The 288,358-nt window shown below is 42.9% G+C and overlaps 1 protein-coding gene across 7 annotated transcripts; it reads right to left on the bottom strand.

The window, feature by feature from the left end:
* Positions 1 to 35,988: 35,988 nt before the first annotated feature.
* Positions 35,989 to 237,985, bottom strand: ZNF608 (zinc finger protein 608). Of its 7 annotated transcripts, none has more exons than XM_048502773.1 (10): positions 237,701 to 237,985; positions 233,710 to 234,721; positions 138,252 to 138,507; positions 46,764 to 46,851; positions 43,667 to 46,091; positions 41,354 to 41,771; positions 40,677 to 40,849; positions 38,892 to 39,045; positions 37,671 to 37,752; positions 35,989 to 36,970 (listed from the first exon to the last, which is right to left on the bottom strand). In XM_048502773.1, the coding sequence occupies exons 2-10, from the start codon at positions 234,559 to 234,561 to the stop codon at positions 36,964 to 36,966; spliced, it is 4,455 nt and encodes a 1,484-aa protein (XP_048358730.1). In that variant the 5' UTR covers positions 234,562 to 234,721; positions 237,701 to 237,985; the 3' UTR covers positions 35,989 to 36,963. The 7 variants fall into 7 exon arrangements, with proteins under 7 accessions (XP_048358730.1, XP_048358727.1, XP_048358729.1 ...); XM_048502770.1 differs by having other exon boundaries at positions 233,710 to 235,140; XM_048502772.1 differs by lacking the exon at positions 237,701 to 237,985 and adding an exon at positions 235,616 to 236,530.
* Positions 237,986 to 288,358: the final 50,373 nt, after the last annotated feature.

Consider the following 288,358-nt stretch of genomic DNA (forward strand, 5'->3'; position numbering starts at 1 on the left):
AGGAAATGTAGGCTCAGAATATATCTTTTTAAAAAACTTTTTTGAAATATATTTGTTGGGACCTGGGGATGAGGGATTCTTTACTGAAACTCTCCAAATATTGTTTCTTCAGTTCTTTGGATCTTGTCTTGAAGTGACTATCATCGAAGAATTTTATTATATTCTCTTAGAAGTCTATTAAATGAAATTAGTGGTATAGTTCAGTCTTCTTTTATAGTAGCCTAAGTGCATAATGAAAATAATAACTAATTGATGGCATGCCAGATGTCCATTTGAGTTGTCCTCTGTTGATGCGTTGTTGTTCTGATGGCGATTTGAACAGAGTATTTGAACTCATAAGGAAATTTCTAGATAAACGTTCTGTCATCAAAGAGGTTGATTATGGCTTTGAGATGTGATGTGAAAATTTCTACTGATGACTTTTTGGTGGGACACAGAAGGTCTTTCTGAATGTTTTTAAAAGGGTTTGTTTTATATTATCCATTAAGAAATTCTCAGATAGCTTTCTGCTCAGTCATAGGGTTAAAATCAAGGTTAAATCCCAGTCTTTACAGGGAAATTATTATTATTGTTGGCATTAGAAGATGTCACTATTTAAATATGAGCCCTTATCTAATATGAGGGGAGGCTTTGCTTCAGACAAAAATGCTGATATCTATTTTTCTTTTTTATTTCATATAAAAATTACTAATAAATTTTTTTAATTCAGAAGAAAGTATGTGAGGAATCTTTATTGTTACAAACACATTAACCTCCTATTATGAATAGTGATTAGAAACAGAAAATGAACTGTTTCTACTTGTTTGTTCTTAGACTGGCACTTATGCTTTGCTTCTGTTTGTTTTGGTTTGGTTTTTTGCTTATGGCTGGTTCTACAACCCAAATGCTATCTCACTATTCATTGAATATCCCATTCTGTTGATTTGATTGACTCATTCTGTATAATTCACCTTGAGTCCCAGTGAGAAAAGCAAACTATAAATACTATAACAACACTGGCCTTTGTAGGGAAATCATGAAGGAGGATGTTTTCCTGTCTGTAATTTCTTTCCATAAACATTTGGAAACAGTTGCAAAAATACCAAATGTTGTATCTGAAAAGATTTTTTAAAAATAATTAATACATATCTACAGTTAGTAGCTGCTCCCAATCTGGACTGTGGGCTTGCCAGTCCAGGCAGTCACCCCCCATCTCCTGATCTGCCCTGGTGAGCCTGCTGAAGTCTCACCAGTCCAAGCAGCCATCCTCCCTTTCAATGGTGTAACTAGGGGAGGCAAGAGGGGGCAGATGACCCAGGTGCTAGTCACCTCAGTCAAGCGAGGTCACATTTTGGCCACCCACCTCCACCTCCTCCTTCCCCCCACCACTGTCCCCCAGCTGAACTCCACCCACTGCACTACTAAAAAAAATAACTTACTTTCCTTCATCCAAGCAGCACTGAGGCCAGCAACACACTGAGGGCATGGACAAGGCCTAGGAGGGTATGCACAAAGTACCTTGATTTCAGTGTTTACAAGTTAAAAGTCTTTTACAGGCATTAATAAGTAAAGATGAAATAAGAATATAATTGACAAGTTTTAAAAAATTAGCAGTGAATGGTGAAAAGAATATATTATCTTAGAAGATACATAATCTTCTAATAGATACTGATAGTAAATGGCAAAAACATATGTAAAATTCTGGACAAAAGATTTGAAAACCTCAATAAGCCCAGATGTCTGGGCATCTATGTTAAGAAGTGACTCAAACTTCTTGGTAAACTTTTCTGCCAAAGAAAATTGAAAATTGCTATTTCAGTGGCACCCATCTCCTAAGCAAAAAAAAAAAATATCAAGGGGCTAATAGGGATTGTTGATATGTGGGACTACCAGGGCCAATCTTTCTTTCTTTCTTTCTTTCTTTCTTTCTTTCTTTCTTTCTTTCTTTCTTTCTTTCTTTCTTTCTTTCTTTCTTTCTTTCTTTCTTTCTTTCTTTCTTTCTTTCTTTCTTTCTTTCTTTCTTTCTTTCTTTCTTACTTACTTACTTACTTACTTACTTACTTACTTACTTACTTACTTACATTTGTAGCCCACCTTCCCCTGAAGGGCTCCGGGTAGCGTACATAATAGCACCAACAACACAGTGTTAATACATAAAATCAATTTGTTAAAACAGATCTAATAATTTAATTAAAATAGATGGTGGTGAAAACCCAGCCCCCTCCCACCATACCCATGAGAGACCGGAACAATAGATGGAACACTTACTTTACAGTTTCCCCCGCTGGCCTGATGGATAAGCTTGGGTGAACCAGGCTGTTTTATAGTCCCTGCAATATTCTTGAAGGTCTTGCAGGGTCCGTACTTTTATAGGAAGCCTGTTCCATCAATTGGGAGCATAAAAGCCCTGGCCCTCACATACACATTTGGTGGGAGTGTAAAAGAGTAGAAGAGTTTTGGAATATGATTCACCACAACTATTTCCAAAGTTGTGAAGATAGAGATACCACTATCTCCTGACAGTGGAGTGTTGTTGTTCTTTTTGGTTATATTATGTAAATCTTCCTTCTAAAGATGTTTGTGAATTTGTCCTTTTTGCCAAAACATCTGCAAGGCTAATTTTTGCCCAGAATTGGACGAAGAGCTTAATTCTGAAGAGGAGGATTGGTTAGAAAAATAAACCGAATGTATTGGTTCATGTAAACTAACCTGTTTACTACATGCCCAAATGCCTGATAAATTTGGAAAATGGAATACTTTCCTGTCTAGAGTGATACATTAATTTTAACTGTGCATACTTGGTGTTTTACAATAGTTCTGTAGTTTGTGTCTTGGAATTTTGTTTGCATCAGTTCCATGTTTATATTTTATTAATTTGAAAAAGTTTTCATTTTATTCTGTACTATTGGCCGTGGCTTTATTTTTTTATCTCTTAATGATTGGTGTAGCCTTTTTATCTCTCCTTGAAAATAAGAGGAGGCAATACTGGCCATAAGAGACAAGTGGTATGATTTGTTATAGGCAGCGTTATGTGTTCATGCAGATTATATTTCAGCTTTTCCTATATGAGCATCTCCAGAATCTGTGGCCAGTGATATGATGATGAATCAGAGAATGGTCTTTTCACACATAGTACCAGGTGTCCCTTGCTATATGGCTCCATAGAAAGGAATAAAGTTTTAGCAAATCCCATGCTGAGAAACTGAAGTAGCAGCTTATCCTCTCTCAGCCTCACTAACTCCCTTAATAAGCTTCTGACCAGCTCCACTAAGACATATAAATGTGAGAGGAAATTCTTTTTTGGCAAAGTCTTGAAACCCTTTTGATAAATTCCTCTGGTGTTCCACTGGTTTAATTAGGAGGCTGTTAAACAGACTGAAAATTTGAGACCTGTGAGTGTTTGCCCACAGTGACATGTAAAGCCTGGCAATGGATCTTAATCACATTCCTCAGCTGAGTGTCAAGCAGAGCTGAGACACAAAAACACCAGCAGGTTTCCTTCAGAATACCTTTTTAAAAAAACAAAACCAAAGCAACCCAGTCAAGAGGTAGAGCTGGACATCTGTCCTGGCTGGTGGCTATCAGAGTTTCCTTTCAAAGTTTAATCTGTCAAGATATCCATTTACTCATTCTTTATTTAAACAAACACAGACTTCCTTGTTAACACTGTAAGACCTCTAACAGAAGTCATGGCTTTTAATCATTTTATTTTAGGTCCACGGGGTGGGCTGGGGAAATCTCAAAACCTATTAAATTTTTCAGTTTTCTTGAATTCAACTTCTACAGCCATTGTAGAAGCACTTCAGAGAAAGAGCTTGCCACAGAGTTTCCTGGGAATAACGACAAGAATCCTACTACTCCAGAAGGAGGTGAAGTGCCATTGGGAAGTAAAGGAATTTTGTTTAGAAAACTCCAGCATCTATGGAATTAAGTAAAAAAATGGAATAAATAATTATTCAACAACTGGGGTGCTGTGTGGTTTCCGGGCTGTATGGCCGTGTTCTAGCAGCATTCTCTCCTGACGTTTTGCCTGCATCTGTGGCTGGCATCTTCCGGCCGTGAAAGCCTTTGACAATATATTCAACAACTGTTTGCATGGCCCATTCTGTACAATCCTAATGAAACCTCTTGCAGACTTAAAAAAAACCATTTTGAATATTTTTGTCCTTCTTGCACAGAAAAAAAGCATTCTGGGGGAAATGGTTCTTTTGTCCACTTCCCTGCCCCAGTATGCCCTTTTGGTTGGTACAGCTAGTGCCAACCATTTTTTGCCGCTTCAGGCTTCTTTGTTCCGCCCACCATTTGCAGAAGATTACCACAGACATTTGCTCTGCTTGTGTAACCCCCATGCCCAGAATGGGTTGGCCCAGAATGGGTTGACCCAGTAAGGGGTGGAGACTCGGAGCAGCAGAGAGGCTGAAAAAGCTCTTTTGCAGAAGAACAAGGCTACCAGACTCGGACCTTGATTTCTATAAGCCCTTAACACCTTGTTAAGGGTTTCTTTTGTGGTTGTAATGGGTGAGAGTTCTCCTGGAGACCTTCATCATGTTGCAACCTGTTCATCAAGCCCTTGGAGTCTTCAGGAGCCAGCCAACTTGCAAAGAAGATTTGGACTTGGCAATATCAGTAGACTGTAAATAGAAGGACTTGAAATGCAACCTGAACAGGACCTTGAATTGTAACGTTAAATGTTGATGTTTTAAAAGTGTTAATTGTAAAGTAAAGTAAACCATTTTGTTGTTTAAATTTGGTTCTTTGCAACTCATTCCAGGTTCTGCCCCACAGAACCCACAGAAGGAGGTTACACTTGCAGCTCACCCACCCACCATTTCCATTTGTGAAGTACACGAGTAAAGTTAGTTTTAACTGCCAATTCTCCACATGTGTCCTTTTTCTTTTTTCAATGAGGTGACTCGACATGAGAATCACGTGAGAAAGAGATGGAAAGGTCCTTTTGCATGAGTAGAATTCTGGTTGTGGTAATCTGGATTCAATCTGGCAAAATAACTAAGGCTTTGTGAATGCTTCATTTCTGCAGTCATAAAGAATTAATTCAAAACAAATCACTTTTCTAAAATGCAATCTGCTTAACTGTCAGCTATAATTGTAGTAAAACAACTTCAATGAGTGAGTGACATGCTGAAATGTGCATATCTTAATAGGCAAATTACATGTGTGTGCTGTGTGTGTAAATTTACACATACAAATGCTCCTTCTTTCTCCATACCTTTGCCATTATTCATGCATACTGAATATTTTTTTTAAAAAAGATTTTTTTTTAAAAAAAGACGTAAATATGAGGGGGCATGTCTGTCAATCTATCTACCCAACTGTTGTCATTCCAGCACCAAATAAATCATTATGCTATCAAACATGACAAATCAACCTCTGTTGGATAGTATGAGCATTTTCTCTGAGCCAATGTCAGGAACTACAGTACAGTCCTAGTGTGGAGATTCAACACGAGGAATCTCACACAGGGGACTTTCTTGCATGTTTGACTAATTCCTGATTTTCTTGGGAGTTGATTCACAAGCATCAGAATTGGTTTGGATACAGCTGTTCTGTACATCTACTCTCTTTGTGCGTTTTCACAGTTGTGGAGTTTGTTTATTTTCTTCCCACAGGCCTTAAATAAGGAAGATTTTCAGGGAGAGTATTCTCCTCATTGGTAGCATCACAGCACTCCCCCCCACCCATTTTTTTAAAAAAGGAAATAAGTTTCTAAGTCCTTCCATTATGAAGATATGCCTTTTTCCTTATATCTCCACAAATAAAGGGGTTAGGGACTTTTTAAAAAGCTGAACATTCAGAGAACCTCCTAAGCTTGTTATTTGCACACACTCCAGTTATACATTCAGTGCCATGTCCTTGATAGGGGTGCTTGGGTTTTCTAACCAGGGGATTGCTTAAAGTTTAAAGTACTGGGAATGCATTATCTGCCAACAATATAGTACACATATACCACAGGGGAGCACATGACCATTTGGATTGTTAATATAGTACAGATAGCTATATTAGTCCATTAGAAACAATTCAAAAGCAACAGTATCATACGACAGAGTTCATGTCAAATGACATAGTAATGAAAAAAAGCTTATGCATTTATCAAAACTGTTCAGCTATCTGGTTGTTAATGCAGGGCAGTTTGGGAGAAGTGACAGAAGTTTTACACAGACAGATTAGACTGCTAACTAAAAAGATCTCAGACTAGAACAAAAAGTCTCAAACAAAAAATTCCCCCAAGACTGATCTCCTTTACGAAAGTTACTAAGTATTTATATTTGTTTCTTGCATGGACTGAATAAATAATGCCAGAAACATCCCTTTTTCCCCTCACAATTTTTGTTCTGTTCTCTGTTTTATATCAGCCTGCTGAAGCATTCTGGAAAACCCAAACATTTATCTATTACTTTGCGCCATTTGAGCCAGCCCTAAGATAGACATTAATAAAAGTATTATGAGACTGTATAATTGCACAGGTACTAGATTAAATGAAGTAAATTAATTTGAACTGCACAGTTATAAATTGTAATTTTCCCCTTTTAAAAATGAACTTCTGTGAATCTCAAATGAAAACTGTACCCAGTATTAACTTCTTCATTAAAAAAAAAAGCCTCTTGATGTGAAACTATATTCAAACTCTTTGGTTGTAAGAAAAGTTACAAAGAAAAGAATCCTAAGCCTTAGCATTGTCTTAAACTTTGATCCAAGGTTAAGAGTGAAAAAAATTTAAGCAGACTGCCCTGTGTGGGTGACAGCAGGAGTGCTGCTGTGTGAAGTCCAACTACCCTTACATCCATGGAAGAAGACCCTTTGAATGAGATCATTTTGACTTCCTTTGCTCACATGCTAATGGGCCCATTCTTCCTCTTAGCTAAAGCAGGTCAGCCGTGCATCAGGGTTCAGTGCTGCATTGTGCAATATTTCCGAACCCCTGGAGACTCTGCTGTGACTCAGGTTTGAAATATGTGACTCAAATCTGCTATTACTTGTCCCAATGGCTGTCCCAGGGCTTGGCATTCACAGCAACTCCTTTTGTACTTCCACTGAAATCTTAACAGTGAAGAAACTTGGCAATCAGGGTGTTAGAGAACAAACATTGTACAAGTGGGCTTGATTTTAAAGCATGCTGCCACTTGAATGCTTAGCAAAACGAATTGTGTCCTGGCCTACTTGATAGCTCACTAAATTTTAATGGGAATTTTCTCATGCTTTTAGGAGTGCCAGACATGCTATCCTACTTCAGTGAGAAAAGATTTGCCAGCAACGTTTATTTCTCTTTTCCTTCTAAGTTTTTTTCTTAACTTAATCCACAGATTTCTCTGTTCTCAATTTCTTGTTATTTCTTTTCCACTGAATAATTCAGCCAGAAGAATGTAGGCATCTTGTTTTCAGCGTGACTTCGAATTTGAACTAGAGTAAATATGCTGAATTTGACTTAGACTGAATTAATGGCCTTATGTACTCAAGAAGATAACACTGAAGGAGCCCTATGACCACTACAGCTTCTGTTCACTGTATCTCCAGTTTACACCTATGCACTCTCAATGCACTGGGGATGGGCACGGTAGAAATCGAAAAGTACAATACAATAGGTTGAAAGATGCCCAGAAGGGATTGTTCATTTTCACTTTCCCAGTTCTTAGCTCACAGTTGCAGCAACAGCTATAGTTTGCTGAGCCTTGCTTGTTCCTGGAAAACAGACCCAGAAGGCTTCTCTAGAATGGGAGCAAATGGAAGCAGGCTGTCCACTTTCTTCCTATACTATGTGCTGAGTGCTACTGACTTTGGACAAGTTAAGTTCCTGTACAAAGAGATGGTGGACTAACTAACTGAAGGTAAATTAAGGTTACAGCAAACTAGAGGCTACCCTGTTTCTCTGAAAATAAGACATCCCCTGAGAATAAGACGTAGTAGAGGTTTTGCTGAAATGATGACTATAAAACATCCCCGAAAGTAAGCAAAGTTTTTGTTTGGAAGCATTCCCGTTGAACAGAACACCAGATCATGCAGCTGTGGAGCAGAAAAATAAGACATCCCCTGAAAATAAAACATAGCACATCTTTGGGAGCAAAAATTAATATAAGACACTGTCTTATTTTCAGAGAAACACGGTAGATGAGTTAAATCTGTAATAATATTCAATGGTAGATTCCACGCAACATAATTATAATTAATTGCAATCGTTATAAATGAACTTGTTTTCACTTTTGCTGTTTGCATGTGTGCCTTTTATCCATTCAAGAAGTGATTTGAGCTCATGAAAGTAATTCACATGTGTAGCTTTGAAGGCATGAAGAAATCAACTCTCAAAGTCATGCCAATTGTCCTGCAACCTGATTGGCTATTCCTTTCCAACCATGGTCTGATTGGACGTTTTACCTGGCTCAAGTATGGACTTTTGGCGATTTGGAGGTCCTATTACCTGCCCGCAACAGGGAAGGACGTAATGTGAAAATTTGGAGGCGATCCATCCAGCCATTTCGGCATTAGGGCAAGACCAACAAACGAATGGTTAGCTTTATATATATAGAGAGAGTCTTCAAGGTGTTGGTATTGACCTTTAAGGCCTTACGCGGCCTGGGGCCCTCGTATCTTCGAGACCGCATCACCCCATATGTCCCGACGCGGCCTCTTCGCTCAGCGGAGGCCAATTTACTGGTGGTCCCTGGCCCCTCGATGATGCGGCTGGCCTCCACACGGGCCAGGGCCTTTACGGCTCTGGCCCCGGCCTGGTGGAACGCTCTCCCACCAGCTGTCCGGGCCCTGCGGGATATTGGTGAGTTCCGCAGAGCCTGTAAGACAGAGCTGTTCCGCTGGGCCTTTGGAGGGACCAGTTGCTGATGGTGCCCCCTCCCTCCCTTCCTCCCCTGGTCTACCTTTGGGATTATACCATCTGATGGGATCGGCCGCTCCTCTCTCGGGGGAAGGATTTAATGTTGGGTTATGGGGTGCCATCTACACCCATATTTATACTCGAAGCTTTATTAGGAGTTTACACCTAGTTAGTCCTCGCTGCTTTTATAGATTTTATTCAATTTATGATGGTTTTACGTTTGTATTTATTGATTATCTTGTACCTACTGTATGTTGTGCACCGCCCGGAGCCCCTTGGGGACGGGGCGGTATAAAAATGGAAAGAATAAATAAATAAATAAATAAATAAATAAATAAATAAATAAATAAATAAATAAAGATTATGTGTATGATCCAGTTATATTTTATGCTAAGTGCTAATATGTTTTTGCTATTTGTTATTCCGTTAAGAAATGTTAATATTGTTGATATGCTGGGATTATAATTTTGGTGTATTTGTTGCTATTCATATTTATTTTTTGTTCATATTTGATTCTGTTATTCTGTTTTGTTGGTTGTTAGCTGCTCTGAGCCCTATGGGGGAGAGCGGGGTACAAGTCCAATAAATGAAATGAAATGAAATACCATAAGGTCTTGTGTGACTGGCAGGAACTGATCCCATCCTTACCGCAGAGCTGCACAAGATTGGTTTGCCCTGCCAAGTACCCCAACCTATCCTCAGCACTGGGTGTACCCCAGGAGTTGGGACTGATGGAACAATTACATGATGGCTTTCTGAGGAGATGAGCAATGGATCTCCAACTTCTGGATGACCAGGCAAACCTTCATGTGGATTGTGGAAGCCTTAAGATCCCGTCTTCAGCATCAGGATACCAACATGCAACCTGCACTGCCAGTCAAGAAGCGGGTGGGCATTGCCCTTTGGTACCTGACAAGTGTGAACAGTTACTGCAAGGTAAAGGAGCAGTTCTGGGTCAGCCTGGCAACTATTGCAGAATCTGTGCTTGAGTTCTGTCTGGCGGTGGAGATTGTGCTGTTCAAGAGGGTGATCCGGTTTGGTCCCAGTATTGGAAAGGTAAGTGGATTCTCATTTTTGTTCAGCCTATTCTTTTTCTGTCTGTGCCTCACTCTATATTATGACCTCATCTACTAAATAAGCTTTGAGTCTTTGAGAAATGTTGACCTTACTTTTTCTTGCCTACTTTGCTATGTGCCACTGGTTTCATTCTGTATGTGACCACACTATGTCAGATTATGGCATCTTTAACTTATCATGCTGTGTTTATTAATGTTGTTGTAGCCTTTCTTAGTTGTAGCTTTGAGCAGTAAATAATCACAGTCCTTGGAGAACCCTTACAGTCCCCACCAGGAGTCTTTTCTGGGGAGGGGAAAGAAAGGAGATTGTAAGCTACTTTGAAACTCCTTACTGGGTAAAAAGGGAAGCAGAACAAACTCATCTTCTGCTTATTGCACTCTTCAGAATGTTAAAGGATTATGAAATACATGTCTTAATGTGTCCAACTACACAGTGCTGGATCTCCTGGGATAAATATTTAGTGACCAAAAGCTTAATGACTGGATAAGTGACCAACTTCAGAAGGTCTATCAACGTCATAGCATAAGAACATAAGAACATAAGAACAAGCCAGCTGGATCAGACCAAAGTCCATCTAGTCCAGCTCTCTGCTACTCGCAGTGGCCCACCAGGTGCCTTTGGGAGTTCACATGTAGGATGTGAACGCAATGGCCTTCTGCGGCTGTTGCTCCCGAGCACCTGGTCTGTTAAGGCATTTGCAATCTCAGATCAAAGAGGATCAAGATTGGTAGCCATAAATCGACTTCTCCTCCATAAATCTGTCCAAGCCCCTTTTAAAGCTATCCAGGTTAGTGGCCATCACTACCTCCTGTGGCAGCATATTCCAAACACCAATCACACGTTGCGTGAAGAAGTGTTTCCTTTTATTAGTCCTAATTCTTCCCCCCAGCATTTTCAATGAATGCCCCCTGGTTCTAGTATTGTGAGAAAGAGAGAAAAATTTCTCTCTGTCAACATTTTCTACCCCATGCATAATTTTGTAGACTTCAATCATATCCCCCCTCAGCCGCCTCCTCTCCAAACTAAAGAGTCCCAAACGCTGCAGCCTCTCCTCATAGGGAAGGTGCTCCAGTCCCTCAATCATCCTCATTGCCCTTCTCTGCACTTTTTCTATCTCCTCAATATCCTTTTTGAGATGCGGCGACCAGAATTGGACACAGTACTCCAAGTGCGTTCGCACCACTGCTTTATATAAGGGCATGACAATCTTTGCAGTTTTATTCTCAATTCCTTTCCTAATTATCCCCAGCATAGAGTTTGCCTTTTTTACAGCTGCCATGCATTGAGTTGACATTCCCATGGAACTATCAACTAAGACGCCTAAATCCCTTTCCTGGTCTGTGACTGATAGCACTGACCCCTGTAGCGTGTATGTGAAGTTTGGATTTTTTGCCCCTATGTGCATCACTTTACATTTATCTACATTGAACTGCATTTGCCATTTCTGAGCCCACTCACCTAATTCTATCTCCTCAATATCCTTTTTGAGATGTGGCGACCAGAATTGGACACAGTATTCCAAGTGCGGTCGCACCACTGCTTTATATAAGGGCATGACAATACTTGCAGTTTTATTATCAACTCCTTTTCTAATTATCCCCAGCATAGAGTTTGCCTTTTTCACAGCTGCCATGCATTGAGTTGACATTTCCATGGAACTATCAACTAAGACGCCCAAATCCCTTTCCTGGTCTGTGACTGATAGCACTGACCCTTGTAGTGTGTATGTGAAGTTTGGATTTTTTGCTCCTATGTGCATCACTTTGCATTTTGCTGCATACTGTTGACAGGGTCCTGGCTGCTGTTAGATCTACTACCTGTCCCACTATCAATTGGTCAGTGTCTTTTGGACCTGCCTTAAGAAATTACACCTGCTCCACAAGGTATTTGGCTTTCCGCATGGGGGCTGCCTCTATGGCCACTTTCTTGGGTTGGTCACCACAGAGAATTCAATTGCTAGGTCACTGGCGTTCCACAGCCTACAGGTCTAACATCAGGCCTCTAACACATAATTAATGGTCTCTATCTTTCCAGTTTTTCCAGGTCCAAGATGGTGCATCTGGATTGTCAGTCACAACATCGTTTACTGAGCCTCACATTATGCTGTGTTGTCTGGCAGGGATTGAAATCTGCGCCTGCCTGTGGATGTTCGGGTGCCATGATATGGCATCAGAGGAGTGCACTGGAGTGCTTTGTTGCCCACGCTAAGGAAAAAGATGAAGTGGTTCGGACCTCCTCACGCCCTTGTCATGCACTTCTGGGAAAATGACTTGCCATCAGTCAAGCAGATCTCTTTACTCCAGACAATGCTGTCGGACTTGGATTCTATATCTCAGATGTTGTTAGGGACCACCATCTTCTGATCCAAACTCTTGGAGAGGCACAGTTGGTGGGGGACTGTCGCCCCAGAAAAGGTGGACTTGGCCAGGAGTAAGACATGCCATGCAGCAGCCCATTTTGTTATGGAACACTGGGGAGGTGCATCACACATTGGGACATTTCTCATATGTTGGAATCCCTCTATCATGCACATGGGGTGTATTTGTCTGTATGGGTGATGGATTTGTGGTTACATAGCCTGCGGGGTGAATTGTGCGATTGGCTCGGGCTTGAAAAGCATTTGGCAGGAGCTGGGTTTCACCCAGCTCCTGTGCATGGGGGACTGATCTCTTGGTGTGGGTGAGCAGGTGAGCTACCTGCTTTGATGGAACTTCCCTAAGAGGTTTGGGGTTGAGCAAGCCAATGGGCAGGGTGCCCAAATGTGGGTTACTAAGGCTTGTGCTCCTAACAGCAAAGGGAATCTTCAGGCAGTGGTACACCACCCATCTGGAATTTCCCATTACTGCTCCAATGGTTTGCAGTTTTCCTCAGCAGGCAGGCTTGAGGAAATTCGTTTGCTGGGGGACAGCGCTTGGCCTGCCCAGCACACAAATCAGACCCCCATGCTGCGCTCTTTGCTTCTCTTTACCTTGAATCAATAAATAAATGGCTATGGCCTATATGTTTTTCCCACATAAACTCATATTGTCTTTTTTCATAATTGCTATTGTTTAAGGCAAGGGGATTGCAGATCCTTCCCTCGGTTGGCAAATCAGCACAAGCAACATGACTGTGTGTCTTACAGGTATCAAGCACCAGACTCCAAGGAAGTCTTCATTTGAAAGAAATCTTTTTTTTTTTCAGGCATTAATCTAACTTGTGACTATGGCGTACTTGATCTGACAAATTTGCTGTTTTGTCCCGTGTAGCTGTTCAAGTTTTTCCTAACCTGTTAATACTGTCATATTTTATTACCAAGACATTTTGCTTAGAGGACTGATAATACAAACATGTGGTCTAAAGCTGTGCAGATATAAAATTCACCAGCAGTGCTCTCATAATGCTTTGCTCTTGAACATCTTACAGAATCCTGCTGTTGTTGCTAAAAACAGAACACCAGACTGCAGTCTTATCTAGCAAAGTAGTTCTTTTATTCTCATCAAGGGATGGAAAGAAATTAGATTGGTACTGGGTGGAGGGAGGACTCTGTATTACAAACCTACCATAAACTTATGCCAATAAGTTGCCACCTCCACCCTACAAGAAGTAGCTTGATACATCCTTATTTATTCTACAGAAGTGCAGGATGCCCAGCACCTCTGTAAGGAAGCTGTTCGTTTAGGTACTAAAAATGGCAGCAGGGAGAATTATTGTAAATGGCTGGGGAATACCATTAGAAGCAGAAGCAAAATGGCATGAGTTCATCATTGAAAAGTTCATAGAAATTGGCTGCCTGTTTCCCATGTATGCTTCTGATAATCTATCCTGTAATGCTGCCTTCAGTTTCTGAACTTAGCCACTGTTAGCTGTCATTCAGTTTTCAATGGTGGATTCTGCACAGGGCAAATATAATGGGTGTAGGATGCAATACAAACTATTTTGGGGTGAGACTTTGCACAGGTCCTGTCTTCAAAATGAGTCTGCCCTATTTTATTTCCCTCAACCCGGGATTTTCAAAAATTGCTAAAGCAGTGATCCTTTTGAAAAATTTCAGGTTGGAGCATTTCCTGTGTGAAGGGCCAGGCAGGAGGTGCTTTATTCCCCTTCCTTCCACCATGCTGTACACAGTCAAGGAGAATCCACCTGCCAGAAAGGTATGCCCCTTTTTCTTTTCTTTTGCAAGTTGCACATGTGCAGCTACGCAGGTGCAGCTGATCATATTGTGGGATGATCAGCATGACTGTGGGGGTTCATTTCTGCATACTTGAGTAGCTATGCATGTGTTGCAGGAAATTTTTTTTAAAAGAGAAGCATCTCCATGTGAAGGCACAAAAGCAACCCAGATAGTTTCTATGGGCTCAAATCACTGCCTGCATGGCATGCATGTGAATTGGGGTGGGGTGGGGTGGGGGGGATGGGCTCATTTATAACAGCTGCAACCTGTTATATATTTGCTGTGTGGAATTGACCATTGTGTTGTTACAGCAGGAGCTTTGGATGCTCCAAAATGCAGGTTGTGTGTAAAGTTCACAAGCACAGCTTGAACTAGAGCTTTGTAAAATACATCTATGAGAAGCATAAGTTTGGACTCTAGCAGATGGTTTTCACATTCAAAGACTGGACATGTGTTCTAAGATAAATACAAAGAAATTCTGACAGCCTCCCCTTAGTTCACTGGAACATTAGATTATTCACATTTCCCAACTAATCAATAATTGTTATAATTAAAATTGATAGCTGCAAATAACATGACCAAAGACCTCTGCCAGAATCCTGATTGTACATTTGGCTTGAGAAGATAGGTGGGAGCATGGAACACTTATTTTCCAATTTGCTTTTCGCTTGGTGCAAATTGCTTTAGCTATAGCCAGCTGATTTAGACCTTGCCTAGAGGTATACGAGATTAATTGGGAGCCACAGTCTCATTGCTTATAGAATAGTCTCTGTAATTAGTGAGATTTGTTAGTGCCAGTTATAAAATAACTAGAATGTCCCACTTTTCAGGGTGTGTAGTTATTATTTGTTCAGCATGGGGCAAGAGGGAAACAATTAGAACTTTTCAAACAATTGAAATTGCTTTTAATTCTTCATGTAAAACTGCCAGCCTTACTGTAGTCAATATTTCATACAAGCAAATATTAGTGTGAGTAGGGTATTGATTCCCCCTTTTCTTCCTGCCCCCCCCCAGCCCTGAACTGAAAACCACTTCAGTGTACACAAGAGAGAGGAGGATGCCCTTGTTGCATCTTTACTTCAGATAATGAAACCATTATGCTGTAACTACAGCCTTCCTTTTGTCTCGTTTCTTACAGAGCTGATTATAAACAAAAGGCAAATTCATGTGCCTTCCTGACTACTCAAAAGCTGAACAAAAAAATCCTACTAAACCATGTTCCAATAGAATTCTGCCAGCACCTTGAATGAAGAAAAGCATTGCTAGATGATTAATCAGTGTACACTCACTGCATTTTATCTCAGCTACAACACAAGAATCTTCCAGACTGCCTCAATGTTCCACTTGCATTTCCCTGTTCCTATTTTTCCCCATTTCTATACAGCTTCATTAACAATCCCCTGCTGTCCCTATTTTTCTTTGAGAAAGAGAAGGTTTTTATTCCCCACTTTTCTCTACCATAAGTAGTCTATCATCAGGTTTACAATCATAAGCAGTCCGCAATAAGGTTAACATTCCCTTCTCTTCCCCTCAACAGGCACCTTGTGAGGTAGGTGGGACTGAGAGAGTTCTGAAAGAACTGTGATTAGCATGAAGTCACCAGAAGGTTTCATTTGGAGGAGTGGGGAAACAAATGCAATTCACCAGATAAGAGTCCACCACTCATGTAAAGAAGTGGGGAATCAAATTCAGTTCTCCAGATTAGTGTCTGCCGTTCTTAACCACTAAACCAGGCTGGCTTTCCCACATACTTTTTCTCAAACAGGTTTCTTATGTACCTTTGTTATAAGTGGCATGATTACACATGATGCCTGTTTTTTAGACATCTGAATAATAGTCTGGGCTGCTTTTTATTTGCATGTCAGCATTTCAGTAATCCAGCTTTAGACCATGTATACACTGGGGGGGAAATCCCTCAGGGCCAGTCAGAAGGCCAGAAACAAGCAGTCATTCATCACTTTGCTTCCTCATGGTACATTTCCTAGAGCATAATATATGGGGCACTGGAATGAAAGCAGCACTGACAGTGCCAACCCCCTTTTGGGCAGAAAATACAGCAATGAGGCAGCCAGCTGCCCAATGAGCCCATTGAGGGTGGTTAAGTCAAGGTACCACTGAGAAACAAATTGACCTTCTCTTTCCCTTTCAAGTAGGACTTGCAATCCATCCCCCACCCACCCTCCCACACACAAAACCTTTACAAGACTAGGGCATTTTTAGCTTTGTCCTGAAGCTTGTGATTCTGGAGTTTTTCAAAATCTTTTGAGGCTACCTGAGATATAAGCACAGAGCTACCTCGGATAAAGAAGCTGAGATCCCCCCCTTCTCACAACATTTTTTTTTTGTTGAAATGTTGAATAGCCTGCCAGCTCGCTGTGGAGTTTAATGGTGCCTCAGTCTCCTTAAAATGTATTTGGAGAGAAAGGCAAGTTGGACAGCAGAAGCAGGCTCTCAAGATAGAGACCACCATGTGGAGAGGAGGCTGGTCTCCTTCTCCCCTCTACTCCTTTTGCAATGTAATTAATAGTCTAGAAGAGGAACCAGTTCCTTTCTTCTTTCCTTTTTCTGCTTTTATATCTGCATGACCCCCCACCTATGCTCTGGGCAGCCAACTTTTCAGCAGTTCTCTTTTCATTTTAATACTTTAATACTTTCATTTTAATTCTTTAATAGTAAAGAAAATGCAAATCATAGTGTGCAACACACACACATGCCTCTGTCTTTCTCTCTTGAACTGAAACTAGCAACATCTTTAAATGGCTTCATTAGCCAATGTGGGGGAGATATACACATTTGAATTGGGTGGGGGCAGTGGAGAGATGGGCTACACAAATGCCTTTCCTTACTAACAATGTTTTCTAGGAGTACCACATTTTAAGACTGATATGTTTTTCTTTTTTCCACTGGTGAATCAAGATTCTCCAAGAAACATAAGACATGTACTCAGCTCAACTGTCCAGGGTCGATCAAAGAGCATCTCTGCATCTCATTTTGATAGTGATGGATTAGCTTCTAAGGCTATTGAAAAGGTAGAGCAGTGGGAGGAGATCCTTCTGGCTTGAAAAGGGAAAGGGTGGGGAAGCAGCCACAGCCCAACAAGAACTTAGCAGTCAGAGGTGCCAAGACTGTTGTCCTAGTCTCCACTGGCCAAAAAGGTATACAGTTTCCCCATCACACACACACACTTTTTGTAAATCAAATCAGTGCACAGTAATGATTAATGGAGCATAAACACAATGGAATCATAATGAATGGAGCATAAACACAATGGAATCATAATGAATGGAGCATAAACATCAACTAAACAATCAGACAGGCACTTAGGCAAGGTTAGATGTATTGGTGGACTTGGGGTGGTAACTGTATAAGCCAGTGGAAATCAATGGAATGGTTCAAATGCCCCATCATGCAGAGCAAGTACAAAAATAAATATAAAAAGCCAAATATTGAACAGACCTTAAAACAGAAGTATGACACAGATATGAAGAAGTTCCCCATAAACATAGGAAGTGCGGAATAACCAGAATCTTCCTGCAAGTTATTAACTGTGTGATATCAGTTTAACCATACCCAGATCCAGTGGTGGGATTCAGCCTTTTTGCACCAGTTCAGCAGAACCGGTTGTTAAAATGGCGCTTGTAAACAACTGGTTGTTAAACTATTTGAATCCCACCACCAGAACAGGTTGTTAAATTATTTGAATCCCACCACTGCCCAGATCCCACCGATTTCCAAGCTAATGTATAATCTTCAGAATAATAAACTAGATACAGAATGAATATTAGCTGTTCTTTGTAGGAAGTGACGTCAGGGAGAGTGAGTAGAAAGAGCTGTGTTTTATTTAGTCTGTCTTTTTTAAGTATAGAAAAAGAATCCATCAGCACAGGAAGCAGTTTTATGAAGAATGACAGAAATCCCATTACATTTCATGTTCTCCTCTGAGAAGGAATAGCATAAAAAGTAGTCATGTAAGAATCAGTGTTTAAATAACAACACCTTACAGAGTTTGCATTGTACTTCCTACAATAAATTAGTATCAAACCTTCAAAAGATGTATAAAAAGATAACATCAATACTAAAAGTGAAAGGATAAGTGGATTAATAGCGCAATCCAGTTTGAGGAGAGGGCGTGCCGTGGCGGCTGAAGAAGGTGTAGCGAAGGTGGCACCAAACTACCTCCAAAGGGGCTCTGGGTGGCACAGACGGGAAAAAAAACTCAAAATCCCTCCTGCTGCCCAAGTGGCCCTCTGCAAACAGTGGCTTATGACACACTTTCAAATAGCATTATTCTTTTTTATATAGTTGACATTTTCAATAACTCTCTGCCGTAAATCCTACGCGATAATTCCAGCCAGTATTTTAGCAGAAGTGACATTATTTATTTAGTTAAATATTTGTACCCTGCCTGGAGGACCCCAATGAGTATCTAAAACAATTTCATTCTCCCCAGAATTGCAATTCTGTGAATATATATCCTGGTGATTTTGCATTTCTGTGAAAACACATCCTGTTGTTTTTATCTATAAATATGTTATTCAATGGATACCACATGGTGCACAATGCTTATACTGAAAATACTTATAGTAAATTTATCTGGTTATATTTTGTATCGGTCTCCCAGGCCCTGTTCTTTATACTGCACCTTTAGAGGTGAGTTGGATGGCAACACAAATTTTTCAAATAGTGGTGCCTTGCTTATGTTCTTATGTTCTTATGGAATGCCCTTCTGCTTGAGGCTCACCTGGCACCCATGTTGCTTTCTTTAAGCCACCAGGCCAAAATGTTTCTGTTCACATAGGCTTTTAATTAAAGATAGACCTGAACACTATGTTTAGTCTGAAAACTTATGTTAAGCTGTATCATTCTTTTTTTAAGTACCTTTTTGCAATTACAGGTTTTGGTATGGCTGTGTGTTTTGCAGTGAGCTCTCCATGCATTTCCATTTTTAGAGACGAGGAGGAGCCACACTACTTCCCTGAGCCTAGCCACTATTTTGCCTGCCTCCTGAGGAGAATGCTTCTGGGTTTGTGTGGTTGTTTGCCATCAGTTTATGTTTTTTAAAGGCCATTTCTTCAATCTATCACTCCATGGATATATCAAAAGTGTTTAAATTGAAAACAAAAAAGGAGCCCTATCAATCCTTGGAAATGCTTGATAGAACTGCTTCTTCATGGGCAGAAAAGGCAGGGAGGAGCAGAAAAGCTGAAGGAAGCAAAATGCATCTGCTCCACTTTTTCTGCACAGGTGGGGGGATATTCTTTGCTCTTGGAAACCATGGGGCTTCTCTGATCTATGGGAAAGTGAGTTCTGACGAGAGGAAACACATGCACAATTGAGAATCTGACCTAAAGGTAATGTGCACATGACCTGAATAGACCAAATGTGCCCAAAAGACCTATGTTTTGTAAGCCATTCTTGGATACATTCCTGGAGAGATGGCATAAAAATTCTAAAATACACTAATAAATAATATTTCTCATCAACAACTATATGTATAAAGGTGTCTGATTCTTTCTGGTGTATTACTGTTTTACCATTGCCTCACGTGAAATCACTCTGAGTTAGACTCAATCCTGACAAGAGTTGTTGACCATTAGATGTCAATTTCATATCATTTTGGCTACAGTTGCCAATATTTTTGTTTGTCTAAGTGCTTCCATGCTGATATTTAAAGATAGCATTCTTGAGGAAATCATCCATGTGATAGCAGGGAAGATAAACATACACTTTTTCAACCATCTCTATTTTTGTTATTTGGTGCAGATTCTTACAGTCACCAACACTGTCCTACCCACAGAAGCACCAGCTTAATTAGGAATTGTCAATACACTTATATTGTTTCTACAGTTCTTGTCTGGGCACTATTTAGTGATGACTGTTTAATTTGCACGTATAATCTACAGTGTAGATTACCAGGCTTAAACTACCTCACATAATTGTTGTGAGGATATTACAGAGAAGAGGAGAACAGTGGATCCTGAACACAAGTCTTCCATATTGTTTTTTGTAGTAGTGAGTTATATGTTAAGATATGATTCTTTTGCAATACTGGTGCATTTTTAAAAAATGTTGTCAGACACAATCATAACACTTTTGCTACAATTTCTTAGAGTCTAATCCTTTCATTTCCCTCCCTCTCTTTCCCTTGCGTGCCTTGTCTTTTTATTTGTAAGCCTGAGGGCAGGGCCTGTGTCTTATTATTTTAATTTGCATATAACATCCACCAGCAGCAGTGTGCACTGAATTTTAATTGCCGGGAATGGCTTCAAGAAGCAATGTTGTCTGAAAAGCAGGGTACAAATAAATAAGTATATATTAACCATAACACTTGCAAACAAAAACTAGTAGAAACCAAAGTTTAATTTCAGATTGCTGAGGAAAGCTTTGTAGGTTGGGAAAAATGATAGATCATCCAAGACGGAAATAGGAATTGTGATGAGTTCTTGTTCTAATGCTACCATTTATTGTTTACTTCAAAACTGTTGCAGGTGTTATCACAACATGACACATCATGTTTCATTCAGGTTGTGTGTGTTCTGTAAGTTACGATTTTATTTTCATAATTATTTAAAAATGGGAAATATCTTTAATATATCTTTAAAATTAAAAAATGGAAAACCACAGTTTTCCTAGCAAATAAGCATTGCAGCATGAGCAACTGGAAAATGCAACATCCTATTATTTTATTTAGGGAACCTTTTTGAAACATTTTGTTTGCCTTGAATTATATAATTTGGTCCATTCATCTATATGCTCAACACCATGTTATTGTTGTAGATATGTTCTGATTTTTCCCCTTCATGCCATGTTTGCCCTCAGTGCAAACCTGGCGAAGTGAAGTCATCATCTTCTCCCACTCGTAGAAGCATTCCTTCAGCAGAAGCATTCCTTCAGCAGACTGCACATAATAAATGAACTAGTGCATCTTGTCATAAATCCGCCTTGGGTCTATATGTGTTTACATATGTACAGCTTGTTTATATGAATGTAAGCATGTTCTTTGTGCCACTGCCCAGGTTAAAATGCAATCTCCCACATCACCAGCAGTCTTGGGTATACTAGTAAAGGTTGTCTCTGAACATGTGTGAAAGGCAGAGCTTCCCATCAACTGCAGTGTGCCTATGTCTTTAGTGTGAACAGGTGGCTAAGGCATACAGGAAGGAAAAAAATGTGGAAAGACCTCCTGCCAGCTAAGAATATGCATTCAGATATTTTTGGTCTGAATGTATATCCAAAAAACCCCCAAACCCCAACAAACGCTTATCAATATTTTCTCAGACACTCAGGTAATTTTGATGCAATTTTTATTTTATTTTGTTTTATTTCATTTTATTTACATTACTTTATATCCTGCCTTTCCTCCCAATGAGGATCCAAAGCAGTTTACATAAGTCTCCTCTCTTCTGTTTTATCCTCACAATAACCCTAAATGGAAGACTGTGTGCATGTGATTCACCCAAGGTCACCCAACAAGCTTTCATGGCAGAGTGGAGATTTGAACCTGGGTTTCCCAGATCCTAGACCAACACATTAATCACTACATCACCCTGGCTTTCCCACACCAGGGCTGTTTTCCCTTTTGATGTCTATTGTTCAAAAAGCAGCCACTCCAGCCCCAGGAAAGAATCCACTGTAGGAAATAATTAACCTGACAAATTTCAGAATTCTGAGACACACACACACCCGCCCCCAAAAATCTGAATTCTGAAATGATATTGGGGATTCAAATAAGCTGGAATACAAATATGGATACCCTCCCTGAAATTTATAACCAAAAAAGTCTGAATGTTTTTCAAGTGTACATTCCTACTACACAATTAAGGGGGTGATCTTTTAACACTGTCTTAATCTGGAAACTTGTTTTACTCTTCCACAATTATCTGATGCTGGATTTTAATTAATATCTTTTATATTTTGGTTTGATTATTTTTATTTTGAAAGCTGCCTTGGGTAGATGGCATAAACATTTTCTGAATAAATACATGCTAGATACAGTTTAGAAGATCAGAGGTTTGATGTAGGAACTGCTGTGCTAAATCTTACCTCCCCTGGCATTAATTACAGTAATAGAAGGAATTTGGGAGTTATGTATCCCATTTTTCTCTCAAAGCAAGACTGAAGACTGCTCATCATAGGACATTTGAAGGACATTGATTGATTCACAGGATCTCCGTGAGTCAAAAGTGACTTGATGGCACTTAACATACATACAAGTTGTGAAATTAGTAATATTTTCAAGCGTGTACTTCTGAAGAATCCAACAGTGTGTACTTCACAAAACTGCACATTTGAAATAAACAAGTTTAGTGTTCTCCTCTAGGCTGTTTGAGAAGGTGATGGTATCACCCGAAGAAGCTTTACCCTTTATTGTGGCAGTTGCAACCAACAGTCTGTACATTGCAGCTTCTCTCTCTCTGTCTCTTTCTCTCTCTGAGGGTAAATCAGATACACTGCACAGTGTCAAAACCCTGTTAAGCCCTGTTAAAATGTCAGCTCTTTCCTGATCCTTGCCATGAAACGATGGAAGGAGGGAGGGCAGGAGCAGGTGACAATGTGGGAATATGGGAACCTCTGGCTTTGCTCTCCTTATACTCTAGTCTAGGCAGAAACTTTCTCATCCTTTGGGGCAAGCCAGCTCTGCCCTCTCTGGGGTGACCTTGGAGACTCTGCACTGCTTGGGGCTGGTGTTTTCACCCTCCTGGGATCCTGAGGGTGGGAAGTGGAGGGATGTATGAGGAAAAATATTACCCAAGGAATGCTGGTAAAATCGATGAATGGCTAACAACTGGGAAAACATACTTGATTCAGAAAGTTCCAGCCAAAGGAACAACACCTTGAAACTACAGGCCAATAACATGTTTACCCACAATGCTCAAACTGCTCACTGGCATAATAGCAGATAACATCATGGACTACTTGGAAGCAAATAGCATCCTGCCAGTGGAGCAAAAAGGGAACAAAAGAAGGAGTAGAGGTTCAAAAGATCAACTCCATGATAATGGAGAACTGCAATAATCGAAGAAAGAAGTTGCTTATGGTCTGGATCTATTACAAGAAGGCATTTGACTCACTGGCCCATAGTTGGATCATGAAATCTGTGGAAACCATTGGCATCAGCAAAAACATTCCAATATTCACTGAAAAAGCAATGAGACAATGGAAAACTGAACTGACAGTCAGAAATGAAAACTTCGGAACAGTCAATATTAAGCGAGAAATTTTCCAAAGTGATTCACTATCACCTTTACTGTTTATCATTGCCATGATCCCACTATCAGTAATTTTAAAGAATACAAAGTTGGGTTATCAAATGGACAAACACTCAGAAAAAAAACCTCACATTTCGTGTACATGGATAATTTGAAGCTGTATGAGAAATCAGACACAGAAATCCAGTCACTAGTGAACACAGTCTGAATATTCAGCACAGATATTTTGATGGAGTTTGGCCTGGAAAAGTGTGCCACTGTGGCAATAAAGAGGGGCAAAATTACTGAGAGTAATGGGATTGAAATGCCTGATGGCCAACTCCACCAGTGCAACCAGGAGGCAGCTTATAAATACCTGGGAAATTTGCAGCTGGATAACATCAACCATGGACAAGTGAAGACTATCTTCAGCAGAGAATACACCTAGAGGGTCAGGAAAATTTTGAAATCTAAATTAAACGGTGGGAATACCATCAAAGCCATCAACACTTGGGCCATTCCCATCATCACATACACTGTGGGAATCATCAACTGGACACAGGCTGAGTTGGATGCTTTGGATAGAAAAACTTGAAAGCTTATGACACTGTACCATGCCTTACACCCATGCAGTGATACTGTTATATACCTTCCCTGGGGTCTGGTGGCAGAGGCTTACTGCAAGTAAAGCAAACAGTGGAAGAGGAGAAACATCTGCTGCCCTATTATGTGAATAAAAGTCAAAAACAGGCATTGATTGAAGTGAAGAACAGACATTTGCTGCAAACCCAGAAAACCAAACAAGAATACAGAAAAATGTGATTAAAATGAGGACTGAAAGCTGGCACAACAAAGCACTGCATGGCCAATTTCTGGAGAAGATCAAGGACAAGGTGGACAACAAAAAGACCTGGCTGTGGTTAACAACTGGAAGTCTGAAAAAATAAATCCCTGATTTCACAGCTGAATCCCTGATTTCATAGCTAAAGAACTGGCAGCTCTGAATCAACCAATAATAATAAATGAGGCCAACCAAAAATTGCTTGGGTGTACAAATCTTCTTTTGCCTCTCAAATTTCTGTTTTACATAAACATTGTTTTCTAAGCACCACATATTTATTTCATTTCCTTTAAGTTCTTTGGTTCAAGAAGCACCATTTTATCAGGTGTGATGAGAAATTGGTGCACTGTGAATTGTCTAATGATCATTACTGTCCAATGACTGAAAGGGAAGTGTTGGCCATGGCTGACGCTATGCATGACTGTTAAAATGTACATTAGATGAACCCTGACAGTCTGTCTAATGTGGCTGACTTGTCTCCTTCTTGGGTTTTATATGAGCTTCAACAAGTATGTTATAATTTCTTGTATGAAGACGCAGCCAGTTTTGAAGTTAAGATTTTATTAAGACATTCATCTTGATTTGTCTCTATGATAATGCCGCAGGAGGGAGAAAAAAGTCCCTTTTATTGCCCTACTGATGTTAGTGATTGCAAATATTATAGTTGCACAGATATTATAGTTGCACAAATATTCTAGACAGAAGTTATCAGCATGCCTGCACCACTTGAAAACCTGCAGACTGTTTCACTAGCATAAACGAGTCAAATAAAATACATTAGCTGATCCATTTTGTACCATTTTTCAGGATCAGTCTGGCAATGATGCAGTATTCTAAATATTAAACCGAGCAGACCTGGTATCTTGGAAGTAGCAAAATTGAGCCAATTTACACAGCAGGATGTTACACAAGCCAATATTTCAATATGAACACAATGCAAAAGGGCAACATGTGCAGTATCTTCTCTTTACAAAACAGAAAATAGCCAGACTTGAGCCATCAACAAGATATGTAACATATGTCACTGTTAAAGCCAGACAATCAGGCATCTGCATGTTGCTAATGAAAAAAATGCTAATGTATTCAAACAACATAAAATGTCTGAACAGAAAATATATGTATATGGCCATGAGCATAGCAAATCTAGTGCAATGAATTACGCTTTTGGCACCATCTATCATCTCCTGCATGTTCAAGGATTACAAGTAGCCTGACTGCTGAAGGCCTGAAGAACAGCAAACTGTTGATTAAAAATAATTCCAGATGGGGAATCATATTAGTCTATAGCAGCAAAAAACAAAAATCTACTGGCATCTTACGGACAAACAAAATTCAAGATTCATGAATTAGAGTTCACTTCATCAGATGCAAGATTAATAAAATCTTATGAAGGAATAAATTGTTACTTTCTAATGTGCCTTTGGATCTCAGTTTTATTTTGCCAAATAAAGGACTTCCCACTCATGTCTGCAGGTGAGTTATGGAACAACCTCCCCATATTGGCAATGGCTGGACACCCTGGCAGGCAGCTATCACTCTAGTAAAGAGCTACAGTATGCATGTAGAGGACCTCCACCCACCTGTCGGATGAAGAGGAGGAATGGCTAGTGCTGCTGGTTTTCAGTTTAAGATTCAGTCATTCTAATTTGTTCTAGTTGACAATACTGGTTCTAAAATTCATGTGAATGGGGTCTTAAATGTTTTTCTAGAATCCGTTGAGCGGGTAAGAGAGAAGAATAGAAAATAACTGTTTATATCCAATGAACATGGGAGGTTCATACAAAGCTTTTCACACATTCTCCTAATAAGATTCATTTCTAAAATGGATATGGATGTGACTCATTAGCACATATAAGCCTAGAAGTGTGAGGTAATCTTTTCCATTCTTGTTTTTTAATCAGTGGGGTTTAAAGCATTTAACTTTGACAAAACCGTACCTTATGTTTTTATTTATTAAAACATATAGAAGGCAAAGGGGACCCTCTTGTTCATGAAATAGAGGATATCACTTAATTCTCAAAGACCATATTTCAACTTTCTTTTTCCTGTATCCCTGATAACTTTTTCTTCATGAAAGTTTAAACTGAAATTGCTCTTTCATTTTCTTCTGATGAACAAAATTCTGTAGTATTACACTCAAAGTAACAAATACTGAAACAGAACCGCCTGAATCAGTGCGTTGCTCAGTGGTTTGACAGCAATAAAAGCTGTTTTTTGAAATTGTTTAATGCTTTTTACGTGTCAGTGTAAAATAAGGAGCATTCTAAGTGATTAACAGTGATAAGTTATCTGCCCATTGCCAAATTTATGGTAATAATGACAACTTACATGGCAGTTCACTGGTATTCTAGTCAGCTTCTAATGCTGCTAGTTGAGAATGGGGAAGGAAAATCCAGTGGCCTTACAGGATAGCAGTGGCATAGCTGCCCAGGGTGTGGTGGTGGTGGTGGTGCTGTGCCCCTGGTGTGCCCCATTGCGGTTACGTGGGGAGCAGGAAATCTTCCCCATACCCTTCTCCCTTCCCCTGCCAGGCCCGGCAGAAGCCCGGAGAAACCTGAAGTTCAGCCTACTGCAAAGAGCAGCCAGCTGAACTAAGGTAAATGGGGGGTGGGGCCCCATGGGGGGCAGCGCGGAACAACCTGGAGTTCAGCCAGCTGCAAAGAGCAGCCAGCTGAACTAAGGTAAGTGGGGGGCAGCGGGGCGCACCATGGGGGGCAGGCACCATTTCCTCCTCCCACACACACCACTGCTGGTTAGAACTGAGAGGAACATAAAGGCTAATAACCTCACTGCTGTGTAGACAGCATAGCTAGTGCTGTGCAGGTGATGGCACCAGCAATTTGAACTGGGTACTGGTGCTCACAACCATGGTGTTGAAGCAGCAGACCCAAAGTCTCCTTTTCTTGAGTCTGTTCAGAGAGGTCTTGACGCCCTCTGGCACAAATGTCTGGATTGACCTCCCTAATTCTTGGGGGCTCCTCCATGTCACAGATGTAGGAAGGTCACTTAACAGTTTTCAGAAAACCAATAAACTAGGGTTGCCAGATCCAGTTGAAAAAATCTTGAGATTTGGGGATAGAGCCTGGGAGGGCACAAATCCTCCAAAAGCAGTCATTCTCTCCCGGGAAACTGATCTGTGAAGCCTGCAGATGAGCTGCAATTCTGGGGGTCCCCAGGTCCAACCTGGAGACTGACATCCCTACAATAAATAGGAATTAAGCTTTTTATTTCAGGTTCAAAGATGTCATTAAAAATTTAAACATCAGTTATCATTTGCCTACTTTCAGGTGGTCTTAAAGTAACACCAATAGTGTGAATTTGTAAGATTGGTCTTCCTGTAGAATTTAATTCTCAACAGAATAATGAGAGAGGCCACTCGATGATGAATTCTCATTTACATTTCTATTATTGCTATTATTTTATAATTTAAGGGTTTTTTTTACTGATTAGCAATAAGTATTATTATTATCCATCATTTAGCTCTGACCTGCTCATATCCTCTCAATCTGAATATGTATTCATGTGAATGCCCCCCAATTTTGTTTCATCAAGAAGGTGGGAGAAAGGTATATATTTTTTGTGGAAGGCCCTTTATGGGCAGAATTCTCTGACAATTTGCTAAAATCTCAGAAGAATTTTATATTGAAAGAAGTCATTGATTTTTAGGCCAAATGCAAGAGCTGGAAATAACAACTGATATGATAACAAATCGAAGCACAAAAGTGAAAAACTGGATGGCACCAGGACATGATCAATTGCATATGGCTTCTGGCTCAAATACCTAACCAGTTTGTACCCGACAATGGCCAAGCAGTTCAATGAAGCCTTGCAAAATGGTGAAATAGATGAATGGCTGACAACTGGGAAGACATACTTGATTCAGAAAGATCCAGCCAAAGGAGCAACACCTGAAAACTACAGGCCAATAACATGTTTGCCCACGATGCTCAAACTGCTCACCGGCATAATACCAGAAACATCATGGACTACGTGGAAGAAAATAACATCCTGCCGGTGGAGCAAAAAGGGAACAAAAGAAGGAGCAGGGGTACAAAAGATCAGCTCCTGATAGATAAAATGATGATGTGAGAACTGCAAGAATTGAAGAATGAATTTGCATATGGTCTGGATCGATTACAAGAAGGCATTTGACGCACTGCCCCATAGTTGAAATCTGTGGAAACCATTGGCATCAGCAAAAACATTCCAGTATTCACTGAAAAAGCAATGAGATAGTGGAAAACTGAACTGACAGTCAGAAATGAAAACTATGGAACAGTCAATATTAAGAGAGGAATTTTCCAAGGCAATTCACTATCATCCTTACTGTTTATCATTGCCATGATCCCACTAACAGCAATTTTAAAGAAAATACAGTTGGGATATTAAATGGGCAAAGACTCAGAAAAAACCTCACATTTGCTGTACATGGATAATTTGAAGCTGTATGGGAAATCAGACACAGAAATCCAGTCACTAGTGAATACAGTCCCCATATTCAACACAGATATTTTGATGGAGTTTGGCCTGGAAAAGTGTGTCACTGTGGCAATAAAGAGGGGCAAAATTACTGAGAGTAATGGGATTGAAATACTTGATGGCCAACTCCTCCAGTGCAACCAAAAGGCATTGATAATAAATACCTGGGCATTTTGCAGCTGGATAACATGAAGCACGGACAAGTGAAGTTATGTGAATAAAAGTCAAGAACAGGCATTGATTGAGGTGAAGACCAGACATTTGCTGAAGACCCAGAAAACTTAACAAGAATACAGAAAAATGTGATTAAAATGAGGACAGAAAGCTGGCACAACAAAGCTCTACATGGCCATTTTCTGGAGAAGATCAAGGACAAGGTGGGCAACGAAAAGACCTGGTGTGGTTAACAACTGGAACTCTGAAAAAGGAAACTGAATCCCTGATTTAGCCACTCAAGAGCAAGCCATTAGAACAAATTTGATCAAGGCCAGAATAGAAAAATCCTCAGATGATGCAAAATACAGAATGTGCAAAGAAGCTGATGAAACTGTAGATCATGTCCTCAGCTGATGCAAAAAGACTGTCCAGGCTGAGTACAGAGGCACAACTCAGTGGCCAAGATGATCCACTGGAATTTATGGAAGAATCACAACATACGATCAGCTAAGAACTGGTGGGAACATTGTCCAGAGAAAGTAATGGAAAATGAGAAGGTCTGTGGGACTTTCGAATTCAAACGGACAAAGTGTTGAAACACAATACACCAGCCATCACCATGACTTAGGACAAGAAAGTGACCATCATCGACACAGCAGTACCTGGTGACAGCAGGGTCATTGAAAAAGAACATGAGAAGGTCACTAGATACCGCGATTTGAAAAATGAGCTTCAGTGTCTATGGCACAAACCAGCTGAGGTTGTCCCAGTGGTAATTGGCACACTGGGTGCCATTCCGAAAACACTCGGGCAGCACTTGAAACATCTTTGAATTGACAAAATTAACATCTGTCAAATTCAGAAGACAGCCCTGCTGGGATCCACACGAATAGTATGCCAATACATTACAACTTCATAGGCCTCTGGATGAGGCTCAAATTGTAATGAAAGGCCAACAACCAGCTAAATATCTGGCAGATGTGAAATAAACAAATAACAACCACCCCCACCCCCACCACCAATAATGAATTGGAAAGAAAAAAGAAAAAAGAAAAAGGAAGGAAGGAAGGAAGGAAGGAAGGAAGGAAGGAAGGAAGGAAGGAAGGAAGGAAGGAAGGAAGGAAGGAAGGAAGGAAGGAAGGAAGGAAGGAAGGAAGGAAGGAAGGAAGGAAGGGCACATAAAGTAAAAGTCTTGCCCTAATTGTAAAATTAGTCTGTGAACTCTGGCAAAACAAATTCAAGTCCATAGTAAGACTGACAAGGAATATGAACAAATTTCTAGCACATAAAAACAGGTTAAAACATTTCCTTAAATACATCAGGAATAAGAAAGCAAACTGGTAGTTAGAATTGTTGCCCCTTTGTCCTGCTTGTTGACTTCCTGCAAACATCTGGCTGGACTTTGTCAAAAACAGGATGCTGGACTAAATGGACCATAAAACTGATTTTGAAGGATTCTTCTGTTCTTAGATAGGGTTTGAACTGTGCAAATAGTAAAAAAATGCACTCCATGCTGTATAACATGCAATTAGACTGGAGCAAGAGTCCAGTAGCATCTTAAAAACTAACAACATTTCTGGCAGGGTATAAGTTTTTGTGAGTAACAGATCACTTGAAGTGAGCTGTGAGTCATGAAAGTTCATACGCTCCCAGGAATTTTGTTAGCCTTTAAGGTATTAATGGACTCTTGCTCTTTTCTAGTTACAAACACGGCTACCCATCCTGATAAATGCAATTAGACTGTTAATTCCTCAGTAGAGAATGTTAAGGACCAACTTTGGTAGCATCCTTGCTACCTCATATTATTGCCTGTTTCAAAACTTGCTGTAGACAATGGACATGTCTAATTGTCTTGGTGGGAGGAACATTTTTAGATGTCCAAATCAATACACAGCCATGAAGTTCAGTTTAGATCTAGGCAGTTCCCTCTTAATATGATTAATATCCCAAGGGTCTTTTTAAAAAAATACAGTGTTCTCTCCATCCTTACAGAAACCATTTAGCCTCTTGATCTACAGAGGGCAGTGAAATTATATGTAGCACAAGTGGAAGGGCACTGGAGATTTGAAATGAATCCAACCAAATCAGTTTAGAGCTAATCTTCAGGCATACTGTGTGACAATCATGTTAACAAGTGATCTTGCTGTGACTGCTGCTGCACCAAATCACTGAGCCAACTTGTTCTGAGTAGTTTTTGGTGATAGAGGCTTGTAACATTCAGTAATTCACTGTGGTATTTAGTAAATATTTCATGGACAAAATCGCTTGTGTCTTACATGACTTAGAAACAATTGGTTCAGCTGTTCAATACGTGACTATGGTGCTGTGGGATAATTTTGTTTAGGTCTTTGGATGTTTATGCAACAAGATCCAGCTTGGTTCTATCATGCTATTTAACACAGACATGATACTGCTGCGGAAGACTGTCCAGTCATTTAGGATGAGGTGCCATGAAAATACAGATAACACTCAGCTCATTTTTTCCTGGTCAATGAAATCAGTGGGTATGCCTTTTTTCATTACAATTCAGTTGGAAGAGCATTTAACTCCTTTAAAGTTGGCTAAGATCTATCCCAGGCTAACCTGATCTTTTCAGATCTCAGAAGCTAAGCAGGTTGACCCTAGCAATTTGGATGGGAGATGGCAGGTGTGATGAATTCCACCACTCTGATGCATATAGGCAGATAGAACACAGAGCACAAGGGGTGAATAGAGAACTCTGTGCGATTGGCTGGGTGAAGGGTTTTTTGTTGTTGTATCAGTGTAGGTCAGGGGTCTGCCACCTGCAGCTCTCCATATGTTCATGGACTGCAAATCCCATCAGCCCCTGCCAGCATGGGATTTGTAGTCCATTAACATCTGGAGAGCCACAGGTTGTAGACCCCTGGTGTAGGTGAATGGATATGTGGGTGTAAAGCTCTCCATTCTCTGGTAGTGACCACAAGGCTCTGAATAAGGGACTGGATGGTCAGATGAGGAAAATCTGTACTGAATCTTTTGTACAAACAATACACTCACACTAAGCTGACACAGGGAGTTGATAACTGAAGTTACTCTCAGGGAAATATCCACTGAGGAGAATAAGTGAGCTTGCTTATTACAGTGGCAAAATTTTTATAGAGAAAAGTAGAGGATTTTTATTTTCTGACAAGGAATCAGAGGCTGTTTCCGCACAGGTAGATAACAGCGCCCCAGGGACACTAAAAACGCCGTCCCTGGGGTTGCGTTCGCACAGCAGGCACTGCTGCAGTGTAGCAGCGCCATGCTCGCAACACCCAAGCGGCGCGAAGACGCCACTGTTGAACCTCACTCCAGGAGCGAGGTTTTTCAACAGTGGCGTATTCCACCCGCTGCCGTGCGAATGGTAGTGGGTGAAAGGCGCTATTCCCCCCTGCCTTCCCCGAACACCTTACCTTCTTCTCCTGGCTTCCAGCGCATTGCAGAGGCCAGGCGACAACCCCCCCTCCCGGCCTGCGACTCCAGAGCCTCTGCAATGTGCCGGAAGCCCGGAGACGAAGGTAAGGCATTCGGGGACGGCGCAGCCTGTGTGAAGGCTGTGCCGTCGCCTGCGCCCCTACAGGGACCGTCCATGTGAACGATCCCGGGGGGTGCATGGGCATCGTTTATGCTGATGCACCCCCGCTCAGCGCCTGTGTGCAAAGGGCCGGAATTAGGACAAAAATCCTTCTCTGGAAATCAACTTGCGGACAGGACATATCCATGGGAAAAGGTCTGGGAGTGAAAGAGAAAAGACTGTTGAGTCAAAGTGAAACTGAAAGTTAACTGAAAGCCCTTCTTAAAGAAAATAAGTGAAACTATATATTTATAGTTGAAATATTTTTATTTATATATATTTAAACATCCATATAAGGAAGCCTGAAATTCTATTAACTGAGAAGGGTTAAACTCAAGCGAATGAACTAATTTGTATCAAACACAGCTGAGCTACAGCATCAATTTAACTTGTATTAACTCCATAACTTATCTGCTTCAATTTTCCTGTTATATTTTTACTTTGCCAAACTGTTATTGTTCTTATAAATACTTCTTCTATTTGTTCATTTTTTAAAGAACCTAAGCCTTTAGTGCCTTGACTTTATTTTTCTCACAGCAAGGAAAAAGGTTTTGGATTTATTTTTCTTTTAAACATATCCACTCAGAATTATATCACCAATAAGGGTGGCATGAGTTGTTTGCCTCTGTGGGACTTTTCAGTGCCTTTCATGTTTTTCGCTTTCTTTTCCTCACAACAGCACCACCAAAAGCCTCTTTGGAGGTGGTGCCATCCCCAAATACAATTCAACTTCTCTTTGCCATGTTCAAGTTTTCCCCGCTGCCCACAAGTGCCCTGAGGAAAAAAAATTCAGCATATCATCAGGAGACTGTCCTTATACTCCCCAAGTTTGGTGAGGTTTGGTTCAGAGAGTCCAAAGTTATGGACTCCCAAAGGGGATGCCCCTATCCCCCATTGTTTCCAATGGGAGCTAATAGGAGATGGGGGCTACAGTTTTGAGGGTCCATAACTTTGGCCCCCCTGAACCAAACTGCACCAAACTTGGGGGGTATCATTAGGGAAGTCTCCTGATGAGACCCTGAAAGCTTTGAGACTGTGACTTCAGAAATGTGACCCCCACAGCCTGCAACCCCCATTGACAGCATTTTTGGATGTATTGGCACCAAAATTTCAGGGTATCATCTGGAGATGATGGCACCCCCCAAGTTTGGTGCAGTTTGGTTCAGGGGGTCCAAAGTTACTGACCCTCAAAGGGTAGCCCCCATCTCCTTAGCAAAGAATGGGGGATGGGGCACCCCTTTTGAGGGTCCATAACTTTGGACCCCCTAAACCAAACTGCACCAAACTTGGGGGTACCATAAGGACAGTTTCCAGATGATACCCTAAAAGTTTGGTGCCAATACATCTCAAAAAAAAATGCCTCCCTGCAGGAACATCCCAGAAATTTGCCCAAGAATCTTTGTTCTGCATTGAGTTTTCTGTATTGCTGTCCATGGGGGTTGCAGGCTGGGGGGGGGGACATTTCTGAAGGCACAATCTCAAAACTTTCAGGGTTTCATCAGGAGACTGCCCTGATGATACCCCCCAGGTTTGGTGCGGTTTGGGTCAGGGGGCCAAAGTTATGGACCCTCAAAACTGTAGCCCCCATCTCCTATTAGCTCCCAATGGGGGATAGGGGCACCCCCTTTGGGAGTCCATAACTTTGGACTCCTTGAACCAAACCTCACCAAACTTGGGGAGTAGCATAAGGACGGTCTCCTGATGATATGCTGACATTTTGGTGCTGATATGTCTAAAAATGCACCCCCTGCAGGCACCAATGTCCTGGTGCCAAAAGAAATTGGTCGTTGTAGAGTGGCCGCCCATGGGGGGGGCATCCAACTCAGGTTTTGCCCAGGGCTACAGTTTGCCCAGGGCTGCCTTGTTACGCCCCTGAGAGAGGTTGAATTGTAGTTGGGGATGGCAACACCTCCAAAGAGGCTTTTGGTGGTGCCTTTGTGAGGAAAAGAAAGTGAAAAACATGAAAGGCACTGAAAAGCCCCACGGAGGCAAACAACTCATGCTACCCTTATTGGTGATGTAATTCTGAGCTGCAAAAAAGGAATGCCCCCCTCCACAACCTCCTCCAAGGAACAAGCGCCAGCACATGGGTCATCTTCTGGATTCGCATGCCACAGATTTGCATGGTGCTTTGTCACTGAGGTAATTTGCCTCTGCAACAGTGTCTGTTCATTTGCATGGTGCTGGTGGCAATGGCTGGTGCAGGGGTCACACTACTTTATTCAGCTAAACCTATCACCTTGATGCTATGCAGTATTTTTGTTTTAAAATTTACAGAATTTGTTTTTTTTTAATTTTTGACTAAGCACTGTACAGTGTTGCATTATAACCTTGCTTTTTATGCTATTTGGTGGATTATGTCATATAAGTGTTAAAAGGCTCTTCCCTTCTTAGACCTTCTGCCTCAATCTTGGAACTAGTAGCACAGAACTAATATGTAGCCCCTTTCCTCACAGACATTATCAGTGACCAACAATGCTGACTGCTGGTGTGCTTGCCACTTTCTCTCTTGGATTCTATTAGTAGCTAGGCACAATGTAGAAAAGCTACAAATTGATCTCCCATTATGCTGCCCTGGCAGATAAAACTACTGCTCATTTCCTCATTCATCTTTTAACAGATCCCAAATTGCAATGAGTTGTTACTCTGGCTAGATGTAACATGCTTCCTTCTACCAGATTCAATAGAGAGAATCATATTGCAACCCTTGACAGAAATTGAAGTTGTACCCTCGGATTGGAGGAAACCATTAATCACGCCCTCCATTATTGCCCTTTTTACGATTCTGCATGAAAAAAATTACTTAAGCCCTTTCTGACTGGCCCAGACAGCATTGCGGATGCTGCCAAAACCTTGTTTTTGTTAGACAGCAACTCAGTTTCAATACTTGAACCTACGGCCAGATTTCTGCTTTCCGTTGTTACCGCATGTTCTCAATTTTTCGTTAAACAAAATATTGAATTTTTAATGGTTTTATTTAATGTTTTTAATTTTTATGTTCTGAAACCTATTATGTGCTACTTTTTGAAATGCCATTAAAGGTTTCAATTCAATTCAACTGCCTTGAGTGTTTTTGCTAAAAAAGAAAGAACGACTGATTATAATAAATAAAAATTATTAGTGTATTACCATCACTACATATTTGACACATTTTTAGAGTTCAACTGACTTGGACCATAACTAGCTGTTAATCATGGAAGTATGTTGTCTCCCAACAAATACCAATAGATACCATTTTTGGGAAAATTCTGGATCAGACCAGTGGAGGGATTCAAATAATTTAACAACCGGTTCTGGTGATGGGATTCAAATAATTTAACAACTAGTTGTTTATAAGCACCATTTTAACAACCGGTTCTGCCGAACTGGTGCGAACCTGCTGAATCGCACCACTGGATCAGACCCATAAATCCATTAATTAACCTAATTATTATGCTTCCCCTCAAAAGAACTCTGGAATGACGGAAAAGTCTAATGATATCTAGTGATTGCTTTACAGAATTACAATTCCCGGGGTTCCTGAGGAGGGCAGGGACACATCACAATTGTCAGTTGAATACTGTGTGGTAGACATGAAAGGGTACAGCACAGCCCACACTGTTATTGTGGAATTGTTCTTCAAGGAAGTCTTTTTTCAAACTGATGTCAAGTGTATACTACAATACTCAGTAATTTATAAATCAATCATGTAAAACCAAAAACTACAAAAACAGCATTTTTTTAATTCTGATTGCCAAATTATTTAAGGCAGGTATAAAAATGAAAGCATTCAATATACATTTTACATAAAATAAACTAGATTACAGCATAAAACAAGTAACCAGGCAATGGCATTAAAGTCTCTCTTCTAAAACGGGATAATTGTAAACATTAAAAAAAAGACTGCAGGACTATTCAAGTAATAGAACAATCACAGACGTCTTCTGGTATGCAGGCTATTGGGTTATTTGCCATTCAAGATTATAAAAAGGACATTTCATTATTCACAGATGCTCATTATTTCCCCATTTAAAATCTATACATTATGTACAACACAGTTTTTGTGGTACTGGCAACCCCATGCCTTCCAAATGTATATTCTTCACAATACACAATTACAATGAAACAGTTAATACAGTAACATTTTACACTGATGCATCTTAATAAGAGCCACCAAATAGACATCTAAAATGTACCAAAGTGATATTGTCGTAATCACAGTTAGCCTCTATTGAGGGTTGTGGGCAATATTAGAAGGGTATACAAGGTTCAGGCACACAGATACATAACATTAGTTATTTACAGTTTTAAAAAGCAAAAGGAAAAGAAATGACCTTTTGTCATTAACACTTCCTAAACAAGACAAGTACACTTTTTCATTTACTTTGTGGTTTACAACTTAGCAGCAGACCCTGTGTGCGAGCCTGATTACTGATACAAAAAAGTAAAGAATATATATATATATTTATATTTATATATATATAAGCATATATATATATATATATATATATAAAACAAAAGTCTAAATACAGCAACATTTGTAACTCTGTGATAAAAATCTGCAATTTACAAAAATGAAATGACTTGTTTTTGCCTGCCATTAAGGCATTTCAAATTAACACCATGGAACTGATGTCTGTAATAAAGCGCTTTTTTTCACGTGATCCAGTCACATGACAGTGTACATTTCCAAAATCATCATTCTCTGAAAAATAAAAAAGGGGGGGATCAGATTTTAGAACTACGTCCTTTTCAATCATTTAAATGAGCAATCAATCAGCAAAAAACCCCACAAGTATTATGCTGCAGCAACACTACAAGGACCCTATTATTATAAACTACAACAAGCTAATTTGCATACACTTATATATAAGGTTTCCATTTCTTTGAAAAGGTGGAAAGCAATGTTTATTTAAAAGCAGATAAATTATTTACTTAGAAATGTGTATCACAGATGATGAGAATTCAAGTGCTCCCCCAATTTTCTACCTATACTTTGTGCATCAAGACACAAGAGGTGAGCATCTGGATTATAAAAGGGCATGTTTGTACATATAAGGCAAAATTAATCAACATTTTAAAAAAACAGACCCCCTCCCTTCCCCCAATCCATGGAGTTCTAAAATGACTTGCTTTGTCATGAAGGGTAAGATATGCACAAATATTACTGGAGACGATAGTATGCTTCAGTGATTAATTATCAGTGCTATGGTAACAGCTCCACGGGAATCCCTCCCCCACACTTTTATCCATAAGAGAATAATGTTGCTATTAACTAAACAAAGCAGCTACCCTAGAAAGAATGAAGTCTATGCAACCTTCTACTCTTGAAACCTGCAATTTGATTCTTCTCTTCCTGTTAAGATGTCTGTGCGAGTATAATTCAAGGTTTACAGGATATTTACCTTCTTTGTGCAGGAAACATACCAGATGCAGATGCCTGAGCAGCCACCTGCTGAGTGGCAACAAGGGCAGCAGAGGTCAGCCCTGGAGGAAAGGTGAAACAGTATATCTCAATGGATGCATTTTCTCAGTTTGCTGGCACTCGGAAAGTTGACAATAGCTGCGGCCCTCAATTTTAACAAGACATGAATCATAACAGCACCACTGTACTTTGTGTGAAAGGCATACATAATTATTGCTGGCAAGCAGAAGGAGAAAAACTAGCCTGCTTGCTCTAACCAGCACGCCTTCGTCAGATTTCTCCTAATAGGCATTTTATACAAGGAAGAAGGCATTCCGCCTTATTGTATTCTTTTCTAAGTACCGCACTGCATGGTGCTAAATGGCTTGTATGAATTCTTGAATAGAAAGCTCTATAGAAATAATAGACATCAGAAAACAACAAGAATCAAAAGTCACAGTGAGTTACAGCAATGACGTGGTAGCTACTCGGAACATAATACTTTCATAATAGCTATCATTTTAACATTTTGCCTTTTGAATGCACATAATGTATCTCATAAGGCATAGGGAGCCACTGAATTGCACTGAATTGAGTCAAGATTTTTTACACAAAAAAGGAGCTGTTAAGGTTCTGCATGAACATAATGAATTAATGCCATTTAAACCAAACTGTATAGCATCTATTTGCTATAGGTGATAAAAAATCTATTTTTCAGATTGCTGGAATATGGTCAGAGAAAGCTTTTACTGCATGTTACTGAGTAGCTATTTGCACTTTCTATAATATGTGGTATTTTTATACACACACACACACACACACACACACAAGTGAGATTCTATAGCTATAAGAATTTTAGGATTGACTAAAGGTGTTTTTTAAACATATATTTTTGTTCCAAATTAAAATAAAATCAATTCATCCCATGACATTAATATGTTATGGTATGTTATGCAAAGAGCTTTTCTTTTTTAAAAATCATTTCAATTTTCTCACCAATTTCTATTAATTCACACAGCTTATTATTTCTCCCATATTACAATGTGAATACGTCCGACAATCTAATATTGACAATAACCTATTGTTTTTTAAAATAGTACCATGCAAGCATCAGAAGACAACCGGCAAAAATGTTCTATTCTTGCGCCTAAGTGTGAATGATTTTTAATATCATGTTAATAAAATAAGTTTAACCATGTCAGTGGTTCCATATCTGACTCACCTTGAAATGGGTCATATTGACCTGGAATTAGTGGGTAGCCCATTCCAACATGAGTGTGGTGATGTGTATGAAGATGCCGCTGGCTAAAAGGGGAATGACGATCACGCTCCCTTTCCGCTTCTCTCTCACGCTCTGCTGTAGATTTTTCCACAGGCTGGTAATAAAAAGTATTAAAGTAGTCAGCGTAACTTCAGGATGGAGAAAATTACAATTAAAAAATTAGACTGGGGTGACTTTCACCCAGGTTACTTTCTATTTTGAAAGAGATAGCATTTCTTGCAAAGTGCACAGGTGCTCCCCTTCAAAGAAAGACATCAGAGGATTCCTTGGTGTGATCTAACTGCTTTATACCCTCTCCTTCCTCAAATCTGTGGACCTCAGTTACTTTAATGTATTGTCAAAGGCTTTCACGGCCGGATTCAACTGGTTCTGGTGGGTTTTCCGGGCTGTGTGGCCGTGGCTGGCATCTTCAGAAGTGTATCACTGAGAAAAGTCTGTTTCACACTGTGTCTTCTCACTTAGACACAGTGTGAAACAGACTTTTCTCTGTGATGCACCTCTGAAGATGCCAGGCACAGATGCAGGCGAAACGTTAGGAACAAAATCCATCAGACCACGGCCACACAGCCCGGAAGACCTACCAGAATCAGTTACTTTACATTCTGTTTGGTAAGTCCATGACAAACCTCTGGCAGTGTGAGTCAACTTGTTGTCATTGCTATTCCACTTTATGCTGGGAACAAAACCAGCACTGAAGTGGCCTAAGATGCAGAAAATCCATTTTAAAAGGTTAGGGTCAGTGACTTATGTTTCAGCAATAAAAATGTGTTATGACTTATTCATAGCCATATAACTATTTTATATTCCGACAGGGAAACTGCAAAACTTTGCAGAAGGTCTTGCCCAATTCTCTTTCTGCTCAATATAAGTGTGTGTATGCTACACTTTGTTTAATACAATAAAACAGAGTACAGAGTACTCAGAGTAATCTACAGAGTAATCTACAGAAATTGAAATTCAGAACCTATGCCTCCTTGTCAGCTGGGGCAGCTTATTTCAGTGATGCAGTTTAGCTTCTCCTCTCACTATATGCTTCAAAATAAGAATATTTTACTACAGTCTAGCAAGCTCTGGATGCTGTTCCAACACATTCCCATCCAAATCTACAGAAAATCACATTCAACATATTAATCAATTCACATGTATAACGGGAAGACAACAAACTTGATTTTTCAATTACCTATTCCCCCATATCAACTCCTGATCAAGCTGGCTTAGGCCAGTGGCGTAGCGCCAAGGGGACAGGGCGTGTGCACAACGCACTGGGCGTGCACCCCTGCGGGGGCGTGGCAAGGGCATTGCGGGGAGGGAGTGGACAGGGGCGTGGCAGGGGCGCAGGGTGCATGCATGCACTGGACGCAGTTCCCCCTCACTCTACTCCTGGCTTAGGGTCCTTGTACATTGACTCAGAGCAGCTACTGAGTCTCTTTACACTCTTCCCCCAACCTGGTGATAGTTCCCTTGATGTTACTGTGCATGCATTATCACAAACTGCTAACTTCAGCAAACAGCAATAGTTAAGGTGGTCAACTTCAACTGGTGAAAAGGGGGCCACAGAGGGGGAAATTGGGGATGCCTGGCAGATTGAGAAGGAACAGGACCTTTTCCATTACATTCAAGGAGGATGCTGAAATTCCAGGTCACTTCCTGCAGCTTGCTTTTAGTCTCCAATACTTATCTTTCCAAATATATGCAATTTGGTAGCAGTAAGAGAAGATGTCTTACAGCAGGAGACTTGCTGCGATACTGGTTGGCATGTTGCTGCAACAAATCCAGTGCTTTCGATTCAGTGTTTGCTTTTACATTGATGCTAGGGCTGGTGTTGACTTTCTCCACCTCTTCTCTCCCAGACATCTTCCCATAAACAGGATAATGAAACCCTGGCGAGAGATAGGCCCCTGCAGATGAACAATAAATGCCATATCAGGTTACTGTTTACATGGGAGGCGGAGTGTCCAAACACATCAAATTTAAATCATGTGATTAGAAAGGGTTTTTTTTACATATGATTTGTTACCCCTCCTGAGATAATTCAATTTAATGAATGTGGTTGTAAAGAGGGTTAAGCTTACCGCCATTTCAAACATTTATAGGTCCTTTTAAGTAAAAGGAATAGTAACTGTAATGGTTCTGACAGTAAGTGCTTAGAATATTTTTATAGGCAATAAACTATTTGTCAGTGTAATGGCCATAACAGAATGTCACTGGTTGTGGAAACTATATCTGGGAATGCTGACAGTTCATAAAAAGAACCAGCTTGTGTTAAATTTACTTCATTCGTAGAACCCTGCAAAACAAATGTTAATGTGAAGCTTCTAATTTTCCTCTGCTACTAACAGGCAGTGTCAAAATATATGGACTACTGCACTATTTACATATGTCTAGCTTTACTTGGTACCCACCTGGATAACTGTGCATGAGGACAGGAGACACAGCACGGTAAGCAGGATGATTGGGATCATACATTTGAGGGTAAGGATAAGCATGCAAGTATTGTATATATGATTGATGCTGAGTCATTGGTGAGGAGACAGCCACTCTAGCACTCCGTGACTCCTTCCAATTTACAGGAGTCTTTCGATCATCATTTTTTATCTTGTTCTCCTCCAGTGACTGGGAATCAGAACGCTTGACCTCCTTAGGCTCCTCTTTAATGCTGTTTAATGAGACAGGAAGATTAGAGAAGGAGGCTTCCTTATTAGGTGTTTTTCTGGGGCTCTCTTCTTTTAACTTCTTTTCACGTTCCAGTTCCTCTGTTTTCTGCTGATCAAGGTATTTTGGCTGATATACATAATGGTGCCATGTTCTTGTATCTGGGTCCTGATATGTGAAGGAGAAAACAAACAAATTCTCAGCTCTCTTCAAATCTACATTTTGAAAGAAGAATCTGCAAAGTCACACTGAATCATGGTGAAATTTACCCTATAGTCAAAATGTAGACAGCTAGTTTATTTACTTTATTAAATAACATACCTCATAAAATGTCACGCTTTGTTTTTGATACTTTCCTGATTTGCAAAAGCAATTTGCAATATAAAATACAAATAAAAACCAAGGAAGCAGTAAAAAAGAGCACTTAGAAACAAAATTCTGAGCTGCGGTAGAGAGGGTTAATTTTCCACAAATTTTGCTGCTAAAAAATTTGGGGAGAAGGGATTTTTCCCCCATCCCTTGATCCGGGGGGGGGGGGGGGTTGAAATTTGGGCAGAAATGGAAAAATATGGAATAACAGCAAAAACAAAATTTCATAAAATAATCAACCTCAAAATATAGTAAAAATAGAAATAAGTGCTACATTTTCTACAAGTACAATAATTAATATTAATCTTCCACAGGGCATAACATGTCCTACAAAACTGTCACCTTATGCATACTTATTTGGTACTGGGCCCCACTGAACTCAAGCACAGGATCAACCCACTACCTTGACTGCCATCCTAGTAAACAACATATTCTTGAAAGTACTCTGACAAATCAATTTTACTGAATCAGAATCAGTATCCTCAGTTATTCACAACTTGTAATTCTGAACTTTCAGCCACAGAGACTTCAAAAAAGGAAGATCTGCATAATAGTAAACAATCTTCTCAGATTTTTCACCTTAAGTTTATTCATTAATCATGCGTGTGAGTTCTCAAACATTTATCTTTTTTTTTCATTTGACACTAAAAATGCAAAGATCTGAGGCTCATGAGAAGCAAGAATCAGAGGCGCTGGGTATGCAATGGCATTGTTAGCATGCTGAAGGACTAAGATGCTTGAAGACTCCCAAACGTGGAGTCTCCCTTTTCAACACCATCCTAAATATGTTGCTTATTTAGTAAGTCTAGTCAACTGAAGAAGCATTGCAATCACAATTATAATAATCAAGATCACTGACTTGCTGGATCATGGATCTCTGGTTTAAAATGTATATAACCACTATTCATTCTGAAGTTAATTTCTAGAGCATTATGATACCACGTCCAGATAAAACTAGAACTGATATCATAACATTACATGATGGGTTGATCCCTACTCACCAGAGACTCTGCCAGTTGTCAACATTTTGTTGGTAGCATTTAGCTGGCAACCCTAAGCCAATGGGCTGGATCCATATTAAATTTTCCACTCATGCAACACACTTTCATCAGTGGAACAGAATGTGCCTGCTGCTCTCCCTGCCCTCCCCACCACTGAAGCCCAACAATCGCCCTTCAATGCTTCTCCTGGGGGACAGAGGACCCTGAGGAACAGCATGAAAAGCTGCACGAAAAAGAAAAAAAAATGGTTGGAAATCACCCCAGCTCTTCCACTCATGAAAAATGTAGTCTGTATCCAACCCAATAGCAACATTTCTGAATTATGTGCAATGATGCAAATATGACTGCAAAGATGTGCAATCTTATGTGCAATGATGCAAATATGAATGATTATTCATACACCCAAGTGAAAAAGAGATAGGTAGTGAAAACCATCTAAACATTTTATACAGGCCTCTGCCATGAAGACTGAGCTTGCAACTCTCTTACAACCTCAGGAGTCATCTTGAAATAGGCTGGCTTACATACATTGCAATTATACAAGGACAATAAGATTGTAAAATTCTGGCTTTGAAAAAGACAGAAATAAACACTAAAGCTGTACCAATGTGCTTTTACTGGGTGTTATTTTACTACCTATTCGGTATTTTCAACCTATGAGGCTTGAAGTCATTTGAGTCCTAATGATCTCACCTGTTTAAACCTTGTAGTGGGATCTACTCCAGACTGTTTCATAGAATCCATAACGGATTTCATTTCCACAGCCTCTTTTATAAGCTGGTGGTTTTCCATTTGCTTTGCTTTGAAGCTATCAGACTGAAGCTGTTGCTGATGACTGGACAGAATTTGTGATTTGTTTGTATCCTCAGTTTTATTAGGGACAGATGACCCTATTTTAGGGTTGTTTTTACTGGCCTCTGGAGTAGAAGGAGCTTTTGAGATAGTGGCAGATGGAATATTTTTCAGCTTGTCATCTTGTCCTAGATCCTTCAGAGGGAGTTCATTTTTCCTTTCACAGACTCTTCCAGTTTGTGCCATTTTCTGTTCAGCCAATCTCTGGTCCTCATAGTATTTTTCATATTGTTGCCTGTAAGTTGGGTTAGAGGCCATTAAAGACTTTTGGTCCATGTAAAGCCCATAAGCATACTGGCCATAGTAAAGTGACTGCGCAAGTGCAGGATGCCGTTGAGTTATTACTGACTGATGCTGAGGCTGTAAGTTGGTGGCATTGGTTTCATTTTTTTTGGATTCTACAGGCTCTGCCTTGTCTTTCTTCTCAGCCTCTTCCTCTGCCTCTTTTTTGATCTTCATCCCCTGTGTATTATTGCTGTTCCCAGCCACAGGGGTGCTGATTTGTCCAGAGTGCACGTAACTTGGAGAATAATAAGGATCGTAGTCATGGTAATAGGGTGAATGAGACTCTTTTACTTGGAGCGGTTGTACTAGGGTTGAGGAATGCCCTTTTACAACACTGTCCTTATTAGAAATAGTATCTGAAGGAGAGCTGGCCTTTGACCTCATGCCCTCTGACCTGCTGTCAGAACCACCATCGTCTGCAGCATCAGAGATATCAGAGTATGCGGGGCTGTTTGTTTTAGCAGCTGCACCCTCTGCCCCATTCTGTGTCAACACATGTAGTGGCGCCATAGAAGACTGTCCATTCACCAAAGTGCTGCATTCCATTCGGGAGGCACTCCCTATTGAAGGGCTAGGTGCATTGTCTGTGAAAGTGTAAACCTTATCAGCTTCGGCTTTAATGCTTGCCATCCTGCTCTCTTGAGATTCTGACAATCCATTAGCTAGCACTTCATTTTTGCTGAGGTGTTCCTTTAAAAAATGTCCTGCAATCTCTTTCCCAGACCCCTTTGTGTCCTCTAGCTTTCCCAGCTTCAAATCCATTTTAGGACTTCCACTCTCTTTGCTTTCTTTGTCCTTCAGCTTTCTCTTCTCCTTTTTCTTTTTGTCTTTGAGTAATGTGAGAGCTGGGTTTACAGTGCTTGGCTCTCCCATAATTGTGGGCTTTGGTTGAATAGGTTTTAATGGAGGACTCTTTGGTGTAGCCTGCACAACAGTCGTAGTTAGTGAGGGCAATCCTGGTATTGTCCCAGCAGTGGTAGTTGTAAAGGCTGTTGTGGGTATAGCTATTAATTGAGGTGGTGTTGGAGCTGGAGCGGGTGCAATGGGCCTGGCAGTTTTAAGCTTTGAAAGATTTTTATCCACTTTGCAGTTGCTAGCTTTTTTGCCTTTGTCTTTTTCTACCAGGTTTTTCTTGTCAATCAATCCTTCAGCCTCTAATTTGGGCATTTCAGCAGCTAAACTGCCATCTGCTACTGCACAGTTCTCCAAAGTCACAGTCATATTGGAAATTACTGGTAGGCTGTTCAATTCACTGTTCAAGCCTCTCTTTTTGCCAGAATTCTTGCCATGGTTTGCCTGTTCTCTTCTCCCCTTAGGTGTTGCCGGGGTACTGAGAGAACAAGGAGATGTCGGAGACTTTAGCTGGTCAAAATGGGACAAGCTTGTGCTTGGCTCGCTGCATTCAAGTGCCACGTTGCTTAATGCTTCTTCACAATCTGAAATTTTGCCTTCACTGTCAGGCTCAAATTCAAGCTTATTTTCTGGGTCTAAATGTGCATGAGCCTGATGATACCTCAACCCATTAATGTGCTTGTACTTTTTGTTGCAGTTAGGATGAGGGCAATCAATTAAAACAGGAGAAGAACAACCCTGGTCCAAAAAAATAGTCTCTGGCTTCCCCTGGGGGGTGGTTGGAGTGCTTCTAGAATTGGTACGAACACGCTTTCCAGATTTATTGTCTTCAGAACTGGAGTTCAAGTCTAGCTCCATTGGAGGCTTGTTTTTCCTCTTATTGGTGGACAGGGGGCTGATTTTGACATCTTCCAGGGTACAGTTTGGTGGTGTCCTGCGGCCACTCGAATTAAGGCTGCCCCGCCTCCCTTTTCCATTGGCACCACCTCTGTTCTTGTTCTGAAGTCCCCTGGACTCCGTAAAGCTAACATCATTTCCAGGTGCAACTGCAGTTGCTGCAGCCCTTGCTCGTTTTCCTCTGCCCCGACCACCTCGCATCTCCAAATCACTTGTTGGTGATTCACAAAACCTGTTGAAATAAAGACAGATGTGAGATATGTGAAAAGAAACCATAAACTACATAAATATCAAAACAACATGCAGGGCATAAAGAAATACCACTGCCCCCAATGAATCTTACAGCAAAAAAAGATGTTTCTACTGTATCCTACAAAGAAGAATAAATAAAAGACATTATATGTACCTGGAATTTTTTTAAACTTTCATTTATTCTGAGTTTTCTGACCAAAAACTGGCCTGCAGCTGATTACAAACAAGATAAAACAACAGTACAAAGCATAAAAATAATAAGTCTCAATAAAACATGTAACAAAATCCTTCTTTAAAAGAATGGTCTTGATCCGCTTCCAAAATACAGGTAGGGAAGCAGCCAGCTAAACCTCTTGTCAGTAAGACAATCCAAAGAAAATGAGCCACCAAAGGACCGCTCTCTGGATAGATGGATACCAGTTGATCCATCTCTGAAGCTGAGGCATCCATTACACATAAGAGGGAACATTTTAATTCTGAATTCATTTGAACATCAGAGAAAAAGTTTCCCGCGGTCTAATGGAGAATGTAGTAGTCTTGAGTATGGTTTTCATGAATTTTATTAGCCTCTGTCCAGTTTCCATGCCAGAATGTGAAGGGGATGAAAGCAGAGGAACAGGAAAACAAAGAAAATCCAGACTTGTGACTTTACCTGGGAGGAGCCCAATCGTGCTTTGTGCAATCAAGCAACGTTCCAACATAAGTTTTATTTCGCCAAGTAACATTTACAACTAGAACACCTGCAGAAGAGAAGAAACAAAATATTATCACAGTTACAACAGCAACAAAAAAACCTCAGCAAAACAAAGCTCCATTTGCATTCAAAGGCTATGGTTTAAAAGCTTCCTCTTTTTTTGGTTTCAGTGACCTCCAACTAAAAGCCGCAGCAAAATATGTCAGTGTGTGAGTGCATGTATCTGCACAAAAGATACAGAAACACAGTAATCAAGATATAGCTGTGACAAGATAGTTTTTGCTCTGTTCTGCAGTAAAAAGGCAACATCTACCTCTTAATATTGTTATTACTGTGCATAATTACTTTAGTTTGGCAGTCATCTGGCATATATGCCAGTAACCAGTGCTTAAAACAATAAGAGATTTATGAAGAATCTGCTTTGTCATCAATAATACTGTAATAGTGACGATATTGATTGCATTTATTTCAAATTATAGCAAAACATACCATTAACTGCAGATGGCTTTTACATGTTATTCATATTTTGATATTGAAATTCTGAACAACCATCAAATGAGAAGAATTTGATAAAGAAAATGAATTGTATCCTTTAAAAATATCTGGCATTTCTAAAGCTTTGTCTATTTTTATATGCCCAAAGATCCTGGGATTTGTTCACCCTGAAAATTAGTATACCAATCAATATTCTTTAATAGTCCTTTCTTAAACAAAGACCTATCTTTTTTTTCTTCAGCACAATTAAGCTTGTGAGCTAGAGAAACGTAATGATATCTTTAATTTAATAGACATGGTATACATTCAAAACAGTAATTTCTTCCTTCAGAATGTTAAAATAGGCAACCAAAAATTCAAAAGCAGTATTTAACACAAGGTCTGAATGCGTCACCCCACACCTTCACATCCTATTGTTCCAACTCTGGGTTTTTAAACAAGAAAAATAACATGTAAATATATAAATAATGACATTGTAATTCATGTTTCCAGCTTGTCAGTTTTCTTTACATCACTTGTGTGATTTTCTAATTTTGCATTAAACCTTTTCCTAGACGGTCGCACCAATGTAAAGAAAACATATAACCTGCAACTTATTTCCTCAGGGTCCTTTTAGCAGCAGGAAAGTATGTTGAAATGCTATTAGCTGAAGTACTAGGGAAGAAGGGATTTCCTTTAAGCATTTTCAACAGCGTATCTGGGGGGAAAATGGTTTGCTGCATGGTTTCAGCTTATTATTAAACAATGACAGTCGGTTTCCAAACATCATAAATACTAGTCTTCTCATTTAATAAACCACACATTTTTAAAAAGGTAAAATTCCCACCCAGATCAATTAATATTATTTTAACATGTAATATTTTGTTTTCAGCAAACTATAACAGCTGGGAAAACACACTTTATATTCCCACTCTGCCTCTCTGGGTTTTTTTTAAAAGGCACCATGAAAAAAAGTCATCTGTTTTTCTCATCATTTGCTCTTGTGGTGTCAGAGACCTTTCCAACCGCTTAAAATTCTTCAGCATTTCAACTACATTTACAGCACTGGAATAAATTTGTATTGCCAGGTTACCACATTTTAAGCTTGAGAAGCAATAGGCAGAATTACTTTGTTCCAGAGCCTCTGATGTAGCACAAATGTATAATTAAAATTGCTTGAAAGGGAAACATGAAAGAAACAGCAAGCCCTCTATTCTTGGAGTAATAAAATTAAAAACAGGAAAAGTCTGCACAGACACTTAACATTTGTCTGCAGTGAAAGGCTTTTGCTTTGGCTTCCCTAAGGGATTCATATTTCCAGCAAACATGAGCTCTGGATTGGTCAATGCCTGCTGGGAATGCTGCTATCTGATTGGCTGAGCTGAACATGCAGCACAGGACACAAAAAGCAAAGTTCAAAGGAAAATAGTGATACAACACCACAGTCCCATTAAAGGAGCAAGGGAAGAGAAGAAGGCAAGCCAGAAATAATCCTAGCAGCGGGAGAACCTTGCCTATTGCCTCCTGTCCCTATAGTCAAACTCCTGGCTCTAAAGAGGCTCAAGAATATGATGAAAGGTTATTGCCCACTAAATTCCATTGTATTTATATTTAATCGTCTCGATATAACATTTAAACAAAATGTAGAGCAAAAAGCTCCTAAACAAAAAAAATACAGTGGAACCTCTGTTTTCGCCGGTAATCTGTCCAGTGACGCTCGGTGAACACTGAAACCGGTGAAAACCGAAGCTACGCCGTTTGCACATGCGCTACGCAAATGGCTTAGCAAATTTACGCAAAAAGCGTAAATTTACGCAAATGGTGTAGCCGAAAACAGAGGCAAAAAATGGCCAGGGGCGACCGACGAAAACTGAAGGCGACGATTACTGATGTTCCACTGTATTGGACTGGTACAGAAATACAGAGATGTCCAGAATAGTGGCATAGAGGAAAAAAAAACATTAGTCACAGGCTATCTGGGTAGTGAGTAGTGTCCAAAGAAAAGTGAAATCTTGAACAACAAAATATTCAAACCTCTTGTGACTATTTCTGCATGCTTCTTTTAAGATCCCAAAGAAGCTCTGATAACATTACAAACTTCGAATGTAGCTATTTGAGTAAACATTTGTATACCTATTGGATCTGTGAACAAAAGTCTTCTTTTCACGGATATGAGACTGGATCTTTAATGTATCATATGACTGAACATTAAGACATGAACTGCAAAACAAGATTTGGCAGAATATCTGCAGAGCTTCATTCCAATTTGATATAATTTAACTGGAGCAACTAAGATCTGTACTTTGGCAATGCTCCACAGCTTCTGCGCCAGAATGCAGAATGATGTCTGCTTTATACATTACTTTAGTAGCATGCTTGAAGACAGAACCACATGATCTCTGCTTCATGTGGTTAGCCACTTGGGTGGAGCACTCCCCCAAACTGGGCTGATTTTAAGCACACCCGGGAAATCAACCACAAATTCCTCTGTATGTCTGCTACTATACACACACAAACACAAACATACTCAGAGAGTCTAGACTTAAGTTTCTAAACAGGAAATATCGGTCTCAGGACCAGTTCAAACACTAAGTAGTACAGCATCCAATATGCGTGCAGCAAATCTATGATTCTCTCTGAATATATTCTCATGTTAGGACTGCTTAACTAGTTACAAGGGGGAAATTATTTTTTCAGATATTCATTACGTGTTGCAATGGTTAGTGTGGTACTAACCTGAATGGCCCAGGCTAGCCAAATGTAATCAAATCTCAGAAACTAAGCAAAGTCAGACCTGATTAGTACTTGGATGGGAGATTACCAAGGAAATCCAGCGTCACTACACAAAGGCAAGAACTGGTAAGGCACCTCTGAAAGTCTCTTGCCTTGAAAAGTCTATGGGGTCACCATAAGTCAGCTGTGACTTGACAGTACTTTCCACCACTAGGGTGACTAATTTTCTCTTAATTAACTATAGTTAGAAGAGAGGGGAGTTATTTGTGCTTACGCAGGTCACTAAAGGAGTGTTCCCATGGGATAAAAGTGGGTGGAGAAGGAAGAGGTTGCTGTCACCTGAATTTTGTTGGCAGGCAGGCATTGGGGAAGGGAGGCATATGAACTAGACAGAAGGACAGGTGAGGAGGAGGAGGAAAGTTAGAATTACCACAGCCAACTTCCTTCCAGAGTGGGCAGCCATTAGTGGCAGCACTGCAGTTGATGAGCTGGCTGTCAGGCCCAGTGATGGATGTGGAGAAGGGAAAAGATTCCCAATCCTCATGAATCTTGTGAGTTCCCTCTTGTACATAGTCTAATACTGTTACTCACTTCCTCTTCTTTTTTGTGTTGCAAAAGGTGGAGAACATTTGTTGTTTTAATACATAATTTTTATGACTAAAAATATTTTTATTCAGTTTATATTTTAAAAGAGCACATATTAAACAGATTATGAGGAAGAGTTAAAGAATGGTTGGTTTGTATACCTTGCTTTTCTCAACCATAAGGAGTCTCAAAGCAGCTTACAGTTCCCTTCCCTCCTCTCCCCCCACATCAAGCACCTTGTAAGGGCATGAGAAAATTCTGAGAGAACTGTGACTGGCTCAAGGTCTCCCAGCAGGATCCATGAGTAGATGTGGGGAAACAAACTCGATTCATCAGATTAGTCTGCTGCTCTTAACCACTATGCAACACTGGCTCTTATATTAAACAAAAACTTAATGAAATTCTACAAACAAGGAATAAAAATTAAGGAGAAATTAAGGAGATGAATATTTTCCCTCTGGATTATAGAATGGCCAGAGGCAGGATTGATTAATTCCACTACATAAATCTGCTTTCCTACTTTCAGTCATAGGAATGTTCTCTGAGAACAGGAAATAAAGAGCATTTAATTCAGCAAAACTACTGAAGAAAAGGGTCAAGCAAATAAAGTGCTTCAATGAAAAGTATGCAACTAGAAAGACAAGGGCAGTAAAGGGAAATGAATATAATAAAAACACTCTTGTGACAAGCCTTTTTTTTCTACTGAGGGGACAGACACAAGATTTTTGGAATCTAGATTCATTTTAAAATATAAATCTTCTCCTCAGTTTCCAGGTAGTTGGTGTATAGGCAGTTGGTGTTTAGGCTTTGGATTCACCATGGGGTTAGTTTTGTTGTGTCCAAGGAGATGGAAAGAACTGAGGTTTGATTAATATGCAAACAATCAAGGAGATTTATTTATTTACAGGTTGGTTTTAAAGGGAAAAAAATAGCAGCCCATGAAGACAAAGTAGGCTGAGGCACAAAAATTTAAACTGGTTATGACTTCAGAGAGTTAGTTGGACTATTCTACAATGCTTATAGGCACAGACTCACACACAGGATTCCACCTATACCAGCCTGCCCTTTTCCTGAGTCAGCGCATCACCAGAGGTAGGCATAACAATCAAGCACTCTCTTCTCTACTTGAGATAGAGCTAAACCGCTCTGCTACGCTACCAGGCAGAACTACCTTTCACCCTGTCTGCTCTTTTTTCTGAGCCAGACCTGAGCTGACACTGCTTTTTCCCTGAGGCAGAATTCAACTCCCCCTTCTTCTGTGTTCCCTCCAATGAGCTCATTTGAGTGGCTGATTTTCCCTGCGGGGCAAGACAACCTCCTGTCCATCACAACCATCCTTGTTCCCTTCTGCTCTATATGCCATAGAGCTCAATATATTTCATTGTTAGCTTTACCTAAGCATCACATAGTAGCAAAACAGGTTTCCACTCTTATGGCAATTCAGAAGTAGCAATGCTGGCTGGAAATCAGGATTCAAACAGCAACTCTTAAAAGGGGAAGTCAATCTGACCTGCTACTCATTAATTTAGTTATTTTTTCTTCAAATGTAGTAGTAGCAGGGCAAAGCAAAAACTTTTTTTTAAACAGTACAAATTAATTAAGGGATATGTGAGGGAAAACTAGCTGTGAGGGAAAACGGTATTTATTCTAGCTGCGTTTTAAATTAAAAAAGCAAAACAGGCCATCTCCCTGAGAGCTGAGAACTAGGGATAACATAGCCAAATAATGGAGCTGCCATTATTATTTGTGTTCTCAGTTTCCTGATTCTCTGAAAAAACTCAACAATCGAAGTGGGAGGAAAACATGCAAGGCAGCCCTTGGGCCAAACTGCGGTTAGGGCATCCATCACCTCTGTCTGTGGGCAGTAATACCTGGTGAAGTATCTTTCCAGCTGGTCTTTCAATGGAAATGTGAATAGATTTACTATGGCTCATTCCGCACATGCAGAATAATGCACTTTCAAATTGCTTTCAGTGCTCTTTGAAGCTGTGCGGAATAGCAAAATCCACTTGCAAACAATTGTGAAAGTGGTTTGAAAAAGCATTATTTTGTGTGTGCAGAAGGAGCCTATGAGACTACCACTACATTCAGGACTAGTTGACATTTATCAAGTAACTTCAAGGGTAGCCCTGCGCTGAGAGAGTTACAGCAACCTAACTTGGAGGTGACAGTCACATGACTCACAGTAGCTAGGTCAATATGAGACAAGTAGGGTACCAGTTGCTTAGACTGGTGGAGACAACAAAACCTCACACTGTATTCATGACCTGGGCCTCCATAAAGAGAGGCATCCAGGATCCACCCACACTTTTGACAGTAGGTGCAGGTGTTAATTCGGCAGCTGGGATCCCATCTAAATTCAGCAGCTGGCATCCCAACCCTGAGTTTCCTGGGGCTAGCCACAGGACCTCCATCTTTGACAGATTATATTTCAGACAGTTCTGTTTCAACTAGTCCACCACAGCCCCAAGACACCTAGTCAGCTCATCCAAGATGATGTCTGGCCAGCCTTCCATCAACAGATACAGCTGGGCGCCATCAGCATATTGATGACAATCCAGTTCAAAACTCCAAATCAACTGGGCTAGGGGTCGCATATAGATGTTACATAATAATGGGGGGAGGATCGCCCCATGAAGGACTTTATACACCAGTAGGTACCAGGGTGACATCCTCTATCCCAATGCTACCCTCTATCCCTGATCCTAGAGAAATAAGACCAGCCACTGCAAAACTGTCCCTCCAGAAACAGAAAGGCAGTGGGTCAAAAGATTGTGATCAACCAGATCAAATGCTGGTGTAAGATCCACTAAACCCAATTGAGGGCTTTCTGGTGGTGGGGTGTCCACCCCACCAGAATAAGAGCCAAATGCACTAGCAGAGGGCGCAGATATATGGGCACCCAGGAATCACGTGGCTTCATGGCACCCAACCTCAGAAGCGGGTGTCATAGCCCAGCCCCATGGTTGCAAAATGCAGTGCCAGCATGTCTGGGGGCATTTCCAGGGGTGGAGCCAATCTTAGTCAGTTTACACCTGGGGTGTGGGGCCAGGAATGTGGAGCCCCAGCTCTTGGATTTACACTACTCTTTCGGCATAAGTCAATTTAGCCCAATGGAGGGCTTACTGGTGGTGTTTTTTTCCTCTCCCTTCCTGTGCCACCAGAAAGCCCTCTGGAGGCAGTGGGGCAGCCGCGCAGCGGCACTATCCCCACCTACCCAGGGCTCCAGATTGGGCTGCCCAATTCTTTAAAATGGTAATAGGATAAAAATGTAAAATAAAAACATTAAAAATAACAACAGTAAACATCTCAGTTAGTTTTAAGAAAGAGTATTTCTTGAAGCTATGGTATCTGGCCATCAAGGATACAATCTGTTTATCCTTTTTTTTTAAAAAAGCAAACAAAAACTGAAGATTTCCTCAAAAGAAAACAGAAAGGAATCTGAAAACCATAACTGAAAAGGGGCAGCTTCCCCATGGGTTGTTGTGGTTTAATACTCAAAAGAATACATGACGACTTCCATCATTGTCACATACTTTGCAGCCTTTGTTCTGAAGCCCGATGAGTTGTATTGATTTGGGAAAATCATTGAGCTTCTTCTAAAACTAAATTCTAGCTTATTCACCACCATCTATTTCTTTCTCAGGAAGACAGCTGGTCAATATTCAGCGGCCAGCCTGTTAAAATAAGCTCTTGCCGCTTTTCTTCTACTTGCATCTTCAACAGCTTTTTGATTTCCAAGTTGGGATATAATATGATATGAAGTTTTGTCACAAGTAGTGACATTAAATACAAATGTCTGTAGACAAAGTAACCATCTAATGCTGCAGCTGACATTTTAAAAAGTGTAAGGGCAAAGTACAAGAGAAATGTGTTTGTAGTGGTGTTACAAATGGTTGTGTTGTTTGTGGTGATGTCACAAATGGTTTACTTCTGAATATTTTTAAAAAACAAATCTTCCTTCAAATCTATTTTAAAAAGTCTATATAACTGTAAAATTGCATAGTGTTCAAGGATTCCTAGAGTCTGAAGACTTTAACCCAGTTAGCAACAGAATCACTAGGCTAAGACTAAAAAAAAAAGCTAAACAAAATGCCAAAGATGATAAAGAATATTGATACCATACAATCCAAGGCAGAATATGAGTAAAAACTGATCAAATCTGAAGAAATTTACAGAATGTTAATGTGTGCAACTAGTTATGCATATACAGGGACATAGACTTAATTTCTTGGGGGAGGACAGGACTGAATGTGGTTCAGGTTAATACTTTCTCATTATGGTAATATGAAATTATTTACATTACCAAAATCCATACATCATCAACAATTAATCAGGTGGGTTTTTTTAAAAAATCACTTGTAATCGTCTCAGTCAAAGAAAGAGGGCTCTGTAGAGGAAATTGTCTCCTTCACTGAGACAATTTAAGTAAATATTTCATTTGTGTATAAAAGAAATTTTTTCCTTCCCATCTCTCTTTCCCTCACAATTTAGGCTGTCTGATTGCCCCAACGTCACATTATGTGCTTCATGGCTACGTGGGGATTTGAACTCTGGACTCCACAATCTTAGACCAACACGCTAACAACTACACCACTCACATACTGGATACCAAGTCTGAATCTCTAAACGCATCCTAGAATCCATAGTAAATACTGGCTTCTCACATACCTTGATCTGAAAATATAGGAGCATTTGTTTGATTTAAGCAGGATACAGGACACCAGAATCAGCTCAGTTTCAACCAGCCTCTGCTCCCACTCCATAGGCAGACACAGAGACAAAAAATGGCTAAAAATAGAAGTATTCTCATTTCCATTTATTTTTCTTTAAAGCTGCAAGTCCAAGAATACTAAAATCACTTTAATCTCCAGTGTGTTTTCTGTTTCGATGATCCATAGGTTGAGAATAAGGGTTTTAAACATAACTTCCAAAGATCCAGAGGGGGGAAAAAAAGGTAAAGCCGTGGAGGGGTGCTCCTACTATATCTTTATCTTTATTAACATTTAATAGGCATAGAGGGTGCTCCTACTAGCAAGTAAATGTTCCAATTGGCAGCCTCTGTGCAGATTAAGCGGATGAGATTTTGGTTGGCTGACAGAGCAATGGTAGTTATAGGTGCAAGCACAAAAGAATTTCAAAGAAATAAGGTCCCAGAATTTAGGTTGCGTCCAGGATAAGACTGTATAGATTACCTGGCTCTGACTTAGTTAAGGGGGGAGAGACTTCCTAGAAAGGTTACATAAACAGATTGCATCCATAGACAAGATAAAAGCTTCCCTCATGCTTGGAGCAGGCTGGTAGACAAAAATACATTGAGGGAAGGTCAGCAAAAGGTAATCAATGTATGTAGTTGCTTGATAAGAATTACATTTTGCTCTTGGGAAGACTTACATTTGCTGATGAAATTGACCAAAGTGGCTTCGCAAGTCCTTGCGGCAATGAACAGGCATGCTGATGTCCCATCAGTGAACCAGTTTCTTAACCAAGGTTTTGGCTACACCTTACCATAGGCTGAGGAGAGCCTTGACCTCACCTTTTCCAAAGGTGGCAACAGTATCCTATCTGTGTAGCCAAATCATAATTCTCTTAATCCATTACTTACCTTAGATAGTTCAGAGGATAGCTGTGTGGGCCTGAAGTAGATTCAAGTCTAGTAACACCTTGCAAGACCAATAAGATTTTTGGCTTATAAGATTTTTAAAGTCAATATCCCTTTCTCCAGAAACCAAAGAAAGGTACTTTGACTCTCAAAAGCTTATGTCCCCCAAATCTTGTTGATCTCTAAGGTGCTACCAGACTCTAATCCAGATGTATTTACATCAGTTTGTGTTGCAAGCTACAGGAAATACATTCTTCAGTACAACCACTGAGGCCTCTTTCATGCTTTCTCTCTCTAATGTTTCTTCACAGACATCAACTGAAGGTCTGCTTCCCTTCTTAGCTTTACACAAGCAAACAAAACCACTCCTGTGCCTCCTAGGAACTTATTAATTTGTTACAAAGACAAAATGGACTAACACGAACCTTTGAACCTGGCAGCCTGAGCAGATTCATGATGCTGCCTGGCAGATGAGATGGAGGAGACGGGGGACGAATGGTCCCTGCTGGGAGATAAGGGTGTGTGTGTGTATTTGTGTGTGCGTGTGAAAGCCTGGCATTGCCCTGCAAGAAGGGCCTTGAAACCAGCAGCCCCTGCTTAAATTTGCCTTTTCATTCATTGGTTTCTTCTGGAACTATGTTATTGTCTAACCCTTAACCACTTTTAAGACCCACTAATTTCAGTGAAAGAATTAAGGATAAGCTTGATTTTCCCACTAAAAGATGAAGAAATATGTAGCTCAAATAGCATTTGACTGCAAATAGCAATCCTTCAATTGTTATTTGTGGAATCTCACAACAGAACTCTGTACCTACAAAAAATCACCTTCTAAAGTTCTTGTCCCTTTCCCTCAAGTAGAAAAAACTGTCCTCTCCATGCATATTACCAAAAGCAGGGGAAGATGGATGTGGTAAGTGCTTTATCATTCAGTACCAAATATATATTTTAGAGATACTAGGGGTGTAGCAAGGCAGACTGTATGTCTGTACATTTATTTAAAACAATAGGTAAAAATCCTCTTTTCTTCGTCATGATCTTTGTGCATATCCAGGTCTTCTGATCACAGAAAACACGTAACCTCTATTTCTAATTTTTTAGAAGAATATCTGCTGCGTCTCAAATAAATACTTGATAAAGGTCAGGAAGCAAAACACCATGAAAGAAAAAGACATCCTTATGCCTTAGAAGAAGAAGAAGAGTTTGGATTTATACCCCCCTTTCTCTCCTGTAGGAGACTCAAAGGATCTTACAATCTCCTTGCCCTTCCCCCCTCACAACAAACACCCTGTGAGGTAGGTGGGGCTGAGAGAGCTCCAAAAACCTGTGACTAGCCCAAGGTCACCCAGCTGGCGTGTGTGGGAGTGTGCAGGCTAATCTGAATCCCCCAGATAAGCCTCCACAACTCAAGCAGCAGAGCTGGGAATCAAACCCGGTTCCTCCAGCTCAGAGTGCACCTGCTCTTAGCCACTACGCCACTGCTGCTCCTTACATCAAATGTCCTTTGGGACAAGAGTTAACTGGGAATGAAGTGTAACAGCCTGAACAACCCAACCAGAAAGGCTTTGTGAGAAACACAATAATCCTTGTGAGAAGTGCCATAACAAACCAATAGAAATGGTTCTTGTATTTGGAAAAGAATCATTGCAGCAAGCTTGTCTTCAGAGGTTTAGGGATATGATGAAAACTGTGAGGATATGAGTTCCAGAAAATGTTACCGCTGAAGTACATTCTGATTCAGGTAGCGAAACATGTAAAAAAAATCAATGCTTAAGGAAGAAATGCTTCTTTATGACCTAATACATTGAATAAGTGGAAACCTGTGGCTCCTGGTCACCCCACCATCATCACTGACAACTGGGCTAGTAACAGAGGCAAGGAGAGTGCTCCTATCGTAGTTATCTCTTCACTGACGTGGAGACAGAATAGGCTTTTGCTGAGCACTTCAACTTTTACTTCAGGTTTCTTCTTCTTAGTCAAGGGATGTTGTTTAAAAATGTTCCAAATGTAGAACAAAGATCATTCAGAAAGATGAGCACAAGGAATGTCTGTTTTGTCTTGGTGACACTCATGTGTCTTGAGAACATCATGTGTTTTGAGAACATTAAAAATGTTCCATGTGAAGAATGAAGATCATTTAGAAAGATGAGCACAAGGAGTGTCATGGTGACACTCATGTGTCTTGAGACCTGCCCATCCTGATGCCTTTTTACTTCAGAGACCAGACATGAATGGGTCTCTAGGCTTAAAGCCAAGTTGTGAGAAAAGTCTCTCACTTCGGTGGATGCTCCCATGGGAAAATCTTCAAGGCAGCTTGTACACTTTTGATTGCTGCAGTCCCAATGGGACCGAACTGAATACACAGTGATGAACTTGTTGATCCTTCTGAGACTTTGTGGCCTTCTATCTTCCAGACTTTCAACTCTGATATCTGATCAATAATAAAGGTTCCATCTGATCAATTCTAATGATTCCATGTTAGCCAAACTTAAGCATAACTCTAAGTTAGCAGCTAAGCATTTTAAATGTCACTCAAAAATTGGTGAGTGTATTTTCACCCTTTAGGTTCTGGTGAACAAAAATAAAGAAGCAGCACTGTATAATGAGGATTCAGAGTCCAAGCCTGTAAGCTGACTGGCTCAGTCTCTCTGAAGCCACTCCTTGATGGTGGTAGAATGTGCTGGCAAGTAATGACCAATTTATGGTGACCCTGTTGGGTTTTCAAAGCATATGTTCAGAGGTGGTTTGCTACCACCTACCTTTATGTAGACTGATAAGAGTTCTTTGAGAACGGACCATTGGATACTTACTGGGAAGGGTCCTTCTCCTGGGGGATAGGAGGCCATCTTGGTGGGTGATTCCACATCCCTATATCCGGGAGGCAGGAACCTGAATTTTCAACTTCCTGTCTTGTCCTTGCCCACCATTTTGGCAATATTTTTCCTGCCTCTATCGGGAAAGCAAGGACCTTCAGTCGCTCCTTATAGTTGTCTGATAGAGCCTTGTCTTGTGCTTTTTGTACCTGTGTGTGTGAGTGTGGAGTTTGTGGTGTTTCTGATTGCCCTTGCTTCCTCCCGTTGACTGTGCTATCTGTAGTGTGCCTTAGTGCAGGTATGATTTTTGGCACCTTTTCTTCCTCCGGCAAGATGGCGACTCGCTCTTTTTCCCCTCAAAGGGAAATTTCTGCAAGGACTGCGGTAGAGGGCACCAGAACCTCAAGGGCTCAAAGACAAACCTCCCCCTCCAGCAGCTGCGGGACTTGCTTGGAGAAGGGCGACGGAATCCATCCAGGCAGCCGCAGGGCTGATCGAGGACGGGATGAAGCAGCGTTTCCTTCCCCGCAGAAAAAAACACCAGGGTTGTTGTGTAACATATCCTTGAGACTGTACTCGGATCTTATGGAACAAGTAAGGAAAGGTGGTGCATGTACCAAAAGAGGGGAGAGAGTTTGATTGGCAGGCCAAAGCACATTAATGTAATATATTCCAATATTTCAGACAGTTCTTAGAGCCTTCTTGGATGGCAAAAAACTGGTTGTAAATGGCATTCTACCTGGGATTGCCTCTTTCTTTTTCTGAAACGTCTCATTATTTTATCACCTTTTATGTCTGCTGTTTGTGAAATGCCAAAAATGTTGAGACATCTGCAAATCTGTTGTGTGACTGGTTTCTCTTTTTTTCTCCCTCTTCCCATCATTTTTGAAATAAGTGTTAAAAATTAGAATGGTGACGATGCCCCTGCTGACATATCTTTGAGTTTAATTCATGGCACAATCCCTGTGTTAATCTTCCAGAAGAATCCACTGGTAGTAACTAGTGGTATACCTGCATTAGTTAAACTACCAATGTAAAAAAAAAATTAGACCAGAGTGGGCTGTAGAAGGTTTTCAGTACCTTGTATTAAACTGAAAAAGTATATAGGACTCCAAAGAATCTGATGAGTTTTTTTCAACATCTCCCCCAATGCACCCTACTGAGATATAGCCAGAAATATGTTTTTTGTTTTTAAGTTATGTTGTTCATTGCTAATATGGATTGGACCTGTTGGCATAACGAATGTAGTAAATCCTTTAGCTGGATTTATATTCAAAGTATCTGTGCCAACTTTCCTGAATTTTGTTTTAATCCCTTAAATCATTTTTTAAAATTTTCATGCCACCTTTCTACCTAATACAGAGACCCACGATGGACCCTCAAAACTTTTCAAATATTAAAATAGTATTTTACAAATTATGAAAATACAAATTATGAAAATAAACATAAACAAACAAGGAGAAAGGCAGTTAATGAGGGAATGCCAAACAAACAAACTAACTATGGGGAGGTTACATGTTTCTAAGAGTTGGCAATGATTAGCAATCTAACTGTAACATTTTGCACTACCTGCAGCCGCCACTCTTCAAGAGCAGCCTTGAGTGGGACGCATTACAACAGTCTAGTCAAGTTGTTACTAAAACATGGATCACTGTGGCTAGACATGACTGACCTAGGAATGGACACAACTAATGCACCAGTTGAAGCTGGGCAAATGTCAGCCAAATAGTTTTTGAAGATCAGTGCTCTGTTGAGTAGCTATGCCAAGCTGCAAACCTGGCTTTTCAAGAGGAAAGATCCAAGACAGGAGAGATTTGAAGTCTCAGGAGTTATCTTCAAAGGAGGCAAACAAGCCCTGTCCGAAGGACTTGCCTCTGCATTTACCATCTTAACATAAATAATTGGCTAAGAGTTTGAACATCTGTCGACGAACAGTTAGCCAACTGTCATGCAGGACGCACACCCATCCAAGCCCTGTGCATCTTGCATGCCTATTGTTCCATGCCCCGCTCCTCCCAAACCTACCTGCAAAGCCCTCCTGCCTCCCCCCTCCCCCCAAAAACCTAAACCAGGCCTGCAGTGCCGCTGCCTACAGCCCCACTAAAGACCATTGCAGGGGAAATTATTCCTCTTCCACCCTTTCATAGGGCCCATTGCATCTTCCCCAAAATGGGCTTTGCTGCTAATTCTTAAATTTGCTAATATTGTGATAATTATGCTAGTTTTTCATGAAAAGTATGTATAGATCTGAAAGCATTTTATAATATTTCTAACTTTGCTCTGAATTATAACCACACTTGGTACACAATTAACCTTTTGAGGTAACACACTCAGGTCTATCCAGAGTACTTCAGATAAAGACTGAAATGGCTTTTGCAAAAAAAAAAATGTCTATTTCCCCCCTGTTCTCAACAAGCAGCCTGAGAAAGAATGGTGCATAATTCAAATGCTTGATTATTACATTTTAAACACTAGCTGGTCTAAATTAAAAGCATAGTTTATTCCTTGTTTCCTGTTCTTGGATTAATGGCACTGCAAAGGTTTACCTGAGAAGGAAGAAGCGGGAAGGACAGTCGAAAATGAAATAAAATAAACCTCAAAATGCATTTTGTGATTACTGCTACACTGCTATTAACAGTTATAAAATGATACCCAGGTGTGAACAATGGCAAATTGTTGAACAACAGAAAATGAAACATTTAGAGGAAGGAAAGAAGATATAGAGCATTAGGAAGAAAATAGAAAATAGGAAGGGAGAGGAAAACACAGGGCATAGTTATCAAAATATAGTCAGATAAGGCATGCAGATGAGCATAAGCCTCCAAAAAGGTACTGCTGATCCATGTATCTTGTTGGGACTGAGAAACAAAGCCTCATATAAATTACAGTTTTTTAGTTAAAGTCAAGGCATTTTATTTTCTTTCGTGCCAGCTCTGGGGTCCTTTTCATCTCAAGCTACCAGACCCAAGAGAGAATAGAGTCCTATAGTTCTGCTGGCAGCCAGCTGTGGCCTCTGTAAATCATAAAGCTTCTTAACCAGCCATTCTTTACAAAGCCCAACTGCAGTTACTAGACACAATCACTCCCTCTATTATTTTACTCAGAGGAATTTGAAACAGCAATTTGAAACAGCAGCTGAAAAATAGTGAAAATCACTGAGCTGCATTTTCCTAATATGCAACTGTACATTAAACTTCATGCACCATTTAAATACTGCATTGTCTTCACTTTGAAGGAGAGAATTAAGAATTGGGGAAATACCTAAGACATATCTATACCTTTCTAATAAGCAGCATTCAAACAGGGTTTTCCCCTCATACATTCACAATATATATACATACATACCATATTTTTCAATTTACCAATTCTAATCCTAGCATTTTCAATCCTAGCATTTTCAATGACTACCCCTCATCTAATTAATCTTATTAAAACATCTGAGTTTTTCAAAACTTAACTTTTACTTTTTGGTCTGTCTGGATTGGGTTGAGACTAGATTTTCTACGAACAAAAATTTCTGCTAATTCCATCTTTCTTTTACAGACCTCCCTCAAGTCAGTCCTCAGGATCTACTATTCAACAGGAGCATCATTTCATGAACAGTAGGCTGCAAATGGACAAAGGAGGAAGAAAAGTTCAACTTTAATAGAAAATTTAGTCTTGATCCAACCCTGAAAAATATGTTAATTTCTCTTTCCCAACATACTCTTCATTTATCTGAGTAACAGATTATGGTCACTTGCCACAAATATTTATATTTCACTGTATTACATTTATGCTTTGGAACAGCAAATCGTTGCCATTTCACAGGCATTTGCAGCAGTTCATGAAACAGCAGTTAACAAAACAGCAGCCCTTTCACACATATTTGCAGCATTTCATGAGATATTTCCATGTGACGCAATCTAGCAGACTACATAAATAATGCTAATATATGGACATGGTTGATCCAGCGGAAAAAAACAGAACGGGTGGAGCTGACTGAAATGTAGTCTTCTACTCAAACACAGCTGTGTGTATTAACAGACATCATACAATTTTTTAAAATGAATGCAGCTTTTGTTTGCTTCCTTTTGTTAGTAGAACAGAATACCATTAATATCAGATGGCACCTGTCACGAAAAACTAATTTGATCTGATCTTAGGGTTTTTTGTGTGTGTTTTAACATACAGTCTTTGTGAGATTTATCTCTTTTGATCCCACACATGGGAAATACTCTGTCTAAAATGCTCATCTCTTTTGAAATAAATTCAGAGTAATAAAAATGTATTAAGTTTTAAAAAAACACAAATCCTAGCTCTTAAATGAGAATCTGATTGTCAAATGCTAATATGATGCCTAATGAGATATTCTGCAAACTAATAGTAGCAATGTTCCTAGCTTCCCTATCTCTATTTGGCAAAATAATCAATCTTTAGGCATTTCCAAGTCTTTGTATAATGACCCTACAGAGAAATGTTCATCCAGTAAACAAGCCCGATGAAGTGTAACTAATGATGTAGTACAGCAAAAGAAAGGTAAAAAACTGCTGGAACAAGAACAGTTATCTGGATCCGTACAGTCAGTGTATATCTAGACAGACTACATTCTTCCCAACCAGGTGAAATTGGTAAGATACTAAAAAAGGTTCTTTGTCTGTGATCAGGTGAGATAGCTTGGAAGATGACCCAAACAACCCACCTGACCTTGACTGCTTGATATACTTTCTCTCTTTAGCTTCCTGTAATTAAATGGCCAACATCCTGATAAATTTCTCTTCAGAACACTGTGCTCTGATTGCTTTGTTCACTGTAAATATGCTGGCTTGCACTTTCCTTGATCTGCAGTGATCCATGCAGTTAACAGTTTTTCTCCTCACATGTATAAATAGTAAAATGAGATACTTTTGACATGAGTAGAATGGAACTAAAGCTATCTGAGATGATAAGGGTAGGCTCCTGAACAGCCCAAATTTATCTTCTTTAAATCTATTCTTTTGTAACCCAACCAAACCAGTGACAGATTACAGTGACTAGGAACTCTTCTATAGTTTACATTTCTGTTCAAATATTACTGGTGATGTAAACTATTTTTCCTTGTTTCACTTGGGGAAAACATGCACAGATTTATTTGAATTACTGACTGCAGTTTAGCTTCATCTGAAGGGTTGGCTCCTCCTTCTGATAAGCGATGACCCGAGTGGCACATAAAACCCTCTCAAAAGAGGCAGGAACATTATTGTTTTGCACTGGGGACTGCAGCATGAGAGCCAATCAATCACAATTCTTGACAGCTTTTACAGCCTTCTCACATTAGGACCAAGTCAAGCTCCATAGCTCCTATTGTTCACATTCTCTTTTTGGCTGTGCTCTGAAGAATTTAGGGTACATGTAAGGATTCAGCAAAGAATGACTATTGTAAGCAGTTCAGAGTTTTCTGCCTCCCAACTATACTGCAAAGTTCCAAAGCTTTCCTCTTCAAAAGCAACATACTGTTGCTTAAGAACAAAACAGCAGCCAGCCATTGACCAATATTTCTTCACAAAAAATGTGTGCTCAAACCATATTACTGAAAAAACCCATGAAAACAACCCAGTAAAATTTTAAATTATATAATTTGTTACAATAGCTGTCTCTCTCTTTCATAATGGTAAAATCTTTCAAAAGGAGATTAATGGTATTGCTACTTATCAAACACCTGGCATGAACTTTGCACATTTACAATTCCCGCATGAAATCTTTCATGGTTAATATTAGCAGTTGACAGCATTTTTATTAACGTGGAATCTTACTGATGTGTAATTTTTCCTGCATCTACAAGTGCCACCAATTGCATCTGGTAATTTAGGATGATGCCTCAAAGGCAAAAATCGGTATATGCTGGATATATCTATTGACTGTGACATTAAATCCGGGTAACAAAGAATCTCAGCATTTGGTGAGAAAAAGAAAGTCCCTAGCCCATATATTATACTACATCACCAATAGTATAATTAAACACCAAAGAAATCACAGGCAGAAAGCCAGAAAGGTGGGGTTCCATATTTTAATGTGAAACCAGAAAGGAGGGTTTCCATCTTTTAATTATGCAATCCTAAACAGAATGACATCCTTCCAGGTCCATTGAAGGATGTAACTCTAGGCTTACAGTGTAACTCTACCAATCCTTACGCATAACTGCACATTTCTGTCCAATGATTCCTCTTGACACAAATATGGATAAATCTCAACATATATAAACTCTGTCTTGAAAATTTCTCTGTATTACTTAATGGTGTTCGAGCTTCAATTGTGATTTGATTCATTTGTGCTCTTCAATATATTAAAATTAAAGATGGGAGTAATGAGCAAAGAAAGAGCAAGGGAAAGGCATTTCTGTTCTGTGATGAAGAGAGTGATTGATCATCTGGTTAGAAATCAGATGCAGTCACTCTACAAAAAAAAATCAATTATCGTGGAGCATAAAGAAAAAGGAAGCAAAAATAGCTCTGCCCTGACAGATTGGTAACTGGCTAAAGAACAGAACGCAGAAGGTTTGTGTAAATGGACAATTCTTACAATGGAAGGAAGTAAACACTGTGATCTTACAAGAATAAATATGATTTAATTTATTGATGCCTGGGAGCAGGCATATCAGAAATGTACTCAAATTGCAGACAACTCCAAGTCATTCAGGATAGGGAAATGGCTGATTTCTGAAAAGCAGATTTCTGAAAAGTGGAGGAAAAAAATAAACAAGGTTAATTATAGAAACCTCTAACATTGTGCATAATGGAAGAAAAATAACCTCAAAAAAAAGTGATGGAGTCTGAACTGTCTGGAGAAAAAAATATCAGGGTTTAGTAGATAGCTCTGGGCCAAACAAGAGTATATGTTTCAACAACTCCATGCTCCTCAGAAACTATTGGGACCTAAACAGCCAAGCACTGCAGGGACACAATTCAGCTTAGGACTGTGGCTGCATGATGAGGTACTTCAGCCCTCCCCCCACCCTTGTGTGCCCAACCTGAAACCTGAAATAGCCCTGGGGATGTTATTTGACCCATTGCCCAACCCAAACTTGTGGCAAAATGTATTCCATACTTTGGCCCTCAGTGAAAACTGAGTTAGAGGTGAAAAAAGACAAATTACAGAGTAGGATTATTAGAAAATATTTAAAAATAACCTGTATTGTATGATACAGCCATGTGTGGAATTCCTGTGTGCAGCTGTGATTGCTCCATCTCACAAAGCATATCATAGAAGTAGCAAATATCATGTACCTTTCCTGGGCTAAAGTATTTTGGGCTTTTCAGTTAGGGGGAAAAAACTATGACTGAGGGGAAGCATGATACAACGTGTACAACGTTGGCAGATCATATTCCATCTTCTAGATTTGGAAACCCGCACTGGGCTGTACATGTAGATCATCAAGGAAACCTTGCAAATGATACAGCATTTATTACTTTGTGATACATAGTTTATATCCCACTTTTCTCCCCAGTGGGGCCCCAAAGTGGCTTATAACATTCTCCCCTTCTACATACTATCCTAACAACAATACTATAAAGTTGGCTAAGATGAGAATCTGTATCTGGCCAAAGTTTACCTGGCAACTTTTTATGCAAAACGCAGATTTGAACCTGGAACTCCAGAATTCTAGTCCTACATTTTAACCTCTACACCACACAACAATCCGTAACATATGGCAATACAGTGTTAATAATGGTTAGTTTTCCTACATTAGGTATCATGATCTTTTTAAAAAGAAGCAAATGCATAGGCAAATTAGATAAAGATGTGAATGTTCACAGTGTTAATAATTGTAGATAGTTAGTCGCGACTAACTATCTACAAAGAAGAGGTCCCATCCTAATATGTGTACGGACAAAGTTATAGGACCAAGTAAAGAAGACATCATTGAGTCACTTTGTACATATTGTATGGTGATGTTACATGTGTAGCATTGTAAGAGTTTAGGCTCTGATGCTGTTTGCACTTTTCACTGGTTGCACTTTATGTATTGCACTTTATATGTGGGCTAAATGCAATTGATAAAATAGCGGTTGATGCAGCGCGTTAGTTGTTTGTGCAGCCCTGGTCCTCTCTGCAGAGGACCTAAAAAATGTCTCCCTTTCGGGAGAAAATCGGTCAGACAACATGGCAATGTCTGATTGGGGAAGAAGGGCAGGGGGGAATGGGAGTCCCAATTTCCACTAAGGAAGTTCACCCAGCACCCAAGGACACAAAAGGATAGGCACTGCACACAGCACAGACACACAAAAAACTTACAGACCAACAATAGACAGGAATAGTAACTCTGAGTAGAGGAGCTAAAACAAAGAGCTGCTCTCCCTGTTAAGGCAGGAAAAAATACTGAAGATCAAAGGTGACGCCCACTCAGACCACAGGAAGTGACAAGTTTTTTAAGTCCTGCCTCCCTGAGATCCCCCTCATTCAGTAGAAGATTGTTTCACTCAGTATGATGCTTTATAATGGTGTCCCCAACTTTTTTGAGGCTGTGGACACATTTAGAATTCTGACACGGCATGGTGTGCACAGCAATAAAATGACTGCCTCAAAAATGGCTGCTGTAGGAGCCAGTCACAAAATGATTGCCAAGCTTAATTGCAATGATACAGCTTAAACTCCTTGAACTGTAGTGGTACCTGCTGTCAAAGTAACATTTTTAAAAAAATCTGCACAGCCAATCAAATCTCCAGATGGTTTGTCTGAGAGGGAGTAACTGGCCCAAAGTCATCCAGCTACATTTCCTGGCAGAGCAGGTATTCAAACACAGATATCTTTAACCCCACTCTGACATTCTAATCACTACACAAGCTATGATGAATCAGGCAAGATGATAAACCTTTGTTTTGTAAGAGAGGGGATATTTTCCTCAAGTAAAAAGTGTTATGTCCACTGCAAATATCAAAGGGATATTTGGGAGATAATCTGTGCCAATATTCCCTTCATTTTTGGCATTGCAACCCTCTTAACTTGTAGCTGCCTGCCAATTTTGAAACCTTTAGCTTCATTTTCTGATAAGTTATTTCTGCCACATACAAACAAATTTAGCTCACACTGCAAGTAGCAGGGATGGGGTGTCTTTTGAAGACTGTCCTGGATGTTCTGATTCCCTTCATATTTGGCATTGTAACTTCCATGATCATCCTGAAGATGTCAGCCACTTTAAGGGTCCCAGCTTTATTTTTGGATGAGTTGTGCCTGCCATAAAGAACTCTAACTTCAACTGTGAATAGCATTAGGAGGTTTCTGTATGTACCCCAGGCCAGGATGATTCTGTTCATTTTTGGCACTGCAACTCTCACCATCACCTTGAACTGAATATCCAAATTTCAAATGTCTAGTTTTGCTTTCTGACATGTTGTGAGACAACTGCTCTTTCCAATACACGAAAAGTATGTGTTGGTTCTGGAGATTACAATGCCCAAGATGTTCCTATTACCTTCATACTTGGTCCTGCTCCCATAATTATCCCAAACCCACAGTGGCCAATTTTGAGATTCCTAGCTGCATTTTCTGGTGAGTTGTGCATGACCTAGACAGACAGAACATTTCGTTATAGATACACACTCAAAGACCCAAACAGAATCTAAAGGAAGGCATGAGAACACTTCTCTGTAAGAGTACAAGCAACTGGCAGAATTCATTTGCCTCTCAGCTAATATCTATCAGCTCCAGGTAGCATCCTTGCCCTGAGCTCTTTTCAAGTTAATGAACAACAGTATTCAACAAATGTCCATGCAATAGCTTGATAATTTTTATTGTCTTAGACTCTGAGCCCAAAAGAAAGAATGGTCACTGGTTAAATACATTTTACAGCTGTAATAGATGAAGACTATAAAGAAAACAAATGCAAGAAAACATAAAACTGTTCTTCGAAATATGTTTGCTAGTATATACCATGTCCACACCAAATATAGATAGTGAAAGTCAGGTAGCATGAAACAGTAGCCTCCTTTACCTTTCAGGGGGCATAAATTTTGCTTTTCAGAATGCAAATCTGCAAGACATATTCTGCAATTTAAATGTGTATTACTTAAAATTGTTTTCAAGGAGATTTGCTCAATGGAAAAGATATTGCCAAGAATATTATTTATTGGAAATCAAGTTCTCACACTGTATGGCAATTTGGGATCTCTGTTTAGTTTATAATTTCTTTTTCACACTCAGTTCATCAAGGTTTTGCTCAAACTAAACATATTGTCAAAAGTTTTTTTAAAAAACTAAGACAAAATTGTCCAGGCATTAATGTTCCCTTTACTTCAGTTAATTTTTCTTTTTGTTGTTTGCAGCATTTACTGTTTCTACATGCTGCTGTTAGTATTCATTAAGATTCACACTGTATAATTTTTGAAATGTTATAACCTTCACCTTTTATGTCAAATGGTTAGCTAATCCATTTTTCCAGTAATCTGGTTTCATTTGATAGGAAGTTTACAACATAATGTTGTTTTAGATGTTTTCTTAATCAGGAAACAACTGTCCTGTTGATATAATGATTTACAAGGAGCTAGTACACCTGATGGCAAAGGTGGTAGTAAACCTCCCTTTTTCTTGTTTCATAACTGTCTATTACAGCTACTGCTAATAAAAGGATGAAGTATCATCCAATCACAGCTATGGATGGAAAGAAGGGAGGAGGAAAGAAGCAGCTGGGGCTTTCCTGCCCATACCTAATAAGCACTTTAATGAGTTTTTCATGAACCCCGTTTATAACTATGCCACAACTATTTAACCTCGTTCTTCAAAAGACAGCTTAAGGAAGGAAGTTTTATAGAGTTTCCACTAAGGACTCATACTTGGCTTTGATGTAGGGGAATTAAATGTTCTAGGAACCATATGCCTTTATTGTTTGAATACTGTTTATACCACCAGAGCCACCAAGAAAAATTTCTCAACTAATCTGGCAGAATGTGATGGAACAAATCTCAAGTAATTTTGAAAAGCAGTTTGGAAAGGAAAGAAGGGTATTATAAGACTGAAGCTTTCAAAATAAGTCTGATGCTTTGCACAATTCTGGATCTCATACCAGGATCTTAAGCTTGTAAACCCAAAATCTATGAAATAGAGATGGATAATGCCCTGACCACAATTCAATAACAGAACTAAATGGCATTAAATCAAATGCTTGCCTCACATATTGAACTTAAACTAGGGTTGGAAGCTCTAGATTGCTAATATCTGGAAATGGGCGTGTGCGTGTGTGTGTGTGTGTGTGTGTGTGTGTGTGTGTGTGTGAGAGAGAGAGAGAGAGAGAGAGAGAGAGAGAGAAACCTGGGGAGGATGGCATTTGGGGAAAGAAGGAATCTCAACAAGATGTAATGTCACAGAGCCCAACCTCTAAAGTAGCCATTTTCTTCAGGGGAACTGATCTTGGTTGTCTGGAGATCAACTGTTATAGCAGGCAATAGCCAAGAGCTACCTGGAGGTTGGCAATCTTAGCTTAAACTATATCTGCATATCATCCATGTGGACAAATGTCCAACCCTGAATTTCCTTTAATTAAGTATTATGGTTGCATTTTCCCTCCATTAAAGATTTACTGAACATTTGATTACATGCACAACTATACACAACATTTTTGCCTGAGGCAATTTTCCACTGTTTACTTTTCCACTTTGCAATTCCTAAGCTTGTACTATATTATGACTCAAGCATACTGATGTATGGTGTGCTGAACTCTTTGGTATAAGAGCAGAAGCAAGTAGTAGTGCAAGAAATAACTCATTTCACTCTTTTCTGATTGCCCACCAAAATGCTCTCTTGTGTACTGTCAGGTGTTTATTGACTCATTTTCCATGGCCAGGTAAACATCTTCTAGAGACAGGAAAAATCTGCATTAGATCTGTTCCAAACTACTCTTTTCTTGAATGTTATGGTTACCTACCTTTCAAATAAACCTATAACACAACATCTGAGCTTGTCTCTTTAAGTGAGGCACCCTTGTGTGGGGTGGACAAAATGGTCCATTGGTTACTTATCAAGAAGGGGCCTTCTATTGGAAAGACAGGAGCACATCTTGATGGGTGTTTTCCAACCTGTTCTCAGAGAGGCAGAAACTTCAAAACTGTCACTTCCTGTGAATTGCTTGGTTGCCCATCTTGATCGTCAGTAGACAACTGTCAAAGCAGTGAGAAACAGTTCCCTAACCTGGAAACTAGGAAGCAACATAATTACACCAAAGAGGAACAAGAATACGTTCAACATAGAAACTGGATATTAATAAGAAATTGAATACATTCAATATAGAAACTGGATATGTATATAAAATGAATACATTCTGCATCAAAGTATGGAACAGACAATCAGGGAGTGATGATGATCTGGGGAGGGCCAAGATGTCCTCCTGTCCGTCCAGTAGAAGGCCCCTTCTCGGTAAGTAACCAGTGGACCGTTCAACTAGAGGCTTCTGATGCTGCCGTGGAGTGTAACTTATACCGTGTTTCTCTGAAAATAAGACATCCCCTGAGAATAAGACATAGTAGAGGTTTTGCTGAAGTGCTAAATATAAAGCATCCCCCCGAAAGTAAAACGTAGCAAAGTTTTTGTTTGGAAGCATGTGTAGGGATGAGCTGCTGACCCAGAAGCACCGTAAGTAGAGCGCTGGAACACCGGCGCTCCTATGGTCTTCTGGTCGCACCGCTCCCCCACCCCTCACCCCCCGATGAGTCACGGGTCATGAACTGCCTGGCTCACAACCACCGGGTGTCCCAGACAAAGGGACAATGGTCTTGCCCCCAGGTGAGGATTAGGCCCAGACGCTGATGCTCCTCTCCGCACGTAGCAGCCAGGTGAGATCATGCATCACATGATGATCTCTCAGTCTCCCGCTCTCCCGGATTTCCCCCCGATCCGCCCTTCTACACGCCCCCGCTATAATCATAATAAAAGGTGCCAGGAACCAGCACGCGGCAGAGTTGCTAGGAACACGGACACCCGCGCTCCCGCTCCCGCTGCTGGCGCTCTCCACCAGATGAAACCTCCGCGTCTCGCCTCTTCCTTAGCGACGACCCTGCGGGGATGACTACAAGCATGCCCGTAGAACAGAACACCAGAGCATGCAGCTGTGGAGTGGAAAAATAAGACATCCCCTGAAAATAAGACATAGCGCATATTTGGGAGCAAAAATTAATATAAGACACTGTCTTATTTTCGGAGAAACACAATAGTGCCTTACGAAGGATGACAATGAGGACCATGTGGCTGCTTGACAGATGTCTGTTAGGGAAACTTGCTTTCTGAACGCTGCATTCATGGTGCCTCTGAATGTGGAGTATGCAGTAATTCCCTGGGGAATAGGTTGGTTAGAGGCCTTGTACGCCTCTATGATGCACGCCTTGATAGTGCAACTGATGGCTGCCTTTGTCATTTGTCCTCCTATGTTAAGAGGGGAGATGTTGATAAAGAGGCTGTGTAAGGTGCATATGGGCTCTGTTCTGATTATGAAAGCTTTGAGGGCCCTCCTAACATCAAGGTTATGCCATAACCTTCCTGTGGGGTGTGTTAGATTTGGGCAGAAGGAGGGGATCATTATTTCCTGAGCCAGATGGAACCTGAAGCATTTTGTGTCTGGGTAAAGAACTACTCTATCCTTGTGGAAGGTACAGAATTCTGAATTAGCGGAAAGTGGATTAAGTTCTGAGACCCTCCTTGCTGACGTGATTGCCAGGAGGAGGAGGGTTTTCATCTAGAGCCACTTAAGGTGGACAGTTTGCACAGGCTCGAAGGTGACTTGATCAGAGTTGTAAGAACTAGATCAGGGGTCTGCAACCTGCAGCTCTCCAGATGTTCATGAACTACAATTTCCATCAGTCCTGCCAGATGGAGTCGCCAGGTGGGGATCCGGTGCACTACCAGGAGTTGTACTTGTTTTACTCCATTTAAAAACCTAATCACGTTGGGATGCCTGGACATAGAGAATCCCTGGATTGATGGCAGAACGGTGGCTAAAGCTGCCATTTGCAGTTTTGGTGTGGCGCTGCTAGCCCTAAGTCTAATCTCTCCTGTAGGATTGTAGGATTTGAGGTAGAGACGGTGAGTTAGGGTCAACTGACTTCCACCTGCACCACATAACGAACGCCTTTCAGGAATAAATGTTGTTGGTGGATGTTCTTCGGGACACCAGGAGGGTATGTGTGACCTTTTCGGGGTAGCCCTGTTGTCTTAGGATTTCCCATTCAGCAGTCACACAGTTAATTTGAATCATTGGGTTCGCGGATGTCAAACTGGTCCCTGACTTAGCATATCTGGCGGAGTTGGAAGCTTGAATCCAGGGTAGGTTGCCATCTCCAGGATGAAGGATAACCATGGACGACATGGCCAGTGTGGAGCAAAAAATATCACTTTGGGATTGTTCTGATGCTATCTTCCTCAACACTTTGGGGAGGATAGGCACTGGAGGGAAAGCAAAGAGCAGTGTCTTCGGCCATGGGACCGACAAAGCATCCACCTGCAGTGCTTGCGGATGATGGAATCTCGACATGAATGTTGGGAGCTGACGATTTTCCAGTGACAAAAAAAGGTCCACTGTCAGGGTGCTGAACCTCTGCAGGACAAACTTGAAAATGGATGGTTTGAGTTTCCATTCGGCCTCTGTGACAGTCTTGTGACTCAGCCAATCAGTGGTGACGTTCCGGAGGCTCTGTATGTGCTCCACTGCCACTGAGAGCGGGTGTTTTTCTTCCCATGACAGAAGAGATCCCCCTGTTTGTTCAGGGCAACAATGCAGAAAGTCCTGCTAAGCATGGAGGACAAGCTCACCCTCTAGTGAGACAGAATTTTAAAAATGCCATCCCTAGATGTTCTGAATGCAAACTGGGAGGTAGAATGTTTATATGGGATCAAATGCTCTCTGAGAAAGAAGAAGAAGAAGAAGAAGAAGAAGAAGAAGAAGAAGAAGAAGAAGAAGAAGAAGAAGAAGAAGAAGAAGAAGAAGAAGAAGAAGAAGAAGAAGAAGAAGAAGAAGAAGAAGAAGAAGAAGAAGAAGAAGAAGAAGAAGAAGAAGAAGAAAAAGAAGAGGAGGAGGAGGAGGAGGAGGAGTTTGGATTATATCCCCCTTTCTCTCCTGCAGGAGACTCAAAGGGGCTTACAATCTCCTTGCCCTTCCCCCCTCACAACAAACACCCTGTGAGGTAGGTGGGGCTGAGAGAGCTCCGAGAAGCTGTGACTAGCCCAAGGTCACCCAGCTGGCGTGTGTGGGAGTGTACAGGCTAATCTGAATTCCCCAGATAAGCCTCCACAGCTCAGGCGGCAGAGCTGGGAATCAAACCCGGTTCCTCCAGATTAGATACATGAGCTCTTAACCTCCTACGCCACTGCTGCATGTGTGTGCATGGGTGATCTAGGATTTTAAAGGTCAAAGACATTACCTTAAAACTGGTCCAGAAACAAATAAGAATCCACTGCTGTTGATTCTGTATTATAGTAACATGTGTTTACAACAGACAGATGTCTAGCTATGACATTCTGTATTAATATTTAAGTGCTGACTGTGAAGAACTCCAATTGGTGGGGGCAAGAATGTCGCAAACTGCATGAGTGGGCAAAAATGTGGCAAATGAAGTTTAGCACAGGGAAGGGTAAAGGGTAAAGTAATGGAAGGGATCCATCAGGTGGAGGAAGCCCATAGCTCAACAATGAGCACGGCCTGTTTGGCTGATTTTGCATGGGCGAAAAACAGCAGTGAAAACGGTGTGAAAACAGTATAAACCCTTCTACACAGTATAAACCCATTTACACCATTTTCACACCTTTTTCACGCTGCTGTTTTTGGCCCATGCGGAATCAGTCTTAGATTCAGATAGCAGTTTTTGTCTTTCCAAATCAAGTACTCTTTTATCACCATATCAAAGGTAAAGATGTTTGCAAGAATCATGCAAGAATCATGCCAAACAAAGCTCTAAAGGCATTAAGAATTTTTCATTATGTACTTTCACAAGAAGATTATGAAAGGAAGCAATTCAGTTCAAATGTAACCTCATTGGAATGCAAATAGACCATAGAGTCATCTTGACTCTAAAATATTTGATATTCTATAACAGCTATTACAAAAACAGTGAGAAGATGCTGCTGCTGTGAAATACCTGCCTAAATAAGTGTTAAAATAGCTGCGAAAGGAAAAGTCATATTGCCTTAAAAGAACTAATATCTATATATGCTCACACGAAAAATAAAAATGCATGCTGCATAGAGTTTCTCTCTATTAGAGTACCATGTCTACTGGCAAGAAAATTTCAACCTACTTCCCTATCATCTAAATAAAGCTCAAATTTAACAATACTGAGACAAAATTAGATTTTTATGGTAAAAAAATCAGATAGTAAAGATATGGATATTTTGGAAGTATTTTATTTTAATATAGCACATTATACACACTGCAGGGCAGAATAAAAGGCTCATTACTTCTTTCTGAGTATTACAACGGGGTATTATAGTCAGTAAAAAGTAACTAATTAACAAAATATAAAGAGTCTAATTTAAATAGAAAGACATGTTTACTAGTATTATTGTGTAATAGTTATCTTGCATTAACAATATGCTAAAACTTCCTAAGACCACACAGAGGGTACTACCTTAGATGGATTAGGCAAGGATGGTTAGAGAGATAAGAAAGGTGCAGGTTCCATATCCTGAAGTGTAATCCTCCCAAGGAGAACCTGTTAATACATGACCGTGAGCAAGGAGATTATTTCCTATTTAGCAGTCTCTTTGACAGCACAATGCCAAATGCACAAGAAATGATAATACCTTGACATAAAGATCGGCAGTTGAGCACTCTGGGCTGTTGCGAAGAGATCCACCTCTGGAGTCCTGAATCTGTTGACTATTGACTGGAATATGTGACTTTTGAGCATCCATTCTGCCTCTAAGATTGTCTGTCTGCTCAGTCCGCTGTGACATTTAGATGGCCTTGAATGTGTTGTGCCTAGATTGAAAGATGTTTCTCTGCCCAAACCAGAATTTTTAATGCTTCTCGGTGTGGGCATGAAGATTTGGACCCACCTTGGTTGTTTAAGTACATTTTTGCTGCAATGTTGTCTGTGCAAATCAGTACATGGTGATGAAGAATTACTGTCTGAAAATGTTGCAGAGTTAGCAGGATAGCCCGGGTTTCCAAGATGTTGATTGGAAGATGGGCTTGTTCCACAGACCATTTGCCCTGGATGAACTCTTTCTCTAATGTGGCTCCCCAGCCCTGGAGACTGGCACCTGTGAAGCTCTGGATTCGACCTCAGTGAAGAAACACCTTCCCCAGAGCCAGGTTCGGTCTGGTACGAAGTTTCTCCGGTAGCCGCAATACTCTGTCTTTCCTTGTGATTATGTTGAGTTGGAATGGAAGCTTTGTAGAGGTCTGGCATGAAGATGGCCCCACTAAATCATCTCTATGGTTGAGATGAATAAGCCCAGAAGACTGGCTAGTTGTAGGAGTGTAACTTGTCTGCCTGCCAGGACAGCCGACACAGCCCTCTGAATCTTTAGGATATTTTCCCTGGCAGGAATAAGGTGTTGTTGACCAAGTCTATCAGAGCTCCTAGGTATTCCATTCTCTGGGTTGGTACCAGGGTGCTCTTTTCCAAGTTTACTAAGAAATCATAACTTTGAAGAACCTGTTGGACTTGAGAGGCATGCAGCTTGGCCTGCTCCTTTGATCCGGACCTGATTAAAATTTCATCCAGGTAGGGGTAGATGTGGCTTCCCTGTTGACGGAGGATGATAGCAGCCAGGAGTACCTTGGAGAATACCCTTGGTGCTGTCGTTAGTCCGAACGGAAGGGCCCGAAATTGGAAATAACTGTCCCCCACTGCGAAGCTAAGGAATCACCTATGGGCGAGGTAAATGGAAACGTGAAGGTATGCTTCCGTCAGGTCTAGCAATGTCTTGAAGTCTCCCTGGCTCAGCAATTCCACGATGGATCAAAGTGTTTTCATCCTGAACTTGTCAAGGGCATTCTTAACATCCTATTCACATATTCAGGGACAACATACAGCTTTTAAAATATAGCAGGGAGCCCTTCTTGGTGGCAGGGTTGGCCCACTCTCTCCTGATGCAACATTCAAGAACTCAGGGATTGGGAAAAATGTTGTGAACCATCTGTGTGTGGGAGAAATCCTTGTTACCCTTGTGGCAACTCTTGGTCTAGTGCAGTGGTGACAAACCTTTGGCACTCCAGATGTTATGGTCTACAATTCCTATCAGCCCCTGCCAGCATGGCCAATTGGCCATACTGGCAGGGGCTGATGGGAATTGTAGTCCATAACATCTGGAGTGCCAAAGGTTCGCCACCACGGGTCTAGTGGATGGCGCAGTGAGACCTGCAGGATCCACTGCATCATCTGGATCCTTCAATCAAGGACTGTAATAGAAATGAGGCGTTGGAGGTGCCCCAGCTTGAAGAAACACATGAACTGCTCAGATATTTCAGCAGGGGACCCCTCTGCACCAGAAAAATAATCTAAGTCATCCATCTCTTCTCCTTCACTGAGATCATCCTCCCCAGGGATACATAAGGGATCCTGGTGTTGCTCCCTGGAGAGATTCCTGAAGGAGCTTGGGGGGGGGGGAGAGAAGCTAGAGAACACCCTATGGAATTGAGGGGCCCATGGGAGAATCCCTACCCACATGGTATTTATGGATTTTTTCCCTCACAGTGCTCCTGAAGTAATTAGCGAAATCCATGGAAGAAATATTCTGCCAGCTCGCAGCACTACTCACGAATACATGTGGATGTGCTGGCATCTGCAAGCTCCCCTTGCTCCCCTCCTTGAGCGGAACAATCTTGCCTTCTGAGATAGGAGGCCTCCATGGACCTGCATGTTGTCAATTTGGCTGTGGGTAAGGCGGCGCGCTCTGTGTCCCTGCTGGACTCCCTGGCGAGCTCTGGGGATGATAGGATTTTTGGTGCAGAAAACATGCCTTTTTTTCTGGCCGGGGGGGGGGGGCATTTCCAGCCCTAAGGTCAACCAAGCAGCTGCCCAAGCGGATTTCGTTGCCCTGCTCTAGGTCAGCCAAGCAGCTGCCTGAGAGGGATCTCTCTTCCCTCGCTGTGCCGTTTTTTCTCTGGCCGGGGGGAATGTTTCTAGCCCTAGGGTCAGCCAAGCGGCTGCCTGGGAAGATCTCATTGCCCTGCTCCAGGTCAACCAAGTGGCTGCCCGAGAGTGATCTCTCTTCCCCCGCTCCAGCAGCTATGATCTCCTCTGCAGCAGTCTCGGAAAACTTCTCCTTCTGAGGGAAAAACTGCCTGGTTGCCATTTTGTGACTTGCAAAAAAAGGTGGGAATTGCCTAGGGTTATGGCACTGACTGCTGAGAAGCTCTTCCCTACCCAGTACAAAGACACATGGGGGTAGGGACTACAACAATGGGGCATAGTCAAACACACCATGAAACACTGACAAAAACACACAAAACAGGTGCTAAGGCTAAGAGTCCTTCGAAATCTGTGTTCTCCCTTCAGAGGCAAGAAAGATACTGAAGGAAAATGGCCACTGGACCTCTAGACAAGAAGTGACAGAAATATAGTTCCAGCTTCTCTAACAAGGGGGTGAGAAACTATCCAACAAGATACTAGCAAGATGTCCTCTGACACCAGGAGAACAAGGCATCAGTCTTCCTGATATTTTGAGTTCTTAAAATGAACGTTTTCATTGCTCTGCTGACATCTAGATTATGTCAGACTTTCCCCCTGGGATGCTTAGGACTGGGCACAATGAAGACAGATTTCCTCTTGTCAGTGGAATCTAGAGTTGACTTTACAACAAAACAACAGGTTGCTATGGAATACCATTTTGTCCTTATGGAAGACACAGAGTGCTACTACCATAGAAAAGATGGCTTTCAGTCTTAAATTCATGTGTTAGATTCATGTGTTCATGTTACTCAGACATGCTCCCTGAGCTATGGGATAACACAGCATAAAACAGATCTCATGCTGTTGGGAACACAGGTGAAATGAGATTGAGTGAAACCCAAGTTCCCCATTCACAAAACTTCCTCAAACAAGTGGGAACACAGGTGACAGGACTATTTAGGATGTCTTCGGCAGCATCCCTCTCAAGTGGATGGCATCTGAGGATAGAGGTGTGAAGAAAGGCTATAGAAAAAGCATACCATAGACAAGGATTTGCTAAAGAAGTGGATTGTCAGAAAAGTGCATTCAAGGTAAATAAGCAGAAAACTGGTTTACTTAGACACAATATGAACCACTGTTAGCAAAATCAACAAGCCTTGTGGCACCTTATAGACTAACTAAATTATTGTTATACAAACTTCACTCTCAAATTAGAGAGAGAGAGGGAGAGGGAGAGGGAGAGAGAGAGAGAGAATGGGAGGGTCTTAAACATCAACATGTCTACTTATTTTTAGTATTTCTGAGTTGACTGTCCACGAGCTAGGCATTAAAGATGATGAACTGAATGTAACTTCTGCAGCTCCTCACAGGTCTTTTTATGAAGAAACCTCTCAACATTCTATCCTTAGTATGGGATGATAAAAGAATTGCAAATAATTCCTCTGCTGCTTTTGTTATAATCTCAAAAAATGCAATATGCAGTGAGGCAAAATGTAAAAAGAAAAACAAACAAATGATCTCAACAGCAGTCATAGCTTTCTTATGAGTCTAGACTGACATATTTCACACAGCTCTATATCACACTTTCCACACTAACTGCCAAGCAAAATTTGTAAAGAAGACAAGTATATAAACCACATATCTGGTCTAAAAAATCAATTGAACAGGAATATTTTAATATCTTCATAGGAATGTCACAGTGATCCAACAAAGCCAGAGATTCTGTTTCAGATGAGACAGAGGTTGGTTGTCCTATTACTTCATGTACTATCCTGCACTGTTGACCATTGACAATGACTATTACGCTGCCACCACTGTTATTGCCATTACTATAAAATACAATCCTAAGCATCTTCAATACACTTTTATCCCACTCTTCTTAGATGGAATTTCAAATGGCAACAGGAGATGGTTCCAGGACTGATTATTTAAAAATAACAAATGAATAGAGTCCAAATTTCTTATTAAATTGCTAACTCTGTAACAAAAGTATGCAACATGAGCTTCATTAATACAGAACTGGGAAAAGGTTAATTTAAGGCTGATTTTAAAAAAATGTATAGGGAAGCTGGAAAATCAGGAATCTTCTAGACATTGCAATTTCCAGTTCAGCCTAATGTCAATTGTTCTGATGAATTTAACAATCACAAGGTAAGTGCACAAACCCTCAAGATTCGCAAGTACCTGTTTATATAAGAACAGGAGGCAGATGGGAGCTATACAGAGATAGTTCGTACAAGAGAAAGGGGAAAGTGATAGTGTCCCCTGATGGTCAATAGTTAGATCAGGGCACTGTAACAATCGGGGGGGGGGGGGTTGAAGATATTTACACGACACCAAATTAATCAGAATAGAAAAATTCTAACCTCATATACATACTCATCTCACCCTTTAACTGTTGGAAAGTGGATTCAGGCTGAATAAAGCATTTTTTCAAATAATGTATATTTAAACTGTGCAACTTGTTGCCACAGGATGTGGTGACAACTATTAGCTTAGCTATCCTGGATGAATGGAGCCAGTCATATGCTGGGAGTCAGCAGTGGTGTAAATATTTTTTCTGTACTTTTGCTGTGGGTCTTCTGGGCCACACAGCAAAAAAAGAAAGATGCTGGGCCTCTGGTCTAGCAGAGCTCTTATGTTCTTACATACAAAAGATGGGAATTAGAGCTGGTAATGATTATGATCTGTGGATTACGATGTATACTAGGTAAAACATAAACATAGAGGGTAGAAGCACTGAACATGGCCAGTGCAATGCTAGGACTGATAAAGAAAGGTATTTAAAATAAAATGGCCAGACTGTAAATCCTCATGAGGCTGCACCTGGAATACTGGGGACAGTTCCAATTACCGATTTTTTATGGCTTGTAAAAATATTATGCTTTGCGCCCAAAAACAGCCACTGGGACATTTTTCTCTCACTCTCCTAACATTGCAATGACTATTGGTACTCACTGTGAAGAGTCCTTCTCCCCTGAGGATATGAGGATATCTTATGCATACATTTCCCACCACTTAGCCAGGGAGGCAGGAAATCAACTTTTTCTTCTTCCTGTCTCTTTGGAAACACCCCTTGTCCGTATTGCTGGCGGAGGGTGGCCCATCTATGACACTTCGTGATGGTTTGTGGAGGAAGGGTGACTGCCTGCTTGTCCCGCCCCTGCTACGCAAACTCATTATCCACCAGGGACACGATTCTAAATCTGCTGGGCATTTTGGATTTTTTAAAACGCACCTCCTAAGGAGACAGTTTGGGTGGCGTACTATGCAAAAGGATATTGAGGCTTATGTGCGAGGGTGCCCTGTTTGTGCTACAGCCAAATCTGCTCCAGGAAAACCCCATGGGCTCTTGCAACCTATTCCAGTACCGGATGGCCCCTGGCGGGTGATCTCTATGGATTTTATCACAGATCTTCCCGAGAGCCATGGGAAGACCATGATTTGGATGGTGGTAGATCTGTTCTCTAAGCAGGATCATTTTATCCCTTGTGCTTCCATCCCCTCTATTCCCCAGTTGGCCAAGTTGTTCATTCAGCATGACTATAGGTTGCATTCTGCTCTTGAGAAAATAATCTCTGACCGTAGCCCACAGTTCGTTTCAAAGTTTTGGAAATCGTTTTTGCAACTGTTGGGCGTGGACCAAGGTCTGACATCACCTCACCACGCCTAATCTGAGGGCCAGTCGGAGGATTCAAATCAGACTTTTGAGCAATATCTCAGGTGCTATAGTAATTACCACTAGGATAATTGATTGGATCTCTTACCCTATGCTGAATACGCTTCCAATAACACAGTACACTGTAGCACTGGAAAAACCCCTTTTGAAGTGGTTACTGGACGATTCGCTAAACCTCTTCCCTTTCTTGGGCAACCACCAGTAGACCCCTCTGATCTCCAGAACTGGATACATCATAGATGGCTGGGGCCCTATTTTGCTTGCCCTGCAGAAGGCTAAGGACACTCAGAAACAACAGGCCGATAAACACCAGCAGCCCATGACTTTACGTGTGGGGGATTGGGTGTATTTATCTACCAAGAACTTAAGAGACATTCATAAATACACTAAATTGGGCCATAAATATATTGGTCCTTTTCAGATTATGAAGGTTATTAACAATGTTACTGCTCGGTTGGAATTACCAAAAGCATTAAGCAAAATACATCCTGTTTTTCATTGCAGTTTGCTAAAAAAGGCTCACGCTTCCAATGTCTGACATCCCCCGCCTTCTTGTCCAGCTCCTCAGATGATTGATGGAGCCTAACACTATGACGTGGTAGAGATACTTGATTCCTGCCTTCATAGCAACCGCCTACAATATCTTCTTTTGTGGGTGGGGTTTTCTCTGGGTCATGACGAGTGGGTGTATGCTTCAGATGTCCGGGTTAAGGCTTTCCATAAATAGTTCCCAGACAAACCTGGGGGGGGGGGCTTAGAGGGAGCGGAATGTCAAGACTGCCTTCTGTGGGGGTGGGGAGTCTTTGCTCTGCATGAATTCTTATACTTGCTGGTAGCCAGGTGGGTTATCTAACTGTTCCTGGTGCTGGCCTCATGGCCAAATGCTTTCAGTTCTCATAACAGTGTCTTCGTTTCCAAGAGAGGGGGAAGGGAATGTTGCTTATATTGGAGAAAGCTCTGCTTGTCAGGCAGAGCTTTCTTTTAGATGTTCCTGATCTGTCTTTCTGCCTGCAATAAAGAGACCACTGTACTCCTACAAGTGTCTGTATTGTTTGGTCAAGTGGGTCTTGACAGCCATCCTTGGTCATCAGACCAGAAGATTGCAAGGCATCCACTAGGGCATCCACGGGAGGTACTTGGGAGTATCTTACTGGTGTAACAAGGCATAGCATAAAGCTTGTGCAAAAATCTGGGATAGCGCCTATTAGCAATAGGATTGTCACATTCCTGAGATCTGCATTTCGAAATTCTCTGGGAAAGGGAACAACTTCATGATAGCATTGGAAGCTGGGAAGAGTTCCCCCTCCCCCTTGTGCTTGGATCTGACCTTACATTTGGCTGGTTCTTTTCCTCCCTCAGCTGCCTGGAGGTGGAGTGCGGCCATAGACAGAGAGCAGATATTGGTAGTCTTCTGCTTGAAAAAGATGAGAGCCCTGCTCCGGAACCTGGATGTCCTCCAGGCCCTCCTCCCTTGAAGAACCCCCCCCCCTCCATCTTGTCTGAGGTCTCCTCCTCCGAGGAATCCAAGGACGTAGGTTCGGGACTCCGCCTGGTTCTTTTTAAGGCTGCCAGAGTTTGCCAGGAGGGATGGGGTCTCTTAGCCTCCTGTGAGGTACCTGGCACGGGCGTGGAGAGGGGGCTCAGACTGTGTTGGAACTCCATGGTGGAAGACGGGGATCGGACAGGCCTCTCATGGCGAATGTCCACCCTATCAAGACTGCAAGAGCTTGGGAGTTCCGCTGTCTTCCTCAGAGGACAAAAAGTGATCCTTGTTGTGAAGCATCCTATTGCCAGAGAAACTTGCCTTGGCAATGGAGAAGGCCAGAATTTTGCTTTGCCAGAATAGCATCACTCAGCTGAGAAAAACATTTTGAGGGCGCCACAGTGCAAAGGGGTAAGATGGGCAATAGCCAGTACACATGCATTCTCTACTGTGACTCTCACATTGTGGAATAGTATGCTGGAGGAGGTCAGGAAGATTCCTATTCTTCTATCGATTCACATGATAAGCAAAACAGAAATGTTCAGGAGGGCATTTTATAAAATGATTAGAATTGCAGTATGAAGGGAGACTCCAGGCAGCACTTTCATAAGGATTGTAGTTTATTGTAATGTTTGTTGTATGTATCATCTTGTTTTATGGCACTGTCTTGTACCTGAACAAACCACTCTCTGTATTGTTTATGGTATGTTATGCCTTAGTTTTCTGTTTCCATTGTTTCCTAATTTCTGTAATTACACTCACATGGCATTGGAACTGGATGCTTTGTGCTCTATTTTTTCTATATTTTGCAATCAATCTCAGTGAGAAAGATGGGCTGCAAATAAAATAAGCAGCCCATCAGTTCAGGGCAACAGAAATTACTTATTTGCATACGATTAACTAATGGATAATTAGCTAATGGATTATGCCAACTTGTCTTTAGTTCATTCACTGGCCACATATTAAAAGGGAAATTTCCTAGTAACTTCACAGTAACCCCAAGCTAAACATTCTACACATGTATATACATTTAAACAGTGATAGTATAATTTGGTGCAAGTTAGGAAAGCAGCACCAAGTGACCAGATGATTCAACAAACATGAATACCATCATGTAATTTGAGCCATTTAAAATGCTAGTTAAATACAGTAAAACATTGTTTATAGTATTAGTTCAAAGAACTGCTCTGATTTTTCTCTTTAAACAGTGTTTGTGCGGCATGTGGGTAGAAGTCTGAAGTTGAGAACAACATTTGAGGCCAGTATTTATAATAAGAAAAGAGTCACTGGAAAAGACAATAATAGTAGGAAACACTGAAGGCAGCAGGAAATCCATCATGGGATGGATTGACTCTATGGAGGGAGCCATGACCCTTAATTTGCAAAGGCGTTAAAAATAAAATGTTTTGGAGGAGATTGATTCATAGGGTTGCTGTGAGTTGGAAATGATCTGATGGCACTAACACACAAAGTACCCTTTAAAGACTCACATCATTTCTGGGATAGATAACCTTTCGTGAGTCAAAGCTCACTTTGTCAGATCCAACCTATTCTAACCTGTTCAGAGTTTACCACATGACAGTCACCATAGGTACATACCAAAAGAGACGTTTAATAAAATTAACTGCTAGTTGTCATTCTATCAGTATTTATTAAGAAAAAGAAAATATTTGTAATTCCACATTTGAACCTACATTTCAAACATTGTTATACAAGTGAAATACACAGTACTGCTTAGGATACACTTGGACAAACGTTACAACTAATTGAATAAACACTTTACTAAAGACACCAGGAAGAAGGAAAAAACACATTTTTATTTTAGCTGTATACTGTTATATATTGAAATGTTGTATTTCAATGGTTTTAGCTATTTTAATGTTATAGAGCTTGTATTTATATTTTAGACTGAGATTATTTTGTACTCCATCTGTTTATGTTATTTTATGCTGTGCACCGCCCAGAGCCCTTCAGGGGAGGGAGGTATATAAAATTAAACAACAACAACAACAACAACAACATTTACTAGTCTATTCTCCATCAAGTCTTTTTTACCTTCAAGGTATGATTTCATTTGTGAGGAGTCCAGCTGAAAACTTCTGTTTCCTTGATAAACACCATGTACTACAATGATGACTAACCATTGCCCTTTTACACTGAGTTTATTAAAGAAAGAGGGTCCCCCCACCAGACATTTAGAAAGGAAAGACTGCATGCTTTACTGCACTGCTTATCACAAAAACCTCCTGTGAGGTCTGAAAAATAACAATTCAGCAAAAGCAAGGGTGATGCAGTCACTGATTCAGTCCTCATAAAACCTTTTCAAAAAGGCAGTTTTCAGTGAATCTGTTTTCAATGGGTTTTCTTTTCACCCAGAGTCTGTTACAGAAGCTTCTCTTCTCTTCCCCCACCTTAGAAATTTGGTAACCATAGTTTCTATATCCTGCTGAGACTTGATATGTAGAGCGGTATTCTATCTGCTATTAAGCTGCTGATAGCAGTGTTTCTGTTGCAATTTATGAGAAATGTCAGTTGAAGGCACAGAATATTGTACACATTATATTTTCCCAGCTGGATGCCTCTGTGAATGGAAAGCAAAACCATGAATATATGTGCAGTGTATGCTAGAAGGGGACAAAGAATTAGGGCAGGGGGAATGTACAGGTTAGATCTGCAGAGTGGTCTAGACTTGAAATACATATATACAAGATATATACAAGAAGGGAATAAATGCTTTAGGTACCAACAAATGGATTAAACACAGTTGACTAGGAGCATCACCAAGCATGTGTTAAATAATTAGTGTATGGATGGATATGTTATGTTGATGGATAGATATTTATTTTACAGTACATATTAACATTAGAACTGCGAAGCACACTAAGCACTGAGCACCATAAAATGCCAGTTCAGCAAATGAATGAAAAGTAAAAGCTAGTTAATTATAGATCAAGTTAGGCAGAAGTGGCATGTGTGCCAAATTGCAGCATGCCAGACCATGCTAGTCTGTCTATACAGAAGTCTGTCTATACAGAAAGAATTGTAATACAATGCTAAATATGCACACATATAAAATATTTCTATTTGTGGTTCTATTGTTCAGTTCAAAAATATTTTCTCCCGGGGGGAGGGGCGGTCTGAAAATTCTGACCCACATGTTTGACTTCCCTTTAAGATCACATTCCTTAACAATGATGCCTACGTGTTGCCCTATAGTTTCAAACTGATATTTTGTGCATGGGCTCAGAGGTTTAAGGGAAACGGACAATTTACAAAGCTAAGTTTTCCATGTGGCATCTCTCTCTTAGATGAGTTGAGTTATGAACTGAGTTTGCATCTGCAGAAGCAAAAACATGAAATGATAGTTATATCAGAAACAAATCCTCAGATGCGTTTTTTTTTAATGCTGGTATTGGCAGCTGCAATGTTAGTTTGGTTTCGTAAACTAGAAGCTGTGCAGGATATCAGAATGTCGAATTCTGAGCATAACAATAGCAAATTATTTACAAGGTTATAAGGCTCAAATATTTCTAGAAACCATGCATCTTGATCCTAGAGGTGATAATTGAATGGTGAGAGAAGAGAACTTCTGCAGCTACTCAGAGACACTTTCCTGCCAGAAATGTTCCAGATAATGCAAACACATCTAGTAACGAAAGACGGGTCCAAGGAAAAAGACCTGCCTGAAGTAAAGCCCTGACAATGGAAACTTGGACAAATTATTCCCATACATTTTCTATGCTGAAACAAATCAAATGTGGTAAGATTTTTTTTTTTATCTTTTGCAGATTATTACGCAAGACAAAACATTTTTAGGAAAGTGATTTGATCAAGTTTCACAGCTTGAGCTTAATAAATAGTCCACATTGTAAGAAAGCTTTCAGCTGTCTGTAAGAGAGCTACTCCAGATGTGAAATTCAATAGCAAAAGAACTACAACTACAAAAGCAGAACCAGACAGAAACAGGCATTTAAAACATGTGTTTCTCCTATTCTTGTCCCTTCCCAAAGTTACCAGCCCCGAATACAAGAACAGGCTTCCCACACCCCCAGTGGCCCTTGAATTGTCCTCTCTATTAGAAACATCAACTCAATAACATTAAAATCTAAATCCTGCTAAATACATCTGAGCCTGAAACCAAGGATGGAGGCGATTACCACTTAAATAACAACATGAAACTTTGTGAAATAAAAGGCCCTTTTGATCTTAAAGGGTTCAAACACCGAGCAATGAGAGTTTGAGTCCTTTACATTTCTAGAGAGAAACTGCAGAAACGAACTATGACCTGTGCTGTCTGATATATGTTAAATCTCTAGCACACTGCATTGTTATCCTAACTTCATTGGAACTAGTCAATGTACAATGTCCAAAATTTTGTTTGCTTATTAAAACTCAAACGGAGGGAAGCATTTAATGAACTGCTGCTTTTATCAAAAAACTATATTAATATCGGGGTTTTACTTCCCCATGGCACTATCCTTGGCATACAGTGCTGATCTTATCCTTTTAAAATGTAATGTTTTTAGGCATCCATGTAAAGACGGACTGATTAACTCAAGGTTTAGAAAACATTCATCCAACAAATATAATATCCAGAAACAAAAATACTATAGAAAAAAATGGTTTATCCTGCCCCAACTCTAACTTTTCTTCTCTTGTCAAGTTCAAGGATGACATCTGCAATCCTTCAAAACAAGATGGCAATGAATGGTCCATTGGATAATCACTGTGAAGGGCTCTTCTCCTGGTAGGCTAGGAGGACATCTTGTCTGGGTGTTCCTCTGCCCATTTGCAAGGAGACAGGAAAAGCTATAAAACATCACTTCTTGTAGGAGCTTGGAACACCACCTCCTCCTCAGCAGTCCTTCTGGCACAGAAGTAATCAACCACGAAGAGAGATGACAGGAAGTGACTAACAGTAATCGGCCCATGGTCACTTACCGTGAAGAGCCTTTCTCCAGGTAGATGTAGAAAGTCTCTGATGGGTTTCCTGTGTTCTGCTATCAGGAGGCAGGATCTTTCAAAAACTATTGCTTCCCATTGACCCCTTGACAGGGTTAAGTCCCCCGTTGCTAACTGACCATGTAGTTGGAACAAACAACACTCATGAAAAACATTCTTAAACAACTAATCAAAACTCACTAACTGTAAGGGAACTCAGAAACTAGATAATTTTCTGTCCTGGCTGGAAAAACTGTTCCAACGGAGGGTCGAGACTTCCTACGTCTACCTGGAGAAAGGCTCTTTACGGTAAGTGACCAATGGCCGATTCTCCAGGAGACGTAGGAAGTCTCTGATGGGACCTACAACGCAGTGTCCCTGCTCCCCGGGGTGGGAATTCTCAGTTTTCCTTGGCCAGGTCCAGAATCTTGGTACCAAAGGCAGTCTGAACTGCAGACCAAGAATCTAACTTATAATGTTTAACGAAGGTAGATGAAGAGGACCAAATGGCCGCTCTGCAGATTTCCTCAACCGGTATCTGCTGTCTAATTACTGCATCGGACAGAGTGAACCGTAATTCTGGTGGGAATTGACAATTCGGTGGAAGTGTAGGCCTCAGCAATACAGGTGCGGATGGCATTGCTTATTGCCACTCCTGACATCTGATTGCCCATTCTAGAATGAGCCACATTAATGAACAAGCCATTAGAAACCCTAAAGGTTTCTGTACGAAGCAGAAACATTTTCAAGGACCTGCAGACATCCAATTTATGCCACAATTTTTCTCTGTCGTTAGCTGGTTTTGGATAGAAAACAGGTAGCACTATTTCTTGCCCTAAGTGGAAAGGAGAACTGGCTTTGGGCTTGAAGGTCGGGTCTAATCGGAGTGTGACCCTGTCCTAGTGGATTGTGCAGCATGCAGGGGAAATGCTGAGTGACCTAAGTTCTGAAACTCTCCTGGCTGATGTTAGAGCCACTAGAAATAACAATTTCATTCTCAGCCAACGGAAATGTATTGAACATATTGGTTCAAAAGGGGATCTAGTTAATGCCAATAACACCGTATGGAGATTCCAGGAGGGGAATCTGTGGATTTTGGGTGGCTGCGTTTGAGTGACCCCTTTTAAAAACCTAAAGATGTCAGGATGCACAGAAATGCGGTATCCCTGAACTTTGGGCCACACGGTGGACAAACCTTCTAACTGTCTCCTGAGGGTGGAAGCTTTCAGCCCTTCTGCTACACCTTCCTGGAGGAAGTCTAGTATATGAACCAGGCCCGGCTTTTCTGGGTCTATCTTTCTCCTGTTGACCCACCGCACAAATACTTTCCAAGTATAGTCATAGATTCTAGTGGTGGACCTACGTCTAGAACCCAAAATGGTTTGTACTACCTGATCCGAATAACCTTTTTTCTCTAACCTTGACCTTTCAAGAGCCAGGCGGTCAGGTGTAACCTGTCTGGGCCTGGGTGCCACAGTGGGCCCTGGGTGAGAAGGTCCGGTCTGGATGGAAGAGGGATTGGTTCTCCTACTGCCAGTTCTAAGATCGTGGAGAACTACGGTCTCCGTGGCCAGTGTGCGGCTATCAGAATTAAGAGAGCCTTGGCAAAAGAGGAATCGGAGGGAACACATAGAGCGTTTCTTGAGGCCAAGGGGCTGTGAGGGCATTGGTTGCTATTGCTGCCTGGCAGAAGTAGCGGGACATGAACTGCTGTAGTTGAGCGTTGTTCTGAGAAGCGAACAGTTCGACCTTCAGGGTTGGGAAATGCGTCATGAGCTGTTGGAAAACCTCCAGAAGAAGTGCCCATTCCGCATTGTCCAAAGTCTGTCGACTGAGCCAATCTGCTTGGTGTTCAGTTGCCCCTTGATGTGTTCTGCTTGGATTGACAAAAGATTAGCCTCTGCCCAGTTCATAATCTTGTCCGATTCCTTCTGAAGGAGTCGCGACCTGGACCCTCCCTGATGGTTTATTTAAGCCCTGGCGGCTACATTGTCCGTTTGGATTAATACTTGCTGATGTAACACTAGGTCCTTGAAGTGGAGGAGAGCAAGAAAAATCGGGCCAGTCTCCAATAGGTTGATGGGAAGAGTTCTCTGAGATTGTGGCCAGCGACACTGAACCACCTGGGATCCCAGGGTGGCCCCCCATCCAGTTAGACTGGCGTCTGTAAAGATTTCAACTCGCTCTCTGACTAGATAAACCTTCCCCTGGGTAAGATTGTGCAGCCTGGTCCGCCATCTGAGGTGGGATTTTAGTGAGGGGGGGAATGAGGATCTGTTGATCCGATTTGTGTGTGATGTCCCATTGGTACTGCCGTAGGAAGGTCTGGAGGGGCCTTGTGTGCATTCTTGCCCATTGAACAGCACCGATGGCCGCTATCATTTGACCCAGGATGCTTGCCAGGTGCATTAGGGATAGTTGTTTTCTGGAGATGAGTAGATAAACTTAGTTCTGAATTTTGAGAGCCTTGGGCCTTGGAAGGAAAAGGGAGTTTTGTCTTGTGTCTACAATTACACCTAGGTGCTCCATTCTGCAAGTGGGTCTGAGAGAGCTTTCGGTGTCATTTATTAGGAATCTGAATTGCTGAAGGGTTTGCTTTACCAATTGAACATCTGCTAGTGCTTTGGTTTTGGACCGAATTAAGATGTTGTCCAAATATGGATGGACATGGATTCCCTGTTGTCTTAGTCGAATTATGGGGGGCAGTAAAATTTTGGAGAACACTCAGGGAGCAGATGCAAGTCTGAAGGGTAAAGCCTTGAACTGAAAGTGTTCCTGATTCACAGCAAAACGGAGAAACGTTCTGTGGTTTGGGTGGATGGGGACATGGAGGTACGCCTCAATGAGGTTGAGGGAAGTGAGGGATTCCCCTTCCCTGATGGATGCTGTGATGGTATGCAGCATTTCCATCTTGAATTTTGCGACCCTTATGTGTTGATTTACATATCGTAGATTGAGGATCGCCCTCCAGTCCCCTGATTTTTTCGGGACTGTGAAGAAGTGTGAATAAGTTCTGGCATGCCTGTGCTCCACAGGAACATGTTTGATGGATAGCATTGAGAGTTCTGAGTCTCTTTTCGGGGAGGGAGCTGAGTGGGGATGGGAAAAAACGATGTTTTGGAAAATGAAGGAACTCTATGGTGTAACCTGAATGAACTACCTCCCTGGCCCATGCATCTACAGGTGATTGTTCCCATTGATGTCTGAAATGGAACAGTCCGCCCCCTATGGGCACATGTGCATAGTCATTGGCGATGTGACTTATCGGCCTTGGGGAATCTATCACCTCTCTTGAAGGGATGAACGGTTCCCCTTTGTGGTGCCCCACTTTGAGAGTACTGTGGTTGCCAGTTGGACTTGTTTCTGTCTCCGTTGCGGGGAAAAGAACAAAAGGCACGAAAGGAACTGGAGGATCCTTCCTGCCTAACGAAGCGTGGAAGAATTCTTCTGTCATCCTTATCCTTAACTAGGATTTGGTTCAGCTCTTGATGAAAAAGTTTTTCTCCCTGAAAATGATAACCTGTCAACACTGCCTTGGAAAGGGCATCTGCTTTCCATGATCTCAACCATACCGTGCGTCTGGCCGCAACGGAAAATGCCATGGAGCAGGCCGCCATGGCTAGGGCATCTAAGATGGAGTCCGCTAGGAATGAGGCACCTATTTTCACTCTGTCGATAGCCTCCTTGATGGCTCTATGTTTGGAAGGCTCTGAAATTCTCTTTAGCCAAGCCAGGAGTGCTCTGGCCACAGTTGCAGAAGGAAGAAGGGCCTTCATGGACATGGTCAAGCAATCATGTGTCTTTTGAAATGCACATCGGCTTTCCTGTCCTGGGCATCTTTAATGGAGCCATCCCCATCTCTGAAGACCAGGCTGCCAGACTGGATGGAAGCAATAGGTGCATCCACTAGGGGGACCTGTAGGCATTTGTTTATGTAGGTCGGGAGGGCATATAGCTTTTTGGCTAATGGGGGGACGTTCTTACTGACTGTGGGATTTTGCCACTCTTTCCTTATTCTTTTTTCAAAAGTTTCTGGGATTGGGAAACAGGATTTATCCGTTCCGTCCTGAGGGAAATAGTTCTGATTCCCTTTGGGTCTGCCCTTGATAAGCTTAAGTTGCTGCAAATTTGGAATCTCCTCTGTTCTGCAGAATCTTGCAGGTCCAAAGCCGAAATCGTCTTGAAAATAAGGAACGGCAGGTCCTCAACTTTGAAAAATCTTGGAGTATGATCGGTGGCCTTGACCTGACCCTCTTCTGTATTGGAGAATTGCTCCATCTGTTCTTGACACTCCCCCTCGCTAAGGTCTGCATCACTGTCTGACTCATGTAGTTGTGCTGGCTGAGGACCTCTAGCTGGGCAGCCTGGTTCATGAACTGTGACACTCTGTTGTTCATTGAGTTGCTGAATAATTAGGTTAGCAAACTGCAGCAGGGAGAGAGTACTCCAAGCCCCTGGGTTGTCCAAGGTGGGGTTGACCTGTCCTCCCTCCTGTGGAGCACCAGGGTTGGACTGCGTAATGTTAACATTTCCCTCTGAACTAGGTACTTGCTATGATTCAGGAGGCTGCTGTGTCTCAGTTTCGATGTGCTTATGGCTTCTTGGTTGACTTGTGTCCCTGGGTGGCATTAGGGAACCCCGCATGTTTAGAGCTACTGCCCTTGTGCGGCTGGGGTTGTTGGTCTGCCAATTTATAGCGCCCGGATTTGGACTGCTGACGGCTGGACGTGGAGGCTTCGTTTTCTGAAAGAGCATTCCTGCCTGTCCCTGACTGGGAGGAGGAAGCTCTGGCCATCGAGGCTCTTGTTGACTCTGCGGCTGTGCGTGCAAAGGTCTCTCTCTCGGGAGAGAAGCAGTCGTCTGCCATCTCTGCAGCCGTCTGCCGCGCAGAAGTGCCTCGCAAAGAACAGCCCGCCTCGCCAAAAACAGCCTCCTGGAACCATTGCATGAAGCGCAGGTTCTCCCAGGTGAAGAAAAGCGGCATTCAAAATGGCGCCCGCTAAGACGTTGCTTAGGCGATCGATCGCTCGTGCTAAAATCAGGCGCTAAAAACAGGCGCCTGCAGCGTTGCTGCAGTGGTAGTGCGTTCGCGCAAAAAACACGGGGCGGCACTCCATGAATGGCGCCCGCTCAGCCAAGCAAGTCCCCGAGAAGGAACTGAAGAATTCGCGTTGCTCCTGCAACAACGAGACTCAACAATGCATGAAAAGAAGGGGAGGGAGGAGGGGAAGATGGTAAGACACAACAACACAAAGGAAAAAATAACAAGGGAAGCAAAAAACTAGAGCCCGGCCAAAAGCACTGAGAAGCTCTAGAAAAAGCCTTGAACTCCTTCAGAGGCAGGAAGTCAACTGGGGAAGCAATCGTTTTTGAAAGATCATGCCTCCTGATAGCAGAACACAGGAAACCCATCAGAGACTTCCTATGTCTCCTGGAGAACGTTAATAACAGTACAAACTAGGCTCGGAATCAACATAGGAAACAACATAGAGATAACCATAATAACAGTACAACAGAAACTTACCGAGGCTAATAGAGAACCAGGGAGGGTCTAGATGTCCTCCTAGCCTTCCAGGAGAAGGGCCCTTCCCGGTGAGTATCCAATGGGCTGTACTCCTGGAGGCAGAGGACATCTTGTCTGGGACCTCCCCAAGCAGTGTCTCAAATATGGGTGGGTCCTCATTAGTCCTTGATAATATGTTCAAGAACTCTTCTGCCGAAAGCAGTCTTGGTGGAAGCGAAGGAGTGTATCCTGTAGTGCATTATGAACAATGAAATGGAAGACCAAGTAGCAGCCTTACAGATCTCCTCGACAGAGGTGCGATTTCTATATGCTGCGTTTGTTGATGCGCTGCAAATGGAGTGCAAAGTTATGCCTATTAGTATTGGTAGGGTTAATGCCTTGTAAGCCCCTATTATACAAGCTTTGAGATTGGAACTAATCGCAGCTTTTGACATTTGTCCTCCTAAATTTGGTTGTGTTCTGTTAATAAACAGACTCTCGGTTTCACGTAAAGTCTTGGTTCTGATAATAAACACCTTGAGTGAACAATGTACGTCCAAATTATGTCATAGCTTTTCTTTGGGATGTTTTGGAGTTGGACAAAGATTTGGAACAATTATCTCTTGGTGGAGATGAAAGCTGGAATTTAGGTGAAAACGTAGGGTTGGTTTGAAGAACCATCCTGTCTTTGTGGAAAGTGCAGAACTTGGAGTTGATTGAGAGTGCTCTTAACTCTGAAACGCGTTGGGGCGAAATAAAACCTTCATCCTGAGCCATGTCAACTGAGTGGTTTGGACCAGTGCAAAAGGAGGTTTAGTGAGAGCTGACAGAATGTAGATGTCAAGATGGAAATCTATGTAGAATCAGAGGCTGTGAGAGACGCACACTCTTCAGAAAGCTTACAATGTCTGGATGCCTGAAAATTGTATATCCAAAATGTATATCAACAATCAGGAGGGGGCGAAATCTTCAAAATTACATCAAGAGGCTACAAAAATCCTAAGCTGGGCAGAAAAGCACCAATCAGTCTTTGTATTTAATATCCTTCTGTCCACTAAAACCTTTGGAAGGCATATTGGAGGTTTGGAAAGAATGAGGAGATATCTTCTTGCATTTGAACTGACTATGGAAAAGGTAAGAAAAGAGTCCACTGGATACTTACCATGAAGGGCTTTTCTACTGGAGGGAAGGGAAGACATCTTGTCTGAGATATGCTCTTCACCACTTGAAGAGAGGCAGGGACCAATCAAAACTTTGTAACGTCACTTCCTGTGTGGGTCCTCAGTTTCCACTTTCAGTTTTCCGTCTGACACAGCAGTGATTATGAGGACCACCGGGCACAGACTCAACATCAAACAGTCTAGCAACTAACCTAACATTACTAACATATAACTGGAACATGTATTGTGAAGCATACTGGCTCCATCCTATTTCTTTCCTCCCAGTCACAATCGTGTTGGAGTACCATCATCAGGAAGAAATAGAGACCAGGGAGGGCAAAGATGTCTTCCCTTCCCTCCAGTAGAAAAGACCTTCATGGTAAGTATCCAATGGACTCTTCTACGGGGGGGGGGGGGGAACATCTTGTCTGGGACCTTCCAGAGCAGTGTCCCCTAACAAGGGTGGGTCTCTTTAGTCCCCGATGATGGTCTCCAGGACTCTTTTGCCAAATGCCACTTCCGTGGCTGCAATGGAATTCAGTTTGTAGTGCCTTACGAAAGATGAGATTGAAGTCCAGGTTGCCGCTTTGCAAATGTCTTCTACGGATGCCTGGTTCTGAAAGGCTGTGTTAGTTGCCACACTTCTGATTGAGTGTGCTGTCACATCCGTAGGTATTGGCAGACCACTAGACTTGTAAGTTTCAATGATAGTTGCTTTTAGTGCTGCACTCACCGCCGCCTTAGACATGGGTAATCCCACTTTGGGAGGTTGGATGTTAATGAATAGGGATTCCGATTTTCTTAGGTTTTCCGTTCTGATCAGGAAAGCTTTGAGTGCCCGTCTAACATCTACTGTGTGCCACAAGTGTTCTTTTGGATGGCTTGGGTTTGGCATAACATTTGGAATTGAAATTTCCTGTAGCCTATGAAATACCGTATTGACCTTTGGGACAAAGGTTGGATCTGGCCTTAGAGTAACTCTTATCTTTGTAAAAAAAACCGCATAGTTTCAGGCTTGTGGACAGTGCTTGCAGTTCTGACACTCTCCGTGCTGAAGTTATGGCGATGAGAAATAATGTTTTCATTCTTACCCATCGTAATCTCATGGTTTGAATTGGTTCAAATGGTTGTTTTGTGAGTGCTGTCAATACAGTGCGTAATCTCCACAATGGGAATCTATGAATAACCGGGGGCTGGGATAGTTTTACCCCCCTTAGGAAGGTCATTACCTCTGGGTGTCTGGCAATGAGAATGCCGCTGATAGATGGGCAGACTGTGGCAATGGCTGCTATCTGCCTTTTCAAGGTGGTGCATCGGAGTCCCATGTCGAATCCTTGCTGTAGAAAATCTAGCAGGTTCTGAACCGCGGGTTGCTCAGGATCCACTGAGTGTGACCTACTCCACCTTACAAATGCTTTCAATGATTAATTATAAATATTGATCGTAGATCTTTTTTGTGCTGCCAGGATGGTGTTTGCAACTTTCATGGAATAGCCTTTTTGGATCAGCAGTCTCCTTTCACAAGCCACACGGTCAGATTGATCCATTCTGGATCTGGGAAGGTGATGGGACCCTGCGATAGTAAGTCGGTTATCGGATACAGGCGCAATGGTGTTGCTATTGTCATCTCCTTGATGGTTGAAAACCAGGGTCTCCTCGGCCATCTTGGAGCTACAAGGATTACCGTCGCTCTTTCTTCCCTTATCTTCCTCAGCACGCGTGCTATCAGGGGGAATGGAGGGAACGCGTATAGAAGCTTCTACAGCCAAGGCGTTATTAGAGCATCCATGTCCATTGCTCTCTGGTCGTAGAATCTGGTCATGAACTGTGTCGTTTGCGCATTTTCTGGTGAAGCAAACAAGTCCATCGCTGGTGTTCCGAATGTTTCTGTGATTTGTTGGAACACTTGAGGATTTAGTTGCCACTCTCCTTCTTGAATTTTCTGCCAGCTTAACCAGTCTGCTTTTTTGTTTTGTTTTCCTTTTATGTGTTGGGCTTCTAGGGATAGAAGATGTTGCTCCGCCCATTGTAGTATCTTGGATGCTTCCTGGTGCAGTTGTCGTGGTCTTGAGCCTCCTTGGTTGTTTATGTACATTTTTGCCGTGATGTTGTCTGTACGTACAATTACGTGCTTTCCTCTGAGTGTTGGCAGGAAGTGTATTAATGCCAGTCGGATTCCCCTTGTTTCCAGGAGATTTATGGGCAGTGTGGATTCCTGCGTTGACCATTGTTTCTGGACAAACTGATGGTCGATTGTTGCACCCCAGCCTGAGAGACTGGCATCTGTGAAGATTTGTGGTCTGTGGCTGTGAAGATACTTCTTCCCTTGGGCCAGGTTGCGTCTGTGTGTCCACCAATGCAGACTGTTCTTTACTGACATAGGGAGAATTAGTTTCCTGTCCTTTTTTAGAATGATGTCTCCCTGGTAGTATCTCAGGAACAGTTGTAGCGGCCTTGCGTGGAATCGTGCCCATTGAGCAAGGTCTATCACTGATATGAAAAGGCCTAGTAGGCTTGTTAGCCGCATGAGAGATGATTGGTGTGCTGAAATTTCTTTCCTTGCCGCCTGCTGGATTTTTTCCATCTTGTCTTCTGGAATTAAAAGTGCGTCGCTTCTGGTGTCTATGTTGGCACCTAAGTGAGTTAATCGTTGCATTGGAGTGAGGGAGCTTTTTTCTTTGTTTATCTGGAATCCGTAGTGGTGTAGAACTTTTTGGACTGTTTCTACATCCTGACTTCCCTGTTGGTATGACCTTGATCGGATTAGCAGGTCATCCAGGTACGGGTATATGTGGATCCCTCGCTCCCTGAGGAGGCTGATGGGAGCCAGTAGGACCTTTGAGAATGTTCGCGGCGTGGTTGCCAGCCCGAAGGGTAGCGCCCTGTATTGCAGGTGCCGGTTCCCCACTGCGAATCTGAGAAACCTCCTGTGTGATGGGTGAATCATGATGTGGAGGTAGGCCTCTCTCAGGTCTAGTGATGTCAGGTAGTCCTTGTAGTTTAGTGCCAGGGAAATGGATCTTAATGTTTCCATCTTGAATTTTGGTTGTCTGACAAATTTGTTGAGGAATCTCAAATTCAGCACTGCCCTGCACTCCCCTGATTTTTTGGGGACAGAAGTGTGAATAGATTCCTAATGACCTCTCCTGTGTTGGCACTACCTCCACTGCATGAATCTCCATTAGGTGTGTTATGGCCTCTAGGGTTTGCTTGGCTTTCTGTGGATCCATGGGCAACAGGGAAGGAATAAATTGTTGTGATGGAATTTTTATTAGCTCTATCAGATATCCTTTCTGCACAGTCTCCTACACCCATCTGTCCACGTGGTCGCCCTGCCATTTTTCGCTGAATTTGGCAAGATGACCCCCACCAGGGGGTCTGCACCATCATTGGTTTTTTGGGTCAGTTTTAAAGCTTTTGCCTTGCTTGTTAAATGGGCGGAAGCTTTGTTTGTTCCGAAAGGAGCTCTGGTTGTGCCAATTCTGTTTAGGGCCTTCTCTGGGGGTCCTTGGCAGTGTCTTGTGGGACCTGAAGGTTGTCCTATTCTGTCCCTGTGGTCTATCCATTTTGATAGCTTTGGGCATGGCTTTCTTTTTATCTTTTGTCTCCACCAGCACTTGATCTTGTTCTTTTCCGAATAGTGCTCCCCTATAGTAGGAGTATGCTGCAACCACGTGTTTGGAGTGGGTGTCTGCTTGCCAGGGGCGAATCCAGGAGTTTCGTCTTGCAAGCACATTGGATGCCATAGTTCTGGCGGCCAGTGCTATTGCGTCCATAGTAGCATCGGCTATGAAAGCATTTGCAATCAACACTCTCTCAACCCCCTCCCTCAGAGCCATTTCATCTGCAGGGAGTCTCTCTAGAATCCGCTTGAGCCACACCATCGTGGCCCTGGACACTGTGGATGCTGGAGTTAACGATTTGATTAATGCCGCCAGCCATTCATGAGATCTGCGTAGTGCCGCCTCTGATCTACGGTCCAAGGGGTCTTTAATCATCCCCTCTCCTTCCTTAGCCACTAATCCCCCTGAGTGTAGAATTGCCACTAGGGAGTCTACTGGGGGGTTCTGTAGCATGGCATGAAATGGGGCCAGCATCAGGTATGTCTTTTTGAATGTTGGAGGAAGTCCCTTCCTACTGGCAGGGTTTAGCCATTCTTTCTTGACGCATTTAACAAAGTATTCAGATACTGGGAAAAAATTTTCTCCTTCTGAATCTTTTGGAAAGTAATCCTCCTTTCCTTTTGGGAACCCTTTAATTGTTTTGGCAGGGGTACCCTCGCCCCCTTCAAGTTCTGGTTCCACGGCGTCTGCCTGATCATATAGGTCTAAAGCTGAGATTGTTTTAGCAATCAGCAACTGCAAGTCCTCATTCTTAAAGAATTTCGCAGACTGTTCAGCAGTTTCCTCTGCTGATTTTTCCCCCTCTGAAAATCTTTCCACTTCCTGGTTATCCTCTATATCTGACCCTTCCTCCTCTTCCTCCTCTGGAAAGGACACTGGGTCTCTGTAATGCCCAGCCCAATTGCCTCTGGAGGTAGTGGGGGGATGCGCTTGTTGGGAACACTGAGGTCTGGCCGAGTCTCTCTGGCGTTCCCTCAACATTAGGGCTTTCTCTATCTCTTCCCTTAGTAAGGCTGCAAATGCTGTAGGGGGTGTGTTTTGCCATACTGAGACTGTGGAATTGGCGGGAAGGTCGTTCTCCACTGCAGGGGCCTCTGGGCTGCCTAATGGCGGGAGATTCTCTCCCGCTTCTCTCCGAGTCTCGCCCCTCCCCCTCTCGCTATGTGCGGGGTCCGGGACCTGCGTGCTCGGTCGGCTGTTTGCTGGACATGGCTCATTCTCTTCCTGCCGACCTGACGCTTCGACCGAGCGCTCCAGAGCCCGTGAAGGGCTGGAGGAGCTCGGCTGGGAGCCGGCCGTTACGGCGACGCCCTGGGAAGGCGCACAGCTCCCTTGCGGCAATTCCTGTTTTTTCTTCTTGGGCGCAGGAGTTCCCTCCACGCATCCTGCCGCTTTTCTGTTCTGAACCTTCTTAGGGTTGATGTTTCGTTCAGGTGAAAATCTGTCTGCCTGTTTCTTTTTGTTTCCCTTCGCTGCTCTTGTCCCCTCAGCGGTAGAACGGGAGAAAGTTTCCCTCGGGGGAGTGAAAGAGTGCGAAGACATGGTTCTAGCAACCCTGTTCTGGCTACTTCTAGTCTGATTGACTGAGACAACCCTTTAACAGACAGACTATACAACAAACCACACAGACTCACAATTTTCTGACTCACACAAAGACACTGACTGAGAATCGGATGGAGCTTCCCTACACACGATGCACTCTCTGCAGAGGCAGGAACAAAACTGAAAGTGGAAACTGAGGACCCACACAGGAAGTGACGTTACAAAGTTTTGATTGGTCCCTGCCTCTCTGCAAGTTGTGAAGAGCATATCTCAGACAAGATGTCTCCCCCCCCCCACCAGTAGAAAGAAGGAATGTCTGAACATGCATGGGAGCGACTTCTAACACTTTTTACTTGTACCAAGCACAGCCCAAAAGAGAGCTCTATGAGGGGAAACAGAGCTGCAGGCATCTTGAGAGCGGGAAGATTTGGATCAGTTGTCAAGATATTTACGCTGCAACAGTACTTCACTTGGAAAACACTGTATATGTCAAAGAACAGTCAGGCAGTTACAGACCACCAGTGGACAATTAGTTCCTCGAAAACGCTGCAGGGTCACCATAAGTTGGTTGCTGTTTGTCATCAGCAGCAGCAACAAACCACCAAAAAAGAAAAACAACAACAACTACGTTTAGAGATCAAAACATTATCAAGATCATCAGAAGAATAGCTGTGTTTGTACCAACAACACCACACAAAATGGAACATGACAAGATCTTTTGTTTCCTTGTATTACTCATTAAGTACTTCTGGTGGAACTGTCAGTAATCATTCTTGCATTTTAGTACTTTTAATATAAGTGCCAGTAAGTGTTCAGAACATTCAGAAATGTTTCTTTTTTACTACACAAAAACTGTGTAGTTTTTAATAACCTCAAAAAGACCCCACTCATCAATATGGCATCAACTGTGCAGAAGACTATTAACTTAAATCTCTATACACAGTCCAAAAAGGGTGTTTACGCAGACCTTACAAAAATTACGGATGAATGGAGCCAACTTGAGTCACTTTCCAAAGTTATGGAGACTTCCCATCAAATGGTTTCCAAGGCACTCAACGTCATTGGTTCATACAACTTCCTTGAGTCACGGAATAACTTCTCAGCTTATTCAACTGATATGCAACCCTTGCCAGCTCTTTTGGGCTACCCACCAGCAGCGGACACTGAAACTCTTCACCAGGCCACTGGATCTCCGCCCCTGCTAACAACTAATCAGACTGGGATTGAACTCCCAAAATCCCCAGGATCAATGAAGAACCTGATGGAGTTGGACATCGACCTAAGGTCCTCAAGGGTTCTTCAGATAGAATCTCATCCTTTGAACTCTGGCAAATCCTGGGCTCAAGAACTGGCAGAACTAAATGAGCCCCCACCTTCCAGAATGCTAAGGCAGCCATGTAAGTCTCCCAACATATCTCCAACAACTCCTCCTACTGTTTTAGAATCTGTTGCTACAGAGGATGCTTCTCCATCTCAAACGGACCCAGCAAGAAAGATGCATCAAGGCCCTTGTAATCCATTGCTCAGCGAACAAGCAGGCAACAGAGCTAGACTGGAAGCATCAAAGAACATCTTATACCAGCCCATGCTAATATGCCCTGCTGCCCCGGCTTTAGAATCTTCAGGCTACAACGAAGCAAACAAGGATGAAAACACCACAGCTCCTGACAACCAGACTTCAGGGTCAATAAACAACAGTTACCTCTCTGAACCTATAATACTCCACAACGATAAAACAGCCAACGGCTGCATCATCTACGATGATAATGGGGATTGGGACAAACTGGAACAACTGAGCTGACTGCAAATCGTCCACTACCGTCAGCACAAGCCCAAATATCAGTATACTCTCTTGGAATATGGCTGGATGGAGATCTAAAAGGGAAGACTGCGATTTAATGGACTTCCTTGCTAATTTTGACTGTATTCTCTTACAAGAAACCTGGTCACAGGATGCTCCCAAGTTAAAAGGCTTTCACTCCTATCATTTACCAGGTTATAAATCAAATCCCAGAGGGCATCTTCAAGCTGGTCTTTGCTTCTTAATCAGAGATCAGCTATCCCCGAAAATGAAACACCTTGAGCCATGTATCACTCTCGCTCAGACTTTACTCATTGACATGTGCCCCAAACCACTATTACTTACCAATGTATACTTACCTCCAACAACCACAGACCACGAACTCACTAGCCAATGGAACCAGTTCACGAACCATACTTCCAACATAGAGATGGAATACCCTGACACCTTTTGCCTCATGTTGGGTGACTTTAACGCCAGAATAAGCAAAGAAATTAACGATCCTCAAAAACTGCACGAGACTGACGGTCTTAACCTACCCGATCCAACTAACTTCAAGGATACAAAATCAAATAAAAGTGGTCATTACCTAATCGATTTTTGTGTCTGCGTCAAAAAAAAAAATAAAAAACAAATCTAATACTCTCCTCTGAATGGCTCCACCTACTCTCTCTCCTGATTCCTGGGCCAATAATTCTACCTTCTTTCCACCAGAGGATGTAGCATAATAGACTATGGAATTTGCACACCTAACTTCATAGAACTCATCCACTCCTTTAAGATTGAAAAACGTGACATGAACGTGGACCACTTCTACCCCTTTTGTTATCCCCTGAAGAACTTGTGCTTCTGCAATAAACTTATAACTACAGATAACTCCTTTTTAACCAAAAAAGAGTTATATAGAAAAAATCCACTGGTCGCCTAGGATGGCAAATACCTTTATCATCATCCACCTTGGTCAGTTTCGATCACTTCACTTAACTTGAAAGATCTTGATTATTAACTCTGGATCCAAGTCCATTTTACCATGGAATGCTTCTCTGAGATACTTACCTAGACTACATTCACTTCAGCAACGCTAACTCAATTCAATATGGCTTCTAAAAAATAAGCTGGTTTGATCACTTCTAACTGTATCCAGTCAAAAAAGACTGCTGAGATTTACTTATATATTTAAGACCATATATACACAATACCAACGCACTGGCTCACATCCCTAGTATCCTATCTTACAAATGGAAAAAGGGAACACCTTCAAACATTGGACTAAGCAAAGGAAAAAAAGCAAGAGACTTCAGTTTGCTAACACTCAATGGACAATACTTCATCTGGATGCCCCTAAAAATCTAATAACATCAAAACAATTCCTCGTCGGCAATAGTGAATGGACCCTCCCAAATCATTACTTGCTGCAAATGTAACCGAACCCCAATGGACCAACTATTCTCTCGGTTCTCCTTCTCGAGATCCCCAAGCTTTAGCACATCAAATACATGGAAGAAACTGGATCGGGACAACATTCCGGCCATGGCCATCTCCTCTGGGCTATCACTAGAGACATACATCATTTTAATTCAGCATCTAAAGAAAAATAAAGCCCCAGGTCCGGACGGGATTCCCATGCAGGTATTTCTCCTTGGAACATAACTCGACTGGTGGGCCTCCTATTTTAGTCAAGCTGTTCCTTCATTGGCCAGTATGGAAGGTAATTCCCGGAACTTGGCTCTCATCAATTATTGTGCTAATCCACAAGAAAGGACCAAATCGAACAGACCAGGCCACAACTTCAGACCTATTAGCCTATATTATCAACTTTTTTAGGAAAACTCTATGCAAAATATCTTGAGAGAGCAAATTAATGACATGGCAAAACAAAAAACAGGATTATAGGTCCAGAAACAGGTGTGGGATTCAGAGCCGGGAAAATCTATACAATTGACCACTGTCTCACTCTCTCTCTTTCTCGTGGACAAATACACCAACCAAGGACAAAAGAAACTATAACGTAGTGCATTTTTTTGGATCTGGAGTAATGCCTTGACAGTGTCTCTCTAGGGACCTCTTCCTCTTGGTCCAAACTAGACCAAATGGGCATGGATCTCTCGCCTAGTCATGCTAATTCAGAAACTGTACACAGTGCAACTCCCTCTCCTCTGCCAGGTAAAATTGAACCATTCTGGCTCACTCTCAACAACAAAATATCTACCTCGAGAGGGAGTCAAACAGGGGTGCGGCCATTGGCCCCAAGCACTCTATTTAACTTATATATAAAATGACCTGCAAGACCATCTCAACACAGTAGAAGGACATCCACCGAAAGCAGGAGGCCATCCTATTCCATTGCTACTGTATGCCGACGATACTGCTATTCTATCGCAAACCAGAGTTGGCCTTATGAGATATTTAAAAGCATTCTTCAACTACTGTGATAAAAATGAATTAAAGGTCAATTACACAAAATCCAAAATAGTAGTCTTCTCAACTCGCTGGAAACAGATGTCATGGAAAATTAATAACATCCATCTTAACCAGGTCAAATCTTTTAAATATTTAGGCCTAAATTTCCAACATAATTTCCAGTGGTCACTACAAAGATCTTGCATTCCATAACTCTCCGGGAAAAGGCTGCTACTGTGGTATCGCCTAATTCCTATTACTGGAAGGGTTTTCTAAATCCATCATTGCTGCCCTGAAGATCTTCCCAAGCAAAAGGTGATTCCAAAGACTCTTTATGGGATCCCCATATGGATCATCATGCTTTCTAACTCTGAAGCTCGCATCAAATCCAAGCCTCTATTTTTTGAGAAGAGTAATTGGAGTCCCCTAATAGTATCACCTTTCACTTTACTCTGTGCCTTTGAATGTGGACTATCCACAGTCGTAAAACCTTAGCCTGGATCTTCACAATAAAAAAATTGGCTTAAGATCCACTTTAGATCCAAGGATGACGACATTACCGCATTACACTCTACTCAAAGATAATAATTACGTCCCCAACTTCTGGTCCAAGGCAATTACCAACAAAATTAGGGAGCATTGGAATAGGATCTAACTCGTCCTTCCAAAACAGCAATGAGAACTTCTATTTTCAGCCAAATCAAAGACAGACTGAAGTTAGACCATGGTAACTGCCAGGCTTTCTACTCATCAAGAATTCCAGTCTGTTCTCCTGGCTTTGGGGTATCCTTCCCAAGTAACGGAGTTACAGCCAATTACCTTAGCATCTACTCCATCACTGTTGCCCACCGGCCGGGCATTTATGCTAGCCAGATTCAATAGTTTTCCCTTCTTCAGCCTCTACCAATGGAAGGTATCACTCAAATTCCAAACAACAAAAGACATTGTCGCTGTGGCTCCATTGACTCTCTTTACCCATGTCCCTCCTAGAGTGCCAAATAAATGCAGATGCTGCGTCTCAGATTAATCCACTTCCTTTATTAGTGTATGCTTAGGAAAAATTTCTAACACTACTGTTGCCATAAGTTTTCTTCTTGGAGACTACAATGCTCATATAACATGTATGGTAGCCTCCCATACCTGGACAAACTACATTTTAAAGTGTTAACTTATTCCTCATTTTATCATTTTTTAACTGTTTTTAACTGATATACACTGTCTAATATTTAGGCAGGGTAGGATACTTGTTGCTATATGATTATGTTTTTAACTTGCTAATCAGATCTATTTATACTGCAATTTTATATTAGACTGTATTTTTACATTGATGTGTAGGGGTATTTACTGTCATTTGTTCTGGCTATTTCTTAAAAAAAATCTGAAGTGATCTGACCCCTCGAAGTCAACCATCAAGTTATGTGGACTATTTCCTTGCCATTGAACTATATTTGAGACTGCAGAGTGTGTCTGTGTAAATCCTGATCTATCTATGCCTACTAAAGGTTAATAAATAAATAAATAAATAAATAAATAAATAAATAAATAAATAAATAAATAAATAAATACATACATACATACATACATACATACATACATACATACATACACACACAAAAACTGGGCTTAGAAAATCTGGCAAAAGCTGTCTGACACTTCTTGCAGAATTGCAAGGCAGATTGTAATTCTAAAATGGATGAGCAGCCTTATAAGGACAGAGATTTAAACAATGAAGTTGGTGTGGCCATTCTAACTGCTCTTTTTTGAGAGGGGAGGGAGTGTGTTTCTTTTCCCTCTCCTGAAAAAGTCATGAATAAGAGGCGCTTTTGAAAACTGCTCTAGCCTTTGACAGCTTGTGCAGTCTCCTGATGTCACGCCTCCTAATTGACACAATGCAGGGTCTGCACGGCACATTGCTGCAACATTTGTTTTACAAGCACACATTTCACAGGAAATGAAGGATTAATCTTTCTAAGACTTACACGCATACTCTCCCCAAAAAGGGAAAAATAAAACTGTTATACATCCACACAAATAAAAATTCATAGGATGATGGCAGCCAGCCAACAAACTATTCAGGTGTGGCCTTCCATATGTTCAGCCTGTTCATGATTAGAAAACACAATAAAATTACTTTTGCTCCAACTAATTCTCAGAAGGACCCCTTAAAAACAGATTCCATGGTATGATTGTAATAAGACAGAAGAGTTTGCAATGATCAATAAAGCAAATCCTTCCAGCAATCAGAATGTGAAGCAATTTCAACAAAGGGCAGATTTTTTCCCAGTACTCCTCTCAGCATCACAAAGGCACTGGGCCAAGGAGCTATTAAAAAATCAGGAAAGGTGACATTTCCTGAAGAAGCATATCCAAGGTTCCCCCCTTACCATACATATAAATTTGATATGCCATACATATTAATTAACTAGTATTTTTTAATTCATGCAGTAAAAATAATTGGATCAGACCATTTCAAAAGCTCTCCCATTTGATAACATGCTCAAGTTGTAACCTGCTCGTTTCAGTTTCTTTGCACATCACAGTCACCTTTACACACACACATACATATAATACTGATGCAAGCACACATACACACACACACATTTATTCATACAAGGACATAACCTACCAATAAGAGTTTGATTAATGGTTTTGAACACTGACCCAGTCCTCACTATTGTACTGATTTTTTGTACTGACCCAGTCCTCACTATTGTACAATTTTTACTATAATTTCAGTTCACACAACATTGATTCAAAGGACTTATACATCCTTTGTATTTGACTACTTATTCTTCCAACAGGTGGTCAATTATAAGAATACTGTATCGTTTTCACACCAGTGAAGTATGCCATGACTAAAAATTGTACCCAGACTATGAATGTACATTGTCTTTCCTTTTTATCTAGTGATATAAATTTGTGCAATTGAACAACAGCAAACAAGCCTGAAAAGGATGTAAAGCTGCTAAAAAAAAGTTTTCCTGGTAGCAAATTGATTTTTGAGCAAGAAGAAGTAGATTCAGCAAAAATGATGTACCATTCAACATGCAATGATATGCATGTTGTTCTGGTGTAAAGTTTCATGATCAGACAATGTCAAAATGGGTATTGTGTTTCTTTTTTAATCTTTATTAATTTATCTTTATTAATTTCCAATATATAAAACAAGCCACAGAAAACAACAACTTATAAACATTAACCCTTACAATGATAAATTCCCCCCTCCCGCTCTACTCTAACCTGCCCCTTTTATCTATACCTTTTAATCCTTCACTCCCATCCCTTCATCTTAACCTTAAGCCCTCCCCTCTACCCTAGCCCTTCTACTCTACCCTTCTCTTTAGTCCTCTCCCTCTTCCGTCCTGCATTCTTAAACCTAAACTTAACTCCCATTACTTTCCCCTTTACCGTGTCCTATTAAAATATCCCTTTCCTCTTTCTCCTTCTCTGTATCCTCTCTAGGACCTTCTAGTGATTTAACCCAATCGCCTTCTGTCTACTTAACATTTATACAAAACATAAATTATGTTACTTCTAATATTCCAAACATTCCTTTAAAACAAAATGGGTATTGTGTTTCATAATGTTCCAATGGCAGCTCCTCCAAGGACTTCAGGAAGGAAAAGTTGTGCAGAAAATCCAGACAACATTTCATGCTTTCCCAGCATTCTGATTCCATGCAATTAGATCGAAGATTAAAGAGCATGAAACTATTATATTGTGTGCTACTGCCAAGAGGTAAAGACTGTTAATCTCCTTGAAGGTGAAAATAAATCTGCAAGTTTACCTGTTTCACTGTCCAAAAAATACTTTAAGGACCCAAAATGTCTCCCCTAGTTTATTAGCAGTTGGGGCTTTTTTTTTATCCAGATAGAATAGTTTCTATAGCCTATTCTCTTTTAACATTAGAACACAAAGCTTACATTCAAATCTAGAATATTACTTGGAAAGAATTTCAAAACATCCAGTGGAATTTACTTCAGTATAAGGCAACACAAGTGTTAAATTGCTCTTAAAACATGATGTGGCAATAAGTTCCTCTGGTTCTAACTGAATACACTTGATTTCTTTTATTTATGCAAGGTATATTCAAGGTAAATTCAAGAGAGCCACCTTGGTGTGGTGGTTAAGATGTTAGACTAGGACCTGCAAAACCCAGGTTCAAATTCTCATTCACACCTTGGAAACATGCTGGGTGACCTTGGGCAAGTCACACACTTCCATCTTTGACCCTGGCTAATATGTGGATGGGAGACAACTAAGGAATGCCAGGGTGATGACGCAGAGGCAGGCAATGGCAAACCACCTCTCATTGTCTCTTGTCTTGAAAACTTTACCGAGTTGTCATGTCATCTATGACTTGACAACAAAACACAAAAAAGGTACATATAAAGCATCTCTCTATCTAAAACTCCTCAAGACTGGGTGGTCCTTCTTTCCTTGCTACATCACCCTAGCAAAATAACTTGGTCAAAGAACAGAGTTGCCAACTTACTGGAGAAAAGTGTCATGTCACTTTATTAGAGGCTTACTGTAATGGTAATAGAAAGCTGAAGATTAGCATGACATGGTGGTAAATAACATCACATTAAATCTTAATGAAAAGAGAGGTAGTTGGCTGCCCTATCAAAGAATGACATATTCTGTGTATTCTTGGCTTTTGCTGTGCAACATGGGCAATAGTTTTATGGTTGAGCAGAAATTTGAATCCAGGTTCCTGTAGTCCACTTTGATACTATATTCTTTTAATTATTTTGAAAATGACATATAAGCTAGAATTAATTTTGATTTAAATAGATTGGTAGTTGAGAACTCCATCTGATGCTTATTACTAGCATTACTAGAATTTCACCGTTTCAGTCTAACAATATTCTCCAGTCAAAGAACTTCTTCTGTTTCTATTAAACTCTGTCTCAAGGCATATTACTTAAAATAGTAATGATTTCCAAAGAAGTCCAAGGAAATGATGGAGAAGTTAATACGTGATGACAACATTCCATGGGAAGTGTCAAGGTTCAGAGAAAGGGAGCATTATCTCACCACATCACAAATATCAAATGCACCATGAGGATGAGAAATGTCTGTCTGTGATGCTTACTGGTATGGTTTGTGTGGGTGTACATATTTTAAAGCACATCTAAGAGGTAGCATGGTGCAGTGGTTAATGTTGGACTAGGATCCAAGAGACCAGGGTTCAAATCCCCACTTCATTATTTATTTATTTCCTTCTTTTATACTTTACCTTCATCTAACATGGGGACCCAAAGCAGTTTATAATGTTCTCCTTTCCTCCATTTCACCTTCACAACAATGCTGAGATACAGGTTAGGCAGAGAATATGGGACTGACCCAGCAATCTTCTGCTGCACCATAGGGATTTGAACATTCTATTATACCAGCTTGCTTGATGACCTTGAGTCAGTCACACACACTCAATACGAATACAATGAAGGAGAGAGGAAAGATATAAATCATTTTGGGTTTCCACTGGGGAGAAATAGGGTTATTTTCTTTTGAATTTTTTAAAATTAACATTACCAGAATTAAGGGAGATTACAATCCCTGCAACTGTTCTCTCAGCTAACTGAATTCCAGTAGATAATTTCTCAAACTAGCCTTCATCCTATACTACCATTTACAGAGCTCTGCAGTATCCTTTCCAGTTAAGCTCTACTTTGGATGTTGCACATTATTGAAGCAACTAAAACAAAAACTAATATACACACACAAAAACATTTTAAAAAACAATTGAAACACAGGAATTGAAGGAGGCATCACCAAAGAAGTACCAAACAAAACAAGAAAGTCTTCACCTGCTGGCAAAATATAGCAACAGAAGATAACAAATGAATCTCTTTAGGGAGAGTTCCAGAGTTTTGGTGTCATGGGTAAGAAGATCCTCTCCTGGATTGTCACTCGTTTAGTCTCAGAAAGTGGGGACCCTGAAACCAGGCCTTGGTTGATTAGCATAGCAGTCAGGTAGATCCATAGGGGAGTAGACAGTGCTTCAGGTACAATGGTCCCAAACTTACAGATTTTTAAAGATCACCACTTTAATTATGCCCAGAAACAGATCGAAGCCAGTGTGGACAAGCCAATACTGGAGAAATATGGGGATCATGACCCACTCTGCTCAACAATCTGACAGCAGTATTCTGTACCACTTGAAGTTTCCTGACATTTGACAAGGGCAGACCCACAATTAATACATTACAGTAATCTAGATGAACCTTGGCATGCAAAACAGTGGCCAGAATCCTTTCTATCTAAGAAAGACCACACAGCTGGCTAACCAGTCAATGCTGATAAAAAGCACTCCTGGTCAAAACTGTCACCTGCTTATCCAGAAGAAAACCTAAGTACAAGATTTCCTGTTCCTTAATGGCATCTCTTCTGAACCTAGCAATTTTTCCCTGATCAGAATTGCAAAATACTATTTCAGGAACACACTACTATTTCTCTAGTTAACCCTCTTCAGGAGCCTCTCCCTCACAACTCCCTTTTCCTTTCAGTGTCCTACTAGACCACCTACTTTGTTCTTCAAAATGCTTTTCTGTTCTCTTGAGTCTTTTTCAACTCTTTTTGTTGACAGCAAAAGTAACTGCGGATAGCAATTCACCAATCATCTGTAACCAGACTTTTCCTTCTTAATCTAGTCATTTGTTTCAGTCAACCACTCACTGGTATTCCTAACATACCCAGATAATTGGTTCTTAGCAAAAGACTAATGAGAATGCATAGACTAATGCATAGACTAATGAGAATGCATAGACAAGAATCAAAGAACATGAACGGCACTGCAGACTATTTCAGCCAGAAAAATCAGCAATAGCAGAACACATGATAAACCAACCTGGACACAGAATATTATTTGAAGACACAGAAATTCTGGACCACTCTGACAACCCCTACCTCAGACTACACAGAGAAGCCATTGAAATCCACAAGCACATGGACAATTTCAACAGGAAGGAAGAAACCATGAAAATGAACAGAATTTGGCTGCTAGAATTAAGACAGTGACTAATCAGCTCCACACAAACACAGGACAACTATAGATAATAGCAATCAAAGGGAACAAAGGCCAGGTTACTTCTATTCAGATGCATTCACCTATTGACCTTGCTATCTTCATTGTAACTCACATGCTACAGGCTTCATTGTTACTCACATGCCAAGCTACTTCTATTCAGATAGCCTCACCTATTGACCTCACAGTAAATATATTCCACTTGCTTTCCTTTCCTACATCAGATCCTCTGACGATGCCAGCCACAGATGCAGGCGAAACGTCAGGAGAGAATGCTGCTGGAACACGGCCATACAGCCTGGAAACCACACAGCACTCCAATGCATAGACTGTCTACTAACTGAAGAATCATAAACTTGACCATAAGTGCGTTTTTGGACTTGTCTCCCTGACTATGGGGTGAGGAATCACCCAATCAAGATGTCCTCTGACAGTTATTTTTACCTTAGATTCTGCATATTATAAAAGAAGCAAACATGCTATTCCGCACTGGATTGGTATCCTACTTATACAAAATACGTTGGGATTAACCAACCCTATGAAGATTGCTTCACTGTCCCACTATAGTGTATGTGTTTTGGTCATCCACCCTTGATTTGCAAAGCAACCTTCCACAATTACATATTATATACAGAGGACACTTTAGTTCAAATATTGTTTCAATTTGCCGCTCTTGTGTTTTATATTTTTAATTGCTTGACACCTGGGTCTTCAAAGTAATTCTTTTCATATTTGTGAAAAAATTGTTTCCTGCTTAACTGTTTAACCACAATGCTTCCAGTTTCATTTCACAGCTCCTCGACCCCTTTTTTCCTTATACAGTTTTCACTCATGCATGTTTGCTTCAAAAATTAGTACTATTTTACACTGCTCACAAGCAATTCAGAGGATTATTATTTTTTATTATAAATCCATGGACTTTACAAATCACATCATTTTCTCAGTCACTGCTTTAGGTTATAAAAAGATATCTTCAGTGGTCCATGAAAAGTGACATTTGTTGACTGCCTTTAAATAAGCTGGTCTTTTCTGTCCCAGTAAAATAAGATACTGGCAGTCAGATCCTATGCTTTATTTGGAGGTAAATCTCCCTGAGTTTTATGGGACTTAAGTCCTATAAAGATCTATTGCCCTAAACATACACAATTGGCTATTTAAACTAAAGTCAACATACAATGAATATGACCTGCTGTTGTTACATCTGTACCTTTCAATATGCATCAACAAAACAGATAATGGATAAAAAACTACGAATGTAAAGAAGAAGTACAGACAGAAACTATATGACTCATCTGGTAGAGACAGATTTTAAAAGAATTTTTTGCATTTGTGGACTTCAAAGAAGTGCCCACTGGATACTTATGGTGAAGGGCCCTTCTCTGGGATCAAGAGAACATCTTAAGGGGGTACTTCCCAACCCCTGGTACAGGGAGGCAGGAACTTTTTCTTCTACTTCCTGTATTCTGTAGTGGGAGTCACTTCTCCAGTTTGTATACTTCCTGCAGCAATTTTGCTGAACACCTCACTATAACTATAACTGAAACTTGAACAATCATGCAACCATCCAGCTAGGAAGCAGAAAATATATTACTGAAAATAGATAACTTCATCAAACAGCTAGGGAGGGATCAAGGTGTCCTGATCCCAGAGGAGAAGGACCTTTCACGGGCCATTCTCCTTCTGGTTGAGGAGGACATCTTGAGTGGGACCTCCCATAGTCGCGGTCCCAGAATACAAGGCAGGTTATCATCTATTGTTTGAGAAAGAACATTGGACTTACCCATGAAGGGTCATTCCCCATTGAGTGGAAAGGACATCTAGGTTTTCTGCCGTATCTAATTGGGGAGGCCGGAATCTACCAATAGATTTCAACTTCCTGGGGTTGCTGAAGGCCACCCTCTCTCTTCCAGTTCTGTTCTTGCCTCAAGAGAGAGCAGTCAAATTTTAGTTGTTCTGATTTGTCTGAGTCAATCTTTTCTTTCTTGTTGCTATTTTTCTTGGTTTTTGTCTTCCCTTTGTGTCAGTTTGTGTTATATTTTGTATAATGATGCATTTTTGGCTAGTGCAGCAATGGTAACTGTGCTGTGAATTGAATGTTCAATGATACTGGAAGGAACATTGACTATCTGGGATTTGAATGCCTCAGTTATACGTGTCCTAAGAGTAGAACTAATACCTGCCTTAGACATGGCCTTCCCTAGATTGAGAGGCCTAACAAAAATGAACAGGGTATCAGATTTCCTAAAGTCCCTTAATCTTCTGATCTTCTGATGAAGACCTTAAGCACTTGGTATACGTCAAGTGTATGGCATACTTTGGTGTACGTCTTTGGTGTATGTCCAATGTATGCCATACCTCCTGGCTGTGAGATGGATTTGGACAGAAGGATCTTCTCTGTCTTCCTCCTTGCTAAGGGACATTGACTCCTGGTCTCATTCAGGTGGTTCCCTGAAGAAGTTAACCCCTGCCCCATTTTTCTCGCCACTTTAGTGAGCCAAGAATTGGCACCCTTAGCCCCCTGGAGACCAATTGGTAAGGGGTAAGAGGGGAAAGGGAACAGAGGTTGGTATAATATGGCTGAGGGGACCCCCTCGCAGAAGAATCCCATCTTTTTCCTAAAGGTTTGTCTTGCTCAGCTGAGAAGGCTGGATTGCATGCAGATGGCAAATTACTCATGAGTAGACTCACTGAAGTGTTGCCCGCTGTGCTGGATGCCTCAGCCAAGGCTCTGCTGAAAGGCCTTGACTGTAGTGGTTGCTTGCAGAAGCCACAGCACTCCGAAGCCTATCCTGTCGCATCTGAGGCAGAGGGCAAAATGTTCCTCCAGTGCACCTGTTCCTCCAGAGCAACACTTCTTTTTTGTGTGCTTGCAGCTATTGCTAGATGGCTGCAGGTCAAAAGGCACTGATTCCCAGGCAGGCAGATGCTCTCTGCTGAATCTCCAAATCAGCGGCAGTGAGAGAAGCCTCCATTTCAGCTTTGGAATGGAAGCCGTCCCCTTTGCGGTTTCCCATCAACAACTAGAAAGTGCATGAAAAATGGTCCCAATCTGAGCTCTAGAACTAGCCTAAACATTGAGCCAATGGAGTGGAGATAGTTACGAAAGGCAAGAGAACAAGAAAAGGACTTTGAAAAGGAACAGAGGCGCAGAACAGTTGAAAGGTAAGTTTTAAGACAGAGTCAAAATAGAAACCTACCCTTTCTTTGCTAGGCAGAAAAAGACACTGGAGAAGGCAACTCCCACCACATAATACAACAACAAGAAGTTCCTGCCACCCTGCACTAAGGGATGGGAATCACCCACTTAAGATGTCCTTCTGAGCCAGAGGGAGAAACTCAATTCAGTAGTTTGAAATCAATAGTTTACCCATAAATTTTAATTAGTGTTCCTATAAGTGTTATATTCTATTAACACTGACTTACAACCATATCCTGCAATTCTCGGTCCATTGGTACTCACCCTGAAGGGCTAGCTTCTCTCCTGGATGGTATTTACGCGAGGGCATCTTGGATGGAGTGCGATTTCCAACCTATACTTAGAGGAAGGGACTAAATGATGTCACTTCCTGTGATGGAGTTGGACTCTCTCTCTCCTCGATCCCCAGAATCCGATTGGCTTAGCAGTAGAGTAAAGTAGAGATCTCGGGATAACAGGATTAGTGACAACAACATAGACTTATAACACAGAACATGGAGTAATAAGCCTAAAGCGAACTCCAAGAAGACATCTTAACTTTGAACTATAATTTAACCTTAGCAAAAGTGATGCTGTAACAAGCGGAGACTATGACCTCAGTGGAGGGCCAAGATGCCCCTCATCGCCATTCAGGAGAAAGGCCCCTTCAGGGTGAGTACCAATGGACCGTTTCTCCTGAGGCTATCTCGACATCTTGGATGAGACCTCCCCGAAGCAGTGTCCCCTTTTACCGGCAGTGGGTGTCCAGTCTCCAAATATATGTTCTAGCACTCCTGGTGTCGAAGGCTGTCGTTAGCTGACATGGTGTGTAATCTGTAGTGCCTAATGAAGCGATGTGACAGAGGATATGTTGCGTGCTCTACATATGTCTTTCTAAGAATGAGGCGAATCCTGAGCGCTAGCGTTGGCTGCTGCGGATCTAGTAGAATGAGCCGTGATGCCGGGAGGAACCGGAATGTTGGAGGCCCTATATGCCTCGGTGATGCAGCTCTTTAAGGTGTAACTGAGGGACGCCTTGGACATTCTGGCTCCGACGTTCGGAGGGTAGACGTTGATGAAAAGGGACTCAGTTTTTCTGATAGATTCCGTGCGGATAATGAATGCCTTGAGCGACCTCCTGACATCAAGGTGATGCCAGAGTCTTTCCTTGGGATGGGAAGGAGAAGGACAAAAGGTCGGAATAATGAGCTCCTGTTTGAGATGGAAGGTGGAGGCAACCTTCGGGATGAAGGTCGGGTCAAGACGCATGACCACTCTGTCCTTATGGAAAATGCATAACTGAGAGTTGATTGAGAGAGCTTGAATTTCTGATATTCTCCTGGCAGTGGTGATGGCGATAAGAAACAGTAGTTTCATCCTTAACCAGCGTAGACTGATGGATTGGATGGGTTCGAAGGGTGGTTTGGTAAGAGCTGACAGAACCGTGTTAAGCCTCCAGGCTGGGAACCTGTGCACTACCGGAGGTTGTTGTTGAGAGACACCTTTAAGAAATCTTAAAATGTCCGGGTGCCTGGTGACTGGTACCTCATGAATTGTAGGCCATACGGTAGCTAGGCCTGCTAGATATCTACGTAGCGTTGAACTCCTGAGGCCCTTCACCGAAGCCGTGCTGAAGAAATAAAAGAATGTCCGAGATGGAAGGACGGAGGGGTTCTATCTTACTCTTTTGAGCCCAAGAGACGAACTCCTTCCAAGAGGAATTGTATAGGCGTGTAGTGGACGCTCTTCTAGATGCAATGATGGTGTCTATAACTGTGCCGGAATAGCCTTTGGTCGCTAGTGCTTGGCGTTCAAGCGCCAGGCGGTCAGACAGAACCACCCTGGGTTAGGGTGGGCCGATAGGGCAGAGATAACATGTCTGCGAATTGTGGAGCAATGAAGTGGTGGAGAAAATGCGCCAGTTGTAGTATTGGCGAGAACCATGGCCGTCTGGGCCACCATGGTGCCACCAGAATGACCCCGGCCTTCTCTAATGATATCGTTCTGAGGAGCCTTGGCAGCAGGGGGACTGGCGGGAATGCGTATAGGAGCTCCTTCGGCCAGGGGGTGGTTAAGGCATCCGTTCCCTGGGCCTTTGGATGATATCTGGTGAAGAAGCGAAGGCAGCTATGGGCATTGGCGCTAGCGAACAAGTCCAGAGGCAGTTTTCCTAGCTCTACAGTCAGTCTGTGGAAGATGTCGGGGTGTAGTTGCCACTCCGCCTCGACTACCGACTGTCGGCTCAGCCAGTCTGCTTGAGTATTGAGAGTTCCTTGAACATGTTCTGCCGACAGCGATAGGAGATGAATTTCCGCCCAGGACAGGATGGCTGTAGCTTCTCGATGAAGCCGACGAGACCTGGACCCACCCTGATTGTTGATGTGGGCCTTGGCGGCAATGTTGTCCGTCCTGACCAGCAGGTGTCGGTCCTGGAGAAGGGGCTGGAAATGTTGGAGGGACAGCAGAATGGCTCTCATCTCTAGTACATTGATCGGTAGTTTGGCCTGGGTTGTTGACCAGACACCCTGGGCGAAGTTCTGTTGTAATGACGCTCCCCACCCGCTGAGGCTGGCGTCGGTGAAGATCTGCAGTCTGTGTGGATAAAGATAAACTTTTCCTCGCGAGAGATTCTGTTGATGGGACCACCACCGAAGGCTGTTGCGGAGTTCTGTGGAGATCTGTAGGGAGCGATCCCTCTTCTGCATGATGTGATACTGATAAGGTCGAAGGAACAATTGCAAAGTCCGGGCATGAAACCTGCCCCATTGTAACATGTCTATGACAGAAATGAACAGTCCCATCAGTTTGGCAAGCTGCAGAAGAGAGACTCTGTTGGCTGGAAGGAAACTGAGTACAAGCTTTTGGATCTTGATTATCTTGGCTGGAGGAATGAACAGGCGATTGAGAGAAGTGTCTATTATTGCCCCTAGGTGTTCCATTCGCCTCGACGGGTTGAGAGAGCTCTTCTGCAGGTTGACAAGCCGTGTTGGCTGAGAAGTGTAGTCATGACGATGTTCAGGTCCTGAAGTGCTTGTTCTCTCTTGAACTTCGGCGCTGGGATATCGTCAAATGCGGTGGATGTGAAGATCCCCGTTGGCGTAGAACCATGATGGGTGCTAGGGTACCTTCCGAAACTTCGAGGAGTCGCGGTGCTTGAAGTCAAGCGGAAGGGATTTGTACTGGAAGTGGTCTGGTCCCACCGTGAACCGAAGAAAGCGTCTGTGCAAGGGGTTGATAGGGATGTGGAGGTAGGCCTCCGTGAGATCCAGTGATGTGAGGTGTCGTCTGGGGCGAGAGGCCTCCGATATGGATCGGAGGTTTCCATCTTGAAGCGGCGCGAGGCGAATGTGTTGGTTGACATATCGAAGATTCAAGATGGCTCTCTCCGTTCCGGCAGGAGCGGTGAAGAAGATGTGAATCAAAACACCGCCAAGGAACGTTCGAGGGGTGGGTACAAGCTCGATGGCCTGAATTTTGAGCAGGTGTTGCACTGCCTCTTCGGTTCTTTTAGCTTGTCCGGATTGCATTGAAGGATGGGTAGACTTCGAAATGCGTGGTAAGGAAGCTGGAGAATTCTAGAAGGTATCCTGAGGTGACGACTTCCCTGGTCCACTGGTGGCGTGGTGCATCTGTCACTGGTGGTGAAAATGTTGAAGGCGTCCCGACTGGGATCGGGCATAGTCAGGGTCTGGAGGTTCTATCCGGGTTGAAACTTTAGCGGCTCCTCTGCCCTGTTGGCGATTGTAGGGACGAAAGGAACTGGAGAAGGTGCTGCGTCTTCGGAATTGCTGTTGTTGGGGCTGCTGCTGTTGTGGAAACCAACGTTTGCCGTCCCTGGGTGCGATGGAAGATGCGTTGAGGTCCGGAAGGGTGGAGATGCGGTTTGAAGGATGAAGCTTGATCAGATCTGACGAACTTAGGCATGGTTTTCTTGTTTCCTTTGGTCTCGACTAGAACAGCGTCTAGTTCTTTTCCGAAGAGTCTTGATCCATGGTAATCGAAGGTGGAAACCACTTGTTTGGAATGAAAGTCGGCTGACCATGCTCTCAGCCAAGCCTGTCTTCTAATCACGGTGCCGAGGGCCAGGGCCCGAGAGACTAGCGTGAGTGCGTCAAATGTGGAGTCTGCCCAATAAGATACTGCTGACAAAATCCTTTCGAGAAATCGCCAGCGTAGGCCCTGGGCCTCCTGGAGGAATCATAAGGGGAGTAGGCGGCGCCCAGCCACACTATGGTGGCTCTAGCCATGAGTGGAAGAGGGGCTGGGGCCCTGATGGATAAAAGGCTAGTCTGTCGTGAATTCTTTGAAGAAGACCTCTGCTCTGCGGTCCATAGGGTCCTTCAGGGTCCCTTCTCCGTCCTTAATTTGACAAAGGCCCCCCCTGATTGGAGAGCCACTACTGGGGCATCGACTAGTGGGGAGATGTGATGATGTTATGAATGTGCTCTGGTAAAGAAACATAAGAGGCTTTTCAAAGATGAAGGGCAACTTTTATTAGCATCTAGATTAAGCCATTCCTTTTAATTCTTCTCAAAAGAATTCAGGAGAGGAGAGGCTCGCGACGGTGTCCTCTGACTGAGGGAACATTCCTTCTTCCCTTAGGGACCTTTAACTGTCTTTTGGAAGTGGAGGGCCCTGGGGTCCTCTGCATCCTGGTGTATCTTGCAGTTCAAAGAGGCGGGAATTGCCTTTGCCATGAGCTGGGCAAGGTCCTCTTTTTTGAAAAACTTTATACACTGTTCCTTATCCTCCTCCTGAGGTTCCTCTGGGTCAGAGAAATGGTCTGAAGTTTCCTCTATCTCCCCTTAAGCTAAGCGCCTTCCTCCTCAGGGAGGTTTAGGGGTCCCTATAACTGGTGTGGGGAGGGCCAGTGACCTAAGGAGGAACTGGGTGGTGACTATGCCTATGTGACCTTTTGGATTGGGAAAGGCGTTTTTCCCTGCGTCTAGCTTTTTTGTTTTTATCGTGCTGGGCTATTTCCTCCCTCATTGTCTTCCTAAAGATGCCCATCAGAGCCTCTGGGGAAGTATTTGCCCAGGGAAATGGTTCTGGGAGGCTAGAGGCAGCGGCAGACTGGGAAGGGCCCTCCCCCTCCTTTCCCCCACGATCTTGCCTGGTAAAGGAGATGGGGGAGGAGCCCTCTCGGAAGCTGGAGCCAGCTAGCGTGCGTCACCGGCTGCACGGTCATGGCGTCCCGCCCCCTCGGAGAGGTCAGCCCGTCTCCCAGCGCCCTGGCCACAAGCGGCAAAAGCGGTTCGCTTCGTGGGTTGCCGTGCGTGGGGGGCTTGGAGGAGCTCCACCAGCCCGCGTCCCGAGAGGGGCGCTGGTGGTGCTCCCGGTGCAGCCAGCCGTTGCTCCTCTGCGCTAGGCTCGGCGGCTCTCGGCCGGGGGGCTTCAGCCTTTGCAGGCTGTTTTGCGGCGTTTTTTGGAGGGCAGGTTTGTTCCTGGCTGGCTCAGGCGACGGCAGGCTCTTGCAGACCCCTGCGGGTTGCCCTGGGTGCCCTCGCTGCTGACTTCCCAAAGGGAGTCAGGAGAAGGAAAGTAACTGTAATGGTGCCATACATTAGCCCTCAGGAGAGAGGCTAAAATACTGAGGCAGAGTCTGAAAGTTGTGGGGGGGAATTAGCCAGGCAACAGCACACAGGGAAGGACAAAACAGGGAAGACACAAAAAACTCACGAAGAGACAATGTGGATAAGAAGAAGTGAATAAATGAAGGTCTAGGGCTTGGAGTCCTAACAAGCACTGCACTCCCTGCTCAGGCAGGAACGATTCTGGGGATCGAGGAGAGAGAGTCCAACCCATCACAGGAAGTGACATCATTTAGTCCTGCCTCCCTGAGTATAGGTTGGAAATCACCCATCCAAGATGCCCGAGATCGCCTCCAGGAGAAGGGTACTAATATGGTTGTGTTGAATTTCTTGATTTAAGATTCCATTTTTGCTATCAGCAACTTGTATAACTTCAGCTCTAGTTTATCACAAATACTCAGAGAATGAGAAATGGTCACTGAGATGCTAATCTTATGACTCACTCACTAGCTTTTATTGGCTTAAAAATAAAGCAAAAAATAGACATCGATAAAATAAATATTAAAAAATAATAACCATGTAGAAATAAAATCACAGTACATAAGAAAATCCATAATCCATAAGAAAATTCACACCGAATTAGAAAAAAAAAACAGAATCTGGGTTATCTAAAAGCAATAATAATCTAGACAGATCTGTTAGCTCTGTTTGAAACACGGGAGTAAGATTCCAATATCTAGCTCTAATTTTTGTAAACCTAGAGCAGTGTAGCAATTGATGGGCTAAGGTTTTGACTTGCCCTACATTACAGGAGCATAATCTGCCAGACTTTTCTAATTTATTGAACCTCCTCTGGAGAAGGGCAGAAGAAAAACATTAAATCTTGCAAGTGTGAGAGCTCGTCTTTAAACCTGGGTTAGTTAAAAAGTACAGCTAATGAGCCATCTGTCCCTGATCAAATAAGATGGAGAAATGTAAGGGTGAACAGGTTTTCATAGCTGCTGTGTATAAATTAGAAAATTCCCTGTCCAATAATTGGTTCTTAAGGAGTTTAAAGGCTTCAGAACAGGATAAAGGATACAGTGAATCAATAGGGAGTCCGATAGACTCAATTTTCTTTTCAATCAGGAGAATCCAGGAATTGGCTGGAGTATCTGAAAGTATTAATTGGACCAGAGATTGGTCGGATTGTAAGTAATGGTTACACAGCCAAAACTTAAAAGGCTGATTCAAGCCTTTGATTCCAAAGAAATTTGGCCAAGTTCCAAACAAAGGGCAGAAAAAAGGGGACACAATTAGGAAGTCCCATGATCTTATGGAAAAATTTAGATTGAAGAGAATTCAGAGAATGATTAACAGCTTGAATCCAAATTGGGACGCCATATAAGAGTTCGGATTCAATTTTTGCATTAAAGACTTCTGGAGCTATGGGTATGAAGGAGTGACCTCTGCTGTAATCCCCCCCCCTCCTCCATAAATCTGTCCAAACCCTTTTTAAAGCTATCCAAGTTAGTGGCCATCACCACCTCCTGTGGCAACATATTCCAAATACCAGTCACACGTTGCGTGAAGAAGTGTTTCCTTTTATTAGTCCTTATTCTTTCCCCCAGTATTTTCAATGGAGGCCCCCTGGTTCTAGTATTGTGAGAAAGAGAGAAAAATTTCTCTCTGTCAACATTTTCTACCCCATGCATAAAGTTATGCTTTGTTTACAAAAAGGGAGACTATTTCAAGCAGCCTTGCAAAGATAGGAAATATATAATTTTTTGTTCCTTTGGAGGGACTGACATGCTAGACCAGGGGTAGGGAACCTGCGGCTCTCCAGATGTTCAGGAACTACAATTCCCATCAGCCCCTACCAGCATGGCCAATTGGCCATGCTGACAGAGGCTGATGGGAATTGTAGTTCCTGAACATCTGGAGAGCCGCAGGTTCCCTACCCCTGTGCTAGACTCTTACTCAATGTTGCCAACTCCCATTTGGGAAATTACTGGAGATTTGGGGGTGGACCCTGGAAAGGGCAGAGTTTGGGGAGGAGAGGAACCTAAGCAGGGTATGATGAAAACTCCTAATTCTTCCAGGAAAACTGAGCTGTAGTATGAAGAGCACTGGCAATCCCAGGAAATTTCCAGGCCACGCTTGGAGCTTGACAACTCTCACCACTTATCTTTGTGAATGTGTGTGTTTTCTCTCCCCTATTCCAGGATTTAAAAAAAAACTTTGGGTTTCAGGGTCTGCAGGAGAGTGCATCAGTTTGTAGGACAGGACTTTTAACATTTAGCATTGATTCCTCCCCTCCCTTCATTTTCTGTTACTTGCTTCTTTGTTGGGTTGAAATGCTGTAGTGGGCCAGGCCCTTTCCCCCGTTTTTCCTTCATTTGTTTAAGGAGAGGGGGTTTCAGCTTATTATGCTCATTTGAGTTGGTGGAATTCTATTGTTGTACCCCTGGAAGCTTTTATTTGAGCCATTATGATATAATAGTTGAGAGATTTAAATAGAGGTTACATTTAATAAAGATTAAAAGGAATTACTCTCAAATTTTAATTTAGGTGTAGTGATTTAGTTTCCTATTTATTAGGCTTGTGAAAAGTGTTAAGAAGACTCAACGATCTTGTTTGCCAAACACTTAATTAACATATGTAAACTTTTTTAGTGTCGTCTCTGAAAAGATGGGGGGGAAATGGGATTCAGATGTTAGGGGAGGCACAATTTCCGTGCTTGTCTTGGGCACGGAAGCCGCTGTCGACAGAGCCTTAGCTGCTGTTAGACCTACTACCTGTCCTCTGGATCCGTGCCAGTCCTGGCTTGTGAAAACCTGCCGGGCGGAGTTACGACCCCATCTGTTGAGTATCATCAATGGTTCTCTTGAGCAAGGAACCTTCCCGGATGGGTTGAAGGAGGCAGTGGTCCACCCACTCTTAAAAAGACCATCGTTAGATCCAGGAGATCTAGCCAATTACTGCCCCGTTTCGAATTCTGGGGAAGGTAATTGAGAGAGTGGTGTTGGAGCAGCTTCAAAGGTTTTCTGATGACGATCGGCTTTGACCCCTTCCAGTCCGGCTTCCGTGCTGGGCATGGGGCCGAGACTGTTCTCGTCGCCGTCCACAGACACACTCCATTATCCAGCTTGACCAAAGGCCCGGATCGGCGCTGCTGAGTGTTGTTAGATCTCACCGTGGCGTTTGATGTGAGTCGTATACGACCTTTGGCCACACAGCGCCTCGGAGTGCAGGGCACTGTCCTTCAGTGGATAACCTCGTTCTCCGGGGCGGAATCAGCAGAAGTGAGTGGGGACCAGGCCTCCCGATGCCGCTCAATGCGGTGTACCCCAGGGGCATTATTGTCCCCGCTGTTATTTAACATCTATATACGACCTCTTGCTCAGCTGGTGCGGAGACTTGGGCTGATTTGCCATCAATCGCTGATGACACACAGCTCATTCTGTTGATGGAGGAGCAGCCGCCCGCCTCTGTGGCTCTACAGCATTGTTTGGGCTGATGCGGCTGGTTGGTTCTGCGGCAGAGCAGGTTAAAACTGAACCCTTCGAAGACGGAGATCCTCTGGCTTGGCCATGAAGGGGACTTAGCCGCCCGGTGTGGGAGGGTCACATTGGCACCGACCCCTCCCGTCCGCAGCCTGGGGGGTCCACCTGGATTTGTCCCTCACAATGGAGACCCAGGTGGCCCATACAACCGGGCTGCCTTTTCCACCTTCGTCAGGCCGGCTGACTGGCTCCCTTCCTCTCCAGAGCGGATCTAGCCTCCAGTGATCCCGTACAGCGGTCATCTCCAGACTTGACTATTGTAACTTCACGCTTCCCCAGACGCTTCCCTTGCATTTGATCCGGCGATTAAAACTGGTCCACCATGCAGCAGCATGTCTGCTTACAGGCAGCACCTTTCGGGAACATATCCAGCCTGTGCTCGCGGCAGCTGCATTGGCTTCCAGTAAGTTCGGATCATCTTTAAAGGTGCTGGTGTTGACCTTTAAGGCCATTCACGCGCCTGGGGCCATCATTATCTTTGAGACGCATCACCCCCCTTATGTCCCTAGGCCTCTCCGGTCGGCGGAGGCCAATTTACTGGTGGTCCCTGGCCCCTCGGCGGTCACGGCTGGCCTCCACGCGGGCCAGGACGCTTTACAGCTCTGGCCCGGCCTGGTGGAGCAGCTCTCCCTCCAGCTGTCCGGGCCCTCGCGGGGACAACAGGGGAGTTCTCGCGGGGCCTGCAAGGCCAGAGCTGTTCCGCCGGGCCTTTGGAGGATCCAGCCTCTAATAGTGCCCCGCCTTTGGCCCTTAACATCTGGGCCATACTTCCATCACTGAGACTCGCCATGCCTCCCTTCATCGTGGGGAGGGAGGGATTTTATACTGTTGGAACGCTGGACGCCACCCTACATCTTGAATTTTAATTTAAACTTAAACCTGGGTTTATATTGGTAAATGTATTGGGAGATTTTATCGCTGCTTTTAAATGTTATTTAATTATACTGCTTTTAAATACTGTACACCGTCCAGAGCCCTTCGGGGATGGGGCGGTATAAAAATCCAATAAAATAATAAAATAAATAATAATAAATAACTATTTTCTGTAGCTACGCCCTGACAACACAAGCAATTATATCTCTAGATCTTACAATTAGATTCTAATTATTGCATGTACAAACCACAAGAAATCAAAGGCATGATGATGGTCACCATTAGAAATTCTCAGAATTACTCCTAGTGGTAACATTCCTTGATCAGTAGTGCCAAAGAACTCTGGATCTGTGGCTGAGCATGAGCCAGCCCACTGAATCTATAACTGTCTCAACATATAGCTTATTCTTTTTCATTTTTTTAAAACTTACATTTATTTTTGTATTGTTATAAGTTGCTTTGGGACTATAAACACTGAAATAGATAAACAAACAAATAAATATTCGTATGTGCAAGCAAATTGGATAATTCATAAAACATGCCCCAAAATAAAAAAGGATGAACAATAAAATATCGAGAAACCAGTTATTATGACATTGGGAATATGAGTAGATTACAGTTGGGAGCAGGACCAACTATTAAGTCAAACTGAGAGCCAGAAGACTGCACATACTAGAGATCACTCTCTTGACCATGTTTCAAAGTACATGCTGCCACAGGAGATTATAATAACTGAGCTGATAGGTCAAGTAACTATGAAGGAATGGATTCAGCCAGCTTTTTCTCCTTCCTATTAGTAGCCCGACAGAAATATATGAAGCTGTCAGTAGCCTAATAGAAGCATATAGTCACAAAAATACACATGGACACAGAACAGTGGTCCATTTAGTCCAGCATTTTGTTTCATATATTGGCCATCCAACTGCCAAGGGTGTTTTTTTCCTGATGCCTCTAAGCCTGGGGGTTCAGAGGTTTATGGTCTTTGGATGCGGAAGTTCCCTTTAGTCATCGTGAATATAACTACTGATGCACCTATCATCCATGAGTATGTTTAACCCATAAAGCCATCTATGGTAGTAGCCATCATTACATCAATTCCACAGTTTAATTGTTCATTAGATAAAAAGCACTTCAGATTTTTTCCCCCAAGGTTCTAAGAAACTATCAAGATTTTCTCACTTCCTTGCTGAACTTACACGAAAGTGCCTATACATACCTAACTAATTTATCCCTATAACTATTCAACCACCATTAAACCAAAATATCAAAGGAAAAAAAACCATTTGTTTTAATTGTGTCTGGTTACAAAGATCATATAAGATACTAAATGGTAAAACATTTTCTTTTTGAAAACTGACTAGAGAAACAGCATTTCTGGAGATTTTCAACCCACCAACACATTTTCAGTTGCTACAGAGAAAATTCCTCAGCTTTGAAATAACACAATTTGTAGTAGAAAATTACTATCCATGTCCAGGAGAGTGGTTCTGCCTTCTCCCTATTCTTTTTTTCTCTCAACAGGGAAATGTCATTGATGTCACCATTAATGACCATCTGTAACCAGCCTACCTTTATTCCTCATCTGAGTCACCCCTCCCATCAAAAAGTTATGGCATTTCCTGGTCAAAACTGCAAATGCCTTTCAAGACAGTAAACCAGACAAATAATCTACTACAGTGGAACCTCGGTTTTCATTGCCTTCGGTTTTCATCAGTTTCGGTTTTCATCAATTTTTTCAGTGAAAAATTTGTCTCCGTTTTCATCGATTTGCCTCCATTTTCATCGATTTGCAGTAAGGTGCAGGGGTTTGTGGAGAAAAATCACCTGGACAAAACTGTTGCAGGCCATATCTGCAACTTGTTTAATGACAATGTCTGGCCCCTTTCAGACAAATCTTAAAGAGGCGTCAGAAACAGACCTCTTTGGACAGCTTTCTGGTGCGACATTAGTCCACTGGCTCTGAAGCTGGTCCAAGTGTTATTTGTTTGTTACAGTTTTCAGCATTAAACAATATGTTTATTCACCAAAAAATGTGATTTTGGTATGTTTTTTGGAGTACCTAGAATGGATTAATTGGATTTAAATTGATTCCTATGGAAAAGTTTGCCTCGGTTTTCATCAGTTTTGGTTTTCATTGATTCTTTTCAGATGGATTACCAACGAAAACCGAGGTTCCACTGTACTTACTAATTTCTTTTATGCCTACTGATTCATGTTTATATGTCTGTTGTTTTAATTCTCATTCTCAGACAACAACTGTCTCCTAAAACAGCCCACAGTAATGGAAATTCCAAATTAATATAAAAATAAAGTAACTAATGCTCTCAGGTGAAAATGGGAGTGATACAGGTAAACAATGTTTAAAGACATGCTCCAGACCTAAAGCTTAATATAAAAGATGACTAAAAGTCTTGGGAAGAAAAAGACAAAGGATAGAGAATAGGTTTGACAATGCAGAGTGAACAAGTGATTTTTTAAAATGTGTTTTTATATCTATTTAGGGTCAGGCTACTCTTCCATTTAAGTGTTTTGATACAGAGATGGTGCAACCTTGTTTCAGAAGTTCTAACTGTGACTGGACTTTTGTAATTTTGAGAAAGAAAGTCGGAACTGTCACAAAATGACTGGCATAGAGAACAAAACCAATTTCAAAATGAGGGAGGTGAATCATTTCTGTTTCAGGGAAGAGATGCTGTCTGCTTTTAGTTTCCAGAAAAATGAACCTTGATTACTTACTGTGAAGGTTCCTTCTGCTCTGAGGAACAGAGAGCATCTTTAAATGTGGGTTATTCCTACTGGTCCTTTCTCTCCTGCTGTTTTCTCTGATGTGGTGACTGTCCTTTGGTACTTGTTGCTGTTTATTTCTTAGACTTTTCCCTGTATAGCCTGGGTGGCCAAGATGCCCTTCCCTCCTCAGAACAGAAGGAACCTTCACAGTAAGTAATCAAGGTTTATTCTCACTCTGAGGGGGAGGGCATCTTCAAATGTGGGACATCCAAAAGAAGCATTCTTTTGTATGGGTTGGGAGTTTGTATGCAACTACAACATATTGTAACACCCTCCTTCTGAATTCTGCATTGCTCAGGGATGGTATTCATCTTGAAATATCTTACTAATGTGGACATCAAAGACCATGTGGTGGTATGGCAAATCTCTTCTACTGACATTTGTCTGTCTAGGGCAGGGGTAGGGAACCTGCGGCTCTCCAGATGTTCAGGAACTACAATTCCCATCAGCCTCTGTCAGCATGGCCAATTGGCCATGCTGGTAGGGAGGCTGGATAGGTAGTTCAGGCTGGAAAGAAACAGTTCCTAGTCTAGGGCTTGAATAGTTAGTGGGCAGCATTTCTTACTGACTGTGCTGTTATGCCTGTTGGGACTTGTAGAAGAAGAGTTTGGATTTATATCCCCCCTTTCTCTCCTGTAGGAGACTCAAAGGGACTTACAATGCCCTTCCCCCCTCACAACAAACACCCTGTGAGGTGGGTGGGGCTGAGAGAGCTCTGAAAAGCTGTGACTAGCCCAAGGTCACCCAGCTGGCGTGTGTGGGAGTACACAGGCTAATCTGAATTCCCCAGATAAGCCTCCACAGATCAAGTGGCAGAGCGGGGATGCATACCTGGTTCCTCCAGATGAGAATGCACCTGCTCTTAACCACTACGCCACAGGTTGTAGATTGTTGAATCAGTATACTTGAACTATGCATTGTTTTATCATGTAGCTAATGGATGTCCTGGACTGCTTTTTGTCTCTATTGGGTGCTGTGATGGAGATAACAGGGAGTCTGATGTCCTTATTGAGAATGTGTGTTTAATGTATATCCTTAGGGCCCTGTGTAGATCTAGGGTGTGCCAAGATTTTTACTGAGGGTGTTCTGGTTTGGGGTAAAAGAAGGGAAGTGGATTTCTTGCTCCTTGTGGAATTTTGAGTTGAGCTTTGGCATGAAAGTCAGGTCTGGTCTTAGGACCAGTATATCCTTCTGAAAAACACAAAAACGCTGCCTGGCCAAAAGGGTTCCCAGCTCTGATACCATCACAGTCAGAAAAAATACCTTCATCCTCAGCCACTTCAAAGGGACTTGTCTTAAGGACCCCTAATGTCTCTTCGGACTGTATCATTCTCCTTTTCGACTGGAGCTTTTGTTAGCGCTGACAGGACATGTAGCATCCAGGACGAAAACCTGTGAACTGTGGGAAGTGTGATCTGTGCTTAATAGGAGTAGGATAGGATAGGTCTTTTCTTCTTCTTTTTTAACAGGTAAGATTAGATGTAAAATGAAATAAGTATGAGAAGAGGAAAAAAGAAGAAGGTAAGTGAAAGAGAAAGATTAGAGGCTGAAGACAGCCCGCACTAAGCTGCTTTCCCTATGTGAGGCAGGAAACAAAATTGACTAGTAACAGCCCAACGGGGGATAAAAAGCAGAAGCTTAGTCCTGTCTCCCTAAGCAACCACTGGGAATAAACCACATGTGAGGATACTCTCCCATTCAAAGGCCCTTTCCGCACAGGCCAAATACAGCGTCCCAGGGATGCTAAACACAGCATCCCTGGGAGACTGTTTGCATGGCCGGCGCTGCTGCATTGCAACAGCGCCAGTCTCGCAACTCCTGAGCAGCGCAAAGCTGCTGTTTCTGAACCTTGCTCCCTGAGCGAGGTTTTTTGGAAACAGCGGCTTCCAAACACTGCCGTGCAAATGGCAGTGGCTGGAAGGCACCATTTCCCCCCTTTCCCGAACATCTTACGTCCCTCTGGCCTTCCGACGCGTCGCACAGGCCAGGGGACACGCCCCCTGCCCTGCAACTCCAGAGCTGATGCACAGGGCAGGAGGGCGGGGTCCCCTGGCCTGTGCGACACGCTGGAAGGCCGGAGGGAAAGTAAGGCTGCGCCATCTTCCCCACCCCAACCGGGACCTTCCGTGCGGACCTTCCATAGTTTACGGCGACACACCCCCGCAGCATGGCCGTGCGGAAACGGCCAAAGTGAGTATAAGAAGGTATTTTCAAAGCCCAAAGATATAAGAAACGCTGTTCTGACAATCCATGGCCTTTTTAGAATTCAATACACAGAACTACCTTAGTCTATTAATACAATTCTATAAAAACAGAAACAATTTTGTGACCTACCAGCTAGCAAAGCTGATTTATATGTACACAAACAGCAACTGTCTTAGTTAAGAAAACTTTTTAAACTATCTTACTGAACAAGTGGCATAGCACCCACAGGGAGGGGGGGCATGACGCCCCGGGTGAAGCAGTGATGGAGGTGTGGCCATGCCATTGAGGGGGCATGGCGTTCTAGGTTGGGGGAAACCGCAGCAGGGGCGCAGGGGGTGTGCGCGCGGCTTGGGAGTGGTTTCCCCTTGCTCCGCCCCTGGACTGAATAGCGTGGATAACATGCAACTGTTTTATTGTCATATTCATCTAATTTTGTTACTAGAGTTTAAGTACAAAAAATCTGGGAGTCTTGACAACATACATAATCCATTCATGCAAGTGACCATCTCTTATATCTCAGTCTTAACCATGTCAACTTTGGTTATCATTCTCAAATAAGACTGTAGCCTTACATACACTGGATGTTACACTATGAGCCAATTTTATCTTAAAGCCACAGAACACCAAATGTAATTATTCTTGTCACCTTCAAGAAAAGAACACATGCAGTGAAGTGTGACAGGTAGCTGCTGTCTTAAAAGAGAATACTAGTGACCTTGACAAAAAAGAGTCTCAAAGCACATTTCTACTCAATGCTAGACCACCATATATTTCTTTTTAAAAGTCATGTAAAAAAATCACTGCACACAATATTACTGTTATTTTTAGCAGGGTTTTTCTGCTTCTATATAGCTGTAAACCAAAGACTGGCTATTATTTTTATAATTCTCTCTTTTTCCCTTTGCTTAATGAATTCTTAATTAATCCATCCCATCAAAATGGTCATAATGATGAAAGAGATACCTTATAAATTGCTGAAAGTGGAAAAGATTATAAAGACCTAACAGATGTTTTAAAGAAAAATATTTACTTTAAATGGGAAATCCCAGAAAGCTTATCTTTCCAATTTAAAAGTACAGAAAGGAGGATTTGAGATGTGCAGGGGGCCAAAGGCTTTCTGTACAAACAAACAAACAAACAAACAAACAAACAAACAAACAAACAAACAAACAAACAAACAAAAAGAATTACATTAGAGGTATTAGAAATTTGAAGTAACTTCCTATTTATGGCAATGCTTAAGAAATTGAATTTTGTCTCTTGGAATATTAATGGGTTAAACAGACTGAAAAAAGGAGAGAAATGTTTTTGGTTATTTATATAAGAGAAATTTTCAAATAATTTGATTTCAAGAAACATACAATATGATGAAAGTCAGTAATTAGGTATGGAAATTAGGAATGGAATTTATCTCTGCAAAGAAGGATAAAAATGTGGGGTGGTTATTTATGATAAAAGAATGGCTGAAATCTATTTTGTTATATTCTGATCCAAATGGATGTTTTTGTTGGTAGAGACTGAGTTTAGTGAGAAGAAGGTGCTAGTGATTGGGGTGTATGCCCCAAATCAGAGGAAAGGTTCTTTCTAAAAACATTTGTTGAATAAAGTTTTTGAGTGGTCTTACATCAGCATTGTTTTGGTTGGAGATATGAATGGGGTAACTGAGTCAAAGTTGGATAAGTTGGGTGGAGGAAATATATTTAGTGACAGTGACTAAGGGAAATTACCTAATGAGTAAGTAGACAACTTAGAGGTAAGAGTCATATGGAGAGGCAGGAACAGATTAGTGAAAGATTTTCCTTTGCTTTCAGAGAAACATAAATCATGGTATAGATTAGATATGATTTGGGCCACAAAAGATACAATGGTAGACATAATTAAATCTGAGTTTCTATCCAGCTCTCTCTCTGATTATAGACCAGTTACAATGGTAATACAAACTAAGAATAAAAAAGAAGAGTTTAGGTGGAAATTGAATTATTTTTGTCTTATTGGATGATATTGTTGTTAAAGACTGAAGATTGAAGATGGAGGAATTCTTCAAAATTAACACTCAAGAAGGTAATGAATGGAAATTAGTTTGGGATACTTTTAAAGCTTATATAAGGAAAATTCTTATAGCCCATAATGGTAGAATTAAAAAAAAAATACCAAAAGACAAAAAAGTTAAATAGGGAAATAAGTAATAAAGAAAAGAAAGTGACTGAAAATTCTGAAGATTAGAATATTATGAAACAATTAAAACTCTTAGAACAACAGTTATTGATAACTGAGGAAATGGGGAAACAAATGGCAACAAACCTAGTAGATGGCTAGCTTGGAAATTAAGGAAAAATTATCAGAGTAAATGGATCTCAAAAGTAGATGACAAGACAAAGGGAAAATAAAGGAAAAGTTTTATAAATTCTATTCCAAATTATCAGAAGAATGTGTTATGGACAAAGAATTTGGAGAGAATTATTTTGATGGATGTAATATTCCTTTGATAAATGAAGACCAAAAAGAGAGTCTAAACATTCCTATAAAAGAAGAGGAAATTTTAGAGGCAATAACAAATTTAAAATCCCATAATGCCCCTGTAAGCAAGAGTTAATAGGTCCTTTAAACAACCTGTTTAATGGAATAAGATTCCAGAATCTTGGAAACAAGCAAATATAACAATGATCCCAAAAACAGAAAAAGAAAAAATAGAGGTCTACAACTTTAGACCTATAGCATTGTGGAATATTGATTACAAATTATTTGCTAGTATACTATCTAATCAATTTAAGAAAGTCTTAATGCATACATGATCATCAGATTGGATTTCTCCCAGGAAGATACATTAAAGATGTGAGGATTATTAATAATGTGTTAGAATATTTTGAACAGAAACCCAATAAACAATTAGCCTTGATATTTTTAGATATGGAGAAAGCTTTCAATAGCTTGGATGGGGTGTCTTATTAGAAGTGTTAAAGAGGAGGGGTTGTGGAGAAAGGTTTATTAATTAGATTAAGGAAATTTACAGAGAACCATGGGCTAGAACTGATATTAATGGGGATCTCATAACCCAATGTATGATTAAAATGGGGACTAGAAAAGGGTGTCCTCACTCACCCTTACTCTTTATAGTAGCTTTTGAAATGTTTAACCAAAAATATCTAGGAATAACTAAACTATTGAAGAGTGAAAATTAAACAAAAAATCTTCAAACGTAGAGAGCCTATGCTGATGATCTAATTTTGATTTTGGAAGACTCAATTAATTCTGTCACATATGTAAAAGACAATTTGGAGAGTTTTGGAAACGTTTTAGGTTTGAATGTTAACAGAGAAAAATGCAAAATATTAGTGAAAAATATAAATGACCCCCCCGCCCCAGCAATGAATGGAACTTTCAGATTACAGCTCAAGAATGGTTTTGATAAAGATAAGAAATCTTTCAACATTGCAGCAGACACAGATGTATCAGAGAATCAATTATTGAAGATGGCTTCATACTGGATAAAAAAGATGTATAAAGTTTGCCTAGCTTTAGATATGGAGAAGGAGAATGTAAACGATTATATGATTAGTTGGGCAAGAAACATGGGACATAATATTGTGATAGACACCTGGAAAAAATTTATGGGCCATAGATTTAAGTTTCACTAAGAGTGACTATATTAAAGAATTATTATAAGATGTTTTTATTGCTGGTACATAATACCTCACAAGTTGGCTAAGATGAAAAACTGTTCTAACAGGTGTTGGAAATGCAGAGAAGAAATAAGTACTCTATTTCATCAATGGTGGACATGCAGGAAGGCTAGAGCTTAATGGCAATACAGCTATAAAGAAATATCAAAGATTTTAAATTATAAGATGAAGTCTAAAATGTATTTGCCAGGAATTTTAAGTGTAAAGATACTTATCTACTGTTGCAAGAATAATTTGGGTCAAGAATGGAAAACTTCGAAGATTCCAATGGTGCAAAGAATGGCTAATTACTGTCATGGAGTTTGTAAGATTGGCTAAACTGACAGGTTACATTTTATGCAAGTCTGATATGGAATTCAAATTAGAGTGGAAACAATTTGTAGATTATATGGTATGAGATTATAAGAATGATAATATTGTAGTTAACTGTATAATGTTATAAATAGTTCTAAATATAATGTTATAGATAATTATATAGCATTGAAGAAAGTTGGTGAAGGTAACTGGAAGTAGAGTTTAATGTTAATTTTTATTGCTGTTTTTCTGATTAGTAATGTTGGATACTGCTATCGTCATATAATATATCTCACATCAGTTATATTGCAACTGTAAGGATTATCTGGAAAAGTAATCTGACATGCTCCAGTTGATCACACAGAGATCCATCCCTATTTTTAGTAATCAAGCTCTCAGAGAGAAGATCTATAACGGGAGCATCTACCAAAGAAACCTGTAAGAGATCCCTAGCATGGTTAGGCAAAGAATGCTATCCCTCCCTCCCCCTCCCTTGCATGCCACCCCTCCCTCCCTCCCTCCCTCCCCTCCCACCCCTTCCCTTGCATGCCACCTCTTGCCCTCCCTCCACTAGGGTGGGTGGGCAATGTCCAGATGCCGGGCCCCCTCCCACTCCTCCCTTGCATGCCACCCCTCCCCCCTCCCCTTCCTCCGCTAGGGTGGGTAGGCCATGTCCATGTCCAACTAGAGCTATAGCAAGAAACATCTCTGTAAGAAAAACAAAATTGGCCTATCCGCACGGGTCAGATAGACCAGCGTGCGGCCAGTAAAAATGGTGTGGGGCCAGTAAAATCGCTGCTGGAGTACAGCGGCAGCGGTACATTGCCCCACAATGGCGTCTTTCAGACTTACTCAATGAGCAAGTTTTTTTAAAAAATGCTGGCGTCCACCCGGTGCCAAGCAAATGGCACCGGGTGGATGCCTGCGTTTTCCCAATACCAGTGCAGATCCCTCTTACCTTGTCCCCGGGCCGCCGCCGCTCTGGAGAAGCTAGGGGACATGCCTCCTGGCCTCCGGCATTGGAGGCATTGCCATGGCCACGGGGGCATGTCCCCTGGCCTCTTCAGTGCAATGATGGCCAGGAGACAAGAGGGATCTTGCCGGCACGCCCATGCGAACACGCCCCCGCAGGCCACTGGGGCACCAGGTCCGTTTGCAGGGCACCGTTTGAATGGTTCTGGGGGGGGTGCACTGGCAGCAAATATGCCGGTGCACCCCCATTTACGAGGCGCCCTTGTTTGCTAAACCTGGGTTCTGTTTACCAGAGAGTTTGCCTATTCCTTTCACTTGGTTCTTAATGAATTCTTAGAACAGCACCACTTTTTTCCCACACAATGTATTCTGGAAGGTTTTTCAGACACTTCCCTTTGGCTGTTTCTGCACAGGCAAGCAAGCAGAGGTGCACCAACATAGTTGCAGTCAGTGCAACCTCCAGGGCCGTTCACACATCATTCTGCAAATTGCCGTTGGGCTGCCTTCACATGGGGCATGCCGCTTTTTCGTCATCTTACCTGCTCTCGGCTGCCGTTGCTGTAGAGAGGCCATGGAACACGCCCCCATAGCCATGGCAATGCCTCCAAGGACGGAGGTCAGGAGATGTGACCCCTGGCCTCTCTACAGTGACGGCAGCCAAGAGGAGGTAAGAGGGAGGGAAAAGTGGCATGGAGAAAATGCCACCTTCCACCTGATGCCGTTTGCTAGCCACTGGGTGGAAGTCACTGCTTTTTAAAAAACTCGCTATGCAAACAGAGCCCCAGGGACAGTGTTTTTACCGTCCCTAGGGCACTGTTTTCTTCCCCTTGCAGAAACAGCCTATTCTACCCTCAGAGAAGGGGGCAATGAGTTGACTAAAAGGAGGAATTGAGATACAAAATAAAGAAATGAGAAGTACATATAAAAAGCTGGAAACAGAAACATTAGATTTCTTGTGCTGAGTTGTAGAGGTCTTTAAAGGCTGTTCTCCTTAATGAGGCAGAAACTTAGGAAAGTGGGTGACTCTGCCCAGGAGACAAGAAGTATGGAAAACTTTCTGGTCCTGTTTCCTTGATGAATAGGAATTACTCACGTTACAATTCCCTTCCCCTCTCAGAGAGGGTCTGTTGTTCACACCTAGAATTTTGCTTTTTAAAAACATCTTTATTAATATGCAATTTAAAAATATAGTGTCAAAACTCAGAATTTTGAATATAAATGTTCAGTAAATCTGGTGATAACACAGGACCAGAAGCAAAACTTTCACTACAGTTTCCAGTACAATATACAAGTCTCTTGGATGGCATATGAAAATAGGCTTTTTTAAGGCCTTAAGAAGATTAGGTGAGAAAGACCTATAAGTCTTCAGTGGACTACTAGAGAAAATTCTCATCTTGTAGTACTGTTATCATAGCACCTTTTAAAAATAATTATTTTTAAAATAATTTTGATTGTGATTCTGTTATTCTAGGTTTATTGGTATTTTTATTGTATATTTTTGTTGGGAATCTCCATGCTTGGAAATATTACCAGCTACAGACTACATACTATATGCTACACACTAGAATCCAATTTATTATTTAATTTTAACATGTCAGTTAAGAAATAATATTTGTTGGGTAAAGGTAGGGAAAATCTTCACATGCATCAGCCTGATATAGATACAATACTTGTTCTATGAAAATCATGGTTTCCAAGATAAGTGTTAGCCACAAATGCATCCCATATGCGTACACATAAACCATGATACTTACATCCCAATTCTAAAAGAGCAATAATGTGGAGGAAAGTTCTTATGAAAACAGGATTTACTTTCAAGTGATGAGTTTTGGAAAGAGGCAGTTTTCCTTATAGAGTAAACAGTTAAATAGCTACATCTGATAAATTTCTTCAATTAAACAGGAACTAAGTTATGCATCTTCCATTTCCTTTGTTCAGTGTCAAAAATTCCTATTCAATGATTTATCACTATTAGGGAATGTTAATACTTTTCAACAAGCTTTATGACATTCATGATACAAATAACTAAAAACCGCTATGAAGGTTGAGTATTATTTAAACCTTGCTTATACCACACAAATGCTGCAGAGCGGTACATATTCTAACTATGCAAGTGACGAACAGTGTATGTAAACACATGTGTGTCTGTTCTCACATTTAGAATGTGTTTTTTCTCAATAGAGCGAAGAGGGAGTAAAGGAACACTGAAGCGAGCAATCCTCTTTTTTGATAGATTAAAATCCTCTGAATAGGACATGGAAAAAGACATTCTTTCTAGTACAGAGGCACATTATTAAAAAACCCACACGGTATTAATTCAGTGGGGGTTCTTAATTCAGTGGGGTCAAAAGTTTAGTTTACTCAGCAAGAATAACACCATTAAAAGCTACTGCTTTTTCATGTCACTACAATACACACTTGTACATTCCAACTCTGGTTAATGCAGGCCAGCGAAATGAACATTAAAGATAATATAGATAGTTCTCTCAGCCAGTATGATTTTCTACAAAAATTATTCATGCTTTAAAAACAATCTAAAAGGAGCAATCTATCTTACAAATCTGTTGAAGAAATGTGTTGGAGGAAAGATGAATGGATGGTTGAGAGAATATAAAAAAAAGTAAATCAGTCTTTACATTGATTATCAAGCAATGTACTTGGGTGATGTATGTTACTTAACAGAAGTTAATACTGAACAGAAAATAATAACTAATCAAGAACATGCCCCCAAAGTACATATCCCAAAAACCATGCTATGGGATCATATAATATTAGGGGAAATTTTTCCTATAAATCTGGGGAATGTCCCAGCTTTGTTGAGAAATCTGGAAACTGTTGTGCAAATGGGTGAAATACATTAGAATACCCATCAGTTATTGTATTTTGGCACACTTTTGAAATGAACTTTCTTGATGCAAATATTATCAAGTTTACTGGAGAAAACAACTATAATAATCCAGTATTTATTAGAATTCAGAACCTTCATCATGAGCATCAGTGAAGCAGATAGAACAATTACGTCATTTATAGCAGGAAGGTCAAACCTAAAATTTGTCTTTATTTTAACAACAGCCAGCATCCTTCAAACTCATTTCCTTTAAAGCTTTTCAGGAAATAACTAATCAACATTCTGCTAGCTGCTCCTTATTTTAATGGGATCTGTCACATACAAAACATCTCCACAGATTCAGGAGCAACTATCACACAACTCCTAAGTTAACTGGAACAAAATGTTGATCCCTGAAATCAGTTTTCATCAAAGAGCTTTATCTCTATAATAAGAAGATAAACACAAGGCCACAGCATTCTCACCACAAAACAGGATCTGCCTATGTATATCATGGGAATAAACACACCAAAACCCAGCAGTTGTAGATTTGAATATAGTGCTAGAATTTCACCACAATAAAACATCTTCATAGATCTCATGAACACATATGAAATAACCTTATACCAAAGAAGACTACTAGTTCATCTAGCTCAGTAGTGTATATCTATCAGGCAGCTGCTTTCAAGAGGGTCTGAAGCCAGGAAAGTTTCCCCTCTCTAACACCAGCTACCTGAAATCCTGTTCTGATGATGCCAGGGATTGAACTTGGATTTCCTGCATGCAAATCACATGCGCCATCACTGAACCAACGTGAATTCTAAAGGTATAATTTCCTTATTCCCCCAGGAAAAGACTAGACAATGATTCAAACCAGCACTGAGTTCCCAAGCACTACCAAAAATTCTTTCTCTAATTTTGCTGTTCTATGGATAATTTTATTTTTAAACACAGATCTTAAATATTTGGACACAATTAATCCTTATACAAATGCATAATTAAGTCCATGTTTATAATCTGAAACATATAAACTGATATATTTTTCGAAGACACCTGACTTGAGCAGGGTCCAAGGTCTGGTTATAACAGCAAGTGTGTCCTCTTATATGCAAAATAAGCAAATGGAAACAAAATAGACTTACCTTCTTCAGTTTCATGCCAAACAATCCCTTCCAAATTCACACTGGTTCCAGGTTCACAAGGTCCAAGGCATTCAGGTTCTGTTACTATTCCAACATCACAAGTATTTACACCCACTGAACGAGTCCGTACCAAAAGTTGTTCAACTGGGGTTGCAATGTTAGATGAAGATGGGGAAAAGTAGGCAGGCAGAATCTGAGGCGTGATACTACTAGAAATAGGAGGTGGTGGAGCAGGCACTGTAAAGAGGGGGTCAACCTAAAAGAAAAAAAGAAAGAACCTGTTACATTAAAAATAGGGGTAGACAGAAGGCATGTAGATATACACCCATCTGTAGCCATCCATAATATTAATATTATTTTGTTCTGAAAATCACCCCACTTGAAAACAACGAAGTTTTGTCACAATATAATAAAAGTCACAAGTCACACTGTTAATCTTATCAAACATATGTGGTTGTACAGTAAATCTTAGTCTACGTGTCATTATTTCTAAACAAGACCACCTTATTTCTGTGTCACTGGTTTTAGTAGTACATAAAGGAATTATACTTTTAAGGTCAACAACAGTAAGAACTACTAAGACATTTTAGTAACACCTCTTTAGTTTTACATTCCATTTGCTCATGCTCATATGTACTCCAAATTTTTCAGAAACTTAGTAGCGATAACAAAATGCCAATTCCCAGCCAAAGCAGTGCACTAATAGTCTGTATTCCCCCAATCCTTAACATTTACAAAGGGAAAATAATTGCTTAAATATTGTATGGAGCAGAAATCTGGGTTATGAGATCGAGCCTAATTGTGCAATTAGAAACATTTCAAAACAAATTCCTCAGGAAAATTCTTGGTCTGCCACAATCCACTCCAGCCCCTGTGTTGTGTTTGGAGACGGCGGTACTAGCTATCAAGAATTCAGACAGTTGGTATACTATAAAAGGTTGGCTGGATTACCCAAAGAATACTTGGCCAAACTCTGTCTAGGGTTTAGAACACACTCTAAATCCTGGTTAACCCATTTTAATGCTTTAATTAACATCTACGAGGTTCCATCTCTGGAATCTATCTTGATATGGGAGCCAGGTAGAATCAGAAATTGCCTATTTAATAAAGACTCTCGACAGGATATTATGAGTGCTGCCAATATGGATTTTGCCCCTTGGTTCCCAAAAATTAAGAAAAATAGTAATCAGGCCCTTTACTTCTCATACTTAATGAACTCAAATTTAAGAAAAGCATTCACCAGCTTTAGTTTTCATACCTTTCCATCAAACTATCTCTTTGGTAGATACAATAAGAGTCCTAAGAAACAACACATTTGTGATTGTGGCTCAAACCAGATAGAATATGTCAAGCACTACATTTTGCACTGTCCTATGTATGATCATATTAGGAATATATATCTTAAAAATATTCTTGATAAACTATCTGGTACTGAGGAGAATAAAGTGTGTTTCATGATGGCTGATGTTTTTGAGGAAGTTACACATAGGGTAACTACATTTATGTTTCTTTCTACCAAACTTAGAACACAGAAAAGTTGTAGTTTAAAGAATAAGTTATAAGATGTAAGTTCTGAAAATCTGTAAATTCCTTAAGGTCATGTTTTTACTATTTGTGTATATAATTTGGTTTTAAAATGGTTTGTGTCTTAATTTGTGGATCTATCATGTAATTTGAAAGGCCTATGGCTAACAAATAAAGATGGATTGATTGAATGAAAATAGTCTGTATTATTTTTTTGTTTTTATCAATCAAGGGCCCCTTCCGCACACGCAAAATAATGTGTTTTCAAACCACTTTCACAACTGTTTGCAAGTGGATTTTGCCATTCCGCACAGCTTCAAAGAGCACTGAAAGCAGTTTGAAAGTGCATTATTCTGCATGTGCGGAATGAGCCAAAGAGAAATGCCATATATGTCTTAGTCTTTTTATGTCTAAAATGCATTCAAGTCAACTTCTAGCTTCTGGTACTGCTGCTCTCCTATGGGAGAGACGACCCTGTTGTCTCCTTTTTGCTCAGGTGATGTCTCCAAGTGACCATAGCTCTTTGGATTAAAAGATGCTATTAGAGAGAAAGGCACTGTGCTCTATAGAGATGAGAGTGGAGGGGTGAGGGGCACTGGATGACAACCAGAAGCCCCGGCTCTTTCATCCATCAGAGCCTGTTTTGCATCCTTTTGGCAATGGGACAAGAAGCAGTTTTTTATTTTAAAAAACTACTTAAAGCTGTAAGTCATGCTATTTTTTTTCTGAAGAAGAAATTAAAAGGGGGAGCCTCAACTATCATCATATACTTCATCCAGCAAGAATTTATTTTTATGAACAGATAAGCACAACTAAATTATGAGCCTGATTTACAAACTGCATCATAAATTCACCAAGTTGGAATGCGAGACTTTGTTTAGAGATCTGTTAGTGCCATATTGCTGTAATGCTTCTTCACAATTTAAACAGATGAAAACTTAAGAAGCTTGCGTGAAAAAAGGAGTTATAACTCACCCAGACTTATAAACTACCCAGAGCAAAACCAATAGAAAAAGAGAAGGAAATAATGGCTGATTCCAAATGCAAAACAAGAGCTGTTTCAGATCCAGCTATCCCCGTTTCACTAGGCCAAATGCAGAGAATTGAATTATTATTGCCTCTGTATAGAAAGATATATTAGAAATGAAAAATAAGATTATAAAGTTAATGGATGCATACAGGATTTAACAGAATTTTAAAAAAGAGACTACAGATCTGGCTAAAGTTTTGCAAAAAGTCTCAGATTTTTCTAAAACAATAGAAACAAAAATGGAAGATAATAAAAAGAAATACAATGCCAGACTGAAAAATTAATTGGTCTGGAGTTAAGACACAGGGAATTTGCATTGAGAATTCATGCTTTACCAGAATCAGCCAGAGAAGATTTGCATAAGGATTTTCTACCAGAGCTACCAAAATATGTCTATCCCGGGTTCCTGAAATACAAGCAAAGGTAGTTTTTTGCTTGTTTTACGAAGAAACAGAAAGCTGATATAAGAGATTTTGATTATTTGACATAGAATGTGAGGTATATGATAAAAGGTGAGGTGGGACCCATGTAGTAAATATTTGTCTATGAATTTTTTCTGGGGTCACAGTATGTACTGGGGTTGAATATATGGGGGACAGAGGGTGTAAAGCTATTTTCTTATTTTTCTCATTTCTTATTATTTTCTTTTTATAGTCTTTGTAGGGTTGCCTGTTCACCATTCGGTAGTTTTGTAGTTGCATAAAAATAAAGAAAATTGTTACAAAAACATAAAATGCATTCATGTCAAAACCATGCAATGCTTTGTCTGGCTCCAAGAAAGATTTTCTTCAGGACTATAATAAACATTAAGGACAAATGTTCTGCCACTGTTTGTTCCTAATACTAATGCCCAACTACAAAATAGTAGGAGTCTGTGATGAGAAAAGCTGCTGTTTATGAAAACAGTACCCAAGATAATATTGATGAAATTAATTTCATAAAAGGCTGTGCAGAGCATGTAAAAAAACCCTTGCCTTCCTCTCCACTACTGAGAAATTCCGCTGAATTCTATGTTGCAAGTTTGGGAAAATTGTACAATTTCTGATTATGAAAAATGAGTGGAAATCTTTAAATTGCAATTGTTTTTCAAAGCATTAAACTTGGTGACTGAAGCAGGATGAGAAGATGGTGAGCAAAGGATCACTTGGTCTCTATGAAGAATCTGATTTCATGGGTGAGACTGAGGCCCCATCTGCACACGCAAAATAATGTGTTTTCAAACCACTTTCACAACTGTTTGCAAGTGGATTTTGATATTTCGCACAGCTTCAAAGAGCACTGAAAGCAGTTTGAAAGTGCATTATTCTGCATGTGCGGAATGAGCCTGACTGAGCTACAGTAGCCAAAGCTCTCCTTCTTCCCTTTCTGCTGTGCGCCATGAAACTCTCTGAAGACAGAGGGCACTTCCTTGTGTTTCCCAGTTTCTCTCCCTTTCTTCCTTATCTTTTGCTACTGGAAACAGCCTTGGCAAAAATAAGAGAGAAAGAGAAGAACAGAGCTTTTATACTGTGTTATCCTTTTTCAAGTTTTTATCAGATAATCACCACTGGAATCAGACAAATTCAGTATTGCCAGACCTAGAAGTTCAAAAACCACATTTTAATCTGCTTCCACCTCAGCTTAATTCTGTTGCTTAGGATATGTATGTCATTCAAGATTTAAATAAGGATTACAAGTAGGACTCTCACTACATTTGTCTCTATACTGTATTTGTATAAAGTTGTTTTATACCATTATATTTAGATTTTATTTCAGCATGCATACTTCTATCTCTGGTCAATGACTGGTTTATAGTAAAGGAAGAGGGAAAGGTATTCCTCAAGGCCGTCAAGCTCCGCGCGGTCCAAAAAACATTTAACAGCCACAGGGGCGGTAAAACTAGCATAACACAGCAGCGCCCGACCTGACGGCGCCCTCCCCAGAACAGCGTCAGGCCAGCCTCTGCGTAAACAACAGCCCTTTAAAGGGTTGTTGTTGGGAAGCGATCTTCCCGGCAGCCAGCTTGGTGCAAACCCAGCGCCAAGCCGGGAAGCGTAACGCTTGTCTCCGCCCCACTCCGCGATGTCTCCGTCGCCCAGCCTGCTGGCCCGGTGGAATTCTCCCCGCCCACACTGTCCCTCCGACCTCCAGGGGTGGGAGGGAGGCAGCGTCGGCCCGAGGGGCTTCCACGGCTCAGCAGGCGACGGCTGGTACATCGTGGAAAGTAAAGAAAGGAAGAGGCTGACTCCACCACGGAGCCGCTGCCTCTCCCTGCGCGAGGGAACCCTCTGCTTGGCAGCTGCTCGCGACGCTTGCATCGCGAAGCGGGCTTAAAGAGCAGACCCCATGCCGGCAGAACTCTTGGCGGGCAGTGGGGGCGCATGGCACAATGCGAGAAAGCTTGACCTCAGTTCATCTAAAGTTTAGTCACCATTCCTTATTTCTCTTCCTCATTTCTTTGGATTCAGCATGTGTGAGAAAACAAGAGTAAGAATCCTGATTATGTTCCTGTGCTCTGGCATTTCTTCAAGCTTGGGAGAAAAAGAGGTATACAAGTAAAACTCTTTCTGTACTGTGTTTATCGTTCTGCCATCAGACTTTAAGATACTGGCAGCATTAAAAGAAGAAAACCTTTTTAGAAAGAAGCCAAGCATGCAAGCCAATGAAAAACCAACTGACCTCAAAAACAGATATTCCTCGCAGACTAGTTGTCAGCTAAACAAGGTTGAAATACAACAATATTTATCTTTGTACTGAATTCAAGACACCAGGCCACAGTTCGAACATGAGTTTTGGCCATTGCAGAGATTTCTTATAACAGAGGCACTGGTACTTTCCCTCTTCATTTGTAGATTAATGAAAATAAAATTTGTTCCTGTTCTTTCTCCAATATTCTAGCCAATGTGGCCCAAAACAGCACAGCCCCATCTACTGCCTTTTGGACAATGCCAGGAAATCATATTATATGCACTTACAACTCTCTAAGTGAGATTAAAACTGTCTAACACCTAAACAGGGATGTTGTGAGGATAAAACTGGAGAGGAAAGAACCATTATGAATACTTTGGAGAAGGTTGGGACCAAAATGTAATAAATTATCTTTTGAGTTGACAGAAATAAAAGGTAAGAGATTTCTACACAGAGAGATGTTATAGATAGAACTGAGATGCTATAATCACTTCAGCAAGATGGTGTCCAAAACTGTACTGTTGTAATGTATGTGTATGTTTAAAGTGATGTCAAGTGGCTGTCAATTTATGAAGATCCCAGCTTGGTTACTTGAAAATGAAAGGGCTGAATGAACTGTTGTAGCTCTCTGGAGTGAAGCTTCTCCCACTGCTGAGAGTCCAAAGTGAAGATGAGTCTTCCCATGAGGCTGGACAGTGTGAGCAGGGAGGATGATTTGCCTCAAGTCACTGCAGAGGCTACCTTTTTTAAAAAAACTTTTTGGCCTTTGGAAAATTCACAAATAGTTTGTGGGCAGTTGTGTCTATTATTACCTCCAGATGTTCCCATTACTGAACAGAAGTTAAGGGGTCTTTTTTCTGGTTGTCTAGGAAGCCATAAAACTCCAAGCAATCTGGGATCTGCTGGGTATCAGCTCCAATTGGTGAAAAGAACTGGAATGAATCAGCAAGTTGACCAAGGAAGAGTGTAGCTGCACTCCTTGTTCCCAGAGCAATACCACCAAACTGACAAGGACCTTGGAGAAAACCCAGAGGGCTGTACTTGGGCTGAATGGAAGGGCCTGCAATATTCTCCTCTTATGCCAAACTGGAGGAAACAATGGTGTCCAGGGAGGATCAGGATGTGAAGATATATGTCTGTGAGATCAATCGATGTGAGGTACTCATTCGGTTGGAAGAACTCCACAATGGTGCTTAAGGTCTCTATCTGGAAATGGTGCAGCTTCACAAAATGGTTTAGGTATTTGAGATCCAGTTTGGCTCTCTACTGAATGTTCCTTTTTGGTACACTGAACAGTAGGAAATACATTTCTGTATCCTGATCCCAGAGTGAGTCTGGTTCGATTGTCTGAATGGTTCTTAAGTACTGCACTATGTCTAGAGTTTTTATTCTTTTTTTAAAGGGTTTTTGAATAGTGAGGATCTTGTGATCCAGGGGGAGACAGGAGAATTCTTTGATACAGCCTGAAGTCACTACCTCCTGGGTCCAGGAGTCCGCTTGCGAATGAGGCCAGGCATTCTGAAATAGAGGCAGTCTTCCCCCTACCAACGGGGCCAGCAAGTCATGCTTTGGTTTCCTTAAACTCTGGGTTTGATCTGTCTCCACTGTGTTGGAAACCCACAAGCTACTGGTAGATTACTTACTGTGGTTCCAGGAGTTCTTTTGGTAACTGTTTCTGTACTTTGGCAGAGTATGTTGGGTATGAAAGGGAAAACTGGAAGCAGGATGTCTATCAGGTCATTTAAGGTTCCCTGGCAGAGTCTTGGATTTGTCCCATGTCTCGACCAATATTCGGTTTAAGGAGTCTCTGAACAATTTGTCCCCCAGGAAGGGGAAAGCTGCCACAATGGATTTGGATCAGAAATCAGTTTGCCAGGCACAGAATGAAGCCTTTAGTGGCTGCAGCAAAAGACAGGGCTCTAGCCAATAAAGTGAGGCATCCAAGGTTGCATCTGCTGAGAAGCAGGCTGCCCTCAGGATTCTGTTGGCTCCTTCAATCATGTATGTAGTGGATCTGGGAAGAAGCTGAAGGTTCATTCTTGGCCACACAATGGTTACCTTGGAGATGATAGAAACGGTGGCTGATGCTCTGATGGACATAGCAATGGTTTTGAGAGTTCTCTGGGATAGCTGATAAGCCTTGAGGTTGAGAGAATCCTTGATGTATCCTTCACTGTCCCCAGAATGTAAGCCAGAAGACTGCAGGGCTGTAATAGGAGGGTCAATCAGAGGAACTTGCAACAACTCGTTGGAATAGGTTGGCATTGCATACAGTCTCCTGATAAAACTTGGTAATAAGAAAAGGCAAGGGATCAGCAGAAGTAAGACTTGTAAAGGTCAACAGAAGAAAAGAAGCAAGAAGAAATAAGAAGTAATAGATAAAGGCTATGTAGAATTACAGAATTATAGACACAAGAGTAGTGCAAGCAATCTAACAAGCTATTCTCCCCTGGCTAGGGAGGAAAAGAACTGGAGCCCAGGGGCAGTCTCACAGCAATCAGGAAGGAGAAAAAGATCATTTCCTACCTTCCCAATTGGATGCAGCAAAACAAGATGTTCTCCACTCAGAAAGAACGAAATGTGTTTCAATAGATCCTTAATATCTCAATAACTGATCCAAATATTCAGATGCAGAACATAATACTGATACTACTTGAGGTTTCAAATTATTAATATCTGAATGTTTTATTGTTTTAGTCGCTGGGCTAGACCTTTTAGTCAGTGTTAGTATCAGCTCAAAAATTGAAGTGGGGTTTTAACTGCCAGCTATATATTGTATATTATTCTGGGTAATGATGGTTCTTTCCAACAATGTCCATGAGGAGGCCCAGGGTGGATCAGGGATCCCTGTAGTGTGGAGGCATGGGAGATATGGCGATAGGCCCAGGCCACATACGAGACATAGAGGGAGATATGATGTTGCTTGCTCTCTGTCTGACCTGCGGCCTATCCTGAGGAATGAAGGTTGTGGGTTAGGGGCTGTTTATTCTGCTCCTAGGATGCTGTTGATAAATGCGAGGTCTATTAACAACAAGTATGCTACCTTCTGTGACTACCTCAGAGGTGAAGCGGCTGACCTCGTATGTGTCATGGAAACCTGGGTGAGGGAGGGCGAGATGGTCGCCCTTAATAACCTCACCCTGGAGGGGGCTGTGGCAGTCCAGCAGCCTCAGACACAGGGCCAGGGGGGTGGCGTAGTGATGCTTATCCGAGATACCATCTCCTTCACGACGTCCCTTGTCCCGGTGATTGCAGGCATGGAGTGTTTAGGCCTTCACTGGGATCACCCAGAGGGGCTGGCTGTCTTGCTAGTGTACTGGTCGCCTAGCGTACCAGCAGACAGCCTGTCACGGCTCTTGGAGGTCATCTCTGAGTGGGCGCTGGAGCACCCACACTTGATTGTGTTGGGTGACTTCAACGTCCATGTTGATTCAGCCTCATCTTCAGTAGCCATTCATCCATGGCAACACTAGGCCTCTCTCTTGTGACATCTGTGTTTCCACCCATCAGGGGTGCCACACCCTAGACCTGATCTTCACGGCATGTGTGCATGTAGCCATATCCTCTACTGAAAGTGTGCCATGGTCTACTACTTCATCCTGAAGGCTCGGATTGATGCTCCTACGCCCCCCTGTCTAGGCAACGGGCATATTTTTGTCCGCCCGCAGAGATTATTGGACCCAGAGCGATTCCAGGATGCTCTGCAGGAGACCCCACTGACTGGTGGTACTCTTGATGAGCTGGTAGAGAGTTGGGATACCAAGGAGCTGAGGAGGATGAAGCAGGATCAGAGATGGCTAGAGCGAGTGTGGCGGCGAGTTCTTGACGAGGGGTCAAGACACTCATATCGATCATTTATGAAATCCTATGAGAGGGCTGTGAAGGAAGCAAAGCGGTCATATTTTACTTCCACTATCACAATGGCTAGTTCGCGCCTGGCGCAACTGTTTAATGTGATTTGGACACTTACGACCCCAGCTACGGGTTCTAAAAGAAATGAATTGACATTAAGCTGTGAGGCATTTGCAGACTACTTCACACATAAAGTCTTGACCCTCCACCAATCCCTTCCCGTTACAATTGACACAGTGAGCGAACTGGAGGCCCCTTGGCCATCTTTGGGTCCTTGTCTGGACCACTTCAGCCTACTCGACAAAACGGATGTGGACAGGACACTGGATGCTGTACGATCTACCACTTGTCCTTTTTACTCATGCCCTTCCTGGTTGGTGAAAGCTGGCAGGGAGGATCTACAAAAACACCTGTTGGAGATTGTTAATAGCTCCCTTGTGCAAGGAGCTTTCCCGGGTCGGCTTAAAGAGGCATTGGTTCGCCCACTCCTGAAAAGACCGCAATTAAATCTTCGGGATCCAGCCAATTACCGGCCAGTTTCGAATCTTCCGTTTCTGGGTAAGCAGTGGCGGATCAGCTCCTGCAGTTCATGGATGAAGCAAATGTATTGGATCCCTTACAGTCTGGCTTCTGCACTGGTCATAGGACCGAGACGGTGTTGGCTGCTGGCTCCACTTGGACAGAGGAGTTTTGGCGCTGCTGGTGTTGTTACATCTCACCGCAGCGCTCGATGTCATAGATCTTTTGGTCCACTGCCTCGCTAGTATTAGAGTTAGGGGGTCAGCCCTGTGTTGGCTGACCTAGTTTTTCCGAGACCGGGGACTGCAGGTAGCATCGAGGGGATAGAACACCAGGCGACATCCCATAGTCTGTGGGGTACCATAGGGAGTAATAATTTCTTCAATGCTTTTTAACATCTACATGCACCCCCTGGCAAGTTTGGTCCAAAGTTTTGGGCTGTGGTGTCATCAGTATGCAGATGACACACGACTCATGTTCACGATGGAGGGCCACCCATCTTCGGCCCCTGAGGCTCTCCAGCGTTGTTTGGATGCTGTTGCTGGTTGGTTGAGATCAAGTCGTCTGAAATTAAATCCTTCAAAGAGGGAAGTCCTGTGGCTGGGACGGGGGAGTGTCCAGTGTCCTCTGCCCTGCCTACTCTGCATGGTGAGGCTTTACAGTTATCCTCATCTGCCAAAAGCCTAGGGGTGATTCTGGATCCAGCATTATCACTGGAGGCCCACGTCACCTGAATGGCTCAGACGGCTTTTTACCATCTGCAGCAGGCACGGCAATTGGCCTCGTATCTTTCCCATCCTGATCTAGCCACTGTGATTCATGCAACGGTCACCTCCAGGTTAGACTACTGTAACTCGCTCTATGTGGGCTTGCCTTTAGCCATGATCTGGAAACTGAAACTCGTACAGACTGCGACAGCCAGTCTTCTCGTGGAAACATTTAGCAGGGACTGGATTATGCCGGTCCTATACCATCTACACTGGCTGCCAATCAAGTACCGGATCATGTTTAAAGTGTTGGTATTAACCTTCAAAGCCATTCACAGACTTGGACCTTCATACCTGAGGGACCGTCTCTCCCCGTATTGCCCAGTTAGGCCCCTCTGTTCTTCAGAGGAGGACCTATTGGTGATCCTGGCCCTAAAGCAGTCAGGCTGGCTTCTACAAGGGCAAGGGCTTTTACAGTCCTGGCCTCCACCTGGTGGAACAGGCTTCCAAGGGAGATCAGGGCCCTGCGGGACCTGCAGAGTTTCCGCAGGGCATGCAAGACGGACCTGTTCTGCCAGGCATTTGGCAGCCTGGCTAAATACATCGTTGCCATTCCAATTGGCCTCCCGTGGGCGCAAGTGTGGGGAGGGGGGAGGGATATGATGCCATCTGATGTCATATGGTTCCAGGTTTTTAAGTGATATTAGTAGTTTTATATCATGTTTTAAGGTTGTATTTTATATCGTTGTTCACCGCCTTGAGCCCCTTGAATGAATGAATGAATGAATGAATGAATGTGTGTGTGTGTGTGTGTGTGTGTGTGTGTGTGTGTGTGTGTGTGTGTGTGTGTGTGTGTGTGTGTGTGTGTGTATGTATGTATTTTGGTATTAAAAGTTGATACATCTTCTGGACCATGAAAACCTAGCATGTCAGGAACTATCTAAATTTATGGACTTAACACTACATACTAAACTTCCATAGCAAGGATTTTGTCAATGTGGGGAAGCATTTGAATGTGTTCCTTTCCATTTGCAGTCCTGAAGAAATAGAATTCCCAAAGATATTGCTGACTATGCTATTTTTGAGTATCTTCCAAATCCAGGGCCAGAATAAGGTTGCTAACAAGTGCATAGTTCTTGTCAAGTGCTATAAAAGTGTATCCAGCTTAAAATTGTACCCCAGTTTCAATCAACTTTTAAAATGTGAATATTATGCCTCCGTACTCCATAAGCACCAGATTAGTAGAATCTGGCCACTTCTTTTAGATAGATTTGCAGGGAAAGTCCTTGAAAGGACAAAGAGGCAGCCTATTATAAGCAAAAAAAGAGGAGAAACAGGGAGGCAGGCATCTCCAATGGGGGGGATAGTAGAGGGAAAACGAAGGTACATAAGTCTAACATCTGCTGGTGGCAGTCTGTCAAGTCGAGAAAAGTTAATGTCAAGAACAGACGCTCTGCAGTTCCTAACTGTTATGTTTGCATGATTATTCAAAGGTGTTAGGGCATGCTGAGCAGTAGTCTTGCTATTTATCACAGAAGAGGTTCCAAGGAAGAAAAAAAGCAATACTAAAGGCAGTCTAGTTACACACTCTGGTATTTGTGTACACAGTCAAGCAACTTAGAAAAGTTGCGGAAATATTTTCTTCTCTCACACCTTATTTCATGGGCTTTTGGGGACCTGATTAGCAATGAAGGCTACAAAGTTTTAAAGCATTGTGTTTGGCAATTTTCCATTACCCAAGTGTATGATTGTATCAGGCAATGATGGCTCTCTGTAGTAGAAAGCTGACAGTGAGTCTCTGCCAATAAACTAAGCACCCTAGTGAGTCCTTTCCATTCAGAAAATGATACACAATATAAAAGAAAGAAAGAATGGTTTAAAGAAGGAATGTCACCATTATGAAAACATAGCACTGATCTTTCCTTTATGTACTCAGATACTTCTCAATTCTTTATCAGACTTTGTTCGAGACACTAAGACTAAGCTGTGCATACGAAACCCATTCTCTCTGATGTACTCACAAATCTCTAGAATTACAGTCCTGAAGCCATAAAATTCCACCTCTCCTATAGAGGATTTCCTGCACTGCAGAGTGGAATCCACTGAATAACACTGAGTCCCTAAAGAAAAGACACTCCTTTCATGCTAGATAGGAGGAAGAAAAGAGATCCAAGTGCTGGTTTATTTCATATTATAGGTATGGAAAAGCTACATAAAGAAAATGATCATGAAATCAAGAAACTTTGTGCCTGAAAGAGTGCTGTTCCAAGCAGAAGAACCACAGTCGTCAAAGAATCTTCTTTCCTATCGCAGAGAGAGAAAGATTGTATCACAAAGGGAGAAAGATTTGCTCTTGTACCATTTTCTTATCTACAGAAAAGTCGCACTAAGCAGACCACAGTAATTGAGAACCTTCTTTGATTACTTATTATGCAATAAATGTGAATAGGTTTCTACATCAGCCCCCCCACCCGAAAAAAAACAAGCTTTGTACTACTTTTGTAGAACAATTTCTGTGGATACCAGTGTGACAGGAAGATAGAGCTACTATGATAGCACGCACATTTTGTTTATTGATAAACTGCATTTACATTTTAAAAATCCTCAAGGGGATTGGAAATATAATACAAAGTCATATATAATAAATATAATAAAAAGTCAACAAAACACTTTAATAAAATACTCAAAAAATAATTAAATGCAATAACAGGTTTTCAATAGTGTCACTTCCTTTGTCACATTTTAATCTATCTAACTCAAAGCCCCTCTAGAAAAAGGCATGGTTCTCAGAGGGAAGAGCACCTCCCTAAAGATACACTGGCAAATGTCAGAGAAAAAAGCAAACAAGTTGGCAAAATATATCTGAAAGGAGAGCGGGGAGCTTTTGTTCAACACTTGGCAACTGCTTTAGAGACAAAGTCTGTTCTGTTCTACATAAAAATAAAGTACAGCATTGTTGCCTTCACTAATCAACTGATTTGCATTTATCAGCTGTGGTGTTGTGACACTGTGAAAATCCAGTGCTTATGCTTACATATACCAAGGCAGTCCAGATCCATATAGCCATACAGACAGCACTTACATAATATGTAAGAAATTACAGGACTGCTGTCCAGATCTATACAATTATGTCACATGTACAGGCATTAGTTCAGCCCCTAAACTTGCTTAATGGATCAGAAGGATTACATCTTCAGTATGGCATGGCGCTCTGAGGTATGTTTGACTACCGTGGAAAGCTGTGGCAGCTGCCTGCTGGCAGGTCTACCCCTCCATTGGGTTAAGTGCACTGGGCAGGGCAAATCCACTGGTGTGCCCCCACAGAACTTCCAGGAGAGGAGCCTGCCTTTTTCACAGGGGCCTCTCCCATGAAGATGGTGTCCGGAGCCAGCCACTAATTGCGGAGGCTCCGGTGAATTTTTGGTTTTGAAGCTTTGAAGTCTAGGATAGATGTAGTGTAGGATAGGAGAATACCCAAGTTGGAACATTGTGGAATGGGTTGTTGAACTCACTCGGGTTTGTGCCTCCATTTCAGTCTCCTTGCGGTCTTTGACAGGAACTGTCTGTCAAGCAGTTGGCTAGCCTCCGAGCTGCAGCTGGTCAAGAAGAAAGGCTTCCCCAGGCCACAGCTGTTCAACAGAGCAAATTTCTGTGGCCGTGGTAGTCCTGGAAGTGAGTTTGCCTGGCTTGGTGGGCCTGGAGGGGGGTCGGTGGCAGAGACCCTCCTGCACCGATCAGCTGGGTGTATCCAGAGACATTGGGAACCCCTGGGTGATGCAAACGACATCCAGCTGGCTGTGGGAGAGCCAGGGCTGGACGTCTTTGGTTTTTCAAACAAGCCTGGGGAAGGGCTGGCCGTGGTCGGGCATGTTTAGCGAGTTTTGAGAAGGGGAGAGGTGGCAGAAGCCCCCTTGCATCGACTCCTCGATGGCAGCCAGCAGAAACTTTGGAACAATGGCAGCAACTAGCCAGTTTGACAACTCTGGAGAGGGGGGTCAGTGGCAGGGGCCCCTATGATGCCAGAGACTCTTGGACAATAGTGGAGGCTAGTGGCAGAGCCCACACACACAGCACACAAGAGACCTTCATTCAGTAGCTGAGGCTGGAAGTGCCCAGCAGGAATATGACAGCGGTGGCAATGGTGGCAGACTTTGTTGGAACACTGAAGACGGTCACCTCCAAAGTTTGTGGATATTGTTTTTAGTTAGCACAGCTAGTTGTAGATACTAATGTATTATGATTAAGAGGTTAGTGTAGAATTTTAGTCAGTTGTAGTGAATTTTTCCCCCTCCTTTTCTTAGCATTTAGGTTGTGTTTTTTTGGTCAGTGCTAGTACTCTAGCTAGTAAATTGCTGTACCGCTAGTAGCCTGTGAGTATTAGGTGTGGGGGGACTGAGGAGGTGTTCTTTAAACTAGTTACTAGTCTTCGTCATTATGTCAGCACTACAGGGAAATGTAAGTCCTAGGTCATGCTGTTGTAGTTTGAATGGTAAGTCACCATCTATATTTATTCATTTTGTAATTCGATATTATGCCTGTTGATATTTTTGCTGTTTAAGATGTTGTATCATTGTTATATTATGTTATGATAATTTATTGTTGCATGATGCCTATTGACACTTTCAGTTGTTAAGATGCCACTGATGTTTTGCTATTATGTCATGAAATGTTGTTTACTATTGATATGTCATGATTGACGATGTTTGACTTTGTTGTTAAGCCGCCCTGAGCCCTTCAGGGGAGGGCGGGATATAATTCTAATAAATGAAATGAATTAAATTATGTTATTGCCAGTGGTCATGTTACAATAAAGGAATTCCTTTATATCTGAATATGCAGGCATACTACTCTGTATATTCTTCATCTGGACCTTGGGATATAGATAAGAATGCTTAGTGATAAGTCTTGGCAGACTTTCTGATTCAGTTTCACCCCCAAATGTTCTATCTTCATGGAAAACTTTAAAAAGTGATTAATCTGCCCTGCAGTCCATGAAAGCATGCCAATTCAGTTATGTTCTGAATATACATTTGGTCCTTCTTCAGACTGTGCCTGTATGTAGGCCAAAGAGCATGGTTTGCCAGCCTATATGAATGAACCTGTATAGCCCTCCACATAGAAAACTGTTAGGGAGAAGTGGCCCTTCCACTGACATACTAGCTTTCTACATTCAAGGATTTTTAAATGGAAGAGGCATTCAATATTTCAAGCCATCTCCACAGTGAAATCGAAGCATACTCTGTGTTCAGAGAGCAGAAACTAAAAGTAAAATTATTTGCGTTTGCAAATAACAGAAAAAAACAGTCATGGGTAAAATCTCATTCATGAAAGTATATTACAATTACTCAATTACAAAACAGATTTGACAGTATTATACTAAGCGTTATCATTAAAACATGGATAGAGAGAAAGATACAATTTTTAAAAACTTCTTAGAGAACTATACAATAGCTTAATGTCCAGATGCTTAGTACTAGAAAATTTAAGCAACTCTAGATTCAGTTCCATAAGCCATTCAGAAATGTTTAAAAACAAAATAGTTTGAGTATTATTTCACAAAAATATCAACTGCATGCTCTTTTAGGTCAATTGGTAAGCTTACACATTCATTTTTAAAGCCAAATCCCAGGACCATTTAATACAGGGTTGTTGTTTTTTTTTAATTCATTTGTCTGTGTCTTTGAAATGTCATGGATAATGGCATAAGGGTACATCTAAGTCAAGTATTTCTAGCTGATGCACACTGTTAAATGAGATGAATTACTGTGCACTGGAACATGCTGTCAGTTGACAAAAGTATTTTCTTCTCTCTACATATTCCATAAGGACAGGAAATAAAGAAGCACACTGCAGAGTCATTAATGTTCCCGCTTTAAAATGTAAAATGGGGAAAATGAACAGAAATATTTAATGTGATGTAATGCCGCAAAGGAGTTATATGAACTAAGTGGAGTTTCAGTCCAGTTGTGTACCAAACTACAAATTATTTTTTGCTTTCCTTTTGAATATTTGCAGAGATCAGAAAAATAGAGAAAATAGCTCTCTAAAAACAACAACAAATGTTCAAGAATTCTAAAATTCTCATCTGCAACACCATGTTATATATTTCTCTGCTGTAGTTGTAAGCATTACTTTTGTTCTGATAATTTAAAACTATGTCTCAACACTTCATAGAAATTCAAATGTTTTGCCCATGCAAAATGTAAATGAACCCAACCTAAATGCTTGTAAAATCCTGAAATGCCTCTGGCAGTTCTATCAAAGTGTGAAGACGTGTACAGAGCCTTTGAAGAAATGAAACCACAGTTTATCAAGTGTGATTTATAAGCAACACTGATTTAGCCAGGAGACAACACAAGGTGTAATCATTAGTAGTCAGACAACAGCCATGTGAACGCATCAATTATGGGCCAATGCCAAAAGCCCTTGAGATCCTGGAGATTAACAGTCAATCTACTGTTTTACAAGTTCACATCAAAAAGAATATTAATAAGAGGAGGGGCAATGTGAAAGCATGTCAGACTGATTCAGCCACTAAAACAAGGCATTCTTCAGCTCTTGCTGAGCTTCTAACTGGCCCATAAAAATAGCTGGCATCAGCTGCTGTGTGTGGATCTGCCAATTTTCAGAAAATGTTTTCATTAGCATATGGGAAGTTGTAAAAGGCTGCGAAAACTCTACTTTGTGAATTACAGCCAAACCTTTAGGACCTCTTTCATTGAAGATAACAATTAATTAAAAGCAATAAATATTAACATACCTGGAAAATACAATCTCAGCTCAGATATCCTTCCTTTTCAGAAAGGTAACAGGTTAAAGTGACCTCCTAAAATTGTATTTGTTTATTTATTTGATTTTATTTCTTATACCGCTCACCCCCGAAGGGCTCCGGGCAGTGTATAACATGTAAAATTCAATAATAATATAAAACCCCAATTACAACCATAAAATCAGTTAAAATTAATAAATTAATAAATACAAAACAAAAATACAAAATTAGATGGCAAAATGGTAATCCAGTTTGTATCACGAGGGTAAATACGGTATATATATATCAAAAAGCTAATGGGAACATACTAAGAACAGCCAAGGGATAGAAATATTTAAATATTTTGGAATCTGCCTCAATTTTTAAGAGCCAATCTCAAATTATTAACAGTGCAGTCCTAAATAGAGCTGTACCTTCTAAGGACTGTAAGGACTGGACAAGATGCTGTGTGTGTCTGGTATGTGCACATGCCTGTGTATGTGTATTTCAAATCTGCAGTTGCAGCTTTAAATATCAAGGCACATGGTCAACCACTGCCCAGGAATTTTCTCAGCTCTGTGCATTTCCTTATCTATCATATACTACAAACAAAAACAGTTTTCTACATTTACTTATGTCTGTGATGGCATTTCTATGAATATTCTTACCTCCTGAATTTCATTACCCTTACACTGGATAAGAAATACAGACAACTAACTGGAAAGTTGTCATATTCTTTAAAAAGATAATCTTGGTAATGTTAAATCAACTCAAGCAAACACGCACGCACACCATAGATATATGGACAGGATTCCCACAGACCTCTTCAAAGCTTCCCTTCTTTTCCTGGACCATAGAAATGGACCTAGTTCCTCCTGAAAACATGAAAGTTCCAGCATGCTGCCTAAAGTGTTTTGTCAACTGGTTCATCCTGTTAATGTCAGTAAGAATAACCTCAGAATTGAGGGTTTTTTTAAAAAGAAATCATACTTCAGCAGTCATTACTTAGGGCACTCACAGGTCACTGAATTCTGGCTAGGATGTATTCTATTAGCTTAGCTAAAGTATTTAGTAATTATATAAGCAAGTTCAGTGAATTGCTCTAATGTATTTGCAGGAGCTACTGGAATTAATCAAATTAATCAATGGATTTCAAACAACACTTTAACACGACCTAATAATTAGTAACATTTTAAGGCAATACTTTTATTCAAACTGTTTTATAAAATTGAAGAATTTTATTTCAAATATTTCATGTTGCTTTATTTCAGGATTAAGGTTTCAATTACTGAGTGATGAAGGCTAGACATTAATAAATATAAACATCAATAATAAGAATCCTGCTATACATCAATAAAACACTTGATGGAGGATGGGTCCTTGTTGAAGGAGGTCCTTGAAAGGACCACTGCTTGACCAACTGACAGTTCCCAAAGAGAGGAGAACCAAGGCCTCCAAGGCCAGAACGGAGCTACTACCACTATAATGTTCGCTCAAAGTGTTCTCACCCCCCAAAGTACCTTGGGTAGAACTCGGACCAAAGGAAAGGCGTAGAGGAGTGTTGCCGGCCACAGTGTCATTGGGGCACCTGTGGCTTCCGCTGTGGGGTAGAACCACCCAGAAAAAATTTGGGCAGTTGATAATTGACATGGGAGGCGAAAGGTCTACCTCCAGAGACCCCAGAGTGTCTAAGATCAGTTGAAAAAACCTCCCCATTCAACATCCACTCTCCATCCTGGAGTCATTGTCGACTGACTCAGTTGGCCTGACAATTGGAAATTTCATTCCGATGGATAAAATGTTCTTCTCAGCTCATGGCAGAAGGATGGAAGCTTCCCTGTGGAGGGAGCTCAACCTGGATTCCCCCTGTCAATTTACGTGCCACTGAGGCTTGAGCAGCTGGATGCTGGCATTGGAGCCAGCTGGGCTTTGAAGGCAATCAGCTATAAGGGAGATTAAAGGAGAAAGAAGAAGAAACAAGGAAAGTAGCAGAACAGATAGGCAACTAAGTACTGTGTCATGGGCTCTCCAGCAGCCAGCCAGGATTCCTCAGATGAGGAATACTGGCATGATGATCAACTCCATCAGAGTCTCAGCTGACTGAATCTCCAGAGCTACAGTTGGTTGAACCCTGTGGAGGACAGTGCTCGCCCTATCTAAGAGAAAGACAGAGCAAACAGTTCCCCTGGTTCTGTGAAGCAGCTCAGACAGCAGGGCCGTTAGGCACTGCATGCTCAAAGATGCAGCGCCCCGTTAGAGGCCCAGAGACACAGAAGGGGCGGCTGAAAGTCAGCGCAGAACTCAGACTAAGCAAGAATGCAGGCTTATAAGAGGCGGTTGTGAATAGCAAGCTTTGCAGGAACAACTTTGTGAAACAGCCTGATAGTTTCTGTAGTGCCTGCTCTCGGACTGAAGATTTGGCTTGGTGGACCCGGACTGGACTGATTGATTTGCTTTTGCTCAACGTATACCTCTTAAGAACATAAGAACAAGCCAGCTGGATCAGACCAAAGTCCATCTAGTCCAGCTCTCTGCTACTCGCAGTGGCCCACCAGGTGCCTTTGGGAGCTCACATGTAGGATGTGAGCCTTAATGGCCTTCTGCTGACTCGTTGCTCCCGATCCCACCTGGTCTGTTAAAGGCATTTGCAATCTCAGATCAAAAAAGAGAGGAAGGGATCCAAGATTGAGTAGCCATCGAAGTCGACTTCTCCATCCATGTAAAATCTGTCCAAAGCCCCTTTTAAAAGAAGCTATCAGGTTAGTGGCCATCACCACCTCCTGTGGCAGCATATTCCAAACACCAATCACACGTTGCGTGAAGAAGTGTTTCCTTTTATTAGTCCTAATTCTTCCCCCCAGCATTTTCAGTGAATGCCCCCTGGTTCTAGTATTGTGAGAAAGAGAGAAAAATTTCTCTCTGTCAACATTTTCTACCACCATGCATAATTTTGCTTAGACTTCAATCCCATATCCCCCCCCTCAGCCGCCTCACTCTCCAAACTAAAGGAGGTCCCAAGCTGCAGCCTCTCCTCGCATAGGGGAGAGGTGCTCCAGTCCCTCAATCATCCCTTGTTGCCCTTCTCTGCACTTTTTCCTATCTCCTCAATATCCTTTTTTTTTTGAGATGCGGCGATAGAGACTGGACCCACAATTACTCTCAGAGTCGCGGCCGCACCACTGCTTTATATAAGGGCATGACAATCTTTGCAGTTTTATTATCAATTCCTTTTCTAATGATCCCCAGCATAGAGTTTGCCTTTTTCACAGCTGCCATGCATTGAGTTGACATTCCCATGGAACTATCAACTAAGACGCCTAAATCCCTTTCCTGGTCTGTGACTGATAGCACTGACCCCTGTAGCGTGTATGTGAAGTTTGGATTTTTTGCCCCTATGTGCATCACTTTACATTTTGCTACATTGAACTGCATTGAACTACATTGAACTGCATTGAACTGCTACATTGAACTACATTGAACTGGTTCTCCTCTCTTGCTCTGGACTGTTTTCTCCAGAAGTGAAAGTAAGCTATCTATACTCTCTGCCTGCTCTCAGCAAACAGCTGTAACCATAGACTCCTGTGTGCTTAGCCAACCATGATATACTGCTTCTCCCCCTGACTCACAGGAAAGAAACTGAGAGGAGGGGTGACCCACACTGGAAACAGGAAGCTGAAGATTCTACATCCTGCCTCCCTGGGTATGCTACACCACTGCTCCCTTGACTTTGTATATGTCAACTTATGGTAACATCATAGGGTTTTCAAGGCAAGAGAGATGCAGAGGTGATTTGCCATTGATTGACTCTACATAGCAATCTTATAGCGTTCCTATCCAAACACTGATCAGGGCTGGTCCTGTTTAGTTTCTAAGATCTAATGAGATTCAGCAAATCTGTGGACTATCCAGAACAGGCCATTAGATAATATTTTTAAAAGTCACTCACACTGCGCTTTTTGTCCATCTGTCTGTCTGTCTGCATGGTTTATTTATTTATTTGCTGACTTACAGCTGACTTACGGCAACACTGTATGTAGGGTTTTCAAGACAAGAGACATTGGGAGGTGGCTTGTTGTTGCCTGCCTCTGCGTCCCGATCCTGGTGTTTCTTGGAGGTCTCCCATTCAAATACTAGCCATGGCCAGGATATATATATATATGTATGTATGTATGTATGTATGTATGTATGTATGTATGTATGTATGTATGTATGTATGTATACAGTCCTCCAAAGAAATAATCTACATAGAAAAATTGTTAAACACAAAATACAGAAAAATGCAAAACAAATATAAATGGCTGTCATAATGTCCGGGGGTCGCCATGTCGGCTCGCCCTGGACTCGGACAGCTGGGAGGTGGGGCCAGCAGCGGGCCGGCAGCAGGCCGGAAGAGGGGACCCAGCATTAACTGGCCCGACGGAGGAAACGCCTGCGGGGTTTCGGGCCAGCCGGGAGACGGCCGCAGAGAGGCGCAGCTGCGGCTTGTCAAGCCGACGGCTGGATGCGGACGGCCCGAGAGCAAGGCCGGGAACGCCCCCAAGGGCCCGGCGAGGCTTGATAAGGGGCGGCCAGACGGGAGGGCGAGGCTGGCCGCATCTGGTCGTGGGAGGGTTTTGCGGGAGCCAAGGGCGGATGGGGAGAGAGCGGTGGGAGAGGAACGAAGGTGTGTGGAGAGAGAAACACAAGAGATAGAGAGAGGGTGATTTGATGGAGGAGCTAGAGAAGGAGGACAGAGAGAGAGCGGAGAAGCGAGTGAGAGAGGAGAGAGAGAGAGTGGAGGAAAGGGGGAGAGCGGAGAGGCAAGTGAGAGAGGAGAGAGAGAGAGCTGAGGAGGAGAGGGGGAGCGAAAGGAGGCGAGGCTGGAAAGGGAGGCTGGACGGGGTGACAGACGTACCCTTATGGGGGGGCTGCGGACCCCAACCGCGAATAGGGAGAGCCTCCAGCAGGAGGGGAGGGGCTTCTTCCCCTCCTCCCTCGGTGGGCACCCTGTGGTTCAGGCAACTGACTACTTTGCGAGCCCCAAAGACCGGGGCTACTGACGAGGAGACCAACACCTCGGAGAGGGACGGTGGGATGGCTTGTCAGCCCGAACTGCAGGAGGGGGAGGGAGAACGCCACACATAATATAAACTTATGCAAACTGAACTATTTCTACTTCATTTGTACAGCAAGAATTCTGTAAGTCACATTCATTTTAACCAACATTTTTCTGTTGCTTTAATATTTTCATAAAAACAAGCAGCCAATTAAAAAGCCCTCTAAAACATTTCTTCAGAATCTGGGGAAAAGATTAATTTCATTGCATTTCAATCTTTGGATGTAATTTCTGGACAGAGTGTTTGAGAGGTTTCCTTCTTAAGCCATTTTCATTTTTCAGAAATGCATCTTTCCCCCTTAGGTGAAGTTCATATTTGTGTTAATTTTCATCCCCTGGCAGTATACCAAGCAGGAGGGTGAGGCTGGAAGAATGCAATATTCAATTTTTTTCTTTCCAACATTTCTATTAAACATATTAGAAGAATAATTGGAGGGGAGGTCTATGTACAAAATTTAACATTCCCTCTATCATCACTGTATAAAAGAGTACGGGATAGTTTCATTTACAGACCATGAGCAAAACTGTTACAAGGACAAAAAGGACTACAATGGAATAAAAACTCAGTTACTCTTGAAAAATTCTAGACAGCCATTTCTGCTTTTTCTTATTCATAAGATTATGCTTCAGTAAAATCCTCAGTTCCTTAGCACTGGCAAAGGGCACAGTTATCAAATGCTTGTAGAAAAAGAATTGTGAAGAACAAAGAGAGACTTGTAGGTAAACAGGGCTAATGACCACCTAAAATACCACTTTGGCATGGCTACATCCTCTTTCACATTCAAAACAGCAGTTTCACATAATCTGCAGCCATTTTAAATCATATTCAGATGCTTCAATAAGCACCTTGTGAGACAGTGAAGAGATGCTAATCTGAGAAGGAAGCAACAGCAATTTGATTTTATTTCCAAGTGTTATTACAAAATTACAGTTTGCAGAGTTGCAAAAATATATAAGAAAAAGGGAGATTTCTAAAGAAACAAAATACTGTTAAAAGGCCAATTTACAATATTCCATGTGTAGGATGTGTTTTCATTAATTAAATATTTATGGCATAAGAGGCAGTCATGATGTTAGCAAGATTTTTTAAGAGATCATTAACCTTGGAACAGCTATCTGTGGCTTCTGTGTCCCTTGAGTTCTCACACTGAAAACCAATAGGGCAAAAATATTCACATTCTGAGTTTGAAGATTAAAAACCACAACCAGCATAACACATTCTTGTCTTTTCAAGTATGCACAAAATTTTGGGACAAATCGTATGAAAGCAATATGACAAGACATTTCTTCACTGTTGAATGACAGAAATTTTTTTGTTTCCTTCTGTCTTTACCATTAAGCAAAACCACTTGTCAGTCAAGGCCACATAAACTAGGAGTAAAGTATTGTCTTTCCACAGCTGTGAAAATGGTATCAATCATCACTCTGGTAACTCCCATAATTTCTCGCTGTAAACATTTGGAAGGGAAAGTTCTAGAATGAAGTAAGGGGCCTGTGCCAGTTGAAACTGTCAAGTTCAACAGGAGATAAGCAAGGGAAAAACTATATTTTGTTTTCAGATGAGAATTTTAAAGAAAGCCTAAGGTGCTTGTATATTTTGTATGCTTTCTATAAACACCAGTGAGATCAAAGCAGAGTTCTTGGCTGCTTGTGGCAGAATAATCTATAATAAAGATATAGATCAGGCAGGAAATATGAACTTCATTAATATCATATGTCCCTTTTCTGTATGAATAGGCACAAAGGAGAACAAATTAAAATAAAGTAATAACAACACATATGAGTTTGAAAGAACAGCTGCGATTCTACACCAACACTTCTGAACTGAAAAACCGTATCAAAATGAGAAAATTTGGCAAAAACTATATAAAGATAGTTTAACTGCAAAGCATCACTAGACATGAACCGCAGCTTCAGTCATTTTCTTGCAAGTTTTCATAATAAAATGTTACAGACCCACATTTTGCAAGTTAAACCATACAAGCTGCCATCATAACATTACTAAATCTCCAAGATTGCTGCCTTGTCTTCCGGCTCTGCTCCTGTGCTTTTAACAGCAGCCAATTCAAGTTTTATTCATCACTTATCTTTACTGGCTAGTGATTCAAGAACTACATTTTTGAACGTTAGGAACAAGATCTACCAGACCAAGGCTACACAGCCAGGAAAACCCACAACAACCAACAGTAAGTACTGTTTATATTACTCTTCCGGTATCACCTATTTCCTTTCCTGATTTTAGTATCAAGCCTCTTTCTTGAAATGACTTACATGTGACTCTTGTCTAATACAGAAGACAGAAGTCCTATGTTACTATTTTGCAGGGTTTCACAAACTGTCTTAAACATTAATCTTTGCAGCACCTTCCCTCACTATATCTGTACTCCTTCTAAAAGCTAGAGATCTTACCTCCAAAAACCTCATTATTTCAGGGACTGGTAAAGTACATGACAAACAGACCAAGCAACTGATCTATCTGTCAAGAATGCCTAAAAAGACACTGGTAGTGAAGAAACTACAGAGTGGAGACAGTTTGTTAAGTAGTTGTCTCTCTCCCTAAGATTCTTTGCTTCACAGGCTGAAGAATATGGAACATGCTACACTGCACATCAACAGACAATGCAGACTGGGTAGCGAATGAATGAAACATATTGCTGAACAACAAAACAAGATCTCTAAGTAGCTGGGAATGATCTTCCCAACCCAACCCGACAGAGAGAACAGAAACAGAATAATCATTTTGCATTCAAAGAAGGATAAAGAATTTCCAGTTATTCCGAATAGTAACTCCTGTTGAATAAAACTGGACAGTTTCCCAGTCAACTTTCTCATGATTGTTCCATTTGTGTATCAAGGCACTGAAGACTCTAAATCACTTTGATTCATGCCGTGGCCAGACCCTTCACAGCATCAGAACTGTATTGTTTTATCTTATCTGTAAGTCAGTCATGTGGGAAAGATTTTCCCAAATGGAAAATTTTCCAAAAATGTTCTATTGCTGTATTTTTTCACTGGCAATTTTCCTCCCCAAATATGTAAATATAGTATGTGTTGGGGCTGTGCTGCAAATCAATCATGTTAGATGAGTTAAATGTGGAACATGAACCATGGTTATGAAGCAGTGGTTGCATGTGATCAAGGCTTGTACGAACAAGGGCAAATCCAAGAATCCTCCACATAACATAACCTTCTTGCAGCCTAAGGACCCATCCTCCAAATTAAATGCTCTTTCTCAAATGGATAAGCAATTTAGGTTGAATGAAGACTCCTTAGGTTGGACGAAGACTTATCTTAAGCTGAAGCCTTCTTCTGAGCCATAAGAAAAGAAGGTATAATTTAATAAATGAACTTTGCTCAGGGGAGTGGTAGGAGTGGGGCCACTCCAGAGTATCTGCCTTCTTCTGCTAGCATTAATTATATTTTGTTAACATCAAGAAACCACTTCGCTACTGGAAAACCCCACACTGAAACTCCACTTTAAAAGGAGACAGCCTTTCCCATTCATCTCAATCAAACAGAAGAACTTACAAATATTCTCTCTGAAAAAGAAACAGTTTGAAGCAGAAACAGCCCTGGTTATTAATGTCAATCAGAAAGCCCTGATGGGTGGGGCAGCTCCGCTTATGTACTGGCATTTGCAAGTAATTGATAGGTCACGGAGAATAACTATATTTTAAAAAGCAGAATCCACAAACCATTGTTTAAAACCAATATATATTTTTCCTGAAAAGTGTTAACCTTTCAATATAACATATACACATATATAAATGTGGAATACAAACCATGTATATGAGCGCTTACCCCTTCATGACTACACAGCTCCATTTGAAGAACCCAATACTAATGCTAGATGGTACACTATGCTTGCCAAATGATAGGACATATATGAAAGAAAACTCTCTCCCCAAGGTACAAATTACACGAAGTCCATAGTAATCCTGATGTAGCCAATCAATCGCAGGGTAGCATTCCAATGATTCCCAAGGTCAAGGATTCTTTTTAGCCAAATCATAGTGGCTCTGGCCACTGTTGAGGATGGTGCCAATGCCTTGATGGCTGCTGCAAGCCAGTTGTGCTGATTACACAGTGTAGCATCAGATCTTTTATCTAGTTGGTCCTTTATACTTCCATCGCCCTCTTTTGTAACTAGGCCTTCAGAGCAGAGCGTGACAACAGGTGCGTCCACTGGAGGGACTTGTAGCAATCCCTGGATGTAGCAGGGTACTACATACAGCTTTTAAACTATGGGAGAAAGTCCCTTGGTGTTAGCTAAATTTATCCATTCTCTCAGGATACCGTTTTCCAAAACATTGTGAAATGGGGAAGAAGTTTTGTTCTGTGCTTGCCTGAGGCAAATAATCAGCAAGCCTTCTGGGGCAGCCTTTGAAGGTTTTAGAGTGAATTGGTTGCAAAAGATGGGGTTTCTTCTGCATCCGCAGAATCTCGGAAGTTATGAGAAGCTGTAAGCCCTCCTGCTTAAAAAGTGCAGAGATTGTTCTGAGGGATCCATGGGTTGGTCAACTAAATCTGAGAATCAGTCACCTTCCTCCCTTTCCTCCACAATGCTGCCCTTCTCCTCTTCCCCTGGGAATTGCAGGGGATCCTGTGACTGATGCAGATGATGTTGTGTAGTACTGGGTTGCCACCTATGGGGGTTATAGGGGGCTCTGGTAGAGTGTTTAGAGGGAAGGACTTGGAATCCATGATCCCTGGAGATGTTTTCTAATCTCCTCCTGCATAGTACTCCTGAAGAGACTAACCAGTTCCTCTGGAGAGGCATTTTGCCAGGTTGGGACATTTGTGGGCAGGGTGGAAGCTGGAAGAGAATCAGCCCATCTCTGTTCCTCCCCTGAATCGTCACTTATGGCTTCCTGATCCTGTCTGGGTACAGCCTGCCTGGGGGGGGGGGGGGGGCTGAAAGCCTGCCTGGGGAGGACTGTTTGCAGATCCAGGCACTCTGTAGCTCTTGGGGAGCTGGAGGTGCCTGCTGATGCCTTGTCGCACGGAGGGGAGCACTTAAGAGGCGCTTGGCAGTGAGTCAGCAAAACGGTCCATTGGTTACTTACCGAGAAGGGGCCTCCTACTGGAAGGATAGGAGGACATCTTGACGGGTGTTTTCTAACCCGTTCTCAGGGAGGCAGGAACTTGAAACTTGTCACTTCCTGTGAACTGCTTTGTCAAAGCAGTGAGAATCTTTTGCTCTAACACAGAAACTAGGAAGCAACATAAGAACTCTAGAACAGAAACAGGAAATGTTCAACAGGAACCCTAGAATTCAAGTTGCATGATAGGTTAACGGACCATCGGAGACTAATGCTGATCTAGGGAGGGCCAAGATGTCCTCCTATCTTTCCAGTAGAAGGCCCCTTCTCGGTAAGTAACCAATGGACTATTCTAATGAAGGCAGAGGTCATCTTGATGAGATCTCCCAGAGCAGTTCCCAAACCGGTGGGTCAGATCAGTCTCCGATGATGTGTTCCAGGACTCATCTGCCAAATGTGGTTTCAGAGGCCGCTAAGAAATGTAGTTTGTAGTGCCTGACAAATGTTGATGCTGACAACCATGTAGCCACTTGGCAGATGTCTATCAGTGGCACCTGTTTCCTAAATGCCGCATTGGTGGTAGCGCTGTGTGTGGAATGTGAAGAAGAAGAAGAAGAAGAGTTTGGATTTATATCCCTCCTTTCTCTCCTGCAGGAGACTCAAAGGGGCTTACAATCTCCTTGCCCTTCCCCCCTCATAACAAACACCCTGTGAGGTGGGTGGGGCTGAGAGAGCTCCGAGAAGCTGTGACTAGCCCAAGGTCACCCAGCTGGCATGTGTGGGTGTGTACAGGCTAATCTGAATTCCCCAGATAAGCCTCTACAGCTCAGGCGGCAGAGCTGGGAATCAAACCCGGTTCCTCCAGATTAGATACATGAGCTCTTATCCTCCTACGCCACTGCAGTGATTCCCTGGGGAACCGGGTGATTAGAGGCCTTGTATGCCTCTATGATGCAGGCCACAGGCCACTCTAGCAGCCACAGCTTTTTAGACCATATTTTGGAGGTCAACAGGACTTGTCTGGTCAACTTGCTGGCCTTTCCCTGGGTGAGTGCCAACTTGCTGGGGTCGGTGCCCTTAGCAGCTGCCCTGGTGCTGTCTGCTGAGGAGCGGGCAAACACTTCCTTGGAGGGAAAAAGGAGCGGGTGGCCATATTGGTGTAGCCTTTTTGGTGGGAGAATTCTCTTGCTGCAAACACTTTCTTGGGGGGGAAGGAGCGGGCGGCCAAATTGGTGTAGCCTTTTTGATGGGAGAATTCTCCTGCTGCTCAAGACTTCTGTCCCCCAAGAATACCTAGCGAGGGAAATAGGACACACACTGACCCAGAGGTAAGAAGGAGTGGAGAGCACACAGTAGAAAAGATCAGAAAACAAAAGACAAGAGTAGAAGATCAAATTTTTAGAAAAACTTGCAGAGCCTGGTAAGGATGCTGCTCTCCCTGATGGGGAGGAGAGACTTATATTCTAACTCTATATGAAATCTGTAAAAGATACCCCAGAGGTATTGGTGCGGTGATGTTGCACTGGTACTAGGAACATGCTGGTAGTTTGGCTGGCTTAGGATGCCAACTAAATCCCATTATGCCCCTAATACTGAACACTGGAGATACTTTGAAATAGTGCAGGGTTGAGGTAAAGATAAAATGGTACACACCATATTTTGAATACTACACACTGAACAAATGTGTAACATTAATGAAAATGAATATAGATTGCTCTTCACAATTCATTTAAATAAGTCTATTTACACTCAAACTGCCTTCATTTTATTAGCATTGATCCACCTGTCCATCTGTCTGTTTACCATATCTGTCATACAACAGTCCTAGAGGGATGTGTTGCACCCAAGTGGGATGGCCTGCAGCAGCACGGCATGATAATGACATACTGCTGTTTTGAGCTAAGAAAAGAAGTCAGACACAAGCAAAAATATCATCTGAGTTTCGAATATCACAATATAATAAAGCATACGGTAATTTATGTTTTGTTTTCTGATTGTTAACATACTGATAGTGATGAAAGCAATACTGACAATATAAGGAAGCTAATCTTTCAGAAGGAAACAGTTCTTTCACTATTAAGGGGGAAGGGGGGGAGTCATAAGCATAACAACATTCTAAACTAAATATTATTACTGCAATAATTACTTGGGCACTATTACCAGCCTAACAAATGACCATGTTTTGTATTCTCAAAAACCATTCCATGTGTTTAAAAAATACCAGGAGATCTTCTCGACCTCAAAAGATAAGAAAATATTATTTGTATCATATCATACAAATAAATTATTACAAGGTTACTCGGGAACACAGATAATATTGAAGAGACAGAAAAAGAAGAGATATTGAGGAGATAGAAAAAGTGCAGAGAAGGGCAACGAGGATGATTGAGGGATTGGAGCATCTTCCTTATAAGGAGAGGCTGCAGCGTTTGGCTCTTTAGTTTGGAGAGGAGACGTCTGAGGGGGGATATGATTGACGGCTATAAAATTATGCATGGGGTAGAAAATGTTGACACAGAGAAATTTTTCTCTCTCACAATACGAAAACCAGGGGGCATACATTGAAAATGCTGGGGGGAGGACTAATAAAAGGAAACATTTCTTCACGCAATGCGTGATTGGTGTTTGGAATATGCTGCCACAGAAGGTGGTGATGGCCACTAGCCTAGATAGCTTTAAAAGGGGCTTGGACGGATTTATGGAGAAGTCGATCTATGGCTACCAACCTTGATCCTCCTTGATCTGAGCTTGCAAATGCCTTAGCAGACCAGGTGCTCGGGAGCAGTAGCAGCAGCAGCAGGCCATTGCTTTCATATCCTGCATGTGAGCTCCCAAAGGTATCTGGTGGGCCACTGCGAGTAGCAGACTGCTGGACTAGATGGACTCTGGTCTGATCCAGCAGGCTCTTCCTTATGTCCTTAATACATAATATGGTTTTTGTGTTTGGATTTTGCTACAGACCAATACAGCTACCTATTGCTGGGGCTAAGAGTAACCCTTTTAAATTGTTGCTTATCTGTGTGGGTAAGTTATGTAACCCTTTTCTTTAAAAAAGGGGGGGAGGGGAGGGGAGCAATAGCATGGGAAGTAGGACCCAGAGGTTAACAATAGGAAAATCTTCTCTCACAGAGGTATTCCAATTGCCTATAGATCAGGCACAAAATGCAATGTCAAATAATGAACTGTGACATAATCTAACACAAATAGCACTCCACGAGATATCTACAAGGAAATAGGTACCACTCAAACAGTGGAAATTACTTAAGAGAAAATGGATAGAAATTGCAGCTTTATGCTGCAAACTATTAGTATCTTGTGCACAAAGGAATTCCACACAATGTTTTTAAAAAGCATTTATCTAATGCTCACGCGCACATCCTATTGTTTCAGTGTTTTGGAATTAGCCAACAGAGAAGTCAATTTGTATTAGAGCTGAATATGAATATGAACGTTTCAGTTAATTTAAACATTCATTTTTTTTAAAAATTAAAGTTCACAAACCTTAGTGTTTAAAATTAAGCATATTTTAAAAAGCAAGCCTTTTTGGTTGAATTTGAATCAACAACTCAGGCTTTTCCACTGAACCTAGGAGCACTAAACAATAGGGCAGCAGGCTGAAATCTAGTTGGTAAGGCTGATTTTGCACAGTAAAAACGCCCGGAGCTATATCCAGGAGCATAGCTGCCGTGGCGAACTTTACCCTACTATTGACTTCGCACTGCTCCCAGCTCTCCTCCACTTGCACCGTGAGGTCTTCAGCAATGTCTTCTAGGGCATGCATGGGCAACCTTCATTTCCCACATTCTAATTGGCTTAATTCCCCCCCTGCCACCTGCACTCACTTCCACTAATTTAGTTGGCTCAGCACAAAATGGTCCATAGGTAGACTTACCCTGAAGGGGCCTTCTCCTGGAGGGCAACGAGGGCATCCTGTGTGGGTGATTTCCAACCCTTGCTCAGGGAGGCAGGACAGATTTCTTTGTCACTTCCTGTGGAGGGTTGGTCATCCCCTCTGGATCCAGTGAGTATTTGCTCAGCAGTATAGCAGGACAAAAAGAAAGGAAAAACTCGGACACATATGAGAAAAACAACAGGAAGTAACAATTTAACGTTACAACATCAACTAACTGGATGAATGTGAACTTCTTGGCCTTTCCAACTAGGCTAACTATTTATCTAGTGTACTGATCTTGGTGGCTTTTCTACTGAATTATTATGCCATAATTGTGTGCAGTAATCGTGTCTGGTTTTTTTTTTACCGGGGGGGGGAGTATTCTCTCGTCGACCTCCAGGAGAAGGCCCCTTCAGGGTAAGTCTACCAATGGACCGTTCTCCTGGGGGCGAGCTCGGGCATCCTGTGTGGGACCTCCCCGAGCACTGTCCCTATTGGGTGGGATTGCTATTCGCCGAAGATATGTTCAAGCACATGATGACCAAAGGTTGTTTCGTTGTCCGCAATGGACTGAAGTCTGTAGTGCCTGATGAAGGATGTGGTGGAGGACCAGGTAGCTGCTTTACAGATGTCCTCCACAGGAATTTGGCGTCTAAAGGCCGCATTGGTTGCGACACTCCGGGTGGAGTGCGCCGTGATCCCTATAGGGATAGGAAGGTTAGCGGATTTATAGGCTTCTACTATACAGGACCTAATAGCTTGACTGATGGCAGCGCATGACATTTGGGCTCCCAGGTTTGGTTCGGACACGTTAACGAACAGGCTTTCTGTTTTTCTGATTTGTTCGGTGCGGATGATGAAAGCCTTGAGGGCTCTGCGCACGTCTAGGGAGTGCCATAGTTGCTCTTTGGGATGTGATGGAGATGGGAAGAAGGTTGGGAGCACTATTTCTTGCTTCAAGTGGAATTGCGACCTCACCTTGGGGATGAAAGTCGGATCCAACCTGAGTACCACCTTGTTCTTATGAAAAACGCACAGTTGTGAGTTAACTGACATTGCCCGCAGTTCTGATACTCTTCTTGCAGATGTTATTGCGATTAGGAAGAGAAGTTTCATGCGAAGCCATTTTAACTGGATTGACTGTACCGGTTCAAACGCAAGTTTGGTGAGGGCGTTGAGAACTGTGTTCAGTTTCCAGGAAGGAAAGCAATGGATCACTGGTGGTTGTTTTAGTTTAACTCCCTTAAGGAACCTCAGGATGTCAGGATGTCTGGACAGTGATGTTCCGTGTACTCGAGGCCATATTGAGGAGATAGCTGCCAATTGTCTCCTTAGGGTTGAGCTTCTGAGGCCGCGTTCGAATCCCTCCTGAAGGAACTGCAGAACCTGGGGAATGGTAGGACTGGTAGGGTCCACTATGTTTTTGTTAGCCCAGGTCACGAAGGATCTCCAGGAGGAGTCGTAGATTCGGTTGGTCGAAGCCTTGCGAGATGAGGTAATGGTGTCGATCACCTTGGTGGAGTAACCCTTTTTCTTTAGTGATTTGTGTTCAAGTGCCAGGCGGTTAAGAAGAGCCACTGAGGATCTGGATGGTGGATGGGACCCTGCGACAGCATGTGGTGGGGCGCTGGTCGCATGGGTGGGGCGCTGGACAGTTGTAGTATGAAGGAGAACCATGGCCGTCTGGGCCACCAAGGAGCGATCAGGATGACTTCCGCCCTCTCTTTCCATATCTTCCTCAGCAGCTTAGGTATGATGGGGATAGGAGGGAAGGCATACAGTAGTTCCCGCAGCCATGGGGTGACTAGGGCGTCCGTGGCCTTGGCCACGGATGGTAATACCTGGTGAAGAAGATTGGAATTTGGTGATTCTTGTCCGATGCAAAGAGGTCTCTGGTCGGTGTGCCGACCTCTGGGTTATCTGTTGAAATATTGCCAGATGGAGTTTCCACTCCACTTCGAGTATCGTCTGCCGGCTCAGCCAGTCTGCCTCTACGTTGAGGTTTCCGCTTATGTGGTCTGCCGAGAGGGAGCTGGGATGGGCTTCCACCCATGTCAGGATGTGTACTGCTTTGTGATGCAATCAAAGGGATCTTGATCCCCCCTGGTTGTTCAGGTGGGCCTTTGCTGCCACGTTGTCCGTCCTTACTGTGACATGGTGACCCTGGATGTAGGGTCTGAATTGTTGTAAGGCAAGCTTGATTGCCTTCATCTCGAGGAGACTGATGGGCAGTTGGGACTGCGATGATGTCCAAAGCCCCTGGGCAATGTGCCTGTCAAATGAGGCTCCCCATCCTTTGAGGCTGGCATTGGTAAAGACTGGTAGCCTGTCTTCCTGCAGGTAGACCTTCCCTGTGGCGAGGTGTTTGTGATGTGACCACCAGGCTAGACTGCTCTTGAGTTGCACCGTGATGGGTACTGATCTGTCTTGCTTCAGCATGATTTTACCCCCTCTTGTAGCAGAAAAGGCATGATTTGGTTTTGATAGGGTCTGAGGAATTGTTGAAGATTTCTTGCATATCTATGACGGATATTAGCAGACCCATGAGGCAGGCAAGTTGGAGAATCAAGGCCCTTTTGGCTGGGAGGAACGTGTTCACCAATGACTGGATTTTCCTGATCTTGTCGTGCGGAATGAAGAGTGAATTGTGTATGGTGTCTATTACCGCTCCCAAGTGCTGCATTCTCTTTGCTGGTGTCAGGGAGCTTTTTTGTATGTTGATCAGGAAGCCGTGGTTGGTTAGGGTCGTCATGACCACCCTCAGATCTTGGACGGCTCTCTCTCTCTGGACCTTGATCGAATCAGGATATCGTCCAGGTAGGGGTGGACGTGGATGCCCTGGACCCAGAGCTTTGTGAGCGGGGCCAGAAGAATCTTCGAGAAGACTCTCGGGGCAGTAGCCAGTCCAAATGGGAGGGCCTTGTACTGGAAGTGATCGTTGTTCACTGCGAATCTGAGATATTGCCGGTGACGTGGATTGATAGGCTCATGGAGGTACGCTTCCGTGAGGTCCAGAGATGTCATATGGTCTGCTGGTATCCTGCCAGCCGGACTTCTAAAGATCCACATGTGAACTACGCTGGAATCCAGCTAATAAAATTTGCCATAAAATTTAATAAACTATGGTTGAATGGGCTTAAACACCATATGGTCTGCTGGGCTAAAATGGCGCCGACCGCATGTTGCTCGCCTGCATTGCCAGTGGGGGCCTCCCTCTACGCGACCGCGTCTGCCTGCAGGCTGGGAGTTTCGCCATGCCCCGGAGCTGCACCCTCCGCGGGCCGTATCGGGGCGCTGGCGCTCCTTGAGGCGTTTCCTTGCGCCAGAGGATCCAGGCGCTTCTGCCGCTTTGCCTCCTTTCCCTTCTTCCCCACTTTGTTTTTTGCGCCCTTCCCGGCTTTAGCCATTGGCAAAATGGCATTCGTGGAGGAGGCGACGGAGAATGCCGCTGAAGCCTCCGATGAGGCGTCTGGGGAGTCGGGTCTACGCGACCCCTTGGGGGTGGCTGCCCTTGTTCCCTCGGCCGCCGACCTCCCGAAGTTCTCTGGCGGGGGGGGGGGGAAAGGATCTATAGGCGGCCATTTTATGGCGGCCTGTTTTGGCGGTAAAAATAGGTTGGGGAAGCAAAGACAGGTACACAAGCACACACGAAGGACTTACAACACTTGACAACGAAGAGGATCAGGAACAATGGAAGGGAAATGAAGAACAGAAGGAATTTGCTAGGTTTGCCTTGGAGCTGGCTCCAAGTCCTGCTCTTCCTGCGTTAGGCAGGAAATGAACTGGATCCAGAGGGGATGACCAACCCTCCACAGGAAGTGACAAAGAAATCTGTCCTGCCTCCCTGAGCAAGGGTTGGAAATCACCCACACAGGATGCCCGAGCTCGCCCCCAGGAGAACAGGTGCTGGGAATCGGCACCCTTGCCCCCCCCATCTAAAATCCCTACATGTGTGAGGCAACCGTGGCATTCCAAACCACCACCACCACCTGTCTGAACTCCTTGCGTGTGCAAGGGAATCGTCGCCCTCCCATTCACAGCACCTTCACACGTGGCTTTTCCGCAAGGTTTCTCAAGATTTTTGCAAAGTTTTTCCTTCAGTGTTTTTTATTTCACTGCAAGGGGTGCCTGTTCATTGGAGAGGCTGGCCAAAGTGGCAAGGCAGGAAAAATGGCCTCATTCTGCTGCCAAGGAGTTTCTACGGTAGCGGAAGCCACCGGAGCAACAGAGGGGCATTCCAAAAGGTCTTCAACCCTTGCGGTTCTGGAAAGTCCCATAGCAAAGCCACTGCTGAGGGGCGGTGCTGGGACAACAGCGTGGCAGACACACTGCAGTGCCAGGTGTTGCATCAGGGCATTCCCCATGCCACAATGGAGCATTTTTAACATGCAAAAAAACTCTAAGGTGTTTATTTGAAAAGACTATTTTGTTGAAGGAAGACCTGATCTATTTTGTTCACTCTGTGAAAATAGTTGCTATCATATAAGTTACTGATATTATAATCTCTCAGGTGTGTGATGCAGAAAAACAGGTGTTTTAAAATTCATTTGCTTCAATTATTTTTATTCATATATACAGAAAGTTTTAGAACTATAAACACAAAGGGCCCATGTGCCCTTCAAGGCAAAGTTAGTGGACAGTATAACTGAATTGGGGTACATGGGTGTCATCCATGATGCATGTGACATGTCCATCCACACTGAATGTCCACAATTCAATAGAAAGATTTATTCAAACATAAAAACACTTCTGTTTGTCTACTTGCACAAAACGTCCCAGTGACAAATAGTATGGCCAAAGAGCTAACCAGCTGCAGGAACATTTCAGAATATATTGCTTTAAAAACATTACAACAATGATATGTCTGTTTCCCTTCAAAAAAGTGGTTGACTCATTGAATGTGCATATTTTTTGAGCTCTTCCTAGACACTAATTACTTAGAATTGGAAACAAAGGTAAATTTATGCAATTCCCTTTTTTTTTTCTTTGTTGGGAGGCAGCGCTACAGAAAAGAGGAATAAGTGTCTGTGGGCAAGCTGAACAGAATTTCAGAGAGCGTGAATGTATTGTGTTTGTTCAGGATAACAGCAGTATCCCTCTCTGTGTATTCATTTTTCTCTCCATTTTAAATTCAAGCAAACAAAAGCGGCAACTCCATTTGCCAACAACTGGTGCCCCAGAGTTGTCAGGCTCCTGTCAGAGAGCAAAGGCTTACCCACACTCCCCTTCTTCCTGTCTTATGTTGCTTTTTCAAATATACACTTTGCTCAGCAGCACTGCTATTAAACAATTCACTTTTTTTTCTTCCTTGGCTTTTCTGCTTCAGGAGGGGGTAAAAATAGCAAAAGGTGCTCACAAAATATAAAGCCAGACATTCATTTCCTGCAGTCGGTGCCTCATTCTTTCACCTCCTTGTCCATAGGATTTGACTACCAAATAGGTCTTAATCTGTAAACAAATGATTTGCTCTACAGTTAAACCATTCATCCCCCCCCCCTTTCCTTAGGCCACTTGGCCGTAGTCCAGCACAGAGGCTCACAGGTTCTTCGGGTATTCAGTGCTCATGATGGTTAAAAGCAATAAATTCACTGAGACTCTTTAAAACTATGTGGCATCACCAAAACCACTATGTTTCAGAAACTGCATGAGTTCTACCTGAAAATTAATTCTTAAAATGTTTATACCGTAACTTAAGCTATACTGTTTTCAACATAAAGATCACAGGAGATTTGAGAATTCATCCATCATTTCCTGGACTGTTTTTGTTCTAGAATGCTCCGTTTGGGTCCTGTTGTCTACCTAGTTCTGTACCCAAGGCACTGGGACCCAAACAGAGCATTCTAGAACAAAGATGGTCCAGGAATGGTGGATGAATTCTCAAATATCCTGTCATTCATTTGTTGAAAAAAGTATAGTATGGTTTCAAGTTGTAATTTGAATTACCTTTTACACTTCCAGTGACAAAAAGGCTTTCACTGCCTAGCCACCAGATAGGATCTTTTTAACGCACACATGGGGTTCCTCCCAAGCCAGCCCACCATTCTCAAGAGTCAGATTAGACAGTACTAGGTCCGCTCATCACCAGAGACAGGCCTCACAACTGGTAGTTTGACTTTTTCCTGAGGTATAGTTAAATCATTCTACCATGCTACCAGGCAAAGCTATTCTTTAAACTGCCTTCTGTCTAGCGGAAGCAGACTCAAACTGATTGTTGTTTGGCTTCCTTCCAACAGGCTACTCCACGTCCCTTAGAAAAATGATTGGATACTGAAACAGCACTTCCAAAATGTTTGGGTACAAAACAGCCACTTAGTTGTTATATCTTTCACAGACACAACAGCTTCCCATCCATTACACCTGCATATATCCATCCCTTTGCTTCTAAAGGATCTAAGATTTTTGCATCTGGGCATCTTCAATGTTTCTTCAATGTTTCTGGCAACAGTCCAAGATACTTCTCCAAGACAACAGAGACCCTGGTGGCCTTGCTCTGTCAGCAGGGGTGCTCATATTTCTCCTAGCTGAACTAACTGCTCTTATGTAATCATCATGGTATAGTGTTTACAGGAACATGTTTTTCTTCTCATGTGCATCAAGATGCGCTGACCCATGTCCAAACATCCCTCACCTAGTGATGGTGACAGATTTGACTCAAGATAATTTATTTCTTTAGGAAGACAAGAAGCAAAGGCCTATTAATTTGGCGTATTAGGTCCTGAAATTCAGTTCTGCAGACCTCACCTGCAGGGTCCAATGATCCTCTGTATCTATTCTGTGCTATTAGTGAAGTTCCACACAAGGCCCTTGGCAGAAGTATCTTTTCTGCTACCAATCCACGACCATAGTAAAGGAAAATGCGAAGGTCAAAATTTCCAGTTCTCTCCACCACAGCCCGACCAGATCAGCCTCTCCCAGGGAGAGTACATTTAAAACTCCTCAAATGCCAGTCTAACAGTATAGAGAGTCACAAATCAGGGAAACATGTCCAGGAGACTGGAACAGCCAAGTCGCAGCAACGATGTTAAGGCTAGAGGGCTACTGCCCTCAAATATGTTAAGACTAGAAATCACATTTGCCCTCAAATATGTCAGAAACTTGTCTTGGTTAGCTCAAACAATATATCAACCTAGTCCATTTAATCAGAAAAACCAGTTCTCTTTTTTTCCCACAATGAGGCATCCTGATTTCAAATGTGGACAGATACACCAATTATACTTTTGCAAAGTATGTTCTGGGATTCAGGAACATCTGGGCCAACTGGTAAATGATCAACCACAATGAGCGGTCTTTGAAGACAGATTCTAACAAGTCTCAGGCAAATTGAAGATTCCACAGGTAGACTATCCTACTGCTTGTTAGATTCTTCTCTATGGACCAGACATCAGGTGCAGAATGTTATGATACCCTGATATCTCTTTGACTAAAGGGTCTTATGTCTGCTCATGAGGAAACTCAGATGAAAGAAGGCTTACCCTTTGTGCCAAATTTACAACACAGACATTGCTTTTCCAATCTATCAGAGAAATTGTTTGTAGAACCGTGGAAGATTTCAGTGGCCTAAGACACATGCACAGGGCCCACTCTGGCACTAGAAAGCAGCCTGACTGTATCATCATCTGGATATTGAGTGACAGTATCTTCTTGGGCTAGACTGTACTGTCTTTGTTAGAAGATGCTCCATATTTAGAATTTACAGTTATTGAGAAGGCTCACGTTCTTTAGCATAGCAGGAAAACACTTAACTGTTCATAGTGTCCATTGAATGTGTCTTGTTTCTTTCAAGCAGGTCTTGAGCACGAGCTAAAGGCTAACTCCTTAAGCAGGCAGGCAACAAACATATATTATACTTCCACATGCAGAGGGTGTGCCTATTTCCAGAAATTCATAAGTAGTCCAATTACTGCAAAGTGTTGCTCAGTTCATCCCTTCTCTAGCCTTCAGGTCTCTATGCTGCAGTCTACAGTCACAATATTAGTACTCTGGACTCTATTCTCAGTTATCAGGGAAGGCTTCTTTAAACTTCTGTTTAAGTCCTTTTCCTAACAACAGTGCCCTTAGCCTGCAGGTGTTAAAACAGGGTGTTAGAACAGGGGATCCTTTCTGCCTCAAAGGAACTCTTTATTAAGTTTATGTCATTCTGAGAACTAAATAAATCTTTAATCCTAAAGCCAACTCTCAGAAGATCCCTGAGAATATAACTCAGCAGGAAGAAGGTCAGATTATATTTTCCCTTATTTTTTTTCTTTTTTCCTGCAGTTGAAAAGGAGGTATCCTGACAACTGAGCAGGTGGCTCAGTCGGATATCATTCTGGTATGCCAATCGCTAGTCTTTCTGTATGATACAACATCACAATTCATTCAATTCACAGGGCAGCAACTTCATTTGTGTGTAACACCAGTGCCTCTATACATGAATACTACAGAGTAGTCACACCGGTTTCAGTCTACACATTACAAATAAAATCCTTGATTAATGCAGCCTTTGGTCAGAAAAATATTACAGAAACTAATGCATTAGGTTACTGGGAGATACTGTTTTTGTGCATCCCATGTTAGGACACCCTCCCTCTTAGAATGAGAAAGGAACACTGGATACTTGTTTTAAAAATTCCTTCTACTATAGGGGGATATCTTACCTCATGCTGTCTAAAGGGGGGAACCCTCAAGTCATTAATAAAGTCATAATAAAGCTGTATTTGCTCAATGCATTTTAAATCCTACATCCTGGAGTAAATGGTGGGAATTGCCCATGCTAAAACACTCTCCTTATGTTACAGCAGAATATGGTCCCCAATGTGGCATCTGCCGGTGCCACTGTGCCCTCCAACAGTTTTCCTAGTGTCCACCAAGCGTTTTTAGAAAGTGGGTGGGACCCCCAGCAAGGTTTCTGATTAGTCACTAGAAATCTGATTAGCTGATTAGCTGATTAGCTGATTAGCTGAAATCTGATTAAAAAACTGTTTTTTCTCAGAAGCAATGTTGCTCCTATTCTCTCTCACTCTCTTCTCCTGGTGTATTTTTAAAATCACAACATATATGTTGATGCAACGTCAATGCAATAATTAAACAACAACAATCCGTGTTGCACCTGTCGCAATATTTATAAAGTGAACAGTGCAATAATCATAAATAAGTGAAGTGCAAGTGCAATAATAATGTCTACAATTTCATACATTAGGCTTTACAGAATTTTTCACACCATGTCATAAAAGTAACATACGGTAACATAACAGTTCTCCAACAGAAACGGTAACATAACAGTTCTCCAACATTTGTTCTGTAATTCAACCCTACAAAGGAACAATGAGTCCATATCACTAGTTCATTGACAACAATGAGTCCATATATCAAACCATATGATTAATAGACGGTTTATGCGTTACTTTTTGCCGTTTTCGAGTTGATTCTTCGTCAGATACGTTGTTTTCTATGGACTTTCAGGCTTTTAGGGAGCCTACATAAAAGTAGTATGGTTATAATAAGCTATATTGCACAATTTTACACATTTATACAATGCTTATATTTTAAATGTAATTATTACAATAAATATTCAAACAATTAAAATTCCAATAATTTAATAATTTATTTTAATAAATATATTAATATTCCTACTTAATTTTTATAAAATTGTTCTTAATATTATTGTACAACATAAACTTACAGTTGTTAGCTGCGATACCATCACGTCTCTTATTGCTCCCCATTCCAAGCGTAATATCAGCTGTTGGCTATTTTCTGCACTTATGCTCTAGCTGCACTAATCTCTTGCAGCCGTTGTTTCAGTTAAAGGGATAACTACTTTTTATAAATGTATAAATACTTTTTATAAATAACATGCAAAGTTCAACCCTTTATTTAGGCCATTCCATTCCATTTAACATCAAACACTTTTTCCCCCAGCACATCGCAATGATGCAGAAAAGCAAGGGAAAAATCTCTTTCACTGTGCTTTGCCTCTATGAAGTGCTGCACTAATGGAGCATCTTCCCTTTTAAGTTTTATATTTGATATATGCTCAAAAATGCACGTTTTGAGCTGTTTTGTTGTCATTCCGATGTAAATCAAAGAGCAGCTACATTTTATTAAATAAACGCATTGAGCTGTATTACAATTGGATAGTTGTTTAAGATACCATCTGTAATCTGTTATCGGATCTACAATGATTTTAGTATTCATTGATTGTGAACATGCACTACAATTCCCGCATTTGTAATGTCCAACAGTTGGAGGCGTGTATTCTATCTTGAGTCTAAAGTCCGATCTTATTAATTTTTCTTTCAAATTGTTTGTTCTTCTGTAACCTATTTTTGGAGGAGATTTACATCCAGGGATTTCTGAAAGTAAGTGCCAATGTTTTAAGATGACTTTCTTTATTTCTGGTGCTAATGGATCATAATTTAGTGCCCAATGTATGGCATTGTCATTTTCTTTGTTTTTGGGTTGAAATAATTTCTCCTGAGGAATATTGTTGGCTCATTGCAATGCTGTTTCCAATACTGGAATGGGGTAGCCTCTTGAGTAGTACTGCTCTAGAATGTTTTTGGCTTCTGCTGTAAAAGTTGCCTCATTACTAGTGTTTCTTTTTATCCTCAGCAGTTGACTGTACGGGAGGTTGTCCGGCAAATGCCTCGGGTGATAAGACCCATAGCGTAAGGCATGATTTTTAACTGTACTTTTATGATATGGTGTGAAAAAAAATTCACCTTGTTCACTAATGTTAATATTTGTATCTAAATAGTTGATCTTTGTTTGGTCACTATTCCGTTAGCTTGATGGATGGGTGGCATGAATTAAGCCAAGTCGTTAATTTTTCTGGTTTTAGACTCGGTTTTCCAATTATTAATACATCGTCTATACATCTCTTATACACATAAATGTCCTTATAATAAGGATTCACTTCTGCATTCATGATAAAGGTCTTTTCATACCACCACATGAAAATATTTGCCCCACTCAGAGCAAAATTTGACCCCATAGATAAGCCTTTGAATTGTAAAAAATACTTATCAAAACGGAAATATGTTTTTTCTAGTATAACTTCCACTATATTGATCAAAAAATGGGAAGGAGGTAGCTGATCTTCACGCTCATTCAATAGTTGAAATATTATGTTTCTTATTTCCTCATGTGGAATATTCGTATACAATGCTTCCACATCCAAAGTTATTAATACAGAACCTTTTTAGCATTTCATGCCTTCAAGTTGGTTGATTAAGTCCCTAGTATCCTTTATATAGGAGTCCATCTTTCTAACAAACGGTTGCAAAAAACAATCAATATAATTAGATAGTGGTTCCAAAACTGAGTTTGAAGCTGACACAATTGGTCTCCCGGGGGGTGGGCGCATTATTTTATGTATCTTCGGGAGTATATAAAAGACCTGGGTTCTCGGATAATCATTCATTAAATATTTTCCTGTTTTTTCTCCGATCCATCCCATTTCTATCGCTTCTTGGAAAATTGGAAATTGCTGCACTAGTGGGTGAGCAGAAGAAAGTGGAAAGAGAAGACAGTAATTAAGGAGAGTACACATTGAAGGCAGATGAGCTAAAAAGAAAGACAATGACAATAGCTAAAAAGAAAGACAATGAGCCCTTTGGGGAAGGGCAATATATAAATTAAACATTTCCTTCCATTCCAATTCCATAATAAATTCAAAGTCTAACGAAAGGCAGAAGAGAAGTAGAAAAACATTAAGAAAACATGAAGTCAGTTCAAAGTGGTGGCACAAGGCTTAGGACAATTTCATGTATTTTGGTTATGTGGAAAATTTATAGTAACTAAGTATGCCTCCCTTGTATATTTTTTTTAAAAAATCCAAATCATAGGATCCAACAGGGCTAGGTTTGACCACAACTGAAGAGAAACTTTTGTTTTAAAGGTAGAAAAAATACAAAACTACTTTAAAAATGGCCACCACAGCTGAGGTCTAAGTCCTTGAAGAAACTGTATATATTTACATCTTTAAAAACATTAATATCCCAAGTTAGCTCCTTTGACTCAAAGCAACTGACAATGCAGTGTTAACAGCCCAACCCTTTAGGCTCCGGAAGTTGGGGAAGACCAATCCTGAAGGCTTCCAGGCGACGTAGGGAGGCAGCAAACGCTAGAAACGGTCAATTGGTTACTTACCGAGAAGGGGCCCTCTACTGGACGTCGGAAGGACATCTTGATGGGTGATTTCCAACCCGTTCTCAGGGAGGCAGGATATGGAATTTCATCACTTCTTGTGAACAGCTTGGTTACCCATCTAGGTTCCAGTAGATGACTGTCAATAGCAGTGAGAGCCAGGTTGCCCCAGCACTATCAGGAAGCGATAGAATTAACATAACGAAAACGTATTTAAAAAAGTCAACTTGACAACTGTAAGTAACAGAACTCTGCATGGATAATCTGACAGGACATTGCGGTGAATGGAATCCATTATCGGGGTCTAATGCTTAACCAGGGAGGGCCAAGATGTCCTTCCGACGTCCAACAGAAGACCCCTTCTTGGTAAGTAACCAATGGACCATTCTACTGAAGGCGGAAGGACATCTTGATGAAAACTTCCAGAGCAGTCCCAAAAATGGGTGGGTTAGATCATTCCCCGATAATGTGCTTCAACACTCATCTGCCAAAGGTGGCTTCAGAGGCTGCTAGAGAATGGAGCTTGTCGTGTCTGACAAAGGTGGACGTAGGTGACCAAGTGGCTGCTATACATATGTCTATCAGGGGAACTTGTTTTCTGAAGGCCGCATTGGCTGCCACCGCTTGCATAGAGTGGGCCGTGATTCCCTGTGGTAGTGGATGGTCAGATGCTTTGTAGGCTTCAATGATGCAGGCCTTAATTGTTCTGCTGATAGCTGCCTTAGACATTTGTCCCCCTAGGTTTGGTGGGGAGACGTTGATGAACAAGCTATGTGACACACGGATGGACTTCGTTCTGATGATGAAGGCTTTTAGTGCCCTCCTAACGTCCAGGTTATGCCATAACCTTTCGGTTGAATGAAAAGGAGCAGCGCAGAAGGATGGAATTACTATCTGTTGTGATGTATGGAACCTGGAATTGACCTTGGGAATAAAGGTGGGGTCGGGTCTGAGGACCACACGGTCTTTATGGAATATGCAGAGCTCAGCTTCAACGGATAAGGCGTGAATCTCCGACAATCTCCTGGCCGATGTAATCGCTAGCAAGAATAATGCTTTCATGCGAAGCCACTTGAGATGGATCGTCTGCACGGGTTCAAATGGAGATTTAGTTAGGGCCGATAACACTAAGTGTAGTTGCCAGGTGGGGAAACGATGAATCACCGGTGCTTGGATTTGCTTAACCCCTGTAAGGAATCTCACTACATCCGGGTGTCTAGAAATAGGGAAGCCTTGGAAAGAAGGAAGGACGGTATTGAGGGCTGCTATTTGGCGCCTTAGGGTCACGCTGCATAGACCCTGATGAAAGCCATCTTGAAGGAATAGTAGAACTTGCGGAAGGGTAGGAGCCAGTGGAGAACACGACTTGCATCTACACCATCTCACAAACGCCTTCCACGAGGAATTGTAGATGTTGTTCGTAGAGGAACGTCTAGAGGCTAAAAGTGTGTTGGTGACCGTTTCCGAATAGTCCTTCCTTCTCAGGAGGTTCCTTTCAAGCGCCATGTGGTCAGTTTGAACCACTGCGGGTTCAGATGGGATACTGGGCCTTGTGTCAGCATGTTTGGTGGAGTTGGGAGTGTGAGTCCCGGGGAGATCGCCAGGATGGTTGACAGCCACGGGCGTCGAGGCCAGTAGGGGGCCACCAGGATGACCTTGGGTTGTTCCGTTATTATCTTCCTCAGTACCTTGGGTAAGATGGGAAGAGGAGGAAAGGCATACAGTAGGTTTTTTGGCCACGGTGATATCAGGGTGTCTGTCTGTGATGCCTTGGGATGGAAGTACCGAGACACGAAGAGTGGAAGCTGATGGTTTTTTGCAGACGCGAATAGGTCCCACTCTGGGTGTCCTAACTCTTCGGTGATCATCTGGAAGATGGTCGGTTTTAGCCTCCACTCTGCTTCCACGATGGTTTGTCTGCTGAGCCAATCGGCTGTGGTGTTCAGCTGGCCCTTGATATGTTCTACTGATAATGAGAGAAGATGAGCTTCGGCCCAGGACAGCATGTGCATAGCTTCTTTGTGCCTCTGGGATGACCTGGACCCTCCTTGATTGTTTAGATACGCCTTGGCAGTGGTATTGTCTGTGCATATGAGGACGTGGGTCCCCTGAACATCCGCTTGGAAGTGAACCAGCGCATTGAAGATGGATCTCGTTTCCAAGATGTTGATCGGTAGCAGTGTTTCCTCCGCTGACCAGAGATCCTGAACAATCTTGTCCCTCAGAGTCACTCCCCACCTGCGTAGGCTGGCGTCTGTGATAATCTGGACCCTGTCCGGGTGAATGTACACCTTCCCTTTGGATAGGTTTTGTTAAGACATCCACCACCTGAGCTCCCTGAGGAGACGATGGGGTATGGTCAGTGATCGGTCCTGCTTCTACATAATCTGTAGTTGGAAGGGGCGTAGGAAGATCTGTAGGGGTCTTGCATGGAGTCTGCCCCATTGTAGCATATCGAATACCGACACCATCAGACCCATGAGGCTCGCCAGCAGAAGGAGGAGGCATGACTGTTTGGAGATGATGAGAGACACTGTCCGCTGGAAGCGCAAATTCTTTTCCTGTGGAATGAACAGGGAATTCTTTGTGGTATCGATCAGGGCTCCCAAGTGTTCCATTGTTTGTGACGGGATGATCGTGCTTTTTTCTAGACTTACTAAGAATCCGTGGTCCTGAAGGACCTCCTGTGCCCTCTTGACATCCTTGGTCGCATGTTGAGCTGAGTTTGAATGGACTAGGATGTCGTCTAGATGTGGATACGCATGAACTTTCTGTTCCCTGAGGAGAGTGATTGGGCACAGAAGGATTTTGGGAAAAACTATTGGGGCTGTGGCCAGTCCGAAGGGCAAGGCCCAGAACTGAAACTGTTGGTGACCGATTGCGAATCATAGGTATTGTTGGTGAGGGGGGTGGATCAGGATATTGGAGATAAGCCTCCGTCAGGTCTAGGGAGGTCAGAAAATCACCTGGTCGGAGGTTTTCTATTATTGAGCAGAGGGTTTCCATCTGGAAACTGTGCAATCTTAGATGTCTGTTGACGAACTTTAGATTGAGTATTGCTCGCCAGTCCCCGTTGCGTTTCGGCACTGTGAAAAAGTGAGAGAAGACTCCCAAGGATCTCTCCGATCTTGGCACTGGTTCTATCGCACAGATGCTGATAAGATGTTGAATGGCATTTTGGGTCCTGAGCGCCTTGTCTATGTTTGCGTTGATCGGAAATGCATGAAAATGTTGTGGGAACATGCAGGCAAACTCGATCGAATAACCTGATTGAACGACCTCCCGAGACCATAGATCCACATGACTGCCCTCCCATTGATGTCTGAATGACTGGAGCTGTCCCCCTACCGGTAGTGATTGGTAGTCATTGTTGTTTGTTGAATCCCTCTGTGTGGAAGGATTTCCCTGGTTTTGAGTTGTTATGAAAGGAGTTGTTGAAATGGCTGTTGCATTTGCGAAAACCCTGCTGGCTTTGCCAACGTTTTCCATCCCTGGAAGCCCTGGGGAGTGTTTTATGTGATCTAAAGGTATTGGTGGATCTGTTACTCTGACTCAAGTAGTCAGCCCTTATTGATTTTGGCATGGCTTTTTTGTTATCCTTAGTCTGTACCAGGACTTGTTCCAGCTCAGAGCCAAAAAGGGTGCTACCCTGGAAGGAAAAACCTGCTACTAAATGCTTAGATTGGATATCATCTGGCCACGCCCTAAGCCACGCGTGTCTCCTGGCCACGATGCTGTTTGCCATGACCTTGGCCATTAACAATAGCGCTTCATGATTGGAATCTGCCAGGTAGGAGGTGTTAAGTAAAATTCTCTCCATTCCTTCTCTGATGTCTTTAAGTTCCGGAGGAAGCATGTCCAGAATTCTGCGTAGCCATACAATAGAGGCTCTGGCCATGGTAGCTGAGGAGAGTAGGATTTTGGTTAGGGCTGCGAGGCCATCGTGAGCTTTCTTGAGAATGGCCTCTGAAAGCTTATCTAGCTGGTCTTTAATAGTGCCTACACCATCTTTTAATACCAAACCCCCTGATTGGAGTGCGGAGACCGGGGCATCCACTAGAGGGACCTGAAGCATCTTGGAGATGTAATTTGGGACTGGATAAAGTTTTTTAAATGAAGAGGACAAGCTTTTTGCTGAGGTGGGGGATGTCCATTCTTTAAGGATGCCCCTTTGAAAATATTCAGGGACTGGAAGAAATTCGGGGTTGCACTCCTGTGGGAAAATTTCCTTTTTTCCTTTGAAACAGCCCTTGATGGGCTTTTCTGAGGTGGAGGGGGCAGCGGGGTCAACAGCGTCTGCGGAGTCTTTTAATTCCAGTGCCGCAATGGCTTTGGAAATAAGGAGTGAGATATTGTCTACGTTGAAGAACTTTAGGGGCCGTTCCTGGTTTTCAGTGTTGGTCCCATCAGACTCTGAAAAATGATCAGAGTCTTCCCCTATTTCCCCATCGCTGATGCTTTCATCTCCTGGGAAGTCTAAGGGTTCCCTGCGTCTGGATCTGCCCCTTTGGGATGCCTGTGGTGATGCGGAGCGTTGGGTTGGCGAGGGGGAGCGTCTCCTGCACCTAGGGCCATGTTCCTTCTTATGGTAGGAATCTATCTCCTCCCTCATTGCCTGTCTGAAGAGACCCACTAATTGGTGGGGAGAGGCGTCGTGCCATCTACTGGGGTTGGGCATCTGAACACGATCCCTTTTCTTCCCCCTTGGTGCGCGGCCGTGATCTTGCCTGGAAGGAGGGGTATCGCTTCCTTCCTCCTCATCGCTCATGCATGCTCTGCTTGGTTCCTCCACTGAAACCTCGTCTGCAGACGGCGGTGGTTCTGCGCAGCCTGCCGCAGGACGGGAGGCCTCCAGGTCCTCGGCAAGATCGACCACCCCAGTAGGGGTAGGAGATCGCCGCGAGGAGCTGGCTGAGCCCCGGGTGTGTAGGGCAGCCTAGTCCAGTTTGCAGGATGAATCGGCGCCATTTTCGTTGTGCCGCGGCTTCCTCTTGCTCTTTTCCCGCAGCTTGTCGTTCTGCGGCTTTTTGGCTTGAGGCTGTTGCGGCTGTTCGCGACCTTCCCGGTTTTGCCCTTCTATCTGTTTAAGGGCCTTCCGAGTGGCTGCTCTGGTGTTCTCTGCCGAAGAGCAGCCAAAGGTCTCCCGGGAAGGGGAGAAACGGTCAGCCATTTTGAGGATCGTTTGGGCGGGAAGAATCCCTGTGCCTAATGAAGAGCTACTCCTAACTAGATATTTATTTATTTATTTATTTGTTCCACTTATATACCGCCCTCCCCCGAGGGGCTCAGGGTGGTTTACAACATTAATACAAACAAGTGGAAGGATAAAATACAATATTAAATATTAAATATTAAAATGCAGCGCTTAGTAGGAAAGATTAGTGAAGGGAGGAGACAGGAGACTCAGTACAGAAGTTAGCTAAACAAAAAATGAAGAAAAGACACAGAATTTAGAATATACTGCAGAGCCTGTGAAAGGTGCTGCTCTCCCTGTCAGGCAGGAAAGTAAACTGGAACCTAGATGGGTGACCAAGCAGTTCACAGGAAGTGATGAAATTCCATATCCTGCCTCCTTGAGAACGGGTTGGAAACCACCCATCAAGATGTCCTTCTGCCTCCAGTGGAACTCCCTGGCCACCTGAAAGTCCTCCATAACCCAAAATGATGGTGTAAATTCAAGAGCTACACCAGGGGTGTTCGCAGCTCCAAAGCCCAGAAGCCAACTAAAGCCAGTTCTACCCGGGAACATCCCCAGCCCACCCCCAGTAACAGTGGTAACCAACCTCAGGTTAGCACAGCTCTGCTAGGAACAGGCTTTTCCAGATTCCACCTCCTGCCTCCCAGTTTGCCTTCCCCACAAATGTAAGTGACATTGACACTGGCAGACTTGGCAAATGCTGGGCAGTGCGGGTAAACAAATGGACTAGCGCAGCCCTGTGCCATCTCTTTAGCCCGATTCGCCTGCCATCTGGATTGGGCTACCCAGCATCTACACTAGTATCAGCCATGAAAGAGGAGGCTTTGAGGAGTCTGGACGTTGTGTTCATTTCAACTTTTTCCTTGTGGGTCCCTCTATGGACCAAGGAGATTCCTCACCAACGTCATTCCCCCTTCTCCCTAGAGCCATCAGGAAAGAAACTGCATCTTCTTCATTAATTCAGTTTCCCTCAGCTTCCTGCTTGCTACAGAAAGCAGTTTTGGGTCCTATTACCCTGTAGAAGATAATCACAAGAGGCCTGATATGGTTGAGCTGTAGCCTCGATCAGCATAATGCAAATAACGGATCTTATTTTTATGTGTTCCCCTTTTTTAAAGACAGGGAAATGTTGAAATGAAAGAAGAAGAAAATTATAGGACAGAAAGCAAGAAAGTATATGAGGGAGATCTATCTTAGATAGCTCATCAGAAAAGTTACACTTCTTTCCTGTGAAGGAAGCAGGGTGATACCCACTGGTGGAGACAGAATACTGATAAACCTTGCCTCCTTGAATAAATGCTGGGAATCATCCATACTAAGATGACTTCCCCCTCAGAGTGAGGAAGACTAGTTTGCAGGTTTCTAGCTAACTACTGAGTTCAGTCAGCAATTCTAGGTCCAGACAATTGTTCCTTCTAACCCAGGGGTCCCCAAACTTTTTAAACAGGGGGCCAGTTCACGCATGGCCAGAGCCCAGCCGGTGGCCGGACCAAGTGCCGCCCACGGGGGGGGCGCCATCCATCCGCCCTCGACCCGCCCCTGGCCGAGCCCCCCACCCCCGCGGTCCCCTTCCAATCCGGCCCTGAAGTTCCGCCGCCTTTCTCTCTCCACATTGGTACGATCCCCTCCAGCCGCTTGGAATGAGCAGCGAGTCACCCGCGCTTAATGCTGTTTGTAAACCTGGGGAAAAGGAGATAGAGAAGGGGGAGATCCGCTTCTGCCCAGCGGGCCGGATAAATGTCTTCCGGGGGCCTGATTTGGCCCCCGGGCCGTAGTTTGGGGACCCCTGTTCTAACCTGTCACCTGTCTGAAGTCGTGTAAACAGTTCTGACATCCTTGGAGGAAAAATTAGACAACATGGTAATGAATAAAGTATTTGTACACACAGTTCCTCTTGTTACTAGGACCTGTGGGACTCTTAAATTCCAGCCAAATTCACATTTTTATTTCATGAAAGAAGCAACACTGCTCAAAAATAATGTTTTGTTTACAATTTCATTCCTTCAGCAGTTAAGGTATGTGAGATAATTCCAAGGTGCCACTTCAGCATGTCCAGTTACTGCTTCACTACCTTCACTACCTTTGTGAAACTTCAAAATACAAATTCTAACTGTGAACTTTGTAACTACTGAAAGGGAGCACTCTTCATTGGATTTTATAGAAAAGTTAAGGATTGCCTCAGAGATTTTACACTGGGTTTAAATTCCCATAATGATGTTCAATTTGGCAACCTAAAAATTTGACATCTTTCAAGGAAATAACCACAGAATTTAGTAAACAAACACTTGTAATACTTTCTAGTTAAACCAACAACATTTCTTCAACTTTGTCTACCTTTTTTTCAGTGGAAATAATGGTTTGCTGCAAGGCGACATGTTTACTCCTTAACCACATGTATGCAAGTCTGAACTGGCAAGAGAATATTGTGCTACAACTCCTACATCCATCTAGTGAATTTTACTATTATTTTCACCTGAGAAAATAGAATTATTGATGATACTGCAATAATTAAATGTCAGGTAGAAATCTCACTTAGAAATGAAATACATAAGAATACCAACTTCTAAATTTATTTTAAATGAATTCTGCAAGCTTACTTAAAGTCTACTACAGCTGCTGACATCAATCTGCCAAATGGCATAGTTCTAACCTATATGAAAAATTTGCACCTATAAATTTAGGCACTGTATAGTTAAACACACAGCTTCTCTGTAGATAAGCTACTTATAATAATAATTTTATGCAGGAAAAATGTAAGTTTTAGCTAAGTTCCACATTTTATCGCATAGTTCTCACAAGCCAAAAACTCAAAGGAAAGATCAGGAAGTAACAAAAGGACCACTAGACACTTACCATGAAGGGTCCTTCTTCTCTGAGATAAAGAGGACATCTTCATTTGGGTGATTCCCACCGCATGCCCAGAGAGGCAGCATCTAATCTACAACTTCCTGTTTCTGATGGGAGTCACCCGCTTTTTCTCAGTTTCAGGCCTCCAAAGAAAAGCAATTCCAGCAACTGTAAACACGTAACATCTAACAAAGAGTGCCCTATAGGTCTCTGAGATATACTCCCTAATGCATTTGCCAATGGTTTGGGATGAAAGCTTTTTTCCTTGGTTTGGAGGAGACAGATGAACACAGTGTCTGTTTTCCTGATACTTTCTGTCCTGATGATGAATGTTTTAAGAACCCTTCTGACATCTAAAGTGTGCTATATCCTTTCTCGGGGGTGCTTAGGATCTGGACAGGATAGGTATATTTCCTCCTGTCTATAGAACTGAGAATCTACCTTAGAACGAAAGAGAGGGTTGGTGTGGAGGACAACCTGGAACTGTCTATGAATATGGCCCTTAGCTCAGAAATGCATCAGGCTAAAGTCACTACTCTAGTTTTCAGTCACATGGAAGGGATATCTCTGATTGCCTCAAGGGATGATGGCAGCTGACAGAACAGTATTTAGTTTCCACATGGGGAATCTGACAGATGGGCTAGTCCCTGGTAGATGCCCCTTTAGGGAATCTGGTGAATATGCTTGGATACAGCCAGCTGTCGCAGGACATGACAACCATGTAGATGGCTGCCAGCTGACGTCACAGAGTTGAGGTCTGCAGACTGGAATGGATGCCATCTTGCAAAAAGCAGAGCAGATTGCTGGTGCTCATGTCACAATGGTCCACTGCCTTACTGCGACACCAACGGATGAAGGCCTTCCATGTGACATTGTAAATTCTATTGGTTGACTTCTGTTGTGAAGACAAGATGGTTTCAGTGATCTCTGGAGAAAAGCTCCCTTTCAATCTCCACCATGCCAGATCATGCTTTGCTACAGGAGGTCCTCACACATTGAAAAAATCAGAGGTTGTAGAAGAGACATCTTCTGCAGGCATGAGAATCAAGATTTGTGGGGCCAGAGAGGGGTCACAATGATGATGTCCATTCTGAGTACTCTCACCCTCCAAAGAAGCTTGGGAAGATCTGATACCAGAGGGAAGGTGTAAAAGAGCCTTGAGGGCCATGGCGCAGTCAGCATGCCCATTGCTTCCGTGGCTGGATGGAAGAACCAGGAGAATTGATACTGCTACTTGGAGTCTCCAAAAATGGAGGAGAAGTGGGAGGTTCCAGCAGACCAGTGAAGCAAAGTCCTAATTAAGATTCCTGCCTCCTTGACTGGTTGTCGGTGAATGACCCAGATGTCCTTGAGCTCAAATGGAGAACTACCTCTATCAAATGAATGTCCAGAAGATGCTCCACTGCCCGATGGGTTCACTTGCATTTTTACAGACTGTGGGCAAAGGGGAACTGCAGGAAACAATCCAGAGGGGTTCAGAAAAATTCTTTGGTGCAGCCTCTTGAGACCATGCCTATAGACCAAGAGTCCGCATTTCACTGGACCCACTGCTCATGGAATAGGGACAGCTCCCCCCCCCCCACCAGGTGTGAGTCATGCCTTCCCAGATTTGCCATCTCCCTCTGCCATCTCCTTTGGGGAAGAACTTCTTTTTGAAGGAACTCTTCTTGAAGGAGTAGCATTGAGAATTCCAGTCGGTTCTTTTGGAGTCTTGGCGTGTTGAGTCTGAAAGGAGTCTTGATTTGTTGGGTGTGAAAGGAATTAACATAAAATGAACATCTGTTGTAGCAATGGAGGGTGTGTGGCATAGCTTTAGTCTTGTCCTTGGTCTCAACAAGGATGCGGTCCAGGGCAGGACCAAAAAGCTTACCCTCTGAGAAGGGGTAGGTGGCATTACAGTTTTGGAGTGAAAATCTGCTGGCCATGTTCGTAGCTAGAGGAGTCTTCTGGTAGCCGCTGCTGAAGCTATTGCTCTGGCTGAAAAGGAAATGGCATCCAGGGTGGCATCTGCTGAAAAGGAGGCTGCCTTGAGGATTCTAGATGTCCCTTCAGGGAGTCATTTGTTTTCCTCTGGGACTAGCTCTAGGAGTTTTCTAGCACAAATGATGATAGCTCTGGAAACAATAGAAGCTGTGGAAGCTTTGATTCCCTTGGCCATGGCCTCATGGGTTTTCCTAGAGAAGTGATCTACCCTATGATCTAAGCTATCCTTAATAGTGCCCTCCCTGTCTTCGGACATCAGCACGATGGACTGAAGTGCCATTATGGAAGCATCGATAAGTGGCACCTGAATGAAATGGTTAGTATAGACAGGATGGAATAAATCTTCATAAAAAATCCTGGATCTGGGCCCAGTGGATGCGTGGCTGCCTGATTGGGGTGGGTGGGGGGCAACCAGCTTTTCAAAGGACCCTCTTCACGGCCACCCTCTGCCTTCCTGCATGTCCCCGCCGTGCGCGCTCCCAGGTATGTGTCTTCTGCCAGTGGTTTAAAAAAATTGGAGAGAAAGGGAGGGCGGTTCGGCTTCCGGGGGTGGGTGGGGGTGGGGTTTCATCTGTGGACAACCCTTCCATGTCCTGTCCTCCTGGGGGCTGGGACTGAGAATTTCTACCTTTGTCCTGGGCATTTCTTTTAATGCCATGTGTCCTGCTCTGTCAATGCAGGAAGAGGTGAGAAATGCTGCTGATAGCAAAATCAATCCTTTGTTGCTGGAGAGCCCATGTGGTATTGGGGTTAAAACTGTCAGATTAAAAAATCCACGTTCGAATCCCGCTCAAGCCACGGAGACTTCCTGGTTGATTTTGGGGCCCCTTGCAGTCTAACTAGCTAACCCATAGGTTTGTGGTGAGGGTTAAATGAAGGAAACAGTGTAAGCTGCTTGGGCCCTATTGAGGATGGTCAGGGATGGTTCTTCTGGAGTGGAGGATAATTGCCTTGAGCAGAGAAATTGTCCTGAGGAGGCAAATTGCCACAGCAACGCATGGCCGGGTCCGCTAGTTTTATATAAATTTGGTTAACACTAACACAGATCGTTGTCTCCTGTACAAAGATCTGTGAATGCATGATAAACAGCATTTCCAACAGTTTAGGGGAAAAAATTAAATATAAGCTTCATCGATAGTATCTTTTCAGTAATGCCAAGATGCCAAAAATATTTTACTTGTAGGATTAAAAATACTATTAAAATTTTAAATCTACAGCAAATATTAGAATTTGAGTATAAAAATATAGCTCTTGGACGTCTCTTGAAAACATTTGGCAATTTCCCCCCTGAAAGCAAATCCAAGGGCTCACAAAATAAATATTCAAGAGCATTAATTTGTTTCTAGATGTGTTCCTGCAAGTAAAACAGCAGTCGTAATGTGGAAATTTCAGTCACATTTTGCAGCTAATTGGAAGCAGATTAGAATTCTGCCTCAGGGGAACATTGTCATACTAGAAGCTGGAGCAAATGAAGAAAGAGGTGAAAGCATCGTGAAGAGCTGACAGATTTACAGTGCTCAAGGCAATAAACGGGTACTAAATGAAAATGAATGTGCTTTGCTGTACTGTATGCAGTTCTCAGTCATATCTCAGGAACAACAGCACAGAGCTATGAAGCTATTATTTTCACTGGAGGTGGAAAAGGAAAGTATATACTGCATATACACAAAGCTCACACAACTCCAATCAGTCAGAGCAAAAATCTGCCAATCGGAATTGGTAGAGAAGATGCTTTGTATGCTTCGATGATGCATGGTTTAAATGTGTTGCTTATAGCTGCTTTTGACATCTGGCCTCCCATATTGGGGTGAGATATGTTTACGAAAAGACTCTCAGTTTTACGAAATGACTTTGTCCTGATAATAAATGCTTTGATGGACCTACGAGCATCTAGGTCAGTGATGGCAAACCTTTTCGAGACCGAGTGCCCGAACTGCAACTTAAAACCCACTTATTTATCGCAAAGTGCCAATACAGCAAAATCTGAGTTTTGCGGGGGGTGGGGGGCGCCCCCACTACTCACTTCTGTCCACAATGAAGATGGGCTATTGATGAGCACCCTTTGAGTTAAGCCAATTACAAATCCATCCAATAGCAACATTGTCTAGTCCAAATTTCACTAGTTTACTTGAAAGAATATTCTGGGGCTTCTTGTCAAAAGCTTTACTAAAATCAAGGCATGCTACATCCACAGCATTCTCTTCATCTACCAAGCTTGTCACTCTATTTAAAAAAAAGAGATAAGATTAGTCTTGCATCAGGCAAGAGCTCTGTCTCTGTGCAAAGCTTCACGGGGTTATTAAAACACTGCTGAACTAGAGTTCAATCACAAATTCAGAACAATAAACACACACCCTTGGGTGGAATAGGGACATTGGATTCTTATCTCACTATGGATGCTAATTTTCTCCTTCCAAGTATTTTCCCTTAGCTCTAGCCAAGTTGATTACAACATACATTGTACCTCTGAATCCTAAATAGCTTTTTTGAAACTCCCCTCCTACCTTCTTGCTGGGGCATAAAGACTTGGAGATCTCAGTTTATACCCCAAACATCTTGATGGTCTCCATTGTGCTTTGCAGTTGATTGGAAAATAAAGTTTTGTTTCATGGAAAGAGGGACTTTTAAATTCATGACATCTCCTCGCCTCTGTGAAATTTTCAACTCATTACATAATTATAATTTGGAGAAAATAGTTGCTTACACAGGTAGGATAGAACAGTCCATTGGTATACTTACCCTGAAGGGGCCTTCTCCTGGTGGGCGATGAGGGCATCCTGATTGGGTGATTCCCAACTCATTCTCAGGGAGGCAGGACTTAATTTGTTGTCACTTCCTGTAGAAGGCTTGGGCGCCCATCTTGACCCAGTATTTTGACTAACATAGTAGTATGGAAACAAGACTCCACAACACATAAAAGCAATAGGAAGTAACATCTTTAACGAGAAACAGCAAGGATAACCTGACAACATTATCAACCTGCGGGACAACCTAAAACTGAACTGTCCCTGTGTAGCGTGGCTGGTCTCCATGGTCCACAGATCCACTTCGCCCCAGGGTATCACAGGTATTAGCCTTTCTACAAGAAGGCCTGGCTGGTATGTAATGCGTGTATGTTAGATTTCTTACGGAGTAACCCTTCTTTTCAAGTACCAAGTGGTTAGACAGAAGCACCTGGGGTTTGGATGGATGATCGGTCCTTGTGACAGCATGTCTGGAGGTGTTGGAAGTCGTAGAGGCTGAGTTGTGGACAGCTGCAGAATGGATGAGAACCATGGTCGTCTGGGCCACCATGGAGCGACAAGAATGACTTCTGCCCTCTCCTTCCAAATCTTCCTCAAAAGTTTGGGAATGACGGGGACCGGTGGGAAGGCAGTTCCTGGGGGCCATGGGGTGGTCAGAGTGTCTGTGGCTGCTGCACTGTGAAGGTGATACCTGGAGAAGAACGTTGGCAGTTGATTGTTCTTGTCCGAGGCAAAGAGATCCACCTTCAGGTTCCCAAACTTCTGTGTTATTAGGTGAAATAACGATGGGTGAAGTTTCCATTCCGCTTCCATAATTGTTTGTCGACTCAGCCAGTCGGCTTTGATTTTGAGGTTCCCCCTGATGTGCTCTGCCAACAGGGACTGGAGGTGTGTCTCGGCCCAAGTGAGAATCTTGACCGCCTCCTGATGCAGACGGAAGGATCTGGAGCCCCCCTGATTGTTAAGATGGGCTTTGGCTGCCACGTTGTCTGTTTTTACTAATATGTGACGGCCCTGCAGGTGGTGTTGAAAATGTAGAAGAGCTAGACGAATGACCATCATCTCCAGGAGGTTGATGGGAAGTCGCTTCTGGGTGGGAGTCCAAATTCCCTGAGTGATGTCATCCTGGAAGGAGGCTCCCCAGCCCTGAAGGCTGGCATCCGTGAAAATTTGTAGTCTGTTGTCGTGTACATACACCTTTCCTGTTGACAGGTTCTCGAGGTGTGACCACCAGTGTAGACTCTGTCTGACGTTCGTGGGGATCTCCACTGCTCTGTCCTTTTTCTGCATGATCTGCCACTGGTAAGGTCTCAGGAATCTTTGGAGAGTCTTTGCATGCAGACGAGCCCACTGCAGCATATCTATAATCGATATGAGGATGCCCATTAGTTTGGCTAGTTGCAGCAGTGTAGCTCTCCTGGCTGGGATAAGGGATGTCACCAGTCTCTGTATTTTGATGGCCTTGGCGTGAGGGATGAAGAGTGCATTGGCCTGGGTGTCTATCACCACCCCTAGATGTTCCATTCGTGTTGCCAGTATGAGTGAACTTTTTTGCAAATTTGCCAAGAAACCATGAGAGGAAAGGGTTGTCATGACCCGTTTTACGTCTGATAGTGCTTGCTCCTTGAAGTCCGATCTGATGAGAATGTCATCCAGATAAGGGTGGATGTGGACTCCCGGTTCTCTTAGTGCTGTAATGGGTGCTAACAGAACCTTTCGGTTGTGGAGCTGTGGCGAGTCCGAAGGGTAAGGCCCAGTACCGGAAATGCTATTTTCCGACGGCAAACCTCAGAAAGCATCTGTGACATGGTTGATTGGTATATGTAGATAGGCCTGGGTGAGGTCTAATGAAGTCAAGTGGTCTCCTGGGCACAGGTTCTCCATGATGGACCAGCGAGGACGGATTGACCTGTTCACAGAGATTTAGTATTGCTTGCCATTCTCCGTTCCGCTTGGGCACGGTGAAGAAATGTGAGTAAACTCCGCAGAAACGTTCCGAGGTCGGCATTGGTTCTATGGCCCGAATATGAAGCAGATGATGGATGGCCTGTTGTGTCCTTAACTTCTTTTGTGGGTTGCGATGTACTGGAAAGCTTTGGAAACGGGGTTGAGGAAATTGAGAGAACTCTATGAGATACCCGGTGGTGACTACTTCCTTTGTCCAGTGGTCGACATGTTTGCCTGTCCGTAGGTGTTGGAAGTTTAGTAGACGTGCGCCGACCGGAATTCTTTGATGGTCAAGATCTGGCTGGGCGATCCTGTTGGAAGGACCTTCCCCTTCTTCCCTGCTTGAAATTGGCCGGACGAAAGGAAGAGTTGTGGTTATTTGAATCATTACATCTGCAAAAGGAATTGGAGGTAGGCCAGCGTCTGCCCTCCTTGGTAGTGCGTGCCAAGGTGTGCTGGGATCTAAATGTGGTATAAGGTTTGTTGGACGAACTCTGTTTTGATCGGACATATCTGGGCATGGTCTTCTTGTTACCCTTGGACTCCACTAGGACGGCGTCTAATTCCTTACCAAATAAGCGGGAACCATGGTAGTCATGGGTGGCTACTACCTGTTTTGAATGGAAGTCGGCTGACCAAGCTCTAAGCCATGCCTGTCTCCTGACCACCACTCCCATGCCCAAGATGCGAGACACTAGGAGGAGGGCATCAAAGTTAGAGTCTGTCCAGTGTGAGACTGCCATTAGCATTCTTTCCATGCCCTCTCTGATACCCTGGTGTTCTGGTGGGATGATGGCCAGGATTCTTCTGGCCCACACAATGGCCGCCCTGGCCATGGTGGCGGAAGAGGCCAATGCTCTGATACTCAGAGCTAGTCTACCATGCATTCTTTTGAGAATAACCTCTCCCTTTCTATCGGAGGAATCTTTAAGGGTTCCCTCTCCATCTTTGTTAACTAAGCCCCCCGATTGGATGGCCACTGTGGGGGCATCTACTAGCGGTGTTTGAATCATAGAATGTATGTGCTCAGGTAGAACGTATAGTTTTTTGAGAAGGGAAGGGCAGCTCTTATTGGAGTCTAAGAGGTGCCATTTTTTTATCTTTCTTTCAAAATATTCAGGTAAGGGAAGAGCACTGGGGGACTCTTCTGATTGAGGGAATATCTCTTTATTGCCTTTTGGGAATCCTTTGACTGGTTTTTTAGGCCCTGATGAAGTAGAAGGTTCCTCTGCGTCTGCAGAATCGTGAAGTTCCAGGGCTGAGATGGCCTTGGCCATCAAGGTTGCCAAATCCTCTTGTTTAAAGAATCTTTGACATTGGCCTTTGGGCTCCAATTCTCCCTCACTACATCCTTCCTCCCCTGGAATCTCTAGAGGGTCCCTGTGGGTATGAGGGGAAGGGATTGGGCTCTGTGAACTGGAGGAGGAACTAGATCTGCGCCTTCTCCTATTTCTATGCTTATTTCTTGATCTTTGCTGCCCCCTGCTGTCTGCCTTTTGCCTCTCCTTTTCTTTTTCACGGAGAAGTATCTCCTCCCTAATGGATTTCTTAAACATTTGCATCAGCTCGGTTGGAGGGGAATTGGCCCATGAGCTCATGTCCGTAAATGGAGTGACTGAGTGAGCGGCAGATTGTCCCTCCCCCTCCTCGTCCTGATCTTGCCTGCAATGGCAGGTCTCCATGGGATGGCCGCGAGAATCCTCTTCACTGTCTGACTGCTCTCCGCCCCCTGACTGACCAACTCCCTGGTGGCCATCGTGGGATTCCTTGTTCAACAGGGGGCGGAGGACAGAGCGGAGCTACACCATCCACGTCCCGGTCAGGGACGCTGGTGCTCCAAGGGGAGGTCGCGGAATCGATCGCCTCAAGGTGTCTGAGGCATTTGGCGGGAGCCACGCCCACGCCTTTTTGCTTCTTTTTCGTCGCGACCTTCCCCTGCGGCTTCCCAGCCACTGAAGCGGGCATTGCTGCCGATGTCCAGGCGGTAGCCGTCTCAGCACAGGCACTGGCTTGGTGGGAGCGCCGCGACCCTGCTCGGGTGGCCGCTCGTGTTCCCTCTGCTGCCGATCTACCAAACGACTCCGGCGGTGGGGAGAAGGAACGCAGGGAAGCCATTTTGAGAGAGGCCTTTGCGTCCTATTTTTTGGCAGGAAACGATTAACATGGAGGGGGGTGGGAGGGGTCGACACAAGACTGACACAAACGAAGACTTCGACGTTAGGATGGGTAACGATGAGGAAAAAAGGAACAAAAGAAAATATTGCCTAGGCTGACTTGGAGCTAGCTCCAAGACCTGCTCCCCCTAATGAGGCAGGAACAATACTGGATCAAGATGGGAACCAAGCCTTCTACAGGAAGTGACAACAAATTAAGTCCTGCCTCCCTGAGAATGAGTTCGGAATCACCCAATCAGGATGCCCGAGGTCGCCTCCAGGAGAATTGTAGAGAACATCATATTGCATCTGCATACCTAGCCTGGTGTGATGTGACACAAAACTGAAGCATTGAAAATCACAATTCCTGACCAGATATGATTTCATGATCAGAAGCAGACTAAAGTGAATATATTTCATAAGACCACAGATGGCATAAGACAGATCAATTGTCAACCAATTACAAGTACAGTCTGAACAGGTTTTTAAAAGGTAGAGGTAATCCCCTGTGCAAGCACCAGCTCATTACTTGTGGGGTGAGGTAACATCACAACGTTTTAAATACAAAACTCTAAATACCATAAAAACCCACTTGGCTAATAGAATCCCGACAATCAGAACAGAATAGAGTAGAATTATATTAGTTCAAGACCTCAAGCTGTGAAGCCATCAAAGAAGGTGAAGTTTTTCACAAAGAGGTGACTACTATAGCCTTACTACCAGGCATATAATTGAGTAGCGAAAACTTCAAACATGAAGTAAAATGTTAAAAAATAGTATTTGGAGTAATTCAATAATAAATTAAAACAATAAAAATACTGTCAATACTTTCAAAGGCATTAAAAAAGCAACATAAAAGTGGGGACAGACTAGGGCAAACATTATTTAGTTAAAAGCCAAGTGGAACAAAACTGGAAGTACAGAAGTATGTGTAGAAGTGCAGCCAAGGTCTCCTGGCTGAGGAAGCTGGGATCCAGTCCCAGACTGCGCTGCAGAAGGGCCAGTTGGAACCGACTGCAGAATCTCCACAGCATCATCATCCGAGGAATGGCAGATAGGAACTGGAGCCTCTGACTCAGCAGACACAATTTGCACTGCTTGTGTCAAAGTCATTGGTGATGAGTGTCTCAAGGACAAACAGTTGTGGCCAGTCAGAAGAAATGTGCTTCAGACTGAGGAAAGGCTGCCAGTCCGAGATCTAAGGAGTGATGGAACTGGACGCTATGGAAAGCTCAGCAGCAAGGCAGTATCCCACTTGTGAGACTCTACTGACAACAAGCACTGATGGCAAGGCAACGATTGACTCAACAACGAACACCTGGCTGGGTATGGCCTCCCAGAGGGCCCAGCAATCTCAATGGCAAACGATGACGAGGGCCCTTCTTATCAGAAGACTGCTGGTTAGGGGTGAAGACCTCTGTTTTGAAGAAACTTCTTCAGGAGCCTTCTACTTTTTTTGAGGGGACTCCAAAGCAGCCTGGGTCAAAGAAACCCCCAAAGGACCCAGAAGAGATGGGACAGAAACAGAGGTCAGGGAGCGAGCTCTCTTCTCCCCTAGCTTTGAAGCCACCAAAGAAGCAAAAGACTTTTCATACAGGGCAGCCTTGACATGGGGAGCCCTATCCTGCCTGGTCCTTGGTGTAAGAGAGGCACAAGCTTTGTAAGAAGTTGGATCATGTGCCTCACTGAGACAGTAGAGGCACTCCTTATGATCATTTGTTTCAGCCATTTTAGAGCCACAAGTCACACATTTTTTGAAAAGGGCAGCAATATTCTTACCTTCCATGATAAAAGAGCTAAAACTCACTATTTCTGATGAAAAAAAGTACCTCACAGGGCCTGAGGTGAACAGCAGAGGTGAAGCAGCAATTTCTTTCCTCCATACCGGAGGAAACAGAACTAAGGAAACAGCACTCTTCCCACTCCCATCACATCACCATTTGGCCAGGAATCTTCCCCCCAAAGGGGAGGGAAAGCAAGTACTCTCCACAGCTACAGAGCATACAGAAAGCTTGTAAATCTTTCCATGGCAGGCCTGTGCAAGCACAGTCCCAATGCGGGGCTGCACAAAATACCCACAAAGATTAACAAAATTGTTTTGACTTGGTGCCTAGTGAAAATTATGGGAAAGTGTATTCCAAGTGCAAGGTGTTGCTACTGAGAAGGCTCTACCTCTAGATATCACCATCTCACTTCAACAGGCATTGAATAGCAGGAGTAGTACTTAACTTGATAACCTTCACTGGTAAAATGAACTATAAAGGAGGAAATCCATCAAATACTCTAGTCTCAAGCCATTCAGGCAGCCGTCTGAAGAAGCAGACAAGATATAATAAAAATAGATAGAACAGATAAAGTTACCAAACTCATTCAACTTCAAGTATCAAGCCTCAGTGCCTGTTTTTATAGGATTCCAAAAAGATGGACACACAGTAGAAGACCAATGACATGCACTAATCCCAGAAACAAGAACTTGTGAACAAAACAATCTTTATGAATAATCAGAGCAGGTGTCTTTGTTCTATACAACTCAGAAAAGTGCAAGGAACAGATCAACAGACACCTTGGGAGGTAGGTGGAGCTGAGAGAGTTCTGAAGAACTGTGACAAACCCAAGGTCACCCAGCAAGAATGCAGGAAGGAGGAAACAGTCCATTGGATACTCACCATGAAGGGGCCTTCTCCTGGTAGGCTAGGAAGACATCTTGATGGGTGATTCTCACCCCTTCTCAGGGAGGCAGGAAAAAGAATTCTGTCACTTCCTGTCTAGGCTTGGACTCCCATCTTACTCAGTAAACTCCTGACTGAGCAGTAAAAAAGAGGTGAAACTTATAGAAGATTATGACAACGACAGTAATAGCAATGAAGAATCAACATCGAGATTAACGGTAACATGAACAGTAACAATAACAGGAAGTAACATGCAACATCCAAAATGGACTTTTGATGTCCGTAGCTCATACCAGATACTAACGATGCAATGGGAGAGCCATGATGTCCTCGTAGCCTACCAGGAGAAGACCAGGAGAAGACCTCTTCACAGTGAATATCCAACAGATCATTTTCCGGGAGGCAAAGGACATTTTGATGGGACCTCCCAAAGCAGTGTCCCCAAAAGGGGGAGGGCTGTCGTTACGTGTCTAGGATGTGCTCCAGAACTCTCCATCTGAAGACGGTTTCTGCAGCTCCCCAAAATTGTAATTTGTAGTGCCTCACAAAGGATGAGGGAGTTGACTATATGGCCGCTTTGCATATTTGCTCAACTGAAGGCTGCATCTGAAGGCTGCAATGGCAGCCATGCTACAGATTGAATGGGCTCTAATACCAGATGGAATAGAAAGGTCTGGACTGTACATTCTCTGCTGTGGTAAAGAGGTCCACTTCTGGGTTCCCAAACTTGTGGGTTATAATTTTGACAATCAATCTGTTGAAGGTCCACTGCTGGGGACACCGATAGACGTCTCAACCAGTCCGCACTCAGGTTCAGCTTCCCTTTGATGTGATCGGCATTTATGCTTAAGACATTTTCCTCTGCCCAGGACAGGATCTTGACTGTTTCCTGGTACAGTCTGGAGGACTTGGATCCTCCCTGGTTGTTTATATATGTCTTGGCTGCTATATTATCCATGCAGACCAGAACATGTCGATGTTGAAGCGTAGTTTGGAACTGCTGAAGCACCAATAGATACATATTCATCCTGCAGAGTGCACCCTCATCCCTGTAGACTTGCATTTGTATAGACTTGCATCTGTACCTTGTTGTTGGGTATGAAGATCTTGCCTTGAGCCAGGTTCCATTTGATGGTTCACCAATGCAGACTCCTTTTGAGGGAAGTTGGGATGCTTATGGAGCGATCCCTCTTGTTCACAATGTCCCACTGGTAAGGCCGAAGGAACTGTCGCAGTGTCCATGCGTCGAATCTGCCACATTGAACTAGATCTATGGAGGCAATGAGTACCCCCAGCAATTTAGCTAGGAACAGGAGTGATGCGGCTCTGGACTGTAGGAGGATAGTCATCATCCCCTGGATTTTGCAGATCTTGTCTTATGGGACAAAGAGTGCATTCCTGGTGAAGTTGATGATCGCCCCTAGGTGTTGAATGGCTTTGTTCATGATGTAGTCACAAAAAGCCTGTTTGAGAACATTGTTGCATCTTTTGAGAGGGAATGAGGCAGCTCTTTGTTTATCAGGAACTCATGTCTTATCAGATCCTGCATCACCAGTGCCAGATCACGACTCGCTGTCTCTCTGGATCGGGAACCTGATGAGGTCCAAATATAGGTGCATGTGAACACCCTGCTGCTGGAGGAGTATGACTGGTGCCAGAACGATCTTGGAGAATGCCCTGGATGCAGTTGCCAATCTGAAAAAAAAAGAGCCCTGAATTGGAAGTGCTTCGTGAACCAAAGGAATCTTCTGTGGTTCTGCTGGATGGGTATATATACAGATAGGCTTCAGTGAGATCCAGAGATGTCATAGGCTCCCGGCTGAAATGCCTCCACTATGGTGCACAGGGACTCCAATTTGAATCTGCAGAACCTGATGTACCTGTTCACTGAGCGCAGACTCAGGATCACCCTCCAGCCTCCGTTTCTCATGGGGACTGTGAAGAAATGCGAGTATAGCCTGCAGAATTTTTCCTCGACAGGGACTGGTTCTATTGCCTTGATGGATTGCAGATGATGAATCGCTGCTGCTGTCCGAGAGACCTTTTCTGCCCTGGTACTGATCGCAGAAAGGAGGAAGCGAGATGGGGGGAAATGCAGGAATTTGATGGCGTGGCCCTGGAAAACTACCTCAATGAGTTTCCTAACCCAGGCTATGCTGGCCCTGGCATTATGCTTAGCCACCACTGTGGATGCCGTGGAGCGGGCCAAGAGAACGATGGCATCAAAGGTGGAGTCTGCAATAAAGGAGGAGCCAATCCAAATCTACTCCAACCCCTCCCTGATGGCCCGTTCTTCAGGTGGCAGCAGCTCTAACACCTGCCCCACTCATACCAGGAGGGCCCTGGTGATAGTGGGTGCTGGTGCAATGGCTTTCATTGCCAGAGCTAAGGACTCATGGGATCGCCTGAGCGCTGCCTCAGATCTCTTATCCAGAGAGTCTTTAAGGCTGCCCTCCCAATCCTTAGAAACTAGCCCTCCTGTCTGGATAGCGACCACGGGGGCCTCCACTAAGGGCACTTGGAGCATCTTGTACACATACTCAGGGACCACATACTATTTTCTAGCTATAGAAAATAGATGCTTATTGGTGGCTGGAGTCTCCCATTCCTTCCTAAATCTTCTCATAAAGTACTCAGGGAGGGGGAAAGCCAGTTGGGAAACCTCCTCCTGTAGGAAGAAATCTTTGTTGCCATTAGGGCAACCCTTGATGGGCTTGGAGAGTTCTAAGCTAGAGACTGGGGTTTGGGCATCCTCAGTGTCATGCAGATCCAGAGTGGTGATGATTTTAGCAATCAGGAAGGCCAGATCATCCTGTTTAAAACATCTAAATGATTGATCAGAGGCTGTAATTTGCCCCTCCTCTGAGTCAAATAATTGTTCTGCTGTCTCCTGTCCTTCATCTCCATTAATGCCTTCCTCCTGTGGGAAGTTTGAGGATTCCTGTGATGGCGACCTAGGAAAGCCCCTAGTATACCCATGAAGAGGAGTGTTTGATAGTCTGGAGGGAAGGAGGTAGCCAGTAACCCTGGGTTCCCTGCCCTGAAAATACTCTTCTATCTGCTCTGCCATTGCTCGTTTGAAAAAAGCAGCAAAATCTGAGAAAGCCTGCCAGTCAATAGGATTACTCGGAGGTAAGGAGGGTTCAAACTCCTGTTCCAAAGATCCTCCACTGCTGCCCCCCTTCCCCCACACACACTGAATGCTTCTTGCCTGGTGAACTGCGGTGGCATCTGCTCCATGAGGGGAGGGAGAAGCAGGCTGTTGCCAGGCAGTCTCGCTAGCTGCAAATCTCCCAGTGCGCTTCAAGCCAGCCAGGGCTGAGGACTTGCTAGCAGCTAGCCTGCCCTTCTTCGGAGCTGTCTCCTTGAGCCATGTCTTCTGGGAACTTTTTTCCTTTTGGTTTTGCTTGCCATGCCTGGCCCCCGGGCCTGGAGGAATTACAGACTGACTAGAGGAACCCTCGTCGGGGTTGTCAGAGCGGCTGGCTAATGGAGGGGTAACCCCCCTCCTAAGATCTGCTGACAAACGGGTAAACCCCTTCCTGAGGGCTCTCCTGGTGGCCTCTGCGGCAGTCCTATGAAAGGTCTCCCTTGGAGGAGAAAAATTGCGGGCCTCCATTTGGAGGAAAGGCAATTTTTTTTGGCAGGAAGCTAAGCCCCAATGGCTTCAAAAGACAACCCCTGAGTAGAGATTCCTGTGCTCCCCCAGACAACAAGGGATGAGGAAAACAACAAACAACATAAACAAACATCAGAGCAATTAGGCGGAGGAGAAAGTCAGGCTAAGGAGTCCAAAAAAAATCTGTGCACTCCCTGTAGAGGCAAAATACTGGGTAAGATCGAGCCCAAGCCTAGACAGATAGTGACAGAATTCTTTTTCCTGCCTCCCTGAGAAGGTGTGAGAATCACTCTTCAAGATATCCTCTGCCTCCAGAATAAATCTGGTTCATCAGATAAGAGTCTGCTGCTCATGTGGAGGAGTGGGGAATCAAACCCAATTCTTCAACAAATATCCAGTAATCAACATTTTCTCTATTTGTATGTTTAAAGAGCTAAATTTTCAAATGTCCAAAAGCACTACCCTTGGAACATCTCCAGTTATGAATAAAGTCAACCACGCAATACTTTTTGCTCTTTTCTCAAAGTCATAAATGTGTGTTATTCTCAAATGAAAAGAATACTAAAACACATCATGTAGCCCAACACACACTTGTATTATACTAGTTTTAAGATTGTAAAATAATCTGAATAATAGGACCACAAATTCAGCAATGTTATTCGTACATGTGTGGTAAGTCATATATGAATAAACATTTCTCACTGAAGAGCATAAACCTAAAACTTTCCTGTCCAAAAATGATAATTGCTTTCAACCTGAGTCACCCAGGCAAATCAGCGAAGAAAACAATAGGAATTCCAAAAATAATCTGTTTTGGCTATGTATACTTTATGAAAGGATATTACAAGTTGAGTTTTTGAGAAAAAAACCTCTTAACTATGGCGAGGAGAAAGAAATAGAAAAACTTACAAAATCTCATTGGGGAAGAATGAGAAAAGAATTAACACATGTTTTTCCTCTCATGACTACATAATGTAGCTGGAATAGTTTAATGATAGTAGTTTCAAAGCAGTTAAAGTGGTAACTAAGGTTTGTTTGTTTTTTGAAAAACTGCTACAAAATAGCAATATAGGTACAAAATTAAACAATACACTATGAAATGCTTTGGACAACTGATGTTATCCAACACCTTGTAAGGAAAGTCAGTCTAAACTCAAATGTTTTCTTTGATCAAAGGAATGAAAGAAGATTTCTAGAAATCTACAACATCATGACTAACATAATCTTCTGTTAACTGAAGCATAAAAAGTTCGTCATACTCTTAAGGAAAACAACAAGGCTATTCTTTTAATAGTCTATTGCCACATGATAAAAACCAGAATCAAGCTGACTGGCATAAAACTGACTGGCAACCAAAGACCATGTCATTATTTGAAACTATCATGGGAGGGCAGTAAAATTGCTACCAGGTCTCCTCAGATTACGCTTCAATAAAATGAAACCATCAGGGAAATAAGAAGAAAAGAAAAAACATCAAAACTTTACAGTTCATTAAGTAAAATTATACTTTCATAGGACAATGCCATCGGCTTCCTGTTTAACACAAGTCAATTCACAGGAAACAGGAATGAATAATAGTCAAATAGAAGCACTGAAAGTAATCATCTGTGGCTGGATAAAATGGGAATAACTGCTAAGGAAAATCAAAATAAGCAATCACATTTTCAACAGGATTGAGAAATACTGTACCATAACAGCTTGTGGATCAAGTAATCAGACTGGACTTTTCCTAGATAGTAGGTTAAGAGCTTGAGATGGCTCATGGACTCTGCATTACTGTTTGAAAAGAAGATTAGCAAGGTGGCCACGAATGCCTTCTATCAGTTGCATCTGATTAATCAATTCTTTTGTTCCTTAGATTCAGCTGATCTGGCCTTGCTGATCCATGCTTTTGTAACCTCTCAATTGGATTACAAATTGTGAGGGAGCTGGATAAACAATATAGTTATATGTATAAAATAATGATTAAAGCAGCCCATGCAACAATAGCCTTGGGCTGGAAAGAAAAGAAAAAAATGGACCTTTCAGAAATGGTTAGAATATATCTGGGAACAAGTGACACTTGATATTTTCGATATACTAACCAAAAATAAGACGTGGCAAGATAAACAGAATGAAATTTTGAAGATATGGATAATATACGTGGACTGGATGAAAGAAGCTCGAGTCAATGAAGAAATATGGGAGAAGAGGCTACAGAGAATGAACTTACTGCTGTTTGTGTGACAAAACTATGAAGAAGAAGTAATGGGGGGAAGGAGAAAAGGGGGGGAAAGTATTGTTTGAAAATGTATGAAGAAGGAAATTACTATAAACTGTAAAATTCAAATGATACAATAAAAATTATTTTTTAAAAAAACAAATTGTGAGGGAGCAAGCTTGTTTTCTGCTGCTCCAGAGATTAGGATCAGGAGTAATGGGTTCAAGGTGAAGGAAAAGAGATTCCACCTAAACATCAGAAAAAACTTCCAGACAGTAAGGGCTGTTTGACAGTGGAATGCACTATCTCGGAGTGTGGTGGAGTTTCCTTCTTAGGAGGTTTTTAAATAGAGCTGGATGGCCATCTGTCAAGAGTGCTTTGTGTTCCTGCACTGCAGGGGGTCGGACTTGATGGCCCTTGGGGTCTCTTCCAACTCTATGATTCCATGATTCTAACTACATGGGGCTGCCCTTAAAGACAATCTTGAAACTACAACTGGTTAAGAATGTGGCAATCCAATTACTATCAGGGGCTAGCTACCAGAAAGACACGTCCATTTTGACACAGATACATTGGTAGCCAGTCTGTTGGCTAGTTGGTAACCGCTATTTGGTAACTGTTGGTAACCATGCAAGTGAGCAGGTTCTCTGAGAGGGCTGCTCAGATACCTTGTGACAGCCTTGTGACAGCAGGCATTACCTGCAGCAGGGAAAAAGCTACAAAAAAGAGCTCTAAGGGAAGAGGGCAATCACATTTGACTCCAGGGAAGAGGGCAAATTTCTTTCCCAAGAAGAAGAGGAGGAGGAAATACAGGTGGCAGAGAAATCACTCAGATTTTTCAAACAGGATGATTTCCAATACTTACTTAACAAATCCCTCATGGCATTGAATTCAAAATCTTCTGTCAGTGAGACATAGGTAGCACAGGTGCCGGGCATGTTGTCCACCAACACAGGGGTCAGAAATTTTTTTCCTCAGAGTACCCGCAAAGAGAAAGTTTTCCCGTTCCCCAAATTCTTTGAAGCCCAGGTTAAAGCAGAATGGGCGAAATCCACTGCCAGCAGACAAGTACCTGAGTTCCTCAAAAAGATGCATGGCACCCCTGTGCACACTAATCAGTTAATGCAGGTCCCGCTCATAGACACACCTATTGCAGCCTTACAGTCTAATGACCTGGTTACAGAGGATGGGGAGGGATGAATGTGAGACAGTCTAGATCAGAGGTAGGGAACCCGCAGCTCGAGAGCCGCATGCGGCTCTTCTGCCCTTGCACTGCGGCTCCACGAGCTGAGCTGCCGGCCCCATCCTTGCCCGTCCTGCAGGCAGCTGGGCAGGCGTACCAATTACCCACGGCCGGCTGGGCTGCACCACGGGCTTCCCCTCTCACCCACCCCGCTTCAACGAGGCGAGCCGCCAGCTTCATCCTTGCCCGCCCTGCAGGCAGCAGGGCGGGCGCACCAATTGCCCGCGGCCAGCTGGGCCGCACCACGGGCTTCCCCTCTCGCCTGCCCCGTTGAGCTGCTGGCCCCATCCTTGCCCGCCCTGCAGGCAGCAGGGCGGATGCATCCATGCGCTTCTCAGAATGAGCGGAGTAAAAGGTAAAAAAACCCCAATATATACAGTGTTATCTTTATTTTAAATGTCAAAAATTATTTGCGGCTCCAAGTGCTTCCTTTTCCCGTGGAAAACGGGTCCAAATGGCTCTTTGAGTGTTAAAGGTTCCCTACCCCTGGTCTAGATAGAAGGGCAAACCACTTCACCAAGAGATCACATGACGCCATGGCCATGGTGATTAGGGCAGTGTCAGAGGCCTCAATCATCTCCAGGGCCAGCATAGCCTGGATTAGGAAACTCATTGAGTTACTTTCAGAGGAAGAGGCAATTTCCTGCTTACAGGAGCATGGATTCTTGATCAACTTTACCAAAAGTCTCCAATCCTTGCAGGTCATAGAATATCTGGGAGTGAAAATAGATTCCACCAGACACAAATTCTTCGTAACAGAAAAAAGGGTGGCCAAGACAAAGTCCATGATTTCACAAGTACTACAGTTCAAGGCCTCTTCCCTGATGAATTATTTTGGCTCCTTAGGTTTGGCTTTTGCTTCCTTCTGTTCACTGATTGGATCATAATGGCCTTAGAGAGGAATGATTGAAAATCCTTCCCATTAAATAAGAGGACGAGTCTCCTCTTCTTCTGAAGAGAACAGTCCACTGGTTACCTCCTGAGAAAGGTCCTTCTTCCTTGAGAAAAGGAGGACATCTTGTCGGGTGATTCCCACTGACCAATCAGGAAGGATTAATTTTCCTTGTAGCTTCCTTGATCCAGTGGGAGTTGCCTTTCAGTTGTGGGACTCTGTAAACAGTGGAACTTACAAAAACTTCATAACTATATAACATAGCTAGAGAAACTCTTTAAAAACTCTGAAAAACGAGAAACAAGTAATCATCAGTAGTCATTAGTGAACAACATGATGACAACAGATGTGAGATATGCAAAAAAGAATAGAGAAGACATGGAAGAAGAGACAGCATGGATGATGAAGACAGAAGAGCCGAGACATCCTCCTTTCCTCAAGGTAGAAGAATCCTTCTCTGTAAGTAACCAATGAACAGTTCTCCTTGAGGAAGACCTCTTGTCAGGACCACCCAGAACAGTGTCTTAGTCCTTGGGTGGGTCATCGTCCAGAGGTTCTAGTATTGTCTGTAGCATTCTTCTTCCAAATGCTGGACTAGCTGTTTAACTTGCCGTGTCTGATAACAGTTGATAAAGTCGTCCAGGTGGTCGTCTTGCATACATCAGCAACTGATGTTCTCTGTTGCTGAATGTGGCATTAGTTGCTGGGCTCCTACAGGAATGAGTGGTGATGCCTGGAGCGGTTTGTAGCCCTTGTGCCCTGTAGGCTTCTACAATGCATAAGTTGATGTATTTATTGATAGTTGCTTTGGTCATTTGTTTACCCATTCTGGGAGGGGAGATGAACAGGGACTCTGATTTGCGTATGAGTTGAGTTCACATTTCGGGGCCAATCTGATGCCCAGTTTATGTCATACGTGTTTCTTTGGATGGCAAGGTTTGGGGCAGAAGGAAGGCAGACTGATTTCTTGCTAACTGAGGAAGGAAGAGTTGATCTTGGGTTGGAAGGATGGGTGAATTCTGAAGATAACGGTGTCTCAGTGGAAGATGCACAGATCCTGTCTAACTGAGAGGGCCTCCAGCCCAGAGATTCTCTAAACCAATGTGATGGATATTAAGAACAAGACTTTCATCCCAAGCCACCTGAAGCCAATGTCCTGAATACGCTCTAACGTCAGCTTGTGTAAAGCATTCAGAACCATATTCAACCTCCAAGTGGAGAATCTGTGGTTTGGAGGAAGATCCATGAGCACTGTGCCCTTGAGGAAACATACCACATGGGGGTGAGTGGAGATGGATATGCCATCGATGTGTGGTATCAACATGGATAATGCAGAAGGTTTGTATTCTGAGAATAGGCCACTGGACAATTCCTGACTGGATAATTCTTTTGCCCAAATTACTTCATACGAAATGCACAGAAGAGTCCATTGGATACTTACCGTGAAGGGCTTTTCTACTGGAGGGAAGGGAAGACATCTTGCTGGAGAGATATGCTCGTCACCACTTGCAGGAAGGCAGGGACCAATTAGAATTCTTTTTGCCGCCTCTTCCTGTCTGGGTCTCCACCTCTCTTTCCTCAGTATCCCGTCTGACACAGCAGTAGGAATGAGACCCACTCAAACATCCACTCAACATAGAACGGATCAATAAAACTATCACAACATTGAACACAACAATAACTACAGCATGTATTGAAACCATCCTACCCTCAACCTATTTACATTGGTGTTGAAACTTATCATGGGAAGAAATAGGGAACCAGGAGGGCCAAGATGTCTTCCCTTCCCTCCAGTAGAAAAGCCCTTCACGGTAAGTATCCAATGGACTCTTCTACTGGGGGGGGGAAGACATCTTGCTGGGGACCTCCCCGAGCAGTGTTCCCAATTAGGGTGGGTCTCTTTAATCTCCGATGATCGTTTCCAGAACTCTCTTGCCAAAGGCCACCTCCTTGTCCGCAATTGAGCTGAGCTTATAGTGTCTTACGAAGGAGGAGATAGACGACCAGGTTGCTGCTTTGCATATCTCCTCCACTGAAGCGCGGTTTCTTAGAGCTGCATTGGTTGCTGCGCTCCTGATTGAGTGTGCGGACACTCCCTGCGGACTTGGTAGGCCGTTGGCTTTGTATGCCTCAATTATCGTTGCTTTTAAGGCAGAACTGATGGCTGCCTTGGACATTGGGAGTCCCTCCTTGGGGGGCTGAATGTTGATAAATAGGGTTTCTGATTTTCTGATTGCTCAGATCTTATCAAGAAGGCTTTAAGCGCTCTTCTGACATCCAGAGTATGCCATAAGTGTTCTTTCGGGTGCTCTGGGTTTGGCATGAAGTTGGGAATCGTGATGTCTTGTCCCCTATGGAACGAAGAGTTCACTTTGGGAATGAACCCTGGGTCTGGTCTCAGGGTAACTCTGTCTTTGTGGAAGATGCATAATTTGGAGTTAGCAGACAGAGCTTGAAGTTCCGAGACCCTCCTTGCCGATGTGATGGCTATTAGGAATAAGGTCTTCATTCTTACCCACTTCATGTTTGTGGTTTGGATTGGTTCAAACGGCTGTTTTGTGAGGGCTGTTAGCACTGTGTGAAGATTCCAGGATGGGAATCTATGCACTGTGGGAGGTTGTAATAACTTGACTCCCCTGAGGAAGGCCATAATGTCTTTTTGTGTCGTGATGGGCGTGCCATTTATGGCTGGGCACACTGTTGCTATTGCCGCTAGCTGCCTTTTCAAAGTGGAGCTCTTAAGCCCAAGGTCAAATCCACGCTGGAGGAATTCTAGGAGGTTCTGTACAGATGGGTGTTCCGGATTCACAGCGTGACATGCGCACCATTTCACGAACGCCTTCCATGATGAGTTGTAGATGTTAATTGTGGAACGTTTACGTGCTGCTAAGATGGTGTTAGTTACCTTGTTGGAAAAACCCTTTCGGATCAATCGTCTCCTCTCACAAGCCACGCGGTCAGTTGTAGCCATTCTGGGTCTGGGAAGCTGATCGGACCCTGAAATAGAAGATCGGGTTCCGGGCACAAGTGCATTGGAGGTGCTATTATCATTTCCTGAATCGAAGAGTACCAGGGTCTCCTGGGCCAATTTGGTGCTATCAGTATAGCCGTTGCTCTCTCTTGTTTTATTTTCCTCAGCACTCTGGGTATTAGCGGAAACGGAGGGAAGGCGTACATCAGCCCTATAGGCCAGGGTGTTGTCAACGCATCCGTGCCTATCGCTCTGTGGTTGAAGAACCTGGTCATGAACAGCTCCACTTGGGTGTTGTTCGGAGATGCGAATAGGTCCACTAGTGGTAGTCCTAGTTTGTTTGTGATCCTCTGGAAGATTCGGGGGTTGAGTTGCCACTCCCCCTCCTGGATTTGTTGCCTGCTCAACCAGTCTGCTTTTTTGTTTCTCTTCCCTTGGATGTGCTGTGCTTCCAGGGACAACACATTCCTTTCCGCCCAGTGGAGGATTTTTGTCGCTTCCTGGTGGAGTAGTTTTGACCTTGATCCTCCCTGGTTGTTTATGTACATTTTTGCCGTGACATTGTCTGTCCTGACTATCACGTGCTTTTTCCTGAGACTGGGTTGGAAGTGTTCCAACGCTAGGAGAATGGCTCTTGTTTCCAGCAGATTTATGGGCAATCTGGATTCCTGTGTTGACCAGGTCCTCTGTACAAACTGTCTGTCTAGGGTGGCTCCCCAACCCTGGAGGCAGGCGTCTGTGAAGACCTGTGGCCTGAGTTCGTGAAGATATTTCTTCCCTTTGTTGAGGTTGCTTTGTTTCAGCCACCAGAGGAGGCTGGTTTTGACCGTTGTGGGCAGAATCAGCTTTTTGTCTTTTTTCAGGATGATGTCTGTCTGGAACTGTCTCAGGAAAAGTTGCAGAGGTCTTGCGTGGAGGCGCGCCCATTGAGACAAGTCTATCACCGATATGAATAGCCCTAGAAGGCTTGCCAGTTGCAATAATGAGTGCTGTCTTGCTGCAATTACCTTTCTGGTAGCCTGCTTGATTTTTGATATTTTTTTCCCGGGGGATGAATAGAGCATCTGCTCTGGTGTCTATCGTGGCCCCTAAGTGATCTAATCGTTGCGCTGGCGTAAGGGAGCTTTTTTCTCTGTTTATGAGGAACCCGTGTTGTTGCAGGACCTGTTGTACTGTTTCTATGTCCTTGACTCCCTGTTGGAGTGCCCTGGATCGGACCAACAGGTCGTCTAGGTAGGGGTATATGTGAATTCCCTGTTGTCTGAGCAGAATGATGGGTGCTAGTAGGATTTTTGAGAACGTTCTCGGTGCGGTCGCTAAGCCAAATGGAAGGGTTCTGTACTGTAGGTGCCTTCCTCCCACCGCAAACCTGAGGAACCTTCTGTGGGAGGGGTGGATCATGACATGCAGGTATGCTTCTTTCAAATCCAGAGACGTTAGAAAGTCTCCGTGTTGTAGGGCAAGGGCTATGGACCTTAGTGTTTCCATCTTGAATTTTGGTGTTTTTACAAATTTGTTGAGGCGTCTTAGATTCAACACTGCTCTGTGGTCCCCTGATTTTTTGGGGACCGTAAAGAAGTGTGAATATATTCCTAGTGATTTTTCCTGCATCGGAACGTTCTCTATAGCCTGGATATGGATCAGGTGTTCTATGGCTTGTAGTGTTATTTTTGCCTTTTTTGGATCTTTGGACAGTGGGGAGTGGACAAAGTGCGATTTTGGAATTGACCAAAGCTCTATTGTGTAGCCGTTTTGCACAGCTTGTTGTACCCATTTGTCCACGTGTGCGCCCTGCCAGTGATGGCTGAATTTTGCAAGGTGACCCCCCACTGGGGGGTCCAAGCCGTCATTGCTTGTTACGATCTGGCTTGAAGTTCTTGCCTTGCTTATTGAAGGGGCGAAAGTTAGTTTTGTTCCGAAAGGAACCCTGGCTTTGAAAACTGCTCTGACTGTTCCAGCTGGGACGTGTGCCTTCTCTGGGGACCCTAGGTAGGGTTCTGTGGGATCTAAATATTGTTTTTTGAAACATTTGATTTCTTTCTGGTTTGACAGATTTGGGCATTGCCTTCTTTTTGTCTTTGGTTTCTATGAGCACCTGGTCTAGTTCCTTACCGAATATTGCTTCCCCAAAATAAGAGTAGGCTGCTACAACATGCTTTGATTGTGTATCTGCTTGCCAAGGGCGCAGCCAGGCATTGCGTCTTGCGACCATGTTGGAGGCCATAGTCCTAGCTGTTAAGGTGATGGCGTCCATGGTTGCATCTGCTATAAATGCGTTTGCTATTAGCACTCTCTCAACTCCTTCTCTCAGGGCCGTTTCTTCCGCTGGAAGCCTCTCTAGGATTCTTTTTAGCCACTCCATGGCTGCTCTGGACACTGTGGATGCAGGTGTTAGGGATTTGAGTATAGCTGCTAACCAGTCATGAGACCTGCGCAAAGCAGCTTCAGATCTGCGGTCAAGAGGGTCTTTAATGGATCCCTCTCCTTCTTTGGTTACTAGTCCCCCTGTGTGTAGGTATGCTACTGGGGAGTCTACGGGAGGGCTCTTGAGCATAGAGTGGAATGGGAGGGGTAATAAATAGGTCTTTTTGAAGGTGGCTGGTAGTGCTTTCCTACCAGCCGGGTTAAGCCATTCCTTCTTGATACGCTTAACGTAGTATTCTGGCACTGGAAAGAATTTTTCCTTTTCGGAATCTTTTGGAAAATAATTTTCTTTTCCTCTAGGAAATCCCTTAATGGTTTTGGTGGATGTACCCTCCCCCAGTGGGTCCACTGGGTCTTCTGCGTCCTCTTTGTCTGTCAAGTCTAGGGCTGAGACCGTTTTATTTATTAGCATGATTAAATCCTCGTTCTTAAAAAACTTGTTAGATTGGTCAGATGCCTCTTCTGAGGAATCTTCGCCTTCGGAGAACCTGTCTACTGCCTCCCCTTCTGCGTTGTCTGAGCCCTCATCATCCTCATCTGGGATTGCTATAGGGTTTCTACGGTGTCCTGACCCATTTCCTCTGGTACAACCGGGTTGGGAGGCAATTTGGTAGCGTTGGGCTGAATTTTCCCCTTGGCATAACGCTAGCTGTTCCCTGGCCGTTAATGCCTTCTCAATCTCAAACCGCAATAACTCCGCAAGGTCTGTAGGGGGAGTTGCTTGCCAGGAAGAGATGGCCGAATTGGCGGGAACCGCTAATTCCCTGTGGGAGGAGCCCGGGTTGGGGGCTGAAGAACCGCCATTGCCCGTCTGGGGTGCTATGCCTTCCCCTCTCCCTAAAGCCGTAACCGGACCGGGTTCTTGCCTTGGCGCGCTGGTCGCGCTTGTCTCCTCCCGGTCCTCCGTTGGTTCTGCCGCGTTCCCGTCCTTGAAGGGTGGGAAGCATTCGGCGTGGAGCCGGCCGTTGCAGCAGCGCCCTTGGGAGGCGCACAGCTCCCAAGCGTCGTCTTCGTTTTCTTTTTCTTGGGCGCGGGAGGTCCCTCCTCGCGCCCTGCCGCGTTCTCATTTTGCGGGCTTCTCCTTACCGGCGAGAAGCTTTCTACCTGTTTCTTGGCTCTGGTCCTTTCTGCCGCTGAGCCTGAGAAAGACTCCCTCGGGGGAGTGAATGAGCCGAGTTGCTCATGATAAGTTGTCTGCCAGTCCAACAAGACACACACTTACAGTATATGGGAAGAAACAGCACTAACAATTACACATACAAAGGTTGTTTGGGAAGGGATTGTCTCACAGACACACACACAAAACAGTATTGCAAGTGGAGCCTAGCTGTAACGCTGCCAATCCTGCAAAGGCAGGAACAAATACTGAGGAAAGAGAGGTGGAGACCCAGACAGGAAGAGGCGGCAAAAAGAATTCTAATTGGTCCCTGCCTTCCTGCAAGTGGTGACGAGCATATCTCTCCAGCAAGATGTCTTCCCCCCCCAGTAGAAGACCAAATCACAAGGTAGTGTCCTATATAAACATACAGTGGGCTGACAAATTTTGAAAAACTGATTTGAGTCTTCCTGAACTCAATCTCGGGCCACTGCCACAACTCTGTTCTATGCAGCACTCATCATGAGGCAGGAGAAAGTCTAGTTAGGAATAATGAACAAATCAGAGGACATGAAAATACATAGGTGATTTTAAGGTTTCCGTGGATGATTATGGCATCAACAAGGATGGCACCTAAGACCCTAATGCCTATGATTTGAAAGCCCCTGGGTAATTTATAGTAAGGATCTATCAAAAATAAAATAAAATTTGCTTTGTAAGCAACCATTTAAATTATTAATAGAGCTTGTCATTTCTTTCTTGACTCTCAGCAACAGACACTGGGTGGTTGTTGTGAGGGGGAAGGGCAAGGAGATTGTAAGCCCCTTTGAGTCTCCTGCAGGAGAGAAAGGGGGGATATAAATCCAAACTCCTCCTCCTCCTCCTCCTCCTCCTCCTCCACTTCTTCTTGGCAAATATTTTTCATTTGATGTGTATAACCCCTGAGAAGAATAAGATGGCCATTCTGTCAAGAGCAAGTCAGTGTCAATACTAGCGTAGCCCTGCCATGAACTACAACATGACCTACTTGATAACCTAAATTCCAGAGTGTGATGTTTTATAACATCCTACCTGGTGCTAATTCAGTGGGGATGGGGGTACATTGTGTACAAAAAGGACACTATGGAACTGAAGTTGCACTCTGGTAATGCAAGGAACTCCCTGATAACTCCCTGATAACAAGGAATGCAAGGAACTCCCTGATAACTGAAGTTCCACAGTGGAAAACCCATGAAATCTTCTACATTCTGTGAGAAAAGGTACACCTGATCACAAAATAATTTTTCTCATCTTATTTAAGCTTTTACAAAAATGACAAACAAATCCTTACCATTTAATGCTTTATGATTAGATCCCTAACCCCAGGTCCAATAGGAAGCCTACAATAATAAATACAACATATGATTCCCTGCTTCTCCAAAAACAACCTCAGGAATGAAATACTTTCACTTCTGGTTATTCATTGAATTTTTTAAAAATCAGCCTCTAATTCAATTTTTATTGCAAAAATTTCAATTGTAAAAGTTTGTTTATATTAGACTCAACTTCATTTTATACATCACTATTTTTACAAGACCTTTAAAGTTTTTTTCTGCTCTGAATTTTTAGCAACAAAGCATGTCTTTAAGGTTAGAAATTCCCTTACTGTGATCATTAATAATAAAGGTGAAAGTGAGCTGTCTGTTAAACAACCTTTCTCTCCACTATCAAATCAGAATTCAGTACAGTAAAATAACATTTCCAGTGGCAACCTCCCACTGCAACTCCCTGATTTCCACAAAAAGTTACTTCTAGAAGATCGGGGACCCAGAGGAATAGCATGAGGGGTTCTGCAGCAGGTAAACCTGTGGAAATTGCCAATTTAGTCTGGATCCAACCCTGAATCTGGTTCTCCTCACTCCTAGTCTGATGCTATTGACCCCACACTATCTAGATAGGATCATCTTTGGTGATAAGGCATCAAGAACTATAGACTGACGGTAGCTGCACCATATATGCAGTGGCCTTGTCTCTAGACAAGCAGTTATATTATTTTGCATTTTAAAAAATCAACAGATTTATTACACATTAACCTGCTTTATCAGGATTTGCTATTTGATTGCAGCTGTGTACTAAGTTGATGGTTTCAATTAGCTATCTGCTGTACTCCAAAATCTCTTTCTTGTATGGTTACAGTCAGTTCATAACTTCTAGAATTTGTTGTCTGTTTGCATATAGTTAATGATGAATCATATCAGCTGTTTTGGTGCCTATTCATCAGGTTTAAGAGATCCTTTTAGAACCCCTCAAAGTCTGTTTTGGATTCTAACATCCTGAATACTTTGGTGTCGTACACAAAAGTGGCTACTTCATTGCTCATGTCTGATTACTGATAATTTATTCATGTTTTAAATTGCTTGCCTGTTTTATTGGTAAACATTGCTCATATTTGTAAAAACATAGCTGAAGCCAGGTTGAACCTTTAGGAAAAACAATGTAAGGCAGCAGCTGAAACCTCTAATAGGAAAAAGATTTGTACTTCAGATATTTATTAAACAGAACTGTGTACTAATTGGTAACCACAAAAATACATTGATTTACAACTGGATTCCATTGAGTAATTGTAAGGGTTGATTTATGATGGATTAGTTTGGTTCAAGTCTTCTCTCAGCCTTGAAGATTACTGTCAAGCAGCTAATCCTGATTCTCATTAATTTTTTAGAACTTTCTTCCTGGTAACAATGCCATCCTAAGCAGCTATACTGTGCAGGCTGAATGGGGTTGTCACAAGTTGGTCTGAGGTCAAAGCAGAGTCTGGAAACAGAGCAGTGGAGTTCAGGCAGTATCAAGGAAAATAGCACGGCTTCAGTCTTCATGGCAGCTCATTAACTCCATTTGGGCTGCTTGCATGGGAGGGCTGATGCAGAGACTCAGCATGCTCTGCTGCACAACTCTGACCCTGCAAATGTACTAAGCATCTTCTCTCCCTCAGAGCCAGCCTCAGCTTTTGCCTACAGTGCCACGTTGTGTCTGGAGAATCAGAAGAACTGTTGGCATCTTGCCCAGTACTTCTGGTAAGCTCTGAACTGGGTGCCTGTGACTATAAATCTTCCTGCTTCGTTAACACAGCTGGTTCATTCTTGTGAGACTCGACTAGGTCCTCACCTGATGAACTCTCAGTGGGAGAGTGGGGCATGACACTTACCCTTCTAAATCCTGAGGTCAATTGGATAAGAATATTATAATTTAGGGTGGCACTGTAAATTCATTTATGATGATAAAGTAAATAAATAAATAAATAAATAAATATAAATAAATAAGTAAGTAAGTAAGTAAAATTTTCATCTGAATTACTCTTGATTGATCATCACCATTTTGGTTTGTTGTAAAATAAAATGGGTCTGGGGTATGTTTTCTAAAATTTGGTTGGTGGAAAGATAGGATCAAAATTTTTAAAAATTCTTAAGAACCCATTTTCTTTACTTTTCTAAAAAAAAGTGGAACTTCCTATGATTACATTTTTAAAAGAACACAAAAAAGAAGATGATTTTTTAAAAATGTAACCTGGCTGAAGGTGCTGTGGTTGATTTGTTGTATTCCAGTCCAATCTATTCCTAACCCTCAAATCCTTGTTCAGTCACAAAACTGCCATATATACTTGCATATAAATTGAATTTTTCAGCACATTTCTTGTGTTGAAAAAGCCCCTCTCAACTTATACGCGAGTTAGGTGTATTTTTAAAGTTATTTAAGGGTTTTTACTTTGTCGGCCTCCAGGGGGCGCAGTTTTTAGGCTAGCGGCACCAAAATTTCAGGGATTTTTCAAGAGACTCTCCTGATGATACCACCCAAGTTTGGTAAAATTTGATTCGGGGGTCCAAAGTTATGGATCCCCAAAGGGGGTGCCCCATCCCCCATTGTTTCCAATGGGAGCTAATAGCAGATGGGGCTACATTTTGAGAAGTCCCATAACTTTTGGACCCCTTGTAATTAAACTTCACCAAACCTGGAGTGGTATCATCAGGAAGATCTCCCTAAAAGATACTCTCTGAAAAGTTGGTACTGCTAACATATAAAACATTCCCTCCCTGACCAAAAAAAAATCCAGTTTTGAAGGATTTTTAACTCTTGTGTGCTTTTAGCAGTTGCTGCTGATTGAGCTATAAGGTTTTTGTGTGTACTTTGTAAAAGTTATTGTTGAGACCATATTGTTTTTTGTTGACCCTCTTTTTCCACTTTTACATGAGCTAGTTTACTGCTTCTTTCTTTGGAAATAAATATTCAAAAACATTTAACCTACTGATGCCTCAATTAATGTAATTTTATTGGTATCTATTTTTATTTTTGAAATAGCTGCTGCATTTCCCACCCTCGACTTATATGCGAGTCAATAAGTTTTCCCAGTTTTTTGTGGTAAAATTAGGTGCCTCAACTTATGTGCGGGTCGACTTATACACGAGTATATTCAGTAGCTGGATGACACCAGCCCAGTCACTCTTTCTTGAACTTAACCTTACTCCCCAAGTTGTGGTGAGGATAAAATGGGAAGTTGAGAACTCTGTATACTGCTCTGAACTTCTTGGAGGAAAAGCAGGGTAAAAATGTGATGCAGATGATACAGCTAGAAAAGTTGCAGAAAAGAACAACTAAAATGGTCACTGCTAGACTGTTCCAAATGTCTAGCAGCTAAAGTGTAGGAGGAAAACGGTGCTATCCAAAATAGAGTGTATTGAGGTAAACAGGGCTTAAGAATGGTGTAAGTGCTTAGGATTGCATTGTAAAAGGATAAACTCATAATAAAGATTGATTAAGTTAAATATAAGAAAGTAGAAATATTTTTTCTTCTCTCAATACAAGAACTCAGAAGCAACCAATAAATCTGGATGAAGAAGAAGAAGAGTTGGATTTATATCCCCCCTTTCTCTCCTATAGGAGACTCGAAGGGGCTTACAAACTCCTTACCCTTCCCCCCTCACAACAAACACTCTGTGAGGTAGGTGGGGCTGAGAGAGCTCAGAAGAACTATGACTAGCCCAGCTGACATGTGTTGGAGCGTACAGGCAAATCTGAATTCCCCAGATAGCTACACAACTCAGGCAGCAGAGCGGGGAATTAAACCCAGTTCCTCCAGATTAGAGTACTCTTGCTCTTAACCACTACTCCACTGCTGCTGGAAAGAAATCTGAGAAAGACAAAAAGAAGCACTCCTGTACAAACATATATTTTACTTTCCTTGAACAAGATGTGGGGATATTGATTAGAATAAATGGCTTGAAAAAAATATGACAAGTACTAGACACTTATTAGCTATTATAGCTAAATGGAATTCCTTCCAGATGCTACATTTCTCTAAATAAAACAAATAGAGAAGGATGCTTCAATTTATTGCTTCTCGAAAAACCAGAAAGCTGCACTATACGATTCTCTAGTTTGAGTCACATAGACAGTCCTTTTGTATTTGCACCTGTCACCAAAAAAAAATCATGATTTTTAGCTAAAGGTGCTATCTAATGGGCTGGGTGGCATTATGTGGGTAAAACCCCACACCACACATCCCCCCTACACATATACAGAGTCCTAGTGGTAGAACTAGACAGTTACATTAGCCAACTAACATGTAAAGTGACTTGATTTATAACACATTATGTTGTGTGGAGCTACTGTTGCTATGCTAGCTCATTTGTAAGTTTATCAGACTCTGTAACACATCTCCCTCCACCTACTCATCAGTTCTTTACCCAACAGACCTCAATCATCACAGCTGCACTTAAAATTTCCAAATAACTACTTCAAGAAGTGGGATTACAACAGTACAACCCAAAACATTAACAAAAAATACAAACATACATATACAGCTCCACTATGTATCCCTATCTTGTTACACAGTTATCTTCCTGCCTCTTAAGGGAGAGCAGCTCTAGCGTTTGGCTCCGCTAATCCTATCCCTCAACCTTATCTGTTTTGTCTTTTGTCTTTCATTTGTGCCTTGTCTGTCTCTGACTGTCTCTTCTGTGTGGGAGATGGATTTCCAACCCCTGAAAGATTTTTCCTTGAAAAAAGAAAGCTGTTCATCAGGCAGCCACCTTTTTCCCGCCAATACCTCCATCTTCAAGATGGCAGAAGGCTCATTTTCACCTCCCAGGCAGCAGTTCTCCAAGTGTGAAGCCGAGGCAACAAGGTCAGTGGCGGTCAGAGACCATCCCTCATGACAGGAGCAGCCGGCAGGCTCATCCAGAGAGGGATGCAAGCACAGAGGTGTTCTCCAAGGCAGCTCGAAGCTGCACAGCAGCAAAGGTGCCAAAAAAGCGGTGCACAAAGGAACAGCACCGACCGGCCACTCACAAGCATGCACGCTCCCAGAGCGAGGCATCGGCAGTTGCTCAGCACTCCCCAGAGGCTTCCCCTACAACAACAGAGAATGAAGACGACTCAAGGCAAGATCTTCCCACGGGGGGGGGGGGGTGCAGGGAGGAAACTGAACAGAAATGGAAGATACACCCATTTACCTTCAGAACATGTCTGCAGCCCAATTTTCCCAGCTCCTTAAACAAGCAGTAAGGGAGGAGGTCATAGCCTACCACCAGAGACCAAATCCTAGCCAACCTCCCAGCCTTAGAGATGTTTCTCCAGATCGACATAGGAGACAGAGAAGCAGGGAACCCAACCAAAATCCACTCCTTTTCCCAGGGGATGAACAGTGCACTGAGGTTGAGGAGTTGGAGGAGGGGGAACGTTCTTCTGATCAGGAAGATCAGATGACAGATTTCACTGAGCAATTTTCTAGACTCTTTAAAATAGAGGACTTACCCATGCTAATCTCCAAGACTATTGCAGCATTAGGCCTCTATGATGAGGAAGGGGCAGAGGACCCCATGGCCCCATCCACTTCATCAAAACTCTTTAAGGGCTGCCCTATGGGCAGTAAGAATTTTTTTCAAAGTAGTGATTCACATCCCCCATACTTCCCTATACCAGAGTACTTTGAAAAGAAGATTAGAAAGGAATGGCAACAACCAGGCAATAGCAGAGGTCTGCCTTCAGTACTGAAAAGGTTGTATGTAGTCCCTGAATATATCAATTTAATGCTACAGGTACCCTTTGTAGATGCCCCAGTGGCAGCTCTACAAACTGCAGGCTTCGTGGCCAAGGACGGAGATGGCTCCATCAAGGACCTCATCGATAAAAGATCAGATGCAACACTTAGAAGTGCTCACAAATGGGCCATTACGGCCATGAAAACCCTGGCCCCATCGGCCACAGTGGCAAGAGCAATCATAGTTTGGATCAATCATATCCTAGGCATGGTCCCACCAAAATAGTCAGGTCTCAGAGAAGGAATTCAACATGTCCTGTGTGGGGTCTCCTTCTTGGCAGACTCGAATTTCGATGCTCTACTGTTGTCAGCCAGATCCATCGCAGCCATGGTAGTTGCCAGACGCAACAGCTGGCTTCGTGTTTGGCAAGCAGACCTATATTCTAGAGTCCTTGTGGTGAATTATGCCTTCCAGGGAGACCTTCTCTTTGGTACAGAGTTGGACTGGGTTCTCATAGAATCTATGGACAAAAAGAAGTCAATACCTCACTTTGTTAGAGCGGAGCAACCCTTCTATCAGAAAAATACCTTCAGATCACACCACACCTTATCAAAAACACCTAAGGAAGGCCCTCACACTCCTTGGTGCCCTCAAGGTGCATTTAGAGGACATGGTTCCTTTCGTAACCAAAACAACTAAAATAGCCAAGGAAAGTCCGACAGGTTCCCCAAATTCAACAAAAACAGACAATGACACTCAATCCATCCTGGTGGGAGGTCGCCTATCACTCTTTGCAGAACATTGGAAAGGGGAGCACGTGGACCAATGGTCAAAAGACATTATAGCCACCAGGTATGTGGTAGAATTTACCTCACATCCCCATCCTCGTTTTTTCAGGTCTCACCAAAACTGGCGAACCACAAAGGGAAAGTGCAACCAGGCAACAATATAACACCTCCTGGACATAAAAGCAATCTAACCAGTTCTCAAGAAGGAAATCTCATTAGGTGTATACTCACACTTTTTTACAGTGCCAAAGAAAAACGGGGACTGAAGGGCAATTCTGAACTTAAAATACATAAAAACCCACATAAAACTTCGCCATTTTCGAATGGAATCTCTGCACCATTACAGAAGCCCTTTGTCCGGGAGAACTCCCTATTTCTACCAAGGGACAAGATCCTCAACCTCCAGAGGAAGACATCTGCAGTGATAACAGCCAAGAAAACGTCACTTCTCAATCTGGCCAGTCTTTTGGGGAAGTTTATTGCTGCTGTAAACATGGTTCAGTGGGGTCGATTCCATGCAAGCCCCCTCCAGAGCTTCCTTTGCCCCCATCAATTCGCCATCATGATCTCGGTCCCAATAATGGTCAAATCTCATCTCCAGTGGTGGACATCTCGGAACAATCTGAGCCAAGGAAAAGTTTATCTCTTTTCGGAACGTCCTCAAATATTTACAGATGCCAGCCTCAAGGGCTGGGGTGCCACCCTCCATGGTCAATGAACACAGGGCACGTGGTCCAAGGAAAAGTCACTGATGCCCATCAATCTTTTGGAGACTCATGCCATTTTCCTAGCACTCCAACACTTCGAACCAACCATCAGGAATTGCCATGTTTTGATACGAATGGACAACATAGCAACCAAGTTCTACCTGAACTTGTGGCTCTTGCCACTGTGGCCGATGGGGCCAGGGTTTTCATGGCCGTAATGGCCCATTTGTGAGCACTTCTAAGTGTTGCATCTGATCTTTTATCGATGAGGTCCTTGATGGAGCCATCTCCGTCCTTGGCCACGAAGCCTGAAGTTTGTAGAGCTAAATGTCCTCTACCTGGATCACGACCATTCCAGCTCCACCGGGAAACATCCAAGATCCTCTCCTGGTTGGAGAGTCACCTTCTGTCCATCTAGGCAGAACACATCCGGGACAGGATGAACATATGTGCAGAGCAGGACGACAATCCTCAAGGCGGAGTGGCCTCTCAATCAACAAATCTTCCAGCTTGTGATAAACACCTTCGGTCTACCGACAGTCAACGTATTTGCATCAGCGGAGAATACTCAGCCATGTTCCTGTTCAGACATTATCATCCAAAAGCTTATGTGGTAGATGTACTGATGGTCCAATTGCCGAAAACACTTCTATATGCTTTTCCTCCATTCCCACTTCTACCGAGACTCCTGAGAATGATAGCATTGGAACAGGCACGAGTCATTCCACACGGGTCACCAATACACTCCTGGCTTCTCATCACCCTCCTACAACTAGAATTTACAATTCCACCTGGAAAGCCTTTGTAAGGTGGGCCAGACTAAAGAAGTTCAACCCAATATCTCCATCTATCCCAAGCATCTTGGAATTCCTGCAAAGAGATGGAGCAGACAAAGGTCTGCGAGGCTCCACACTTCGGAGACAAATAGCTGCATTGACTACCATTTGGTCGCTATACCGTGGAATGAGGGCATCTCAGCACCCTGATGTGGTCAGGTTCCTCAGGGGAATACAACACATTCAGCCACCTACAGTGCATCACCTCCCCTCCTGGCGATTGCTTTCAGTTCTCAATGCCTTGACACAAATCACTCCCACATTCGGGAGTCAGGTTCAATCAAAAAAAAATATTACACCTCAAATTTACTCCGCATAGAAGAGGTACTCTTTTTTAATTAGCGAGTAACGTCAGCTAGAAGAGTCTCAGAATTACGGGCACTATCTGTTAATAAAAACCTTTGCATCTTTCACCAAGATAGGGTCGTCCTACCATGGACCAGACTTTTCAACCAAAGTTCACAACACAGTTTCATCTAAGACAAGAAATTATAGTCCCCAATTTCTGCCCAAAACCCAACCATCCCAAGGAAAGACTTTGGCATACCCTAGATGTATGCCGTGCACTCAAAGCCTTTATTATCAGAACAGAGAACATTCGTACAACAGAAAGCCTGTTCATTAATATAGTACTGCCCAACCTAGATAAACAGATGTCTGCTGCGGCCATTAGCACTGCTCTTAAAAAGTGCATCGTGGAAGCATACAAAGCAATTGGAGTGCCAGTGCCAGCTGGCATCACCGCATACTCTATCTGATGCGCAGCCACCAATGCAGCACTTCTCAAAAATGTTTCAGTGGAAGAGATCTGTAGGGCAGCCATCTGGTCCTCCGCTTCCGCCTTCACAAGTCATTATAGGCTGCATTCATGGGTTGCAGCTGAGAAGGCCTTTGATCAGAGAGTCTTGGAACACGTACTAGGGGAATGATGACCCCACCCTATTGGGGACACTGCATTGGGAGGTCCCATCCCAAGACAGCCTCCGCCTCCAGGAGAATGGTCCATTGGGCACTTACTGTGAAGGGCCCTTCTCCTGGCAGGTTAGGAGGCCATCTTGGCCCTCCCTCTAGATGTCATTAATCATAGGAAGTGTTCCAAAAGTTTAAAAAATTGAAGTTTTGGGTTCATAGAGTTTTGGCATTATACATATGATTCTGTTTAGCATTTATAAGAATTCTCCACCACATACTACTGACCTGATGAATTTCCACTGTTACATCATGAAATGTTTACAAAATACAACTACTTCTTCTTTCTCATTGAAAGTGATGTTTTACACTATATTATGGCAACCCAGTGTGTGAAGATTTGTTGTTGTTTTGTCTGGCATTCCCTCACTCTTACTAGCACTAGTTCTCCTCCCTGTTGGTGGGTTTATATTTTGTGCTTATATTACTTTTAGTTGTTTAAAATATTTACTTGTATTTATATTTGTATTTTAAATGCTTCTTAATGTTTGAAATGTTCAGATCTTTGCTTCCTAAGGGACCCTGAATTGGGTCTAAAGGTGACTTGGAAATTTTAAAATACATTTTTTTAAGAAATATGACTTGGTGGTCCTTCCTTTTCAGTTACTTCAACCACATGGAATTTGGACAGGAGTATAATAGAAAGTAAAGTGTAGATATGAAATGAAGGAGTGATGCTAGCAAAATTGGTCATATTGGTCAAAAGGCTGTGCCATCTTCATTACATACTTAAAGTCAGGATTCTAAACAATGGTTGTGAGTCTACAACCAGAATAATAATTTGCAGAAACCATTCTTACAAATTAAAAGTGATACTGGAATTGTTTTTTCCCCCACATCTCTGATTGATACGTGCTTAAAATGGTGTAATATTACTTTTTTCTTATATCTGTAGCAGTCAAGTGTTGAAAGAATGATACATTATTGATATGTTAAAAATGTGTTTTATTATGCAAAATGCAATAAATTTTTGAACAAAAAGAATAAAAATAAAAAGGGATGACATTTTGGAAACTAGCACTGTGTAGTAGTTAAGAGCATAGTCATGGACTGGTGTCCAGTTTCAGCTCAACCATAACATTTGTCATCACTTTCTAAAATCAAGCCACTATCTCTCTGCCTTAATCCAGGACTCATAATGCACTCATGGTTGCAACAAAAAGGGTGGCTCCATGGAAATTTCTGCAATAGGACTGTTTGTAAACAAGAATTTTCTGCAAAAAAAATGACATTCTTCCTCTTAGCTTCATAAAGATAACAGGAACTCCAAAATCACCAGAATAAGGACTGTGCATGTGTTCTGCCCTCATGCACCCACAGAATCCTGGTAGATTAGGACAAAGAGCTGACACAAATCTTCACTGTTCCCTTTTCGTATGCCTTTCTTCAGTCTACAGCACAATGAGGCATGAAAATGCAGGGCAACATTGGTCACACTATCAAGCACACATTCAGTGACCTAAAGTTCTACTTCCACTAGGAATCCTCTTAACTTAAAGGGGGAGGGCTGGTTCCTTTGCAGCTTAACCTGAATGCCTTTGAGGGGGGATTAGTTTAGTTTAGCTTCTAATTTTCAATAACCCGCAATCTCCCTCTTTTTGTGTACTGGGCTATTGTCCAGTAAGAAAAGGGAAACTGCTTATCTTAGAAAACTGCTTATTTCAGCTATACAGAATTGTGTGAAAACAAAATTTTCTTCCCTCCACCCAAGTTCCTGATGGGAGTCCTTAGTTATAGGATAACATTGGCATATTTTGCATAACTGTTGCAAACATTATTGAGACATGTATGAAGTGCTTTGGGCATTTAAAATAATTGCTATATTAACTTTTCTAATTATTTTGTATGTGTTATCAAATTGCTTGAAGAATGATAAAAACATATTTTTTTCTCAAGTGAGATTTTCAGCTGCAAAATTCCATGGTGTTTGTCATTCTAAAAACAGAACCAAAGAGGGCACTCATTCCAGATATAGTATTCATACATATGATTCTGTTTAGCATTTATAAGAATTTTTCACCACATACTACTGACCTGATAAATTTCCACTGTTACATCATGAAATGTGTACAAAACACAACTACTTCTTTGTCCTCACTGAAAGTGATGTTTTACACTATATTATGGCAACTCAGCTGGACCTCATTTTATAATACAATATTATTCAAACACCATCTTGTTCCCACTGCTAAAAAGCTCAATTGCAAACAAAACAGATTCATTTAAATAAAAGAACCACATAATTTCCTCTCTCTCTCTCTCTCTCTCTGTGTGTGTGTGTGTGTGTGTGTGTGTGTGTGTCAGAATCCACAATAAAGAATGATTGTCATTTTCATACTATTGCCCTTTCTCTTACAAAAAGATGCAAGTTTGCTTATGCAAAGATACTGCGGGAATCAGTTTTATGGTTTAAGTAATTGTTGGTAAAGTAGCTTTCCAATTATCACAAAACATCTAGGAAAAGGAGGAATGCATTATGTGTTAATGATCGCAACCAGGGTTCCAGGCTGAACTCTTTTGTCAGAACTATAGCAGATCCTCCCTGCAGCTTCACCATTAACATGTCTGTTTCCTGTCAGCCTACTCAGAGATAATGCCATTTATCTCAGGGCGGCACAAGACCAGTCATTAGCTTCAATAACAAACCTCAAACAAAGGCCGGATGATGTTTTACCCAAGGTGCATAGTCTGCAGCCAAGAATCCTATTGCCCAACCATTCAGAAATTCAGTTTTCATCTTACATGATGATTGTTTTCAGTTGCTGTATCAACAATTTCAGTTAGCTCCTTTAAACAATATTTCCTGGAAATGTTAGTGAACAGCTTTTATCATGTACAATCTGATAATTGGTAATAACTTACTAAAATTATCCTTTGGGAGGTTTTTTTTTCCTTTCCTCATTTTCTTTTTACTTTCATGCCTCTAGGGGAAACACTGACAGAATAATTCAGGCACTTGCTAAATAATGAGATATTTGAAAAACTGACCTTCATTGTGGTTGCCTGCAGGACTTGATTCCTATTCTCAATTCTTTAGTGCCAAGCACTGCGTTTAATAAAAGCACTATATACATGAACACATATCTTCCCTTCATTTTCTTGCATTCTAGCAACACACCACACTACAAAGTTATAAGAGAGTGTTTTAAACAAAGAAGTAAAATCTCAGTTTATTCTGTTTCTTGTTTTTTATGCTGAAACTAAGAACACATGGTACATTCCATGTTAGCTTGAATCTAGTTATTGAACACCTCCATGGTTACAGGAGATTTCTGATTTATACTTTTAACGTGCATTTCATTTATTGAATTATAAAATGCTTTTTTGCCCCCCCACACAAATGCAAGTCTGTATATGAAAATAATTAGGTCTTCAGGAAAGCCTTTTAAAGAACAAGCTTAATCTTATTCTGTTCTCACAATCTTTTTTTTCTTTTTTTTTCTACTGGGTATTTATGAAGTTATATAAGTACAAAAAATGGGTCCAGTGGGAAATGTGCACTTCTTCAAGCATTAGAAACAACCTTTAAATGCTGTTCTTTATAAATGTTCCAGACCAATCTCTGTTGTTTCAATGTTACTTCAACCTTGCAAAGGAATTCAATACAGAATGGATCTGATCTGAAAGGTCAGAAGGAAAGCTTTCCTCAGCCAAAGGGCAGCACCTCTTCACCTAGATCCAAAAACGTTGTCACACTACTAGACTATGTTCATTGTTAAGCACCCAATAGTTATCTATGGCTCATTCCGCACATGCAGAATAATGCACTTTCAAACTGCTTTCAGTGCTCTTTGAAGCTGTGTGGAATGGCAAAATCCACTTGCAAACAGTTGTGAAAGTGGTTTGAAAACGCATTATTTTGCGTGTGCGGAAAGGGCCTATGTTTTCAACAGCTAAATCCCTTATGTAGCTTTCAAAAACAGTTTGCTGTCAAACAACAATGGACTTTGTTCTTTAATTACAATCAGTGACCTTTCTGCCCTTTTTCTCCCAACAGTGAATAAAGGACCTCCAAGTAGCAGCATTTGTAGAAATATTTTTTTAAAAAAAACAAATCTCCATAAACTAATTAAGTCAAAACATGTTTTTAAATTATAGATTTTTAAAAAGAAAAATCTACCAAGATACCATGATGAGTTATGTAGGTATGTTAAGATAAATATGAAAAGTATGGTATACATGGATGATAATCAACCATTGTGCACACGTGTAAGGCCTGGTGAAATGTATATAAATATAGGGTGCAAATTAATGTTAAAAAATTATTTTATTTACTTAATTTATACCCCACCTTTCTCCCAAATGGAGACCTAAAGTGGCTTACACTGCTCTCCTCTCATTCATTTTATCCTCACAACAACCCAGTGAGGTAAATTAAACTGCAAGTGTTATGACTGGAACAAGGTCACCCAAGAGGTTCCCATGGATATCTGAATCATATCTCTCAGATCCTAGTCCAATGCTCTAACAACACCCCACTGGGATGTGTGCATATGAACTATCTGTAGTCAATGCATATCAACAGCCAGTGTTTCTTCTAACTATCTAGGAACATAGTATACTGGATTTTGTAAATTTACACAATAGATTGCTTTAAAGCTCTTCATGATACGATCAGCATTCTGGCAACCCTAGTCTCTTTCCATATGCCCCTGTGTGCCAGGTGTGGTCTTCAAGCAGTCACTGCTAACTGTCTCTGGAGGAGTTTAGAAGGTACTACAAGACTATGTTATTTGCAAGGGCTTTTAATTGTATTTTAAATTTAAGTTTGCAAGCCACCTTGAACTATAGGGTAAGTTGACATATAAATATTTAAATAATAACCAGGTATAATCTACACTGCACAATTAAGCACATTTACTGCAATGCAGCTACATATCATATTGCATATGAAGATATATCAAATACTCCAGCAGGCAATCAAAATTTCACAAAGGCTGAAGCATGGCACAAACTGCAAACGCAGGGATTTGAACAATTTACTTTGGCTGCCATTACAGTTGAGATGTGGGAATGTTCAAAGGGAGCAGGCTGTAGAATCTGAAGACTGACATAACTTGACAAAATTAGATAACAGAACACTGTTCTTTGTTTGATTTAAGCATATAAGAACATAAGAAATCAATAAATATCAATGAAGGTTGACCCACCAAATGGAATGAAAGCATGCAGTCATTTTAGCCTTTTAGAATACTTCTGATTTTATCTACAAACATGCAATACAAGAGTCATTGACTGAATTGGACTCCCTAAGATTCAATAGATCATGTTTTGCAAGACGGTCTACAGCGGAAACAGGAAAAAAAATCCAATCCAAACAGACATTTAAGCTAGATCTGAAGGCTACACTGTTACTGCAACATTTTAAGAATCAGTTCAGATCCTTCCACACAATGCAGCACTGCCATGTATGAGAATACTAAAAGTTTTAAACATTTAGATGTATGCAGAAACCATTTACAGGAACTTTAAGTTTAAAGGTAAATTTGTATGATAACCTACAGTGGACAAAAACACACAGAAGCCAAGAAATATGCTGTTTTTCCGTTAGTCAGATATCTGAGGTTTGCCAGCTACATGAATATAGAAAGATTAAATTTTCATTTCCCAAATGATGGGACACTTGTTATTGAAGGCTGAATTAAAAACTGTCACCTTGTTTGCAGCAAGGTTTTGCTATCAAATGCACAATATTTGACTGAAAGGAATTTCTCCCATAAGTAAAAAAAATCTGAAGGACCTTTTAGACAGTAAGGCAACACACCAGTGTGACAGACAATAAGTAGCACTGCAGGGCTCTAACAAGTAAAGCCATTAAAGTCAGTAAGAGCCAACCTCAGTGGGTGTTACTGGTAATTCAAGCTCCACCAATTCTATAAAAGGCAAGAATTGAAATGTGAAGTGGTGCTTTAGCAAAAAGCTACTCCAGAAAGGTTGGTTCCTAGTTTACACATTACCTCATTTACATTACACTGGCTGAAATGTACTTGCTTGTGTATGAATTCATTCCTCATATAATTTTCTGTGTGACTGGAATGAAAAGGAATACAAAAACTGGAGAAAACCACACCACTCTCTAATCTCTTGTTGCCATGACAGCAGCCTTTGAGATACTGAAATGTTCAGATTGCCAGCTAAACAAAATTGTTGAATGTGAACATTTGGCTGAAAGATTAAAAGGCTAAGGGGGTTACAAAAGGGCAGTACCTCCCACATTCCAGGCATCCACTGAATCCAATCAAATGGCTCTGACTCTTTAACCACAACCATTGTGAAGACTGGATTAGGGCAATTTATCTAGATAGTTAAAGCAGATTAGAGAACTGCAATTTGAAGACTATTGGCAACAAAAGCAAATGCCTACTGTACTGAGTTAATAAAATGACCACAGGATTTTAGAATAGCTTTCAGAGCAAGCAGAAGCATTTCACTAAACCAGAACACAGAAACACTTATACTGAGAAAATAAACCAACCCAGGCATTTTTTTCCATCTGCATTTAGGAAACTATAAAACAGACCATTCACATCCATGTTTGCTTTGTGTTAGCAACATTTAGCACAAGGCTCTTAACAAAATAGAAATATATAACTACTAAATCCCATTAAAATGTGATCTCATATAATTCATATCTAAACAACTACTGATAATTCACATCTAAACTAATTTGTATCTAAACAACTAATTCATATCTAAACAACTATTTGTTAGCAAATAACAAGTAGGGGGGGCAGAATTGTAACTTGATTGTTCACTAAAGCATTATGAATCAATCATAATATGAGTCCCCCAACATGTTGTACAAACCTGCTCCTGAACTTCCACCTGCAAACAACTGTGTGATAGTAACACATCAATTACAAAGTTCTGCACTTGTGAATATTTAGCCTGGGAACTATAAAGAGAAATAATAGAAGAACAAATATATGTAATCATGACAAAAAAACAACAATCAACCTTAAGGGCTTTTTGGGGGGTGGGGAAGGTCTTGTCTTTATTTAAACAACCTGTAGAATTAATTTGATTCTTTAATTGTAAGTCAACAATCAGTCCCTAGATGACAAAGAAACCTTCTGTCTTCTGCACACAGAGCAATCCCTGCTTACGCCAAACCTTGCCCCACTGAGCAATAACAATAACCCAGAGAAACCAGTACTTTCCACCTCCCCTCAGGATGCAAGACCATTTATCCTTAACATAGTACATCCTTCAGACTTCAGTGGAGAGGAAGAACACATACATTTTGCAATTACTCAACAACAGGCAGGAAGTCATCAAGAATTTAGACAGGAGGAGACTGCCAGACACAGGACAACATGTTGCCCCATATTTGGAGAGAAATATTTTGCACACATCTCAGCAGAGAATGCCTGTCACCTCCCCTATTGCCCTCTCTCCAAACAGGTTACAAACTCATTGCTGGTCTGCTGACAAATTACTCCCCCAAAGCCGTATTAGAACTATAATAGGCTTCTTGCCTTTTATACAAGCAACAGCCATGTCCCACCACTTCCCTCTCCAAAGCTCCAAGAAGAATCACAGGCCTACTTTGTATCTTTCCTTGTTATCTTAAGCCGAACCAAACAGAAGCACAGTAAGGATGGTGCAGTTTTCTTTGATGCCTGGGGAGAAGAGTCACCCCACCATTTTAAGGATACAGGCAGTAAACACACAAAAAAGACTTGATCCAAGCAGCACATATATCAACTAATGCAAGCCTGCAATTTGCAAGATAAACACTTTGAAGCCAAGACTAATAAAAACTACAGCTTGGGTACCATTTCCAGCAAAACACTCTACACACAGAAAAAAAAATTACTCTAGGGTACAAGCAAGAGGATGGAAGAATTAGTCAAATAGAGTTGGAAATATCTGGCAATATGCAAAAGCAACAACACAAACAAACAGTTTGAAAGTTTTATCACAATATGGAGAAAGGATGGATGGTGTCCTACCTTTTCTGTTTTCAGTTTCTTTATTCGCCGATGGCTGTCCTCTTCTTCCTCTTCTTTCTTTACCAAAATAGAGTTCCCCATTAACCCTGAATCTGGGGCACTTTTGTTCACATCCCCCACTGTGGAGGCGGTGCAGTGGAATGGACTGTTGCTCCTAGCACCACCTCCCTTGGTCCCAAAACCATACAAGTGCCCAGGAGAAGTTTGGCTGTTGTTGCTGGGCTGTCCCTGCTGGAGGTCAAGTTGCTTGTCTTTCCTTGTTTTCCCTCCATCTTTATCCCTCTTGGAGCCTCTGCTGCCCTGGGTTTTGCCTTGTTTCTCCTCTTTATTTTTCCCACAAGAGGCAATAATGTTGTTATTGTTGCTGGTGGTATTATTGCCATTTGGGTTGTTGTTCACACTTTGACCCAGTGCTGAATTCATGCCAGATGCCTCGCCTGAATGCCCTTGGACTTCCTGCCTCTTGCCAGCACTGCTGATTTCAGGAATTCCATACAAGGCAGCAGAAGGCAGAGATTTACTAGCATCCTTCGAAGTTTTACTCCTTTTCACTTTTGATTTGCTAGTTTCTTTGTGTGAAGAATTCCCCTGAGAAGCAGGGGGCTGAACAGATGCAAATTTTAGGCCATCAGCTAAGGCTGAGGTAGCATTAACCCCACTAGAAGCAAGACCCCCACAATCCTTGGAACTGGTGGAATTATTCATCTCAAATTTTTGTCTGTCCTTTTCCAAATCAGCATCCAAATCAATTATTAAATTACCAACCCCAATTTCCCAGTCATCACCACTGTCATATGTATCAACTGTGTTTGGATCCACACCTTTGCCAGCAGTGGAAGTGTTCAATGACATCCTGAAGATGAGACCTCTTGAGTAAAAATCAGACGAACTTTCCTTTGTAGATGAGGGGACATTCGTTTATCTCCTTGGGGCTTTTTAAAGTGTAATTCTTCTTGCTTTCCTTCCCCAGGTGTATCTGGGTATATACCATGAAGTCCAGGTCCACCTTTTCCTGTGAGGAAGGGGAAAATTCGAATATATCTTGGCTGGATGTTACCAAAATGTAATAAAATTACTACTATAGAGGCAGGAGAGAGGACACTCCATAATTTAATTGTTAAGAGGTTTGTTTGCAGCCTTTGATAATGAACATCTTCCCTAGAGTTCCATCCCACGCTCCAGGATCACTCTTAAATGCCATGTCCAAAAAACTCAACCCCTTTCACTTGCCGGATTTAAATCCACAAAGCTCCCCCAAAAATATAAAGCTGGAAGTGTGATTCTGGATCAGCACCTAGGCACAAAGACCATTCCCTCCCAAATGCATTTTCACAGATTTTGTAATTTTAAACCACATCCATTCAAGTTATGTGACTTTTCTCTAAATCTGATTAGCTTGTTGTCTGAGGGGAAGGCAGGCAGAGGATAGCACTGAAATCCAACAAAAAGAACCAAAAAAGTGTATTAATTTCAACATTTTTAACTAGGGTAAAGAAGAATACATAATTTCTATTTAAAATGCACACAAGATAACATTCCAGATGTGCCTCCAACGTCCTCCTAGGTCATTATAGTTCAGTCTATTAAATACAGTATTACTGCCTGTACAGGAAACTGATTAAGACATACACCTTAAATGATCTACACCACAGTGGCCTCTAACCACAAATGAGTGTGTTTGTCACAGCTTAGCTAAAATTATTTTAAAGGAATCTGTCCTTTTAAAAAAATGATTTGGTGTCCAAATATTTACATACATATTACATATGTTGCTTACCTTTAATCCTTTATCATTTTAATTAAGCCAGCAAATCAAAAATCTGTCCTCACTGCTATCAGCAAGAACTTAGTGCCCCATTTCATTTTACTTAGAGAGCAAGTGAACAAGAAGTAGAAACCAACTAACATTTCTGCCAGAGCAATCGGTGAATAACATATCTCCCTCCACTTTGGCACACGAACCAGAAGTCTTTTTTCCCCTTTTTTGATTTGGTTTTCCTCTTTGAAAGATTTTGTTCCTCACAACTTCGCAGGCTGGAAGATAGTATTTCACATTCACAACACCAGAAGCCTCAAGCACCAAAATAGCTTTTTTTCTGTCCCTGCTTGAGCAAGCACCAAGATATGATTGTAGTAAAAAATAAAAATTGCAAAATGTTTTTTTCCCCCAACTTCACATTCCGTCTTCAGTTCCAGATTCTACAGCCATCCTGATCAGTAAGTAATGATTCCATGAAACAAACCTACAGGCGTCCGGTTGTTACAAAGCAGAATGTGCTAACATCGGGGAAAATTAGTGAAAGAGAAGGAGGGGGAGGGGGGCAAAGAAAGGACTGAAAATCTGGGCTGGATTCCGCCTGTTAGTCGGGAAGTGGCATTTTTTTCTCCAGTCCTGACAGATCTGACTTCTTCAACTAACTTGAGGGGGAAAGAAAGGGGGCAGGGTGGTGAGGGAAAAAAAACCAGAGAGAGAAAAATTAAGGTCTGAGAAATCAATAACCAAAATATTTGGTGGGAGTTAAGGACTAAGAGTGTTTTCAATAAGTATTTCCAAGAATTTGATTTTCCACCATTTAAAGTTTGGGCTTTAAAAACAAGTCATCGTATTCCAGATGCTGTCCAGGAAAAGAGGCAGCTCAGAAGTGAATAAGTCATGTGGTAAGCAATTCAGTAATTGGAGTCCAAGAGATAAAATGGGCGACCTTGTTTTCAGGACAGATTTTTCCCCCAAAACCGTTTCAGCACAGGCTATTTCATCTCTCTCTCATTTATTTCCCACCACCTCCTTCCTCTTCTTGCTTTTCGGAGCTTGGCTTGGTGTTTTTAATTGGCTGGCGTTTGGAAGGCTAAAAGCCGTAATGAATTGTTGATAGATTGCAAAGTACAGAGTAGCTTCGCACCAAATGTATGTTAGAGGAAGGGAGGGAGCGAGGGGGATGGGCGAGCTAGGAACAACCAACCACCCAAACGGAGCGATTTTGTTACAGTTCAAGCTTTTCACATCACGTGAGGATCAAAGGCTCAATTGGTTGTCTTGAGAACAAAAAAAATGGGTGACAACCGTATCAAGAAAATACTGATCTGGTCTTTAAAAGAAAAAAAAAAATTAAGCTCTATTTTCTCTCTTCCTTCTCCTCTCCTCCCGCCCTTCCTCCCAACCTGGTGTTGGCACAGCTACAAGTTATGAATCTGAAACATTGCTTCCCGAGAAGTGGCTCCTCGGGAGTTAGGAATGAGTGAAATGTACGTTTGCAAGCCGTCTACTGCAGAGAGAAGCACCTTGCAAACCTTTCCTCGAGTTCCGTGCAATCTGTAATTCTTAACATGGACATGACACGGATCGTTTCCTGGCGATTTTTTTCAGCCTCCAACGCAGCACAACAAAACACTGCATGGCGTTCAAATTATTCTGTCCTTTTTTTTGACCATGGCAGTTTGGGGTTACATTATTTTTTACACGGGGCTGCGATATGGGTGTGGAGAGAGACTGCGTGGTCATGAAAAATGTTCATTGCACCAAAGACGCATGGGCGTCCTCCTGCCTCAGTTTGGCCATTACATTATTCACACGTGACAGAAGACAATCTTATTCTGCAGCTTATTTAGTAAGGGATCGTTCTCGAGGTTCTGGAGAAAGGGGCAAGGTAATATGCAGAATGGATTATAATATGTCAGTTTTATTTGCCCCCTTTGGACATTTAAAACCCCCAAACGTAATATGCTTTAACGCGCCCCCTCCCTTCCTGCCCCTCCCCCCTTCAAGTGCACGTTAAGGATGATTTGTGTGAGACACTGCAACGCTTTCGCCCTCTCCTAAATATCCCTCACTTTGATCGTGGGTTTTATTAAAAAAAACCACGTAACCACTTCCTTTTTTTGCCGATGCACAAATTTGTGCATTTTTCCGATGCACAAATTAACACTCGCTCCCCTTCGCGTATATATTTTAAAAAATCCCTCTAAAGTGCTAGAGATACGCAGCCGTACTTACGATCTGTATTGAATCGAGTTGACCTTTTCCTTCTACAACTGCATTGTGTTTTTGTTGCAGCCGATTTTTATTTTTGGAAAAAAATCTAATTTCTTCAACAGATTTATGGGGGTTTTGAAGAAAAGAGCACCAGATTTCGTGAACTTTCCTTTTCTAAAAAAATAAAATGCTTGTTTTAAAAAAGTAAAAAAATTCCTTTAAAACGTACACAGAATCTCACACACAACACCACTACACAACCAGCTGCCTTTACTGCAACAGTGAGCAGCACAAATCAGGACTGGAAAGAAGGGAGAGTGTGAAGCAGCACAGACTCTGTACCTGAAAGGGACTTTTCTTTGTTCCAAATGCCCTTTCCCATCTACCCAATCAGAGGCCAGCTTTTATGAAACTGAGCTCTCTGATTGGATAGTTGCTTTTCTTAGCTGCCGGTGGGGGGTGAGTGGGGGAAATACACACACACATAGAAAGCCTTGTATTTTGTAATCACAAGACCGCGTTGTGTGCTCCAATAGACAGTTTCCTGCAACAGCAAGATACAAATCATGTTTCCCATTTCAATTACGGCATTAGCCTATATATTTTATTTAAATTAAAGGAGGGGGGTAGTATGGAATATGCTCCGCAGCTATCCCTCTCGATTTCGGTGCTTTTTGCGAAACCACAACTAATGGCTTCCCTATGTGTTTTTCCAAGGAGCACTTGAAAATCTCATTTATCGTTTCTCCAAATGGCCCCTCGCTGGAAATCTGTAACAACTTGACACTGTCTGCTGATCTTCTTAATACAGATGTGCGAGCATTTTTTTTTTGTTCTGCAGTTGGGCGAAAGAAACACAAACAATCATGCCCTTCCCCCACATACTTGGTATTGCAGGGGCGCTTTGGGTAGGGCGGCGTGATCTCGTTTCTTTTTCTGCCTTCTCTGCTCGTCTTTCTCATATTTTATATTCTGCTCCTTTTTGCAATACGTCTTAAGTAGGCCAGTTCGATTTTTTATTATGGAAAGGAATAACCCTTTTGTTTCCAGCTTGCTGAGTAACTGCTGCAGGCACTGAACTGGAATAGCAAGAAGCCAGTTAACGACCATGTGAACACATCAGTGAGAATACAATTATGTTTCATCTCCCTCGTCCTTCCAGTTAACCTCCTTCCAGTGAAGCAGCTCGTCAAGAATTGCATTTAACGTTGGATTTAGATTCAAGAATGCATTAAAACAGCAAGTGCATTCCAGTGTCAGAAAACCCTGAAGTCTTGCTTCGTAGAACCTTGTTTTGCAAATACAGCCTTTTCCCCATCCTCCCAACACGGCATATCGTCGTTACTCCCAACCTACCAGACTTAAAATACCACATAATCAAAATATCCAATTACTGGGGGATGGTTCTATGGGCATTCTTTATCAAGTGCATGCTAATGAAACCTAATCGCTGTAAAATCGGACATAGCATGTGTCCTTCATTCTTCAGTTCAAAGATTTTGTGTTTGTGGTTACAATATATTACTGTTGGAGGGCGGATCAAGAATTTTTTAAAGCAGATAATAGGCAATTTTATTGAAAACGCTAACCATGAAATTTCCAATATGCTGCACAAAATGATAATGAATTACATCCAACTGAGAAAACACATGAATTACTGTTTATCAGGACATTATAAAGGTGTTTTTTACCCTAAAATTTTGGATAACCATTATATGAGCCTTCTCATCACAGGAATGAACACTTGAAGGAAAACATTTGACTAACAGAAAATTAATGTCCACTAAGACTACACTGCTGACCCTTACATGCTGACAAGTCTTATTGATTTCGCAAAAGCTTACAAGTGTGCATGAGAGTGCAATATACTTTACTCAGACTATACACACCCTCCTTTCCTTCTACAGCTTCTGAGACAGTGTCTACATAAAATGCAGTAAAATAGACATTATGGAACTCTTTGTACATTTTCCCTGATATAAAAGGTAGAAATATTTCTATACTGTTGCTATATCTCTTGTCATTATTGATGCTTCTAATTAAAACTAACTTAATTGTTGTAGTTATTTACTGTAAGGCATATTCCATACCTATGGATATTTCCTGTTAAGATCTTTGAAATTTCATGTTTGTTGATTACACCCATGTCATGTGTCAGTTTAATGCTGCACTCTGAAACATTTCCACTGGCCTTTATTTCAAGATGTATTTGCTCCATCAAATATAATGGGATATAATGATAACTTGCAAAGCCACTTTGCACATATTTGTTTTGTTTTGAGCCTGGTTGAATTGTGCCTGTGGATTGTCTGAACTATTTGCTGTGAATAAAGGTTATAACTGGAAATTCTTGAGGTGACAAACAAGAGAAAAGATCAATTACATTTTATAATCCATTTAAAAAAGGTACTAGGAAGGTTTGCAGCTCTGTGTGAAATTGCACTTCATGCTCAAGATGAATAATTCAGGCAACATAATCCCCTATGGGACTAGTGTAATTCAGGCTGGAAAAACATACAAAATGGTCATGTGAATTGATCTTTGGCTATGTTTTGTTTCAGAGGAATTCATTCTTAAATAAAAGCAGAATCTTACATTATAAGAACAGTGTAAAAAGAAAATGGGGCTGCTGTGCAATTCTCATGTTAACTTGTAATGTGAGGATATGCTTTAATTCTTTTCTTTTTCATTTATGTATAGTCCACCTTTTTCACAGGGTCTCAAGGAGGATTACACATAATGAGTCAATACAGTCAATGCAATGGGACATTCAGTAGCCAATGTATTAGGATTTTAAAAGTCTGGACTCACTAGGAAGAACTGAAGCATAGCATAAGTATTCCCATGACACATTATGTGGTACAGAAATTACATAACAGGATCTTACAGTACTTGCTTGTTTTTAAAAAAAATACTTACAATAAGCTATACTCTGCATTGTAGATGCTGTCCCTAATCATTTATCCAAGCAAGTTTGTTAACCATTTTGTTCAGTGAAACTCTATTAACTATGTGAGAAACTCCTCTGGAATAGTTTTGCATAGTACATGGAAAGTCAGGAGAGTAGGAGCTTTCCTGGCCTTCTCAGACAGGTTATTGCACAAGGCAGGAGCCACAATGGAGAAAGCACATGAACAGCAGTTGTTCATTTTGCCCATTTGCAGGTTGGTGTCTGCAGAAGTCTTGTTAACTTGAGTGGTCTTGCGGAGGAACATAGGGAGATTGATAGTCCCACAAATAAGAGAGCCTAAGGCTATGGTTGGCTTTGTATGTGATAGCCAATAACTTAAGCTGAGACCAGTAACAAATGGGCAGGCAATGGAGCATCTGCAGAATGGGAGCAATATGCATGTTCCACTGAGCTCCCATCAACAGCTGAGCCATAGCATTCTGGACCAGTTGAAGTTACTGAGTTAATTCTGTGGGGAAACCAATATACCATGCATTAAAGTAGTACGTGGATCCAAGTATGGTGGTCAGGGGTATCAAGGTAAGGGGCCATCTTATGGGCTTGGCTGAGTTGATAGAAAACTAGGGTGCTGTGTGGTTTCCGGGCTGTTGCCTGATAGAAAACTGTTTTGTTTTTTTGCAGCAGCACTAACTTGCTTCTCCAGTAATAAAGCTGCATTCAGTATAATCCTAAAGCTTTCAGATGAGACAGAAAGCGTCAGATGAAATCCATCAAAAGTTGAGAGAACAATCTCCTTTAAGATCTCCTTCTCAATCAGCATTACCTCTGTTGGTTTGGTACCACTTTCTTGATACCTTTCCCAGAAAGGGTAGATTACAGATCAGGTGATAATTGACCGCATCATTTTTCTGTAGTTTTGTTCCATTAAGCAGCAAATAAAATAACCACCTCTTTGAGTGGCCAAGGGAAGGGTGCTCTGTGTTAGTGACCAATTTATAATAGATGCTAAAGGGTTGTTGATGTGATCCTCACATGATTTTGGCACCCTGGATAGGCAAGGATCTAGGGTACAAGTAGTGGCCTTCACAGATCTCAGGATCTTGTCCGTTTGCATCACAACAATAGGGCCAAAATGACCCATAAATAGGCCAGGCAGTGTATTAGTCTTTTCTTCTGGTGTACCTATGATATAACTGACAACCAAATCAAAGCATTTTCTCAATATTTTATCAGCAGAAAACTTGGCAAAAGCATCACAGCTAATTATTTGTTTCTGGGACATTAGAAGCTCAGATTTAGGTATCAGTAGTTGCTGAGCTATCTTGGACAATTGGGATGAATGCAACCTAGCTGATGCTATAATAGTAGAAAAGTAGCCTTTCTTTGCTGCAGTCACTTCACAGATCTTACAACGAGCTCTATAGTAATATCTGTCAGATTCAGTAAGAGTTCTCTGTCAGCACTATTCTAGATGTCTCCCCACGCCTTTCAGATCACCGAACTCTGTGGCGGAAGAGGTTGGCAAGAGGCAACATTATTAATAGTTTCAAGAACTTCACATTCCACTGCCGCCTCAACAGAACACATGTTTGGAATCCTAAAATCCTCCAGAGCATTCTGGAATCCAGTAGGATTGATAAGCCTCTGTAGGCAGACCATTTTAACTCCCCCCCCCCCTTTCATGTGAGTGTCAGGACTACTTTCACCTTGGTAGATAGGGGTCAGAACATGGTTGGGGACAAATCTTGAGCCCTGAGACTGAACCTTCTCTTAAATTAAATCAAATCCAGAATATGACCTCTTTCATCTGTTGGGCCAAACACAATTTGGGAGATACATCCAAATAAGCTATAAAACCTGTGGTAGTCCTGATGAAGTATCCTCAGCATGAATGTTGAAGTCCTGCAGAACTATCAGTCTCTAACACCACATCTGTAAATACCCCTGCCAACTCACAGAGGGTGCCCACTGGAGAACTAGGTGATCAATAGACAAGAATGCCAAACCTATTCCTTATTCCCTGGTGCAGGGGTCTGCAACCTGCGGCTCTCCAGATGTTCATGGGCTACAATTCCCATCAGTGCCTGCCAGCATGGCCAATTGGCTGATGGGATTTGTAGCCCATGAACTACTGGAGAGCCGCAGGTTGCAGACCCCTGCACTAGTGTAAGAAGCATACAGTCAATGTCAGTAATAGTTTGCACTGGAAATCTGTAGAAATTGAAGAACTCAGAGAAAATAATAGCCATGCCTCCACCCTCACCAGTTGTGCAGGGTTGGTGGAGAACCCATAACCAGATGGCATTAGTTGGAACATACTATGTCATTTTCTTTCTTCCAGCTATGTTTCTGTTATTAAGCTAGGTCAGTGATGGCAAACCTTTTCGAGACCGAGTGCCCAAACTGCAACCCAAACTCACTTATTTATCGCAAAGTGCCAACACGGCAATTTAACCTGAATACTGAGGTTTTAGTTTAGAAAAAAGGTTGGCTCCAAGGTGTGCATTACTCAAGAGTAAGCTTGGTGGCAGTCGGTGCCTTTGCTTTGAAGCAACCATGCAATGCTTTGAATGGGTGAATCACGTCCCTAGGAGTTTGCTCAGAAGCAAGCCCCATTGCCAGCAACCGAGCTTACTCCCAGGTAAAGGATCGCGCTTTAGTTCTTCCCATGAAAATCAGTGGGGTTTAACAGCGCTTAACAGGGTTACCTACACTGCTTCCCCAAAACTAGGTCTGAAGTTTAATGCTAATAATGTCTCTGAAATAATCACACTATTATCACATTGGGGGCCTGGCAGGAGAAGGGGGAGGGGTGCGGGGGAAGAGGGAAGCAAAACTTTCATTTTCTGGAACCCAATAACCCCACCACCACAAAATAGAAGTAAATAGGCAGTCAAGGAAGGCAATCCTAAGCAAGAATGCTGTGCGAGGGGTGGGATAACTTCAGGAAAGCTAAATTTGTGGAGCAGCCATCTGATCTGCGGTAGATGGTACTTACAGCAAATCAGGTCGACAAGAGGAACTCCCTGAAGCTCAGCCCCAGCCGGCAGAGCACCTTGTGCACAGCCAGCCTGTGCAGTGTGACTCCCAAAGTGTTTGCTGGCAGCCACCTCTGGCTGGGCGAGGGGGAGATGATGGCATGCGTGCCCACAGAGAGGGCTCTGAGTGCCACCTTGGGCACCTGTGCCATAGGTTCGCCATCACGGAGCTAGGTCAGTTTCTTCTTTGTGCAATATCTAATAGTTTTGTGTTTTATTGATCTGGTGCTGAGGACAATAGGGGGCCTGATATAATCAACACTCAGGATGCTATGAAAGTTAGACAGGCAGTGAGCCTCCTTACCAAACACTGGCTATCCTATGACATAATTCATTAAGAATAGAATGTGTGATGACAACTCACTTCCAACCAATCACCATGCACTCCATCAGGGCCCAGCGTCTCAATCTCCCACCTGCTTTCCCACAACAAAACAAGCAGGGCCTGGTGGAGCAGCAGCAGCAAGGCACCCTCCCAACTGACCTGGCACCAGCCCATACAGGGCCTGGTGAGGTAGCAGCAGCAAGGTCCCCTCTCGCCTACCCCAGCACCAGCCTGCACAGTCCCTCACCCATTATTCCCCCCAAAAACCAACCAAGGCCCAGTGGGGCAGTGACAGAAAAGCACCTCCTGCTTGTGCTGGCAGCAACCTCCCACCTCCCCTAGCCAGTGGCGTACTGAGCCTAAATGGCACCGGGGGGCATGATCGCCTCCTCTCAATACTCACCGGTGCCCGGTTCCCAGCACCCCACCCCCTGCCCAGCTCCCCGCACCCAACTTACGGGAGCCAGCAGGGAGGCTGGGAGGGCAGGGCGCCAAATGAGGTGGCCCAGGCAGGTGCTGCCCCTCTCCACCATGTCCCTGCAGCAAGGACATAGGTAAGGGGGGTTCTTGGGCTCAACCCCCCCATTGCATGTCCGAAGGTCTGCCCCCCGTTTGTGGTTTTTTTGGTATTTTAAGGTGTTTTTTCGGTTTGTGGCCTTCAGGGGGCGCATTTTTAGGCTAGTAACACCAAACTTCCAGGCTATCGTCAGGTGACACTCAAGCGATTGGTTCGCCACCCAGGTTTCAGGAGTAAAGCATCAGGGGGTCCAAAGTTATGGGACTCCCAAAAGGGGTGCTCCCATCCCCCCCATTGCTCTACGGGGACTCTAGTAGAAGATGGGGGCTACACCTTTGAAGGTCCATAACTTTGGACCCCCTGAACCAAACTTCACCAAAACTGGGTGGTATCATCAGGAGAGGCTCCTAAAGATACCCTGAAAGTTTGGTGATGCTAGCTTAACAATTGACCCCTGACAGCAGGCACCCCCCAAATTTCCCCAGATTCTCCTTTTGAATCCACCCCCTTCGGCTTGGATTTAAAGGGAGAATCTGAGGTCCCCAGATTAAACCTTGAAAGTGATGCTGTTTCTGGATGGGGGATAATCCACCTCAAAACAGCATCACTTTCAATGTTGTTTTAACTGGGGACCCCAGATTCTCCCTTTAAAATGGATTTAAAAGGAGAACCTGGGCTCCCTAATTTAAACACCATTGAAAGTGAGGCTGCTTGGGGGTGGATTTCAACATCACAGCAGCCACCCTTTCAGGGGGGATGCAAACCTCAGGTTTTGAACCAGGCTCCATTTTCCCTAGCTACCCCTCTGCCTGGAGGGGAGGGAGAAGGGACTGCCAGCTACCAGCTGAAAGCCCAGGCAGTGGGGGGCGGGTAGGGCAGGGGAGTCTGCCATCTCTGGCCTCAGAGAGTTGCTTTTATAAGCACTGAGGCCAGGGGCGGGGTTTGGGGAGGTGTGGCCACACCCCCAGTGGCAGGTGGGGGCGTGGCCTTGCCCCCAAACCCCACATAAAAAATCTATGCCCACATCGCTGCCCTGCAGGCTAGCTCCTGCTCTCCCCAGGGCCTGGGGAGGGCAGAAGCTGGCCTGCAGGGAGCCTAGGAGGGCAGGGCCAAGCCACCTGCCATGGAGCCTTGCCCCCCCAGCCAGCTTCTGCCCTGGGAGGGCAAAGCTGGCCTCCAGGGGGGCTGGGAAGGGGGTGGGGCGCTGTGGTGAGCGGCTTGGGCACACACCATTTCATCAGGGGGGTGCCCGGATGCTCCATGTTCCCACAAGTGGTATGCCACTGGCCCTGGCACCAGCCCACACAATTCCCCCCAACCCCCCCCCCACCAAAAGCATCTCCTGGGAGTGAACGCTGGGAGAGACTCCAAGTCTGGCTGTGGAGGTGAGCACTGTGCCAAGGTTTGGGGGAGGCAACCAGCAACCCTGGTGAGGTTGGGGGAAAGTCAGCAAGCAATCACTTTGCCAACAGTGGGGGCCCAGACAAGCCATCAGTGATGGGGGGCACTGGGCAGTGAGCAACGAGCCAATGATTGTGGCGGGGGATGAACAGGCAACCAATGTTACAGAGGGGAGGCAAGGAGTCAAAATAATAGATAGGAGAAAGAGAAGATTAAAGCTGGGGCAGAGCAAAAAAGATGAAAAAGGAAAATGGAAAGTGGGGAAATAAAAAGAATGAGTGAGTGGGAATAGAGGCAGAAAGAGAGTTTTCCCAGAAATACAACTGATGTTCAGAGTACAGAACCTGCCTCCCTGCTGTATCCAACACCAACTGCTGAATAGAGCCCGTTGTATTGCTTACTACAGCGTATTTGATTACTAGTCTTGGATAAACCCTACCAGTTCGCATCTGCACTGGAATAGTGCATTCCTCAAACATCCTGATCCAGTATAAGTATTAGAAAATTCAGTAAAATATCTGCAACAGTAATTGAATACTAGAGTAGTGTTCATTTCAAACGACTTTGGAATGCCTATGCAGTGCTAGTTTTCAAGTGTAGCGAGTAATCTTGTATACTCAGAAATAACATCTGCTGTCTTCAGGGGGGTTGCACAGGATTACAGCCTTAGTTGTGAAAATATATATCAAATGATATTTGCAGCCAGATCCTCAAAAGGAAACCCACTGATTTTATAGGTCTCATTCTTAGATAAGTGCTCATATTCACAAACTTAAAGCTATAATCATACAGGGATGCATGTCTCACACCATAGTATAACACACACTCTACTGTAGTTAGAACAGAGTAGGCCACATTGGCAAAATATGACATCACTAGGCCCAATCCTATGTAATCGTTGCTCCTTAAATTTCAGAGGTTGGGATGCTGTGGATAAGGCAATGTTTACGGTTCAAACAGATTATCTTGTTGTTTCACAAATGTGTTGAAAATTGCAGTCCCATGCAGTCGCAGTTCTCTTCAGGGCTATATAGGAAAGGATAGGTAGTTCAGCCTTTCAACATCCAATTGTTTTTATTGTTCAAAATCTGATTCCTGGCTTTGTTGTTAGTATTTTTTAAAAAAGCTTTCTGGATGTCTGTCTCTTGTGACACTGCTTCAGTAGCACCCAGGTGCTCTGACACAAACTTCCTCCTGCACAGGGCTGCTGGCATTCTGGGGCATGGAGTCCAGCAATGGCTGCTGAGTCTTCAAACAGATCATGAGCATTTCAGGCCATGAAATCTCTGTAGGCAAGACCCATATTGTACACTCAAATAAAAAATGCAAACCAGGAGTCCTGCACAATCCACATTAAGTTGCAGTAAGAAATGCAGTGAATTGCAAAGTATTGTCATAATTATACTTCAATCCATGTTGTAGTAGTTTGGTTGAGTTCCTTGCTATCTTCACAAGAAAATGAGCAAGCAGCATCTCTGAAGTCATTATAAAGCAGTCACGTTTCACGGAAGCAGCCACATTTTTCAGACATTTTTTTTCAGTGACTAAGAAATCCCTAGTCCTGGCACTCACATTTCACCTAGACTGATCTTCCCATGCATGAATCTCTGCTAACACTTTTCTTTCAATGTCTCTACTTTTGCTGTCAAGCACTGTATACAGCTTTAGAATGTATTCAACACCTCTTGTTCCCCAGACTGTCCTTCTCATTAATTTATTTAAGAACAGTGAAATAGCAATTAAAAAAAAAACACTTAGAAATATGTAACATAGGTCAGTGCAGTGTTTTTCTTTCCTCTCTTTCTCTTCCTCTCCCTCTCTGAACAATATATATTTTACTTATTTGGTTAATAGCCCTGATTTTTCAGAATCGACCTCTGTTTAGACATGTTTCACTTTAGGCTGCTTCATGTCTGCAAAATTACAGTCATTTGCACATTATTATTACAGTGAGTGGGAGACATTGTATTTAGCACTGGTTGGGGGAAGGGTTATTATGGAAAGCGATCTGCTACAGTCAGCACATAAATTCTGCCTGAAGAAAATTGCTTCTGAATAGTTAGGTTGTTAGCTCGTCAAGGAATGGTCACTGGGTGAGATTGCAAACATGCTTTTGCTTTATCTGTATTATACAATCCTAATGTTACAGAAGGATAGTCTACAGAACAAATGTTTTTGTAACTGAAACTGACAGGGATGAAATAGCATCACTCCACCCCAACACATTCTGATAATTCAGAAAATATTTAGTGTAAATGGGTCAGTGTTTTGGAAAAATGTGTCAGCTATAATGGCTGTGGATTTTGAACTATGCTGTTTTCCAAAAGGTGCAATTATCTGTAGCATATCAACAAGCACATGTGGTTGCTGCGTATTTACCAGTATGTTGTTAATAAAGAAGAGATGGTTGTTTCTACTCTCAGACAGCTTCTTTGTCTTGTAAAGGAAGAAAAATAGGGAAGACCAACCACACATCAACAGAAGCTAGTCCTTGAGGGCAATTGTACTGGGAGTTGCAATGAGGGATATCAATGATGAATCAAATGGCATTAATTATCACTTTGGAAATAAAAATAATGGTAATTAAGATCAGTCATTCATGAAAACATTTTCCCTACTAACTAGTTATTATTAACTGTTATTTCAGATTATTGCTGAGTATACTTTTATTCCATTTATCTCTTCCATGCTAAGTGAGCAGAGGGCTTTAAAATCTATTATTTTATATTCTAATAGAGGAGTCAGCCAAATCTTTGGATACTGAAATCTGATGGGAAGTAGACAAGACCCATAGGCTTGATATATATAGGCTTGATACTGCCTGACTCAACTAGGCCTGGTGGTTTGCTACTGTTCAACAACAGTCACATCATGAAAGCCAATGTGCTGTACCAGTTAGAGCTTCCAAGTAGGATTTGGGAAGCTCAGGTTCAAATTCCCATCCTGCTGTGGAAGCTCACTGGGTGATTTGGGGGTAGTCACATACTTTCAAACTAACTACCTCAGAGGGTTGTTGTGCAGGTAAAATGGTGGAGAAAGGTGGGCTATAAATGAAGTAAATAATCAATACAGATGAAGATAGGAGTCAGATAAAAGGTAAGTTAGTAATTGGTTTAAAGGAGAATATGAGGCAGAGAACAAGGAAATAGTGTGGAGAGGGGAATACAGGGGAAAGTGAGGTGCCCCCTATAAGGTGAGAATGAGGCAGAGAAAGGGGAAATAGTGTGGGTAGGGGGATACAGAGGAAAATGATGTGCCCCCCACAAATTCTTGAGGGTTCCCTACCATGTAAGTGGGCCTGACTCACAGAACTGGGCCACAGTTTTTCTAGGTAGAAGTTATCAGGGGAGAACTTACAATAGTGAGGCAAATAAAGGTAAGTTCCCTGTTGTGTGGGAAAGAAATAGGGTTACCAACCCCAGGTTAGAACATTTCTGGAGATTTGGGGGAGTGGAGCCTGAGGAAGATGGGGTTTGTGGAGTGGACTCTATGGCATTATACTCTGCTGAGGTCACTTCCCTTTCCAAACCTTGCTCCAAAGGTCTACCTTCAAATCTTCAGGAATTTCCCAACATGGAGTTAACCACAGTAAGGGGAAACTCTGTGGCTGGGAGACCATCTTGCTCTCCAGGCCACACATTTAAGTTTGCAAACCTTAAAAGGAGTGAAGGAAGCAGGAAAAGAGAAGAGGCTATGGGGACTTTCAGAATGGGAAGGGGAAAATGAGAGCCTCCCACAAGTCCTTGCAGGTTTCCCCTAGTACTTATAGTATTTCTGAGAAATACATTTGGACCAAATTTAATCAGTTTTAACTCTGATTGCCTTTAATGTTATGCAGTTGAAGTCAAATCCTTTTGATTTCAATTGGAGGGTTACTTGCATACAGAGATCTCTACCAGTGAAATGAATAGAGGTTTAATATCCCAATTCTCAACAGAGTAGTACTCTGTCCATTGAAATCAGTGGAATTAGAAAGGTGTAACTATGGTTGGGAATCCACAGTAAAATTATTAACTTTATTGTGGTGGTGTGGTGGATAGAGATTTGGACTAATATTTGAGTGACCAGGTTCAAATCCCAATCTGCCTGGGAGGCTTGCTTAGGTAACCTTGAGCACACTCTCAACCTATCTTTCAGGGTTATTGTGAGGATAAAATGGAGATGGAGAGAATGTTTTAAGGCACTTTGTATTCCCATTGGGTGGGTAGGCGCTATCTGACTAGGAGGGAGAGGAAGGCAGGCAGCGGGCCAGTAGCTTTTCCTCCAGAACCTCCAATCTGCCCTGTGGAACCCAGGAGAGGGGAACCAAGGGAAATTGAGGCAGAGGCCTCACGGTTGGAAAGGAAGCTGGGGAATCCTGGCCTTCCCCAGTGGGCAGTCCTCAAACTGTCAGGTGGTGGCAGTGGGTTACCCAGAGAGAAAGCAAGCCCACCCCAGGAAAAGCTGGCAACCCCTGGGAGAGGCTTGGGGAGCGGAATAGGTCCTGCCAGGCAAAGCAAGTCAGTTCCGCCACATTGCCCATGCCTGAACATTTTAATAAGGGTTCATGTTCCCAAACCATTTTATATTTTATTTATTGATGATTGGTAAAGTTATAACCTTTTATGTATTAGTATATTGTTTTAAATATGTTGTATACTACGGTATACAACATCTGAGCCTGACGTTGGGGATAGGGCGGGCTATAAATTGAACAAATGAATACATTAAATTAAATACATTTGAAAATTAGCAAAACCTTAACATAGAGGCCTTTCAGAACTAACAATGGAAGTTTAAGATGCCTTTTAAGTTAATAAAAATGTCTCTCAATGTTAATAACATATAGAAAGTAACAAAACAGAATTTATCTCAAACAGAAATAGGAATTTATCTTACTCTAGTGTGGTGTCGCAGTTAATATGTCAGACTAGGATTTCAGGAACCAAGGTTCTGGTCCCTCACTCTGCCCTAGAAACTTCCTAGGTGGACTTTGGACAGTTCACACACTCTCCACTTAACCTACTTCACATGGTTGTTGTGAAATAAAATGGAGGACAGAAAAATAACCCAAGCTGTTTTAGGTCCCCATTGGTGAGAAAGGCAGAGTATAAATGGATTAAATAGGTCCTGTTTGTTCATCTTCCAGTAACAATGCCTGTGGCTGAACTTTACTTTCAATTAACATTTCTTCACAGGTTTTATTTTTAGGGCTAGTGAGAGAAACAGGAGAGGCTTTCCCATATGCTCAATTCCCAAATTTCTTGGCAGTCAATTCACAAGCATTAGAATTGATTTGGGCAGGGTTCTTTAAAAGAAAATAATAAGTTCAGTTAATTTTTTTCTGTACATGCCTTCAATAATTAGGGTTTTCAAGGAGGGTGCTGTCATCATTGAAGGTGGCCTCAGTGGCAGTACACCACCACCTCCTTTTTTAAAATATAGCACTAAAATATTGACATATTGTAACAATAGGCTTGGCAGGTTTCTTCAAATCTCAGCTTTCATTTTTGAAGTAAGCCACTAGCACTTTCCCTTGCAGAAATGTAATGAAAAAGGCACATCTGCACAGTGTTCCTAGCCAAGCTGATCTGTCATTTTGCCTGTCATTTTGCCCACCACCTCATTGTTCTTCCAATGCAGCCTACATTTGGGGAGGTTGCCTGCTGCCTTCTGTATTGGGTGTGTGTGGTCTTTTACCTAGCATAACTTTGCTAGACGGTGTAAATTTTCACATCAATTTCAAGTGTCTATTGCTCCAGCAGTAGACCTTCTGTGTTAAGCTTTAGAAAAAGAAAGCTCTTCTGATCACTTTGAAATGGTGGCCCAAAGAGTAGGAGAAACTGACATTTTGTGAGAGTGGGAAGGTGGGGAGGAGGAAGAAAATCTTAATGCACAATGATCCCTTTTGCTTTTTCGGCATTGGGAGAGAAAAGGCAGCATTTTAACCAGTTTTGGAGAACACAAGGATTATTTGATCTGAGAGCTCAGTGAGTTCTGAAGAGGGGAAAACATGTCTATAACTGAGAATCAAACCGTAAGGGAATGTACACTCAATGCAAAAGAGACTGCAAGTGTGTAAATGGCCACAGACTGCTTTTCGTTTCTGTCAGTTCCCCAGTCTCTTGTAAGTATTCAGAATACTCCATGTCCTAAATATGGAAACAGGCAAGTTTTGCTTTTGCCTAAGTGCTTTTGCCTAAGACAGTCTCTTTGCCTAATACATATTTTACAGTAAAACACAGAAATGACTGTTTGCTGTTTTCACAACACAATAACTACTACTATGAGAATTAAATTACAAAACATTTAACTATCAGCTAGGCACTTAACAAAACTAAAAACTGCATGGTAGACCCACCCACAGCTTTATAGTCTATACAGATGATATACAACCAGCAACTGAGGGAAAGGAATGAAAGAGAAACACGTCAGGGTTACACATAATAAAAGGTACAATTTTGGTACTCCTATAAATAAAGCATGGAAGAGACTAGACAGTATTGGATCAAAGGGAGTTCTGTTGATAGTGAGTGGTGAAAGAAAAGAGATGGAGGCCCAGATGAAACAAGAGATCTTAGTTCTATGAAAATATTAGCTCTAAAATGGTTGAAGGTCTAAGAGGCAAGCAGAGACCAGAAGCTTGGGTGCTGTGTGGTTTCCGGGCTGTATGGCCGTGTTCTAGCAGCATTCTCTCCTGACATTTCGCCTGCATCTGTGGCTGGCATCTTCAGAGGATCTTTCCAATTTCCGTGTGTCTTGGAACAATTTCTCCCCGTAGAGATGTTCAATGTATTGTCGAAGCACCCAAGTGATTCCGGCCGTGAAAGCCTTCGACAATACAGAGACCAGAAGGATTACCTTATCCATCAAAGGTTGTCCATACTTGGTGGGGAGTAAGTCCTGTTAACTCAGTGGGGCTTGTTTCTGAATAAATGTGTTTAGATTTATTTATTTACTGAAAACATTTCTATGCTGCCTTCTACTCAATCTGAGTCCCCAAGGCAGTGAGTATCATAATGTTAAAACATATTAGCATTAAAATATTGCAAGCCATTAAAACAGCACTTAAAATGAGGCATACATAAAATATTTAAACAATTAAATGTGTATGTGTGTATACACACGCGCATGCAAACACATAGCACAACCAGGGAGGAACACTAATAGTTACTGGGGGTACACCAACAAAGCAAAAGAAGTCTTCAACCACTGTTAGAAAACAATGATAGAGGAAAGCAGACTCATCTTCCTGGGGAGTGTGTTCCAGAGTTTTGATGTCACAGCAGAGAAGGGCCTTTCTTAGGTTGTCACCCATCTAGCTTCAAATGATCGGGGCACTCAAAGCAGGGCCTCCAAAGATAAGTGGAGTGAATATATGGTAAAAGGCCAGCACCTTGATTTGAGCTCAGAAGCAAATTAGGAGCCAGTATAAATTCAATTGGACTGAAGTGATATAGTCCCTACAATCCACTCTAGTCAACATTCTGGCTATAACATTCTGACAGGGCGCATTGGGGGTGGAGTTGCCCTTTACATCAAAGAGAGCATAGTATCACATAAAATAGACAATGCAAGGGGAGCTGGTTCCCCTACAGAATCACTGTGGATATCAATACCAGGTGTGAAGGACAGTTTAATATTAGGAATATATTATCGTCCCCCAGACCAAGGTGCACAAGAGGATTCTGAGATGGAAAAAGAAATTAGAGAGGCCAACAAAAACAAAAATGTGGTGGTAATGGGTGATTTTAACTATCCCCATATAAACTGGAAAAATGCATGTTCAGGTCATAGTAAGGAGAGAGCATTCCTGGATATGCTAAATGACTGTGGCTTAGAGCAGATGGTTGTGGAACCAACCAGGGGAGAGGTGATCCTAGATCTAATTCTATGTGGGACCCAGGACCTGGTGCAGGAAGTCAGTGTTGTTGAGCCGATAGGGAACAGCGACCACAATGCTGTCAGATTCAGTATCTCAGCATGCGAACAAGTGGCAACTACTAATGTAGTTACATTCGCCTTCAGAAAGGGAAATTTCTCAAAAATGAGGGGAATAGTGCGCAGGAAGCTGAAAGGGAAAATCAAGAGAGTCAAAACTGTCCAGGATGCTTGGAGGTTATTTAAAAACACAGTAATAAAAGCTCAGCTGGAATGTGTTCCACAGGTTAGAAAAGGCAGCACCCAGTCCAAAAGAAAGCCACCATGGTTAACAAGAGAGGTTGAGGAAATTATCAGAAAAAAAGAAAATGTCTTTTAGAAAACAGAAGTCCAGCTTGACTGATGAAGAATACAAGAGGGAACCCAAATGGTGGCAAAAGAAAAGCAAGTTAGCTTTAAGGGAGGCAAAAAGGATTATGAGGAATGCATGGCTGCAAACATCAAGACCAGCAACAAACAGTTCTTCAAGTACATCAAAAGTAGGAAGCCAGCAAGGGAAGCGGTAGGCCCGTTAGATGACAAAGGAACAAAGGGTGTGCTAAAAGATGGCAGGGAGATTGCAGAGAAGCTGAATGAATTCTTTGCATCTGTCTTTACCCAAGAGGAGGTGAGGAACATTCCTGCACCTGAACCAAGCTTCTTAGGAGGCGAATCCGAGGAACTAGTGAAGATAGTGGTAGACAAGGAAGAAGTTCTGGCAGCCATTGATAAACTAAATGTTACCAAATCCCCTGGCGCAGATTGCATTCACCCAAGAGTTCTTAAAGAGCTCAAGCATGAAATTGCTGATCTTCTCACTTTAATATGCAACTTATCCCTGAAATCAGGCTCCATCCCTGAAGACTGGAAGATGGCCAATGTCACACCAATCTTTAAGAAAGGATCTAGGGGGGACCCGGGAAATTACAGGCCAGTCAGTTTGATATCTGTTCCTGGTAAATTAGTAGAATCTATCATTAAAGATAAAATTATAAAACATGTAGAAAAGCAAGACCTGCTGAGAAAGAGTCAGCATGGCTTTTGCAGAGGCAAATCCTGTCTTACAAACTTACTAGAGTTCTTTGAGGGTGTAAACAGGCATGTGGACAGGGGTGAACCGGTGGACATTGTCTACTTGGATTTCCAAAAGGCTTTTGACAAAGTTCCTCACCAGAGACTGTTGAAAAAAACTCAGCAATGAAGGAATAAGAGGGGAAGTCCTCCTATGGATTAAAAACTGGTTGAGAAACAGGAAACAAAGAGTGGGTGTAAATGGGAAGTTCTCACAATGGAGAGATGTAGGGAGTGGTGTCCCCCAAGGATCCATCTTGGGACCAGTGCTCTTTAACCTATTCATAAATGACCTGGAAGTAGGGGTGGGTAGCGTGGTGGCCAAGTTTGCAGATGATACCAAATTATGTAGGGTGGTGAGAACCACAAAGGATTGCGAAGAGCTCCAAGCGGACCTTGATAAATTAGGTGAGTGGGCTCAGAAATGGCAAATGCAGTTCAATGTAGCAAAATGCAAAGTGATGCACATAGGGGCAAAAAATTTAAACTTCACATACACGCTACAGGGGTCAGTGCTATCAGTCACAGACCAGGAAAGGGATTTAGGCATCTTAGTTGATAGTTCCATGGGAATGTCAACTCAATGCATGGCAGCTGTAAAAAAGGCAAACTCTATGCTGGGGATCATTAGGAAAGGAATTGAGAATAAAACTGCAAAGATTGTCATGCCCTTATATAAAGCAGTGGTGCGACCGCACTTGGAGTACTGTGTCCAGTTCTGGTCGCCGCATCTCAAAAAGGATATTGAGGAGATAGAAAAAGTGCAGAGAAGGGCAACAAGGATGATTGAGGGACTGGAGCGCCTTCCCTATGAGGAGAGGCTGCAGCGTTTGGGACTCTTTAGTTTGGAGAGGAGGCGGCTGAGGGGGGATATGATTGAAGTCTATAAAATTATGCATGGGGTAGAAAATGTTGACAGAGAGAAATTTTTCTCTCTTTCTCACAATACTAGAACCAGGGGGCATTCATTGAAAATGCTGGGGGAAAGAATTAGGACTAATAAAAGGAAACACTTCTTCACGCAACGTGTGATTGGTGTTTGGAATATGCTGCCACAGGAGGTGGTGATGGCCACTAACCTGGATAGCTTTAAAAGGGGCTTGGACAGATTTATGGAGGAGAAGTCGATTTATGGCTACCAATCTTGATCCTCTTTGATCTGAGATTGCAAATGCCTTAACAGACCAGGTGATCGGGAGCAACAGCCGCAGAAGGCCATTGCGTTCACATCCTACATGTGAGCTCCCAAAGGCACCTGGTGGGCCACTGCGAGTAGCAGAGAGCTGGACTAGATGGACTCTGGTCTGATCCAGCTGGCTTGTTCTTATATTCTTATGTTCTTATGTTCTTAACATTCTGTAACTCTCATAGCTTCCAGACAATTGTCAAGGGCATTCCCACATACATCACTTTACAGTAGTCTAATCTAGATATCACTAGAGCATTCACCACAGTGTCACTAATTTTTCAGCACCAAGGTTCACTTATTCCAGGTATTAAAACCTGAACCTAAAGCTTGTTTGTGACAGGAGCGGTAGAAAGCAGAAGAGAGGTTTCCCGTAAAGTCCAAATTTACTTTGGGAAAGTACCTGGCAACCCTATCTTGAATGAATTACAAGCACACTGTTGGAATGATTCATTCTTCATTTGACTGCTAAAAGTAACATTATTGTTTGTTAGTAGTAGTAACTGTTTGAAAGACAGTAGCTATCTCAAAATAGATTTTTAAAATAGTCAAAATCAAACTCCATACCTCTTCAATTTATGGAAAAATATATGTGTACCTTACTTAAACCATACATATCTACAGACTCCTTAAAATGCAGCAACATTTTTGGACTTATTTTAAGCAATATAGTTCTGCAGGAATATATGTAACTTTTAATCTTCTATTAATGTGAGGCAGTTAATCTGAGCTGGTTTAATCCATTCTCTGCACAAGCTATTTTTGGGTTTTCTGAGGGTTGGGGGGGGGGGGTTGGGGAATGAAATATTTCAGGTCAAAATTAAAGGTTGTAATCTAATGTAGGCTAAAGTTCAGTTGTATTCCAATTTTAGTGGGAGACCTTTATAAATTAGATAATGTATTATCAATTGACCAGCCAAGGTCCCATGTAGCATGTATGGATAGAAATATATTTCTATATTAAATACCTTTTAAAATAAGTAGATTTTATAGTTTTCTAAATCTGTTATGAAACCATTTTCTCTACAGGGCTTTTCATTAATGCTGGGTTCCATCATTAAAAAAAAAGAATTATCCAGTTCCAATAATCTTATACCAATGACATACAAATGGTTACAGGCAATCACATAGACTCCCTCCCATGTGGCTTATTTTGTCTGCAGCAGAATGGCCAATTTGCAGAATGCTATCAAAAAACCCTGAAGATTTGCAATAGTGTGGCAATTGGGAAGATATGTATGGCATGGATGAAAATATACAGTGTTCATGGGAAGGATACAATTTTATTAATACCGGTAGTTTAATTATGTCAACATAATAAGATATAATTTTATATACAGTGGCCAGTATTTACTGTTTTAGATTATTAAACGATTTGATTTAGTAAATAACAATAATCCAATAAATAATATATGATTACTATTGTTCTGAGACTGATAAATATCAACATTGTACTTTCCCATGGTCTTTTTAGAATTATATTGTATAAGAATAGTAATTAGTATTGTTTGTCATAATGTCCTTCTGCACTCCTGAAATGGTAGTGTCTCCTTCTTTTACTATTTTACAGCTAAATGCTGAAGCTAAAAGATTTCCAACAAGTTCCTGACAATCTTTCATCACTACATTGTTGAGATGCTCCCAAAGAAGCACCTATGACTCAAACAATAGTTTGTAACTAGCAATTCTCTTAACAATAGTAATAGCATTCTAAACATTTTTAATATGCTTATACAGCCACCATATATGCTTAATAAGATGCACCTGAATAACCAGGGGCAGCCATTGCTGCCGTGGTGAGCAACGCAGCTAGATAAGGGGCATGCATGGCCTGGCGGCAAGCTGCAGAACCGGGTGCAATCATTGGCTCCCAGCAAAAAGGCGGGAGGAGCCTGGGTATATTAAGACGCCTTCCCCGGTCCGCGCCCTTCCCGGCGGCGAGAACCAGCAAGGCGTGGTCGTGTGTTTGGTGTCTCGCGTAAGGGGCTCTGGAAGGGAGACTGGTCCACGGCCTTCTTAGCTGATTTTCTCCTTTTCTGTCCTCTGGCTCTCCTGCAGCTTCTCCTCGCTTCAACCTTTTTCTTCTTTTCACCTCTTCTGGGTGCAGGTGGCCGGATCTCGGGCGTCGCCGCCTTGGGGCCGAAAAGTGGCCAAGAGCAGGGAGCCTGCTGCAGAGGCGGCGGTGCCATCGGGCAGAGCTCGTGGGCTCTGCTGGAACGGGGTCCGGCTCAGACTGGCCCGAGGGACGTCGGACGACGACCCGGTTGTTGGGCGACCGAGAGCAGCGGCGCAGGGCAGCCAGCGGGCTTGGGCTTGTCCCCATCGGCGGGGGGGGCCGGCCCGGCCGGCATGGCGGGACAGGCTCCTTTAGGGGGGGCCCTCCCTCGCGGTCCGAGGGGGGTGCCGGCTCGGCATCTTCCCGGCCCGAACCTATCGGGCCCGGGATAGGCAACCGATCCTCTGCCTTGGTCCTTGGCGAACCCATGGCGGACACCCTTCGTTGCACCTTTCCCAAGTCCTCGGGCGGAGCGGCTGGCGAAGTCTGGCCCCACCTCGGGGGTCGGGGGCCCTGAGGCCCACCGCGGCGGCGGGCGTCCGGTGCGGGCGCCCGGGCGGAGTGCCTCGAGGCGGAGTGGCAGCGGGAGGAGCTGCACCTTTCGCCACCCGGGTCAGCGCGTCCACATCCCGGGTGGATGCGTCCGTCGGCCCTCGAGGCGCGAGGGCAGGAGGAGGAAGCGGTCGGTCAGGGCGTTCCTCTGCGTTCCTCCAGGCGATCCCCCCAGCTCCTCGGCCGCCGGGCAGTGAGTCTACTGAGGATGATGACAGCGCAGGCTACTGGGGAATTTTGGAGTGCCCGGGGGGGGAGAGGGTGCCTGCTCTCCCACCGGCTTGCAAAGCCGCCAGGCGCTTTTGGGGGCGGCGGCTGGTTTCTTTCATCCCACTGGCCCGGCCTAAGACGCATCGCGGCAACTCCAGCCCGGGTCCCACTCTCCCCAGGAAGCTCCGGTGAGCTGGCGCTGGATGGGTATTACGTGGACATCTTTAAGTTCCCGTGGGCGGAGGTGGAGGAGTTGGGTTTGGCTGTCGTGGGCGGGAAAGGCCAACTGTAAAGCCGGAAGGACCCGGCAGCAGCCGAAGCCGGAATTTTAACAACTGGCTGCAGGGCTTCACCCGAGGAATTCCTGGCCACTCTTCGGAGGCCGCGTATTCCCTGGGCAGGCCTGGCACCTGGCAGCATCATATGGCTCATGTGCTGCGGGCTCGAGCGCTTGGCTGGGGAAACTGCGACCATCGCTTACGACGCAGGCTATCATCTGCAAAGAACGCATACTCGCGACAAGGTGCCTTTCCGTTGGGACTCTCATCCACGACCAAACTTGGATGGTCGTGGTCCAGCCTCGCCATGGGAGGGGCGAGCGGAACCTCCTGGCCCCAACAAAACCGGGCAGAGCCTACCCGGGCCGGGTGGGGGCAAAGGGGATGTGTGGTTGGGAATTTAACAAAGGTTAAAACAGCCACAGCAGGATCAGCTGCCCCAAGCCGGCGGGACGCCCTCCCTTTCGGCAGGCCCGGTCAGCCGCTTGGCCGGACCACTCCCTAAAAGATGCCGGTGTGCTGTAGGGCAGCACTCCCGCCCTCAAGCGAAAACACTGAGTTGCTCGCTCAGCTGCAGTCTCTGGCTCCTACACCCGTTCAGCTGGGGGTGCTTTTGGAGTGGCTGCAGCGCATTATCCAGACAGGTGAGAGGCTGCACGCTTGCTGGGGATGATGGTTTTTTCTTCTGGCTTCCGCATCCCATACCAAGTGCCCCAGGAGGGCTTCACCGAAGCCAGCAACCTAAAAATCTGTCCAGCGATCTCCCTGGAGTGGTGGCTGACAAGCTCAACAAGCGAAATCCAGGCCGGCCGCTATGCGCTGGCCACGCTTCAGTCTACCCCGGCCTCTCCCCAACCCTCAGGGTCTCCCCAATTGGCGCCGTGCCTAAGAAAGCCCCTGGGGAGTTTCGCTTAATCTCAACACCTCTCCCACCCCCGAGGCGCATTCCGTGAACTCATTTCCCCATTGACTCCAGAGGTTTGTTCGGTCCGTTATGCCACCCTGGACTCGAGGCCATCCTCTGCATCAGGCAGAGGCGGGGTCCGGGGCATCCCACTTTAGCTAAGTGTGACATTTCAGTCCGCCTCTTTCCGGCTCCTGCCCATTTCCCCCCCGTGGACTTCGAGCTGCTGGGCATCCACTTCCCAAGGAAATTGGTATGTGGACAAGGCCATGCCCATGGGCTGTTCCTTTGCCTGTGCCGCCTTTTAGCGAGACTTTCATAGCACTTTCAGCTTGGAATGGGCTTTCAGGCAGAGGGTGCCCTCCCGGGTTTGGCGACCTCATTACCTTTGGACGCATTTCTTGTTTATCGGGCAGGCAGCAGGGCACCCGGGAGTGTTATCTTGCCCTGAGGTTTTCCAGGCCCCTGGGCTTGCGCCGAGGCTGGGGGTCCCCTTGGCTCCCCAACAAGACGGCGAGGGGCCTGCCACTGCACTCAGCTACTCTGGGCATTCACCTGGACACGGCCCTAGGGCACGCCGGCCACTCCCCGCTGACAAACTCACAGCCACTTTCCACTCCTGCTCCAGTCCGTGCTTCTCCTTCCTCGAAAATGCAGGGTCGCCACTGGTCCAGTCCTTTACTCGACCACTCTCAATTTCGCTTGCAGGGTGGTGGCTCCCGAGCGTAGGAGCTTTCTGCTCCCGGCTGGCTGGTGTCCTTTTTGTCGGGCTGCAAGTCCCCTGACCATCATCATCAGGGTCTCCTGGCATGAAGAGAAGCACCTACAGGTCTGGTTGTCCTTCATCCTAAACTTCAACGTGCATCTCTCTGTGTGCAATCAGCTTTGGAACCTGGCCTGGAGTTGCAGGTGCACTCTGGATGCCTCTGGGGCTTTTGGTTTCCGGTGTGTTCTTCCTCGGGGTCAGTGGGCGCAGGGCCTTTGGCCCCCAGAGTGGCTGCACGCCGCAGGGCATCACCAGGGATCCCACCTTTCTGGAGCTGTTTCCCATCCTGGTGGCGGTGCACATTTGGCACAACCTCTGGCTTAACAAAAGGGTGCTTTTCTTCTTGTGCGACAACCAGGCAGACGTGGTGCGTGTGGTAAACAGACAGTCGAAAGCAAATGCGGCACGGGTCATGCGCCTGGTTCGCAATTTGTTCTCACCTGCCTCACTCATAACATCTCTTTCAAAGCTGCTTTCGTTCCAGGTTTGCAGAATGAGATCTGCCTGATGCCTTATCCTGCGGCCAGCAGGTGGATCGCTTCCGGGCGCCTGGCCCCTCGGGCGGAGCCGCTCGCTCGGCTGACAGTGCCGGGCGTCCCTCTGGAGCCTTGGCAGCTGAGGACGCCATCACAGGTGTTTTGAACTTCGTTGGCACCGCCACGATACAGGCAATACGACGGAGCCGTGCGCGATTTCCCTGAGCTTCGCTAAGGCCCTCCGGGCGCTCAGGTCCTGGCGGTGGGGTGGACACCGGCCTCCTCCCTCGAGTGCATCTGGTCCGCTCCATGGGCAGGGGATGCACCCGCGCACCATGTGGGGTGCACCTGGCGGGCATCACCTTTTACTGCAAGGTTTCCGGTTTCCCTGACGCTACTCAAGGCGTTTGTAGTCCGGCCGCCTAGGTGGCTGGGTGGCGGCAGGTGGGCACCAGGCAGAGGGACCTCGAAGTGCTTCCAGTCACCAAGGCTAAGCGAAGTGTTGAGGGCGGTCACCGGAGTGCGTAAGGCAGGTGTGGCGCTTCGGCTGCTTATGAGCGCTTGCTCTTCGCCGCCGCCTTCCACCTGGCACACCACGGGCTTTCAGGCCTGGGGAACTGGTCAGCCCCTACTCGGGATCGGTGACTCTTCCAGCACCTGCCGCTGCAAAGCGGAACACCTCGTCCGCAATGTCGTGGGGACATGGTTCACGCCTGGCTGGCCCATTTCAAAAAAACCGGACCAAGAGGGCCGCGGGGCCAATGGGTCACCATGCCAGCTCCTACCAGGCTTAACGCCACCTGCCCCCTCCCTCCCCTTATTGAGTGGCTACGGCACAGGCCTCGGGTGGGCGGCATGCTCTTGGTGCACGAGGATTGGGTCCCTCCTCACCCAGAGTTCCAAAATGCTGGCAAGTGTTCAGGGCATGTTTGGCTCAAGCCGGGCTACCGGGTCAGCTGAGAGTTCGTACCTGCACTCGTTCAGGAATAAAGCGCCGCCACGGCCGAGGGCCATAGAAGGCAGGGCCCCGGAGGATATCCTCGCGAACTTGGGCAGGTGGCGGTCGGGGCCTTTCGGCGCGTACATTCGCCCCACACCTGACTTGTTGATTTCCCTCCTCGAAGTGCCTCCAGGGACGCTTTACAGACACTGTCTATCGGGCAGGTGTGGGTCGTGGGGCACAGCCTCGTCAACAGAGTCGGGGACTTCACGCCTGCAATTCTGAATGGGGCCGCATCCTCCGGACTTTGGGCGCACGTAAGAATTGCCTGGATGGGAGCAGGGGCACATGCTTGGCATGAGCTTTGAGCCCAAGGTCATTGAATACATTTTTCAGCTGGCTACACCGACCTCCTGGTCATCCCACCTTGGGGAGGGAGGATCTCCTGCCAGGTCGGGCCTTGACTCCGCGCTTTGCAGTGGCCGCCACGCTCAGGAGCTTCTGCCAGGCATCGGCCTGAGATGACCTTTGGTTTGGTCCGAGATGGTGCAGCGGGCCCATTGGAGCCGAGAAGCGTTGGATCCACCTCTGCAGTGGACCGGGCCTGCAGAAAAGTTAACAAGGCGGCCGCCAAGGGGTGCTTTCCACCTCGGGGAGCGGTGGCAGGAACACCTCGAGAAATCACTCCCGGGGCGTCATGGGACCTTTTTTTTTTTTCAGCCGGATGGCGCCCTCCGCCTGTCCCTTTATGTGGGGCATGGACTTCGTGGCTTCAGTCAGTTCAGCTTTACTCTCTTCGCCGGGTGGATTTAAAGATAGAAGTTGACAGGCTCAGGCTTGAGGAGCTTTGGGCGGTGAAGCTGCACAGGGTGGGCAGCTTTCGTGGCGGGTTTGCAACGGTGTCGCGACATCTGGGGAGAGAACGCAGCCTTCCGGCTGGGGCTGAGGCTCCCAGGCCTTCTGCGCCCACAATGTGTAGGGCCGGGGTGGGGCGGGCAGGCTGGCAGGCCGGGTGGCAGGCCGGGCCGCTGCCCGGACACCCCAGGGAGTGGGGTTTGGAGTTGGGCCGGTAGGCGGCCATGGGCTTTGAAGCCGGGAGTGCCCGACACACCTAGCAGCAAAGTACGCGGGAGGAAGACGCGGGCTGGTGGCTGCCTTGAGGGCTTCAGCCAGTGCCCGTCTCCTCAGCAGGGGCGGGAAGCGTGGAAGCAAATAGGAGTATGATCTCTGGGGCTTCCCTTCCCGCCAGTTTCCCATTCATTGGGATGTGATGTGCGACCCGTTTGCCGCCCAGCTCTGATGTAAATAGTTCTTGTTTACATGTTTGATGTTTAATAAACGGGCTGCGGCCCATTCCTTTCCAGCCTGTCGTTGTGGTGTATTTATTGAGCGAGGGAGTCTCACCATCTGCAGCAAAAGTATGCATATGCATATGATTGATTATAGTGGCAGCCCCATATGTCCTTTCAATTTTATATTATGTTATATAATTTTGCACAATACCACATACAATTTTGAATTAAAATATATTATTTATTTAAAAGAGTCCTATACTGCTTCCTCCAGGGACTGCCTGAGGCAGCTAAGGGAGCAACTCTAAACAAGCCTACTCAGAAGTAAGTTTATTCAGTGGGGCTTACATCCAGGAAATTGTGCTTAGAAATACAGTCTCTTTCTCCATGTATCAGTGGTCTTTATACATAATAAGATCACTGTATTGTATAAATATTTAATTAAAACTTGCTTTCATACCTGTTATAAGTATTGTCTGTAGACTTCAGTATTTCAGAATCCTTGATATCCTTGATTGCATTCTTTCTGTGAAATAAAAAAGCATCCATTTTTTTAAAAAATACCATTGCTTGGAAAATGTAATTTTTGTTTCTTAAGAGCAGCTTTTAACCTGAAGTTAATGGGGAAAAAAGAAATGACAGCACTCTCAGTCTTCTGAACTCATTCATGATCTCTAATAATTACCCTATTTTTAATTAGGCCAGTCACTCTAGAAACATCATTTTCTAGCCACACATCAACATTGCCATAGGCTTTTGCAGTCTGAAACTGTGTAATATGAATTATAGATGTTAAAAGAGAAAATTTCTGGGGCAAGATGTTGCCTGTATTTATCGCACACTTTCACAGGGACAAGCATTCACTGCAATTTTTGTGCCATAAGACTCTAAGAAAATATTTTGCCAAGAGAATAAATCAGTGAATCATACATCCCAAAGGCAAAAATGGATGTCTATTAGATTACTTACCAAACAAAATTATTTCTCTTTCTTTTATTGTTATTAAAAGGAGGGGAAACTGTATTCTGAAAAGAAAACATGAAGGGGAAAAGGCAGTGCTATTAGTTTTCGAGTGCTGAGTGATGGTGAATGAAAAAAAACATTGGTCTCAGTTTTATTACTACAATAGTCTTTTATGAGGGGGATTAGATACGCCTAGAACTGGTGCAGCATTTACTGCAGCATTGGCTAACAGTCAGGGAATAGGGGGTGGGTAGTCAGTTTGTTGTTAGGTTAAATCACCACAGACTTGCCAAACTGGCTTTTCTGAATCCTTTTTTTCACTTGGGAAGGAAAAATTTGGCCTAAAAGCTTATTCTCATTTATTTTCTCTCTTTATTCCTCAGGCTATAGTGTTCAGAAAACATGTTGAGCAAGTTGAGGCATTAAAAAGATCAGTCTTTGGCTGTTGAATGAAAGCCTGTTGTGTGTGTGACTCACATACTAAATGGGAATCTGCCTTCAAAGTCTGTTTTACTGCCTAATTATATATACACAAAATGTAGCTGTCTGTTTCAATCAAATCATAGGAAAAGAAATAAAACTCCTCTTAAGATGCAATTTTCATGGTTTGTCATAACCTTCTAACATACATTGCTAATGCAAAAGGAGGAAGCACAGCTGCAAGGTCCAGATAAGACTGTCATAATTGTTTTCTTCTTTTAATTATTACATTATAAAGACATTATACCTCCTATTCAGAAGCAGGGAAAATTGTGTCCTTAGGGTTTTTTCTTTAAAAATATTTTCTGCTTCTTTATAGAGAAAGGCTATTGATATTTATCTGCAGATTAGTTCTCCAATAGAAAATCTACTTTCAAATAACTTTGAACAATTTTGCAATTAATTTGATGTGAAATGATGTTTTCATTTGGCCAGACATTCCAACCTTAGACTTTGAATCAAACAGTTCTGTCTAGTCATCTGTACTGATTAGTGATGCTCCCTAGAAAATACATGGTGAAAATGATAGTTTTGATATGTTCAATGTTTGGTCATGTGCATGCATCCAGGCGTTAGTGAACTATCAATTCCCAAAATGTGCTTCCTGGTTTTTCTGTGTAAACTGGTATATCTAGCAGTCTTTAAGAATTTCAGAGGATCCCAGGACTAAAAAGGATGTGATGAAATGTGTAATTTAAAAGGCTAACAACGTTTCTCAAATAAGTATTTTGTTAACATTCAATTACAAATTTTAAAAGACTGTACTAAATTTTAGGTATCCATCAATTAAATGCAGCTTTAATCACTTAATCAATATATCTATCTAATTGCAGCTAAAAACTTTTCAATTTCAAATATCCTGTATAAAGCAGAGGATTTTGGGGATTCATCAGTGACAATCCAAACAAGAGACTAGAAATTCCATAGTCAGTGTTCCCAGATTTTCTAAGATTCACTGCTCAAGTACATGAGATCAGACAACGAGGTATCCAACTAAACACTGGAATAAAAATATTCTAACCACTCCCAATTTTTGGAAATTATTTTAATAAAATTCATAGCATTAATTATGTACACCAGGGGCCATAGTTTGGATCACATCCCGATTATCTGCAGTATGCACATAAAATCAGAGCACTGTTCTGTAAATACAACCTATTCACCTCTCCCTAGGATGCAGCCAGGTGGAAAAGCTGCTGAGGAAGGTGCTCTGTGAGAGAGTTTTAATGATGTCTTCAGCAGAAGCTTATCTGTTATTTATTGAGATGAAAATGTTTAAATGTTGACAAATGATCTTATTAATGAATATTCAGTTTATTTATATCCCACTTTTCAGTTTAGGTTTACCAAGGAGGTTACATTGATAAATTTATGCCATGTATCACTGCTTCACAGACCAGCCTTTAAATGCATATTTTATACTTAAAAGTACTAGTAATGGGTTTTTCAGAAGACTCTCAGGCACCTCAAGGCCATCCTATATACAAAAAGGGAGATCCATAACTGGATCTCTCCTGAGGTTTAACATGAAAAGCAGTCATGGCAGGGGAAGGACCATCTAGATCAGGAGTCCCCAAACTACGGCCCGGGGGCCAAATGTGGCCCCCTGAAGGCATTTATCCGGCCCGCCAGGCATGGCGGCGATGGCTCCATTCATGTGCAGTGGGGGCTCAAGGGGGCTCGAGGGAGAGGAGGAACCAGCCCCAACGGCTGTTGATGTGGGGCACGGGTCTGGAGGCGCAGGAGGGTTTCCCACTGGGTTGTTGTGCTTGCAGTCGCTTGTCTGCCTTCAGGCCCCCCACAACTTGAGAATGGGGCTACCCACCTCTGCCCCTGCCAACAAGGCCAGCTGAAAGCAAACAGGGCGATCCCCACCCTGTGGGACCGGCTGGTAGGCGGCGAACGGGTCTCCGTGGCTTTGACTGTTGGGTCTGCTGGAGGGAAAACAGAGCTCTGGATATACCCGCGGCCTTCGGGGTCTGCCAGATCGGCTCCTTTGGGCTCCTGGGCTCCTTTCTCCCCAACCAGCCTATGCATCAAGGCAATGCCCACAGGTCTGCTCTTTTTCTGTGACTGGAGTTGCTGCTTTCTAAACATTGCTGATCACAGGCAGGAGAGACATATTTTGTGGATACTACCTCTATTTCTAAGAGTTGCCAACCCTTCTAGGGAGGAGGGCCTGGAGATATCCCAGAATTACAGCGCTGACTCCTCCAGGTGACAGAGAGATCAATTCCTAGAGAAAATGACTACTTTGGATGGGTGGCTCCCACTCCAAACCTGCTGCCTTTCTCAGATTGCACCCCCCAAATCTCCATGAATTTTCTTGACCCAGAGTTGGAAATATCATTACATGTGGCAAGCCACCTGCTCCGGATCCTTCCCTCCTCAAGGCCTACTCCATGTGTTGCTCTCTAGGCTTTCTTGTTCTGCCCCACTCCCATTGGCATCAGCCAGGCTGTATGCGAATCAGCCTCGCTGGCTGCTAGGAGGAAAAGAGAACCAGTGAAAGATACCTGATCCTTAAGGTTAGATGGAATGCTTCATTGGGAAAGTTCGGCTTTTTTTTTACAGGGGAAGGTATTCCACAGCCTCCCCAACAATATTTGGAGCCCACCCTGTACTTGACATACTTTGGTCACTGTTCTAAAATTAGACCATGACAGAAAGGCTGAAAGGTGAAATCAAACATTTTACAATCATTTGTGCATAGGAATTTGTTCATAGTTTTTTTTAGTCCGGCCCTCCAACAGTCTGAGGGACAGTGAACTGGCCCCCTGTTTAAAAAGTTTGGGGACCCCCGATCTAGATCAAGCCCATGGAACAGACCATATCCCTCGGCATCACAACTGCCATTTTTACAGTAGGGATTAGTACATGTGTTATTCCTTTGGGTTCTTTGCTTACCATGGCTCATAGGAGCTCTGGAGGGATATAAGGCCACATTGCTTTTATAAATGTTAAATAAAAAAGACCCAATTGAATATCTCTCATATAACGCATATATTGGGCCTCAGAGTTTTAATATCAATTGTTTAATTAATAATGTATTGCGATTAAACTGTTTCAAAGTACACCTTTATTAAATCAGCTTTCTGTTTCCCAACTTCTTTTCTACATGGGGAGAATGACTTTCTCAATGGCTTTTCGGGAGGACCAGTTAAATATTTGATCCCAAGTGCAATCTCTTCCATCTTCATTTAGAAGTATCAAGCACTAGGCCTGATCCAGATGTTCATGGACTACAATTCCCATCAGCCCCTGCCAGCATGGCCATGTAGTCCATGAACATCTGGAGAGTCGCAGGTTGCAGACTCCCGCCCTAGGTGATATGAACTATCTCTACCTCTGAGGCAGCTCCATGTTTTCACCTGTTCACAAGATCTAGGAACAAAAACATCTGGAAAGCTTCTGTGAAAATGTAGCATGGAATTAGAATCCTGCTAAAATAGGTTTTAAGATGTGGAATATATAAAGCAGTTGGTAAATGTTAGGAAACTTCATGTTCTGCTAAACAAATTTAATAAAAAGAATGATCTTCTCTCACTTGTCTGCTTTTACAGCTCTTCAATCTTTGCTGATGTCTTCCCCTTGGAGCTTAGATTTTGGGAAATGGAGAAGGCCAGTAGTGTAAAAATAGTGATGTCATGGTCTAAAAAAATGCACAATTTGAAACCACTGGAAGTAGGATATATAGAAGCTCACTACCATCTACACAAGATAAGTCTGTCCCTAGCACCAAAATGTTAAAACACATCAGCCCAGTTAAGTAGTTACAATGAATGTACATACACTTGATTTTTCTTTATACATTCATTGAATAATTCTCAAGTTATGTTCAATGCATTTACTGTGGAATGTGTTATTTAAACCCTACATTTATCCACGTACTGGTCCCCAGTTTCATTTGTAAAGGAAATGCAAGCTAGCAATCTTTCTTGCTAGGAAATGTACACATGCATTTGTAGGAAGTATATGTGTTCACAGCACATGTGAATAGGTCTGTTTTCAATGGATGTAGGGGTTTTCTGGCAGAGTTTATACTGGTAATCTATGAGAAGTAGGAATTGGTTCATATAGTCTACTTCATTACCTCATAGGAGAAATCTGTGCCCATTCTGCTAAAACATGATCGCTGATATTCATTGCAAGTAACTAAAAATAGTTCCATCATAGCGGGACAAAAATGCTGTGTGCACCTACTCTATGTAATAACTTGGTTTGTAAAATCTAATATTCCCAACCACAGCAGGGCATGGTATTTTATTAGTCTTCTTAGTTTAATGACCAATTAATTTATTCGATACTATGGCTCATTCCGCACATGCAGAATAATGCACTTTCAAACTGCTTTCAGTGCTCTTTGAAGCTGTGCGGAATGGCAAAATCCACTTGCAAACAGTTGTGAAAGTGGTTTGAAAACGCATTATTTTGCGTGTGCGGAAGGGGCCTAAGAGTCAAGACTATCATATTCAAATGATACTCACAATCAATCCCTTAGCCAGGAACATGTATTCCTGATGGAATCTGAGCAAGTTATTAGCTTCTGTACCTCCTATTCTGTCCCACATAGTGTGTAGCTTCTATATTGGAGTTGTGTTTAGTTGAACGCAGGGTAAGGCTGGCAGTGCAAAACTAGGTACTGCCTGCATTATTCTACTGCAGTACAGTGTTTGTAGATGGAGAACTTGTACAATGTATAGAAAGTGAGATATTCAGCAAACTAGCACAACTCTTTTGAACTGGGTGTGTTATACAGTGTGAGTGTTCAAGCTTCTCTGAACAGTATTTTAGAAGCAGAACTAAACTAAATTAGCATACCTTCCAATATGGTAAATTTTCTTGAGAAAAACTGACCTTAGTAAATTATGTCAACATAAAAGAAAAATACCCTTTAGCAATAAACACTTAGTGTAGCAAGAGAAACATATTTTATTACAGCTTTCTCCCTCTGTCTTTTACCAAATGTCTAATTTCCAGTCCCTTTCGGGTCTGAATTTTGCAGGGTTTAATGTATGTGATTAATCTTGACTTGGCTTAATACTGCTAGGAATGTGGCAATGACCTCAGCTGAACACTGGGAAAGTGATTAATGTTACATGAACAGGGATATTTCTTACTCTGGGTCCTGAATAAACACAGACATGCAGGATTCTGTTACAGACCTTTGCTCAATTGAAAATGTACCATAGTTTCAAAGAATAATGTTTCAGATACAATAAACAGTGTTAGAGGAAACATGGCTCTTGTTTTTAAAAAATGCTGTTTCAAGCTAAAGTCCCAGTGAACATAAAAGATATATGATGCAATAAACAAAATGAACAACAGGCAAGGCAAACTCATTCAATGACTAACCACTGATTGAATTTTCCAACACTCCTGAACATTCTATGAGATAAACTTTCACAAAAGGTCATTGTTAAATACAAGCTTGTCATTTTTCTCTTTTCTAAAATACTGCAGTTCAAAAATGGTATATTTTTATTATAGGTTGTTTGTGTTTTTGAATTTTTTATGATGTGGGAAGACAGGCAAACAGTTGCTATGATTGTCAAATGGCTTAAATCAAGTAGAGAAAATGCAATAAAACACGGTTTCCATAGCAACACATTGTAACCTAGTACCTCTGGATTATGAGTCAGCTCACATCTATGATCATTATTTGTTGACAGACATAAATTCAGCCTAAAAGCATTAATTTCACAGGGGGGAAACCCCTGGAATGTTCAGCTACAATATAATAACATTTAAATACTTTTTAAAGCAGGAGCAGCATGTCAACAGTCATGTACATAGCTATTTTAAAATACTAATGCTAACACAATAAAAGAAAACAGTTTATTTTTAAGTCTTTAAAACAGAGTAACAAACATACACTTCCAAGGGTCACTATCATGTATTCTTTACTGCTTTAAGGAAATGTGGGAAACTGAATTTTAAGTTGTGAGTGAGAAGATTTTTATAAAATCCAATATTTCTTGGCTTATGACAGAGTGAAAAAAATGAAGAAGAATATTTCAAATGAACAACATGCAGAAGGAAAGCAACAGGGCAAGGCTTCCTATCTTTTCAAAAACCTGCATTACCATCTGTCACCGTGTTTATATGAATATAGAGGTCAAAAAAGGCAAAAGAAACCTGTTCATTTCTTCTAATGGTTTTGGCTTTCCTAAAAATAAACATGCAAGAGTACAGTTCATGGTAATAAACTTTGTTTTTTATGTTCACAGCCAACTTATTAATTATTAATCAAAGCAATCAACCGTGATAAGCATTTCCTAAAAAGATTTTTTCCCCTCTTTGCTGTTCCCTCGCTAAACTACCAGTGATTTGAAAGGACTGGTTGAAAGTAGAAATGAATTGTATAACAGATGTTTAGGAATACGCAAAGAACAATGCCATAATGAATTGACATATAATAATAGGTTTTCACCTAAAAATTGTACCATGGGTCATAATATTATTTTTAAAGAGTCAGTTGGCTATTGTGATTATTTTAGATATACTTCATTAAAATGTTAATAGCTGCCTTAGCTGCCTTAGCTGGGGTTGGGCGGTATATAAAACCCATAAATAAATAAAATAAACAAATAAATAATCTTGCAAGGGTATTGTAGAAGACAGGCTATAGCTAGGACATACACCTAACATCAATAGTGCATGAAAATGTCCTTGCACAACCAAGTTAAAGCATACATTGCCAATCATAGCCAGCACCACTTACCTCCTTCAGTTCAGAAAAGGGCCAAATCCACCCAGCAGGATTTCTTAAAAACCATTACTCTAGCACAGAGGTCGGCAACCTGCGGCTCTTGAGCCGCAAACGGCTCTTTCACGCCTCTCCTGCGGCTCTCCGTGGCTTCCCGCGCGGTCCTGCAGGAGAGGGAGTGAGAGCAAGCTGAGTCAAGTGAGCCGCCCAGGGTTGTGCAAGGGACTCACCCTGCCTTCCTGTTCAGCTCCGGGCAGCTGCAAAGACACGCCCACGCTGTCCTCCTACTCCCGGGGGTCAGAGGGCAGCGTGGCAGAGTCTTTGCTGCTTCCTGGAGCTGAACAGGAAGGCAAGGTAAGTCCCTTTCGCACACCCTGAGACTCAGTTTCCTTGCAGTGAATGGCTGCTTTGGAGGGTGGACTTCACTGCCTGTTTGGTGGTGGTGGGGGAAACAGAATAATCAGAGGCACCAGCAGAAGCCCCAAGGCAGAGCCAACAGCCACAAGGAAAGTGTGCTCAAAAATGAAAGTACACCGCCGCTTCAAACGCCCAGTCAGCAAAAAGGCTCCAGCCGCGGCAGTGATCCATCCCCCTCAGAAGCTTTGATGGAACTCAACGTTTCCAGCCTCAGGCAAGAGGGCCTCTTACAACAGGGAAACAGAGTGGATGGGGAGGTGGTTTCCCCCAATTCAGTCCTCAGTAACTCTGAGATCATTCAGGAACTGTCTAGGGATGATCTGGTCTCCTTTTTCCAACAGTCCATCAGAGAAGAGGTAGAACGATGCTTCCAGGCCAGAGAGGGTAGACCTGCCCTTCGGGTAGACCTGGTCTCCAAGGAGGTAGCTCTGGCCTGAGAGACGGCAGACCTGGCCTCTCCAGTAGCCAAACTCTACACAGAGTTTCATAAGCAACACACTATAATTGTGCAACACACTATAATATATATACAGTGTTATATTCATTTTAAATGTCAAAAAGTATTTGTGGCTCCAAGTGATTTCTTTTCCATGGAAAACTGGTCTAAATGGCTCTTTGGGTCTTAAAGGTTGCAGACCTCTGCTCTAGCATTTCTATCCCTATTCTCATTCCCAAACTGCATCCAAATCCTACCCTGAATCTCAAAGCTGTCCCACATTGAAACCATCAGTATGTAGGGGCGGCACTTCCTATTTAGGAACAGTTCTTCCTTCCTTCCTTTTGAGCCATACCCACAGCAAGTAATCCATTAAAGGTAAAGTTTCCTCTTCACTCGTGTCCAATCCTGGGGTACCACTGCAAGCAGTGATTTTATAGGCAAGCCTCTTTTGTGGGGTAGTTTGCCATTGCTTTCCCCGGCTATTCTTTACCACCTAGCTATGAGCTAGGTACTCATTTACCGACCAAGAAATGGATGGATGGCTGAGTTGACCATGAGCCAGCTGCCAGGATATCTGACCCACAGGGGGCTCGAACTCCTGACTGTGTGAGTGGCAGTGCAAGCACTTAACCACTACGCCACGTGGCTCCTGTAAGTAATCCATTGCAACAAGCAAAAGATCCAACACCTGATTGTCAATTCCAGGCTGATGAGCCTACTGTGGCAGCCGCTCCCCTCAGTGCTGACAACTCCTCCAATGCTGATCTGGGCTGGCAAGCCTGCTGCAGGCTCACCAGCTAAGGAAGCTATCCCCTCCCTGAGCCAGGCCCAACCAAGTCACATATACGTCATATCTGCCTCTTGTAACAAATGAGTTCAGAAACCCTGCCAGACGGTTTTCTAGACTAGAGATTTCAGAGTTTACCATTGCTTGCCTCCACAATACAATCCTAGTGTTCCTTGGAGGTTTCCCACCAAAATACTTGCCAGAGCCAAACCTGCTTAGCTTCCAAGATCTAACAAAACTGGGCTAGCCTGGGCTATCCAGGTCGCACCTAAAATATCATTGTGCAACTTGCAGGAAGCCCTCTCAAAAGGAATAGTCTATTAAGACCTTGTGCTCCAGTTTTCTCAATTTATAAAAAGGGCAAAATAATTTACTAAAAAGAAAACAAAGAAACAAGAAACAAAGGCATGTATCCAATTATGAGAGTTGTGGAAGAAGACGTTTGCAGTTCCTCCTCTTTCTGAAGCTCATTGAGCCCCCTGAAAATATTGAGGTTAGTGGTTCCTCAGGAACAGTAGAAGGGGCAGAAAAGATATCTGCAGCAGAAGAGGGGAAATCACCAGAAATTGCTGCCCTGCCTCTTCTGCAAATGGAAATACCACTTTGGTAGAGAATCTGTGTGGCTGGATGTCAGTAATTTGTATACCAAGGAATTTCCCTTTTAGTGGCGCAGAGGCTGATTCAAGAGACCAGATTTCCCAGTGTATGGTAAAGATTTGCAGTAACTTATATAATATAGTGCATAGATGGAACACGAGCTCCAGGGATGGGAAAGCTGGGTCATCTTGCTTACAGCAACTGAAGAAGATTTTGGTTGATTTTTTTTTCCTGTGTCTGGGCATGGAAAGGGATGAGAGGTCTTTTGCAGAAGCCAAAGAATTCTTGGCCCTTGGTTCTAAGCTCATGGATTAGAGTCTGTGGTTTTGTATGAACCAACCCAGTGGATTCAATACCAGTGCAGGACATATTTCTGATTATTTAAACTGCATTTAGGTATTTATCCTACATCACTTTCAGTTCCCGGGTTGGGGGTGGGGAGGGAGAGAGAGAGAAATGCTTAATAATTCACTCCATTCTTGCACACTTATGGACTACCATTGAGAATCAGATAATTAATGCTGTCAGATTTAACAATGTGGAGCACATATTGGAAGGTAGAGAGGGAGGGAACCGATTCAGCACTCCACCAAGAGGTTGTCAGTACTATCAAACATAATACTTTAATACTAATGGAATACTTTCTGCCAGTGCAGTCCATTAGAATTCACATGGAGACACAATTCAGCATGAATGTTTATGCAGCTATTAGGCGTTTTTTGCATATTCAGCAAACCATCTGTATGTAGAAACCTACTTGTTAACACAAATCACCTTCGGAAAAACAGAATGAAGAGGGCTTAATTCATGACTACTTATGTGTCTACCCTGTTTCTGGAAATCCTGAACAAGTCTTGCCAAAAGTTTGGAAGACCCATTGATATGATCAAAGATCAATCTAATAATTAATTTTTACCATGCAAGGTTTCCATTATAACTCAATATATCCTGAAATTTGCTACACTGCTAAAGGAGGACTGAGGCCATTTCTGCATGGCGGTGGCAGCGAATCTCCACCGGCATAATTTATGCCTGTGGAGGCTCAGAGACTGCTCGCACGGTAGCATGCAAGCAGTCCTGGCTCCCTCCCCAGCCAGAGAGGTGGCTCCGCACAGAGCCGCCTCTCTTTCAGTCCCCTCCACTCACCTCTTCGTTCAGCGTCACCGTGGAGGGTTGGAGGGACCCACCCATGCTGCCCTCTGACCCCTGGAGGTCGGAGGGCAGCGTGGGCAGGTCTCTGCCACTCTTCACAGCAACGCTGAACGAAGAGGTGAGTGGAGGAAAGGGGGAAAGCAACCTTGCTCGGGGAACATGGTTTGAAAGCAGCACCTTCGCACTGCTCGGAGGTGGCGAGGCCGGCGCTGCTGCGATGCAGCTGTGCCGGTCATGCGAACCCCTCCTCAGGGATGCAGTTTTTAGCGTCCCTGGGGCACTGTATTCCGCCCATGCAGAAACAACCTCAGAGACAAGGCAGCAAATAAACAGAGGCTACAAAATTGAATACCTAACATTCACCATTTCATTTTTAAAGTTGAATTTGCCCCAGGCCTTTTTTTATTGAGTTGTTGTTGACTTTACTGTTACCCACTGTTTTTGAGAGTCCCAGGATTTGAAGCAAGGTATCTTCAGAGTGTGTGTGTGTGTGTGTGTGTGTGTGTGTGTGTGTGTGTGTGTGAGAGAGAGAGAGAGAGAGAGAGAGAGAGAGAGAGAGAGAGTGTATGTGTGAGTGAGTATGTGAGTGTGTGTATGTATAAGGGTCTGTAACTCAAGTCAACAAATAAGACTCAGGAAAGTTTCAAGAGCTTCATTGGAATTTTGTCAGCCTGAGATTCAGAAAGACAAAGCTATCGATTTGCTCTCTGAACCCCAGTATATACCTGTATGTTGCAACATTGCTCAACCCATAATGCCCCCTCCCTCGCCTTCCCAAAACATCAGCATGAGAAGGATGGTGAGATCAGAGACATTGTTGTGAGACAGGCGCTTCCCCCTTTGGGAAGTTGCAGATAAGGGGGAATGTTAAGGACTATCTGCTAGTTACTTTGCAGGCAAAAGAAAACTTTTCCACCCTCGAACGATGATAATGGCTGGGCCAGCTGTGACCTTGGTGAAAACGTGCAAGATGCCAGGCCGAGCATGGAACAGGCCTGACATTCTGCTCCCCTTGAGGCCCCCTCCTCCCTGGGCGGTCGGGGTACACTTGGTGAAAGGCTTTCATTAATTGGGGGGATCGCACATGTGAATGGTCTTTGATGAGCGGCAAGGGGTACTTGTTGCAAAGCAAGACTGCATTTACACCTCAATAGTCAGTCCAAAGTCTGAGGGACCCATCCTTCTTTTTCCTGAAGAGGACTGGGGCCCCCATGTGGAAGGTCGCCGGTCGGATGAAATTCTTTAAATTTTTGTCCAAGAATTCCCGCAGGCCACCTCTGTGGGGTTCATCAAGTAGACTCTGCCCTTGGGTAACTTGACTCCTGGGATGAGTTCAATCTTATAGTCAATGCACTTGTGAGGGGGCAGCTTGTCTCATTCTCTCTCCTCAAGCACTTTGCTTAGGGCTCGGTATGGCCAAGAACTGCTCCCCTTGAGCTGCCAAGGGGTTGGTGAGTGGTTGCTCCAGTTGAGGAGGGCGTACGAGATCAGGGCCACCCGGCTTGAGATGGCCACCACAAGGGGGCTCCATGAAGTGGATCACTCTGTCCCTCCAGCGGATCTCTGGATCATGCCTAGATAGCCAAGACATTCGTAGGAACATTGGGTAGCAGCCCAGTTTGGCCACAAAAAACTGTCTCCTTTCCCAGTGGGAGCCTATTTGACTAACAAAGCTTCAGTCTTATGGGTCAAGCGGGACCCATCCATGGGACTCCCATCCATTTGTTCAAATTTCATGGGGATTCTGAGTCTCTTGAGTTTCAACCCTAGCCCTTCCACTACCATGGGGTGCATCAGGCACTTGGAGCACCCCAAGTCGATTAAGGCCCCCACAGTTATTAGATTTTCTGTTTGGGATTGGTAAGAGAAACAATCAGGGGGGTGGAAGTTTCACCCACCAGACAATTGGCACCTTGTAGGTCGACCTAACCATTGGCGTGCTTTAGGCCAGGTTGTCATCGTTTCCCTATGGCTTGCTGCTTTCCTCGGCATCTGAGGTCTCCAGGGCATTCTCCTTGTTAGTGGAGGGCACTTCCTCCAGCACCATGGGAACTTTGGGAGAAAACTGGCGTTTGGCCCCCTTCTTTGCTCCTTTACACTTGGGGCCCATAGTCATTGCTTTAGTGGTTATCGGGGCTTGCTGGGGGCGCTTCTCGGGGCAGTTGGCGTTCAGGTGCCCCACTTCTCTGCAGTGCAGACAGAGCCCAAAGTGGCAGTGGCAGGCATAGATGAACTCTCCGGCCCCTTGGTGCTCTCAGGCTCTTGCCCTGTGCATCGCTGAGTCAGTTGGCAGGGGGTTCCTAGGCCATGATCTGGTGCTGGGGTGAATATGTCCCCTAGTGAAGGGGGTGGACAGCCACCTTGATTGGCCCCATTGTTGGTATCTGAGCACTGTTGGAGGTAGTGCATCAAGGGAATCACTGATCAAATAGGGAAACTGATAAAGAAATGTAACCTACAAATCATCTTCAAACCTACCAGGAACATACAACAGATGCTACGCTCAGTAAAGGACAAGAGAGACCCCCTCACTTTTGCAGGAGTCTATTGCATACCCTGCAGCTATGGAAAGGTCTATATAGGAACCACAAAACGCAGCATTCAGATTCGTATTAAGGAACACAACAGACATTGTCAGCTTAACCATCCTGAAAAATCTGCAGTTGCAGAACATGTCTTACTGTGTCAGAAGGCACAGGGAGGCCATTGAAATTCACAAACACCAAGACAACTTCAACAGGAAAGAAGAGACTCTGAGAATTAACAAAGCTTGGCTTCCAGTACTTAAAAACACCAAAAGCAAACCCCAAGGGCATGCTAAATTCATGAACAATGGACTCCACCTAAACACAGGATTTGCATTCACCAATACTGCTGCAGGGCATGAAAAGGTGAATCACTCCCTGGACTGAAAAACCCCACCTGCAATACAATACTATCAACCACATCTTTGCATAGCAAGTTCCACCCAAACACTTACTGATTGGTTCCCCACCCTGGGACATGGACAATACATACCCCACTAAACATTCCCTTCTCACCGAACACAGTGTGTAACAGACTTCCCTCTGTGATACACCTCTGAAGATGCCAGCCCTAGATGCAAGCGAAACGTTAGGAACAAAATCCACCAGACCACGGCCGCACATCTCAGAAAGCCCACCACAACCAGTTGAATCTGGCTGTGAAAGCCTTTGACAATACATTTGCTAGTTATTTGCAGGCAAAAGAAAACCTTCCCACCCTCAGGTGATGATAATGGCTGGGCCAGCTGTGGCCTTGGTGAGCACGTGCGAGATGCCAGGCCAAGTATGGCGCAGGCCTGACAGTATGCCATCAGAACTGACTTACGGCAACCACATAGGGTTTTCAAGGCAAGAGATGTTTGGAGGTGGTTTGCAAGAGGCTGCCACCACAGGGGCTGAGAGAGTTCTGAAAGCACTGTGACTAGCCGAAGGTCACCAGCAGGCTTCATGTGGAGGACTTAACCGCTACACAATGCTCATCTTCAGCCCCTCTTAATTTAGAAGAAAAATTTTCTCGTGAAACTCTTAAGCTAGCCTTCATTTTGGCCATTCTGCAAAAAATGAAAATGGCTGCATTATAAGGGTGGGAGGCCCTTTGTGTTGCTCGTCTCAGAGTTCCAGCAAATGTCTGAAGACACCAGACCTGCTTGAGGTTAGCCACATTATCCTTCTTCATCCCAGTTTAAAGGTCAGCTCAAACAAACTTGGCTCCTGATGAGCCCCTAATAAATATACACATCTCAGTGTGTAGGAGAAGGCTGGATCTTACCAAGAAGGAAAATCAAACCCATTCACCCTGGCATTCCTTTAGTTCAAATTGATAGCGAAGGTGACATTTCCAATGCAGATACCTGAATTATAGAACATCTTTTCCATTTTTGAATTGCACAAACTGTAGCTCTTGAAATTTGCAGCAGCCTTTTCCCAAGTTCACAGCAGATGAGTGCCAAAAGGCTTGAGGCTAGCTGGGACTTTCATTTTCTTTCTGTCTCTGTTTGACAAAAGCAACGACTAGAAACTCAACAGCAACAGACAGGGCTTGGCAGAAGATTAAATTACCTGTAGAAGTATAAGGCCTTTCTTATTAAAAGGTCTTTACTGAAAAGATGGAAGAACCAATGGAGTTTTCTTTTTGGAGAATGGGAATGAGAAATCTGTCTTATAGTTTACCTGCACAAAACAACAACCAGAAGAAAATAACATAGAAATCTCTCAGATGGTGAGACTGCAATCCTAGCCCTTTCAGAAAAGTCTTCTATTATTCCCAGCAGAATCCACATCATTTTTAATCCCCCTCCCTTCACAGAAAGCTGTCTTCTCTAGCTGAATTCCAGAAGTCTGGGATAGGGCAGGGGAAAGTTGCAATACAGAAACAAGAACATAAAAACAATACTGAACATGTTGATTATCCTTTGGGATTATGACACTTAAGGAGGCCTCATATCTATAGGCTCATCTGATCCAATTCAGTCCGTGTGTGTGTTGGGGTTTCAGCCCACTCTGGGTTTTCACAGAGGCTACTGCAAGAACATGCATTCTCCATAGCCCTGCTTGCATGCTCTCTCACCTTTACTTCTTTTTTTTGTTGCAAAAAATGGCAAAAAGAATAGGAAAAAGTCTCAAAATTCAACAACTAAATAGAATTGAAAAGGGGAAAATAAGATTTTCTATGGATCTCAAACTTACTCCTTAGTGTAGAAACATCAAACCAATAGCCATGCCAGCACACTGTTTTTGTTAGCCAAAACTGTTTATTCTTTTCATTTTGCTAAGGTTCAAATCCATGAAGGGTTTTTTTTGGAGGGGTTTTGGGATCTTAGATTTTACAAAGAAAAGCAACATTTTTTCACCACCTACCAACAGAGAATGCTTTCTTCTTTAAAGGCTTTGTAGGGAACATCATGCTCAATATAGGGTACTTATTGATTCTTCTACTGCCACTTTGAAAAGGAACGTGACTTGACTGAAATTAAGATTGGTTGGATGAGGTAAGGGGGAAACCAGGCTGTTTGTGTTCATCCTCTTCTTATCATTAGCAATTCCATTCCATTCTTATTTGATTATGCAGGAGCATATTAAGTCACTGGCAAATGTATATATTGTGGAGAGAGGAAAAAAAAATCTTCCTCAGATGCAAACCAAGGTTCATTACTAATGGTAAAGGGGAAAAAATGCTTGGAATCATTGCTATAGCCCGGCTGGCAGCCTTCACCTGCATCAAGGAGAAAATAATCCAGCTCTTCTCTATCCTCCTTCCCATCTCAGCAAGATTTCAAAAGAAATCCTGCTAATTTATTATTATTTATTTATTTATTTATTCAGATTTTTAGACCGCCCCATCCCCTAGGGCAGGGGTAGGGAACCTGCGGCTCTCCAGATGTTCAGGAACTACAATTCCCATCAGCCTCTGTCAGCATGGCCAATTGGCCATGCTGGTAGGGGCTGATGGGAATTGTAGTTCCTGAACATCTGGAGAGAGCCAAGCAGGTTCCTACCCCTGCCCTAGGGGGGGCTCTTGGGCGGTGTACAACACCATAACCATTGTATACAGATAAAAAAACAGTTAAAAAAACCTTTAAAAGCAAGAAGTAGATAAAAGCTGACTAAAAAAGAATAATTAAATTAATCTGCGTGGATGCATATGGTCCTCGGACAATCTAATTCTTCACCCTTCTTTCTAGAAGAGGGAAGGGCAGCAAATCCCCGGAGATGGCAAAAGGCACAGATGTAAAAGGCCACAGGAGGGGCAACCATCAACGGCTAAAGGTACTCTCCCAAAGGCTCCGGCGGAATAAAGTGCTCCGGCTCTTACAGGCCCCTCATCGCGGAATTCTGTGGACCAGCGGAGTCGCTGCAGAGGGTCCTCGGACAGCTGGTGGAAGAAGCTGTTCCACCAGGCTGGGGCCAAGGGCTGTAAAGGCCCTGGCCCGCGTGGAGGCCAAGCCGTATTACCGAGGGCTAGGGACCACCAGTAGAACTTCGGCCTCTGCTGAACGAAGAGGCCAGATTGGGGACATGTGGGGTGATCGCGGTCCCGAAGATAATGGAAAGCGTCCCAGGCCGCGTAAGGCCTTAAAGGTCAACACTCAGCACCTTTGAAGATGATTCGAACTCCACTGGGAGCAAAATGGCGTAGCACAGGTTGGATATGATCCCTGGTGGCATTACCTGTGAGCAAACGCTAAGCTGCATTTCGGACCAGCTTTAACTTCCGAGATCAAACCTTAGCGGGAAGGCCCCGCTGTAGGAGCTTAAAGTTACAATAGTCTAATCTGGAGATGACTGTTGTATGGATCACTGTGGCCGGATTGTGGTCGGTCTGGGAGAGGAAGGGGCCAACCGCCGGGCCTGGCTATGTGGAAAAAAAGCAAACCGGATGGTACCTTATGGGCCACCTGGGTCTCCATTGATAGAGACGAATCCAGGTGGACCCCCAGTGTTGCATATACAGAGGGGTCGGTGCCAATGTGACCCCTCCCACACCGGGCGGCTGAAACATCCCCCACCTCTCCCCGCTCAGCGGCCCAGCTTTCAGAGGATCTCCGGCTCTTCGATGGGTTCAGTTTTAACTCTGTTCTTGTCGTTAGCAACCAATCCAGCAACCGCCTTCCAAACAATGCTGTGGGGAGAGCTGCAGGGGCGGCGGCTGTTCCCCTCCATCAACAGAATGAGCTTCGAGTGTCATCCGCGATATACTGATGACAGGACAGCCCAAAACTCCCATTACCAATTCAGCTGAGCAAGGGGAATCGCGATGTAGATAAAGTTAAATAACAGCTGGGGACAATAATGCCCCCTGGGTACGCTTCTTGCAATAAAGCTGGCACTTCCAGGAGGCAATTCCTCATCCCCGCATCCTCACTCTGCTGATTCCGCTCCCGGAGAAACTTGAGGACAATCCATTGTTGAAGGACAGTGCGCCTCAAGACGACCCCAGGGACGGCAGCCAGGCGGTGGGCCAAAAGGTCATGGTTGAGGCGACTGCACATCAAACGCTCGCGTTAAGATCTAGCAATACCAGGCAGCCTTCGATCACGCCTCTGGTCAAGCTGCATACGGAGTGTGTTCCTGTGACGGGCGGCGAGGACAGTTCTCATCATCCCATGCCCAGCCACGGAAGCCGGACTGGAAGGGGTCAAAAGCTTCGATCGGGCTCATCCAGGAAGCCTTGAAGCTGCTCCAGCACCACTCTCTCAATTACCTTCCCCAGAAACGAAAAGATTCGAGGACGGAAGCGGTAATTGGCCAGATCTCCAGGATCTAATGGCCGATGGTCTTTTAAGAGTGTGGGGTGGACTTTCACTGCCTCCCTTCAGCTCCATCCGGGAAAACTTCCCTTTTGCTCAAGGGAGTTATTGATGATGCCTCCAACAGATTAAGGGGTCCAGAAGCTACCGCCTTCGGCAGGCTTTCCTACAAGCCAAGACGGGCAACGGATCCAGAGTTGACAGGTAGTAGGTCTAACAGCAGCTAAAGGTCCTGGTCGACCAGGAAGGCTGCCCCACGGAGCAGGGAAAACTGGGCCGGGAACAAGGGCCTGAAGACGGCAAAGGGAGTCTCCAGTTCACTAATTGTATCCAAGCGTAGGTGGAAGGTCGTGGCGGAGCCTGACGCAACCTTTGTATCCGCAAAAAAGCTCATAAAAGCCCCTTTCACAGCTTAATATCCAATTGAGGGGATTTTTCCATGGACCTCTCTGACAGGGAGGTCAGTGACCCGAAGATTATTCACCGGAACAGTTGAAGAGGCGATGGAGCCAGCGGACGCTGCAGGGAGGAGGAGAAGAAAACCCTCCTTCGGGCTTCGCCATTACCGTCGCCTATATCTCATGAAGGCTTTCATAAAGCGCCCTATAAGATGTTGGCACAAGAGCTTCATCATGCTGAAAGATTTCCTCCATGCTCGCTTCTGAGTCGCTCTTAAGACCCCGCTTCATCTGACGCTTAACTCCTCCGTGTACCCACGGTGCTGCGTCGAGAGCGGGGGGGCATAGAGGACGCCGCTGAGGGAGCAACAACATCGGATGGCATCGGAGAGCCGGGCATTCCAGTCCTCCACCTGCTCATCCGAAAGTGTGCCAGCGGAGTTCAGAGGTCCCGGCGAGCATTCAGGAAACCAAGTGGATCCATGAGTCTCCGCATGGCGGGCGTAGAATCAGCCCGTGCAAAGCCTAGAAGCCCGAGGTAAAGTTGTGGCAGGTCCATCCGGACCTTCAAGGCATAATGGTCCGGACCATGGCACTTCTATCAGTAGAGGATCACTCGACCAAGTTTATCCCGCCAACCCGAAGACCAAGTCCAGCTGTGTTGCCCGGCCTCATAGCGAGTGGGGCCAAAGTTTATTAAGGAGAGGCCTGAAGAGCCGCCATGGATGACACTAGGTCCGCATGTCGCTATAGCATGAGAGGGTATGGCAGCCGACATGGACGCTTTGAAGTCCTCCAAAGACAATAAGTCTGGGGAACCAAGAACGCCCAGTCCGACAATTCACCTCCAGCAGCTGCATAGGCGCTGTCCCTCGGCGCGCTTAGAAGTGACCGGGTACACCAGAAGAACAGCCACCCTCCTCCAAGGTCGTAACCACTCTGTAGGCCGCATACAATTCCTCTATGCCAGTGATCTCCGGAACGGGGACTGCCCTAAAGGGAATAGACTCACGGACGAGCAATGCCACCCCACCCCCCCGGCCCTGTGTTCGCAATTGGTGAAGGCACGCGAAACCCGGGGGCGCGACTTCGCCCAAGGCGACGGTCTCGCCTAAGCAGAACATATGTCTGAAATGCTGAAGAGTTAATATTAAAGTTGTGCATAACCTCACTTCCTGATATTTTCTGGTTAGCTCTGCCTCCCAGGGTATTTGGTCATTGGTTGGCTCTGCCATTTTATGGTTGTGCCCACCATAAATTTTGTTAGAATTCCCAAAATGCCTACAGGTTCAAAAAGATTAGGGACTCCTGGGCTAGGCTATGAGATAGAAATGTCACTGGTGACTTTAGTTGATGATCCCTATCTGAATGTAAACAAAGCCCATATCTTTTTGTTGCTCCTACTGGATTTATCTGCAGCCTTTCGTACAAGGACCATGCCATCTCATTGAGACATTTGGAAGCAGAAGCAGATATCAGGGGATGTGCTTTGAATGAATTTAAATCATATTTTACAGACTGAACTCAAAGGGTGGCCATTGGATAACAGTTATCATAAGTGTAAGATTTGTCCTGTGGGCATAGCCCTATTCTTTATGTAATTTAATCTCTATGTAAAGCTCTTAGAAAAAAATCATTTGTAGTTTTGGAATTGTACATTATCAATATACTGATGATACCAGCTGCATATCTCTCCATCCAGATCTTTGGTGATACAGTAGAGGTTTTGAGCAACTGACTGACTGCTATGGTTAAATGGCTAAGAGCGAACCCGTTGAAACTGAATCCTGAAACAGATAATACTCCTAGGGATGCCTGAGGTCTTGAAACTCATTGAAACTTCTGATGGGGTTCAGCTGACCCTTGCTGATTCGGTTAATAGCCTAGGGTTATATTAAATACAGCATTACTATTGGAAAAGTTAATTGAGCTGCAAAAACAAACAAACTTTATATACTCCACCACACAATCACTCCACACTGTGCCATAGAGAGAAACTCAACTTACTGTGACATGCCTCTGAAGATGCCAGCCGTAGATACAGTCAAAACATTAAGAACAAAAGCTACCAGATCACACAGCCTGGAAAACCCACAATAGCCCACCCCCCTTGCTTTCCAACTTCATTTAGTTCAGAAGATAGCCCCTTACCTTTACTCAGTCAATCTGGCAACCCAAATCCATGCCTTGGTAACACTGAGACTAGCCTATTGTAAAGCACTCTACATGAATCTGCCCTTGAAGTCAACTCAGAGACTACAGTAGGTTCAGAATGGTACAGATCAGTAATGATCAGGAACTAAGTGCTGCATTCATATTACAACCATTCTGCAGTCATCCTATTGGCTGCCCATCAGTTTCCTGGTTCAGTTCAAGGTACAAGCTGTCACATACAGTGCCCTTTGTGGCCTTGGATCTTCATGTCTGCACGAAAATGACTCTTCCTATGCTCCACTTTTGCTGATCTGAGCAGAACTTCTGCAAGGTCTTTTCTTACCTGAGCAAAGCCATTTACCACTCTGCAAATACGTAAGATCAGCCATCATGTACATTCTTTGTTGTGGCCTTCAGCTTATAGAATGACCTGCATGAGAAAATCAGAAAGGCTCTCATGCTGCCATTTGTTAAAGTATGCCAAACAGAATTTTTAAATATGACATTGCTATAAAGGTAATAGGACTATATTATAAGATCAAGGAAGCAGCTTTAATAAAGAAAATGGGATTATGGATTCTACCAAAGGATACAGTATATGTACTTAAATATATATATACTAGCAATAAAGCCCATCATGTGAAAAAATACAATGGGCTCTAGAAAACTAATCCTCCCAGGGCAAGAGATGTGGACAGGGCACATCTACAGGGGAAAAAACCCTGCTCATACACTGAAATTGCACCCCTCCCTAAAACATTCCAGCTTTGCCATGGAGGGGCAGCAGTATTCCTGTGAAAATTGGGATAGTTCTCCACACATAAGCACCCTTTCATTTGAAAAGCTCAATTCTGTGTTTGCAAGTGGGAGAGCCACCAGGGTGCCTAGGGAAATGGGGAAAGTTCTCCCCGTCTCCACGGGCAACCCCACATTTGCAAAGCTGGAGCCTGGCCTTTAAAATGGTGGGAGCCAGTAGAGTTCCAGTGAAAATGGAGAGTGTTTCCCCCATCTTCATAGGCACTCTCCTGCCATTTGTAAAGCTGGAGCCTAGCTTTGCAAAGTGCGGGGGGAGCCAGCAGGGTCTTTGTGAAGATGGGGAGAATTCTCCCCATCTCAACATGCGCCACCCCACACACACCATTTGCAAAGCTTGATTCCAGCTTTGCAATCAGGGGTGAGGGAGCCAGCAGGATGCCTGTAAAGATGGGGATCCCATTGTGGGGGAAAATACAGTGGGCACTAGCAAGTGGGAATCTGCATATGGGGACTCGATAGGACATTAACCCCACCTTTTTTCTTTCTGTCCTCCCCTGTCTTCTCTGCCTCTCACTCTCCATCCTGTCACCACTTCTCTTAATATCCTATGTTTTTGCCCCACTACCCCAATTCTCTTTCTAGCCTTCTACTTCAACTGTCTCTTTCTGCCCCACTATCCCAATTCTGTTTTTAACTTTCTGCCCCACTACCACAGCTCTCTGTTTCTTTGTCCTTCTGCCCCCTACTCCAGATCTCTCTGCCACTTATTCCAGCTCTCTCTTTCTCTCTTCCTACCCCAACTCTCTATTTGCTGTTTCTGCCATGCTACCCCTCCATTTGTTCTCTCTTTCTGGCCATCTACCCTAGCTCTCACTTTTTTCTTTCTGCCTCTCCCCAGTACTCATTCTCTTTCTGCCCCTTCTCCAACTCTGTGTTTCTGTCTTCTGCTCCCACCACCCAATTCTTGGTAGCTTTCCCGGAGTGCTCTGGTGGGTGTGGTGAGACCTCTCCCCACCACAGTCCTGCTCTCACTATCTCTGCTGGAGCCATTCTGAGTGTGGCGAGGCTTTTCACATTGGCTCAGACAAGGAATTGGACAGCCATGCAAAGACCCCCTAAAGGAGAGTAGACTCGGGCAAGAAACAGGACAGCCCTGCAAGGACCCCAGAGTTTTAAAAAGTGTTACTGACTGAGTGAAAAGGAGTCCATTATAGTCCCATCAAGCTTCTCCTCTTAAAAACTTTTGATTCTAAAAAAATAAAAAAACGTTTACCACGTAGTTGGCCAGAATGTGTCTCACATGTACGGTATAATTGCAGCACTCTATATTTCTGCACTCTGCATCTGCACTGACTTCTGTCAATTGACTACTGAAATTTATGTTCCTGTTTTACACAGTGGGTGAACATTGCCTTACTGCTCTTGGAATGTTTCAGCCACTGGGGGGTTTACAATCCTACAACTCAGTTACCAAAGCTTGCCAATCATCTCCAAAGACCCACTTCAGCAGTGAGCTCCCATTTTGTAAAATATATGAAATTTTAATAGATGCAGCATTGACTGAGACTACAGTTGAATGGTAAAGCATGTTTTGCTTACTCAAGGAACCATGTTCAATCCCAGATTTCTCCACTTAAAGGATTTCAATTAATTCACAAGGGTGTAATTGTTTAGGATTGCATTGTTAATCGTCATGTTTCCATTATTATGAAAACTGTGGCGTTTTATAAAAGTGTTTTCACATCCAATTAAGAATAATTGCCCCCTTTCTTATGTCCCTTCAAGAGATGTTCCAAGGAATTACATGAAATCATAAGGATAAGGTGGAAATTTGTGAACAGCATCTGCAAGCTTTCTAAGCTATGTGGTAACTAGGGCTTGAAATCCATTCCCTCCCCATTTCCTTAGCTGTCCAGGCTGCTTGGCTATGACTGACTTACTGATGATGAAGCTTTTGCTGGCAGGTTGCCCAGATAGCAGCTCTCCTACAGATTCCAGTCTCTCCCCAGGAGTTGCCTGCCTTGAGCATAATGGGCAACATTGAAAGCAGCAAGGCATTCGGTCGACAAGGTCAGAGTGCCTTTCATTCCTGCAATAATCAACCAGTGTAGCTCTTCCTCAGACCTGGGGAGAGAGAAGATAGAGGTGAAAAGAGCAATTACATTTCGCATTGACTCTTGGAAAGACTTGGAACACAACGCTGGGGGGAAAAAACAGCACAGAGGTTCCCTTTTTTCCTCACTCCTTTTCTGGTCATTATTAATTTGGGGTAAAAACAACATAGCTACCATTTCTATTATAGAAGCTTGGAAACAGGGGGTGTGTGTGTGGAAGGGGGGAACATTTTGTTCCTGCACCCTCCCCTTCTTCCTTTCCCTGAAGCATTTAGCACTGTCAGCATATTACAAAGGAATGTAAATGAGATACATGATGTTATAACCAGATAGATGGAGCAAAAGCTATTAATTATGTTAAAAAATGTTAACCCTCACACACTGAAGAACAAGAAATGGTGCTAATTTTCATGCTGCAATCAGTTCCTTCATTAGCATAACAGTATTTATTTAGCATTAAGACAACAATTTGGAGAATATAATTTACTTGGAAATGTCAGTAATTTTCTCCTGGCATATTGTTACTACACAGCTACCTTTTTAATAATAAGCCTTTATTTGGCATAACCACAGCTACCTTTAGTTGACCTTGCAAGCTGACAGCCTTAATTACTTTAA

The sequence above is a fragment of the Sphaerodactylus townsendi genome, linkage group LG07 (genome assembly GCF_021028975.2).
Source record: "Sphaerodactylus townsendi isolate TG3544 linkage group LG07, MPM_Stown_v2.3, whole genome shotgun sequence".
NCBI lineage: Eukaryota > Metazoa > Chordata > Lepidosauria > Squamata > Sphaerodactylidae > Sphaerodactylus > Sphaerodactylus townsendi.

Bases quoted from the DNA above. Each gene is read 5' to 3' on its own strand.
- ZNF608 (XM_048502773.1), bottom strand. From the start codon at position 234,561: ATGTCATTGAACACTTCCACTGCTGGCAAAGGTGTGGATCCAAACACA. The intron at 138,508-233,709 runs GTAGGACACCAT...TTTTTCTTTTAG, and splicing joins AGAAACTGAAAACAGAAAAG to GTTGACCCCCTCTTTACAGT. The intron at 37,753-38,891 runs GTGAGTCAGATA...CCTTTCCTCCAG, and splicing joins TCAATATGACCCATTTCAAG to GGCTGACCTCTGCTGCCCTT.